The sequence below is a fragment of the Monodon monoceros genome, unplaced genomic scaffold, assembly GCF_005190385.1.
Source record: "Monodon monoceros isolate NGI ecotype Baffin Bay Population unplaced genomic scaffold, NGI_Narwhal_1 Super_Scaffold_12, whole genome shotgun sequence".
Taxonomy (NCBI): domain Eukaryota; kingdom Metazoa; phylum Chordata; class Mammalia; order Artiodactyla; family Monodontidae; genus Monodon; species Monodon monoceros.
In genome coordinates this window covers 100,982,066-101,270,423 of record NW_021703768.1, presented here as the reverse complement: position 1 = coordinate 101,270,423, position 288,358 = coordinate 100,982,066, and the positions used below count along the sequence as shown (strand labels likewise).

Sequence of the window (288,358 nt, the reverse complement as noted above, 5' to 3'; positions counted from 1 at the left end):
TTATGTATTGGGGTGCTCCTATGTTGGGTGCATAAATATTTACAATTGTTTTATCTTCTTCTTGGATTAAGCCCTTGATCATTATGTAGTGTCCTTCTTTGTCTCCTGTAATAGTCTTTATTTTAAAGTCTATTTTGCCTGATATGAGAATTGCTACTCCAGCTTTCTTTTGATTTCCATTTGCATGGAATACCTTTTTCCATCCCCTCACTTTCAGTCTGTATCTGTCCCTAGGTCTGAAGTGGGTCTTTTGTAGACAGCATCTATACGGGTCTTATTTTTGTATGCATTCAGCCAGTCTATGTCTTTTGGTTGGAGCATTTAATCCATTTACATTTAAGGTAGTTATCGATATGTATACTCCTATTACCATTTTCTTAATTGATTTGGGTTTGTATGTAGGTCTTTTCCTTCTCTTATGTTTCCTGCCTAGAGAAGTTCCTTTAGGATTTGTTTTAAAGCTGGTTTGGTGGTGCTGAATTCTCTTAGCTTTTGCTTGTCTGTAAAGGTTTTAATTTTTCCACCGAACCTGACTGAGATCCTTGTTGGGTAGAGTAATCTTGGTTGTAGGTTTTTCTCTTTCATCAGTTTAAATATGTCCTGCCACTCGCTTCTTGCTTGCAGAGTTTCTGCTGAACAATCAGCTGTTAACCGTTTGGGGCTTCCCTTGTATGTTATTCGTTGCTTTTCCCTTGCTGCTTTTAATATTTTTTCTTTGTATTTAACTTTTGATAGTTTGATTAATATGTGTCTTGGCGTTTTTCTCCTTGGATTTATCCTGCATAGGACTCTCTGCACTTCCTGGAATTGATTGACTATTTCCTTTCCCATATTCGGGAAGCTGTCAACTCTAATCTCTTCAAATATTTTCTCAGTCCCATTCTTTCTCTCTTTTTCTTCTGCGACCCCCGTTATTTGAATGTTGGTGTGTTTAATGTTGTCCCAGAAGTCTCTGGGACTGTCCTCAGTTCTTTTCATTCTTTTTTCTTTATTCTGCTCTGTGGTAGTTATTTCCACTATTTTATCTTCCAGGTCACTTATCTGTTCTTCTGCCTCAGTTATGCTGCTATTGATTCCTTCTAGAGAACTTTTAATTTCATTTATTATGTTGTTCATCATTGTTTGTTTGCTTTTTAGTTCTTCTGCGTCCTTGTTAAACATTTCTTGTATTTTCTCCATTCTACTGCCATGACTTTGGATCATCTTTACTATCATTATTCTGAATTCTTTTTCAGGTAGACTGCCTACTTCCTCCTCATTTATATGGTCTGGTAGACTGCCTACTTCCTCCTCATTTATTTGGTCTGGTGGGTTTTTACCTCTCTCCTTCATCTGCTGTGTGTTTCTCTGTCTTCTCATTTTGCTTAACTTACTGTGTTTGGGGTCTCATTGTCGCAGGCTGCAGGTTCATAGTTCTCATTGTTTTTGGTGTCTACCCCCAGTGGCTAAGGTTGGTTCAGTGGGCTGTGTAGTCTTCCTGGTGGAGGGGAGGAGTGCCCGTGTTCTGGTGGATGAGGCTGGATCTTGTCTTTCTTGTGGGCCAGACCATATCTGGTGGTGTGTTTTGGGGTTTCTGTGACCTTATTATGATTTTAGGCAGCCTCTCTGCTAATGGGTGGGGTTGTGTTCCTGTCTTGCTAGTATTTTGGTATAGGGTGTCCAGAACTGGCTCTTGCTGCTTGTTGAATGGAGCTGGGTCTTAGCAGTGAGATGGTGATCTCTGGGAGATCTTTCACTGTTTGATATTACGTGGCGCTGGGAGGTCTCTGCTGGACCAATGTCCTGAGCTCGGCTCTCCCACCTCAGAGGCACTGGCCTGACACCCAGTCGGAACACAAGACTCTGTCAGCCACATGGTGAGGGGGGAGACTTGAGAAGGTGGGACAGTGTAGAGGGAAGGGTGACTTGGGGTTTCATCTGTGGCTTCCTTCCACCCTTGGCTACTGAGCTGCAGAGAAGGCAGGAGCTGCTTCCCCATCCTCCCTCTTCCTCTTTCCCTTGACTTTTACTATTTTTTGTTTTTAATGTGCTCACATACATTTATATGTAGTTAAAGAAGTATAGTTTGGTTTGTGGTTTTCCTTTCTTTTTTTTCTTTTTTTCTTTTTTTTACAAATCCTTTGGGATTTTAATAATCACTTTGGGGTTAGAAATGAGTTCCCTCAGTGACATTAATGCCTTTACAATATTTAGTCTTCCTATCCTGCAACATGGTTTATTGTTCCATTTATTTTAGCTCTCATTTTAAAGACATCAGTAAAGTTTTACATGTTTTCTTTTCTTTGAAGACTTTTTGGTTAGCTATATTTTATGGGGTTTTTTTGTCGTTGTTGACATGGTGAATGTAATTATTTTTTTCTATTGCATTTTCTAATGAATTATTACTGAATTGCAGGAAAGCTATTGATTTTTGTGTGTGCATTGTTCCAGTATCTAGCCATCTTGATGAATTCTATAGGTTCTAAAAGTTAAAATTTATTTTCTTGAGTACCTGGAAACCTCGGGCCCGGGAGCCAATTCTTGCTGGGGACGCATGCCTGGGCAGCCATGGGAAGCCAAGGATACAGCATTACATTTAATCTTCATGTCTCCGTAGGCTCCTCTTGGCTGTGACAATTTCTCATACTTTCTCATACTTTCTCATACTCATTTTTGATGGCCTCGACAATGCTGAAGACTAATGCCCTGTTCTAAAGCCTCAGAGTCTTCTGCTTCAGTTGGCAGAAAGTGAAAGAGACAGTGGAGGAGCCACTTCAGATTCATAAAAACCCAAGCTTAGAGCTCTCAGAGGAGGTGGAGACATTCAGATGCCTTTTACAGCAGGGAACTGATGTGTTCAGGTGGTTCTAATGTTTCCCAAGCCATCTCTATCACTGGGGGTGGCAGGGCAGTGCCCTGAAATTTTCCCTGGAGGAACAGAATTTAACTTTGCAACATGGATAAGAAGTAAAAGTCAATATTCTCCATATAAATAGCCAATTATTTCTCTGCTATTTGTTGAAAAGACTTTCCTTTTCCCAAATGAATTGATTTTTTGCCTTTGTCAGAAGTCTTTAGAACATAGAGAGAGCTGTCCATCCTTTTTTACTTCTGGTATGGAGCGATGGAGATCTCCTCTAGCACCCAGTGCTAAGGCAACATTTCCAATTTGAATCTTCCATTGGTCAGGCTGCTGCAGGCAGCCCAGCTTTAGCAAGACCAGCCAGATGGTTGAGAGTCTTGGTGCTCCAGCCAGCTGTCAGGACTGAGCCTCTGAGGTGGGAGAGCCGAGTTCAGGAAATTGGTCCACCAGAGACCTCCCGGCCCCATGTAATATCAAACGGTGAAAGCTCTCTCAGAGATCTCCATCTCAATGCTAAAACCCAGCTCCACTCAATTACCAGCAAGCTACAGTGCTGGACAGACTATGCCAAACAACTAGCAAGACAGGAACACAACCCCACCCATTAGCAGAGAAGTTTCCTAAAATATAATAAGTCCACAGACACCTCAAAACACACCACCAGATGCAGTCCTGCCCACCAGAAAGACAAGATCCGGCATCATCCACCAGAATACAGGCACCAGTCCCCTCCACCAGGAAGACTACACAACCCACTGAGCCAACTTTACCCACTGGGGGCAGACACCAAACACAATGGCAACTAAGAAACTGCAGCCTGCAAAAAAGAGACACCAAACACATTAAGTTATGCAAAATGAGAAGACAAAGAAATACACAGCAGATGAAGGAGCAAGGTAAAAACCCACCAGACGAAAAAAAATGAAGAGGAAATAAGCAATCTACCTGAAAAAGATTTCAAAGTAATGATAGTAAACATGATCCAAAATCTTGGAAATAGCATAGAGAAAATACAAGAAATGTTTAACAAGGACCTAGAAAACTAAAGAGCAAACAAACAATGATGAATAACATAATAAATGAAATTAAAAGTTCTCTAGAAGGAATCAATAGCAGCATAAGTGAGGCAGAAGAACAGATAAGTGACCTGTAAGATAAAACAGTGGAAATAACTACTGCAGAGTAGAATAAAGAAAAAAGAATGAGAGGAATGGAGGACAGTCTCAAAGACTTCTGGGACAACATTAAACGCACCAATGATCGAATAATAGGGGTCCCAGAAGAAGAAGAGAAAAAGAAAGGGACTGAGAAAATATTTGAAGGATTATAGTTCACAGCTTCCCTAATATGGGAATGGAAATAGTCAATCAACTCCAGGAAGTGCAGAGAGTCCCATACAGGATAAATCCAAGGAGAAGCATGCCAAGACACATATTAATCAAACTATAAAAAGTTAAATACAAAGAAAAAGTATTAAAAGCAGCGAGGGAAAAGCAATGAATAACATACAAGGGAAGCCCCAAACAGTTAACAGCTGATTGTTCAGCAGAAACCCTGCAAGCCAGAAGGGAGAGGCAGGACATATTTAAACTGATGAAAGAGAAAAAACTACAACCAAGATTACTCTACCCAACAAGGATCTCAGTCAGGTTCGGCGGAAAAATTAAAACCTTTACAGGCAAGAAAAAGCTAAGAGAATTCAGCACCACCAAACCAGCTTTACAACAGATGATAAAGGAACTTTTCTAGTCAGTAAACACAAGAGAAGGAAAACACCTACAATAACAAACCCAAGACAATTAAAAAAATAGTAATAGGAGCATACATGTTGATAATTACCTTAAATGTAAATGGATTAATGCTCCAACCAAAAGACATAGACTGGCTGAATGAATACAAAAACAAGACCTGTATAGATGCTGTCTACAAAAGACCCACTTCAGACCTAGGGACAGATACAGACTGAAAGTGAGGGGATGGAAAAAGATATTCTATGCAAATGGAAATCAAAGGAAAGCTGGAGTAGCAATTCTCCTATCAGAAAAAATAGAGTTTAAAATAAGACTATTACAAGAGACAAAGAAGGACACCACATAATGATCAAGGGTTCAAATCAAGAAGAAGACAAAACAATTGTAAATATTTATGCACCCAACATAGGATCACCTCAATACGTAAGGCAAATACTAACATCCATAAATGGGGAAATCGACAGTAACACAATCACAGTAGGGGACTTTATCACCCCACTTTCAGCAATGGACACATCATCCAAAATGAAAATAAATAAGGAAACACAAGCTTTAAATCATACATTAAACAAGATGGAGTTAATTGATATTTATAGGACATTGCATCCAAAAACAACAGAATACACATTCTTCTCAAATGCTCATGGAACACTGTCCAGGATAGATCATATCTTGGGTCACAAATCAAGCCTCGGTAATGTTAAGAAAATTGAAATTGTATCAAGTATCTTTTCTGAGCACAACAGTATGAGACTAGATATCAATTACAGGAAAAAACTTTAAAAAGTACAAACACATGGAAGCTAAACAATATACGACTAAATAACCAAGAGATCATTGAAGAAATCAAAGAGGAAATCAAAAAATATCTAGAAATAAATGACAATGAATGCCTGACAACCCAAAACCTATGGGATGCAGCAAAAGCAGTTTTAAGAGGGAAGTTTAGGGCTTCCCTGGTGGCACAGTGGTTGAGAGTCCACCTGCTGATGCAGGGGACAAAGGTTCGTGCCCCGTTCCGGGAAGATCCCACACGCCACGGAGAGGCTGGGCCCGTGAGACATGGCCACTGAGCCTGCGTGTCTGAAGCCTGTGCTCCGCAACAGGAGATGCCACAACAGTGAGAGGCCCGCATACTGCAAAAAAAAAAAAAAAAAAAAAGAGGGAAGTTTATAGCAATAAAATGCTACCTCAAGAAACAAAAAAAATCTCAAGTAAACAACCTAACTTGATACCTAAAGCAATTAGAGAAAGAAGAACAAAGGAACCCCCAAAATTAGCAGAAGGAAAGAAACCATAAAGATCAGATCAGAAATAAATGAAAAAAATTGAAGGAAACAATAGCTAAGATCAATAAAACTAAAAGCTGGTTCTTTGAAAAGATAAACAAAATTGACAAACTACTAGTCAGACTCGTCAAGAAAAAAAGGGAGAAGACTCAAATCAATAGAATTTGATATGAAAAAGGAGAAGTAATAACTGACACTGCAGAAATACAAAGGATCATGCGAGATTACTAGAAGCAATTCTATGCCATTAAAATGGACAACGTGGAAGAAATGGACAAATTCTTAGAAAAGAATAACCTTCTGGGACTGAACCAGGAAGAAACAGAAAATATAAAGAGACCAGTCACAAGCACTGAAATTGAGACTGTGATTAAAAATCTTCCAACAAACAAAAGCACAGGACCAGATGGCTTCACAGTTGAATTCTATCAAACATTTAGAGAAGAGCTAACACCTATCCTTCTCAACTCTTCCAAAACATAGCAGAGTGTGGAACACTCCCAAACTCATTCTACAAGGCCACCATCACCCTGATACCAAAACCAAAGTTGTCAGAAAGAAAGAAATCTACAGGCCAATATCACTGATGAACATATATGCAAAACTCCTCAACAAAATACTAGGAAACAGAATCCAACAGCACATTAAAAGGATCATACACCATGATCAAGTGGGGTATCTCCCAGGAATAAAAGGATTCTTCAATATACTCAAATCAATCAATGTGATAAACCATATTAACAAATTAAAGGAGAAAAACCATATGATCATCTCAATAGATGCAGAAAAAGCTTTTGACAAAATTCAACACCGATTTATGATAAAAACTCTCCAGAAAGTAGGCATAGAGGGAACTTACCTCAACATAGTAAAGCCCATATGTAACAAACCCACAGCCAACATCATTTTCAATGGTAAAAAACGAAAACCTTTTTCTCTAAGATCAGGAACAATATAAGGTTGCCCACTCTCACCGCTGTTATTCAACATAGGTTTGGAAGTTTTAGCCACAGCAATCAGAGAAGACAAAGGAATCCAAATTGGAAAAGAAGAAGTAAAACTCTCACTGTTTGCAGATGACATGATACTATACATAGAGAATCCCAAAGATGTTACCAGAAAACTACTAGAGCTAATCAATGAATTTGGTAAAGTAGCAGGATATAAATTTAATGCACAGATATCTCTTTCATTCCTATACACTAATGATGACAAACCTGAAAGAGAAAATAAGGAAACACTTCCATTTACCATTGCAACAAAAAGAATAAAAATACCTAGGAATAAACCTACCTAAGGAGACAAAAGACCTGTATGCAGAAAACTAGAAGACACTGATGAAAGAAATTAACAATGATACAAACAGATGGGGAGATATGCCATGTTCTTGGATTGGAAGAATCAACATTGTGAAAATGACTATCCTACCCAAAGCAATCTACAGATTCAATGCAATCTCTATCAAACTACCAATAGAATTTTTCACAGAACAAAAAATTTCACAATTTGTATGGAAACACAAAAGACCCCGAATAGCAAAAGCAATCTTGGGAAAGAAAAACGGAGCTGGAGGAATCGGGCTCCCAGACTTCAGACCATACTAGAAAGCTACAGTAATCAAGACAGTATGGTACTGGCACAAGGACAGAAATATAGATCAATGCAACAGGATAGAGAGCCTGGAGATAAATCCACACACATATGGTCACCTTATATTTTATAAAGGAGGCAAGAATATACAATGGAGAAAAGACAGCCTCTTCAATAAGTGGTGCTGGGAAGACTGGACAGCTACATGTAAAAGAATGAAATTGGAACACTCCCTAACATCATACACAAAAATAAACTCAAAATGGATTAAAGACCTAAATGTAAGGCCAGAAACTATCAAACTCTTAGAGGAAAACATAGGCATAACACTCTATGACATAAATCACAGCAAGATCCTTTTCGACCCACCTCCTAGAGCAATGGAAATAAAAGCAAAAATAAACAAATGGGGCCTAATGAAACGTGAAAACTTTTGCACAGCAAAGGAAACCATAAACCAGATGAAAAGACAACCCTCAGAATGGGAGAAAATATTTGCAAATAAAGCAACTGACAAAGGGTTAATCTCCAAAATATATAGGCTGCTCATGCAGTTCAATATCAAAAAGTCAAACAACCCAATCCAAAAATGTGCAGAAGACCTAAATAGACATTTCTTCAAAGAAGGTATACAGACTGCCAACAAACATATGAAAGGATGCTCAACATCACTAATCATTAGAGAAATGCAAATCACAACTACAATGAGGTACCACCTCACACTGATCAGAATGGCCATTATCAAAAAATCTGCAAACAATAAATGCTGGAGAGGGTGTGGAGAAAAGGGAACCCTCTTGCACTGTTGGTGGGAATGTAAATTGATACAGCCACTATGGAGAAGAGTATGGAGGTTCCTTAAAAAACTAAAAATAAAACTACTATATGACCCAGCAATCCCATTACTGGGCATATACCCTGAGAAAACCATACTTCAAAAAGAGTCATGTACCATAATATTCACTGCATCTCTATTTACAATTGCCAGGGCATGGAAGAAACCTAAGTGTCCATTGATAGATGAATAGATAAAGAAGATGTGGCACATACATACAATGGAATATTACTCAGCCATAAAAAGAAACAAAATTGAGTTATTTGTAGTGAGGTGGATGGACCTAGAGACTGTCATACAGAGTGAAGTAAGTCAGAAAGAGAAAAACAAATACCACATGCTAACACACATATATGGAATCTAAAAAAATAGAAAATGGTTCTGAAGAACCTAGGGGCAGGACAGGAATAAAGATGCAGATGTAGAGAGTGGACTTGAGGACACAGGGAGGGGGAAGGGTAAACTGGGACGAAGTGAGAGAGTGGCATGGACATATGTACACTACCAAATGTAAAATAGATAGCTAGTGGGAAGCAGCCGCATAGCACAGGGAGATCAGCTCGATGCTTTGTGTCCACCTACAGGGGTGGGATTGGGAGGGTGGGAGGGAGATGCAAGAGGGAGGAGATATGGGGATATATATTTACGTATAGCTGATTTACTTTGTTATACAGCAGAAACTAACACACCATTGTAAATCAATTATACTCCAATAAATATGTTAAAAAAATAAAATAAAATTTATTTTCTGAGTTGTTTTACAGAGGCAATTAATTTATCTGAAAATGATGAGAATTTTACCATGAACCACCCTTTACCAGAGCTATATTCTTTCATCAGTGCATTTAAGACTGTAAATTCACTCCTCGGTTCCATATTAGCTGCATCTAACAAGTTTTGATATGTAGTATTTGATTGTTGTTCAGTTCTCAATATTGCAGTCCACTTTGTTTTTATTGTGATAAGAACAGATACCATGAGATCTACCCTCAACAATTTAAAAAGTGTACAGTGCAGTAATGTTAACTGTAAGCACAATGTTGTATGGCAGATCTCTAGAACTTTTTCATCTTGTATAACCAAAATTTTATATCCATTGAACAGTGACTCCCCAATTTCCCCTTCCCTCAGCCCCTGGAAACCACCATTCCACTTTCTGCTTCTGTGAATTTGACTAGTTTATCTACCTCATATAAATGGAATCATGCAGTATTTTTCCTTCTGTAACTAGTTTATTTCCCTTAGCATAATATTCTCAAGGTTCATCCATGTTGTCATATAAGGCAGGGTTTCTTCCTTTTTTATGGTTGAGTGATATTCCATTGTATGTATATTTCACATTTTCTTTATCCATTAATTGGTCAATGGACATTTAGGTTGTTTCCACATCTTGACTATTGTGAATAATAATGCAATGAACATGAGAGTGCATACCTATTTTTGGGATTCTGGTTTCAATTTTTTGGATAAATACCCCAAAGTGGGATTGCTGGATCATATGGTACTTCTATTTTTAATTTTTTGAAGAGCCTCCACATTGTTTTCCATAGCAGCTGCACCATTTTACATTCCAATTAACAGAGTACAAGGATTCCAATTTCTCCACATTCTTGTCAACACCTCCTTTTTTTTTGACAATGGACATCCTAACAGACATGAGATGATATCTCATTGTGGTTTTGATTTGCATTTCACTAATGATTACTGATGTTGAGCATTTTTTCATATACGTGTTGGCTACCTGCACATCTTCTTTCAAGAAATGTCTGTTAAAATTCTTTGCCCATTTTTAAAAAATTTATTTATTTAATTTATTTTTTTTTGGCTGCACTGGGTCTTCATTGCTGCTCGCAGGCTTTCTCTAGTTGCAGCAAGAGGGGGCTACTGTTCATTGTGGTGCACAGGCCTCTCATTGCAGTGGCTTCTCTTGTTGTGGAGTATGGGTTCTAGGCACACGGGCTTCCGTAGTTGTGGTACATGGGCTCAGTAGTTGTGGCTCGCAGGCTCCAGAGCACAGGCTCAGCAGCTGTGGCACACGGGCTTAGCTGCTCCGCGGCATGTGGGACCTTCCTGGACCAGGGCTCGAGCCCACGTCCCCTGAATTGACAGGCGGGCTCTCAATCACTGTGCCACCAGGGAAGCCCGCTTTGCCCATTTTTAAATTAGGTTATTTGATTTGTTTGTCTTTTTAAAAAATTAATTAATTAATCAATTTTAATTAATTTCTTTATCTTGCCTTTGTGATGTAGGAATTCCTTATATATTTTGAATATTAACCCCTTATCAAATACATGGTTTGCAAATATTATCTCCCACTCCACTGGTTGTATTTTCACTCTGTTGATTGTTTCCTCTGCAGAGCAGAAGGTTTTTAGTTTGCTATAATCCCCCTTGTCTATATTTGCTTTTGTTGCATTCTATTTTGAATGGGATCTCTCCCTCTCCCTGTTAAATATTCCTCCCTATTTCCCTTAGATTTATAATTACTCCTTCCAGGCCCCCTGGGGTTCTTATTCTAGAAACAGGTGGTGTTTTAGGACTCCTTTTCTGTGGCGACATTGAAACTATCAAAGATGCTGTCACCCAACCAGCAATTCCTGTGTCTTGGCCTAGGTTGTTGTCCTCCCACCTCCTTAGTTGCAACTCTAAATAGGGCACATCTGTAGCATTTTTAGCTTCCTTTGCCTCTTTAGATGAGCCCCATCATAGCCACTGATTTTAAGGAATAAGCCTTATTTTGATTACATGGAAAACTTTCAGTTCCAAGTACCTCATAGGAGCTGAACTTCTACCACCTATATTTGATTTTGGATTTTAACACCAGCAAACCTGCACCATCAGCCCTGCTCGATACTGTGTTTCTGGGTTGTGAAGTTGTTAATATTATTTTTGAATTTAGCTGGTTTTGCTTATTTTTTCTGTTTATGTTTTATCTGTCACTGGAGCAGAGAGATTCCATTAAATTATGGCCTTCCCCTCTGTTTCTCTTGGTCAGAGACTGCTCCTCCTGTGTGCCCTGTTGGCTTCACTGCTCACTGTGTCACCATCACTCTGTACCTTTAGGGTTGCTTGTTTCTGGTTTTCAGAGGAAGAGCAGCTCCTACTCAGAGAGGCAGAAAGGCTGACTCACTATCATTATATCTAAACCTAGTTCTTTAAGGTGTTCCCAGATCTTGCTCTTTGAATTACCCTCTGGTCTTTGAGCTCTCTTTCTCTGCTGCTTCCCTTTCTGAATGACAATGTGCTAAAGCCTCCTTTTGATAAGAGAAAACAAACAAAAACCAAGAACAAACAACAAATATTTCTTTCCTTAACCCTGCTACTCCCTTGAAAGATATGGCTCTTTCTTTCTCTTTAGTGTTAAACATTTTAGAGGAATATTGCATAGTAGCTAAGTCTAATTCTTTTACTCCCATCTCATTATGCTGTTTGCAATCTGGCTTCTATTATAAGCAAACTTCCCTCTCAAAAGTCATTAATAAATCCTTATAGACCAAACACAATGGCCATTTCTTGGTTTTCATCTTTCTTAACCCCTCTGTAGGACACAAAGGAGCTGTTCACCCCTTTCTGCTTATAAGTCATCCCTACTTCTATATGTCTTCCCCTGAGGCTCTTTGCTCGCCCTTAGTCATTCTCTATCTATACTTTTCCCCTTGGCATCTCCAGTTGCTGCCATTTTTACCTTTTTAACACATGACCTAAAAACTTTCCTTGTAAGCAACTGTTTTGCATCTTTTCAGAAGTAGTGAGTAGTGACTAGCAGTAGTCTTAGAAAGAGTTTTGGAGCCAGATAGAGCCTAACTCTTCCACTGAGCAATGTTCTCACTGAAAATGTGGTTAATACTTAATACATCTTGGTGGATTTTTGTCACAATTAAGTGAGATAACATGTAAAGAGTAAAGGCACTGAATTGGAGCTCACAATATTAGTTCCTTTTTCTCTTCTTCCTTATAGAAAGAGGCAGATCTTAAATAAATTCAATAAGCACAAAAACGTCCAGTCCCATATATCATATACCCTTATCTCTATCTAGTACTTCTTACTCTCTGTTGAGACATCTCTAACTAGGCGCCAAAACAGGGAAGCCTCAATTTCAGTGTCCCAAAGTGAATTTAATATCTTGCCCACTCTTTGTCTTTACCTGAAGTTATGTTTCTAGTAACCATGGCAAACTTCTGTTGTGTGATCTGTCTTGGCCCCATTGTGTAATTTGGTCTTGATTCTATACCCACAGTGTATCTTGCATCCATCCACTATTTTACGGCCTGAAATCACTATCTTAGCTTAGAACTTTATAGCCACTTTTGAAGGTTAATGCAAGTAGATTCAAACTATGCTTTAGAAAGATGAATCTGGCAACAGGGCTTGAAATTAAAATTGACCCTTGAACAACACAGTTTTGAACCGCATGGGTCCACTTATACAGAGATTTTTTTTTCCAAGGTCAAACACCACAGAACTACCTGATCCTCGGATGGTTGAATCCATGGATACAGAGTGCTGACTGTAAAGCTATATGCAGATTTTCAACCACATAGAGTATGGGTGCCCCTAGCTCCTACATTGCTCAAGGGTCAACTACATAAGTATATATACACAGATATATGAAAATATCTGAAAAATATCAGAAACTATAAAAATTTCAGAAGTAATTATTTATCTATAATAGGTTCACCATTAGAATTATCTTTAAAAGAAAAATTTTAATCTAAATAAAGGGAAAAACCCACAAATGATACCTTACCTTCGCAGGTTAATCAGTGAATGGCTCCATTTTTGTTCAAGTAGCCAGTTGGATCATATGTCCAAGGGCCTCTTGATGGTACTTTTGTTTTGGTGAGTCAGCAATGCTTGATCCTATATTCAGAGGGCTTAGTTGCAGCCCTAATTATCAAGAGTGTTGATGTTTCATATGAACTCCCAGTTGATGGTATTTTGACTCTGTGGTGACAGAGCCTTCTTCAGAGAAAAGGCTTAACGGCTTATTAACTACTACATATTTGAAAAATCACTTTTAGCAGTATATTTGATTATACGTCTACCTTAAGAATTGTTTTGCTTTTTAAAAAATACAATCAATGTTGAGCTGCTTTTAATGCACAACCCATAGTTATTTTAGCAAAAGGTAGTAAAAATAACTTACCCTGCCACCAAAAAATACTGTTTTAAGGATACTGAGGTGCTCATTTTTGATTCTTTCATTCCCCCACCCCCAATACATACATGAAAACAAGTTCAAAGTGGCTGTCTGAATCCCCAAAGTCTCTCAGAAAAAAATGAAATCTTATTTTCCCAGATCACAGTGTAGTGAAATAAATTAGTATAATGATTTATGTTTACTGTTTTAGTCAATTCTGATAGAGATTATAGAGACAAAATGACAAACTGCCTTAGTGGTAAACTTAAATCATGTCAGCCAAGCTTTACTTTTTCCTTACCCTAATTGCTTCACCTGTTCATTTATCTTCCCAGGCAATCTTGGGAAGAAATACTAGTTCAATCAGTGCATGTGCAAACCACCGGAGATAAAAAAAAGTTTAGTCTAATTTGTCTCACTAAATTGTAATGCCTCTAGCAAACAAATTTTGGTTTGAAAGGAGACTGGAGAAATCTGAATAATTATGGTGCAAAATTCTCTCTTTTTGAATTTCGAAAGATACCATTTATATACATGTTGCTGTCTCTCCACTCCTACCTCTATACTTCTTTCCTGTTGTTTTTGAAAGCATGTCCTATTTCCAAATTAGAACCAAGAATTGCATGCAGTATCTTTACTCACACAGCTCAGGACCTGCTCAATATAAAAGTAAAAGATATACACTTAAAAAAAATCCAACTGTGTTCTACACTGAAAATGTCTAGGTTGAGAAGTAACTTTTATAGGGATAATAAAGAGATTCCAGTTTAAAGTGGAGATAAAACCTCTAGCTACAGGAAGATGACTTTGAAGCATGGAAGCTCTTAGGTGATGAGAACAGGGCTATGAGTGTGTGTTCTTTGTTTCAACAGCAAATCTTTATAATGGGCTTATTAGGTGCCAAAAAGTGGGCTACATCACTTTTCATCTTGGGGGGACTATGGAATCCAGGGGTATTGGCTTTGTCTCTTTCTGTTTTTTATTGAAGAGTCACAGAATATCATCTCCATGTTAGAAAACATATCAAATGAGGGTGATTATGATTAAAGTATTTTAATTATTTTTTTTCTCTTCACACAGAACAAGCTGAATTCTCTGAGTTTTCTCTGGATCTATCAGAGAGAAGACTGAATCTGAGCTGTCAAGTGCTGCTGAAAAAAGGTGGGTGGCCTTGTCAACAACACTGGGGTAGAAATTACTAGAATGCAGCAGCCTCCACTCGCATAAGAAGGAGAAAGTCTCTAAAGCCCAGGGTGGTGTGTGGAAGTCACAGCATTTGTTTGCTGCCCCCCACAGAAGTTCCGGGTGTGACTCCCTAGGATGTTTAGATGAGGGTCGCTTATCAGGCCAAGCTCGGCAGCGTACCCCAAATCAGCAAGATGGGTTTTCATGCTTGTCATAAACTGTTAGAACTAAGGGATCTTAGATGTCATCTTTAAAATGAGAACATTGGATATAAAGGAGACGCTAGTCTAGAAGAGATTAGGGAATTTCTTAAGGTCATATGGGAAATAAGGTAGAGAGCTAGGACAGAAACTGGGATCCTACCAAACCAGGAGGACTGACCCCAGACTCTCTAGACCCACCCTTAGGATGGAACAAGAATGAAGCAAACCAGAGAAGCACATTTAAAGAAAGAGAAGGCTTGAAATATTAAAACAAACTTTACTCTTTCCTGACTACCAGAGTCACTTTCATGCCAACATACTTGGACTTGGATGACTAACACGTTTGCTTTGAGTTTTCTCTTTCAGAGGACTGATAGAGTGATTAAATAACCGCTGGGTACAAATCACTCTGGTAGGAGCTTTGGGGAAAACAGAGAAGGCCATGGCATGACCTCAGGAAGCTCACAGTCTAGCGGACAAGGTGGACTGGACATGTAATTAACCAGCCACGGTGCTAAGTCAAAGAAATCAAGGGGATAACTGCAAGTTATTTGTAGAACTATTGTGAGACAATGGATTATTCGACATAAAATTTCTCTTTATTAGTGGATCTTCACTGCGCAGGAAGAAAGGTTAATGGCTTATATATTGGTGAATAACACATCCAGGGTGAGGTGATGTAATTCACATGACTATCAGTGAAGTTACACTAGTGCTTGCCTGTCCCTATTTTTCTAGCTCAAAAGATAAAAGAATGTGCAATTTGTACAGAAAAGAAATGAACAGACCCATTGCTTTCTTATATTTTACAATTTAAATGGTCAATTTAATATACACGTAATAGTGTTATCATATTTCTCTTTTGCAGGCCTTTGTTGCGGAGAGATGCATGGCCCTGCCGATGCAATGTTTATGGGGGAGCTACCATTGATCAAATACTGCTATGTGCCAGGCATTGTCATGGGCACTTTGATGTATTTTATCTCATGTACTCATCACAGCAGTCCTATAAATAATTGTTACTATCTCCATTTTACAGATGAGAAAATTGGATTTTAGAGAGGGTAAGTAATGCGCCCAAGATCACATAGCTAATAAATACCAGAGCAGGAATTTTAACCAGATCTGAAGACCCCCGTATCCATGTTCTTCTCCCTCATCCCATTGTTAAAACATGATGCTTTGGAGAATAGAGAAGGAAATCAATCATCTAAACCAACAAAGAAGGAAAGATCTTTCACAGAAGAGTGAACAGGAGGGAGTATGATTTTGACAGTCAGCAGTCAGAAGGAAGCAGGAATGAGGAAAGAGTGTGTGGCAATCAGAGACACAGACACTATGAATGACCATGCACCTGTCTTCTGTCTTATTCTGCTAAGATCCCTGGGCCAGAGCAGCATTTACTACCTGAGAATAATGATGAGTACATGTGGATTTGTACCTTTTCCTTCTGCATGCTCAAGCAGAAGAGGGGAAGCCTGAGGGGGTAGGTTTGAGTTAGAACCCACATTTGTGTACAAGCTGAGGACTTTGGCAGTGAGACCAGAGGCAATGTACATACTATGCAACCAGGCTAGGTTAGAGGGAGAAAGGAAGGGACCAGCTTGGAATCTTTACATATGCAACATTATATCCTTATGCTCAGGTTGGATAGTAAATTTTTCTTGTTTGCTATTTCAGCAACAAAGTGTTTCTATTAAAGGAAAACAACTTCAATATTTAATAGGGGATGTTATCTTTTATTAAAGACCCTATCAACAACAACGAAACAAACAACCACAACAAAAACTTGAACAAGGAAAGGATCTTAAAGCAAAGTATGTTAGTATCAGACAACAGTCACAAAATGTTTTGAGAACTTTCTGTGTTTAGATAGGAAATCTTTCTTTGTAATTAAGAAATTAAAGAGGAAAGATAAAAGAATCTTCGCTTCTGTATGAGTGAGGACATAACTCATGCCAAAACTCTGAATTCTTATCACTTTCCCAGGATACCCATTTATCATGGTCATCTATCTACTTATCAGGCCTGTGAGAGGAAAACATCAAAAAGCATGAGCAATCTTGATCCCTTGAAAAACCCCGGTATTGGGCATGACCCTTCAAAAGGCATTATCATCAAACAGAAGCTATGTCAACTCCCTCACATGGCCAGAGGTTATCATGCTAAAGATTAAAGACTTGATGCTACAGGGAAAACAGGAGAAGCTACATTTGAAAAAAAAGATAAATTCCTCTTTTTTCTGAGCTCTTTGCATGACTGTTCTCTGTAACTTACTTCACACAGAATTTCCCGGCAGCAGTTTTCTGAAGGAAAAAGCTTAAGGAAAAAATATGTTGTCAAAAATTTAAAGAACTATTTATTTATGTTATTTTATCCAGGATCTCAAAGCCTATCTTCCTCCCTGCAATGCTAAAATTCAAAGACACCAGAATGAGAAAGAACTGAAGACTTGGTTGGTAGAAAATGTGTGGAATAGGATTCCACGTGGCATCATTGAATGCACCATTATAAGATTTCAAAGCCTAAAACCAGTCCTAACGTCCATGCATTTTACGGAAACTGATGGGCTAAGTAGCTGGGATTCTCAGCTTTTATTGCAGGGAGCACCTATCTGAAGTGTAACCACCATCTGTGTATTATCCTGATGGATGCTGAGTAGAGAGTAACTGAGCAACCACATTTGAGCTCTTGCTACCAGAGGAACGTTCTACAGCATTATCCAGGAAGTCCACTGGTGTCCACAGATCTATCCCTAGCAGAGAGGATGAAATCTTCTCTTTGTGCTGGCCTGTGGAGGAACGCTCATCCTATAGTGAGAAAATGGTGGGCACAGCCTTGCAGGTGCGAGGGCTGGAGTTAGGCAGCAGCATGGCACAGCTGCATTTGCAGTGCCCACTGGAAAGAAGCGTAGCCTTCTGTGGATAACACCCAGAGGAGCTGAGAGTATGTCTTGATTAAGTGCACAAAAAAGGTGAATAGTGTGAAACAGAAAGCAGGGAGACTAAACCTCAGAGAACACAAAGGAAGATCCTGATTTAATCAGACTAACCCAGAACTATCCACTTAGTCACACTAGGTAGAGGTTCATTTGCAGGTTCTTTAGTGGGGAGAAAAAGGAATCTGACCTCAGCGCCTCTGTATCCTTTTTTAGAGCATGGGGTCTACACCTGAGACATGTGAACCTGAGGTTCCTCAGATGGCCTCAGGGGGACCGGGAACCTTTAAAGTTCTTTGAAGAACCTGTGGTGTTGTTGTATAAACGTGCCTTTCCTTCTGAGGAAACAGTTTTCAAGTGGGACTAGAACCCAAAATAGGTTGACTACTGCTTTAATACTTATTGTATATATAGGTAAGTACGTTGTTCTTACGCAGGGTAGGTTAGCCATAATGTAGTAATCATTCTCAACACATCTTTTCCTGTCTTAGTTTCCATAGTCTTGAATTCAAAGACTCTTCTAAGTTTTTCCACATTGTTATATGAAATAGGGGAACTGCCTTGTTATGGGCAACAACAGTTTGATTCTCGGTGTGGACAAAGCCAGAGAAGCAGCCCGCTTACCGAAGTGACCTAATGAAGTTTGATTCCATCTGAGTATGCAATAATTATAGCCAAATCTTGCAAACTCAGATGCAGCCTGCAGAAGGTCAAGCCATAAGGTAATAAAAAGCAGTGAAAACTCACCTTTCGTCTTGGGAGACAATGAGAAACTGGGCAGCACATGCCAGGGGCAGCCAAAACTCAGCTCCAGAGGTTACTATGATGGGATGCTTGTCCAGTGTTGCCTGATCTTCCAGATTTCCAAGGAGATCTAGAGACATGGATTTTTAACAAAATTTCTGTTATATTAAAGCTACCCAGAAAAAGCGTTATAAAGATGTATGAATCTTTACTTGATGCGTGACTGAGCTATAAATCTTAGTTTGGGGTAATGTGGATTAAATGCTTTTAAAAGACTTCTCAAATTTATCTTTAAGATTTATAAAACTCTAAAAATACTTTAACTTAAAATGAAAATATGTGAGAACAGGTAGACGGGTGGAAGCTCATCTCTCTCTGAAGATGTAGTCGATGATATTGTCCGCATGATAGAGAATGTCACTAGGAAGAAGCCCAGGAAGAGCAAGCCTTCAGGTGCTTGGGGTAGATGTGAACTTGATCCATGTTGTCTGCAGTGGACAGATATAACCTGTGATGTTACTAATTCTGAAGAGTAGCTGATATTATTTTAGAGGGAAGTTTTACTGTATATGGCTAGAGAAATGACACAGCAATGAGGCAGCAAAGAAGGAACAAAAAGGAAACTGAAACTGTATAGAGCCCATGCTGCAGGCCTTTTCCTTCCCTCCTGAGAGGGGAAGAGCTGGGAATCACAAGCCTGAGCAGCAGCAGCGAGGCATAGAGGGCTTGATACCTAGTGAATAGGAAAGCATGGGGTGCTCATTTTGGCAATAGAGGTGCCTCTACTAAACATGAGGGTTGACTTTCTAGTTTGCCCTGGGATACTTACCAAGCCTAGAGACTCAGCATACCACACCTGACTCAGACACACCCAGGAGACATTTATTCTCCCAAGCCCAGTATCTAATGGGCAATGTTAGAGGAGACCCTTAGAGATCATATGAGGTTTGCATTCAGTTCTTGCAGAAATTCAATGCTTAAAAAAGGCTGATTTCACAGTTGACTAACCTGTAATCCCTTTGCTTTAGTTCCAGCCTGAAGAGTCATAGTGTGTTTAGTGTGTTCTAAAAGGCTTCTCTTTACGGAAGGAAATATGGCATTATTTTATATGCACTGGGGCTCTATTCTAAAGGACACTCACAGGTGTCCATTGTGAGGGCCATGCCTAAGAGAAGGACACTATATTATCTTTGGTGAACTGACTGTTCAAATATTTTGTCCATTTTTTTTATTACAACAGGGGCATTAAATGTCCTTTCCTCACCCTGGCCTGCAGAATATGGTTACCCTGCACTGGCAGGGTGGTATCAAGAGAGATGGCAAACATAAAATGTTCACAAAGAGTGGCATAGGGTTGCCCAGTAGCCAGCCACTAAAAACAATGATGTACAAGATAGGGAGATACTGGTAAATGAAATCTTTGTTCTTTTAGAATTTGCAATTGACTTGTCACCCAAGGAGGCTTTAGTAGAATCTGATTATGGTGCTGGTATCTGAGCACAAGGATAATATCCAGTTCAGTGGCTAGGTTGAGAGGAGTGGCTTCCAGCATTATAGACAAAGAGACACCTGCTTTGACCTCTAATAGTGTCAGATCTTAGTTACTCTGATGGTCTTTTCGATGTATTAAGTTGGCTAAGCTACAGACCCCAGTTATTCAATCAAACACTAATCTAGGTGTTGCTCAGAAGGTATTTTGAAGATGTGATTAAAGTCCATAATCAGTTGACTCTAAAAGAGATTATCCTAGTTAATCTGAGTGGCCTGATTCAATAAATTGAAAGGTCTCAAAAGCAGAGCTGAGGATTTCCTGAAGTAGAAGAAATTCCCCCTGCGGACAGTGTATGCCCAGGAGTTGCCCTTCCTGATGGCCTGCCATATGGATTTTGGACTTGCCTAGCCAGCTCTGGCAGTTGTATAAACCAACTCCTTGCAATAAATCTCTTAATATATACCTTCCACTGGTTCTGCTTTCCTAGTTGAGCTTTTTTTTTTTTAAGTTAATTAATATATTTACTTTTGGCTGCGTTTGGTCTTCATTGCTGGGCTTTCTCTAGTTGCAGTGAACGGGGGCTACTCTTCGTTGCAGTGTGGGGCTTCTCATCATGGTGGCTTCTCTTGTTGCGGAGCACTGGCTCTAGGCACACAGGCTTCAGCAGTTGTGGCACGTGGGCTTCAGTTGTTGTGGCTCGTGAGCTCTAGAGCGCAGGCTCAGTAGTTGTGGCACACGGGCTTAGTTGCTCCGCGGCATGTGGGATCTTCCTGGACCAGGGATCGAACCCGTGTCCCCTGCGTTGGCAGGCGGATTCTTAACCACTGTGCCACCAGGGAAGTCCTTCTAGTTGAACTTTGACTGACAGAGTCACCTATTGACTAACTCCCTCTTGGACTGTGTAGATTTGGCCTCATTTTTCATAAACACGTCTTAGCCCACAAAACTTTTAAAAAACAAACTAGTTTCAAGTTGTTTCTTTCAATCAAGATAGAGCTGAATTAGAAAAAACTTTAATAAACTGTCACTTAATAGAGTCAATAACATTTTTGAATTTTTGTGACTAGTGATCTATTTGTACTTATTTACAACATCAAATTTTGTGTTTTCTGTTGACACATTTATTTTTTATTTACTTCTCCTTCCCCTCTTTTTAGTGCATTTTATTGGATTGTTAAAAAATTTCAAAATTTCTCCTACTGTTTTGCTGGTTTGAAATCTGTGCAATGCATCTACCTTCTTTCAGTGGTCACTATTATTTTATATCTATATTTATTTATATTTTTAGTAACAAAACATTAAGTTATTCATTATTTATAGATTTTTCCCAAACATGCCATGGAACTTATTTGGTTTTAAATACCATCAAACAATCCCAAACCATTTATTGTTATTTTTTTCTAGAGCTTTAGTTTTATTATCAATATTTTTATATATGCTAACACTTGTTTTGGTTAGTTTTCAGAGTAAACTATTAATTCTTTTCCCCATACGTGAATGAAGGCCACCTAGGCCTTGAATTTAACTTTCTATTATAGATTTTTCAATATTTGACATGATCTCAACTATTAAAATTATCAAGATATGTCTTAAACAGTGTAACCCAGAAATGCTCTAAAATTTCACAAAACACAACCAAAAGATGAGTAAACTAGAATTGCAAGCTTAATTCATTACATTTTCCAAGGGGCATTCTGTCCCTTTTCATGAATTTCTAGAATCTTGCACCATAGAATCAGAAACGAATAGAAAAGAATAATGAGGCATCCACAAATGCCTTCAAAATATCTGGAAGCAAAAGGTTAACCTTTAGTGGTGTTAGACAAAATTTTAACATGACTTAGATATGGAGTTACAGATTATATAGTATAAGACAGCATTTAATATGCAAAAAGAAGTTCCTTTTCTTTAAACTTTTTTTTTTCAGAGACATAAAATTGTTCCTTAATTAAGAGTCAAATTTTTAAACTACTACTAATTAAACCAATGTTGTTATTGAGAAAGATTGCATATCTCAATCCATTGATTCACACAAAGTAATAGCCATTATTACACTGAATTCAAACCTTCTGGGAAAGCAGAACACAAACCCTGAACTTAAATAAGATTCAGAGTTATCCTAAAAATGGTGTAAGTCAATATTTAATCAATCAGAACAAATCTGTTTTTGTATAAAAATTTAAACACACAAAATGAACACCTTGAGACACTTTCGGAATATATGAAAGCAAAGAATTTCCAAATAGACACAGTCTTAGCTTATGAGTAAAGCCCTCGGTTGTTGTGGGTTTCAGAAGAGCAGCGCAGTGTAGACAAAGCATGATAGGGCCATAGATCACAGTAATAACATTTGCAATAAACAATAACAGAACAAAGCAGGCATCTATAAGAATCCCACTAGGAATTTATGTTATCCATAATTTTTCTTTACATTTGAGAAACTATGGCAGGAAAGGCCATTACATTCAATGGCACCAATTAATTTCTGCAACTTTTAATGACATCTTTCTGAGTAAAAACCTCACATAATGCCCTGTGCACATGATTGATAGCAGCTTATGTTTGATTTGTACTGGATTCCTGATTTTTTTTAGTATTTTTAAAGAGTCCCTCTGCAGCCAATCAAGCAATCAACATGAAATACTCAGATTCTCTCTTGAAAAGTACAAGAAAAAAGAAAAGACAATGTGGCTTCTTTCCTGGGCCAACAGAAGACTAGTGATGTTATTTAAGTAGTTTTCTGGATGATGGATTACAGAGATTTTTATTCCAAGAGAAAATGATAGTCAAAGAAAACCATTTAATTCTTGTTCTATGCAGGATATCAGAGTATAACTCTACTCTTAAACATGGGTTTGTAATACACAATTTCCCTTTATTGACTTCCCTAGACTTTAGCGAAAAGTATTTCTTAATATCCTAGAAAATATTCCAAGTTTGTAATATCAGTGAAAGGATTTAAACTGAACAAATAGGACCACACAAGAACTCACATATGTTTTTAGTGGGCATGATCATGGGAAATGAATCCTTGATTAGCATGGGGTTTGGATAGAACTTCTCTTTCCTTTAACCATAAAAGCTCCAGTCAAACTTTGGTTGAGTAGTTTAAAAAATAATCTAAGATAGTTAGTATATCTAGTGGTGTGCTGGTAAGCGCAAGGATCCTATTCACGAGATGCATTCTTTAGAAGGCTCTTCTGAGTGAGAAACAGAGAAGCCTAGAAAGAGCCTACGTAGCATGTGTGCCAGTGACAACCTGTGAAGTAAAAATGGCCCGATGAAGACCAAATACTTCCCAGAACCATTTACCGGTGATGACCATGAGGGGAATATTAGAGTGTCTAGGAGGTACGAAACATGCATTTATTCCATAAACGTTCATTGCCTATTTTAGTCTAAATAGTGAGACAAGTTTAGAAAGACTAAATGGCTTGGCCAAGGGCACAAAGAAGATAGCATAGAGATGGGGTCATTCAAAATTGTAATTTGTAAACAATATGTTTTAGTATGTCATGAAAATAATACAAGCAAAAGGACAGTGGATTTCATGATTTAGTAAATTAAAATGAAAATAGAGTAAAATTCTCCTATTAATTGGTGGTTTAGATATTTCTGGACTATTTCAACCATAGATTTTAATCATCTAAGAAAATCATAATTCTTGTTCAAGGGACTCTATTTAACTGTCAGCAGTCTTGGGCTCATGGTTAAGGAAGAATCAATTCCTAGGTACTTGTGGAATAAACACACCCAGACCTTTAAATTTCTATAACTCTTCTATAATTATCCAAGGTTCCTGGTATGTTCATTAACCAAGAATTCCAGATAACCCAGCAGTTACTCAAATCCCACAACCTCTGCTGACAAATAGAGCTTTGGATGACAGAGATCTAGATGAAAGATGATAAAATTCAGATTTTTCCATGACCACCAATATGGTCATGAAAGAGTTCTGTGGTTTTATACCAAAGCAATCTATGGGCTATGTTCTGATGTGTGCTTTATGTAATCTTTCTTTCAATCCACAGAAAGTTACATAAAATGGAATCCACAGAAAGTTAAATAAAATGGAATAATTCTTTTTCTAATGAATGGACTCATCCAGTTTTATTTTCTACATTGCTTTTACTTACACGATTGCTGCCTAAGTCTTTACTTCTAAAATGTTATCCCTGTAGATAACTACTGAGGATTATTGCATATTAAAGGGGACCCCAGAACTAGAAGTGACCTCAGAGGTAATAAACTCTATCATCCTCATTTTACAAATCTACAAATAGAAGCTTTGAAAGTACTTGGCCAAGACCACTGAGAAAGTTTGCAGCAAAGCCAGGGCTAGACCTCTAGTGACCAGATGCCTAATAAAATACAGTGATGCTCCCTGATTATTTTTTTTGTAACATCAAAATCAGAGTAACAAGAAATAGGGTATTGTACTGTGTTCCCTAAAAACTTTCTGTGAGCCCTGTTAGAGACTGGCATATTCTTTGGCCTTCCCCTCTTCAGGAGACACAAACTAAACCTTGCCCAGAAAGATCAAGATAAACTTAAAGTCACTCCCCCAAGTATATGTGTTAGTATTCTGAACAGTCAATGCTGGTCATTGTTATTCCTCTTAGCAGAGGATGAGAGTCTTATTAATTGCCATGTACCTTTTTTTTCCCTGTAAAACAAAATGTACTCCTTGTATATGAAAAGCTTATTTTCTTATTCAACTAAAGAAAGGAGGAGAAATGGGAAAGAAGTGTTGGGAAAATTAAGGAAAGCGAAAAGAGGTAAAATGGGGAAAGAGGACAAAAGAGAGTGAGAAGTTTAACTAAACAATACCAGGGGATCACTTCACACGCATTGGGATGGTTATTAAAAAAACAAACAGGAAATGACAAGCGATGGCCAGGATGTGGAGAAATTGGAAGACTTGTGCGTTGTTGGTGGTGATATAAAATGGTGTAGCATCTGTGAACAACTATATGGTAATTTTTTAAAAAAGTAAACAGGATTACAATACGATCCAGCAATTCCATTTCTGGGTATATAGCCAAAGAAGTGAAATCAGGGACTCGAATAGATATTTGTACACTTATATTCGTAGCAGCACTGTTCACAAGAGCCAAAACATGGAGGCAACTCAAGTGTGCATTGATGGATGAATGGATAAAACAAATGTAGTATATACATACAATGGAATGTTATTCAGCCTTATAAAGGAAGGAATTTCTGACACATGCTATAATATGAATGAACCTTGAAGACATTATGCTAAATAAGCCAGTCACAAAAAGATAAATACTGTGTGATTTCATTTATATGTGGTGCTTAAAGTAGTTGAATTCATAGAGGCAGAAAGTAGAACAGTGGTTGCCAGGGCTTGGGGGGGAGTGGAGAACAGGTAGTTGTTTAATGGGTATACAGTTCAAGCTGGGAAAAATGAAAACGTTCTGATGATGGTTGCACAGCAATGTGAATGTACTTAATGCCATGGAACTGTACATTTGCAAATGGTTAAAAGGGTCAATTTTATGTTAAGTATATTTTACCACAATTGAAAAAAAGAGAGTACTCGGAAAAATTTATGAAAGGCAAAAATATAAATGAGCCTTATACTTCAGTATGCACTAAAAAAATAATCTCCCTGAAGTAATATTCATTATTTTTAGCAAAGATAATTCTTTTGGTTTCCAAAACAAGAAATTGTTTTTCAAAGACAAGGGGCCTGGGGGCAATTCCACTTTCTTTCCCCACAGACAGTGTTTAAAGGCAGGTAAACTAGTGCACTCTTTCTACCTTAGAAAAGGTATCACAGCTTTCAGAAGTGTACCCTCTACGGAGTCAGTATGTTTTTTCCCTTGTGCAATACAATATTTGCTTTAATTATTCCTATTTGAAAATAAATAGCCAAGTCTTTATTTTTACAATACTCTTTCTGATCAATTCAAAGGCAGCAGAAATGAAATATTTGTTCTTTCTACTCCTTTACAGTTAGTTTTTCTTTAATTACAGGAAATTCTCGTTATAAATATGCTCTTTGTTATCAAGCAGCATCAGCTATTGGATACTTAGCCTGGTTGCCAAGTTTATTTTAGTCTTTACAGCTCCTACCTTGCAAGGACATTTCAGCTTTTCCCATATCCTTTTAGAGATTGGGTAATGGCCAAACTGCAAAGGATTGTTATTTATTAAACAATAGAATAGCTTCCCGTGAGCATAGATGATATGAAGCAACTCATTTAAGATATGTAAAGCGGTGCTCATTTTTATTGGCAAAGTATGTAATATCTTGAGATGAAGGTTTGCTTAATCATCACTGCAAGAATATCATATTATTATTACTCTCAGAGACTTTAAGGAAGCTGCTACTGTGTGCTAGATCATTTACTATGCCTCTGTGACACAAAGGGTTGACAGATACGGTTCTGGCCCCAAAGGATCTTACTACTTATTAGAGGCACCATATGGGTAGATCTTGGTTAACTTGCTTTATACAATTTTGTGATTGAAATTGTTCAGGAGCAGTTCTGTTCCCAATATTGCCAGAAAATGCATCCTTTTTATGGATCTCCATCTTTCGCAGTATGAGAACCATATCACATAGCTTACTGTCTACATTAAAATGAGTTTACTATTCCATTGTTGTCAGTAGCATAACTCTACTATTTCAAGAGTCTCTTGCCCAAGTAAATAACTGAATTGTTTATTACAGAACTTTCCCGAAAGACCAATCAACTCTTCAATCGAAAGCATCAACAGGCAGTTCACATCCCAAGACTCTTTGAGCCTTTGCCTAAAGATGTTTGCCATTTCTATCAATCCTAAACTAGTATATAATGATCCTTAACCAGTCCTACTGAAGTCCAGGCTTTAAAAGACCATCTTTGAATCCAGACTTCAAAATTCTAATAAGTCAGAACTTGCCCTTCTCTCAAGTCTATGGTATTCACAATAGCCAAAAAGATGAAAAAAATAACAACAAAAAACCAAAATGTCCATCAACAGAAGGGTGGATAAACAAAGTGTGGTATATCCATTCACTGAAACACTATTCAGTCATTAAAAAAAAGATCAAACTACTGATACATGCTACCATGTGGATAAACTTTAAAAACATTATGCTAAGTGAAAGAAGTCATACACAAAAGGTCACACACATATTGTACTGTTCCATTTATATGAAATACCCAGAATAGGTGAACCCATAGATACAGAAAGTACATTAGTAGCTGCCAGGGATTTGGAGTGGTGGAAGGAGAATGGAGAGTGACTGCTTACTAGGTATGAGATTTCCTTTGGGGGCGATAAAAATGCTTTGGAATTAGGTAGAGGTGATGAACGCACAACGTTGTGAATTTACTAAATGCTACTGAACTGTACACTTTAAAAGGGTATATTTTATGTTGTGTGAATTTCACCTCAATTAAAAAAATATTTTTAAGTCTGCAGACCTGATGTTTTCCCCTACCTTGATAAGAAATAAACTCTTTTGTATGATTAACAGTGTGTTTGAATGATATTTGGGGAGCCATCATTCAATAGCTGTGATTTAAATCAGAGACATGTCTGTGATCCTGTGTGGGTTTTGAAATTAGATCACACTCCCCTTGGTTTTGACCCTCAATGACTCCCAAAGCTGGAGTTCAATTTCCCCTCAGTTTTCTCTCCCTGTGAGTAAATGGTCCCCTTTTGGCCACCGTGTTTTATCCTCTTATGTCTTATCTTCCTACACTTCAGTAATCTTTAAGATGTCACTGATATTGAGGCACTCTTATTTGCAAATTCTAATCCCTGTTTGGTTAGCTCTAAATTACTGTATACGGTCTGTTTTTCATTATGATGTCTTAAACTGTAAAAAATTGTAATATTTATACATATTCACTTTTTGGTTTGTTTTTGCTTGTTTGTAACCTTTTTTTAAGTTGTTACTTTTTTTAAAGTTCTTCTATTGAAGCCACAGAGACTTTCTAAAGGAGGTCTATTATGAGGACCCTACATTCAGTTCTACCAGAACAGGATGGGAATGGCAGCAGCTGGGCCTGGGTTAGTCTCCATCTGCTTCCCTAAATACAAATATGAGAGGTGTAAGCATGTAGGAGATATTCCCCATTCCTGTCTCATTTGCCCAGGCTTTTTGTTCCTATTCAGATATGCTTTTCCTGACTGACTCTTATTCCAATTTTTTCCTCATGGTTTCTCAACTTATAACATAGCCAGAAACGAGTTCTCTGAACAAGCGTACTGTGAGGATCCCTATGCCTCTTGCTTTGCCATTCTATTGTCCATCCTTTCCCACGTTGCAAAATGTACACGGATCTAAACACGTCTAAGTCGTGGGTTATTTGTATGAGTATGTATCTGCTTTGTTCAAAGACATCTGTTTCATCCTAAAGCCCAATTCAGTAGATTTATCTTCAACAAATACTGAGCTTTGATCACCCTAGAATAGGTGGTATCGTGTGGTATGTAGCTGTCCTTTTCCAGGGCACTTCCCTTATCAGGATACATGTCTGTTGATTTGTGGGAAGCTGGCTGTTTTTTGTTCCTGACAAACTCCAGTGATTAAAATGTAGTGGCTTGCTCTTGTTCCCCTGATAAAGGTGACAGCTGCAGACTTTCCAGTGGTGGTGGATATCATCCATGCAGATTGCTTTTTAATGAAAGCAATATATTATCTTACCTAGAGACCCTGAAGCCTTACCTTGTTAATGTACTCTAGCTTGGCACCACATTTATCTATAAATTAGTTGTATTAAACACTCTCCTTACTATTTATCCAGCCTTTAAAGAGTTTTTCTAGTGAGAGGATTTTGCCCTCTTTCCTCACCTTAAGTATTGTTATACCCAATGACAACCCCACCAATATTTTTAAGTGTAGTTTGGTAAAAAACATTCCCAGGCTGGAAAAGTATTACAACTATACTCAATAACTTGATCATCCTTCACCACATTTAGCCCCTAAAATAAGAAAGAAAATATGGAATCGTTTAGAGCTCCAGCATTTCAGTTGAGTCTCCTAAAAATCTATGATAATTCTGACAGCAAGGCTCACTAAATAGCATGACTAAATAAACCAAAGAGAAGAAATCAACTTAAAACTTAGCTTGTAAAGATTTAAAATATGAGATTATAGAAACCCTCTTATTCATATGTAGAAAAATAGAAAGAAAATGCTGTCATAGTTTAAAACTCAAATAATCCCCCCAACATGCAGCTCTTTGTTATCCCCATGTCTCACACAGGGTGTATATCATCAGGTCTCCTATGAATGGTCACAGTTCTTCTGGGAGTGAATGGCATCTATTGTCCTCATGGAGGAAGACGCCACAGTGAGGTGCAAACTTCATGCTGTGGCTCTGGAAACAGTTACAACACCAAGGCCTTGCAATGACCCATGAACCAAAATTGGAAACAAACAACTATTTTGCTGAATGTGTCCTCTCTGACCTAAACCCAATATTAAACTTTTTACAGAACTATAAATCAAATCCATTAAAAACAAAAAAACCCAGTGAACCAGTCTGAACTAAATCCAAACCTACATATTTTCTAAAACAACTGAACTGTAACAAAACTAAAACATCAAAATATTCTCCAGCCTGAATCGATATTTCATTTGGTTCAAGTCTCTGAACCAGATTTTCTATTTCGAGACAGGATTATTGTTGTTAACCATCCCTTTAAGGAGGAAATACAGAAGGGAAGTTAATGCCATAGTTAGCACTGAGTATAAATAAGAAAAGCATGTGGTAAAATGTGTGAAAAATACCCATTTTATAAACAATTTTAGTAAACACACAATCATTCAAAGAGAAGCAAGAAGAAAAATTGTCAAAAAGAAGGAAAATACAATAATCAAATTTGTGAACAATTGGGAAAATATAGGGGAATCAATGTAGATCACCCTTAGGAAGTGTTAAATTCCATATGGAGTGAATTAATTCCGTGGTATGGTAGAGGAAACAAGCAAGCAAATATGTATTAAGTACTGCTAACATCATTATATTTTAGATTACAGGGAATTACATTCACTCTCATTAGAATTTTCCTTATTTATTGGTTATTTTTGTTGATTATGAATGGTAGAGAAATAAGTAGTAAATTAAAAAATGGGAACTAACTTTTGGTCTGTATGAATAAGAAATTTCAAAATTCAAAAGTATCTTATTTGAATTTTTAAGTTATCCTAGACAGGTTAAAATTTGGATGATTTTCAGAAGAAATTTATGCTTAAGAAAATGATTTTCTAACATCAAAAATTTTGTAAATTTTTTTTGTTGTGTAGAAACACAAACAGGTCTCTAAAAATAACTAAAGCATATTTATTTGCATATTATATTTAGTTATGCTCTGGCATATACATATATAAGTATGCACACACATTTATCTAAAGAAGTCTAGCTTTTTATGAATGTCATATCATTAGGGAAATGATCACAGGGCAGACAGTCTACGAATTCATGATTTTTTCCAACAAGTTCAAGTAAACCAAGGTTCCTGATAGGAATACTAACATATTCAAACTTTGTATCTCTTAGAGCTGTGATGAAAAGTTAGAAGTCTTTTGTCTAGACATCTAGAAGACATGTGTTCAAAATACTTAGAAAAAAATAAAATTATTCTCTATTTCTGGAAAGTACTCTTAAAGAAATAATCATGAATGTGAGAAGATCTACCCACAATGTTATAAGTAGTTGGGAAGAAGAAAAAAAATCCCTTTAATTTTCTTCATAGTTTAATTTGATTTTATTCAATGGAAAACTGGGGATTTAAAATGGAGGGAATGTTACTGGTGGTTAACTCCTGCATTTACCTTGTCAAAATGTGTGTGTGTGTGTGTGTGTGTGTGTGTATGTGTGTGTGTGTGTGTGTGTGTGTGATATCTAGTAGGAATCAAATTGAGACTTGACCAAGCAAATGACAGTGGCATGGCTGGATTCTTAACACTCCTAAAAATCATACTGTATGGCTGCCTAGTTGTCCTAGAAAATATAAAGAATCATCTATTATTAGGTGACTAAGGATAGAAGAGCATATCCAATTTTCTTTTATATTCATTAACTTTTACTTTATGTATCAATTTTTCAGTTATTGCTCCTTTTCATGATGTTTATTATTTGTATTATGTAACCAGCTATAACTCATTTACTTTTATTAAAACTAGATGAATATTGTCCTTTATTCACATGGTAGTTGCTGTCTTAATTGACTTGTACATAACCAACTTAACCAGAATAAGCATGTCTTCTTTCCACCAAAAACATCCTGATTGAAGTCCATTGCACTTTCAGTGCATGGAGTTAACATATTATGTTTCAATATCTTTGTGCATTTCCAGAACTACCAGTTGAGCTGTAATCTAACTGAGGGTTGCTGGGTTTGAGATTTGATTTCTGCTCTGCTTAGAAGCTGTAAATTAGCCTGTTATTGTTTCATGGTTGCTGGCAGAGGACACAAGACTCTTGGGTCAGAGACAAAGGACTCTATTACTCATGGCATAGCAAGCAACAGGAGCATCAGCATATTTGCATTAGTTCCCCTTGTTTCCAAGTCTCATGAGGGCAATGTGATAGGCCCAGTGAATACTATACATGCAGTTGGTTTGCACTGCAGTGGAGGAACATTGGAGTTGGGGAATCTATCTCTATTATAGTAAGCACTAAGCAAGCCTACTCTTTGTCCAGGGGGAGATATTATCTCATCTCCCAAAGTTGTTGCATAGCAACACTGAGTAAGGATCTGAATGAAAGAGTAGTCAAAATCTTGCAGTATTGGCACACAAAGTTGTTCTGAAAAATTGCCCTCAAATATAGTACAGACAAGATAATTATGAAATATTGGCAAATGTTTCCTAAAAATCTAGATAGGTCTAGCACTAAGATTATATCACAAGTTCTTAAAGCTGTCACTGCATTTTAAAGAAACTGGAAATAGAAATCACAGACCATGCATTCTGGTTTGTGAAATAAAGTCAACAAAGAATTACAGTTAGTACTTGCACACTCAAAGGAATGGCATTAAATGAAGAGATTGGCAAATGAATGCATATTTCTATGTCTTAAGTTAAAAATTTATTTAAGGAAGATATGCATAAGTGTTTCCAACTTGGTCAGTATTTTAATCCACTTTTTCAATTAACTGTAGTTCCAAACTATTGTACTTTTTCTCCTTTTCAAAAGCTGTTTATCATCATGTGGTACCTATCGATAGCCTCCCTTGTGGTATAGAACTGGAATCCCCCTCTATTTTCCAAAGAGAGTGTCTCATCAAAGAGGATGAGAGCTACGTGATGTCCAGAATCATATTACCCAATTTTCTCAGGGATTTCCTTTCAGAAACCACTTTTCCTCTCTCAGAGAAAAAAATCAACACCTTTTCAGGTTTTGCAGGTATAACAACCTAGCTACCATAAGAGCTAGCTTCCAGTTTACGAAACACGAGAAAACATTTGTGGACAACATGACAATTTCTAGATAAAAAGGTCACCACAAATTAAGAAGGAAGAAGGAGTTGTAGTGGCTATAGTATGTATCATAATCCAATGATTTATGAGATGTTTTTCCAGAGTTTTCCATGAAGTACCAGCTGCCTTTGACTAAGCTGTTGTTTTTTCCTCAGACAGTTGATATTGAAGTTCACACCTATCCTGCATGTGGCTTGAAGCCTGGAATTGAGAAAAGGGGATGTGGATGGCCTCATGTGAAGAGTCCCAAGCCACAGATGTAAGTATGATTGAATTTTATGAGCACCTCAACTATGGCAAAGGTACTTGTATTTCATGAGCCCAGAGGACTCCTAACAGGGCAGCAGGCCCATAAACACAGTGGCACATTCACGCTAATCAAGTTCAAAGATTTTTAAACTTATCTAGTGTACTATAGAGAAGTGACTTGGAAATAGCTTACTCTAAATTCTTATTGAAAACAAATTGTGTTGAAAAGGTCACAACCCAATCTAAGTTTGGAAAATTAGTGTTTGACCTGAATTTATATTATATTAAGAAATATTGGGAGCGAAAAGGGTTTCGTGAGGGAAAATAATTGGCCATGACTTTTTCCTACAGTCACAGAATTCCATAAAACACATGCAAACAAACCCTTTAAAGCTCTGACTAGCCCATTTATTCTGCACCCAGAACACCAGTTCCTGCTTTGTAAACTCTTAACATTTTTGGGCTTCCCTTTCTTCACCTCTTTTTTTAGGCTTAGTTCCTGTTGCATCCTGATAATTTGATTGACAAAAAAGACCTCCTGATGAAAAAAAAAAAAAAAGCAAACCATTTTCAGAATTAGATTACTAGGGAAAAGAAAGAGATTATCAAAGATCTAAATAATGCAACCAGTAGCAAAACATCCTAGTAAATCATACTAACCCAGCTAAATTAGATACCACTGTCCATATACAATTACACTGTTGTGCTCCCATGACAGCCTTTAAATGTGACATGTTATTTGACATGTTTGCAATTAGGGCTTAGAAAAAAAATCAATTTTTTTCTATTCCACTTAAAATAAAAAATGTACTGTTTCCCAATGAAATACCCTTTTCTTTAAAAAAATTTTAGACAGACAAAAAAGTAATACCAGAACAAACATATCACAGCTGCATTATGAAGACAGACATTTAAAGTCCGATTTTATTAGATATTATCAAAGGGCAGCACCTAGAAGTAATTACCAGCGTGTTGTGTTTACTTTCACATCATTATCCTTACTTACTCTGCTCCTGGACTGGGAACAGGCAGTGAGGTCCACAGTAACTGGTGGTCCTGGGTGAGCTTCTGAGAAGCTCTGTGAGAATTGCTTGTGTTCCCGACCACCCAGCAGGACATGCTCCTCCTTTCCCTAAGGACCCGAGTAACTTATTCTCTGTCCCTCCACCTTCTGTTTTCCTTCAGTGTTGGTTCCAAACTGCTCTGAATAATCCATATACATTAGATATGGATAAATATTCAAAGGTGAGATTCTTAACTGAATAAAATGCTTCCAACTTACTGTCATTCTTCCCTTCTCATAGTCCCTTATTACTTCTTATATCCTCTGAAAATCTATAATAAACAGCTGACATTTCTCCTCTTTCAGAAAGACATTTTGACCTTTATTATAGTTTGCCTCATCCTCACATATCAGATATATACATAATAGTAATAATAACAATAATAGCAATAATAGTAGCAATGAAATAACATTATTTGTATAGCTTCTATGCACCAGGCACTGTTTTCAGTGGTTTACATGAATTTCAGCTGATCTTCACAGTGACCCTACAGTTATTATTATTATCACCAATAAATATATCTGCCATTATCAATACAGTAAGGGATCTCAGCTATAATTCTGCAGTAAATCATTATAATTCTTGCATTAATAACAAAAATCTATACAAATAGGAGGCTTATGATAGTTAAATAAATCTTGAGAGGAATTTTTGATAAAACAAATCAAGCATCATTGTAGGCAAAATAATACCCCCCTCCAAGACATTCATGTTCTAATTTCCCAAACTTGTGAATATGTTACCTTACATGGCAAAAGGACATTGCAGATGTGATTAAATTAAGAATCTTGAGATAGGAAGGCTATCCTGGATCATCTGTGTAGGTCCCCCCAAATCACAAGAGTCCTTATAGGAGGGTGGCAGGACTGTGAGAAGAGAAGAGAAACAGGAAGATGCTATGCTGCTGGCTTTGAAGATGAAGGAAGGGGCCACAAGCTAAGGAATGTAGGAAAAGGCCTTGAGAAGCAGGAAAAGGCCAAGTAACAGATTGTCTTCAATAGCCTCTGGAAGAAACACAGCCTAGTTGACATCTTGATTTTAGCCTGATGAAACTTATATTGGAATTCTGACCTCCAGAACTATAAGATAATAAATGTGTTTCTTTTTTCTTTTTCTTTTTCTTTTTTTGCAGTACGTGGGCCTCTCACTGTTGTGGCCTCTCCCATTGTGGAGCACAGGCTCCGGATGTGCAGGCTCAGCGGCCATGGCTCACGGGCCCAGCCGCTCCGCAGCATGTGGGATCTTCCCGGACCGGGTCATAAACCTGTGTCCCCTGCATCGGCAGGCAGACTCTCAACCACTGCGTCACCAGGGAAGCCCTACATGTGTTTCTTTAGGTAACTAAATGTATGGTAATTTGTTACAGCAGCCATGGCATCAGGCATGGATCAGGCATGAATCAGGCATGGATCCTGATTTAATGTATTAAGTGTTATTATATGGTATGAAAACATATGGAACCTGTGAGGCAGGGCTGGGAGGAGCCCACTCTGTCTGAACTAGTCAATAGTGAAGTTAGAGGGAGCACCATCCACACAAGACCTCACTTCTGACACAACTGTAAGTTCAGGGAGCTCCCCACACCACCCTGAGTTTTGATAATTCTCCAGAAGGACTCACAGAACTCCTGAGTGCTGTTGTACTCATGGTTATAGTTTATTACAGAGAAAAGGCACAGATTAAAATCAGCCAAGGGAAGAAGCACTAGGGAAGAGTTTGGAGAAGTACCAAACATGACATTCCATTTTTCCTTCCCTGCTGAGTTGTAGACAGCCTCACTCTCTCGGCGTTGGTGTGCGACAATATTGATGTGTGGTGTGGACTACTGTCTTGGCAGAGTTTTTATTAAGGCTCCATCATGTAGGCTTGATTGACTGATTGGTCAGTTGCTCACATGGTTGATCTCAGTTTCCAAGGCAACTGATACCACTTTACTCAAAATCTCCACTCTACCTTCTATTGTTGGTCTTTCTGATCAGTCCCCACTCTTAATACTATCTGGGGTGGCCAACCTCCACCCTAAATCATAACCTTAGACTATGTGGCCTGATCTAAAAGCCCCAGGCAAACAAAGATGCTCCTATCAAGCATGACACTTACTAGGGCCCAGAGATTATCTCTGAGAAGCTGAGGCTTTCAGACTTTCTCTTTGGACAAGGCTAAATTCTTTACTACACATATACACCAAGCTGTATTTAAAGGGTGAGTGGGATTGTTGCCACTGGAGCAAAGAAAGGGGGAGAAGACATAGAAAGCAGCATGAACAAAGACAAAAATGCTTGTGGTATTTCTAAAAAAAAAAACTAGTAATGGATGGCAATTTAAATACAGGATACTGGGCACTGGGAGATGGGAATCCTGGAGAAAACTCTGATTGCAAAGGCCCTAATGCCAGATAAAGGAATTTTGTATCAAGAGCAAGGGGAATTTGGAAGACTTTTCGTAAGGGAGTGATGTAAACAATGAATCATTTTGTAATGTGAATAGTCATCTCCCATTTTCTGTTTTATGAGTTCATGCTTTTGTCTATTGGAGTTATTTTTTTAATAGGGCAATTTGTGTTTATAAGCAAGGAGGAAATTCTCTTTTTCTGCAGTAATGCTGACAACAGAGACAGTCTGCATGGACCAGACCAGGACAAGTCCTAGAGTGCAGGACAGAAACTCTGGCAGGGACCGGCCAGCAGGACTTCTTTCCCCAACTTCTTATCATCATCTAGAAAATGTAGTGTAACTGGAAGAAACCCCAGTGATGCTGAGACAGAGCTGGATTGCAAGTGGACTTCTGGCAAACAGCTGAATCAGCACATGGCTAGACTTCAAAGAACCTTACCCTAAGCTTATTTAATCTTTATTTTATTCCCCACAGAGGTCTCATGTTACAATGCTGTGATGGTCAAGACCCAGAGATCATCAGAAACTCACTGTCTTAGCAGCTTCGGCTGCTACAACAAAATAGACTGCGTGACTTGAATAACAAACTTTTTTTCTCATATTCCTAGAACCTGGGTCATCCAAGATGAAGGTGTGGGCAGATTCAGTTCTTGGTGAGGACCTTTTTCCTGGCTTGCAGACTGCCACCTTCTCACTCTGTCCTCATATGGTAGAGAGAGAGGGAGAGAGAGCACGTGCACTTTGGGGTCTCTTCCTCTTCTAATGAGAGCACTAATCCCATCATGGGGCCCCCAACCTCATGTCCTCATCCAAAACTAATTACCTCCCAAGGGCCCACCTCCTAATACCATCACAGTGAGGGCTTAGGGCTTCAACATATGAGTTTGGAAGGGACACAATTAGTCCATAACACTCACCATTTTTCTTCACTCAGTTTAGAAGTGCCCATGGGGGTTTACCACACAAAGGAACACTGTCATTTTCTGTCATTTCCTTTTCACAACAGGCTTGTGTCTACACCTAAGCTAACTTATAGGCATCTTTCAATTGAGAAAATTATGTTACGTGCTTCCTGTAGAAAGGACTGCAGGATTACAATGCCTAAGAATGTGGCTTAAATGATCTTATGCATAACTTCCATTTATGATCTTTTATATGACCTTATGCATAACTTCCACTTAATTTTAACCTGTAAAATGAGAAGAGCAATACTTTTTTCTGAGGAGCCTTCACAGCGTTTTGTGGCAACCAAGGAGTACCGAGATGGTCATAAACGATGGTACATGTGAATTTTTGTCTATGTGACACAAAACGTTGCTTTCATTTTCTTGGAGGTTTGTGGGCCTGCTGGAAATGTTTAAGGACTCCTCAGTTAGAAAGCACTGCTCCCTGAGGAGCCTCTGGGGAAACAAAGAATTCTAAGACCTGGGGTCCATATTCACAAGAATCTTATGATCTACTTGATGAAGCAAGTTAGTCACAAAGATGACCTCAGAAGGAATTTTCTAGATTTAGCAAATTTTTAAAAAGTTCAGGTTTTCAGTTAAATGTGAATTTCAGATAAACAAGGAATGATTTATGTTAGTATAAGTATGTTCCAAATGTTGCATGACATACTTATACTTAAACAATTATGTGTTGTTTATCTGAAATTCACATTTAACTGGGTGTCCTGTATTTCATTTGGCAATCCTACACTTAAGCCAAATGAGAACATGAACTCTCTTGGAACTCAAATGAGGGAATGCCTCAGTGGTTCTCAAGCAAGCAAATGCTGAGGCAGAGTTAGGAGGGCAAAGGCTTATCACACAGTAAGATCTGTGAAAGGAAAAGGGAGAAAGCAGGGTTTGATGGGTAACCATCCGACAGTGATGCCACCTGACCAAGTCTCTGCCAGCACAACAGGGAGCTCTGACAAAGGAGTACCCCCTAGGGAAGTCCATGCTTGGTAGAAATGACTAGATTTCTATACCACTGAGCTGCTCGTTTCCTCCCAACTCCACCCAAAGTAGCTTCCTTCTAGGCCAGTCACTGATGCTGAAAATTCTATCATTATAATGCCATTGGTGTACAACAGAGAGAATTGGCTAGATTCTCTACCTTTCACAATACTATGCTTTCATTAAATATATTTATAGAAAAGTGCTGACCAAAAATTGGTTAAAACTCAGGTTATAAAACAGTATATAGGGTACGATCTTATTTTGTTAACACATGTATTTGTATCCATGTTTATACACACATCTGCACATACACACACACATTAGGGGGATAGAGAGAGAAGGAGAGATAAGGGGGAAGAGAGAGAGAAACTGATAGAATATGCACTAAAATGTTCACAGTAATTATCTCGGAGTGGTGGGATTATGGGAGATTTTTCTTGTTTGTTGTCATTAATATTTTCTAAAATTTCTACAATGAGTTAGTGTTATTTTTTATTACAAAGGTTAAGTTATTATAATTTTTAAAAAGCCACTATTACACTTCTTGCCTTTTCCTTCCCTTCTCACAAGAATTAAATATTTGTCTACATATTGTATTTAAAGTATAGTTGGAACTCAGCATAGGCAAAGATGTCAGCCCTTACTTCATCCTACTGGAGAAAGGGGTCTAAGCAGTTTCCGGGGATTCTCCTCTTTAAAACCCTATACGTCATTGTAATGACAGCAGGCAAATCTGATAAATGCTGGTGGTCACAACAGAGATGATTTTTACCTTCATTATTTTTTCCCTGTAGAAGAGGAAAGGAAATGGCAGCTTCCGTGCTACCACCTTTTCCCTTCTATTTTTTACATTTAGTCTCTTCTTCATTCTGGAGAGCATAAACATCACTTTACTATTAAAACACCTTGATTTTGCCAGGAACACTTTTAGATTAAAGAGCTACTTATGGAATTTTAAAGCTTATGAAAGCTTTGTTTTTCAGAGATATAGATGGCTAGTTCATAAAATATGAAAACGTCTACATTTACCTTGAAGAAATGTTATGGTTTTCTCGGACCATATAAAATACTGCCTTCAGCAACATTATAAGAAGAAATGAAATATGCACAAGAGGAGAGAGAAAATAAAATCTTATTTAGTTTGGATGCTTGCAGTTGATACTGTGAAGCCTGGGATTTGTTTTCTTTTTTTCTTCTTATTTTAGGCAGAAGACATAAAATAAGACAAAACTGGAAAGAAGTAAGAAAGAAAATGGCTGAGGCTTTCACGAATTATGATTTCATTGGAGAAATCAGTAAGGGAAAACTGAAGATCTTTTAAAAGCCAAAAAATCTGCTTCTCTCCTTTAACACTGGTGGAGAGGGGTATGTCTTCTCAGGGGTCCAAAGAGAAAGTTCTCAACCTGCCTACTTCTGAATTCCAACCAGGTTGACAACTGTTATGGTTTCTAAAACGATGACATCCAGATTTGGCTGGAAAAGTCTGGACATTTATTTAATTAAACAGCATTCTGTACACCTACTAGATACCAGGCACCGAGGTGCTAAGGATACAGACTATGAGATGCTCGCTTTAGAAGAGGAGCAGATTACATGATTGTTGAGGTTCCTTCCAGCTTTAAAGTTCTGTATAACATAATTTCCTCCAAGTGATCAGAATTGGAAGGTAGCTAAAATCAAAGCAAACTAATGGTTTGGCCAAATATAAGAAAAAGTGAGCAAAAACTCAAATGAAGGCCTCCTACTCAGGCTGGGGGAAGAGACACTGGGAAGGCTTCCTGGGAGAGGGAATTGCTTAGCTGAGTCGTGTAGGACAGAGAGGAGTTGGACAGACAAGGGAGAGAGAAAGGAGCAGTGCGCAGAAGGGCTCTGCAGTTTGGAAGAGTCTGCAGGGAGCTTGGGGAACTGGAAACGGGTTGGTGTAGTTTGAGAGTAAAGGTGTGTCTGCCGGGGTGATCAATGTTAAGAGTGGAGGTGGAGAAGCAGCCCATGTAGAGGGCTTGGCACAGCAAATGCGGGAACTTGAGGAGCCAGTGAAGGGTTTTCAGTAGAAGGGTATCTTGCTCAGATCGGAATTTTAGAAAAAAGACCCTGAGAGCAGCTCAGGGCATGGGTTTGAGGTTGGGGGTTGGTGAAGAGCGGAAAGTCAAACAAGGAGAGAGACGGCCTAATTTGATGCCCTGAACTGAGGCTATGGGGATAAAAGGAGGAAATGGGTTCCAGACGTAATGAGAAGGCAAAATTGGAAGAACTGGGTAAGAAATTCAGTGGGCTTAGATGAGGGATTTGTGTGATGGGTAAGGTAGGATTCTGGATTGACTCCCAAGTTTCTGGCGTAAGCAACTGAGGGATAGTAGTGTTATCCGGTCAGGTAAAGAATTAAGACAAGGTAGGTTTGGAGAGCAGGAAAGATGGTGATTTTGGTTTTGAACATACTGTATTTCTGTTGTGTGGTAGATCATATTTCCAGAGATGGTCCCAACCTTATCTCACCTACCACATGCTCTTAGAACAATGTGACTTTGATACATTCATCACTGAGATATGGGGGTCTCTGTTCCTTCCCCCTAAATAGGGTGGGCCTTTGTGACTGCCATGACCAACAGAATATGATGGAATTGACGCCATGTGACTTCTAAGGCTACATCATAAAAATTTCATGCATTTTTACCTTGCTCTCTTTGGATGCTTATTCTCAGAACCCAGCTGCCATATTGTAAGAAAGTCCACACTGGCACCAGCTAGAGAGACCACATGGAGAGCCGCTGTGCAGGTCATCTAGACAGCATCCCAGCTGAGGTCCTAGCCAACCGGAACATCAACCACTAGACATGTGAGTGAAAGTGTATCCAGATGATTCCAGGTCCAAATTGTCAAGTTGTCCCAACCTTGAATCTTCTCAGTTGAGGTCCCTGACATTGTTCATTACAGATCAGCTATCCCTATGGTGTCCCCTTTGAAATCCTGGCCCACAAAAATCTATGAGCATAGTAAAATGGTTGTTTTAAACCACTACGTGTTAGGCTGGTTTGCTATAAAACAATAGTACCTGGAACAAGATGCATGGGAGATATTCACGTGAACATGTCCAGTACAGATCTGGCTGTGTGTGCTGGAGCTCACAGTTCAGGTCTGGCTGGAAATGCTGAACTGGGCATCAGCAGCATATAGATTATAACTGAAACCATAGATATTAAGTGCTCTCTTAGGAAGTGTCTTAAATAAGAAGACAAGAAGGGTGGATCTGTGATCTAAGAGTATACTTATATTTAGGGAGAAGAAAAGACGTATGCAGAAGAAGCTAAGAATAATACTGGTCAGGGTAAAGACTGGAAATGAGATATAAAGTATTGATATTTCAAGCAGAGATTTAGGTTTTTATGAAATTATTGGAAAGGCTAGGCATCTGCTCCTAGCTTCCAGGTTTACTGCCATAGCTGTGGTCCAGAGTCAGAGAGCTGTTGCCACAACCCAGAGAACAAGGATCTGCAGAAAACAGTTAGCAACCTCGCTGATCCACCTCAGCATAGAGATGGTGACTTGTAAGGGGGCATGGATGCTGCTGCAAAAATTCTTCTCTGTGCAGCCTATGCCTCTTTTGCCACCGCAGGGGGCAGAAGAATAACGTCCACTTTCTAAATCCGGTGAATGCATCTCACTGCATCCAGAGTGCAATTGTTATCTAGGACTCTGGAGCAAGGGAATCTAAAGAAATGTGTCCCAGGCTTCTTCTAAGCATAAAGCATAAGGATGGGGGGTGAGAATGTACGCTGATTACAAAAACCAAATCAAACTGAACCAAATACATCCCAATGACTGTCCAAAGGAATAGGGCAGCTGGAGGTGCAGAATAGACTTCACCTCCAAAGTCAAGTCAGGAAGTGAAATTGAGGGTTGGAAGGGCAGTAAATTATGGAGTCCAGCATCTAGAGTTCAAATCTCCAATTCAGTCGCCTACTTACAGGACTCACTACTTTTCCCAACTTCTGTTTCCTCAACTATCAAACAGGGGTGAAAATATAAACATTGCAGGGTTGGTTGTTGGGAGAATTCAAAACAATATGTGTTGGGTGCTGAACACAGAAGTTGGAACATGGCAGCAGACATAAATGGTGGCCTTCATTGTTCCTGAGGTGGGGAGTCCAGGCACGACTCCATCCAACAGTGGGGAGGTCCTGCCCTTGTGGGAGGTTCCATCTACCTCGGTGGGTGAAGAGCAAATGGCAAGTCCACTAGGGGAGCAGAAACTTCCTGAATGGCATTTTGTCAGACTTTATCCAATAGTCCTCGAGTTAACACAGCTCCTTCAGAGATCTTTAGGAAGAAGGTGGCTTATATCCTCTTTGAGAGTTAGTTTCAACGCAGACTTGTAAGGGTGGAAGAAAGTGGCCAAAACAAGAAAAAGCTGCTAAGAGCTCAGTTTACAGCAGCTGGTAAACTTGCGATTTGTTTCAGCACCAACCCCAATCCTTCCATCATAAGCCTGTCTGATCCTGGCGGGTGGCGAGGCTTGCTCAGCTTTGGACATCTTGTGAATGCCAGTCAGTCTCTGCTTCCATCTAGGCTATTTCCACCACTGACTCATACTCCAAAAGATGGAACAGCAGAAATACAGCATGTAATATCTGAGAATGCTTGGCATAGTGTAATAGAAAGAGCACAGCTGGATTTAGATCCAGGTGATGCTACTTTTCAGCTGGGTCAACACAGTTACATTCTGAACCTCTCTGAGCCTCAGTTTCCTTACTGATATATTAAAAGAAAATGTACTAAGTACCTGGCAGGACTGCTGTGAAGATGAAATGAAATTAGTAAATCATGATAGCTGCCATTTATTGACAGGTATGTGTCAGATGCTGTGCTAAGTGCTTTACACACATTTACTTAATTTAATCCTCAGAATAATCCTATGACAATTTGTTATCCCTAATTTGTAGGTAAGGAAACTGAGGTTTAAAGAGATTAAGTAACTTGTCCCAAATCGTCCAGATACTAAATGTGCTGCAGAGGCAGGATTTGAACCTCTGCTGATGGAAAGGTCTAGCAGGGGTCTGGCATGCTGGCAGTACTCAGAAATGGAAATGTACTAGTCTAGCCCATCCCTTATTTGATAGACCCCAAATGGATTCACAGAGAGTGACTTGCCAAGGGGCAGGGTGGGGTTGAAACTTAAACCTCCTGATTCTGAGTCTAGTGCTTTTTCCGTTAACCTAAACTGTCCTCACTGTATCAAATCTTTTTCTAGGAAGACTAAACTTGAAGCTTTAGATAGGTTGGACATGAATCGTCACATGTGCATGACAACAGCTCTCTCTGCTGGCCTCAAAAAGAACTGAAAGCGGCCACCTGGCAGTTGCTAAAGGTTTCTTTACTGTTAGACTTTCTATATCAGCAGAGTTTGATTACCCACCTCCTCCTCCTTTATTTAAAAAAAAGAAAGAAAAGGGCACCCTTGTGTCTTTATGTCTCTCATTTACATTTTATTAGAAAGTCATCCTTGGTCTTGGAAAACCTTGTGACACTACCCAGGGTAAGACAGGGGTAGACCCAGACTTAGGGGGTTCTAGCATGTTCTTCCCCAGGCTCCCCCTTACTGAGAATCACTACCTCTGTCAGTACTGTAGCCCAGGCCATACGCTTTGGGGGTGCTAGTGAATGGGAGGGTGAAAGGGGTATGAGCACATACACAGAGATCTTTCCGGTGTGAGTTCCCCTCATCTCAGCTCTGCTGGAGTCAATTGGAGCTCTTGACACCACATCTGACCCCACCTAAGCTTTGTGTTTCTACATATACCATGGTAACCAGATGTATTCTCTAGGGGAGAAACCCAGCAGCTCTTGGCATCTAATTCCAGAAGTCAAATAGACAGGGTTCGGTGACCACTACATATTCAGTGTCTAATATTATGAGCAAATGTTGGTGTTTCTAAATGATGAACACATTGATAGTCAAATCCCTGCCCTTGCTGAGGGTTTAAGGAGACATCACACGTAATGTGCACTGCATGGTACCTGCCACTCAGACAGCAAGTAATAAAGAGTTGTTAGAACAAAAACCAAAACTAAGCCATTATGTTCTCAGAACCATTACAAACTCTCTAATCTCCTAACTTGCTTCCACAGATTAGGCATTGGCAGGCTTTTTGTCGTGAGAATCTGATTGCCCAGCATTTCATCCCCTGTGCCAATCACCTGCCCTTGGTAATGCTGGGATCATCAGCCTTCTCCTGGCATCAGAAACAAGCCTGTCATTTAAAATATTTTTCCCATCAATCCTCTTGCAATTACCAAGAGAGTTTGCTTTTCTGCCCTTTATTTTCAAATTAGAGAAAATTCACCAAAACTTTTCCTTGATAGCTCTCTTCCTGAAAAGGAGAGAAGATAGGGCTCCAGAGAGGAGAGGAACTCAATTACAGGCCTGACAGGATCTGCCAGTACTGGCCTGGATGTGGTTTTCTATCTTATTTAGGTGGAATTCTCACCAATGGGGACCAGGCAAAGTCCTACTGATATATACATTTGGACAGGAGTTTCTGGAACTACCTCAAGGCTGACTGAATTTGTATAATCATTTCATTCAAAGAGGTCAATTGGTTAAGGGCACGGACTGAGACAGGAACATCCCCAGGAGTCACTTACTTGCTAGGCAGCGTTAGATAATTTGTTAACTTCTTTGAGTTCTTCAACCCTAAAATAGGGATAATGATAACCAGATCTCTCCTGCCAACTCTTGTGAGGGTTATAGAAGATATTGTATGGAAACTGCTGGTCACTGTGTCTGGCACAGAATAAGCAATTAAAGTGCTCACTTATTTAACAAAAATCAATCACACACCTACTATGTGCCAGGCACTTATCCACGTTCTGGGGATTCAGTATCGAATGAAAGAGCTTCCAGCTCTCAGAGAGCCCACAGTCTAGTTGGGAAAGACAGATGCTACACTTGTAAGATATAATATATCTGGAGGGATGTGCTGTGAAGACAAAGCAGAGTAAGCACTTCGAGACAGTGACAGGGGCACTGTTTTTACCAGAGGGCAAGCTTCTGTTTTTCTTTTTTTTTTTTTAACATCTTTATTGGGGTATAATTGCTTTACAATGGTGTTAGTTTCTGCTTTATAACAAAGTGAATCAGTTATACATATACATATGTTCCCATATCTCTTCCCTCTTGCGTCTCCTTCCCTCCCACCCTCTCTTTTTCTTTTTGACAGGGAAGTCTTCTCCAGGAAAATGGCATTCGGGAGGAGACCTGAGTGAAGTACAGGAGATGAGCCTTGGGATACCACAGGAAGAGTGTTCTAAACAGGAGGATCAGTGAGCACCAGGCTTTGAGCGCACTTGGACTTTGGAGCAGTGGCAGGTGAGACTGGAGTGTGGGTGCGGCCAGGAGTCCGAAGTGTCTGGGAGCCAACGCGTGTGTTGGGACTGCAAGGCATCAGAAGGACCAGTCAATGAGTGGGGAAGCTGTGCAGCGGGAAGAACCAGTTTTCTCCTCCTCGGCTCTTCTCCTTAGCCCTGCTTGGCACCTGTATCCAGTAGCAGCCTTGAAAATCATTCCATTTCATGACCATCGATTGCCCTCTCCTTGATTCTGGAAAACTTAAGACTCAGGGGAACTGAAACTTGGGATACCTGGTTGAGAGAAGGCATTTGAATAAATTCCGACCCAGCACTCATTCTGCCTTCTCCATTCAGTACTATTAATATATTATTAATATTAAGTACTTCCTAAGAGCAGCTTGTTTTCTTTACTGCCCAGCAAGGTTTTATAATTATTCACTTGAAAAACTCACTGTTTAGACTTGGAGAAAATGAACCCAGATTGTTTGCTTATCTAACAAATATGAAGGTAGCATTTCATCTTTCCCAGGAACAGAAACTAAAGTTATTGATTGCCTGTTTCCTTCAGTACACAGAAGTAGATATTTTATTTTCAAACTTGAGAAAAATCTCAAATCAGAAAGTCCTCTTAAAAACATAAACCTGGGCTTCCATGGTGGCGCAGTGGTTGAGAGTCCACCTGCCAATGCAGGGGACGTGTCTGTGCCCCGGTCCGGGAAGATCCCACGTGCCGCGGAGCGGCTAGACCCGTGAGCCATGGCCGCTGAGCCTGCACGTCCGGAGCCTGTGCTCCGCCACGGGAGAGGCCACACAGTGAGAGGCCCGCGTACTGCAACAAAACAAAACAAAACACAAACAAAAAAACATAAACCTGTCTATCAAGAATGTGTTTGATGACATCTAACAGACTGATGAAGTTACAGGGATCATCTTCTTGTATCAGAGGTGGAGTCTTGTTTTGGAGGATATTTAAATCTAACCCCTGTGTCTGCGTGTGTGTGTGTGTGTGTGTAGGCATATATATATATATGTCACTAACCCATATATATATATATATACATATATATACACACATATGTGTGTATGTGTATATATGTATAGATATGTGTATATATATGTATATGTATATACACACACTCACACACACCTACATCTAACCTGTGGTAGGCAGCCTTTGTAATGGGTTCCCAATGAACCCCTTCCCCAGAATTCTTGCCCTTGTGTAAATTCCCTCCTCTTCAGGGTGAGCTAGACCTAGTGACTTGACTCTAACAAGCAGAAAAGTAAGGAGATGTCGCTTCTGAGATTGGTTTCCAAAAAGACTGTGGCTTCTGTCCTGTGTCATTCTCTCCTTCTATCTCATTCTCTTTCTTGTTCTCTCTGAGGGTTCCTCTGAGGGAAGCCAGCTGCCATGTTGTGAGCTGCCCTATGGAGAGGCCCACGTGGTAAGGAACCAATGTCTTCAGCCAACAGTCAGCCAGGATCTGAGGTGCCTTGAGTGAGCTTGGAAGCTGACCCTCCCCCACTCAAGCCTTGAGGTGGCTAATGTCTCAGCCCACAGCTTGATTTCAGTCTAGTGAGGGACGATGAGCCAGAAGCAACCAGGGGGGGCTCTGCCTGGATTCCTGACCCACAGAATCTGTGAGATAAGATTCGCTGTTTTAAGTCATTAAGTTATTCAGTGATAGAGAACTAATCCGTCGCTCATAGAAGAAACTTTTTTTAATCTTTTCCTCTATATACTGGTTCAAAGAAATACTTTAGGCATAAAATTCTTACTAAAAGCACTAGGTTTACTTAATGACCCCAGACATGTAAACTCAAAGACTAAAGGACTAGGTTTTTTTTTTTTTACTATAGAAACTGTAAAGCAAGGAAACAGTCAAAGCCTTTTGAACTGAAATAATAAAACAAATGCTTTAAAATTCTCTCCACTATTATTCACCCCTCTGAAATATACTAAGACATAATCGAAGAATATAGCCAGTTCAGCACACAGTGGCATGTATACCACACGCCAGTCTTGGGGCCCAGGTGCAGAGGGTGCAAGATAGTAGCATATATCCCTGCCACCAGTAGCTTGCAGTCAGGTTCACAGTCATCACTAACTGTTATTTCCATAGAGCTAACACCACCATCTCACAGGCCTGGAGAAAGTTCCTGATTCCCTCTAGGAAAGGTTTTCCAGTTTGGATCAAAACTTCATCAGTTCCAGTACTGGCCTTTGCTCTTACAAAAAGTCAGATAAGCAGGATGATAAACCATGAATTGGGTCTAGAGTATGGATCTGAAGCAAAATAAGGATGCAGAAATCATTCCTTTCATTTACCTGAAAAATTCCACCAGGTGCAAAGGAGTTATAAATGTTCTTTAAGATTCCAGAGCTAAGTAGCTATATGAGACTATAGAGAAAGGTTTACTCCAGGGCAGGCACTTGCCTACCTATCGATACAGAGCTGGAGATAAAACAAAAAATATCCCCAGAAACACTGAAATGGCAGCAAAGCAAATAGCTCTGTTTATGGAGGAAAAAGGGCCTCAGATAAACATATAAATAACCCAAAATAAGAAGCTCTGACATTATCGTGAGCACCGCTGGCATAAAGAGACCTGGATATCTGCAAATGATATTTAGTTAGCTAAATGCAAATGCAACATTGCTAAGGCTTATCTGAAGAGTCAGAAAGCAAATGAGACTAGAATTAAATCAGATATGTTGGGTAGAATGTCTTTAAAACTTGTTTTCAGAGTCATAAAAATTCTTTGGAAAAAGGATCTAATAACTATGGAAAACCAGAGCTCATAGTAAATATTTGTTTATCTCTAGTTTCAGCTCTTAGTCTGTGATATACGTACACATACCTTGTGAGTATCTCAGCATTGAGGATTTATTCCTTAACAGACAGACCTCCATAGCTTCCCTAGAGCATTTACTGCTTTATAATATATCCTTTTCCTTTCCAAACTATGAACCCTCTGAGAGCAGTCTAGATCACTTTTTTTAATCCCCAAAGAGCCCAATTCCTGGCACATAGTAGATGATCAAAATCTTTAGCTGAACAAATAAATAATAAAGTGAAGGAGCTGAAGGAGGACCTGTGTGAAGACAATGCCATAACCCCTCATCAGGAAATGGTCTCACTGGACCTTCACTTCATCCCAGAGAACCACCATCTACAATGTGAACTGAAGTGAGTTCCCCTTGGATAGGAACTCTACTCTAAAGCTGCTACCATCATCTTGAATCTAGTACTTCTGTTTCTACCCCATCTCCTTAATTCACTTTTTCTATCTACCCTTCTCTGCTGGGGTGGGGTTTCCAACCTAGCATTTTCATGACAGGGTGAGCAGACAGAGCAGAGAGACAGAGGCTGCCCACCCATCCATCCAGCTGTTACCCAGCGTTATTTTTATCTTTTGTCATGACTTGAGAAAAATAATCAGAGCCCAATAAACTCAACAAGATATAAACATTTATCTAGCTTATCCTGTTTAACCTAGTATGTTCGGAAGTCTTCATTGTTGAAGAACATTTGTAATATTGTCATGAGCAGGATGTCCTGGCTGAGGAGGAAAAGATTGAGTGTGAGATCATTTTAAAAGGATAGCCTATAAGTATCTATGATGTTATTGACACGTGAGCACTTTCCCAAAGCACAATGTCATGGCCATGGCTAGAGCTATCTTACTACCATTCCATTTTATATACATACATATATGTGTAAATATATATACATATATAATCTTTTTATATATATTCCTCATATATATATATATATATATTCTTTTTAAGATTCTTTGCCATTATAGGTTATGACAAGATATTAAATATAGTTCCCTGGGCTATACAGTAGGTCCTTGTTGTTTAACTATTTTATATATAGTAATGTGTATCTGTTCATCTCAAACTCCTAATTTATCCCTCCCCCACTTCTCTCCTCTTTGGTAACCATACGTTTTTTTTTTTCTATGTCTGTAAGTCTATTTCTGTTTCAAAGTCTTAAAGCATTATCTACGGATTCTCATGTGGCTGCTGAAGGAGAAAGCTACCACTTTACAAAATGGAAAACTGAACTGCTACACGTGTTTTCTTGGTCTGGGACAGAGATGGCAAATAAATGACTCCTTCATGGCAGATCATTGTTAGTCAATCACAGAACTCACTTCTGTTGGGCCTGGGCATGACCCAGAATACTCTTCAATACAGCAGAGTATAGCTACACCATTTGGTGGCATGAGAAGGTACATACTTGCCATCCCTCCAGACACAGGGGCAAAAGCTAGTTGTGGCCACAGAGAGATTGTTCTGTAGATATCTTAGTAACTGGGGCATAAAAAATGTTCAGATGAGCATCCTGAAACTCAGTGAGATTGTCAGTTGACGAGGATCATGCAGCAAGGGGAAGGCAGGGCCCAGTTTGAAGATGGAATGTCTAGCCTGAAACCCTTCAGCAGTATTGGGTGGCTTTTCTTTTTACCTCGATATTGGGTTCCACCTTTCTAACAGAGAGCATCTGAGGGGGGACAAGTGAAGCTAAAACCTCAATACCTTTCCTGATTATAAATCCCCCTTCTCCAACCCTCTGCCAAACTATGGTTAGATGGCCATCACTTTTTGTTCAAACTCCTTGCTATCTAGAGCCTGAAGTTCATAGTCTTACATACATATATCATTCCCCACTGTTGGCATGTGGTTTTCTCTACTTTCTGAACTATGAATCTGCAAAAGTATTTCCATCACAAAGCCTTTTATAATAAGCTCTAGGTTTTTGACTTAGAGAATACATCTGAAAAATATAAAAGACTAAAATTAAGAAGTAAACATGTGAATCAACAAATAATTTGGGAAACAGATGAAAACGTAGTGAAAGCCCTAGAAGTTTTATAGGAGAAATCTTATAACCAAACATGGATTTTTACAATGATGCTAGAGAAAAAGAAAAAAATGGAAAGCTTCTCACTTCATTCTGCGAGGCTAGACAAGATTCCTGACGCCAAACTGGAGAAAGAGCAAAAGAAACAAGCAAACAAATAAGCAAAAACCACCACAAAACAAAAGCAAACCAAGAAGCTCCTACCACTTTCATCTTGCTCCCTTCCTGAGCACAACATGGTTTAGTACTTCAGAGCTTAGGGCAGTCACACATCTCATTAGTGGGATGAGCCTGCTTTGGGATTTGGTGGTTCACTTGGTGGGCTGTGGTGATGAAAGGGAAGGGGATCAGAGCTCAGCCAGCATCTCTGATCATCAAAGAAAATGAGTTATTGTTTTAATGCGTAGTGTTGTCTCTGCCAGAAAAATAATTCAACTGCTGATAGACAGAGCCTCTTCTTCCCAACAGGAATTAGCTCAAGACACCAAGTAAGTGTTTTCTATGTAGCAACACATGTATTTATTGACACTAGGGCATCTTCAGCTTAGGAGGGCCTTGTCATTTTTAGCAAGCTGACAACCAGAAGGTCATATTAGATTTTGGATTAGGAGCAAGAACACTGAACCAGGAGGAGTCAGAAAGCCAAGTGGGGCCCTAACTATGTCTCTTACTAACTCTCAGAGCCTTGGGAAGCCATTTAACATCCGGGATCCCATCTCTTTATCTGTAAAAGGATGAGGTTACCTAAGGCCAGCCTGATGGAATGTTGAGAATCAAAGAGGACAATGGGAAAGGACTTTAGAATTTGTAATATGATATTAAAGAGGACTGTTCGGGGAGGAGAACCTTCAAAAATATTGTCTACTTCCATTATTTATTAAACCATCCACTAGCTTGTAACCTTGGGCATGTTACTCAGACTTTCTGGACCTCAGTTTTTCTCATCTGCTAAATAGGATTAATAATATTACCCATCTAATAAGGCTGTTGTGAAGATTGTTATTGTTTTTTAAATGCCGAGAAATATAAATATTTATTAAATAAAATAAAAATTATTGAAATGTCTCAAAACTTGTTTCACATAATATTATGCCTTATTGGGTGATAAATAAAACAACAATGAAACAAGATTTTATGCAAATTATAGCTCATGATTTTTGATGATTATGAACTACTTTGCCACAGGCATTTGAATCTTGTGACGGTACCCTACCCTTGGGTTTGGTGATGAAGGACTTGTAAAATCCTGCCTTGAAACACCATTCACACAGAAAAGTGGCCATAAGACAACATACCACTGACATAAGGTCTAGGCTATAAGACGGGCTACAGAAATTTGGCCTTTATTTTATTCCTGAATGTTCACCTCGGTCAAATTTTCAGTGATCTAGGTCATTGTCATTGGACTTGTATGTTCACCAAATTGGGTGACAGTGCTTTAGGACTCCGTGTGCTCTAGTTCTCTGGGGCTCATCATGACATTTGTGCATAACCACGTAGAGGAGGTTTACAGTGCAGAACCCATTCAGTGTTAACCAAACGCACGCCATCACCTTGAACCTGGATCTCATCAAACTGCCATCAAAGATCTGTTTTGTTTGGCTTTGCTGCACTTCACGTATTTTACAACTGTTGCTTTCTCACTCAAGACTTCCCACCCCCAGAAGAAATGCACACCTTCCGAAATGGTAATTTTGTGATCACACATTCCGGATGCTGCAGAAATGAAATATGCACAAGAGATATAGAGTCACAGGCAACTTGAAACATGCCTCCAGATGTTGCCAAATATGTGCATATGCAATTGAATTTCACACAGCAAAATTAGCATCAACCAAACCATCTGTTTACAGGAATGAATTTTTGAGCCACCCTTGTAATTTAAATACAGGAGCTTCCATCGGAGACACTTAGAATCATTGAACCCTTTTCCTTAGTGTTTTAACACTATTCCATCAAGGTTCACTAGGCCAGAGTGAAGTGTAGCCTTTAGGTCCATGGACTAGCCGTGTCTCCTCATGGGAGGCCCATGGACATGGTCAGCTGTCCTTAAGATGGGGGGTGGTGCCCCTGAATGCGTAGAAGGGGAAATAATCTCACTCATAGGGCCACGGCTGTTTAGATCAAAGGTGAGCACATGATCCAACCTGGGCCAGATTCTCTGTTTGGGGACACAGTGACAGTCAGGACCTTGATTTCAGGGGACATGTAGGATTGTTTAGGGCAGTTGTTTTTCTACAAATACAGTGAAGCACATAAAGCTTCACTTTAGGAAAGGGAAAGGAAAGAGAGAAGAAAAGAGAGAAGCAGATGTATCACGAGAAGACAGATCATTTGGCAGGAGGGTGAGAAGCAGGGGACAGTTTGAGGTTGCTTTGGTTCCTAACTGCTTTGTTGTCCCTACTTCCTGCCCTTGAGTCTGTGAAAGATCCTTGAGTCCTTCCAGGGTAATCTCCTTCCTCCCCCTTAGCCTAGGTTGAGTGGGTTTTTTGCTATATTTAACCAAGTAACACTTGACTAGGACAAGTGGGTAGGTAAACATGGTGAGAGGAAGAACTACTGCGCCGGCTACTGTCTGGGTTCTTTATTGCGGCCTCTGACCGAGTCCTGCTCTCGCAAACCTGTCTTCTCAGGTGGGCCACCTGGTGGCGAGGCAGGGATCAGCCTTTCTTTTTAGGTGTGGGGTCTGTGCTGAAGAAACCAGGTAATCATGACTCTTTCCTTCATTCATCAATTGCATAAATATTTAGAGAGCACCTTACTCATGCTAGCACACTTGGAAATGCTCTGCAGATGTCTAGGGAATAAAACCATGTCTCCCTTTTCTAGGAGTTTGGGGTCAATATGCTAAATATCTTCTTTAATCAGATCTGTGAATCAAGAGTAAATTTTATTTTCATTCTATCAATGAAAAAAATTTTTCCTTTCTATTGTATGGCAAATAGAGAGAAGCCTTAAGAAAGTTTAAAATTTAGAAATTAGATAATCATATCTTTAAAAAGAAGATTTCTGATGTTATGGGTATAGTTTCACATACCTGTTATTTATATAGAATGTTTGGATATTTGAAAATCCAACTTAAAGTTTAATGGCAAAAAAAAAATTCCTACACATTAATTACACATCAAACTTTCCTTTGCCTTGGAAGTATTCAATTTCTTTCCTCAAAAAGAATTATCTAGTGTTGCTTTTGTTTTTCTGTCAAGAGCCCCCAGGATCTGACACAGGAGCTATGGAAACTCTGTATACTGGTGCCTTTTAACTCAGAAAGCAGTGTATTTTCTCAGACATCAGGTGCTGAGGCTCTGGGCAGAGGGGAGAGATTGACCTACTTGGATTGTACACTCTGGTAAAGCTGTTTCTTACCACTTAGAAACAGAAGAGGAAATGGAGAGGGGGGAGGAGGGGAAAAAAAGGAAGCGGCTGCAGAAGAAGAAACTAAAGCCCAAACAAAGAGTTCCATCAGAAGCTGTTTTCCTCCCTGTTCCGCACTTTGCTGAGTTCAGTGCTGAAATAGAAAAGCCCGTTATGTCTCAAGCTCTGTCTCCCCCTGGTGACCACTCTTAACTATCTCCAGATTCCTGCAAAGGCTGTGGCCATCCCTATTTTTCTGAGAAGCTGAACCTCCATTGATTAAAACGCTCACACTTTCCCTTCGAAGACTCAGACGGGAGCTTCAGCTGCAGCAGCCGTGGAACACCCTTAATGAATGGCACACACCTCGGGTTGAATGTCAGCTCCACGCTCTACTGTGAAGCATCCCGTGCATCACTGAAACTGTGCCTGTTTCCTTGTCTGTACCATGAGGGTGAGAGCTGCATGAACCAGAGGTCCTTATGAGGAGTGGATGAGACACTCCCCATCAGCACTTGCACTGTGCCTGGCACAGAGACCGTATATGCTGCTGAAGTTCTGGTCAGAGGACACTGGACTGGGACTAATGAGGGAGATGGCTTTCCCGACAAGCCAAAGGCATCTGCAAAGGAGACATTAGCTATGAAAGGATGAGGGTGTGTATATTAGGAGTCAGTTTCCTTGTAAGAATTCACAGCACATATTTTAAAGTCAGATCCTGGGTGGCACAAAGCATACAAAAAACATATAAAAAATTCCCCAGATCTTAGTCACTAGAAGAATTTAGAAATTTTGGACTCTGACTCTTTGGGTCAAATCCTAATTCCATCACTTTTCAGTTTGCTTGACTTTGGGCAAATTATTTGACTTTTCTGAGCCTTAGTCTCCTCTTCTGTAAAAAAAGGAGTTAGATCACTTTCCCCTGCAACTGTGTTCTTGGGACTATTAAATGGGACCATCAGCAGGAAGCACCTAGTAAATGCTTATGCAGAGGAAGCCCTCAGTCTATGTTACATATTATCAATTCCAGTCCAAGCTGAGCTTTTCATCCTCAGAGGAAGATTGAGCCCAGCATCAAGGGAGAAAGCTTGCTAACTATGGAGTAATCTCAGAAGCAATGGGGATTAGCAGAAAGGAAGCCCGCTTTCCTTACAAAAACGTGGTTTTCAGAATTAGCTGCATATTGGAATTGCTTGGGGAGATTTAAAAAATGTCAAAACCTGGGCTCCACCCTTTGAGGTCCTGATGTAATGGACCTGGGGTGTGGCTTGATACTGAGGTTTATAAAAGCTCCCCAGATGATGGCAGTGTGCAGCCAAGGCTGGGAGCCACTGCCTTAAGAGTATCTCTACACACCTGCATGATGTTGGATTTTTCTTTTCTTTGTTTTTGCACCTCTAAGGTGTACAAGCTAAAAAGCAATTTAAGAACCAATAATGTCTGAAATCAGAGCAGCTTGACTGAATTTCAAGGATCAGGAAAACAATGGGAAAGGACTTTTAAGTCCCACCAAGTGTTCTTGTCAATTGTGATGCTCGTCAGGACCCTAAACCTGCCTCCATTCTCAATGAAACCCCCTTCGCTTACAAAGAGGGCAGAAGTTCCCTGCCATCCCTCAGAGATCCAAAACCTGGGGTCAGTTGTACACACATGTACACACTTGAACCCAAGTCAACAGCCAACATCAAGGGAAGCTTTAAAAGGGAAGAGTCTTTGTGAAATATATGAAGCAACTCATAGGGAAGAGGTGCGGTGGGGGTCACTGGGAAGAATCTGCCTCTTTATTTGTGGCAAAGGACTTTAGTGGGAAGCCACTTGTGCTCTGTTTGTTCAAGGCCCAGAGCCCATCTGGGGATAAAAGGGTCAGGCAGTGGCCATTGGCTAGACCTTGGGGATGAGCGTCTCCGGGTAGCGGGGGTTTGGGGATGGTGAGGGGAGTACAGCAAGCCAGGGCTCCCTTGCCAACTGTGGAGGTGCAGGCACACAGAGACGTCATCCTAACAGGAGAGAGGGAGAACGTATCTAGCGAGTCTAGGGACAGCAATTAGCAATTAGATGGAGGGAAGCTTTTGACTATAACCTGCAGCGTCACTTGTCTCATGTTTTAGTCCAGAGCATGGACTCTGGAGCCAGATGACCCGAGATTGAATCCCAGCTTTGCCACTTACCATGTGACTTTGTGACTCAAATGGTCAATGCCTCCGTTTTCCCATCTGTAAAATGGCAATGATAACAGATAGCGCTCATTTCACAGAGTTGTTGAGGCTTAAAAACAGTAATCAATGTCAAGGGCTTTGAATTAGTGTTTGAGACTCACTGAGGAACATATTCAGTGTTAATATTTTTATTATTTCTGATCCAGTTCTGAAGAGACATTTTTAGGTCTCAAAAAAAGTAAAATTTAATTAAAACAAAAGTGGCTAGAATCAAAAGGGGTTGTACAAAAAAATGAAGAGAGTGATCTTTGGTTTGGGAGAGCTCTTATACTCCTGCAGTGAGGACCCTTCCTTTAATTTCAGCAGTAGAAATGTTGGAAGGATGCAGTGGCTGAGATCAAGCTAGGAAAAGAATGCCAAGTCAGGCCAAAGCCAGCCGGTGTCCTCTTAAGTGATAGCAGGGGGAAAAATGCCTGCAGAGTTGCAAGCTTTCTGCCTCAGAGGAGAACTTTATGTGCCATAAGGTGAACGCCTCAGCCACCCTGGGTTCCAGGAATAGGAATTAACTTCTAGCAATTTTGTTGTAGGGGTGACTAAAAATGACTGTCTCCATTGTTAGGTCTTGTAACTCCTTTTTCCACCTAGATGGACCTGACTTACCGACCAGCTTGTCTCCAGATGGTCCCTGAAGTATGAGACCCATTAAACCTGGAGGCAGAGAGATTGCTCCCATTATACCATCTTCGGGGGCAATTCTGCTGCACAGATTCTAAAGGGCAACTCCAGAGATCTTGAGAACTTTTGGATCATAGATAAGATAAAACCCCTAAGGAGAGACCCAGGCCCTCATCATTTACTGTGACAAACCCACAGACTCTATGGCTTTTCCTTACATTGTTCTGGGGGAGTGGGGATGGGAGTGGTGGTGGGGAGGTCCCTGTTGCTCACCAGAGTCAGGACAGTAGACATTTGGTCAAAGATGCCAGAGTAACCGATTCCTGGTCCACTTGGCCAAGATTTAAGAGTTAATAAATTCCTCAAACAACTTAAGTCCAGAGAAAAGCCCAGCAATGGTAAGAATCAGATTCAAAAGGTAGCATGATAAAAGAAAAAGCTATTTCAGGGTCTGTGTTAATGAGGACATCACACGAAGTTTTCTCAGAAAAGGTTTTCCCAGAGGCTTTATAGGTTTTTTAAATTAATCAACATTTTACATTCAGCATCCCACGGATTTCACATCTGCCACTGATTTTCTTACTAATTGGAAAAGCTGTTGGTGGAGGAACTGTTATATGTTTGCACTGTCCAAATTAGGGCATAATTAGAAGGCAGGGTATATACTAAAGTGCGGCAAGGCTGATAAGGCAGTGCTTACAGCAACAGAAGAACCTTCCTTCTCATAGATGCTTGAACTCATTTCTACTAGAATCCTATGCAAGTGTAGGTACAAATCCCTTTGGACAGTTGGCTGGTCATTGTTTGAAACCATACGGTCTTCAGAGAGGAGACTCGCCCTCTGAAGTCTTTTAGCCTCAAAATCCCATGGAGAATATTGCAGCCATGCAATACCTGTTCTCAGGTGTGATCAGGTGAGAGCTCGTACCATTCCCATTACTATCTAACAGTACTTTGGAATGCTTCTAGATATGCATCTTAAGGGGTCTCTTCTCTCTGTGGACCCTCCAGCCTGGCAGGGGCCAAACAGGTCCAGGCTATCGTGGAGACCAAGGCAGGGGCCAAGCTGACTGTCATATGACCCCAGTGTAGTTCCTGCCATGATTGCTCAGCCATTTTGTCTTTATGATCTTACTTAGGCACTGAAGACAGTCTGCTGATTCAATTTAGAACAAATAAAGAGTATGAGCCGTTTGGCTAACACATAGTAGTTCGTCCTAGAAGGTAACAAGGGAGATGTAAAGTATTTCCCTTGTCCACAGAAAGTACCTATCTTACTGAAGAAATAAAGCAGATACTGAAAGCCAATACAAGATAGGATAGGAGTAGCTGGTCAAAATGAGGCCATTGTGAGGTTTCTGAAGCCAGAGCCCCTGCCTCTGCCTTGGAAGATAGCAGTGACACTGATGAGAACTTGTAGACCTTGAAGAAAGGTAGAACTCCTGTGGGATCCCTGCTTCCATGTGGTTCTGGTCCCTTTATAGAAGGAAATCGCCATGGCATAGACATGTCACAGTCATGACATGTGGGTCCCAGATGATACCAGCATGTTGTTAAATACAGTAATTGCCATTGTCCCCTCTTGGGGAATCCCCGTCCACTGTCAACCAAAGCAACCTATAACCATCTGCAATCTCCATAGCAACACCCTGATCCTCTAAGCCTGTGGACCTTTCCTCCAGCTTCATGGCTTTGACCACATTCACAAGCAGATTCTTTGCTCCAATGACCTCTGCCTGCTTACCCACATTGAGTGGGTTTGTACAGTGTCACATACACCTGGCCATTCTTTAGGCCAGGCGTATTCAAAGTCCACCAGGACTAGAGACAAGTGATTGTGGAGACACTGGCAAACCACAGGGCACAGGCTCCTTCTATAGAAAGAAGCCACCACTCAGCTCCAACCACATGGAAATGTGGACTGAGCATTTCTGATTTCTCAAGAGAAATTGGAACACTGGATTTATACAGGAAATTTGCCAATTTTGGAAATGTTCACAACAAATTCAAAACTTTCAAAAACCGCAAGTCAAACAAAAGAACACACACACAAAACTCGTACCGTATTCATTCTCCGTGTGGCCCAGATGGAATCTGCCTTGGGCTGATGATCCCAGTCTCAACAGACACAAACAGAAAGTGCCAACAGAATTTAGACATGGGTGATTTTGACGTAAGCTGGGAGAATCATGGAAGAAGAAGGACCATGATAATCTTGTTGCTTTGTACATGATCTCTGGTGTTCTGTTTTGTTTTTTTAAAGAAAACATAGGGTTTTTTTTTACTTTATATATTTATTTATTTTTGGCTGCATTGGGTCTTTGTTGCTGTGCTCGGGCTTTCTCTAATTGTGGCGAGCGGGGGCTACTCTTCGTTGCAGTGAGCGGGCTTCTCATTGCACTGGCTTCTCTTGTTGTGAAGCACGGGCTCTAGGTGCACGGGCTTCAGTAGTTGTGGCACGTGGGCTCAGTAGTTGTGGCTTGCGGGCCCTAGAGCATAGGCTCAGTAGTTGTGGTGCATAGGCTTAGTTGCTCTGTGGCACGTGGGATCTTCCTGGACCAGGGCTCGAACCCGTGGCCCCTGCATTGGCAGGTGGATTCTTAACCACTGTGCCACCAGGGAAGTCCCTGGTGTTCTGTTTATTATTCACTTTGCCCATTCTTAAGTTGGGGATTTTTTGAAAATTATGAAATATTTGTAATTTTGAAAATATTCTGTTAATATAGTGCCTTATTAAGTCTCTGTTCCTAGAAAGCTGTTCCTGGCAGTTCATGCATGCTACTTTATGCTGTAATATGTTGGGACAGAGGTAAACAAATCCATGAGGCAAAGCATAATTTTTAAAACTCAGGAATTTTAGCACATATCATTTAAAAACTCTGCTAGAGTGACAACTGCTAAAAGAACATTTACTCTCTGAAGACGTATCTGTAGCTGAATGTTGCCTTAAGGAACTGGAAATGCCTCATTTTTACCAAGATTTTGTATATGAAATAAGATTACATTGACATTCCAAAGGTAGTTATGAAATGTTCTTTTATACAATGATGAAGTCATACTTCTATAATAACCTCCATCTTTCTTTTTGTATAATATTTTGAAGGGAGAAAGCTGCTTTAAAATTTTTATAACGGTCATAATTACATACTAGACAAAGGGATTCATTTTCTGTGGTATATTTTAAATTTTATTTTTCACTAAAAACAATTTATACAGAGTAAAATTCACCCTGTTTTGTGTATAGCTCTATGAGTTTTGATAAACACACATAGCTATGTAACCTCTGGTGCCATTTTGATGTCATAAGTCAAATATAAAGACAGTCTCACATACAGATGGCCAACAGGCACATGAAAAGATGCTCAACATCATTAATTATTAGAGAAATGCAAATCGAAACTACGAGATACCACCTCACACCAGACAGAACGGCCATCACTAAAATGTCTACAAATAACAAATGCTGGAGAGGATGTGGAGAAAAGGGAACCCTCCTACACTGCTGGTGGGAATGTAAGCTGGTGTAGCCACTATGGAAAATAGTATGGAGGTTCCTCAAGAAAACTAAAAATAGACTTGCCATATGATCCAGCAATCCCACTCTTGGGCATATATCCAGATAAAACTATAATTCAAAAAGATACGTGCACCCCTATGTTCACATCAGCACTATTCATGATAGCCAAGACATGGAAGCAACCTAAATGTCCACCGACAGATGAACGAATAAAGATGATGTGGTACGTATACACAATGGAATACAACTCAGCCATAAAAAAGAATGAAACTTTGCCATTTGCAGCAACATGGATGGGCCTAGAGATTGTCATACTGAGTGGAGTAAGTCAAAAAAAGAAAGACAAATACTATATAGTATCACCTATATGTGGAATCTAAAATATGACACAAATGAACCTATCTACAAAACAGAAACAGATTCACAGACAAAGAGAACAGACTTGTGGTTGCCAAGGTTGGGGGTGGTAGGGGAGGGCTGGAGTGGGAGTTTGGGGTTAGCAGATGCAAACTGTTACATATAGAATGGATAAACAACAAGGTCCTACTGTATAGCAGAGGGAACTATATTCAATACCCTGTGATAAACCATAATGAAAAAGAATATAAAAAAGAATGTATACATCTGTATGACCGAATCACTTTGCTATACAGCAGAAATTAACACAACACTGTAAATCAACTATACTTCAAAAAAAAGACAGTCTGAAACCTTGATTCATTAATTGATTCAATTAATTCTTTTCTCTCATACAATCAGTTAGCTCCTCAAATGGACCAGGCATTGGGAATATAAAGAAGCACAGACATGGCCACGGCTTTCTGTTTTTAGATAAGCCAGATATCTAAAAGTGACAATGCAGTAAATAAAATAAACTGCTTTAAAGGATATCTATGCAGATAGCATCTCATTTATTCACTTAACTAATAGAATCTGATCCACCAGAATGTAACTGTGGGCAGGAGAGTCCGGAGCAAGCTCAGACGCCAGCCAGGGAGTGACTAGATACAGAGAGGCAAGTGCCGTGCTGGGGAAGGGCGGAGATCTGTGGGAAGAGCCTGGGGTCTGGACAGAGCTACATCTCATGCCGGGAGCCGAAGGGAGGGTGTGCTGGGGAAGGCATAAAGGCTCTTACTGAATTCCTTGTGCAATTCGTCCAGCACAGCCCAGTTCTGGTGGGGTTGAGGAAATTTTCACTGAGAGGTATAGACATTGCTTAGTAGATTCATTTATGACTGGTTAATATGTGTGAGAAAATGTGTGAGAGAGCATTTCCACTAAACTACAATCCAAGAAAGCTTCTGTTTTTCATGCTCCAATCTGGCATAGAAAAATGGCTGTCTTGCCGACAGGGAGCCCACGATCCATGCCCTGGCAGAGTCCGGAAAGCCATTTATTAGTAGGGGGAGGACCGAGAACAGACCTGGGTGTCTGGTACCAGCCGCCCTGCCCAGCCGCCTGCTGGCCCAGCTCCAGGTGCTGATAGCCTGAGACTCTGGGCCCGTGATGAAGCAGACATTGGCAGGGTTCACTCCCAGCCAGCCATGGGGGTGCTGAGATAAGAGGGCCTAATGGGCTGCCTTGGTTACTCTAACAATCTCAAGGCAGGCAGACAAAGGTCAGAAGGCAGCCAGAGTTAAAGGTTCCCTGGACTGGAGAGCTTGTTTTTGTCCAGAGCCATTGGCAGGGTCTTTGGTATCTTCCACCATGCTGGGTAGTGTTCATCAGCTGACAAAGGGGACAGTTACTTTAAATGACGGGAAGTTTATTGGCTCGGATTCTGTTGCCTGCTCACTCCCCATCTCTCCATTACGCATGAGTGGAAATCTCCACCCCAAGCCTATGACTTGCTTTCATCCTCTTTTGCCCCCAGCCACAGCTTTGCAATTTCATCTGTGTTGCCCTGTATATCTAGATGCTGGATGCTTTGCAAAGCATGAAGTCAGCCTTAGAGTCAGACAGATGGGGAGTGGGGCGTAGGGATGTGCAGATTCTCAGCCTCGGCACTCTTGACATTTGGGGCTGGGTAATTCTGCGTGAGGGCTGTCCTGTGCATTACAGGAGGTTGAGCAGCGTCCCTGACCTCTACCCACTGGATGACAGTAGCATTCCCTCTAGTTATAGCAACCAAAAATGACTCCAGATTATCAAATTATTATCAAATGTGTCCCTAGGGGGCAAAATTGCCCCTTGTTGAGAAACACTCAGACCCGGGTTATAATCCCGGCTCTGCCACTTGTTAAGTTTCCTCGCCTCTCTGAATCCCAATATCCTTGTCCATAAAATATCTTCTATGGTTGTTATAATAACTGGAAAACTCTAAGGTTGATTAATTCCTGGCATGCGGAATATCTTCCAAAGGCAGCTATTATTACCATTTCAGTACTCTATGAATTTTTCTAATTTTATTTTGTTGTAATTCCAGATTTCTGATGACCAAAGTGTTCAAGAAGAACCGTGGAACTGACAGAAATTTCCTTGGCTCTGTCCCTGGCCGTGTAAAGAAGCTTGGCTTGGATTGCATCACCTAAAAGTATAGTTTGGGGTCTCTCTCTGGGAAAGCTGCTGTTTTCAACATTCCTGTAGAATGTTATCAGCAGCCCTGTGAGTATAAAGAGACTTTGGCCTTGTTACTGCTGGCTCTAGGATTTGAACTGCCTCCTTCACTTCCCATTATGAGCATATAGGTCACTGATGGTTCCTGAAGCCAAGGTCTGAATCCCCAGCCTTTGGGATTCAGGGCTTAGGACAGACGCAAACTGATTTAGTAGTAGCATTTCTAAAGGGTTTGTGAAGAGGGAACTATTTCTTGGAATAAGTTATAGTTTTGGGAGAATGACCATTTAGCATTGCTGATCAGGGTTTAAGGAATGTTCCCCCTTTCCCTCCACCACTCCATCCCATATTCTCTTCTCTTTCTCTCTCATTCTGAGATTATGAACATTTTTATACAATTACATTGAAAAGCATTCTTCAAGAAATTAATGTTCTTCTCTTGGATGATTTATAAGAAAAGGAAAAGGGGAAGAGGCATAGAAAGAGGAGACCTATTTTGTGGTTCATCGAAAGTATGAGGTAACATGTGAGAAATTCTCCTCCCTCTTCTCTTTCTTCCCACCCACCCTTGTCCTTTCTATAAACACCTTTTTATTTGCTCTATGACAGGCCATGCATAATGATATGTACAGACCTAGGACATAATAACTGAACTAAATAAGAATAGCGAAAGCAATTACTCAATTACATTGGAGTGAGCCACATGTCAACCATAAGTGTACACTCCAGTTGCACACAGATTTTGGTTAAAGTTTTATTTCTTTGGAAGAACATGAGTGTGAGGTACCTAGGACCCAAACAGGAATAAGACAATCTGGGTACCCAAGAAGTAGAGAAACTAATTGGGAGAGAATAAATAATAGAGTTACTGATAAGATTAAATTAGAAAATTGACTGAAAAGAGATTAGAACAGTGATCACACAGAGTAAGTGGTTAATAGATTTTAGGAGAAGGAGAAGAGGAAGCAGAGGGGGAAGGAAGGAAGGGAGGGAGGAAGGAAGCAAGGATCCTATACATTAGTATACATTAAATGACAAATGAGGGGCATAGGTAATTCTTTAGGAATTTAGAGAAAACTCCAGGGCATGGGTTATTCAAAGAAAGCTCCTTGAGGCAAACATGGAGAGACATACGAAATGTCAAGTAGTGAGTCGAAACAGAGGTCTCAGTTTAGCCAACAACTTAAATATTTCTAAGAGATAAACCCTCATCAGGAAATATTCTACTAAACATGAATTCTTTTGAATTGCTACAATTCTCTTCTGAGCTCCTTGAACTATCAAGCTAATGAAGGACAATAAAAACCACTGCCTCTTAGTGTCTTAAACTGTGTATTTTTAGAACACAGGCATAAGATTTGCCTACGTAGTGAGTATTCCATGTCTGATGGAAAGACCAAGGCATGTGTAGGAAAGGGGCACAGCTATCTTCCCTAAAGGCAACCAAAAAGAGCTGAGACATGCCCTTATTTACCCACCCTAAGCTGGTGGCCATGAATTTCTCTCGTGTAGGGTTGTAAGTTCTTTAAGTCACTACCTGCTGTGTAAGTAGTAGCTCCTTATATTGTTCCTAAGTTTACCTCGTTTGGACTCTCAGATTCATATCTGAATCCCTAAACATTCCAGTTCCCATATAAAGAAAAATATCTCCAAGTCTTTCATTCCCCTATGGGCTGGAATGGTTGCTTCTTGCCCAAATATGTTTTTAGAATCAACTGGGATCAAGTCTTCATTTCTATTTAGGGCAAGAGGAAGGAGGATGTTCCTAGACCTTGGCACATTTGAGAAAATGAGATGATAGCAAGCCTGAACCTAGCAATATGAGGCCCTGTGTGAGGTCAGTAATTTGGAATTCCTTCAACTGATATATTCTTCATGTGTTTATTTGACCTTCACTTAGAAGGGTGAGGAAATATTGATTTTTTTAATTAATAAAAGTTGTATACCTTTCTTTAGTGCTCAAAATTAAGACCTGATTATATGCGAAGTATGTAAAATTACTTATTTTCTTTTTAATTATTTGTAATTGCCTTGGAATTTCCCTTTTCTGGACCAATTTCTTGGGAAGCATGTTATCTAAACTTTAAATAATAAAATAATCACGTATTCTCAGTAAACAGCTCTCTGGTGCAGTTGTGATGGGCATATAGCCCTTTGGGAGGAGTGGTATTTATAGTTCTGCTTGAGAAGTTGTGTACTTTGTGGGAAGCAGGACCTATTTATATTTTACCAACGTGATCTGGGATCTAGACAGCAATCCAAATTAATAGGTGCCATGTTTTCAACGTCTTCTGCCCAGTTGGCCTGGCACTGGACCCAGCTCTGGATGACCAACTAGGCCGGACTCTGGCGGTCCCAGTGTCAGTTACTCTGGGCTCCTCTCTGGCCATTCCTTGAGGGCTCACTATTTGGGAATTGCTCACAAGTGACTGGCCCCTCCCAATGATGGATAATTCCATTGTGACCCTATCACATCTTCCATGGTTTTAAAAATTCAAGTTACTTCTCTCATCGTGTACTTTTCCCTTCAAATTGTATTAGTCATCCTATTCATTTTGGAGATTACTCATCCTGCCCACCATCTGCTTTTACTCTGGTGGTCTACTTTATAATGTTTGATACTGGGACAATAGGATGTAATAAAGACAGTCTTTGACTTCAGAAACTTAGGGTGATTCTAAGTGACCTTTAAAACCTTCTGTGGAGTCTGGTGGGGGCAGGACAAATTATACCTCTGCCCTTGGAAAAATCACTTAAATTGCTCCTACATTCCATTCAAAGCCTTATAACTCTACATGATTTGTCCCCTGTTTATCTTTGACATCTTGTCCCATCACTCTGCCTCATTCACTCTATGTTAACCAAAGGGGTTTTCTTTCCATTCCTTAAAAATGGCAAGCTCATTTTCAACTCAGGGTTTTCTTTTTTTTTTTTTGATCTGGAACACTGTTCCCAGATTTCTACCTTGTTCATTTTCTTACTTCATTTAGATGTCTATTTAGCTATCATCACCTCAGAGAAGCCTTTCCTAACCACTCTGTCTAAGCAAGTCACCAGCCTCACACTCATTCACTGGTCCAATGTCTTAATGGTCTTCTAGGACCTGAAATATCATCTTGACTTTTTCTTCTTTCATTATCACTATTTGTTGTTATAGTATATATTTATTTTTGTTGACTGTTTTCTCCTCTAGAATATAATCTCACCTGGGGCAGGATTTTTATCTGTTTTACCTACTACTGTGTCTCTAGTATTATATCTCTAGAAGCCAGAAGAGGTAAAGTTAGGAACAATTTAAGGAATTAATATAAAGAATATAGTAGGTAGTTACCTAAAGAACTTACAACCTCACAATGAAAAAAATTTATGGCCACCAGCTTAGAGTAGGTAAACAAAGGAGACTGCGGTATTTCAGGGGTGGTTTCTGGCTCTTTCTGATTCCTGGCTTACAGTAGGCGCTTAACAATATCTATTTTCGCATAAATGATTAAATATTTCAAATTAAGAGTTGGAACTAGATAATTTCTAATGTCTTCTCTAATTCTAAAATTTTATGTGTCTTTAAAAATCTTAGAAGTGTCATCTATTTAGTGAATTTAGGATGTCTTTGGAATTCCTATGAGATCCTAGACTAGAGGAATTCCATCAATTTCATATTGACAAGAGAGAATGCTTAGGGAAGTAATAAGCTTGTGTCTCTTCTTTTCTTTTCCGGAAAAACATAAAAAAAGAGTCAGGAAGACATAAAAAATAGAGTGTTTTAATAGTGGAAACTGGGCTAAAACATAGAAGGTGTGCTCTATACTCTTCAAAGTGCCCGTGTTGGCAAACACGTAGAGAAGTTTGAGAGTTAACAGCTGTCACCAGGGCCCCAGGCAGAGTTGCAGAGAAGGTCAGGCTTGTGTTCTGCATTCCAACCCACCTTTTTCTTTCTGAGTCCACTTTTCTCCCCATTTATTGTACTCTAGCTATTGAATTTCCTTGTGCTGCATTTGCCTTCTAAATCTTTCCCCTCCCTGACTGCTCTACTGCTCTGCACAGAGATTTATTTTGTTTCTTTCTCACCCAGCTATAGTTCCAATCCCCTGATTCCCATGGTAGCCCGGTTGATTAAAAACATTTATATTAAAGCGTCAATTGGACCTAAAGAAAATTTGCAGTTTGAACAAATGGTCCAATGTCTTACTGGTCTTCTAGGACCTGAAATTCATGGAATTAGGATTGCCAATCTGACGTACATGCTTAAACACACACACACACACACACACACACACACACACACACACAAACATCCTATTCCGCTGTTAAAGTTACCCTGCAGGCGAGGCAACAACAAACAAAGGCTCGCCTTGGTAGAAAGCCTAAGTGAGCAGTCATGGCTGTCTACATGCTAAGAGTAGAATATGCATGCTCACGTGTATCCTGATATTCCTGGGTTTGAAGGTATAATCTTTGACATTTTTCTAATCAGACCAAACTAGCAAATAATTGTTTTCAGAAAAAGGAATTTCTTAACCATTGCAATTTTTATGGTCTTATGGAACAGACTACAGAAAAATGTACTCTGTGATTTAACAAAATAATTTAGTAACAATCCCTTAGAAGTCATCTTGACATGAAGCCAGAGAAGAGACCCTCATTCTCTCTTTGTCATTAAAGGATTTTATCCCTAATCCTGGATCCCATGGACAAGTGGTGATGATGAGTAGGACATATTTCAGCATCTATGTAACCTTTCCTGGAGAGTTTTGAGATGACCGAGGGGAGAGGGCCTACAATAAGACTGGGCTTTTAATTTGTCTCAGGGCCCTCATAATTTGGTGTATAAATGATGAAAGTGACATCGCTTTTTCTCTCAAGATGCTTACATTTGAAAAAGGCAGTTATTTAAAAAGTGAGGCCAGTGTCCAGTGGCAGCCCTGGACATGAGTGGGAATTGAGTTTCAGTACAGAGCCCTGTAGCAGTGACTCAAAATCTAGTGCAGTTGGGGTGTGAGCAGTGAACACAGGACAAAGCACTATGGCATTTCCCTTGGATTTAAAGTAGACCTAAGATCAGAATTTCTAGGGAAAAGGCCCAGAAATCTACATTTTTAATGAACACCCCAGGTGACTGTGATGCACAGTCAGATCTAAGATTACTTCCTGTAAGGACCTCTTCTAGTGGAGCAGACAAAGGCTGGGGAATATGTGTACTGATTCCTAGAATCATAGGGAATATGATCCCTAGAAAATAGGGAAAGGCTCTGCATGAGTTTGCAGCAGGGGATTATAGTACACAAGAGGTCTTGCATAGCTGTGGGGCAGAAGTGGGACCGTCTTTAGAAAATGTTTTTTAAAAATCAGCTTATTGAATTTATTGAGGTGTAATTTACATGCAATAAAATACGTAAATTTTACTATACAGTTTGGTGAGTTTTGAAAAAAATATTTATATTCATCTGTATAACAACTACCCTAATGATGCTCTGGAACAGTTCCAACACATGTAAAATTTCCTACATGCTACTATGCAGTCAATCCCCTTACCAAGTGGATCCGCACTCCAGGCAACCACTATTCTTGCTTGCATCAGTTTAGATTAGTTTTGCCTGTTCTTGAAATCTGTATATATTCACAGTATATATTCTTTTGTGTCAGGCTCTTTTTCCTCAGCATAATGTTTTTGAAATTAAACTATGTTGCATCCATGAGCAGTTTGTTCCTTTCTATATCTGAGTAGTATTCCATTGTATGAGTGTGGATGGACATGTGGGAATTTTCCAGTTTTGTGCTATTATGAATAAAGTTTCTATAAATATTTTATATGCTTTTTCAAGCTTTTTGTGGACACATGTTTTCATTTCTCTTGAGTAGATACCTAACAGTAGAACTGCTGGATCATGCAATTGGTACATGTTTAACATTGTAAGAAATTGTAAGAAATTTTGTAAGAAATTGTAAGAAATTTTCTGTACCTTTTTGCATTCCCACCAGCAGTGTAAGAGAGTTTCAGATGCTTGACGTTCTTGACAACACTTGGTATTGTCATCCTTTTTAATTTTAGCCTTTCTAGTGACTATACGGTATCTCGTTTTGTTGTAATTTGTATTTCCCTAATGACTAATGGTGTTGAGGATTTATTTTCAAGTGTCTGCCATGTGTATATCTTCTCTTGTGAAATACTGGTTCAAACATTTTGCCTATTTATTTTTGGGGTTGTTTGCCTTCTTATAATTGAGTAGAGTCCTTTATATATTCAGGATATAAATTCCTTGTCAGAAATACCTGCTGTGAATATTTTATGCTGTCTGTGGCTTGCCTTTTGTTTTCTTAATGTTATCTTTTTTAAGAGAAAAAGATTTTTGCTTAAATCTAAGTTATCTTTTTTCCTTTTAGTGTTTGGGAATTTTGTGTCCTAACTACAAAAATCTTTGCTTACAATCCAAGGTCACAAATATTTTTATCATAAGCTTTATTCTAGAAGTTTCATATATTAGACTTTTACATATAGGTCTATGATCCATCTTGAATTAACTTTTATTATGATCTAGCAAATTTCTTTTATCCACAGTTTTAGTCCGGATTCTCCAGAGAAATAGAACAAACGGGATATCTATACCTTTATCTATATCTCTATCTAAATCTATATCTATATATCTAGATCTAGATTTATTTTAAGAAATGGCTCATGTGATTGTGGAGGCTTGGTTAGTTAAAAATCTGATGGGGGAGGCTGGCAGGCTGGAGACTCAGAGAAGAGTTGCAGTTCAAGTCCAAAGACTGCTGGCTGAATTCTTCTTGCTCAGGGGAGGTCAGTCTTCATTCTATTAAGGCCTTCAACTGATTGGATGAGGCCCACCTACATTATGGAGGGCAATGTGCTTCACTAAAATTCCATGGATTTAAATCCTATTCTCATGCAAAAAACACCCTCACAGAAACATCTAGAATAATGTTTGACCACATACCTGGGTACCATGGCCCAGCCAAGTTAACACATAAAAATAACCATTACATCCACACAGATATCCAGTTGTTTTAGGGCCACTTGTTGAAAATACTATTCTTTTCCCACTGAATTACTTTGGGAAATTTGTCAAAAATCAATTGGCCATATATGTGTGGGGGTCTATTTTTGGACTCTATTCTGCTCCATTGATCCATAAATCTATCCTTAAACCAATACAACTGTCTTGATTTCTGTAGTTTTGCAGCAAATTATGAACTCAAGAGATGTAAATCTTCCAATTATTTTCTTTTTAAAAATTATTTTGACTTTTTAAGATCCTTTGCACTTCTATATACATTTTCAAATCAGCATGCTACTGTCTTAAAAAATAAAATCCTGTCAGGAATTTGACTGGGATTGTATTGAAGCTACAGGTGAATTTGGGACAAGTGACATCTTAACAATATTGAATTTTTCAATCCATAAAAATGGTTTACTTCTCTGTTTTTTAGGTCTTCTATTTCTCTGAGTAGTAACATAAGAAAATGGAATTATACTTTATTTGCATACATTACCTGCTTTTTAACAAAAATATCAAGAACATCTTTCTATTAAATCATTCCTGCAGCATTATTTTTTAAATTAATTTTTTAAATTAAATTTATTTATTTTTGGCTGTGTTGGGTCTTTGCTGCTGTGAATGGGCTTTCTCTAGTTGTGGTGAGCAGGGGTTACTCTTTGTTGCGGTGCACGGGCTTCTCATTGAGGTGGCTTCTCTTGTTGTGGAGCATGGGCTCTAGGTTCGTGGGCTTCAGTAGTTGTGGCTCATGGGCTCTAGAGCGCAGGCTCAGTAGTTGTGGTGCACAGGCTTAGTTGCTCCGCGGCATGTGGGATCTTCCCGGACAAGGTCTTGAACCCATGTCCCCTGCATTGGCAGGCAGATTCTTAACCACTGCGCTACCAGGGAAGTCCCTTAAATTACTTTTAATGTGCATAGTTTTGCACATTATGGATATATCATACAAAATTTATTTAAACCAAGCTCCTATTATTGGATAACTTGGTTGTTTCACATTTTTCATTAAAAATTGCTGTGATATTCTCATATATTAATCTTTGTGCAACTAAGAATTTTTTTCTTTGTATAATTTTCTACAAGTGGAACTGTTGGGCAAGGGTGTCCTCTTTCAAGACAGCTTCCTGTTTTCATAATGACTTCTTCTTGGGCCTAAGCCTACAGGTTTTTACATGGTTGAACCAATTTATTTGGCAAAATTGCCACTTGTTTGATTTCCTCTAAGTTTTTTTAATCTGTTGGTGGATATATTCTGCAGAAAATTCTATTAAATATTCATATTGAATCAGGCAAAGACACCAAATATTATATTTGTTGGTATATTTGTTGCTTCTTGGTTAATTTGTTTTTCAGAGTTGATGTGGTCTGTGGGCTGCATCAGCCCATATGCATGGCTATTTGGCATTCATAGTGATGAAAAATATTAAACTGCCAACATCTAAAATCTGGGGGGTATCCCAGATAGCATATGGATTTTCAGGCTCTCTTGGAAAACTGGGAATTTGGGCCAGCATTCCTACATGATAGGAATTAGTGGGAAGGGGGTAATTACTTTAGATAGAACATCCCCTTTCCATTTTGTCATAGTTCTCACTCAGCCAGTGTCACTTGATTAGGACACAGCTTGACTCTTATAGGTATTTGGATTCACAACCCCTGATTTGGTAGGATAGAACCTATTAGAAAACTAATGCTAGCCATGTATAGGCATACCCTGATTTACTACCCCAAACCATTGTCACATGGTGTCTGCATGCAGACATTGAAATTTCCCAGTGTCTATGACTAATATTTTGTCTCCTGCTTCCTTCTCCAAGAAATTCTAGACCTCCATCTGGTAACCTATCAGATTTATTCTTCCAAAAGGAAACTCCACTCTTCTGAGATACAGAACAGAGATTTTCTCTGTGCTTTAAGAAACAAGTTTTTCTAGGTTCTTCTAGTTTCTCTAGAACTATACAAACATAATGTATCTATATAATGTTGCTCAGATTTTTTAGGTCTCAGTTTTAAGGGTATATTGAAGATACAGCTCTCACTTCTCACTTTTTCACTCATGATACAATTATATTAGGATCAAATGATTAACGTGGGATGTTCTCTATTTCCATACCCTACCCAGCCAAAGAGAATTCTGTAATTACCAGATCAATTTCCCTATTCTTTTATTCCTACAAATAGGGATTCTTTTCTGCTAGGAGAGAGGTAAGGTCAATCTACATCATAAAGTGATGCAGAAAGGCGAGGGTGAGGAAAGCCAGAGAAAGGAGAATGAAGTGTTGAGAGACTTTATGGGGAATTGTGGATTGAAATGCTCTGGATTGGCAGCAAGTATGAGGGGGAGGGGTAGAAGATGAAAGGGAGTTTTAATAACTATTGTCATGGTCTTTGAATTTGGATACTCTACGGTTTTTAAGAAACATAAGGGTTTGAGTTCTTTCGAAATTACTTTTGGCTGTGGGAATATATTTCTTGACTGCAACCCTGCTCTGAGACCAAACTGTGTCTGCTCCAGGTTTATAAAGGTTATACAGGCTTATGAGTAGGTTTTCCTTGTTCATATGCTTCTAAAATTGTGGTATGATTGTATTAATTTGCTGTTCATGAGATGGTAAGTACTGGACACCTGTTTAAACAGATTTAAGATTGCTCCTTCTGGCCAATAGTTTTGTTGTGTACTCTCTTTAAAAATAATCCAAGACCAAGACAATTGAGACATAAATTTCTGTTCTCCTTTTCTGTTTATATTTCTCACACTATGGTTTTTCTGAGGTAGGGAGTCCACATTAAAGGTCATAATGCTTCTGGCTCTAGGGTTTAATTTCTTAAACACATCCCAGGTCAACTAGAGTGCTAGAGTTTATTACTTTTTAAAAACAAAACCCCTGCCAAGTGAAAGGAGAGAAGGGCATGTTTAGATGAAAGTGCTTATGTTCACATTCTGCAGTTTGTTGACATTTTATTGCCCGGTGCAATTTTTCTACACTTCAGGGCATTCTGCTTAATGGTTTCACAAGAACAGTGCGATGAGGCTTCAAAGCAAGCCCCAGGTTTTAGCAACAATGCTCTTATTCCAGTTTATATGAGTCACATGTCCAAAACCTTGTATAAATCTGAAGTTTTTCTCATAAACACTAATGCCCAGAAACTACGGTAAGCCATGTTAACAAGCCGTATTAGGTATCACACACTAACATGGAAATAAACCAGGTAGTTCCAAAGTAATAACAGATTTTTGCAGAGGCTGTGGGGAAGAGAGGTGTACCTAAACTAGATTTTAGATGTACTGTAGTAAATTCATTCTGGGCTTTCTGTCACCAGCGGTCTGATAGTGCTGGCTGTCAGGTATGAATTTGTCATTAAGAATTGGCTATGTTGGTGTGATACCTTAAACATCGAATTATTCCAAATACACCAACAAGATGATATAACCCCAGGAAGTCTGTCCTTCATGAGTCTTTATTCCGTAGGTCAAGGGAAATATGAGCAATTTATTACCTTTAAAGTGGTTCTCGTCTTATTAAACCACATTCATACCATATGGTTAAAAAAGAAAGTGCCAATTCTTACTCTTAGCACTTGAAGTGCTATCTAATCCCTCTCTTACTATTATCTGCTTCGGGAGCTGACTCCTCTGCCCTCTTTCTATGTTTGTACTGGATTGGATTCTTGTCACGGTCAACAGGGTTAGTCCTAAAACGAGCATTTCTGAGAAGGTGGGCCCACAGAAACGACTAGGCCTGGAGGAAGAAAGGCCTGGCATTAATGGTCGTCCCAACCTAAAAAATGTGGACTCTCATTCTCTGGAGGTTTATTAAAGAAAGTACATGCTTTCCTCTATCTGGAATGGTACCCATGTGCTACTTCTTGCAAGCAATGAGAGGCAATAGATCTCTCAGGTCTCTGCCCAGCATACCATGCTTTCCTTTTTGATGTGTTTATTACTGAAGAGCAGGAGAAAGTGGTCTCTTACCTTACAATAAGAAGATCTAAGAGCAGGCAGAGTGGGTAGAGTCACTTCATGGCTGACGGTTTCCAACAGGGTAATCCTCCAGGAACTAATGTCAGCCAAACCTGCAACATTTAGGAGACTGTGGGGTCTGAACTCATGTTTAGGAAAATGTTAATACGTATTTGAAACTCCATCTGACAGCCATTCTGCAATATTCATTGCACAACAGAGGGAATTTTCAGCCCTGGTTTTAAATTTTCTTCTCTCTTGCGGGCTTAGGGATGGACCTCAATGTTATTTTAACTTAGTTTCCTCCAGGCAAGGAGATTTACTTAATTAGGTAGCCAATCAAGAAACCCTGTGACTGAGCACTTAGTATCCTGCAGTCCATGTGGTCCTTATGGTTTGTGGTGTGTATGGAAAACAAAAGGGGCACACAAGGGGATGCTCAGCCATTTAAAATGTCTAGGAGGAGGCTGAAGGATATGCAAATAAAGTAAGAATTTTAAGTGCCAAGATATAGTCTGGTAAAATGATCCTAAAATCAGAGGTGTGATTTTGCTTCGCTGTCAGAGTTTAAGTCTGGGAAGAAACAATGGCCAGGGATTCACTTGGAATGCTGCTTTTGGACATACAGGCAGAAAGAAGCACTTTCCATTCCCTTCTGATCACTCTGAAGCTTAAGGATGAATTGCTTCCTCCTGGGGACATCATTACAACCCAGCAGTTGTTCGGAATATGAAATCATGGGATTCTTCTTGCAGATGTGTCTGCAGATCCAGATAAACAGGGAGGTTTGCAGCCATGATGTCAGGAATCCATTCAGACAGGCTACAATGGAATGGTTCCTTTCTCCTTGAAGTCTTTATAGGTTTTAGAAATTGGCTGTGACAATAAATCCTGCACAAAAAAGGTGGGCCTCCACAAAGGCAACCACCATTAATAACATAATGACAAGTAACTTTCAATCTAACTTGTTATTTATTCCCTGTACCTGCTACTCATTGCCTGTAACAAATTTATGAAAATGTAAAATATATTTAAAAGTACATCTCTTTTAAAAAAGATGAATATAAGGGAAATAAATGCTACAAATAACAAGAGATAACTTGAGTAATTTATTAGCATGTTCTTAATTTATTAAGTCAAATATGGAAAATGTGAAGGACAGACCTGGGGTGAGAGAAGGGAAGTGTGACTTATTCACCTGTGAGCAGCAAAATTTTTGCACAAGGGACAAGAAATGCAAAAAAAGGGAGGGGGTGGGTGGAGCTTAATGCAGAATGAAAGCTCCTTTCCATCTCTTATTGGGCATGTTTTTCTTTGAACTCAGGTGGCATGTTTTGCCTGTGTTACAGGGTGAGTTTTCCTCGATCACATACTGCCTCTCCCTGCCCCACCAGCTTAAGCGAACAGAATATGGCTTTCTGTGATATAGCTCAAGGCGGGGAAGGAAATAGTTTCTTTTGGCACAAGTTACAGGAGACATACATACTAGCACCAAGTTCCTCTTTGCCAGGAGAAGACCCATACCCTTACCCACCTCCACCCACAGGGTCCTAAGCACCATCCTGACCCCAGCCTCCCAGCTCGGGGGAAGGCTGGGTGGGAAGTAAAGCCTCCCACCCAGCCTCTACTTTCTAAGGTAAGTAGAGAGAAAAGGATAACCCATGCTGAATGCTTACTCCAAGAGGAGGCTGAACCTTGAAGAGGGTGAAAGACTAAAAGGAGGTGGGTCCAAAGATGAAGGTCAAGGAGTGGTGTGTCGGTTAAGGTCATCTGACAGGCAGCCATCAAAATGGGACTAGAGGTGCAAGAGAGTGATTGAGGGACGGGCCTTGGGAAGGATGAAGGGGGAGGGAACAGGAGTAGCATGAAGAGCCTTCAGACTGGCACACAGGGCGGACACCTGTGCAGGGAGGTGGGGGGAAGAGTCTCAGACTGCAGCACCTTTTGGAGAAAGATTCGGCCAGGTGAGGGGAGTCCTGGGCCACCACCTGCCCTTAGAGGAGTTCCCTGGCAGGAGGATATGCCGACTCTGATGCCTCTGCTGTGCTCAGTCACCAGCTAAGAAAGCTCAGAGAAGTGGGCCACAGCAGAGCTGAAGGTGCTCCCCTCTGCAGGGCATCTTGAGTGGAGCCGGGCAGGGTTAACTGCATGGTCACCACCAGCGGGAGTCCATGGGGCTGGCCCAGGAGGGCTTGCAATGAAGGCTCTGAGAGGCTAGGACGAAGGCCCTGGCAGGTGAATAGAGAACCCATTTCTGAATCTCTTCCTACCTGTCTCTGTGTTGGAGAATACGCATTACTTGGCCAAGTTAAGGCTGACTGAACATTTGCCAAGAGTCTGTGAGTTGGACAAACTACCAGTAAGGCCATTTGGCTGTGGACACGCAGTGCCGTGTTCAGATGTGACCCTCACTTTGACACTGGATTACACTCCGTGGGGACTGGGTAGCCAATCACTGTGTCTGAGGGTATTTGTTTGCCTCTATTAAATGGGAAACTCACAGGGCACATGCCTGGCCTCAGCCAGACCAAGAGTGAGTTCCCCCTCCTGTCAACAACATTGGCCCTGGAGCCCATACCACACACACTGCTCCTCGTCTTGCACTTCACATAAGTGTGTATGTGATCTCTCCCATCCTGGATAGACAGTGAGCAACTCGAGGTAACAGTTCTTTTACACTTTGAATCAGCATTGCCTTGCACACACGGTTGTTGTGGGTTTCAACATCAGTTAGATAAAATGAATGGACAGGATTGGAGAGGCAGGGGGTAAAGTGGGGAAAAGATAATAGGATCCTTTATATTTATTTCAGCCTACTTATTTTCAGAAGGTGAAGGGGTGGCTTATAATACAGATGGGCCACAACTATTGAAAAAGCATAAAGAAGTAGGAATAAAGAAAGGGGGTGAAGGTGAGAAAGACTGGTATACAGCCAGCCCTCCGTATACGCGGATCCTATCAACTGCAGCTCATGTATTCTGTTACCATCACGGTTGAACGAATCTGCGAATGTGAAGCCCAAGGACACATAGAGGGCCAACTATGGGGCTTTAGCATCTTTGGACTTTGGTATCCATGGCGGGTCCAGTAACCAATCCTACATGGATACCCACGAAAGAATGTACTAGAAAGAACTAAGCTAAGGACTGCTACTGAGATGGAATGCAAACTTTACTTTTGACCTTTTCCTAGCAGGCAAGACAAAAAGGAAAACACAAGTTATATGAGGTTCTTATTAGCTAATAAAAAGAAGCATGCCAGTTTTTCTATAGAAGCAGATTTTTTCCTAGCACTAACTCTAAGAAGAATTTATTTTATGGCTCCTAATAGAGCCATTGGCTTTTTAAACATATGATGGTTTCAATAAGAGTTTGATAAAAAAATATATAGAAACTTTTTTCTTTATGGCTATTTCTTATATTGATTTTTGAGAAATTCCATAGTTCAGAGATGACATTTCTTTGGGGACTTAGGATGTAGTTCAGCCATCAGCAGTGAAATGAGGTTGATGGATTACATCTGGGTCCAGAGCCTATGGAAGGACCCTGAGAAAGGTATGTTACAATAATAATGACCACAGGCTACTACATTAAGTATCAATTTGACATTATTAGCAAACAAAGTTGTATTCCAATAGAGTATAACTTTGGTTGCATTTCTTTGAAGTTTGGCTAAATAGTTCTGCCGTGGCCACATGCATTTTGATTTGACACTGAACGTTTGTCATAATAGTCTAAATTCCATATTTGTACAATGATCTAAAATTGATTCCAGTAGCTCCCAAACTCATATTAAGGGAAACCACTCTGGGGGAATGTGAAAAGTGTTCTAAAAGTCCTCTGGTTTACAAATCAGTTTAAACACCTAGCACAATTAAAGGTTTCTTTCGTACTCTGAGATTGTTCAAGACTCGAGCATGCTAATATGCTGTCCTAGTTTGAGTTCCCTGGTAAGTGGACTCTGACCTGGAGATTAGTGTACAGGAAGTTTATTATAAATGGTTCCTGGGATCAACAGGGGAGGGAAACAGGATAAGGCAGAGGAAGAAGTTGGGCCAAGCCCACAGGGAGCTCTGGAGCTAGGATGGCTTTCTGGAGTTGTCTCCAGTTGGGTGAGGGGCTGAGCGGGTCAACCCCCTACACTGACCAGTCGTTGGATACAGGCTGCCCTGGGAAGGGGCATGCTCTTAGGCAAGGCACCTCTCTCCAGCCAAGGGCAATTCTTGGGGAAGGCTAATTCTTGGAGAAGGCTCCGGGGCTAGTAGCACCGCCAACAGCTGGGAGAGTGAGTCCTTTGTTTCTGAAGGTGGTACATCACAATGCGTTATGGGATTCTGTATGCACTGTTTACCAAACTAGCAAAACCTACTTTAATCGTAAAGCACGGCCAAACATCTAGAGCTACTGGTGGATGGAACACAATTTGTGAAATGTACTTTTATCCCAATGAGCTATCGGATGTATACTACTTATTCTGTATGGTAAGTACATCAATTAGGTTTTATGTTTGGCTACTCCTACCAGAAGCTGGGTATCAGTGACTTGGTCAATGAAAAGAACTTATTTTACTCACTTAGATAATATGCAGGACAGTCCAGGGCTTACACAGCAGCTGCTCATGGAACCAAGTGCCTTCTCTTTCCTTTTCTTCCTTTTTCATCATGTGACTTTATTCTCATGGCTGCAAGAGGCGCTGCTCTACCCCAGAGGGAAAAGTACAGAGGCAAAGACAAGTGCTAGGTAAGCTTCTTCCTCCACAAAATTCTCTAAAGCACCACGTCATGATTTCAACTGACTTTTCATTGGCCAGAACTGAGTCACATGGGCATTCCTGATTTCAAGAGCATCTGGGAAAGTAGTTTTACCTGAGAACACTTAACTGACTTCTCTCAATTAGGAAGAAAGGGTATTGAGAAGGGAATAGCACTGCCTACCACAAATAATAGAATTTAACTCCTGCCTTCCTTGTTCCTAACCGGCTGAACAACTCCAAGAATGCATTCCACAGAAAGAAGAGATAAAATATATTTATAAAATACAAATATAAGTAAGACCACAACATCACAACAGATTGCTACACTTTTCAAATTTATTTTAACTCACACTTTCCACATTCCATCAAAAGCACTATGCTTTCATTACCGTAGATTTACAGTTGTATTTCCACCACTAGGGACAGCTGTGCACATGATAGGCATTCACTCTGTGTGTGTGTGTGTGTGTATGTCGTGTAAACAAAGGAACATATCTGGCATACAATATAGCACTGTGCTGTGTAATGAGGTCATAAAATACATCGTGCCTCTTGCTGGCATATTATGGGGAGCCCCTGCAGCAGTGGTTGGGGAGTGAGTTTTAGTCTTTGTTTCAGCGTGCTTTATCTTGGTTATTGCCATTGACTGATGGGTAGATTTCTGATGACTTGGCTTCTATAGATTTCAGGAAACTTGGGGCAATAACAATTGAAAAGCTAGCCCCATTATGATTAAACATAAAAGTGCAGTGACCCCATCCTTTACGGAAAAATTATTGTTCTGTCTTCTATCCCATCCAGAAAAGAAGCCTCACTTTCTATAATTATATGATTTATAAATTTCCTACATATGAAACTATAGTATTGATTTTCAGTTTATAGGCACATTATACATAAGAGTATTATGCGACACTTCCCAATGACACTTCCCTAGAACACCTAGTAGTCTTTTCTCCATACCCTATCCCAGGTTTAGGGGGTACATCATTCTTCCCCTATCCTTAAGGAAGGGAGTTTTTCTGTCACGCTATCTTCTCAAATACTGTCTCAATAGATCACAGCATCACAAAACTAAAAATAGAGGCTACGGTAAATGCCAGAAGGAAGATTTTGCATTTCTAATACACTCCCAGCTGAGGCCAATGCTGACAGTGCCCGAACACACTTTGAGGCACTGGTTTTAAAACTTGACTGCACATTGGAGTCCAGGGGCAGTTTTTATAAATGCTTATGTTGGTTTTATCCAGAAAGTTGGATTTATTTGTTATGAGGTTTGGCTTGGGCATCAGATTTGGAAAAGCTTCCCCAGGTGATTCTAATGTGCAGCAAAATTTGAGAACCACTGCTATAAACCAATTAGAAGACTTTTTTTTCCCATAAGTCCCTCCAAATACACAATTTGGTAGACTTCTCTCTCTTTGTATGCCCCTCTACCGTTGATACTGACTTCTGGGTCCCTTTTTTTCAAGGAGAGTGCCTAGCACAGGGCTTGATTCTTGGCATGGATCAATCATGGGTTATTGACCACATCAGCTTATAGAACAATCAGTGTTCTATCGACATGCTTTGGCAAGAAGGGAGAGGTGATTTACTTTTCATTGAAAACATGGGTCCAACACATTTCTACTTACTGCATTTCCTTTGCCAGGTTTCTTCTAAGGCAGATCCATATAAAGGACTTAGAGATCTTGAGAATTGAGAGTAGAGAAGAGAGAAGAAAAGGGAGAGAAGATGACAGCAAACAGGAAGGAGAGAGAGCAAGGGAGGAAACGGAGAGAAAAAGAGGAAGAGGAAGGGGTGGAAGAAGATGAATGGGGAAGAAATGAGAAGACAATGAGATGGATATAAGAATACTGAAAAAATTGCTAGTAGATATTCACTAACCACCATCTATGAGAGGTGGTTCTGTTGAGATCAACAACAATGACTGTTGAGATCAACAAACTTATGGTCTCATTAGGAGACACAAATCAAGTGCTTGAAAAGTTATATAAAACTATGCAATAGTTAAAGAATAATGTGTTACCAGAGATAACACAGGACACAGATCAACAAATCAGAGTTATGGGCAATAGACAGCACGAAGTCCATTTTTATCTGGGGAAATGGTATCAACCCTGTTGTAATGAATTCCTTATTCGTACTTTGCTTTATCAACATTAAGCACATAGGAGGCTATTGAAGAAATAACATTTAACCCATTTTGTATCAAGGAGTCTTTCAGGGAATTATTTAAATATTTCTTTTATGGTCATTTCCTCCAGCCTGTACCTTTCAGTATGTGGCTTATGAATGTACACTTTGAGGGAAAAAAAAAACAACTTGTAAAAATTTGCTTCTTGAAGATACCTTTCAGAGTCTCATCCACACTCCTGACCCCATGATGTACATCTAGAACTTTCTTATTAGGGTTGAGGTCTTGATACTAATAATGGGAATTAAAACCATTCAAAGCGGTGAAGGTTTGGTATCTTGTTATCTTTTTTAAGAAACATTCTTAATTTGATGTGTTGAACTTTGGCAATACAAGTCCCTTTAGTGACATAAAAACAGCCAGACTTTAAAAGATGCTGACAGATGTTGTGATAGTTTTTTGTAGCGGAGCTGAGTTCCCTGCTCTGCTGCATGTAATTAGGCATGCAGATAGAGCTTCACTCGTTTTACTAGCCCGATGGGAGGGAGTGAGGGCCGGGACCCCAAAGCTGGGCTTACTAAAAGGAAACATACTCTTTCTGTAACATGTAAATGAGTCTTGATTTCTATAAAGAAGTAAGAGTTTGTGTTTTCATTTTTAAAATTCTGCCCAAAACTAAGTTTGTGGTAAGGAAAACATCATTTCTATTAATTTCAAGCACATATAATTCATCCATGTCATAAGGAACTTGGATGGTAAAGTTGTACATGTGTGATTTAAGAACCAGCAATTTTTTTTTTTTTTTTTTTTTTTTGTGGTACGCGGGCCTCTCACTGTTGTGACCTCTCCCATTGCGGAGCACAGGCTCCGGACGCGCAGGCTCAGCAGCCATGGCTCACGGGCGCAGCCGCTCCGCAGCATGTGGGATCTTCCTGGACCGGGGCTCGAACCCGTGTCCCCTACATCGGCAGGTGGACTCTCAACCACTGCGCCACAAGGGAAGCCCAGAACCAGCATTTTTAGTGTCCTAGCAACATCATTAAACATAGAATGCATTGTCATGTGGTCTGGCTCTTCTGAATCCGCTCGACTTCCCTATTTTACCTTTTTAAAAAATTCTTTGTTCTTCTGTGCTTAGTACTGTGGTATCTAAAATGATAGTGTCAATAAACAAATTGCGAGTTTTCTAGGTCAAGGCAGCATCTCTTTCTTTTAAACTCTTCACATTTTCTTTGCTGTGTTTAATTGGGAACTCTGTGTCTGGCTCATAAAATCCCTGCAGAATGCCCAGACCCCTTCAACTTTCAAGTTTAAAAACACAGCCTGTCGAAGAACAAAACTGGGGCCTCTGGGGGACAGAGAGAGCGCTCTCTGGGCCTCCGTTCTTTGCAGACCCCATTCTAGGGCTAAGTCCCAAAGGCTGGCTCACATGTGACTCCCGTGTAACTTCCTCCGCACCAAGCAGGAAACACAGGAATCCACATTTCACATATGCTTGCCATATATTCTCTAGTAGAATCTCAAACACTAGGACAGAGCAGTGAAATGTGAGGAGGCAATCAAAGAGGGCATAGGAAGCCAAGGGGCCACAATCAGAATAGGGCATCTCATTTGAGGAAAAGACAATGTGAGAAACGCAGAACCACACACGGCACTAGGCTCTGACGACAGGAACTCACAGGACCTGAGCGAGGACAGAGCAACGTGGCCGAAATTCATAGACATGTTGTTCTATAAATTGGAAGGAACCTACCTCCTAGATGTGTAGGTAAGCCAGGCTTCCCCTTTCCCAGATTTATCAAAGAGGCAGTGTCCCTTGCCTAAGACCAAAGAGTTGCCCAGGAGTAGAGCCAACACCACAACCCTCCCTTCCTGTGTGCTAGTCAATACACTAAGGAGATAGTGTAGTGCAGGACACACGGATAGTGTCGTGAGGATAATGAGAAAACTTGTACCAAAGCCAATTCTGCTATTGCTAGTGGTAGCACCTTGGACACAGGATTTACACTTTCTGAAGTTTAATTTTCTAATCTATACAATGGAAGTAATAATACCTACAAATAAGCATGGCTGGTACATAAAAGGCACTTTAATATTAGCTCCTTCGTCTATACGTCACTGCATCTCATCAAGCCTAAGTTTGTCAAATGATCCACCTATGCAAGATCGCCTCCTAATTCAGTACCTTGGCCTATTTTGTCCACCAGGATACAGAATGGCCCACGTTTGACTGCAGTAACATTGCTAGTAACTGTTAATAGCATACACTGCTCCCTCCTACTGATAAGAATACATTCTACTTTCAAACTAAAATTTGATGGGCCTCCTACAGGCCATGGCAACCCTTTGAAAATAAAACTCTTGAAGTTGCAACAGAAATATATGTTTACATGATAGGACAAAACCATCTGGAACTTACTCTTACATGGATTCAAAGAGCTGCATCAACAATAGAGCTGTTATGAACTCAGGCTCCACACTGTCTCCTAAAGGAATTAGACAGGCCTCGTCATGTGTTAGAGGCAGAAAAAAGTGACCCAGGAAAGGGGCTAAATCCTTAGCTGTCATTAGTATTTTCTCATGTCAACACTGCGATCTGAGAAGACAGAAGGAACTGACTGACTTTATATACTTGTCTGATCCTCTAGCACTTAGTGAAAACGAGAATGTTTTATTTGACCCCTATGGGAAAGCAGCTCAACTGGGCAGTTTGTTCCTGAAATAAAATATCAGCCGTCAAAATACTCTTAAAGCCCCTTAGAAATTAGAACATCACAGATTTATTAGAAGGTAAGTGCCCCAAGCTTATACGTGGCTGTTAACATTGTTTTATTTCCTTTACACAAAAAGTAGAAATGACAGAAAAAAACACTCTTAACAGAAAACAATAGCACTGACCTGGTCTCATTGAGAAGCTGAGCCCAAACTGCCCATGTTATGGGGAAAGGGAAGTTCAACCAACATCAGCAAACACCCATGCAGTTGATGAAATACAAAACGGTGACAGTGGCTTGGTGAATGTCCTGTGGGGAGGTTGAATCAATCTTAAAAAACATACATTTGCCCAACCATGCTTTTAAACAGCATCTCTTTAAAAACAAGTTATATATACAAATATCACCCAAAAATGTGTCTTATATACTCTAGTGCTATAAATTTAAGGCATCCCAATAGTCTATTCTTCTGCTGGTGAGGCACTGTTCTCATGATTCTATTTCCACAGAGGACAGTCCAGACATTTCCAATGGTATCCAAAGGGCAGCAATGAGAGATAATAAAAAAGTGATTTATAAGAAGAATTCTTTTGACTCTAGCTCAGCGACGTGCTTTATGCTGTAGGATTTCTTCATTTTTCTATTGATGTCATTATGCCTAAGCGGAAGAAAAACCATAGGCCAAAATTAGATAAAACTATGGTCAAGTTACAATACAACGCCACTAAACAGCTCACCAAAAATGGAAATTATCCTCACACAAACCACACTGAAGAGTACTTCATTCCAGTAATCAAATTATTCTCTTTTCATATAAACCACTCTTTAAACAATAAATAGTAATAACATACTTATTAATAAGTATGTTATTACTTAATAACATACTTTGTGGACACCTTTAAATTTGGCCCTGGAAGTAATTTCTCAATTATGCTGATTGGAATCCAGGCAAAATTCTACAGTCAAGTGAATTTTATCAGAGTCAAACAAAATAGGAAGCATAGTACTGCTGGTTGAGTGGAAACAAGAGATTTTTATATTTTATTCACTGGATTCACTGGTGACACCTTTTATTCTCCAGTAAGCTTGAGTGTTAGTCATGTAAAGGAAATGCTTTTTCTTTGGGTGTGTGATTACTGAGTAGTAGCATGTTGGATGACCACAAGTAGGTAAATCTATGGGAAAAAGAAGAACCTAGGGAAAAATAATGCTGTTTTCCCCTCTATACTTGATACCTCATAAGCCTATGGAAAGAAGTACCAGCTCAAGCTTGGGAACAGTTTTAGTTTTGCTTTTTAAGTGAATTTCCCTCTGGGTAGAAGCATTCATTTTCATGAGATATTAGTCCCATTCTGAGTATAAAATCTTCCAGGGAGGAGTTATCTTCTGAGTTTGAGCAAGGCTACATATTACTAAATTCCTTCTTGTTGCTATACCAGACAAAAACAAACTATTTCTGGGAATGGTACTCGCTCACATGAAGACACATTTGGATGAAGAACCCCAAGTGGCTTGGGGTTTTTATGGCCTCAGAATCGTACTTGCTTACAAAGACCATGTAGTCTACTAATTCTTACTTTTATTTATTCATCTGAATAGAACTTCAGAGAGTTGTTCATGGGCAAGGAAGGGAAGAGGGTGGAAGAAAAACCTGGTTGGTTAAAAAATGTTTTAGGAACTTCCAATTAAACACGATGGATTAATAAAAACATAGATTTATCATCTCTTTCTTACAAAACAACACTGAAATGAAAGTAAAGAAATAAAAAAGCATCAACCTAAATGAATAAAGGGAAATGAGAGAGGAGATGATAACACATGAAATGCCAATAATATTTCAGAAACAGAAGGATGGATCGATATGTGGAACTGACTTAGCAGAGCAGGCAGGAAAAGCAGAAATCTAAGCCTATAGTCAGGGAAGCCAGGAAACTGATGTGCACTGCATGACTCGGGAACTAGAAGTACCATGAATTTCTGAAAGTGACAGTGGGTGCTGTGTGAGTGCTGAAAATGGGAAGATTATTTGAAACTTTTTGGAAGTAGCAGTTCATACCTCAGATTACCTTCCTGACCCAGTGCAGCCAGGTGACTGTCCCTTTCCCAATGTGAAGAAAGACTGGAGGTTACAGTTTGCAAGGCATGGACCAGAGAGACTCTGATTTCAGCTAAAGGGGCTGGAAACCATGGGATTAAGTGAGAGTCCCTATAGAACACAATTATTAACACATCTCCTGCTAGTTTGACCTACAGATTCCTGGCAATCAGGTTAATAGGCCCTAGAAGGAGACTGGAGTTTCCTTATCTTGAGAAATCAACTGCCAAAAGAAAAGTCCTACAAATACTGACAATTAGTGAGTTTCCCAACAAAAGAGCCTAGTACTTAACCAGTCTGTGTGAAGAAACATCTACCAGTCTACAAGCCTCACCCATAAAGCCAGAGCTTCTAATTGCACTTTAGTGTCTTGTTTCTAAATATGAATGAGTCAGGGATCACCAGACTTTTGAGGGAAGTGCTACTATGACAGACAAAAACCAAAATAAACAGAGAAACAGAATTCAAAGTGAATAGAGGTAATATAGGGAGGTGATGAGAACTTCAAAAAATTGTAACAAGAAGAAAAGAAAAACCAGGGAAAATGTTTGCAATTCATATCACAAATGGTCAGTTTTTATAATGTGTAATATATAAAGAGCTGCTACAAATCAACAAGAGACCAGACTCTCAATAAAAATGTAGAAAGGATTAAAAATAGTACATTCAGGGCTTCCTTTGTGGCACAGTGGTTGAGAATCTGCCTGCCAATGCAGGAGACATGGGTTCGAGCCCTGGTCTGGGAAGATCCCACATGCCGCAGAGCAACTAGAGCCCGTGTACCACAACTACTGAGCCTGCGCGTCTGGAGCCTGTGCTCTGCAACAAGAGAGGCCACAATAGTGAGAGGCCCGTGCACTGTGATGAAGAGTGGCCCCTGCTCGCTGCAACTAGAGAAAGCCCTTGCACAGAAACGAAGACCCAACACAGCCAAAAATAAATAAATTAATTCATTAATTAAAAAAAAATTAGTACATTCATACAATGAAATAATATGTAGCTATGTAAAAGAATAAAGAAGCTTTCTCTATACTAATACATAAAGACCTCCAATGTGTTAGGTGGAAAAAAGCAAGAAGACAGACTGTGTGTACAGTATGCCACCTTTACTGTAAAAAGGAAGAAAAGATAAAAATATACATTTGTATTTGATTGTAAAATTTAAATAAATTCTGCATATATAATGCCATGAAAAAGGAACAAAGAGAAAACCAACAAAGTCCTATTAGAAATTAACACTATAATAGCCGAAATAAAAAATTCGAAAGGTTGGAAGGTAAGGTTCAGTAAATATTCCAGAAAGAACTTTTAGAGAAAGCCAAAGTATGGATAAGTACAGAAGAATGGTTAGAAAGTAGTTAGAAAAGTAGAAAAAAATAGTTAGAAAAGGATTAGTCCAATGTGTTGAACATTAGAATAATAGTATTTCCAGAAAAGTGAACAGAGAAATTGGAGGGGATAAAATTTTCAAAGATATTGTACCAAACACTTCCCAGAATTGAAGTGTGTACGTTTCCAGATTTAAAAAGCGGGCTGAGTGCCCACATGCCAGGAATGAGAATGGAATCATGGCAAAATATCATGAAATCAAAACAGTGGGGATAAAGAGAAAATCGTAAAAGCTTTCAAGGGATTAACAATTACAGAGGAATTGAGCTTCTTGACAGACACATTGAGGAAAATGAAATAATGTGTTCAAGATTCTAAGGGAAAATAGTTTCCTACCCAGAATTCTATACCCAGCCAAATATTCCTAATCCATATGAGGGCAAACCAAAGATATTTAAGCCAGGCAAGGCCTCAAAAATTTTAGCACCCCCTTCACCTCCATAGGATGGGAAGATATATTTACCAAAGTAAGAGAATAAACCAAAAAAAAGAGGAAAAGATAGATTCGGGAAATAGGGCTCTACACAGGAGAGAAGCAAAAGGAATTCCCAGAATGATGTATGTGGGAAACTGCAGATGACAGCTGTGTGGCATTGCCAGATAGCCGCAGTACAGACTTGGATAAGAGGAAAGACGGTGTCTCTGTGAACAGACTGAAACACGAGAGGTACCTGATTTGTCTGAATGCACCGAAAGAAGGGTTCTGTCTCCAGCAGAGTGTTTGGAAATAAACTGTAAACTTAAAAATCAAAATTATCATCTCCAAGGAAAACATAAAGTTACATGAATAAGGAAATGTAAAAATAGTATGCTGCATGGATCCACTGTGATTAATGTTTAGATAGTCATAATAATAATAAACACCAAATACTAATTTATAACCCCCCAAAGTGATACAACTATATTGATGGTGGGAAGACGAAGCAGGTGCGTGTTTGTGTGTGTGTGTGTGTGTGTGTGTGTGTGTGTGTGTGTGTGTGTTGGAGTGGGGGGCAGTGTTGGTTGCCAAAACCGAGCTGGATAAATTTGGTTCATTGTTGAGAACATGGATTTTGGAACCAAACTGACTGAGTTGAAACCCTGGCTACATAATTTATTACCACTGTTACTGTGTAACCTTGGGCAAGATATATAATCTCTCTGTGCCTTGGTTTCCAATCTGCAAAATTTGGATAATAATAGTATCTACCATATTGTGTCATTCATTGTGAAGATTAAAACAGTCAATATGCATGAAGAACCTGGAATATTCTTTGGTACATGATAAGTGCTTTATAAGTGGTAGCTATAATTTTTATCTTCTATACTAGGATGCCAATAGACAGTAGAGATAATATCTAAAATTTAAAGTCTGTATGAGCATGTTATTTAGAAATACAGGGAATTGCCTGGTGGCAGAGTGGTTAAGAATCTGCCTGCCAACGCAGGGGACACGGGTTTGAGCCCTGGTCCGGGAAGATCCCATGTGCCGTGGAGCAACTAAGCCCACGCGCCACAACTACTGAGCCTGTGCTCTAAAGCCTGTGAGCCACAACTACTGAGCCCTCATGCCACAACTACTGAAGCCTGCGTGCCTAGAGCCCGTGCTCCACAACAAGAGAAGCCACCTCAATGAGAAGCGCGTGCACCGTGATGAAGAGTAGCCCCCGCTCGCTGCAACTAGAGAAAGCCCACATGCAGCAACAAACGCCCATCACAGCCAAAAATTAAAAAAAAAAAAAAAAGAAATAACAGAATACTAGAGAAAACACCTAAAGACAAGCAAGCGGTTGACTCAGGGGACTAGGAATAGAGAATGGAGTAGGTTGGGCACAGGGACGGCCAAAATTAAACTAAAAATAAATAAAACTTAAAAAATCTTAGGTTGTAGTCTAAGAATATCATCATCATTTAGACATGGATGGAGTATTTCTACTTTAATATAAGGGGTGCTCTGCTCAAAAACACTAAAAACACTTTCTGCAGGACAAAACCCAGCATGATTAGAGTTGAGTCAATACCAAGTAAAATGTTAATTTGAGGCATTTATCTGAATAATATCAGGATGACTCAAGTCTCCCTGAACCCTTCAATTACTTAGTCCTGAATTACCAGTATTCAAAAAAAAAAAGAAAGGAAAAAGGCAAAAGTGTTTGGGTAATTCTGGCATGAATTATTCAGATAATTTGCTGCTCCTTGATTTCATTTTTGGATATGAAATCACATTCTCTGTGACCAAAATTGGAAAGAAGGCTTAAATTTAAATAACAGTTTTTCAAGTAATCTAACTTGCTGACTCATCTAGGCATGGATTCCATATTTCTACAGCCCAGGGTGACCAGATGGCAAGTTATTTTAGAGACTCTGCCCAAAATGGCCCACGAGTAGGCATTACATTTTCCAGTGATAGACAAAACAGGTAGACTGACTTAGCTACTTTTGTGATCTCCTTCAGAGCTTCACTGAGAGCATATGTATAAATCCCATCTACTAAAAAAAATGAGATTCTTGTTCAAAGAATAAAAACATATACTTGAAATACCCAATATGAAACTCACTGTAGGAGGGTAGACTTGTAATCAAAAGGCCTAGATTTCTACAGAGCATACCATCCTTTCTGTGGGATGACAGGCTTGGTCCTTTTTAGTTTTCTTTTCCTTGTTTTTCCTCCTTTTCCTCTCTCTAGCTCTCCCTCTCTCTCCAAATATTCTGAAATCCTTACCATGTGCCAGGCACCAAGCTAAGACATTGGGGTACAGACTTGGATATGACGGTGCCACCAAGGGTCACTGGTGTCAGGAAGTTATACCTTTCATCGAGTTGACCATGTTTTAACTATATCCTCTCTTAGTTTTCTCTTGATTATGATCTTACTGAATGAAGGGACATGCCTTATTTTGGCACAGCAAAATGCATGGCTTATTGCTAAGGACATCACTGAAACAAGGGCACTGGCAATCCAGGGATCTGACATCCAGGAGAGTCATATAGCTGCTCTGTTCTCAGCATGGGAAGGAAAATCCCAACTGGCTGTGGTTGGAGCAGAGATTCTCAGTGAAGGTACTGGAAGGCATTTGAGTAAAGTCTCTACCTGATACTTTTAAACCTCAATGACTTGCTGCTTCTTTAAAAGTCCAGCCTTAAGAAAGTTTATAGACAGGCCCAGCTCTTTTAATGTGCAGACACTCTAGTGGTGGCAGACATGTGGTGCAAATATGACATGGGTTCTATATTCATCCCCTTTGGAATTACACAATTCAAAACCAGACTGGGGAGGGCGAGGAAAGGAAGCTGGAGGTGGAAGAAGGGAGTTGTTTGTTCATAACTTTTGGGACTACACTTAAACTAGGATTAGCATGCTGAAAGAATGTATTTCTAGTGGGATAATTTTGGTTTCCAAGGCAGATCTCCCCCCGTACCCTCCTACCTATAGCTCATGGGTGTTCTACATGTTTATTTCTTGCCTTCCAAGGGCAGTGCTTTAAGATAGAACATGGGGTCTTAGTTGCAATAGCTTTTTCTATGTCTCAACTCATTATATTTTGATACTAAACCTTGTTCTACTGTCTTCCTGTGATGGAACACCCTTTCTCCTTTCCCCAGAGGGTATAAGGACCTTATGAATAGAAACTCCATTTGTGAGTCATGCTCTCATGAATCTTGCAAACTCTGGCAGCTTTTATAAAGTTTGCTAAGCTGTGCCCAGACACTGGAGATATCTGAATATTTTAACAATCCCCCATAACATGGGCATTTTCCTCCACACACAAGATCCTCCTATGCAACAGCCAAGGACAATGCAAAATTGTGATCCATTTCAAAGGAGAAGCTGTCACTTAATGAACGTAATCTGGAGAAATGGTTCAAGATTCGGATCTCCTTCCCCCACGTCATAGGGACAAAGCTTCCATATGAAATAAGGGTTTTCTCTCTGAAATGAATGTGAACCCTAGGGAGGCAGAGGTGGGGTGGGCGGGACAAGAGTTGGGCAGGAGAAACAGAGAACACCGGGGAAACATGGGGAGGGGTGCGGGGGAAGGAGACCAGACAGGCTCTAGGGGTTTCTGGAGCAGAGGTGGTCACCCCAGGTACACCCTGGTACTCCTCCTGGCTCATTGGCTCTGGACCCCAGAGCTAGTATACTAGCTCTATATTAGACATGAAAACACAGAAAAACATACTTTAGATCAGGGATTAGAACTTGAAAGTACAGTTTTGGGGCAGAAACTCTAATGTCTATAGCGTTACTCAGTGCCCTTTTAGTACTAGCATTCTAACAAACTTTTCTGAACTGTTACATTGGTAAGATTCAGACTGCTCCAGGGGATTCACTCTAGAACTATGCAATCAACCTACTCTTAGCTAGCTTGGTAACATACCTATGACTAGGTAATTATATAATTATCCCTTCAAGATCCTTAAAAAGCCTATGAAAATACTTTAAGATCAAAAATTTAAGATTAAAATGTGGTTATTTGATTATATCCAGAGAAATTATGGCAAAGATGCCTTTGTTTACCAGGGATTCCTTTTTGTGCTGACTGCATTTTCCATCATGATTCTGGAAATGCTGTTCAGTGGGGCTGAGGGTATGCTTGACTCGGGACAGGTTTCAGGCAGGGCCTCACCTCTACCTTCCCAACGTCTTCCATGTCTTTGCTCATTTTTGTGTTTAGTAATATGTACTGACAATAAGGACAGAAATATGTGTGTGTGTGTGTGTGTGTGTGTGTGTGTGTGTGTGTGTGCACACTGGTGGTAGGGGTACCCTGAACTCTGACCTCCTATTGGGCACAGCAGATGACCACTGACATACCCTCACATCAACTCAGGCCAAACCTACCACTCTCTTTGAAGTAGCTGTTGAACAATCTTGACATCTATGTAGAATATGGGCTACTAGCTCTTGGGTCCGGATGTATAATTCCCAGTGTGGCTAATTCCTTGGCAGTAAAACCCACACTAATGGTGTTTATGGTTTAATGTCTTTTTAAGGAGTCTACTCTCATGTTGGTGCTAGGATTAGGGGTTTCCTGATGCTAACCCCTCAGGCTACAGTGCCTCTGTGGTCAAAGGGGATGTGACCACTGGTGGCCAGGGGTTAATGCCCTCTGCCCATCAGTAACTAGAATCAATGCTCACCTCAAGTGTTACAGATCTTGGACAGACTTAAGCTCTGGGAAATAAATGTCTTACTGGCATTTTAAAATAAGTAACTGCAAACATTCCCTTGGAGTTGTAATAATTCAAGACCAACTTGTCCTTTATAAGAAAAAGTAAAGATAAATCTGCTTGTTATAAACCAAGTCATCCTCCACAGTTGAAACACACTGGAACAGCTATTCAGAGTAATAGAGTTGAATCTAATTTTAAAGGGCAATGAAAAGAAATTTAGATTCTTTGCTATCAAGCTGTGACCAATTTTGAAAAATAAATAGCAAACAGAACCCCCTCACAGAGCTGACATTCTTTAAAGTGTTGTATTTATTGTCTCTATTTTTCCTTTACTAGGGGAAAAAAAAATCTTAGGAACTAAAATGTGATTCCAGTATAGGCCTGGAACAAGGGTCCACTGCCCGACTCTTTCTCCCAGGGCTATACTGAGAGGGCCACCAGCAGCATAATGCTTAGAGCCAACTCCAACCCAATGACTGCCATTGCTTTCCAAAGTTATATGATCCCGGGCAGTCCCTGCTCCCAAGAGGAACCATGTGGCCTTCAAGCAAATTCTTGGGCCAAGATTTAAAGGCATCACTGACAGATGGACACTTGGGTTCCTTTCTTTCTTGCATCTTTCTGGGGGATGCCCTTTCTATGGGTCCCACAGGCAAAATGAAGCAGGCACCAGAATCACTTAGGTATTTTTCATGTCTACGTTCCCATGCTAGTTCATCTCTCTGAGGAATCTTTATCTCAACTAGATACATCTACCCTTGCTTTATCTAAGGAACGGACTGGGCTGGTTCTCCCTGCCTCTGTGTGATGATGAATCAGAGAAACCTTCCCCCATATGCCATGGACAAACTAGTGGGTTTTCACTTTCCACAGAACACATGCCAAACGACAGCCACGATAAGGGATAAGTTAATTTATAAGGTAGGGAGGGGAAGGGGTCTGGATGTTTATTTAACTACATTGAATATTATAATTTTGGGGTTTCTGTTTATCACTGAAGGAAAACTCTGTTAATACATAAAGCCAGTGAATCTGACAGGTTCAAAACTGAGCCTTCAGAAGGACTGTTCCTTAAACTGAGTAGGAAAGTGTTAACCCAGTTGTGGGATGTCTGAGTAACCTCATAACCTCCTTTTGTGTTCTGATTTTTGTAATCCTATTACAGTAGATTGTCAGCTTTGTTCTCTTACTTGTAAGAAGACAGGATGAAATATATCTGGCAGGAGAATCTACTGGGATACTAATTGTCTTGTTTCCAGGTGCTGTAGGAACCTGGAAGAAATGAGAGGTTTTCTCCTTCCCGCTCCCAAGGAGTTTGCCAAGCCTTTGTGCTTCCTTGCCTCAGGGTATTTCTGGTGACTTCTGCTTAAGGACAAAAGCAGAATTTTCCAGGCACCAGAAGACAGAACCTAAGATGGGGACGCAGAGGGGTGGGGAAGATAGGTTGGAAGAAACAGAAGTGGACCAATACCAGTGTCTGGGAAGGCAAAGGGTATTTTTTTCTATCTCCTCCCCACCCCAGGCATTGGGCTTTTAGCACTGGCCAAACTGCCCTGCCCTAGTGTGGCCAGAAACAGCCCAGACTTAGGCAGCATGTTGAGCCTGACCCAAGCAGAATGCTGGTGACCAGTAAATACTGAAGTTCCAAGGTGCTTCCTTCAACTTATGGAATGAATGAGACCCCTAGGGGAACCCCCTAAAATGACTGAGATTTACTTTTCCTCTAGCTTGAATGGAGACCTGGAGAAGATTAAATGTGATTTAGAGGGGAAAAAAAGGAGAGTGACATTCCTTACACCTTAGAATTCTGAACTAACATTTACACTCACAACACATTCACTTGTATTTGTGTACCTGTAATTATTATATACATACACACACACATCCACACAAATGTTCTGGAGGATTTTGGAAGGGTGCTGAAAGGCGTGCCACAGCTTTCTTTTAATTTAAATGATTAGTCTCTTTTAAAAGGGTGTTGGGGGTTTAACTCTTCTGAAATAAACCTGTCAAGAGGCACTCACTGACGTAACTCTCCGTCAACTGCTCTCTTCTTAGCCCTCTCCTCTTTCCTGCTCTGTTAGGGAGTTGTATGTGTCACTGGGGGACGAAAGAAAGCTGTGCTGAAGAAGGACTTTGCTCAAAGAGGAGACTGAGCCGCTGGGGACCTTGGAGATGATCCTTTTATATACGCCATGCATACATTTTGAATCACAAACATTCTGTTTGAGAAAGGCCATTGTTTTGTTGGTGGGAGCTCAGAGACGGGCTTATGGACCAGCATTGCGGTTCCAAACACTGAGGTAGAGCATGGCAGGACCTCACTTCTCCTGAGGGCAGCAGACTACTGACTAAAGGAGCTTTCAGTCTATAACCAGCAGTGAAGGAAAACCTCAGCTCTGTTTCAAAGTTCTAATTCTGATCGGAGGTTGACTCATTCTATCCACGGCAGGAAATTTCATTTCTATACTTACTTTGGTACCTTACTCCATTAAAACAAAGACTGAAAGCCAAGGTCAGTTGGGAAGCACAGCATGTTTGTGATCTGAGTAGATTCCTCTGCCCTCTGCTGCTGGACTGAAGCCCCTCCAACAGGGTACTTGCTCCCTTTCTAGGGCCCAGTTACAAGTCTGCCTTCTTCTATTTGGGGAAAGAGTTGTAATTTTCTACTTGCTTGGTGTCAGCCCCTGGGAAAGGTGCTCCAGGACTGGCATGTAAAAGATCATGCAGTTCAAAGTGAAGGCATGGCACTGCTGAGCAATACCCCTAGCACCACGTACCGTGCATAGTCACACAGATGCTCTTCAATCAGCGTGTTAGAGGAAAGATTGATGCAGCTGTCGTACATCTCCTAGAGAGGTGCGATTAAAAGTCATCTGAACACATGCGACAAGCTCAGCACATGCACAAGTCTCAATAAACACGAGGCATACAGGAGACAGATTAAAGGGTAGAAGCTTCAGACATACTTTAAGGAGCCTGGGGAACTGCTGAGATCTCTGACTTGAGCGAGAGGAACCCTTAAGTCACCTGGAAAAGTTTTATTCCAGCAATGTAAGTTTGGACATATTTAATCCAAAAGGCCTGGTGTTTGGGGCACAAGTGTGACTTTTCTAGCTGAAGCAAATACATGCTAAAGTCTTTTAATAATGAAGACAACTCGGTGGAAATCAGTGTAATTAAAATTTGTGTTCAGTTAATTCGAGTGATATTAACTAAAACTTGATTTTGGTATTGCAAAAAAGAATTTGCACAGTTCTTAGACCTCACTGGAATGGGATTTTACCTTATGGCAAATAATAAATGATGCAGGTGTGACTCTGGTTAGCAGGATGGATATTCTGGATCCTTCCATCCCTCAGAGAGTTGCACATTTTGGCTGCTATACCATGTTTTTTAAGGGCATGGCATGCACAGAGCATGTAGGAAATGTTGCCTAAAAAGATGATTGTATCTCCTATTCACTGGATTTAAATCCAGATTATAGTGCATCGTTTTACAACAAATGCAATTACACAATGTAGCTCATGGCATACTCTGCTGTCCCCTGCGCGCTGGCAAGCACTTCAGACCACTAGAGCTTCCTTAGGGGCTTGTGTCGTAAAACGCCAACGAGGGGGTCCCTGTGGTGTATTCATTCTGAAGGTCCTTCCAAAGTTGAGTAGTTTAGAAACAGAGTTTCTATTTATGTGCTGTTTAATTGGGCTCGAGAATAAACTGTCCAGTCACGTGAGGAGAACTAAGGCTTCCTGCGGCAGAGTCAGTGCCAAAGAAGGGCCTGATTTCACATCAATTAGTAGTCTAATCTTGTAGAAATGCCTCCCTGTCTATGACTCCTAATTCTCAAGGATCAAAACTACTTAGGGAAATTTAGGGACCAGAATACAATCTCCCGTGATTTGTTTAACCTTTCTCTCTTAGAGTATTTCCAAAATGTACTCTAACACGACATATCTCATTAGAAACACATGAATTTGGCTTTTCATGAATCCTTTGGAATTCTCCTGGGGATGCCCTCAAGGTGGCCAAGGGCAACAATCTGTAGTGTTCGGAACAATATAATTAATTTAAAGGAATAAAAAGGATATTCTCCAAATAGCACTCACCGCCTTATTCTTTCCTTTGCTAGCAGAGCTCCCTGGATTTCCCTTACCGTCTGTGGTCTTCCTCCCAAGTGAGGTTAAGGGCAGAGTGGAGGTCTTCAGCTGGTTGGATGCCTGATAGTTATTATTATTGTTCTGGTTGCCACTTAGCGTCTCCATGATGGATCGGAAGGTTCCAAAAGGCCTTTTCAGTTGATCCCCTGGTTCACTGCTCGCGGAGGCCCGCTGGAGGGTTCTGCCCTTATCTCGGTCCTTCTCTCCGTTTAGTTCAAGGCTTGTTTGCTCCATCTGCACCACAGGCTCCTCAAAGGTAACTCTGAGTTTCAAGTTCTGCGACGTTCGGCGCTTGGAAGATGGGGACTTGAGGGCGCTCTTGGGACTCGTGGCCACCTTCTGGGCAGCTGTGCTGTCAGGGCTGGGCTGAGGGAGTTCTCCAGAGGGCTGGCTTGGGGGCGCGGTTCCTGAGCCTGGACCCTGGGATTCCAAGTCTGGCTCGCTGCTCTCTGAGGTGGGGGACGGGCTGTGGCCCTCCAGAGATTTGGAGGCCTTGATACTAAAAGGAAACCTGCGTCCTGATGCCAAGCTGTGTTTCTTTATCATCAGGTGTAAGCTCTCTGCGCTGTCCATACTCTCCACGCTTTCCACGACAGGCTGTGGTCTGGGCCTGTCAGCCTTTCTCACAGGCGTGCCCTTGGGGTCCTCAGCGTTGCTGGAGTCTGGGTCAGGCTCACTCAGTGGCCGCTGCATCAGCTGCTTCAGCCTGGCTAACTTCAGTTCCCTCTTCTCCAGTGGGGTCTTTTTTGAATTTCTAGAAGAAGCCTGAGCATCCTGGAATTCCAAGGACAGCTTTTCCTGGGTGCAGACATTCTCTGAAATATCTTTTCCTAATAACTGGCGTAGGATTTTATCCGAATCTTCGTCTTTAGCTTTGGCCCTAGCCCGGCTGGACACGGACAGGCTTCCAAGAACTTGAATCCCCTCTTGGATTCCTGGTTTGCTTTTGCCTATAGGCTCATGATCTTCATCTGGGGATTTCCACTGGGACTTTCTGGAAGCTGGGGAGGACGGTGAACTGAAAGAGGATGAAGGACATATGAGATGACTTCCTACTGGGTTAAAAATAACTCAGCCACAAATCACTGCATGGCTTAAAGGCCACTAATAACTTACAAGTCACTAAGACTGAAATAAGAATAATGAATATGTGTTTCAAGCAATCTACAAACATTCCATGGTGGCAACCAGAACCAGTATAGTATGCCTCATACCTTTTGCTTTGACTACAAAATGTATTCTTTTGTAGTTTTACAAAACTACAATAAATAGTTTTACAAAACTACAATAAACTACTGTTTTATTGTTTATATATTAATTTTGCACACATTTTCTCAATTGATCCCATCTTCAACAACCTTATGAACCTACATATCTTTATTTCCATTCCATAGATGAAGAAATAAAAGACTCTGAAAGAGTAAGTGACTTGTTTATAGTCCTGGAAAGAAGAAATGGCACAGCCAGAGATAAATTCAAGTCTTCTGACACTAGGTCCAGTGCCTTTCTCCATGTGATAGCTCATTTTTATTCCTCTTTATAAGAATAAAATGTTTTCTGTTATCTTCTTAAAAGATATTAAAAGAAAGTCCAAAAGAAGGCTCACACATTAAAGACAGTTAAGAATTCTAACCACCAACGTTCCTGGTATTACCTGGGCGAAGAAAGGAGAGATTTGCCCTCTGATTTCTGGGCTTCCAGAAGTTGTTGGAGCTGGTTCTGCAGTGTGACACGTTGCATTGTCTGTCTGGGAAAAACAAACCAAAATATATAAGCTCTCTGACACACTGCTACTATCATAAATTAACAGGTATACGTTTTTTTCATGATGATTTTCGATAAGTTGCAATAAATCTAAAAATCTTACAAATGTGCATAATCTTCATCCTTATAATTCAGAAATTTTCCTGAGGAGGCAATCAAAAGTACCCAAAAAGATATTCATTATTCACATGAGTAAAACAACTATAACCTAAATGATCATCAATAAGACTGAGTAAATAATTTATAATTATTTCTGTGAAGGCAGCTATTAAGAATGATAATATATTTGAATATCTATGGCATAGAAAAAGTTTCCCTAATATATGTGTATATATGTAGAAAGTATACAGTATGAAGTGTCCTTTAGAAAAGGGAAAATTTGGACACAGAGACAGACACACACAGCGAGAGCATCACGTGAACATGAAGGCAAAGATTAGGGTGATTCATTTACAAGCCAAAGAACGCCAAAGATTGGCAGCACACCACCAAAAACTAGGAGGGAGGCACAGAACAGATTCTCCCTCACAGCCCTCAGAAGGAACCAACCCTGTCAACACCTTGATTTCAGACTTCTAGCCTCCAGAACTGTGAGAAAATAAATTTCTGTTGTTTAAGCCAGGCAGTTTGTGGTACTTTGTTACAGCAGCCCTAGCAGACTAGTATACTAGACATATGCTCACATATTTTTATATATTCATATTTCACATGCTCATATATTATACTTAAAAGTTGATTAGTCCTTTCTGAGGGCTTTTTTAGAATCTAGAGAATACAGTCCTTTCTTTCTCCATTCATACTTGTGATTTCTGTCATCAGTCCATCTAACTGCCTCCCAATAGTTTTCTTGACTGTGTCATAATTCACTCTGACACCTAAGAACCCTATAAAAGGAGTTTAACCTCCTTTTAATCTTTCTTCATCTGTTTTAACCCCTCACTAAATGTTTTTCTAAAAAACTTGACATGCAGTTCCAAATTTCAAAGTGGGAAAAGTAGAGTGCTCTTACGTATTTTTATTTTGTATTCATTCTTGAGACTAGGGTCAGCAAACTATAGACTATGGGCCAAATCCAGCCCATCACCTGTTTTTGTAAATAAAGTTTTATTGAAACAGAGGCATACACATTCATTTACATATTATCGAGTGCTGATTTCACGCTACAAAAGCAGAGTTGAGTAATTATGACACAGAACATGTGGTGCACAAGCCTAAAATATTTACTATCTGACTCTTTAGGGAAAAGATTGCCGGCTCCTCCTTTAGACAATTAAGTTTTCAGTATGTGAGTCACAGAATGAGTGAGAAAAATGAGATCACAGACTTCTTAGGTCTTAGGGATGAAATGTTAGGACTAAGACTGACCACTTCTGAGAAAAGGAGAGTATTTGGGGCTGATGGAAGGTTATTATCCAAATCTGTTCTCACAGAATTAAATTTAGGCAGCCGACAGCTGTTGAGTACGTGCAGTGACATTTGGCAAGGAGAAGACTGGGCTTCCTCAAGCCAGTATCTAAGACTCGGCAGTCCTTTTAAGAACACTTGTAACTCATTTGTTTAGTTCCTCATCCCTGCTCACGAGAGCTGCTACCAGTTTTGATGCTAAGTGTATTAGTTTTCTACTTCTGTTAACAAATTATTACATGCTTAGTGATTTAAAACAACACATGTGTATCTTACAGTTCTGTAGGTCAGAAGACCAGAATGGGTCTCTCCAGATTAAAATCGAGGTATCCACAGTCTGCATTCCTTTCTGGAGGCTCTAGGATGAAAGTCTATGTCCTGCTTATTCAAATCAGGCGCAGAATCGGTTCCTTGCAGTTGTAGGACTGAGGTCTCTGTTTTCTTGCTGACTGTCAGTTGAGGGTCATTGCCAGCTCCTAGAGGTTACTGCACTTCTTGGCTCACAGCCCCTTCCTCCCTCATCAAAGTCTGCAAGAGCAGATTGAGTCCTTCTCACACTTTGAGTCTCTCTGATCTCCTTTTCTGCCTTCTCTTTACTGTTACTCATGTGATGAGATTGGACCAACCCCAATAATCCAGGGTGACCTTAACTCCATCTGCAACCTTAATTCCCTTTTTGTCATGTAAGGTAACATATTCATACCTTCCAGGGATTAGGATGTGACAGACATCTTTGGGGGACAGTTTGCGGTGGGGGGTGGGGGGCGGGTACCACACTAATACTGCAGAGTTCGGTAAATACTGTTTACTCCTCTAAAATCAGAATCAGTTTTCCTTTTTCCAAGTTCTGTAATAATTAATGTGTTTTCTAAACAGATTTCACTTTCTGTAACCTATGGCTTTTGACCTGTTTTCTTAACTTTAATGCACATTCTGATAATACGCTTCTATGTCCAGAGTAAATCGAGTGTTACCATACATTGTTTTCTCTTTATTGAAAAAATACCAAGTTATTTCATTGTTTTTACCCAACATGGAAAGAGTTTGCTAGCTTTGTTTAACTTAGTTTTTTTCTGATGGCTAAATTAATACAATTACTTTAAAAATTCAAACCATTTAGAAAGAGTGAGTAACATTTTGGAGTGTATCATACCAGCCTGGGGCAGCAGGGAGAGCGGGGGTCGGAGAGAGAGGGATTTCTTAGAAATGAGATTATACTGCACACTGTATTTTGTAACTTTCTGTTTTTACTTAAGGAAAGTAGAATACACTGTGTGTGTGTGTGTGTGTGAGACTTCATTTTAACTTGATTACTTTTATAAAGACCCTATCTCCAAATAAGCTCACATTCCAAGGTACTAGGGGTTAGGACCCCAACACATCATTTTATGCGGCCACAATTCAACCCATAATACCTACGCCTGTAGATCAGGATCTCTAAGAGAGCTGAAGGTTGCCATTTCTAAATAATAGCTATGTTTATTAACTGCAAACGGTTGGTAAAAATATTCTAGTAGGAAAAGGCACTCAAGACTGTCTCCCACTCAACAATTTTGGGCTGAAAAACTAGTGTTTTCCGTCCTTTGTCCTGCACCTTTTGATGTTATTGATGCCCTAGAACCTGAAGGGTACAGTGTACTGAGGATAGACTAAGTGAATTTCTCTGTTCACTTCTAGTTTTTCCAACCTCACTGAGACGCAGAGTAAGTACACGACTAGGGTCTACAACGTAACTTCTCATATTTCATCTTGTCATTGGCCTAACTACAACTGTCTACAGCATTCAGTTTGGAGACAGTGGAAGAACTGCTGTCTATTAGCATACATGTGTTTTACCCCAGGATCATCAACAGAGAGAGCAGCCAAGACCCTGACCTTGAAGAGTTCTACCAATAAAACAGATACTATAACTCATGAAAGCTTCTCCGACTCTGTGGTAAGAGACAGTGGAAGGTTTTGTGATCTTTTCTCTGAGTACAAACCTTAAGAAAAAACATTCCATTGGACCATTTTAAAGTTCCTCTTGATGGATATGTCCATATACTACTGGGGGGAGTGTCCACTGGTACAACAGTTCTGGAGGACAGTGGCAACATCTATCCACATTTTAAATACATATGCACTTTGTTCTGGCGATTCCCCTTCTAGGAACTTTTCAGAAACACCAGTACATGTACATAAAGACGTGTACAAGTATGTTCGCTGTAGCAAGATAACTTACTGAGTTATGAATCTGTGTGCATTTTCCCCAGACGTTCAGGCTCGCTTAGCTCATCTGCCCCGGGGGAGTCTTGTGTAACTGGGCAGAGGATTCTTGGAGGGAAAGGAACCGTTCTAATTTTTAAGTTTAAATTTTATTTTTTTTCCTAGTAAAAGCCTAAATTCATTAAAGAGAGTATTCTAGGTACTGGCAGGGGGAGAAGCAGAGGAGCACAGAGACTCTTACCTCTAAGGCAAGGGAATAGAAGCAGAGAGAGAAAACAATTCCCCGAGCTTAGCGAGGAACCAGAGGATCTCAGGACTTGTCATATTGTTGCATGAATTACACTTCTACTCAGTTAAGGCCTCCTACCAACCACAGGTCTTTTTTCACAAGGAAAGAAGAAAAAAAAATACTTTTTATAATTTTAAAGTAAAACTTCATTTTTTTCCTTAAAATTTCATTTTTAAGATTTGTCCTCCTAATCTGTCACCATTACTTTGAGTAGTGTTTTTGATGTTCAGTGATTCCCTTCCTAGTATGGCAGCTGTCACTTGGCTGATGTGTTTTCCAAGGGCTGACCTTGGTCCCCTCAGACGAGCATCAGCTCTTTAATCCTCCAACCTGCTGGATACCCCTCGGATGGCCTCTCCTCTGGTCCTCCTTTCTTCAAGCATATCATGGCAGCCTTCCAGAAATGCTTCCCTGGCATCTAGGTATGCAGTGTGTACCAGCTGAATCATCTCATCAGAAAAGAACTGATTTTAGCTAGACAAAGAGTGTTTTAAGTAACATCACGCTAAGTTTACATTCTGAGGATTTTAAATTCTGAGGATTCATGAATCATCGGCTTAATTTTTATAATAAATTTGCCAGTGATATTTACCAGGTGACCTGTCTGCAATTTCCCAAATATACATTTTTTCTTTTTGAGAAAACTGAGAAACTGGCCCATCTCTAGCCCTTCTCTCTCTCTCTTGCTTTTGATGATTTGCTAGACTGTTAAGGACAGAAGCTTGGGATGATGCCCACGTGTGCTTTCCGCGCCTGCCACGTCATCTGACCCTGAGATGTGAGCACAGAGAGAGGCTCCTTCCCCTTGTCCACCGTGGCTTAAGTTCTCTGCTTAGGAAGCTAGCTCTGCATTTTTTTTGTTTAAATATCATTTTGCCTCTGCAGAAATGGCATGAATGCTGGCCATGAGGACTTGGGATGGAGGAAGAAAAGAAGATGAGGAGGATACTAGGGAATTCCTGTAAGACCAGCAGGAGGGAGCCTTCCAAAGACCTGGCTAAAACCTAAGCACAACGATGAGCAGCCAGACTTGGTTCTCATGGAACGAACAGGTCACTCACTCCTTCAGCTGCTTGGTTAGCTTCACCACCTGGGAGGCCAGCGACATGCAGGTCTCCACCACCACCAGGTACCGGGAGCACAGGGTGTGTCCGTGGCGCTCAGCGCTCTGGGAGGGCTTTTCCCCCGCGTGGTTCTGCATGGTGACATTTGCTCCATATTCAACCAGGGTCTGTCAGAGAATGCGGAGACATGTGATCATATCAGAACCTCCCTCTAAACATTATTTATTTATTATTTTTTTGAATTGAAGTACAGCTGATTTACAATATTGCTAGTTTCAGGTGTGCAGCAAAGTGATTCGGTTATATTTATATACATTTTTTTTCAGTTCTTTTTCATCATAGGTTATTATAAGATACTGAATATAGTTCCCCATGCTATACAGCAGGTCTTTGTTGTTTATCTATTTGATGCGTAGTAGTTAGTATCTGTTAACCCCATGCTCCTAATTTATTCCTCCCCCTGCCTCCCTCTCCCCTTTGGTAACCATAAATTTGTTTGCTATGTCTGTGAGTCTGTTTCTGTTTTGTATATAGATTCATTTGTATTATTTTTCACATTCCACATACGAGTGATACCATATAGTATTTGTCTTTCTCTGTCCGACTTACTTAGTATGATATTCTCTAGGTCCATCCGTAAACATCCGTATTTTTTAATGACTGTAACAGAAGGTTGAATGGAACTTTTCCTGTTGTTCCAAAACCAGTCACCAGAGCCCATAGCGGGACACGGTTTGGTTGAGGAGTACCATCACACACGAAGGACAGCCTCTGGTGAGCTTTCAGTGGTCAGTATCAGATGCCTCTTTTTGGAGCCTACAACGATGCAGCCAACCCATCCCACTACTATCAATCTCACAACAGCCTCGGAAGGATACTGGGAAGGGGTGGAGGCTCCTTCTTCCTTAGAGTCCTTTCCATTATGAGGTGTGCAGGGCAGTGTCTGTGGTGAGAGGCTTTGTCCCTTTCAGTGGGTGGGCCCTTGAAGTTGGGGATGCCCATAAGAAAAAGAAGGAATTTTGTTTACTTTTTCCTATTTACTTGGGCAGCGCACATGATCTGTTGCTGAACCTACCCAATCAGGAAAAAAAAGAACAGGACAGAATTGCCATGGCAGGGCCCACATTCCCACCACGTGCCATGGCAAGGGTATGTCCCATATATTGAGCAGATGTTGTAGAAGGGAGCTTGCTGTGAGCTTGTTATCACCCAATTAAAAAGGAGAGGGTTCTTGGGTGACTTCCCTGGTGGCGCAGTGGTTAAGAATCCGCCTGCCAATGCAGGGGGCATGGGTTCGATTGCCTGGTCCGGGAAGATCCCACATGCTGCAGAGCAACTAAGGCCGTGCACCACAACTACGGAGTCTGTGCTCTAGAACTCGCAAGCCACAACTACTGAGTCCATGTGCCCCAACTACTGAAGCCCGCACACCTGGAGCCCATGCTCTGCAACAAAAGAAGCCACCACAATGAGAAGCCTGCGCACCACAATAAAGAGTAGCCCCTGCTCGATGCAACTAGAGAAAGCCCGTGCACAGGAACGAAGACCCAATGCAACCAAAAGAATAAATAAATAAAATAAATTAAAAAATTAAAAAGAAAAAAAAGGAGAGGGCTCTTTAGCAACAGGAGGTGGTGGGGTGCAACACAGGTGGAGGGGACTGTATGGCGGAGGAGGGCGTGAGGTCGGGGCCAGATCTCCTGTCTCAGGTATCAGTGGGAAGGCTCTAGAGGACCCTCTGAAGTCCCCACCCACCATGCCCACCAGAGATTCAGCCTCTGAAGGCTTCCCCAGAGGGCATCAGTGGCCAACCATAGTGAGCTAAAGAAGCAAGACAACTTTCAGGGAGATGCCATGACCTCTGGCAGTAAAGCAAAGAGACAGCTGACTTTTTCTCTCCATACCTCCCCTTTGTCTCCAACACCGGAGCCCAGAAGAGAGAGGGGAATAGGAGCTAAGGTGGTGTGTAAAAAACCAGTCATGCCTCCGTCCCGTACCAAGTCCCTTTCACCCTGAGTCTGATCTGGGTTGGGGAGGACAATGCTTTGAACCAGAAATAAGACTGAGATTTTTAAACTGGTTTGAAATAAATTTGTTAATAGTCAAACAAAAGCAAAAAGTTAAGGAATCTGGCCAGGGTACCATTAGTAGAGGGGAGAGAGATTTGATGGAGCATGGTTGACATCGTTAATTTTTTTTTTTTTTGTCTGCACCTCGGCTTGTGGGATCTTAGTTCCCTGACCGGGGGCTGAATCCTTGCCCTTGGCAATGAAAGCCCGGAGTCCTAACCATTGGACCGCCGGGGAATTCCCTGACATTGTTAATTTAAAAAAAATCAAAACTCTCTTGTTTTTATGCTGTGATGACAACAGACCCCACAAAAAGCTGTTACATCAATATTAATCAACTGTCAGAGTCTGCCGTATTTTTTGACGCTATCAAGATCAGTCTGTAGACCTCTGGATTTATTTTAGTAATAGAAAATGTTTTTTCCACAAGAAATACTTGTGATTTTTAAATTCCTAGACTACTTAGACTCAGAAGTCATTAAGGAGCTTCATTTTCCTCTCGGTTTAGGATCACTCACCACAAAAGGTGCCATAAGGCCACTGCCACCCATGTCACAGGGTGTCCCAGAGATCACCTCACCCTGAGCTCTCAGAGACTCAGCATAAACACACTATTATCACTTCCCTTGACTCTGGCCTCTGCAGTTATCTTTCCAATGTTTTCCATACTTAGTTCCCCTCTTCACTTCATAAAGGTCCTCACTCACCCCCTTTTCTACTTTCAGTCTCTTTGTACCTATTTTTTTTTTATTCTCACACCCAGTGGATAGACCCGCTTCCAAGATTATTCAAGTTTCCACATCCATGGTGTCTAGTGCCAAAAATATCATTTGTGTTAAGTGGAGAGACGAACACTCTGAAAAGACAGACTGCCTCTCCTCACATATTAAGAAGGAAAATAAGTAAGATCTCAAACAGAATTAGTGATATCAGCTGTTTTCATTGGGTTGCAGTCATTTACTGGCTGATAAAAACAGTCTACTTCAATACTATTAAATATATAGTGTTTTGTCACATGGAAAAATGAAGTTTTCAGTCTTCATTTAATTATTTTTCCTCCATAAAAAGTAATGCTACTCCTTTCATCTTTCTGCAGATCCTGGTAAAAATTTAAATTTCTCTCTTTTCTCATCACTCCTTTTACAACTTGGTGTCTTAAATTAGAAGATGCACGCTTTGCCAACAACAGTGGGGAAACTTCCCAGACACTTGAAATATTTCCTATCAGCGTGGCTTTCCACAGAGTGGTTGCATGTGAGGAGACTCTGCAGAGGGCTTTTTGCTGTGACCTCTGCTTTCCGGTGTTATGAATCTCTTGCCTCTTACGTTTACTGCTTTTCCACATCGTCTGAATTCCCTGAGTCCTCTCTACCTTCCCGAGCAAGTTCTCACTTCCCAGTTTTCTCTCTGAGATACAGTCTACCTTGCTCACAGTAGGACCTCAGTAAGTACCCGCTGAGTTTGGAATAAAAGAAACAATACCTAATAAGGCTGAAAAAGAGTGTTGTTTTCTTAGAGTTCTTACATACACATACTTTGAACTGTATAAATCTGGTGAGGTAAAAGTATTTTCTTTAATCATGGCCTTCAGCCGTACGTTGTCAATCGCCCTTTCCTACATCTCAGGCAGATGTGGGAACAAATCCATAGATGCTGGGTCATTTTCAATGATGAGAATGGTGTGACTGGTTGGACTCTGGTAATTATGATTTATGTTCATAAATTAAATTCCAGGTCAATTCTAAACTCTGTTTCCAATTCAAAGCTTTTCCTCTCCTCACACTGTCACTCTCCCTCCTTCTCTTCAGCTCTCTTCTCTCTTCGTTTTGTCAGTCAGGGCCTTACATTTTCTAGGTAAAAAAGCCTATCCAGTTTTTAAAAAATTTTTTTAAAATTGAAGTATAGCTGATTTACAATGCTGTACTAATCTCTGCTGTACAGCAAAGTGACTCAGTTATACACAGAGACATTTTTTATTTAATATTCTTTTCGATTATGGTTTATCACAGGATATTGAATATTTCCCTGTGCTATACAGGGGGGTGGGAGAAGGAAGGACTGGGAGTTTGGGATTAGCAGATGTAAACTATTGTATATAATAAATACCCAGTTTTCACATTCACGTGTGCCCCAAGCTTCTGAGGACTCTCGCAGGGCCTCCCACTATGTGCTGTTAGGATGGCGGCACTGGGTGTGGCTCAGCTTTGTGCAGCTCTGCATTCAGCTGTGGGACGAGAGGTCAACCCCTCTTCCTGTAGGAACCCTGTGCTCTCTAAGCAGCCTTCCTGGATGTACCTCCAGGTGGCCTGGGGCAGGGGGAAGGGCCTCCCCACCTCCTGTGGCTCTGCTCCCCAACCTCTCTACAGCACTGCACACAAAGGACATGGTAATATTCGCAAGGTATGTTGGGCTAAAAGGATGAGGCCACCGGAGGCTCTTGGGTGGAGCGGCTGGCCAACTGAGGCCCTGCTGAGCCTGCCCTCGGGCAGAGGGGACCAATATCGAGGGCCTCCTGGAATCAGTTCTGGGACTTTTTGAATGCTTTGGGGAAGCTCAGTCCTACTACAAAGAACGGGAGAAGAAAACCACACCACTCTCTCTCCTAAGCCTCCTGCTTGCTACTCTGAGGAATTCTTCTCATTCTTTCTTAAAAATTCGGTCCTGTGTTTCAGACATTTGGGAAGGCGAAGTGTGCTAATGACAGCAGGAAGGGCGCACCCTCCATGTGACGGACTCAGCGATGTCAGTCTGGTAGTGGTTTCCTGCTGTCTTGAGAACATGGGGGTACTTCATTGTCCTCAGCATTGGGGTTTTAAGGTAATGCTGCAAGGGCAAGAAGTGTCCCCTTTAACATCCTGTGACACTCCAGGAGAAACCCAGACAGCTACTGATGCCAGTGTTGGTGTGCATTTCTGGAAATACAAATGTAACAATTTGACTCCTCATGATCCACTATAAGAGGAAAAGCTGATTTAATCCAGACATTCTCCCAGTGAACAAAATTCCCATGTTTTGTTTTGTTACTTGATGCACTCATTTCTCTCTCCAGAGCAGCAGGGCCTGTGTACCTGTATGCACCCGAGGTAGCCATGCTGGGAAGCCACATGAACGGCACTGTTGCCTTCCTGGTCTACTTCATCCAGTGAGATGCCCTGCTCTTGCATGAACTGAAGAAGCCACAGCAGAATCTTTTCCTATTAAACACAAGGACAGGCTGGAATTAATAGACTGTCACGTAGTGAAGTCTAATATAAGGACAGAGGAAAACAAAACTCCAACATGTGAAGCTTAGATATAGCCAAGCTTACCTTACGAGGAGGACATTTCCATTCAGTATGAACTGAAAATTCTTGCATCTCTGACTAAAGTTAATGAAAGAAGAATGCTCTGAGAATTTGAAGAGCAGAAAGTTATCTCAGAAACGCTCTTGTTTTGCTTACTTATTCTACAGGTGGGAAAACTGATTCACAGAAAGTTTGAGTACCTCCTCAGTCACACAGTGAGACAGTCAATGTTGGAACCAGTCCAGTCTTTTGAGTCCAAGGCAATGTTTTTGTTACTTTGTTATATTATCTGGAGGCTTCAAGAATATTATTGTAAAACCTTGGACTATTGAGATACCTAGCTTCTACTTTAAGTTTATCATGCTTCAACCATGCCTTCCTAATCCCATACCGTACAATCAATAGGCTTACAAGAAAGAGGCAACATCTTAAGTTGCTAAGTATAAGATAACCACACTGAAATAAAACTGGGACCCTCTTGATTTTTCTGACCAAATGTTGGTGTTTTTTTTTTGTTTGTTTGTTTTAACAGATAAATCTTTCTCTTCTTCTATGTTAAAGGAAGGGGACTCAAAGCTTCGAACACAACCTTTCAAAAGCAAAGACATAGAACAGTCAGTGTGTGTTGTCATAATCTGTTTGCATTTTACCCGCTGAGTCTTTTGTGGTATTTACATGTTACGTTTGGCCTCAGGAGAAAGCACGGGGATGGGAATTCACTGTTTTAAAATAGAAAAATTAAATATAATGTTAAAAAAATATGAGAGTGGTAAAAACAACAGCATGAAGTTTAGTGGGTGGAATTTGACATTTAAAAAGATGATCATGCGTTTGAAATAGCCTTGAACCTCTCCTTAGCCTTTTAAAGGATTTTCTTTTCCAGTTATTTGCTTGGACTGGTCATGAACTTTTATATTTTTCTGGATTAAATTTGCCTTCACCTTCTGAACATGCCAACTAATCTGCTAAAGGAATGCTGGATAAAAACAGCCAGCTCCTTTCATGTTTATCCCCTCATGTGGGGAACAGGGCACTGTTTATAAAGGCATCAATGACATCAGGGAGAGACTGAATATTTGTACCACACCTTTTTTACACGAGCAAGCAGGGAGTAACCCCTCTACAGAGCAAGGAGAGAAAATGTAATCAATACCTACAACCGCCCAAGAATGCACCCCGGGAAAGCATGGTGAGTGTCAGCTGCAAAAGCAGACAGACCTTGTAGGAAGTAAAACCCTCCACGTCCCTAGAGAATGAGGTGGAGCAAAGCCTGGAGGCTAGGGTTGGGAGGTAGGAGTGCGATAAGATAGGCTGATGTGCTTAATCCTCTTCTTCAGAGGCAAACTTGGAGGAAGCTGGGAGTGACATTTGGACCAGAGCAGGCGATGTTTCGAATGCATAAGGTACAACAACTTCCTTTATTTTTCCTAATTAGGTAGGGAAAAAACTGAAATATTTTTATCTGGAGACAGATGATCGAACCATGTGATCTTAACTCCTGAAAAGATCTGGATGAGTGGGTGTACCTCAAGATCAATGACATGACCAACTGGTTAGAAGTCAATGCCTAAGACACAGAAACATCAAGCGGGCAGGTTGCTGGGCCCCTACTGGTGAAAAGGACAGTGCTGCCATCTTCAATGTCATTGTCAAGCTTGTGGTGACCCCCATGATATTAAATGTTAAAAATGCGAAGTGGCAGAGATTTTAGGGAATTATCCAATTCAATTATTTTACAAATCAGAAAACTGAAGAAGACAACTGGATATTCTCTGATACTCTAGCAGCTTCTCTCTTTAGCAAGTAAAGTTCAGAGGAGTTCAAGATACTCAGAAATGTTTTATATGTACCTTCTTGTCAGGCATACTTTCATGTTTTTCAGACTTGATTAAATATTATAGTGGATATGTCTATTCCACATGCACAGAAAATGCCCTTTATTATAATTCAGTGTTTCAAATAACTGAATATAACTGAATAACTTATAGTAATGGAGTTATAGGAAATAGAATACTATTCCTAAGACTAGGAATTTTCCCTTTGTAGAAATCTGGGAAGAATCTAGAGACCTGGACTTTGCAGGGGCTTGATGACCTGGGAGAACAGGGCAAGGTCTATGTGAAGCAGGAGTTGCCTTGGCCCCTGACTCTCCCAGTCAGGTGCAGTCCATACTGTTATGACAACTTGCCTGCTTTTCTTACGATGTCATGGATAATTCTTTCCTATAATTAAGGCTCTTACCCAATTCAACATGCAAGACTTACATAAAGGAAGAATGTTTATCCTATTGTTCAGAGCAAGGCACGTCTTTGCCCAGCCCCTCCAATTCAGTTTTGTGTTCTGCAGTGGACAATTTACTTTAATAAGAAGCTATGCAACTGGCCTGTTCACTGAGAAATCGATGGAAATGACAATCTCCCCTACGATACAGTGCACAGAAGCACTGCTCAAAGGGATGGGCTGGCTGTCCACTTAGGATTTCTGAGAGGGACATGGAGATCGCTAGAATCCCTTGGTTTGGGTAAAAGCATGTTTAGCATCCAGTCTCTGAGAAATGCTTTCTGCTCTGATTCTGGAGAACATTCCAGCAGAGATCCACAGTCCTACAATTTAAACAGTGACTTATTTGACAAATATCTAGTAAGGAGAACAGAACAAATACAGCTATTTTCTCCAACTAAGAAGGCCCTTGTAAATGCATACATGTTATAGATATATATGCAATGATGACCACCTCTTCTTTTATCTTTTAGACATTCCACGGGTTCTTTCCTCTGCCCCCCACCAGTGTGTGCGTGGTGTGTATGTGTGTGTACGTGTGTATCAGGAAGATGTTAAAGGAAGAATGTAACTTCAGATGTTCATTTTCCCATAGGCATTGCTTTCAGAGAACATCCAATGCAGTCCTACGGATGGGCTGGCTCTTCTGTATTATTTCTGTTTTACAGAATGCCTCTGCAACTGACATTCCACCCAATCACCCACACACCCACCTACCCATTCAACTTACATCTAACGACTTGAAACCTACTTCATGTACTCGTTTCCTCTTCTCGAGATTTTCTGCTCTTTTGGCGACCTGTTTTAATGTTGCATTTTGCACGTTCTTAAAGGCAATGCAATTTATTTAAAGCGGCAATTAATGCATGTAATTTATGAGATTTGCTGGACAGTCTAATTAAAAATGTAATTGAAAACTATGCCACCGGTTTATTACTGGTATCAATAAAATGTCTACAGTTTTGTTACAACCATAAGTTCTAAAGGAAGCAGCTTTGCCTGTGATCATAGGTTATCAAATCTAACATGCCATCAATTATAAGATTCACTCCAGTTTTTGACACGTTCAAATGTAAAAGGATGGCCAGCAATAATCTCATATTGTCATTTACTGTAAGATAAATGTTGAATCTAGAGATAGTAAAATGTGAAAAAAAAATACATCTAAGAATTGATTAAATAGGTTAAGGCCCAAATAATTCTTTGCCCAATTTCTCTGATACTTCACTCATAGTGAAATAAATATATTAAATAATATTTATAGAAATAAAAATAATAAAGTGGAAGGTATCCAATAACCATAATAGCCAACATTTACCTAGTGTCTAATATGTGCTGGCAGTGGGCAGTGCTTCATGTGGCTTTTCTCATTTGGACCTCAGAGTAACCCTGTAAAGAAGGTTCTATTATCTCCATTTTAAAGATGAGGAAACTGAGGTCCAGGGAGATCTTTTCTTTTTTTAAAAAATGTAAACGTATGCAAGGTTACTGAGCTAGTAAGGGTAGGGCTAGGATTTAAACTCAGACTCAGGAGCTAATGTTCTCTGTCTTCTGAGTATGAATATCCACCATGGCTCGTTGCCCCATGACCCCTGACTCCATAAAGGACACACTCCCTTTCCAACCTTTGGGTCACAGAAATCACATTAACTGTCAGTCTGTGGGTTGTGGAGCTCTGTGTTGGTTAAGCTTTTTCAAAGGTCCTTGGAGAGCAGATGAATGCTTGTGCCATTCAAAGATTTTTCAGTTTGCTTTCATCTGCAATCATAACCCTTTCAGTGTTGTTTACTTTTTTCTACCCCATGACAATGAAACAATAAAGTCAACAGAATATTTCCCCTTTTTAAAGTAAACCGTGGAAAAACGATAACACAGCCTGTGGAAGGAACCCCCTCACCAGCATGCCTATTCATGACCATTCGTAGGAACTGCTGAGCTTTTTCTTTTTTGAAAAAGTGCTTTTTGTTTTTTTTTTGATCTGTATCAGGGCAAACATTTAAAATGGAGAATGAACATAGCGTAGGCAAATGTGCTCTTTCTTGGTAAATGCTTAATGCTATGATTCCTGTTGTTTCCGTAGCAAAACTCCTTGACCAAAAGTCACATGAAAGATTCAGAAACTAAATGATAAGTTTGATGTTGAAAGTATCAGAGAGCCCACTGAACCAGTGACCAATGCAAAACAGGCCGGAGCCCCCAAGCACCTGAGGGCAAGAACTTTGCTGGGATCCTGGACGAGACCATCTGAACCTTCATGTTCGAATAAAACTGCCCAAGTTACACAGGCGGTGACTTTGACTTGAGACAATTCTGTCTCAATTGTTTCCCCAGCAAGCATCTCTCTCAAGGGACAGCAAAGCAGGCCCATCCGAGGACGCCCCTGCTCATTCCCTGAGCGTCCCTCATGCTTTCACCTTCATGCTCCCTGTGACCGGTTCTGCTAGGTACAATCAGGGAATGAAATAGCTGCCCCCTCCGAGACCTGGTGTGTCAAGAGGAGGAAAATCAATTCCTATCACCCAAAGATCTATCACTCCAGAAGACCACTAAAGACTGCTGGCTACCCTGCGGTTCTGGAGCCCTTAAAGGTAATTTTAACCAGTAAAAGGACACAAATTGCGAGTCAAATGGAGCTCATTCTTTAAGAATCTATAGGAGGGGCAGAGGGCAACTAAAATAAACCAAGAGAGGAATTTTCCTCTGTACTATCCTTTCCAAAGGTATTTACTGAAGAAACAAAACCAGAACACACTCAAGTGCCTGCTTGATATAGAAAAACCTGCATGTGCTGAATCCATTAGAAAACTGTTCAATAACAGTCTTCCTTGTGAAAATATTAGCCTTGTAATGGTTCCAAGTTCAGCATCTCCACAGGTTATCTGTTACATAAGTGGTCGCGGCGGATGTAGGATGGCTGGGCAGAATTTGCAGTCCTAATGGGCTTCTACATTTTCTACGTAGTTAGGAATGCTCTCCTGAAGGCACTGCTGGAATGCCTTGCTGTACTTGAGGTCATTAAAAATGCTTATCAGCTTGAAATAACAATCTGAAGACTGATACTAACATGAAGCAAATGTTTGACATGGCTCTTCACATAGGTCACTAATTTCCATATTTTCCTCTAGTCCAGCCAAGCAAACTACACTATCACCCAACCAGTCCCAGAAATGGCACTTTCTTTTGTTCTGTCCCAATAGCTTCAAAATTATGAGAAGCCTGCTGTGAGAGCTGAAGAGAGAAACTGGCACATATAAGCAACATTGCTCAGGACAAAGAAGGCCGGATGCCCAATTATTGACTTAAAGTCTCAGAACAGCAGTGCAATCCTTTCCTCCTTTTCTTTGGCAAGCTCTTCCAAAAGTGCAGTCAGCCTTTTCACTGATATCTGAAATTTCTCTTTAGGCTTTACATAAGCAAATGAAATCAGGGGTATGAAACAATTACTCAGACAATTTGAGAATAAATAAAATTTTGTTTTATACTGAGAATGATTTATGAAGACTATTGTCTTAATGATTCTTTTGGTCATTTGAAAACACTATTCTCCCCTTTGCCAGTCTAAGCAAAAAAAGGGCATCTTAACAAATCTTATTAATTCTTACATTTGTTTGTAGAGCACCATGACTGGGGCTCATAAATACAATACACAAAGAAAACGGAGTAATTATTTCAAAGACATTGGCTTTTACAAATTTTAAATGTTCTTCCTGCTCCTTTCTTCGTTCCATGAATTTCATACGAGCTGTGTTAAGATACTCCAAATATCACAACGTATTGTGAGATAAAATTGTAAAAAAGGACTTCTGCAGCTGTATCCGTGCCACTGTAAACAAGCTATACAAATTATCTACACAAATGGAGGAAAACCAGAATCTGGTCCCAAAGCCAAAGGACCTGAGTTGAGATCCAGCCTTTGCTCTTACTAGCCATTAGACCACATGCAAGCCACTTAAGATTTCTTTTTTCAGTCTCCTCATCTATAGAATGGGGATAAAAACAACAGAATCCAATAAGGTTGTTTTAAGGCATAAGGCAGATAATGTACACAAAATCCAATGGCATGGTGCTTGGTACATATAGGAAACATTACATATATATTAATTGAAGTTACCATGGCACAAAATAAACTATCACTTAACATGACTCCCCCTGAAGAAAGGCTGTGGTAATATTCTAGGAGTCCATTTTTAAAATTTGAGATTGTCATGCTTGAAAAAGCATAATCTCTTGTTGACAATACCACAATTTACTGCCACTGGGAAAGTGTATAAAGCCAAAGGGATAAGGTTATATGCATGAGAAGCAATTTTCTTTGCCACAAACAAATGTGATTAAATCTATTTTAATACAGTGCTGACTTTATTCATATTTTTTTAAGACGGAGATTGGCATTTTGTGGTTCCAATTTTTTTTAAAAAGATAATTTATACTCACCCTTCTCAAAGGGAGTTAGTGATGATTTTTTACTGCATACACTGGACTGTGATCTGTGCACATCAGTTACTCACACTGGGATTTCCTAACGCAGAAACTGGTTGTAACTGAGACTCATTTAGTTAGTGTGATTGCTTATCTTTAATGGACGGAGACTTCCTCGATTAATGCCATACCAAAGATTTTCTTCTTAATTTTGGTTTCAAGAAAATCTATCATTTTTCCTTTTGACAAGAGTTAAATTTGTTTATTGTAGGAAATTTGGAAAAAAGTGAAAAATATAAGAAAGAAAATAAAAGTCACTTATAATTCTACCCTGAGTGATAATTACTATAAAAACAAGTTGTGACATAGTTTTTTCTAGTTTTATTATCTATTTCTCTTTCTCTCTCTCCAAAATTCAAAGTTGGTACCAAATTACAGGAACAGTTTTGTATCATACATTTTAATTCAATATTATATAATGAATATTTTTCTGTAAAATTCCATCATATGGATGTTGCTTCATTATTTATCCAATATCCTATCTGGAATATTTAGGTTGTTTAAAACATTTCTTTCATATAAAAAATGCTGCAATGAATATCACTGCTTATAAATCTTTGAATGCATTTTTGATGATTTTTTATGTTTGGATTTTGATGGACTAAAAATTTAAAGAGAGATAGATTACATAGCATGCAAATAGAAGATAATTAAAAATTTCTTCATACCTGGCCAAAGCAACCTGCGTAATGAATAAGGCTTGGATAATCCTTAGAACAACTCAGTTCAGCAATGGCTTCTGTTTCACTCACCATCCAGCGTACGCACTCCAATTGACCATTCTAGATTAAAAAGAAAAAAAAAAGAAATTTAAGGTAATTCAGGTTTGAAAAAATACCTCACAGGTGGTAATTTTACCAAGGGAAAAATCACATGAATTTTGGCTTTTATGTCTGGCTTAATTCATTTACAATAAATGTATATCACCTATTATATTTCTGAACAGTAATTCTGACTCTAAATCAACTGCATAATTTTTACTTAATACATTTTCGTAATTTCATCAGTTATTTTAAAATCAATTTATTGAGGTATAATTTGCAAACTATAAAATATACTCTTTTTAAAGTACAGTTTCATGAATTTTGACAAATATATTCTCTTGTTAACTACAACTCCAGTCAAGATGTAGAACATTTCCACCGCACACCCACGTTTCTAGTACTCCTTTGCTCTCATACCCCTCCCCTTTGCCCAGGCGACCACTATGATTCCTATCACAGCAGAATAGAGTATGTACTCTTTTGCATCTGGCTTCTTTCACCCAACATAATCCTTCTGAGATTCACCCAAGCTAGTGCTTGGAGATAATTTATTCCTTTTTATTGCTGAGAAGTATTCCATTGTATAAATATACCACAATTTGTTTATCCATTAACTCTGCTTTTTCTCTTGATAAGTTAGCATGTTAGGAGTCCAAAATAAAGAAAAGGAAAATAATCCCATTACACTGGCTCAAATGCTACTTTCACTGAAGCCTTCTCTGATTTCCTGCCCACGGTAGCCCTGTTCTCCTGTGCTCGGATCCCACACTGTGCAAACCAGGAAGGCAGTCGTGACATATGTAACCTAGTGATTAAGACCCAGACTTTGGAATGGATTTAAACCCTTAATCCACCACTTAGTTACGAGACTTTGAACAGCTTACCTCATCTCTCTGATACTCAATTTTCTCATCTATGAAATAGCAGGGGTTAGTAGCAGCTACCTCATGGAGTTACTGTAAAGATCAAATGAGGCGATGCATGTCAGCTTACTAAGCACATAATACGTCACCTTACACTGTATTAGAACGCTCTCTTAGATCCTCACAATAACTCCATAAGACAAATGAGACATTCAACTGCCTTCCTGGTTTGCATGGTATGGGACCTTAGCATAGGAGAAAAGAACTACTGTGGGCATGAAGTCAGGGAAGCCTATTCTAAAAACAAGACAGGGCGGGTAATCTGCTCATTCTTCATTTACTCCTATTTGGATAATGGAATTTCAAGTAGTCAACTTCCAACTATTCACACGCAGAATAGTTCTCTCTGACTGGGGCATCTAGCATGATCAGGTGTGTGCTGAATAGCTTCCAGGTGCCCCATTCAGATCTATCTCCTCCTGTTTCTGCCCTCCTTTCTGCCCAGGGAGGCTGATCTGTATGTGTTGGCTCCCTTGCCCCCTGGCTTCTGACTGGGTTTGGCTAATGGAAAGCAGTAACAGGAGACCAGGAAAAGAGAGTGTTTGAGGTCCCCCTTGTTCTCAACTCCCCCTTTATGGAGGTGCCACTGGTCTGCTGAGTCCTGCCACCAGTCAAGGGTCAAAAGTCAGCAGTTCTACTCAACCCTCTCTATCTCAAGGTCCTTCCCCTGCCCTTTCAGGCTCTGGGTTGGTAACTGTGCTCTGGTTGTTACTGACCCCAATATACTGCACTTTCCTTCACGGGCTCCCTACACCCTGTCCACCCACCCTCCTTTTGTATATAAATCATTCATTACAGACTTTCCTTAAATTACACAATTTGAGCATGCAGTGTTTCTTACGAGAATTTAAAAAACCCCACTGACACAACGTGCTTCATTCCCTCTGAATAAAGAAAGGTGCAGGAACCATACTGAGCGTCTATGAGGCAAGACAATTTACATCAATGGATATTTACACAGAACACAAAAATATGAGGCAATAGTTCTGACTTTAGTAATTTGAGTCTTCTCTCTCTTTCTTTCCCTCTCTCTCTTTTTTGGTCAGTCTAACTAAAGGCTTGCTAATTTTTAAAAATCTTTTTATGAGACCAAATTTAGTTTTGCTGATTTTCTCTATTATTTTTCTATTCTCTATTTCATTTATTTTTGCTTGAAAAAATTTTAATTTTCTTCCTTCTGCTTGCTTTGAATTTAGTTTGCTTTATTTTTCTAGTTTCTTGAGGTAGATTAGGCCAATAATTTGAGATCTTCCTCCTCCTTTTTTTAATTTATTTTTTATTTTTATTTTTATTCTTTTTGCAGTACGCGGGCCTCTCACTGCTGTGGCCTCTCCCGTTGCGGAGCACAGGCTCTGGACGCGCAGGCTCAGCGGCCATGGCTCACGGGCCCAGCCGCTCCGCGGCATGCGGGATCCTCTCGGACCGGAGCACGAACCCGTGTCCCCTGCATCGGCAGGCAGACTCTCAACCACTGTGCCACCAGGGAAGCCCCTCCTCCTTCTTTTTTAAACATATGCATTTACAACTATAAATTTCCCTCTAAGCATTGCTTTAGCTGCATGCTTAAATGTTGGTATGTTGCATGTTCATTCATCTCTAAATATCTTACAATTTCTGTTGTAATTTCTCTTTTGATACAATTATTATTTTGAGGTGTAATTCTATATACTTGTGAATATCTTAAATTCCCTTCTGTTATTAATACCTAATTGTATTTCATTATGGTGGAAGGACATACTTTGTATGATTTTAATCCTTTTAAATTTATTGAGATCTGTCTTATGACCTAACATATGGTCTATCATGGAGACTATTTCATGTGCACTTGAGAAAAATGCATATTCTGCTGCTGTTGGGGAGAATGTTCTGTTAGATGTGTGTTAGGTTTAGTTACTCAAGGAAACGTTTAAACAAATAAAAAGTTGCTAGAGAGGGAAAAGGAAATACTATATCACTACTATGAGTTTGAAAGCAGTATCACTTGCCATTATTAGAAATACCAAGAAAACAAAAAATGTTAGTAGATTCTAGTGGGAGATTTTTGCCTGCTGAAGTCCCTGAGCCTTGGGTCACTCACTGTATGTTAAAAAGGAATATCAGTAGGTTACATGTTTTCTCACCAGACCAGCATTTTGTCTTTGGGCTTACTCAGAAATAAAAAGAGAATCAAGGTTATTTCATCCCAAATCCGTTTAGATTCTAAAGTAATTTCTTGTGCTGGCTCCATTTTAGAAAACAGACTGTTCTCACCTTTTAGAAATCTTTCTTTACAATTATTTTGCTTAACTGTTGCCAAAGAGCACTTAATAATGCCTGTTGAACTCCCACAGTATCTAGTGTTGGGTCCCCAGAAAGCACTCAATAAAGTCTGCATGTAGCTGGCAAGAACTTATGATGTTCCATATTTAAGGAGTTTAACAGTGTGGGGAGATGTTCTTAAGCCTTGGTATGACTTCAGAGCCCCTTTTCTAATGTAATCTTTTTATTTGATACCTTGTCTCTGACTCTGCTTCCTGTCAGCCAACACATATTATCTGAGCAACTTCTGCCCATTTGTACCAAGTTTGTTTTCTTTAATGACAGCAGGGTTCTCAGAACTGTGCTTAAGGAGGTGAAATACCACCAGTTAGTTACTAGTGTTCAACACAAGGTCCTAAAATGGAAGAATGATGACTTCTGAGCACTCCCTCAATTTCATCAATGTCCATCACAATACACTAATGGACTGAGGCAGGACATGTGTCAGGACAGACGGCCAAAGAGGGTGGCATATATTATAAAATATTTGTATTTACTGCTTTTGTAAATTCTAGATTAAACAAAGGAGTAAAAGAATACTTCCAGTTCTCAGATCATTGTCCAGAAGTAAAGTATGAAAAGCCTGAGACTGCAAAACTATAAGAGCTTTTGAGTCCTGTGGGCTTCATTGAAGCAAAAAAAATTTTATTGTTTAAGTTTGCATGCTGATTGTATGATGGGGATCCTATGTTGACTGGAGCAGTTTAAGAATGAATTAACACTTAATAGGGATACCATAGAAGGAGTTTACCCAGGGTTGGCTTAATGACCACTAAATTTCTTATGTATCTTCCTACTCTGAAGATCCTTACCCTATCAGAACAAGGACTCGGGCATATAAATTAACAAAAACATTTCATCCAACTATGTAGTTAGAATACATTCAAAATGCACCATTAATCAGGAAAACTAATGAGAACTGTATTTTATAAATACTAAAACGGCAAGGCGAATGTCAACAATCACTGGCATTGCAAGAATATTTTAGTCATAACTGACACATGCCCACTGATTACCAAACCCAACTCCTGCCTTCCTACAGGATTCCGACATGGGACTAGATCCTGAATTCGCCATCCTGCACTTGTATTACTGATAATTTACCTGCCTTATCCACCAGGCTATCAGTTCCTTAAGAAAAGGGACTATGTCTCATTTAAATTTGTTTTGCCAGCAGCTTAACACAGTACCTGGTGGACTCGTACACACTGCTGAACTCCACTATGCTTGACTTTGACTTCACATTTCATTTCTCTTTCTTCTTGATAGCTGCCTGCAGTTCAGCTCTTAATCTGACATAGCATCATTTACAACTAAAGGAAAATGATATTCACTGGGGTCATGGATTTCTTATTTGATCAAAAAAGCTAATCACTGAGTAACATTAAATAAAACAGAAAACAACTTTTTAATCTTTGCTGAATGATAAATAAATGGAAGACACAAAAATTCAGATTTGCATAAGAGGTATACTGGGGAAGGAAACTGCTTGTTTTTCAAATATAACACGTTCTTCAGTGAATTCACAAGTAGACTTCTTTAACTAGCAAGTTCCCCTAGTAAATTTCAGTATAATTCCATTTATAAAAATTATGATTATTCAGCTTTTAGAAGACGTAACTATTAAGTAAAGTAAAGTACATATGCAGAAGCACAAGATGTATTATATTTCCCTAAACTTCACTTCTGGCTTATTAATAAACGTGACTGAATTCCACATTTATTTACCAAAGATCTTAAAAGTAATTTTAGTTTAATAGTTAACCTTCTAGTGATGTGTTATATTTTACAGAGGCACTCACTGCAGTGCTATAAAAGACCATGTTTTCCTGTACCACAGTTTCTAGGTTTTAACTCTATCCCAGTCGGCGTTAATTTGTGGAGTTTTTGACAGATAACATACTGTACTCTGCAAGAGCCAAACGCAAACTCGGCACTGATATTCTAAACAACTCCTGATACTGCAGACGTTTAAACTTGAGATGTAATCCATTAGAAGTCCACTTTATTGTCTGAAATACTTCTGAGTGCTAGCATCCCTTATAATACACCTTTTCCTCATTTGTCTTGATCATTATACTCACATTAGGAAAAAATGAAACAGCCTCACACAGATCCAGGGGTGGTTAAGAATAACAAAAATTCTCAGAATGGCAACAGATCATTTTCCTTTCTCTTTATTAGTGATTTGAAGCTTACCCTGAATTGGAATATAGTCTCAAAATCCCAAAGCAGCTAGTGACTGAAATGATTAACCTTTTAAACACAACAGGTTCATTTGCTGTTTGCTTGGTATATCACTCTTCTCTCCCACCATTCTAACACTGAAACTTCCTAGGAATCTTCAAAGATAGAAACCCAACTTTTAGCTGTGGAGGGCCCGGCCCCCAACCAGTCACCTTGATGGCCAGGCCTGCTGGAGTCAGCTTCTCCACATTTCGCTCGTTGAGGCAATCTTCTCCCATCAAAGACGTGAGATGCTGCAGACATTCTGCATGTCCCTGCGCTGCGGCAATGTGTAAGAGATTGTTTCCGCTTTCATCATGAATTTTGTCTAGATTGTCGGCGGCTAGGTGTGGCTGAACACAGAGTGAGAGGAGAAAACTTAAGTCAATAAATCACAAGGAGATGCTATGGAGGTTTTGCTCTGGGCACTGGGAAGAAGAGATGAGCTTCCAGAAGCTCTGGTGGCAGCCATGGGGATCTAATAAGTCAGAACTCCTTGCAATTAATTCTAATGATTTTCAATGACATTTTTGTTATACTGCACTTTAGAACATGAATGCTCAAGTGCCTTATCTTCATGGGAGACGTGTGACAGACAGGAGTCAGCAAGTCTGTAGCGGTTCCAAGCTGGCTTTCTAACAACTGCGATGACACTTAACAGTAACTGGCAGCTTCCCTGTCTGTCTCCTCTACTCCTGCTAAGTTCTGAGGGCCAGGCTGTGTTTTATTCCCTGTTGTAGGTTCGTTAAATGAATGAACTACCTGTCTTAACCATCTGCATTGCCTTGAACTATGGAGAGCTGGCTTTGACGGCAAGCTACGTGATGAGTGCTGCAGACAATGCTCCCACGGGTACCTCTAGACACTTTCATCCCTAAACAAACTCCTGGGGCATCTGGAGGCTACCTGGCCTTTGGTTCCCTCACCTCTAGTGAAGTTCAGTCCCCTGAGTATAAACTCGTTGATAAAGACTGGGTAAAACTGAGAGGTCTTATCACTTGGGAAACATAAAAACACGGGAAAGACAAAAGAAAGGAATGAACCAAGGAGAAATAGAGAGGAAGAGCCAGGAGAAATGGAAAAGACATCTTCAGGAGATGAAAAACATGTTACCTTACTTTGTAAAATTGTTCAATCATATCATCCTATTATAACACTAAGATGTGTGATACTACTCACGGCTCTACCCTAAGTAGAATCACGCTGCCAAGATGTGATGATTTTCTTGAATGAGACTTTAATTAACACCACAGTGTCAGCTCAGGCTTACTACTGTTTGACCCAAGTTTGGAAGCCAGGAAAGAACAACGTAGGCAGATGGAATGTGACTGCAGTTTAGTTTTCTCTGAGCCTAAGCAGAACAGACTTTTCTTACATCATATAACTCTGTGTCTAGAGTCTTTGGAAAAGCTTCTTCATTCTCCCTAGACATGCAGACCTGGAACTAAAAAAAACTCCATGTGGGTCAGAGGGCAGTCAAGCTCTAGGGTAAGTTTCTATCTGCAAATGCTTTCAAACATCCTGGTCCAAGTCTTCTGAATAATGATCAGGATAAAACAGAAGACCCTCTGTTCATGTCTCTGGCAGGTCCCCCATCAGCAAGGAACTGACATCCCCACAAATAACTGAGTGAGAGCGTTGGGAACCATTTGAAAAGCAAAAAAGAAAGACGTTAAGATTCATATTAAAGAAAGTGCTGGGCTTTCTTCGTTTTGTTTTTGTTTTAGACTCTGTGTCCTTATTCCAGTTGAATTCAGGCAAAGTTCAAGTGAAATAACACTCCCCTCAATAGCCAATTGTTTTTCCTTGTGCTAACCACCTAACTTATAATTTTAAAACTCAAAAGTCACATCTCCCAACCAAAGCCACAAGTAGAGATTGAACAAAAATTAGAACAGAAGCATCATCATTCTGTTAACTAATGAATGGAGCTGATAAAACTGGAGTCTCTAGATTGTTAGTATGTATACGGAATTAATTCATACTTACCAGGAGAGATATTTGCCCTTCTTTAACGATGTTCAGGATGCTTTTTACTTTTTTCAGGTACTCACTCCTTTCTTCTGGGCCTTGGGAGCTGGTCCAGTTCATGCCACCGATCTGCTCCTCTAGTTTGGGGTCTGGTGCTGAGGACTGCAGATGGAAGGCCCTGAGCTGGCAGTCTGGCATTGCCTTGTCAACTTTCCGACCATGAGGCTCACTAAAGGTCTTATTTGGGAAGTCCTTACTCTGGTTTTCAGGCTCATATGCAGAGCCACATTTAACCAGAGGAGGAGAACTCTCGGATTCTTCAGTGGAGAGCTTCTGCTGGTCACGGACGACAGAGGATGTTTTTCTCAAGTGAGGGCTTTTCACAGGAGAGAGAACACAAAATGGTGTCATGTTGGACAGTGAGTTCTCAGCATTTCCTGTAGAACAGGCTTTGCTAGAAAGGCCATTGATGCTTGTGCATAAACCCAAAATTCTTTTTTCTGAAGTCACCTTGGCAAAAGAGGCAAGCTGTTGACTGGATTTAATGTAAGGCACATCCAGAATCTCATCCATGTCGAGGTCATAATGCTCCAGTTCGCCCAGCAAGGGGCTGGGCTCCGTGCTCTTACTTTGAGGGCTGCTCTCTCCATCTCTGGGGCTGAGCTCCTCAGGTTGGGGGCCTGGGTCAGAATCACCCCCTTTCTGGTACTCTGCCTTCTGGTTCTTTTGGTCATCGCTTTCATTGTTCTCCAGAGTCTCTGGCTGATGTTTCAGTGGGGACACTCGCTTCACTGGGCGGAACTTACTGTATACATCGGCGATTCCCGTGGGCTTCTGTGTGTTTGTAATAAGAGTTGAGACACTGCAATTCCAGCTAGAGCTAGAAACTGTTTTAAAATAAATTAAAAGAGGGGACTATTAAAAACTCTTTTAAAATAAATTAAAATAGGGGACTATCTGAAACACTGAAAATAGCGTGGCCATGCAGGCAGACATGGTCCACTCAAGTAATGCTCAAAGGAAGCCCCGGACAAATTAAGGACGAAGCTCAAAGGGGATGAATTAAGAGAGAACGCATATCATAAAACAAACGGTTCATACTTACCATTGAAAAGCAGTCAATGATAAAAGAAAGTTATGACATATTGGCTCAAAATTAATTCAAGTAGTAATAATAGTGAAGGCAGACAGCTAAAGAAAACAAACCCAGACAGATACTCAGGTTTATTCCCTGGGTGGTGGCACCTCCTTGATAGTATTTTGATACTTGCCATCACCCTGAAAAAGAGAATTGGAGGATAGGATCCTTTGTGTTAAACGAACTTCCAAACTAATCCAGGGAGAGAAGGGATGTACGTGCATATGTGCACACATGCACGGGTATACTCTGAAAGCTTACGACGACGTCTCAGAGAAAGAAGGGATAAATGGTTTAATACTGGGCAAACTTAAAACTGATACCTATTGGGTGATTCCCTAGGTGATTTGTTAGGTGGATTAGGGAAAGAACAGGAAGGAATGAAGTGGTCAGGACTGACTGGACCATGGGAGATAAGCCGTGGTTGAGTTCATCCCACCACAGGCTGAGTATTCCAGTCAACCATCACTCACGGGCATTTGACAGTACTTTCTGGCATATGACACAGCAACATAATGCACTAGCTTCACACGGGAACGTGCTCTTTAAGAGTCACTGCTGCCCTCGGTCATTTGGAAAGAGGAGAAGGAAGGTGCAAAGGGAGGGTGAAGTAGGCAGACTATTTGTTTTTCTTCTCATTTCTTGCAAAGTTTAGATGAAGACTGTATAGTCTGCGTCCGAGTGCCTGGCTGAGACGGAGTGTAACGGGAGGTGAAAGGTAAGCACCACCTCCTCCTGCAGTGCAGCGGCCTCATGTGACCGGCTGCCCCTTCCTCCCTCAGCCTCGATGACACCACCTCCTCCCTGGGGCACTCCATTGACTGCGAAGATGACCCCACACTCTTGGTAGCTTGCAGCCCACCAGTTTACAGATTCCTACTCCCTTCTCACTGAGGTTACACCATCCCCCATCAAAGGGGTGAGGTTTCAGGACATGCCCTCTAACTAGGCATCTCCCATTGCTCTCTCCTCTTCTGCAACAACAGCAGGTGGGAAGTATTTAACCCCAAAGCATGTGTTTGTGTCTGTTCTTTGCTATGGAGCACAACCAAAAAGTAAAGGAGCTAAGACGAGGGTGTACTCAGGTCTGTAACTTCTGCAACAGTCCCTGGCTACCATTGATTCTTGGGGTGAAAGCAGGATATAAATTATGAAACGTTCCCCAAATTTAGACCCTTGGTCATTCTTCATCCTACTGCTATGTGTTCCAAAAGGATTCATACAAGTTCTGGAACCAAAATAAGGAGGTGAGAGTGAGTGTTCTAAGCCTAAATGCTATGTACCTATTTATTGGTGGGTGAGTTCTTTACTCCAAATGGACCACAATTTTGCTTGTGGTTTCAGAGGGTCTGCACGAAGCGGTCCTTCTCTGAGGGCTTTTGGGAATCTAAGAGAATACTGTGAGCTGTGGAGGGAGGCCTGGATTCTGTCCAGTAAGAAACAGGTATTAACAGAGAATGTTCCAGAAGGGAAGGAAGGTGTCTAGATGCTCTTAAGCTGCTGCTTCTCTTGCCTTCTGCTGGCTCTGGTTCTCAGTTGTATACAGTACTTGGCACAGAGCAGACAATTAACAAGTGCTAGTATTTGAATTTGAATCTCACTTTGTCCAACGCATTACATTTCTTTTTAAATGCCCAAAGAGTATCCTTCTCAGGGATTTACGGCTTAATTTCACAGGGGACAAAAGTCCTGTTAATAAACTCAGAGGAGTGGTAATCACCAATGAGAGCTAGATTTTCTAGTTATTTATGAAATGTAAATAGGCAAAGGCAAACACTAATTCCTGTTGTTCCATTATAAATTTAAAAGTCTTTCTATCCTTTATATGTCCCTTTCTCCCTCAAAATGTAAAGCTAAAAAACATTAAGGCCTGCCAGAAATTTTTGCCAAGTCTTTCTCTCTTCCTTTCAAGAATATATGGTTACTTACTTATTTAAACCAACAGAAAAATAGTGGACACAGAGTTTATAAATGTAAATATGCCTTAAATTTTATCCATCAATTTTCTGAAAACCTTAAAATAGAGTAGGAAAAAAATATATATATTTCTTAACATTTCTGAGATACATATATATTATTAGGGATAGTATTTGCTGGTATTTTCCAATTACCTTCATTTTTTGAAAACTTCTTGATAATGTGCATCTCAGAATGCAATAAAAAAATTTAAAGCCACATAACTTAGTGGGCCAATACAACGAGAGCATTGTACCAATATATTTATGTATCGTATAAGGTCGTGGGTTCAAAGGGCTACTCTTTTATGTTGGCTTTATTTACATGTGAAATTTTTTCCAAGTGATACAGGGAAATGGATACCATATGTTTCCCAGCTGTTTTGTTCTGACAGGAGCCATTAAGAATGCTCTATGGAAATGAATTCTGTCTGAGTCTTATGAAAACACTTCTTTCCACAGAAGAGCCTAGAAACTGAAGAAGGGGCATCAACATTAGGCTTGTTGTCCTCCTTATTCAAACCTATCACTCTTTTTTAGGCTGAGAGGGAAATCTGTGCTTTCCAGTCTGTGTCTTGACTACCTGGAAAAAAATCCCAGTTATGAAAAGTGGATTAGATAACAGTTTTTTGTGAGAATGTTCTAATTTATTACTATATCATATACCTGTCTGAGGAGAAGGACAATTTTATATATATATATATATATATATATATATATATATATGATAAAATGCAATTAGTTTATTTCTCCTAAGCTGGGAAAATGGGTATTTTAAGTACAACACAAGTAAAAGGGTCCTTAATGACAGGCAAGATTTTCACTTCCGATTCTGTAAGTCTACCAAAAATTCCACTTACACTGTTGTTCTACCCCGACCCCATGAAACACTTCTTATAATGCATGGAAACAAAGATCAGACTAACTAGGGCTTATAGGAAGATTCTGAGGCTAAAGATGTTTCCTGGAAATCATGAATAAATACTTCACATGTTAAACTTTAAATCCCAGAAAATTTTATCGATTATTTTATGAGATCTTGACAAGCTCTGTGAGAAGAGTCTGTGTCTAATTTACCTCTCTATCCCTCAAAGCACCCAGCAAATTGCTTTACATGAGTAGGTTCTCAGTGACTTTTTTGGGTGAGTGGATTCATTTTTAACATCTTATGAACATAAACAGGCCCAATATACCTTAAACCTGTCTACCTGATTATGGCACAAAGTTTCTAAAATGGTCAGTAGGTAAATGGCAATGCATTCGAGGCTGATTTGTAGACCACAGTTCCCTCTTCCAATCTAACTGGCATTTGGAATGTCTCTGATCTCCAGCAGGGTATTTCCAGTTGCCTGCTGACCATCCACAGGTCACCATTTATTCAACAAGCATTTAATGTGAGCCTGGGATGTGCACGTTATGTGTAACAGGTAGCATGTTCTGATCGAGGGGTCTTATCACCCCTACCATCACCTGCTTCTTGCCTTCCCCCTCCTCATCCAAAACACACACACACACACATATGCGCGCACACACACACACACGCATATGCGCACACATACTCTACTCTGTCTTCCTTAAACGTATTCCTCATATACCTGGCCTGAATCACATGACCATGTATGCAGCCTCCCAAGCAATCCATCTCCAAGGCATCCCTGTCCCTCATCCCTTAGGTACCAACTCCTACGTAGCCTGATCCTAAATCCTTCTTTAATCTGGTCCCTCTATTCATCTTATTATACTGACTAGACCCTTCCACAGCCCCTGCAGGGTTTCTTTTCTTCTTTGGTTTCCCTTTTGATCCTGAGTCATCCCCTCTTCAGATAAGTCTGATTTTGTCACTTCTTAGTTCAAAAACCTTAAAGAGGCCTTGTACTGCCTAAAACAATATTTCCCCCTATGTGGGACACATACCCCTGCAGTATCTAAGGTGGTGCACAGGAACCATAAATCCCCCTGACTCAGAGAGTAAGCAAGCTATATACCTTTCAACTCTTTCTTCTTCTTAATTAATTTAAGGACTCTCAGTTTGGTGCTACAGTGACTTTAACTACTCTCCCAAACTTACAAACTCCCTTCAGAATAATGAAACTGTGGGTCTTTAGCTCAGAGACTTTCATAAGCAAAGAGTTAGCAGAAATGCTTTATTTTCATCACATTCATTTTAATGATGTCCTTGAATTTACTGCAAGTGACATTGATTTTTTACTTACAACACTGACATAAAGTTTCTTCCAAAAACAAATATGCTTAAAAGTAAATGGTTTTAGAAAAATAAGTTAAAAATAATAGTACAAGTGGTTTACAGGTCAAACAAAAATAAGAGAGGTTGTGGAAATAACACTTAAACAACTAAGCTTTGGGAAACCCTGACTTTCAGGATAGTAGCTAAATTCTTTATCATGGTAGCTATCAGCTCTTTTATTTATTTTCTAATTTATCTTCTCGTCTCAGCACCACCATTCCCACGTCACTAATTTTTCTCTGCATTTCCATCGCTAAACTCACCCGCTTCTGGATACCCCAGGTCCTTCCTTCTCTTCTCCTGCCTTTGGGCAAGTTCGCCCTCTCCTACGACACCTTTGCTGCCTTCTCTGCCTGAGATGGAAGCTCATCTGCCAGGATTCCCCTCAGGTGTTCCTCCTTGGTGCATTTCCTCTGACTTTCCCAGGGAATCGTTGTCCTTTGCTTCTCAGTGTCCTGAGATACATCTGCCCATACCTAGAGTCACGCATTTATAAAACTCTGTTTCAACAATTCACTCATGCATCTGTCTCACCTTCTCTCTTGAGAGTCCCTCAAGGGCAAAGATGGCTCGTGAACCTCCTTGTGTTTATAACCAGCCCTCTGTCTAGCCAGCATCTCACAGATATTGGGGCTCAAGGGCTAAACCTTTTAAAGAATAAATGAATGAAGGGGGAGGGAGGGAGCAAGAGGGGGGAAGAAGGAACAAAGGAATATGCTAGACCAAAGATGCAACGTATACTAAATACATATGAGTCTTGTCACAATGAGTCACTCTCGCCACATTTTGGACACACTGAGTGTGTTGAATATTTCAAAGACAGTCTTGGTAAAGCTATTGAAGATGTGCTGCATATTAAAGGATTTTCATGTATTTCCTAAGTTCTAAGCCAAAACTTCTTCATCTGTAAAATAAAGGGGTTAGACACATGATTGCTAAGACCTGACCCACCTCTAAATTTCTATGACTGTATGGAATGTCTACAAATAACAGGGCTCTTTATTCTGAATGACTCACTATGAAACACTATAATTCTTCTGGATCCATGTATTTCAACAGATCCTCACAAATTTATAATTATGAGGCTAAGCTGATTGCTGACACAGAACAACTCTTTGGCTCTTGGGACTGATACATTAGTATTTTCTTAGGAAGATAATGTACAGTTTGCTATTGCAACGGTGGATCCAATTTTCAAGACTGAACGTCAGTGCTGGCTCCCAAAATGCCTATTTTACTTCTAAATATGGAGTTTTGTGTCCATATTAGAAAATTAGCTTTAGACATCAAGAAGAGGAAGAAAAGGATGTGTCTTTAGGATAAAATACTGTTTTCCTACTATTTACTGTTAGAAGTGAAAGAAATACTATTTTCCTTGAGAAACAAAATGGTCAGCTTTAGCTGTAATTGCCTTAAAATGTACACAACAATGAACTTCACATCTACAGCTGCTGGAAACCCAGGCACCTTCAAGGACATGACTTCTAAGTTCTCCAGGATTCCATTTCCTTCCAGTTTTATACCTAAGAGAGGGACGTTGTGAAAGATTAGGAGGGTCAATGCTAGAGTCAAGAGTTTCCTTAATCCGATGTAAATGAAATCCATCGTGGGCTTACTCATCACAAACACTTCAGGTTCTAAGGCGTGGTGACAGGTATACTTATCTCATGACAACAAGAAGACGGGTATGGAGCCTGAGTGAAGACTACTTGCTGGGTGCTCTTCTGTACCACCCTTGGAGACTAGATTGGAACCTGATCCAAGAAAGGGTTGGGTTAACTCTGAATCTGGGGTACTGTGTCAGGCCATGATGTTGGGAAGAGCCAGTGGGTGTGAGAAATGTTCCCATGGAGTTGTTTGCTCATCCCTTTCATTGGTGTCACAGACCCTTTATTGACGGTGTTGTGAGGCTGAAGGGCAAGTACAGAGGACTTTCTTATAAAAATATCAACCAATGATTTATTCACATTGAGATGTTAAAATATTACTGGAAAAGATTCATTGATGTGGTTCTAAACTTCCTAAGTGGCTACTGATATAAAGCAGCTGTAGAAAGTCAGATTTCCCAGTTTCCCAATTTCATAATTTCCCAAGTTTCCTAATTCCCAGCCCAGCCCAGAAATGTCAAGACCTGCTCACATCACTTTGTACCCCATCTGCACCCATTTCTTTATTGTGTAAAAACTCACAGAAATACTCAAAAGCCCTTACTACCTTGGGTAGGAAAAGATACTTCTTCACCAAAGACGCATGTTCTATCATGAAATCAGACTCAATATTTTGACAACTTTAAACCTTTGGGCCTTGAAAGTATGGTTCCCATAGAAGACAAATGAGTGATTGTGAAGAAAGCACATGGTTTCAAAGTTATTTTGTCACCTAAAAAGCATGCTGACCTTCACTCTGACATCAGCAAAACCTCTTGAGTGGATTAAGTCTCACTTCCACTCCAGGCCCGTTACCAGATTTCCTTTCTGTTTTTTCCTCTCTCAGTGCTGAATTATAGAGAGAGATACACATCCAAGGATGGTGCAGAGGCTCATCAAGCAGAGAAGTGTGGAAACAGGGGAGAACTTGCTCAGTGTGGTTTCTGGAAAGTGCAGAACCACGCTTACCAATTTTAACTGAAGGTGGCAATGTTCTACAATGCTGATCTGTCAAGGGCAGGAAACACCAAGATACTGCTCCTTGCTAAGGGAACAAGAGGCAGATGGGGGAGGTTTGAAAAATCCCTATCCTCTACCCTCTACTAGCCAGCTCCAACAGATGGCTCCCAGAATGCCGTCAGTAAAATGTTTCTTTTCCTCCTCGATGTGAAGTCATGTATCCACATTAGGAATACAACTTTAGACACAAGAAGAGTAAAGGGGGTATATATCTTTAGGGTGCATGAGTGTTTTATTTTTTTACGAAACATTAAATGAATTCTATTTTCCAGAAACAAAGTGGTAAGTGTATGAAACCTAGTCCCACTTTGAGAGGGACGCGCCTCAAGGTCTGGAGGGGAGGAGAAATGGGAGGAAGAACTAGCCCAGCCTGCAGCCTCCTCTTCCTCTGGGCAGCCCCGTGGGGTCCACCCAAGCAAGCTGGTGGCCGGGTGGAGTTCTCCGTTATAGGCTGCAGAGAGGACAGGGAAGGTGCAGGGACGCAGCAAAGTGCAGATAGAGGCCCCTGCAGGACAGAGCCTGGCAGAGCCGCATTGCCTCCTTTCCTACTGCCATTCGGTACGCGCTTCTCAGGCACTGTTACAAACAATGAAAAAAACCAAAACACTTACGTGTGTTTTAAAAGTTCCTCCAAATGCTATTTATTAATTAGAATTTTCCTAAAATGTCCTCCATCATTAAAATTATGAATACAATATATTTGCATAAAACTTCCTATGTTTCTGACCACAAGTCAAGTGTATGATGTCACTAGACGTTTTTACAACAACTCCGGAGGATGGATGAGCAGTGCTTCCGTATTCTCACTTGAAAATAAATGCGAACTGAGGGAGTTTCAAGTGTTATGTGGAAAATTACATACTATGCTGACTGCTCAACCAGGACTGAGGTTCCCTGACTCCAACTTTCTCTCCATAACACCGCAGAACTGCCTTATCAAAATTAAAATTATTCCCTAAACGTGCAATTCACATTTTCTCTATTTGGGTCACATGTAGGCAATGGAATTCCAGAAACCAGTAGTAAAACCTGGTTGTACTCATTTCAGATTCATTTTAAGCTAAATCCCAAACTGTACTCTCTGCCGAGATTTTGGTAACCACTGGCTATGCAGTAACATTAGGAAAATGGTTTTTAATAACAACTTTTCTTAGAAACAGTTGAGTGGAAGAATTTCCCTACTTTGTTCATCTTTAGCGGCATCAGCCTAAATGTAGAGTCATCTTATCACAGAAAATTTGTTCTGATTTCAGCTGCCAATTCTTTCAACTGGCTAAAGGTGGCAATTTCTTTCCAATATAAGCAAGACATATAGGAATACAACAGAGCTTTTTCAGAAGTGCTAAAGTCATTGGCAGAATGCTAAAAGACTCTTACAGGGTCCACTCATTCCACAAACATCTGTTCTCTGTGCACATGGCTGTAGGGGTACAGAGGGGAATGAAATAGACATAATCACCGTCCTTATGGGGCAAGCAGACAGTCAAGCAAGTATACAGATGAATGAGAAATTACAAAATGCAGAGCGCTTTGGTGGAAACAAGTAGGGTCCTGGAATAGAGAACAGCTGAGAAGCCTTATCATGGAGATGACATGTAAGCCAAGACCTGAGGGTGAGAAGAAGACAGTTATGAGGATCCGGGGGAAAATACAAGAGAAAAGACGATTCTGTGAAGATATGGGTAGAAGGAAGCCCATTCTCAAATGCCTAACGCAGGAGAGAATCTGACAGGTTCCATAGTTCTTCTATCTAGAGCAGAGTGAGCTAGGGTGAAGGAGATCAAAGATGAAGTTGGGGGAGGCTGTCAGGGGCCAACTCACTTGAGGGTTTTATGGACCACAGAAAGGAGTTTGGGTTATATTTTAAGTGAAATGGGGTATTCTTAGGGGGGCTTCACAGAGAATGAAATGCTCTGCTTTACATTTAAAAATACATCCTTGTGCCTCCTCTGGGGGAAATACGGGGTGGCAAGGATTGATGGTGAAGAAAGAAGTCAAAGTATTAGTTCATGGTTGTTAACCCAATGAAACATAAAGGTGGCCCGACCTGGCTGGGGGCTGTTGAGATGGAGATAAGTGGACAGATGGGGATAGCCTTTGGGCACAGACGACTCAGGACCTGCTGATAGATGGAGTTGGAAATGAGGGAGAGGCAGAATCCTGGCTTCGGCCACAGGGTGGATGTTTCAGTAAACTGAGTGCTGATAGCTGAGGGGGCTCTGAGGAGGAACAGGTTGGGGATGGGGATTCAAGAATTCCTCTTCATAATTCCACAAGGCATCCAATGGAGATATCGAGTGGGTCATTAATTAGGAGGCTAGAGTGATGAGGTGAGTAGCAGCAGCAAGTAGGGGGCATCTGAAGCCATGAGAACGAATAAGCTATCAACCCAGAGAGACTTAGAGATTGAGAGGAGAAAGGATCCTACTGAATACTTCCATACCACTTGGATACGTAAAGGTCAAGTAGAGAAAGGAGAGGAGTTGCAAAAGAGACTAAGGAGATGTCAGAGTGTTAGAAGAAAAACAAGGAGTGAGGTGGTATCACAAAGCCATGGGAGGAGAACGTTTCCAGAAAGGCACGGCCAATAGCCTCAAATAACACAGCAATGCCAAGCAAGATGAGAACATCAGTGTCAATGGATTTGACCAACTGGAAGTTCTGACCTTCCCAAAAGAGGTGGAAGCCATACTGGAGATATTTAAGGTGAACAGGAGGTGGAGGACTACAGATCGAGGTTCCGTTAACTCTCTAAAGCATGTTGGCTATAAGTGGGGCCTGGGGTGGGAAGAAAAAGGAGCAGAGAATTAGGGTGGAGCCACCAGAGCAGTATTGTCTGCTCGTTTTTTAAGACAGGAAATAATTAGAGAGTGTTTGTATGGTGCAGATAAAAGAGGAATCAAATATCCAGAGAATATCAAAGTGTCAAACCAAATGAAGAGAAGCAAAGCAGCTGTCCCAAAGCTCAATTATGATACAAAACCCAAAGAAGTCGGCTTCCTTTTCACCTCTTTACACATTCAATCATCCATCCTACCTCAGATGTGTATGTAGCACCAGCAGTAGGCACTGGAGATACCATAATGAACAAAATTACCCAAAAGAGATTTTATTTAGTCTACTAGAGAAAACTGATATTAAACTACATTACCAATAATTTTTAAAACACAGATATTTAAAGAGGTGGAAAAGTACAGGGAGCTGGGAGATAATATGGTAAGTTGGGAGAGGGGTTCTAATATAATCTAGGCTTGCACTGTCCAAATAGGAGCCACTAGACACCTGTGGCTATTCGGCACTTAAAATGTGGCTGGTGGTACATATCAAAGTGCAAATTGATTTATTGGGATAAATATAAGGTATTATTAAATTAATCTCATCTACTTATATTTTTTCATATGACTACTAGAAGAAGTTTAAATTATGGAAACGGCCTACACTACATTTCTACTGAACAGCGGGAGTAGGGTGAAGGGCTGTGAGGAGGTGACCCTGGAGGCGAAAGGAGAGAAGGAAGGACATGTCACGTGAAAGAACACAGCACATCTGAGGAACAGAAGGAGGTCCCTTGATGAGACTGGCAGGCAGAAAGCAGGAGGAGAGCGGCATGCGAGGAAGCTTGCTGACCCAGGAGAAGAGTGCTTGAAGACCACGTAAGAGTTTCCCACTAAGAGAGTTTCCCACTGTGTATCTTGAGAACCATCTCGGGGAACTATTGCTTGATTCTGAGCACAGAGTGACATGATACCTCATCAGGGACAATGGATTAGCACCAAAGGTGGCCTAAGTCAGCACTTCTCAAACTCGAATATACACAAATGAGTCACCTGGAGAGCTTGTCAAGATACAGATTCTGATTCTGGAGTCTGGAGTAAGGCCTCAGGGTCTGCATTTCTAACAGGCTTCCCAGTGATGCTGGTGGTGCTGGTTGCGGTCTCGGAATGCACTGTGAGATGCAAGGGCCTGAGCAATCGATGCCACAGAAGGGTCTGGACTTTTGGAGATGATTCTTTACCCTCTCCGAGGATCCTTCAACTATGAGATTCTAGGATTCTGTTTCTATTACTTGAGTTTTTTAGTGATTTTTTTTTTTTTAGGGGAAGAGTCAGGGCAAAGAAGGTATGTGGACAAAGCGTGCTCATTTTAAATGGGAAGAAACTGCCCACTGGGAGACAAAAGAAAAAGGATACACTTTCAGCAGGAAGTGGGGTGCTCTCAGAGACTCTATGAAGATCCAAAGCCAGTAACAACCCTCCCTCTCTCCAATCCTACTGTTGCCTTGATTGGGAACATGGGGCAGGGAAAACCGCTTCTCCCTAATGACAGGATTGACTTCTGAGAAGGAAGTCACTGTGGGGCCGCACAAGGTGAAAGGCACTTTGCTTCCGTACCGGTTTTTCCTTGTCCCTGTGCTTCATTTCTTCCCCTTCCTGCCTCCACGATGCTTTTCTCTCTACTTCTGAGTTCTCATGCTTCCTTACTGCCGATTCCCTTGAACTCATTTCTACCAAGAGATTTCCCCACCAGTTTTGACGGGGGAGGTATGTTTCTTAGAGTCCAATAAAACCAAAACATGGGAAAGGAGACTGGGTCTCTTCCCCAGACTTTGCTCTCCCTCTAGTACTGCCTCATTCCTGACTTTGTTAACTCTACAACCTTCCAGAAAGTCAGGGAGCTAGGGGACTTAGATCAGCTCAGTGCTTTGTGACCACCTAGAGGGGTGGGATAAGGGAGGGTAGGAGGGAGGGAGGCGCAAGAGGGAAGAGATATGGGGACATGTGTATATTTATAACTGATTCATTTTGTTATAAAGCAGAAACTAACACACCATTGTAAAGCAATTATACTCCAATAAAGATGTTAAAAAAAAAAAAAAGAAGAAATGTTCAAGGAGAGAAGAGGGGACAAAGATGCACTGTATTTAAGCTCTGCCACTGCCAGCCCTTTACATTATTTTTGACACTACTAGAGTTTTATTTTTAATTTTTCTATCACCCCCTGCTCCTATCTTTCCCCACGTTGACTTCATATCCTTTCTTTCAGAGACATAAGCAAAATGTTAATGGATTAAAAGCAGACAGAGGGGGCAGATCCGCTTTCCTAAGTTCTGTGGTTCATTCAAAGCGTTGGCCATACACATTCTGCAACGGCAGAAAAAAGCAGTGGATAAAACTGCCCTTATGAAAACGAAAAATAGAACTACCCTATGACCCTGCAATCCCACTACTGGGCATACACCCTGAGAAAACCATAATTCAAAAAGAGTCACGTACCACAATGTTCATTGCAGCTCTAGTTACAATAGTCAGGACACGGAAGCAACCTAAGTGTCCATCGACAGATGGATGGATAAAGAAGATGTGGCACATATATACAATGGAATATTACTCAGCCATAAAAAGAAACGAAATTGAGTTATTTGTAGTGAGGCGGCTGGACCTAGAGTCTGTCATACAGAGTGAAGTAAGTCAGAAAGAGAAAAACAAATACCGTATGCTAACACATATATATGGAATCTAAGAAGAAGAAAAAAAAAGTGGTTCTGAAGAACCTAGGGGCAGGATAGGAATAAAGACGCAGATATAGAGAATGGACTTGAGGACATGGGGAGGGGGAAGGGTAAGCAGACGAAGTGAGAGAGTGGCATGGACATATATACACTACCAAATGTAAAATAGCTAGCTAGTGGGAAGCAACCGCATAGCACAGGGAGATCAGCTCTGTGCTTTGTGACCACCTAGAGGGGTGGGACAGGGAGGGTGAGAGGGAGACGCAAGAGGGAGGAGATACGGGGATATATGTATATGTATAGCTGATTCACTTTGTTATACAGCAGAAACTAACACACCATTGTAAAGCAATTATACTCCAATAAAGATGTTTAAAAAAAAAATTGCCCTAAGACAGGAATAAAGACACAGACCTACTGGAGAACGGACTTGAGGATATGGGGAGGGGGAAGGGTGAGCTGTGACAAAGCGAGAGAGAGGCATGGACATATATACGCTACCAAATGTAAGGTAGATAGCTAGTGGGAAGCAGCTGCATAGCACAGGGATATCAGCCCAGTGCTTTGTGACCGCCTGGAGGGGTGGGATAGGGAGAGTGGGAGGGAGGGAGATGCAAGAGAGAAGAGATATGGGAATATATGTATATGTATAACTGATTCACTTTGTTATAAAGCAGAAACTAACACACCATTGTAAAGCAATTATACCCCAATAAAGATGTTAAAAAAATAAATTAAAAAAAAATTTGCCCTTATGTTATGATGACAACCGTACAAAAAATATGCCTCATGAAAAAAATACTAGAAAGAAATACAGCAATTTTGTTTTGGTAGCATGGTTAATTGTAGTTTTTACTATTTTAAAAAAATGAATTATGTCACCTTTATAATTATAATTTTGTTAAAGAAAAAGCAAAAATACTTATTTGACTAACATTCTCATCTACATGCTTTACTGTATGTAAATTTTTACTTCAGTTAAATAGATTTTTGTCATAAATGTTAGATTCTTTGCTGCATCAGGGTGAAGTGTTCATTTTCTTGATTGAGATCTTAGCAAATGTGTTTCCCGAATCTTTGAGTCCATTTTCTATTAGATCACGTGAAATGGATTAATCAGCAGGCTTTTCAGTTTAAACTGCTATACCAACTTTCATGCTTTTGGCATGAAACCTTAATAAAATTGGAAACAGGAGGTTTGTATATTTAGTATCACCAGCTATGTCACAGCAGCGTCAACAGGATAAATTTCATGTCAGTGTATTATTTTCGGTGTTGGCCAAAATCCTTGAAAATCTTAGAAAACCATACATTTTCAGAGTTTATCACAAAATTTGCAGGCACAGGGCTAAAAGTATAGCAGATCTGCAATGTTTCTAAATATACATCCAAAACAGCTTTTACCAGATACTGAGTTTAAAAAGTATGATTTTCCTTTACTCACTGTCAGACAAGTGATCTTCTCTACTATTTAGGTATTGAAGACCCTTCAGGATCTCTTCTCAAACACACTCCAGGGCCATTTATAACTGTTACATAACCGAGTTTCCCAACCTCAACACATCTAAGTTCTTAGATGCAAAGCTGCATTAATATTTATATGCTTTCTTTCATAAGAAAATTATACAATGAGCTGAGCAGATACATATTCTGAAAGAATCACAAGACATTTAAAGCACCATGAATTGAAACAAATGTGTATCTGAATGTCCAATTAATTAAAAGAAGCTCAAAGTCAATGAAATTGAATATGTTTGATTTGAATACCATATGTCGATTTAGTATTAGTCCTCATACGTATTTAGTCCTCATACGGAGAAAATATAGAGCAGAGTTAACACGCCCTGCCTCATGCTGTCCTCCTTTCCTACATGAGGAGCAGGGATTAAGCAGAGAAAACATGCCAACATTTCATAAATAACACCCTTTTAGAGGTGCAAATTTTTCACCCGTAACTTCCCTAATACTAATCCTTGCCCCACTCCACTAGCCGTGCGTGGTTCCTCGGACTACAACTGCTCTTCAGTTGCTCAACTTCATAGGGACTCTGTGGTCAGCAGAACTGGTTTCAAATGCAGAACTCTGGACAAATTATTTGCCTTCTGTGGGCCTCAGTTTCCTCATCCATAAAATGGGTATAATAATGGTCCTCCCTCAGAGAATTATTTTGAGGACAAATAAGCTGTGCACAGAAGACCTGGCCTAATGCCTGGTATGCTGAGCACGTAAGAAATAACTGGGAGATCTCAGTAGCACCTGTGCAGCTCTAAGCACCAGCAAAGTTTGTTCTCAAGCTTCTAATTCCTAGTTCTTCCCCTCTCTCCTGCCTTCCTATGGTATCTGCACGTCCTTCACACTTGTTTTCAAAACTTCTTTTTCTCACAAAAATTCAGTTTAGGCATAGTGTAGTGTAATTGATGGCAAAGAGTTTAAAATATTATCCTTGTCAGGGGAAATACAGATTTTAACAGGAATCCGTGCTTTTGGCTAAAGGAAGGGCACTCCCAGGGCAGACTCGTGGGCGTCGGTGAGCGCGTGGAAGGTGCAGGAATGCTGCCCCAGCCCTCTGACAAAACACCCTGCCATCATCTGCCTTTCTCAGAGCCCACTGTGGAGCTGACCCAGGGCCCAGGGGTGAAGCGGGTGAGCCCTAGGCTCTATGTCTCATAGAGAGGCTCCCAAGGGCCAACAACTGGGCTCATTTGCACTCCTGTTCCTCTCAGAACACTTTAAAAATAACAGGCAGGAAGGGGAGGCACCAGTCTTGTCTTTGTAGCCCAAGAGCGAAGGCAGGAAAGGTGTGTGCTAAGTCCTGAGGTGGATCTGTGTGGTTGACAGGTTCTGATCAGACCATACAGGGAGCAACCTCGGGTGGAGTTCTGGGTGCGCCACTTTTAAGAGGGATGCTGGTAAATGCGACAGCCGCAAGAAAGCAAGAAGCATGAGCGGGATACACTCAAAACTGTGGAGGGAAGTTTTAGTTTGGAGAAGACAAAACCCAGGGTGACTGCCATCTCCAAACACTCAGTGGCACCCTTGCCCAGGAGGAACGGTCCTTCTCTAAGGTTCCTTAGGAAAAAGCCAGTTGTAAGGGATGGACATTTGAGGGACACTGATTTTGGCCGAACAAAAATTAACCTTTATGAATAGGCAGCTTTGTGAGACTGTGAGCTCCCTGTCACTCACGTGACAAAGTACAGGCTGATGACCCCATCAGGATAATAAGAGTCACTCCAAGGTCTGATGGACTTTGGACTACATTATTATTATTATTGGCCTTTAAAAATTCACTTACAATTAAAACATTTTCATTTAAATGTATAGAATAGTTGAAAGAATGAAAACAGTACAAAGAACACCTGTATACCCTTTACCCACATTCATTCCCTGTCAACACCGTACCCTTCTGCTTTTATTATTTGCACTTTCTCACTTTCTCTCCCTCTTAAACTAGATGATTTTTAGGGTCCCTTCTTCTACTGAGAGTTATGATTTTCGGCTTCTTTCCAGGTAATGGGATTTTAGAAAAATTGGGATCGTGCCGTGAGCGCTCTTCACAGAACTTAGAGTAAAATCTGAACTCTGCGTACCATGACCCTCAGGGCCCTGTAGAGTCTGACCCTGACCGGCCCCCTGGCCTCATCCTCATTTTGATTGCCCCATGCAGCCACATTGGTTTTCCTTTTCTTCCTCATCCATGCTAAGCTCATTTCTGACTCAGGGGCGCTGCGCTTGCCTTCACTGTTCCTCACTGGCTTTCCCATGGCTGGGCCCTAAGAATGCTCCCTGATCCCCCAAACCCCCCTCCCTCCCCAACCACTGTAAGTTACTCTATCACATGCCTCATGTCACCTCTTATCACTACGTGGAAAAACCTGGTTTACATCTTCATTTGCCTGCCTTTTGTCTGTCACCCCGCAGAATGTAAGTGCCATTGAGAACAGGGCCTTGTCTACACCTTGCTTGTTACCCTGTCTTCAGTGCGTGCATAGATAGAAAACACAAAAGTTATTTGAGGAATGAATAAATAAAAGAACAACTGGGTCCAAGAACATCTATCTAGTCAAAGACATGTTAGTACAGGATGGGTGTTAACATTTGACAACCTACACAAGACAGAAAGTGCCTAACAAACTTTAGAAAGGTAAAGAGACACATCTTTACCTGGTGGAGTATGTTCTAAGTCACAGGAGGTTTAGGGAAAAGTTCCCCCAGAGGGTGCCCCATCCAGAAGAAGATGTGGACCCTTCTCAGAAGCCAATGTGTCTTGTGCCACCACCTGTTCGAAAAGACTACCATAAAGATGGAAACTGTGCAAGTGATCCTGGAGCAAACTCCTCCTAGGTTGTTGAAACAGGAAAGACTAAGGGGATGCGTTGGGGGTGGAGGGTTATTTCCACATCTGCATGCCCATGAAACTGACTGAGATTGCCTCAATTCTTTCAGAAATGGAGGGTGAAAACTTTACTATGTTGAGATTTCTTTCAAAGCGGCTCACAGATAATTCTACAGCGGTGCTTTGGAGAGATTGATTTTTCATGTGTTCCTTTTTCTAGGATCCCTCTTGCTCTATTAGAAAGTGGTTTACCATCCTCCAAATGGTCCATCAAATTGGAGGTGTACATGTGATACCATTAAAAGAGGCCTGAGTCTTTCCCTCATATATCCATTTCCTGTCAGGTCTAATTATTGGTGATTACCTTGAGCACTGGATATTTGCTCTGGGTGAGTTTAAAGGCTTCTGAACTTGAAATTGGCCTCCTTCTCAACCACAGAAGAAATGTCTAACATCACCTACTGTGGAAGTGACTACAAGTCACAAGACCTGGAGAAAATGGAATAAACCAGCCCCAGGAAAATTCTTTTTAAAAGCTTCAGTTAATTCACTTAACTTGGTAAGCAAGAGAAGCTATTTAACAGAGAAAAGAAATGTTCCACTTCATCGGTGAGGGAAAATGCTAGCTTTTAAAGTTTTAAAAGGAAAATATCTTAAAATTAAATTACTATCCCTAAGTCTAGCTATATGACAGTATATGTAATGGATAAGACAACAGACTCCAGAGGCAAACTTCCTGGGGTTTGGATCCCAGCTCTGTAATGTAACTGCTGTGTGACACTGGGCGAGATAATTTACCTCTCTGCTCTGTGCCTCAGTTTGCCCATCTATATAATATAAACATCTTAAGAGTACAATACTTAGCTCACAAGGATTTTAGGATTAATTGAGTTAATACGAGTAAAGGGCTTACAGCAATACCTAGCATGTTAAGCACTACTGAAGTGTTTGCTATTATGTCTTCTTTCTCTCTTGCCGCATCTCCAATTTAAAAAAAAAAAAAAAAAAGAAGAAAGAAAATCTTGTATCTACAAAATACCTTCGGATACACCACCTAATTTTGATCCTAACAGTAGCCTGGCAACATTGGCAGAACAAGTTTCTTTTTTATTTTATAGATAATGAGTCACAGGCTCAGGGTCGTATAACCGATAGATGTCTGAATGCTGACTCAGACGGAGGTCTTCCGACTCTGAGGCCGGGGGCCCGTCCACTGTGTCTGCTGCCCTTGTCACTGATCACAGAGGTTTAACTTTGAACCTGGTGATGCCTTTTAAGGAGGCACATCCTGATAAGCCTTATGGCCAAAGCCTCTGTTAACCCCATAGATACTTGAGTGCATTTGAAATAAGAAAAATTTTGTTTAAATGGAGGTAAATGAAAACTTTTATTTGAACTTCAAACTATCTTCTGTGATGTCTCTGACCCAAACATTGAAGCATTACTTTCACTCATACAAAAAAAAAAAAAAACCAAAGAAACAGAGATAAACAAACCTAGATAGACTTTTTCCCCATCTCATCGAAACAAAATGTTGAAAGAAAACAAACGTCCCAAGAGAAAAGTAAATTAGCTTTGCACAGTCCTTTCAGTTCGAAAGGCCTAGAGTTCTAGCAGCTGCATAGGTAAGGACGATCTATTTATTTTCAAACACAATACACATAATTCTAGGGTTATCTTAAGTCTTCCATCATCCGTGGTTCTCAAGATTCTAGTTACTATCAGAGGTCCAGCTTTGGCAAGGTTAATGGTGATGCCTTAGAGTAATTACTTGGAAAAATAATAAACATCATTTCACAGTTTAATGCTATGGTATCATTCCCATCAATATCCTTTTTTATTTTCACTTTTGCCCATCACAGAGAGAAAAGCAGAGAGGCTTAATTTGATTTACAGAGGGAAAAACAACCCTGAATGTACTTTTTTTGTCAAGGGTCGGGGGTGTGCAGGGAGAAAAGGTCAGCCAGCTGGTTTTCATCTATACGCCATAATTCTCTGTTTAGTTTACACGATTAAACTCCAAAGCTTTGCTTTAATCTTAACTGTTACAGTATGCCTTACTGCAGATTCTATCATGTCGCATCCCTGATAGGGTTTCAGACTTTGGCAAAGCACCATCCCCCAAGCTGGTCCTTGCCATATGGGTAGTAAATGCATCCAACATTTTTTCATTGGCGCCTGCATCATTATGTTTTGTCACCAATGGTTTCTCGGGTTTGCAGTAAATTGCTGCGTATACTGTGGTTTGGAGCTGCCGCGATGATCGCCTACATTTATTTGTAAACAGCTGAGTCCTCATTAGGGCCTCCCTGTCCAGTTAGTCTTTGGAGGATGACCTAACATCTGTTTGTTGAGGGTCGGGGGTAAGTGGAGAAGCCATAAAAGAAAAAGAAAACAGAAAGCAGGAGCAACCAATGTGAGGGGGAAGGGATGCCAGGAGGAGTCCCCCCCCACACTCTAAAAGGCAGGATAAGGAGAAGAGGCGGGGAGCAAAACTTACCTGATCTGTCTTCGTTTTGCGAATCACATCTTCGGCACAGTTCCGGGATGGTCTTGAGTGACGTGACTGAATACTGAATGGGAAGCCAGAGGAGGAAAAAGTGTAAAGTAGCAATTCAAAATAAGAGCATTACATTCACTCAATTGGCCAGAAAATCAAAACACAAGAAGGGATACTTGAGTACAACACATATCTCTAGAAAGTCTATCTAATTTTACCCTAAATGGGCTGCTTGGTGATCTGGCAGCATCCCAGGCTCTACCTATAAGCATGTAAGGAGATGCAGATTAAAAAGAGGGCTGGACAGTCCTTTAACAAATAAGGTGGGGTGTATTCAGCAGACATTCTATCTCTTCTGCTACTTGTACAAGATGGAAGGATTTTCTGTCCTTGACATTTTCCAGAAGATGGCCATAATATTTGCATTCTGAATCCTAAGAGTGAATCTATGTGTGGAAAAAAAAAAAAAAAAAAAAGCCAAGAGGAGCCCCCAGCTTCCTGCAGCATCCAGGGCAGCCAGGAGCTATATCTCCTGGACTACAGAAATGTCCCTAATGTTGCTACTTGCCACAAATTTTACTGTAATCTCCATGGGAAATACCAGGATAATGCTATGAAAAGTGAGAAGAGCATGGTTCTGTGTTTGAAAGCTCATCTGTTTCATGGATAGATTAGTCTGAATTGAAAGAAACCACCTTGCAGGCTCAATCCCAGCACCAACTCAGGGGCCGGCTATCAGGATAACAAATTATGACATAAAGGGGCATAAAATCAGCAGAGCGACAACAAATTTAAAATCAATAACTATGACGTATGGGGACGAAGTTTGATTCTTTGGAGAAGCGTGTTTTAAAACAAAATAAATAGGATGAACTCTGTCTTTAATCAAAGGCCAAGTCAGGCTCTGTCTTCGATCATACTTTAATTCATAAAATACAGCTTTCTAAAAATAGTTTGCTCTGTACCTTTATGAAACAATGCTCTTATGTAAATGAGCATGGATTCCGAATGACTTCACTGTTACAAAAGTGGAAAGGGGATTGAGAAAAAACATTTAATCTAAAAGAAAAATGATCATGGGAAACTCATTAGGATTATTCTAGCATTACAAATGAGGAATGTGTAAATAGGACACATTTGTCAATACGAAGGTGCTTTAGTTAACTTGATGTTGACAAATGAAGCGAAGTGTCCACACTGAGACCATCCCACATGCCCCACCCCCGTGCTTTCCACCCAGCATCAGGACAGCTAGACAGAGGGAGGTGCAGTTGGACCTACTGTCAGTTCACCAATTGCACATCACAAACAAATTAAATTTCCAGTACTTCCAAGTGAAAAATGAAATCTCAGATGACTAATTAGAGAAATTACTCTTACCTGTCTGATGCAATAACATCCTGTTTATGTCAGCCATTCCTCAGAGACTACAGGTGCTTTAGCAAAACGCATTCACATACTCGAGGGCGGGAGAACTGCCTCTTAAGCCAAAAATGAACTCCAAGGATTTTATTCCCCTTTTATATTATGCTCTTTGGGAGTGGGGGGCGGGTAACATAGGTATAGAAGGCATTTTTCTTGTTCCTAATAAGTTACCTTATGTTTCTGGCCAAGTACAAACTCTCTAAGGAAATCTGGTAGCTTCTTGAGACCAGCTGGTACAGGTTAAATAATTACACAGTTTGTAATTCAATTAAAATTGGGCCTTTTGTTTTGGTTGCCATGTGCCCCATGAAAGCACCCTTTGGCAAAGTCTTACCCTCGTTCCTTTTTTTTTTTTTTTTTTCCTTTTCTTCCAAGGCAAAATTTTAGAAAGAGGAAATTTCAGATTGATTGTGCTTAAATATAGTTAATGATAAGTTCAATAAGTTGCTCAGTGGGCTTAATGATATGTACTTGACTAAACCGGGTACGCTGCTATCTGCATTTCCAGCCACATGCATCCTGTCACCTCCCACCCCAAAGTCAGACATGTCACAATCTACAATTTATTAGCTTCACCTTCAGCTCCTCCAATGTGACCTCAAAGGTCCACAGTATGCAATCACTTTTAATTTGATGAGGTTTAAATTTGAACAACCCAGGCTGCCTGGTTGGTGTAGGGACTGAGCTCCAGGCAGAGACTAGCCTGGCTGAGCCCCATCCGCTGCCTCAACCTGTATCACACCTGGCAGCTCTGCCTCTTGATCCATGGTCACACAGGAAGCCACTTTTGTGCGGGCATTCATGTCAGTAATTTGGGAATAATGCCATTGAAGAAAAAGTCAGGTGCTGCTCCTGGTCAGGGAAATAAAAAGTATAATAATCTAAGAAAAAGATGATGTGTAGGCCAGAAAATCAGTTTTGGATAACTGTAAGGGTATATGGAATGTCAAATTCAGCAATGACTCCAGTCTACACTGTGAACAAATCTACCATTCTTTACAAGGACACACATGAAAAAAAAAATCAATTTGTAGATTTCTTTCAGCAAGTACACTGCTCTTTGCATAGAAGATAAAGCTTAAGAGAGTGCTGTATAGATGGTTAAGTTGTGATATGAAGCGATACAGTGGAAACACACAATTCACAAAACGAACACGCAAAAAAAATTTCATATCTGCAAATCTGGGAATAAGCAAATGACCCAGGAAGTCTCTTTCACAAGTGCATTGTGATACCATCTGGGAGCTGAAAGGGAAGACTTCCCAGGCCTTCATCCCAGTTCACAGGACAGATGGCCTTTTATAAGGAGCTGTTAGGTCGCCAGCCCACTGCATTCTCAGGACAATGGCCAGCTCCCAGGGTAGCAACTACTGTTATTTTAGCCTTAACAGAACCAAAGACCCATGTACCTTCCCTGTCTCTTGATCCCAACCCAAGCCTTTATATTCTGTTCCCTTGATTCCTGTTATCTTTGGGTGATAAGAGAGGAGAGGGGCTTGCAGATGGCTGAGAAGTATTATATTTCCTCCCTCTATGTTGCTCTCTAATTTATTCTTTTTCCAAACATCTTTCAGTGGAAACACCCTTTTTGATCCAAACTTCTTTTCCACTCCTCCATCATGCCTCAAGAAAAGCCCCTGCCAAAGGTTGAACAGTTGTCTCCGCTTCTTCAATGCCCCTGTGCATTCAAAGTTCAGTTCCCCTTCAGTTCCTTTACTCCGGGGGCCTCCTTGACTGCAATGCCTCCCTCCGGCCAGGCAAATGCCACTGCTCTGCAAGGCCAGCTTGAGTTCTGCATTTTCTGTGAAACCCTGGCTGACTGCTTCAGCCCTTACTCACCTCTTTTTAAAATTAATTAATTAAATTTTAATTGAAGTATAGTTGATTTACAATGTGTTAATTACTGCTTATAGCAAAGTGACTCAGTTATATATATATATATATATATATATATATATATACACACACATTCTTTTTCATATTCCTTTTTTTTTTTTAAGAGAAAAGAAATTTATTCCCTCACAATTCTGGAGGCTAGAACTCCAAAGTCAAAGTGTCTATAGGGCCATTCTCCCTCTGAGGGCACTAGGGAAGAAGGTTTCCTTGCCTCTTCTAGCTTTGGGTGGTTGTCAGCAATCCTTGGTTTTCCTTGACTTGTAGACACACCAGTCCAATCTCTGCCTCTATCATCACATGGCATTCTCCCTGGGTATCTGTGTCTAGATTTTCCTCTTTTTTTTTTTTTAATTGGAGTATAGTTGCTTACAATGTTGTGTTAGTTTTTGCTGTGCAGCAAAGTGAATCGCCACACACATACATATATCCCCTCTTCCTCGGATTTCCTTCCCATTTAGGTCACCACAGAGCATTGAGAAGAGTTCCCTGTGCTATCATATTCTTTTCCATGATGGTTTATCACAGGATATTAAATACAGTTCCCTGTGCTGTACAGTAGGACCTTGTTGTTTATCCATTCTCTATACGCCAGTTTGCATCTGCTAACCCCAAACTCCCACTCCCTCCCTCTCCCACCTCCCATCCCCTTGGCAACCACCAGTCTGTTCCCTAGGTCCATGATTCTGTTTCTGTTTCATAGATAGGTTCATTTGTGTCACATTTTAGATGGATGCAACTAGAGATTATCATGCTAAGTGAAGTAAGTCAGAAAGAGAAAGACTCTTTTCTGCCCTTGATAAAAAAGCACCTTGCCTTGTGAAAGACAAGGCAAGATGTTGTTCCCTTGGGCTGGGCTGCTGTTCCCTTGGGCTCTGCTGGCTTCCACAAGTGCCTAACGGAAAGGATGATATCCTTGACTTATACATATGCATGGCACACAATGACTTACTAACTACTCACCTGAAATACTAAGCTGTACACACATTTGATTAATCCCTGGGCATAATATTATAGACGGTCAAAGGAGTTCTTTCATATACAGGTCGTAAGTGGCAATTTCTTCCACGCTTCCATACTTGCTCTAAAATTAATTAGCTTTCTAAAATGCAAATTTGACTAGGGTGCTTCTCTATTTCAGATCTTTCAGTGGCTCTGCACTGCCTGTAGAAGAAAGGCCACATGCCTTAGCATGGCACGTGCAGCCCTCCACGAGCTCAGACATCTCTCCCCATGGTCGTCTTCTCTTTTTTTTTGAATCTGCTGTTCTTCATCTATTTAAAAATCTTTATCCAAGTATAACTGATACACTTTAAAGAAACTTCACATATTTAAAGTGTACAGTTTAATGTGTCAGCATATGTATACACCTATAAAATTATCACAATCAATATAATGAACCTATCTATCAATTCCAACAATTTCCTTGTGCTTCCTTGTAATTCCTCTTCTCTACTTCTCCATGACATTTTTCCATCCTCAGGGTACTTTAGTAACAGTAAATTTCTTGTGGCTCCCCCACTATATCTTCTCTGAGCCTCCCGGATGGAACTTATCTCAGCTTCCAAAGTGTGGTGTCCAGACCAGTGGCATTAACACCATCTAAGAACTTTGTTAGGAATTCACATTCTTGGGCCTCATCCCAGAAACTTTAAGGGCAGGGCCCAGGAATCTGTTTTTTCACAAACCGTTCAGGTGATTCTGATGCATAGCTAAGTTCAAGAACCACTGCTCTTTATTTCCTTATCTTGGGCATATGTCCATTAAAGAATCCATCATGTGACATTTCATCTATATGTTTACATAATTTCTTTCTCTGCTTCCTGAGGGTGTGGACAATATTTTATTTACCAAAGAAACTAGGTACTTGTTGAACTGAATGAATTCTCCTATGTAGCCCATAATTTGGGTGGCAATATTAATACTAATAATGGTAGTACTTAATATTTATAAAGCACTAATCTTAGGAAATTCCATAACTACCAGTCTAGCAATGTAATCATGCTATATTTAAAAGAATAAACACTTCTCATATATTAACAGCATGAATGCTGGCTGATGCCTTAGCTTTGTGTATAAAGACAATGGATTTGGAGCCAGAAGCTCTGGATTCGAGTCCTACTTCTGACATTTATTAACTCTGTAGTTCTGGACAAATAAATCATTTCCTATCTTTGGAGCTCAGTTTCTTTATCTAGAAAACACAGATAATCATAAGAGATAATGTAAGTGAAGTCAATTTGCAAGCTGTAAAACGATGTTAAATGTTCTGGTCTCTTCTCTCGACTCATTTTTCATGGGTGTTCCTTATCTTCGTGCCTCTCATGATTTGCAGCTCAGTACATCAAGATGTGAGAACTGATGAGGTAGGAAGAGGTGAGCCAGGTTCGGACTGGAAAGGAAAAAAGGAAGGACAGCCAGCCTGTCTCAGCACCTTATTTGGCTTCTTTGGTCTTTCCTCATCCAAGAGAACCCACGGCCAAGAGCAGGCATTGAAACTTAGCTTCACAAACTACACAGAGCTGCTATGACGTAAGACAGTCCGACACGTCCCAGCTTACATCGACGTTGTCACTCTGCCATGCAAAACAGTTTGAACATGCGTGGGATTCATAATAACAGACTGTGATTTCTACATTGGGCTTTGGGGATCTCTGACCACCCTACATACTATTCGGGACTGAAAAGCTTTGGCCCTTGCTCCTGAGAAGTGCAGCCAGTTGGGTGAACAAGCGGGCATTACTCAAACGGTCGTGAGCCACAGAAAATGAAAGAACTAGAATCCCGACACCTTTTCAAGCTAGAGACTTTTAAACAACTTAGGTCGCATTAAGTTTCCAAAAGAAACAATTAGGCCAGTCATCCGAACAGCTATACTAAAATTCATTGTTTCTCACGTAGCTTTCCAAAATTCAAGCAGGCCTCTCCACAGTCACACAATAAAATGACAGAAATGTGTCCACGCAAAGCTGGTAGTGAAAGCAAAGACACGCAGCTCAAGTGAGTTTTTCAGAAGCACAATACTTTCCTAAAATTGTGACCTCCTCTCCAGTGGCCTGACCTCCCAATTCAGGAAAGGGGGGTCCTGACTTCATGCCCTCCCTAACAGATCAGGCTCTGTTTTCCCTTCTCTGAGGATGTGGTACTCACAGGGCACGCCTTCATCACGCTAGCTCGCAGCTTGTGCTCAGATCCCCTCCTCTCCCATCTCAGACTCAGGCTCTGCCCTTTTCTTCTCTTCAGCTACTCTCTCAACTTCAGCTCTCTCCTCTGATCCCATAAAATTAAAGAAGCACCGCTGCCACCTCAAGACATGCTGCCTCCTCAGTTGGCCGTGGGTGGAGTTTCCTGCTCCTGGGTTCACAGCCATCTGTTTTGAAAGAACTGCCTTGGTTCATTTTTTTTTTTTTTTTTTTTTTTTTTGTGGTACGCGGGCCTCTCACTGCTGTGGCCTCTCCCGTTGCGGAGCACAGGCTCCGGACGCGCAGGCTCAGCGGCCATGGCTCACGGGCCCAGCCGCTCTGTGGCATGTGGAATCTTCCCAGACCGGGGCATGAACCCGCGTCCCCTGCATCGGCAGGCGGACTCTCAACCACTGCGCCACCAGGGAAGCCCCTGCCTTGGTTCTTGTCTCCACTTCCTCACCCCTGCATTCACTCCTCCAGCCACGACGACCCGCCATCTGTGCTATCACCCACAGGCACTGCTCTTCTTATGGCCACCAAAGAGTTTTAACTGGAAAATCCAGTGGCACTTTTCAAACCCTTCTCTTTCTAATGACCTATCTCCCACTCTGGACCACTTCCTTTTTTAAATTCTTTAAATCATCCCTCCCCCTCTTTTTAATCTCCCTTAGTTTTCTTCCTGTATCTTTGAAAACTTCTTTCCAGTCTCTTTTGTAGAAGCCTCTTTTTCCTCTCATCTCATAGGACATACATCTGCATAGTTCCTTCCTTGGAACATTCTTCCCTTTCCACATTCCATGTTTCACAGGTGACCTTACGGACTCCCACAGTTTCAACTGCCACCTTTACATAGTACAGATACTGGTGATCTACATGTTCATATAAGTATCCCAGTCTGATTTAAATATATTTCTTTCCACCATTCAGGCTCTATTAAAGAAAATTATTGTGAATAATACTCTTTTCAAATGCATTTGATTTTTGCTCTTGTTCCTTGTTTTTATCCTATGTGCCAAGAGGTACTTAAAAAATTAATAATCATCAAATTCTCTTATGCTAAAACATTGCTTGTGGTTGGTATTTGGGAAGATTCAGTAATTCGTTCTGACCATATTAAGAGTATGCCAGGAATGACTCTACTGTAATGCTACATATATTGTAATGTGTGTAGTCAGCCAAAAGATTAAGGTCCACATTGGTGAAGGTGATGAGAGCATAGTACTGAATGATCCTCACCTGCTGTGAGAAGTGGTCATGGATGGGAAAAGACGGGGGTGAATGAGGGTGGCCACAGGTGACCGAGGGACTGGGCAGAAGTCATTTTCAACACCGTGGTTACATGCATGGATTCCAGAGCTAGACTGCACGTTAGAGCCTGGCTTCACCATTTTCTAGCTAATTAAACTTAGTTACTCCATCTCTGTCTGTCATCAGTTTCTTCATCTGTAAACAGGTACTCATGGCATCTACATGAGAATGTGGCCGTGAAGATTTTCAGCTAATAATGTGAAACATCAGGAATAGTGTCTGATGCATAGTATGTGTTCAATAAATGTTAGTTACTATTATCATTTAATTAAGAAGTATCAAAAATGAGCATTTAGAAATGAAGCCAAAATAATGGTAACTATTGAGGCAAAAATTACAAAAGACTTAGAAAAGAAAGTTATCTCACAGTAAGGCAGATAGATGGCTGGCTTTACATCTTGTTTGACCTCAATGATTGCCTGGTTTTAAATGTGAGCCAATAATTCATCACTACCAAAATACAAAGACTGACTGTCAAGAATGGAGTTTGATATTGTGATTAAATGTAACCTACTATTAAGTTAATCTGGCATTTCATAATATGCTCAATTGTTATTATAGGGTATTGTAAACTCTGTGAGAGCACAGAACAAGTCTGTGTCATTCACGCCAAGCCTAGAACCATGCCTGGTGCACTGTAAATGTTGAATACATGCCTGTTGAGTAGACTGACATAAAATCTAGTTGTTCATAAATGGTAAATAGTTTGTATAAATAACCTGCAGAGTCAATCTAATAAATGCCATGACTATTGGGCAAGATGAGAACGTTCAGGGCTATCTGCAAAGTGAGAGAACAGCAAATTAAAAAATCTGGCAGCTGCTCATTCTTCTTGGAAATCACTCTGTCCATAAGGTTGCTCTCTACCACCTCAGGTAGAGATATCAGTCAGGTCCAAGATTCGGAGTCTGAGGACCTGGGTTCTAGACCTGGACTCTAAGAGTAGTTATGGGACATGAATTCACAATTCATTTTGCCTGGATTAGATTATTCCTAATTCCTTTCCTGGCAGCTATTAAGAAAATGGTAACACATATATAATATTAGAACAAGTGTGAGGTTTTGGATAGTGGGGAGGCTGGAGAGGGGACCAATGAGAGGTAACTGAGACTTGAATACAAGATATTGCAAAAAGAATACTGAAAAATGTTGGGTCATTTTGAAAAGCTGATGAAACTAGATCCTACTGAGAAGCACTAAGAAAAGTTTAAATATAAGTAAGTTTAAAGTAAGCACGGTGATGGCTTGGAAGGGCAGGGCTGATTGACGGGGACGAAGCGAAGAAGGGATGGAGGCAGTCAGAGGCCACCTAAACGTCTTGGTCACATTCTAGGAAGCAAAGAGGAAAGGATAATAGGATCTTAGACCGATCCCTTGCTAGAGAGGAGGGGCAAGCCAGGTTCTCTGCACCTTGAATATCCTTCTAGTCTTTTTCACACCTAAAACTGGAACAAAAGCTGTATTCTTTACCCTCCCTAACTCAGCGTCTAAGTCCACTGTGATAAGCCCTACACACCCTTTCTCAAGGTCTCCCACTGCTGTGAAGCAGCTCTTGGTCAGAATGTAATGAAATCTGGGAAGCGTTAGTGGAATGACTTGAGCAAAAGGTAGTGCACACAAAACAGAGTGGGTCAGGTATTTTAGTGCAAGAGATGCCCAGTCTGTGGGATGGGAAAATGTAACTCACTGAGAGTGAGATTTATTTGCTGTAAGAAGTTATTTTTCTACCAGTGATTTAAGCACCTTAGGAAAATGAATCCACATAAGTCTGTGCTATTACTCTGGGTTGCAAGGGCTTGGGTCAAAGGGGATAATAAAGTGGAAGGACACTTATTTATCTTGATCTCATTTGATTTGCACAAAACATAGGCTATGCAATTTCCAAAAATGTCAACTTTCACCAAAGCCGCAGTCATGGTGACACAGAAAGGCAACAAAATTTCCTGTGCTGAGAAATACAGCATTGCACTTAATTCTATTTATGTGTGTGTGCACATATGTGTGTGTGTCTATTTACCTGTACATGTTTATATGTACATGTAGGTATTTGTATACAGACGCACATATATATATATACATGTATTTGTGTCTGTATATAAATATGGGTGTGTGTGTTTACATATGTACATATATATAAATTTTCATACCTTCTCCATAAAATCCAGGATGCTAGGTAGAGATGGATTATTATCGTTTTACAGATGGAAAAGTTGAGGAACAATAAAATTAAGAGACTTGCTTAAGTTCTCTTAGCTTGTTTTCATTTTATTTATTTACACTATATACCAACTCCCTTACTTCCAAAAAGCACTTTGCAATTGCTTCAGTGACAGTTGGGGATAGTGATGGGTGAGATGACTGGTCCAGAGATGATTCTACTCAACCAAGTTGCTCAGAAGAGAAAGAGTAACACAGTCAAACAGTTCTGTATCGAAATCTTGGCCCGGCCACTTACCTACCTGTAACCTTGTGAAAGTCAGACTCTCTCTCTAAGCCTCATTTTTTCATCGGCCAAAGAGGGGATAAAAATAGGGCTTGCCTCGCAGACTTGATGTGAGGCTTAAACAGGACCAGTGTTTAAAGAGTTCAGTCGGTGCATGGCATGGCCAACATTTGATGGCTCACGAGTGGAGCGCTCGCTGCAGTGGATCTGTGGTTTGGCCTCTGCTTTATTCAGTCCTGTGTATAATCCTATTTTTGAGGACAGCAAATTGGCCTCTCTTCATAAAATAAATACATCACGGGGGACACTTCCCTGGTGGCACAGTGGTTAAGAATCTGCCTGCCAATGCAGGGGACACGGGTTCGAGCCTTGGTCCGGGAAGATACCACACGCCTCAGAGCAATTAAGCCCATGCGCCACTACTACTGAGCCTGTGCTCTAGACCCCGCGAGCCACAACTACTGAAGCCCGCGTGCCTAGAGCCCACGCTCCACAACGAAGAGTAGCCCCTGCTTGCTGCAAGAAAGCTTGCAGGCTTTCTCTAGTTAGTGCAGCAATGAAGACCCAATGCAGCCAAAAATAAATATAAATAAATAAACAAATTAGAAAAAAATACATCATGTCTACCAAGGACCCTATGTTAAAATAATATTCCAGAGCATTTCTCTTTTTTAAGACAGAGAGATGGCTTCCATAGGAATAAAGAAGGAAATCTGTAAACACATTTGCAGTGACAGAAAAGCCCAACTTTGAACTCGTATGTTTATGTGTGTTGTCATCTCTCCTTCACTGATCCTCAGTTATTGCACAATGTTCTGTCCTTTTAGATGGCAGGGTTACAAGAATGTATAGTTTAAACTCTGCATTTTGCAAAAGATGAGCATTATTTTTGAGTCTGGGAAACTTCAAAATAATTTGATTGCCTTCTGTGTTTTGTTTCATTAGGTAAAGGCAAAAAAACAGTTCTAGCTGTTTTCTGTACCAATATACAGCTTGTGTTTAAATTAAAAGAAGAGCCAGGCTCACGACCAGAGGGGAGAATCATGAAACGGAAACCCTGTAATATGTAAAAAGGCTATCACTGGAGAGTAAGAAGAGGAGTTTTAAACTCAGGCATCTTTTTTGTAAACATCTTGTTCAAATGTATTGTGCATTTTCCTTCCCCCTTCCTGCCACTAAACCAGGAAAGAAGCTTAAGTGCTGTCAGAAAAGGAGGTTTACAGAATCCTAACAATACAGGCATGTTTATGGGAGGCTACATTTCTTGTTATGCCAGTGAATTAGCAAAACTGAACACATAATGGCGTGGGTTTTTTTTTTTCCCCCGTGTTAGCATCTGAATTGTCTCCGTTTAGCCCCTAAAGCAGTTGTAAATTTATTGTTCCTAGGTTACCTAAACAGACTGAGACCAATCATTTCAATATTTCAGAGGTTATCCCTACTGCTTTTCCCATGAAGACATTATGTAGAGCAATATGATTCTGGCACATTTAAGGTGTTGGACCTGGATGAAGTGGAACTATTATAAAATAGTCTACCATGTCACAGAGGTTGCCAGGTAAAGTAGAGTTTCTTTAGTTTTAAGTGGATTAAAATAGACCAGGATTGCCCATCCTCAGTACTGCCCACATTTTAGGCCAGATAATTCTTCGCTGTAGGGGATTTTCTTGGGCATTGCAGGATGTTTAGATGCATCTCTGCTCCCTACCCACCAGATGCCAGGAATACCTCCCCAGGTATGACAATCAAAAATGTCTCCAGGTATTGCCAAATGTTCCCCAGCGATGGGTAAAGCCGACCCAAGTACTGGGGCTGAAAGTTGATATTCCGAAGACAGTGCTTCTAAGTAGGTGGGTGAGCCCGGACAAGTTATGTAACATCTCCACACCTCAGTTTCCTCATCTGTAAAAGGAAGATAATAATATTCCCTACTTCACAGGATTAAATAAGATAATGCCTATCCCCTGGGAAGAGCTCAATGTTAACCATTATCATTATTTTAACAATTCTATGCAATTTCATTTTTTTTCCTTTCTGATTTCAGTTTCAATGCAGGTTAAAGATACAAACAATGGGAACCTATTTAAAGGGGGGACGTTTGAGTGCAGTTACACAATTACAGATGGAGATCTTTACTTATGTTTGAGTGGTCAGGTTATAGAAGCTCAAGTATTGCATAATTTTGAATCCCAATTTGCTAAACAGCTTCAGTTATTGCTTAACATATTTTATTATCCTGCAAGTGGAGATTCCTAATTCATCTAAATTAAGGGCTGCTGCCAGATGACTCTTCTGTAAATATAACTGCTCTATTGTGTGTTCTGAAAGTCTTGACGTGATGCCTGGTCTTTTCCCTGGAGTTCTTCCTTCACCATTGGTCACATAAATATTATTGTAGTATTCATTGAAATAATAACAAAAGCTACCATTTTTAAAAGCAACTTACTGTGTGCCAAGATAAGTGCTTTCCATATATTATTATTTCACTCAATCCTCAAAACAATCTTAAAAATGAGGTGGGTATCTCAGAGAGACGAAGTTACTGTGTTCCAGCCAGCAAAGGTCAGAACGAGGTTGGAGCCCGGACTGGTGCCTTCACAGCCTATGCTCTTAAAATGCAACTTCATTATCAAGGCTCACAGAGCTACCCTGAATTGATAATCATAACATATGCCCCTTTCTGAAACACATTCCACCCTACCCCCACCTCTCACATCATCATTCACTTTTCTTGCTTTTCCCCAGCCAGCTCAAAATACCTGGAGGGGAGTGGTTATAAAAGAACCATGCTCTGATCCACATTTAAGCCAAGCACAGTGATTTAAAAAGGGAGGGGGAGAGAGAGAGAGAGAGAGAAGGAGAGAGAGAGGGAGATACCACTCATTTCACATTAGTCTTAATGACACTCACTTCACATTAGCCTTAATGAGGACTAATAAAAGTTGTCGAAGCTGAAGGAGGGAAAGGCTGAATTCACAAATAGGGAAAGGTAGGAAGATTCATCCATTAAATAGGTGATTCTTCAAATGCATCCCAGGAATCCAATTCTTGCATAGAGTATGCATATTTTACTTCAAGGTAAGGAGTAAATTAGGAGAATAACACTGCTGCCAGAGGTGCCTTAAAGCTTATATTTTTGAGACAATTGCCAGTGGTGACCAAAAACTGAGAAATCAATGGAAAGTAAGGTCAGAAAGCGTACCCTTGGAGGTCCTGGGAAGAAAAGTTACATAGCTAGCTCAGAAACAGCAACCTTCTCATCACATAGTCTTGTGAGTCAGCGCAATTGGGCTAGGGTTTGAGAGGCCAGTAGGTTTGCTGGTTGGCCTTTGGCAGAAGAGATCACATGGCCCAGGGTAAGTCACAAGCAGTTCTGAGCAAAGGGCAGGCAGACCATCCACTCACAGCTGCCAGGAGTTAGGCTGGAGGCAGCAGGAAGTCTGTGAGTGTTGTGGGAACTAAGAAGCTCATCAGCCCACAGCATTACAGTATTAAGCAGGGCCTCAGTGGTCAGCCCGTCCTGTCCTTTATCAACACATGACTCTTCCTCAGTATTCCCACCCACAGGTGTCCAACCTGTGTTTTGAAAGCTCCAGTGACTGGAAGCTCTTATTGTTCATAAATTAATAACTTGGCCATCCTTCAGTCTGTGTCCTTGTGAACGCTACAGCATGCTGGCTGTGCCACAGCCAGTCATATAAAAGAGATTAACATCGATAGGGTTAATTATGTACATAAGTAAATTTATGAAGGTGCCTACCATATGCAGGCACTTTATAAATTTACTCAATGAATAATTTTGACAACAATGAAACAGATTAGGAAGGGGAGGCCCAGTGAGGTTAAATGTCTTTCTCACCCAAGCTCACACAAAATTAAGTGGGAGTCACTCCTGGTCCAGGAGGCCCCCAAGCCACACTTTGTCTGCCACGGCAGGATTTTTGCTGTCAATTTCTAAACGTGGTTGGAAGAGTTTAGGATATACAGACTACAACAGAGAAAGGAGCCCATATAGATGAAGGCAGAATCTCCTGAAAGCATTGCTTGCAAGTAGCAATACTTACAGAGATGTCATCACTGAAGTCAATTTCATCCAAATCAAGGTATTCAGGGGCTTCCATCATTCTTCTTTGCACATTTTGAGTAAGGTCAAATCCTTATAAAGTCCTGGACCCGACAGAAGCACAAAAGAAAAGCAAAACGGTTAGCTGTTTTATAACCAAAAAGCACATTTATATTTAGACAAACAAAGTGAGAAAAGTCACTGGGTGCAAGGGCTGCCTTTGAGCACACTTCCTCCCTTTGAATGTCCCCAGCTTGGCTCTCCAGAAGCAGTAAGCACAGCTCCTCCAGGCTCCCCAGGAGGCTCCCTAGGGAGCAGCCATGGTCCTTCGCCATATTGCATTTGTGCCTGTTTGTCTTTGCCAGAGCAGTAACTCAGGTCAGATTCTCCCCTTGTGATCAATATTAAGATTGACTCAGCCCACATCCACCACTACACCTTGGGTGAATGCAGGGGCTTCGAGGATGGGGAGCAAACCTTGAAATCTTAGGACAACCATATTCAAATGTTTATGTGGGCATATCTTTGGATCCTGGGCATGGAGTAATGAATACTGGATCTCCACGGTAATAACACAAGGACAAGGCAGATACTAACTTACCAACAATAATGGATATTTCAGAATTTGTAGTACAACCTCCAGTTCACCCCCTCAGAAAAAGGATCTAAGCAGAGATTTAAACCACAGAGTTATTGCATCGCCCCCTGCTTCTAACAGCTTTGCCTGCCAATGCCAGAGTGACCCGACACAGGCGCCAGAATGTCCTCAGTCAGCACTTGCCTTGGGGCTGCCTGTGGCAGTTCTTTTAATCTGTCAAGGAAGATATATCACCTCCCAGTTCATTTTCCCACCGCTTATCCTCATCACCATTGGCAGTGGCAGTGGTACCTACAGATGTCAGGAACAGAAATATAGATCTCCTGGCAGTGCCTTGGGGTGCAGTTATCTTCCGCAGAGCAAACTCTCAGATAACGAAAAAGATTCCATTTCCCGTAACTTGTCTTTCTTATTATAAAAACTGTCTTATGTACTCAGACTTGAGTATCCGAAATAATTTACTTTTTTCTCTTTCGGATCTCTAATGAAGGGGTACCTTGCCAAAGGGGAAGGCGTACCTTGCCAAAGAGTAAGGAGTACATTATTGGAAAGGGAAAATAAATCTAGGCTGATGAAAATGAGCTTATCGATATAAGATCAAGAATGTAAAAATACCTAGTTTTTAAAAGGAAACTAACTCTGAAGGCACTGATTTCTCATTTTGAGGTTTTTAAAAATTTTACAGAAATAGCATAATTGCGGCAAAGGGGGGAAACCACTCTCCGTTCCATACCTCAAACCCATGACTTGACTCAATTTTCAGTGCTTCCCCCTTCCTTCCCTTCCCACACGCATATACCATTTTTACATATTTTTAATTATAGTGGATACGGAGTTGATCCAAAAAAGAATTAGGATGCTACTACCATGTACAAATGTGATTATCCATTTAGAATAAATATTAAACGTTCTTCTGAAATCACAGTAAAGTTTAAAATAAAACCAATTAGATGCTACTACCATGTACAAATGTGATTATCCATTTAGAATAAATATTAAACGTTCTTCTGAAATCACAGTAAAGTTTAAAATAAAATGAAAACCAATTTGTCTTTGATACCTAAATTAAATTTTATTATTTATAGAAATATAAAAATTGGTTCTTAAACAAATTTCTTGGTGCAAAAATATATCACTTTTCCTCTAAGCCTCACAAAGCTTTTCAGAGAAAAACGTACACACTCATACTTGCAAATTACTCAGAATAACTTTCTCTTCCATTCTGGTAGATTCTGAGACAATCCAGACTCTGGATTCCAACTTGTCAACTAACAGACTTTCTCCCAATCCAATTTCTTTGCACTAAGTCTGTACTCCACATTGAACTGTTGATTTACAGACTGTTCCCCAGGCTTTGGTGAACACAAAGATGATTCTGGGTGTCGGGATGGGGTACAGACAAGTGCAGTATCACCACAAACATGGAAACGCGAGATGAAGTAGAAAAACATGAGTCAAATCTGGGGACCAAGCGGATCTCTAAATATATAGAAATACAAAACTAAATACAAAATGCAAATGGACATATCTTAACTAAGCATATTAACAAGTAATCGTTGAGTCCCTGTTTGAGGTGTGTTTAACAACATGAAGAGCAATTTCCCTTTGAGCATAGACATTCTAATGGAACATATCCAGTGGATAATATAAATCATGACACCAAGGCACAGAGTCTTTATATTTGGATTTGGAGGTTGGTAGTGAGATTGTTTATTCTACAGAACAGCATATAAGAGTTATAGCAGTGCCAGCCCATTATAGGAAGGTCATATTTATCTCAGTGGGTTGGATGGTCCTGCCTCAGACTAAGTGGTCCAAGGCATACAGGATTCTCCTTTACTTCCCGATGGACTACCATATGTGGCCATCTCCTTTAACATGCCTTATTCTATCTACAACACAATTCCGTTTGTCTAGTTTCAATGCTTCTTTCTTTCAAGGTGCCACTTGGAAAGTATTACATCCTCGTTTATAAGGTACAGAAATCCCTGTGGTTCACCGATCCTGGCCACATTCCCAACATCAATTGCTTCTTTTCACTGGAGGGTGAGTCCATGGTTGTCCCAGGGATCATTATATTGCCTCTTCCTTCCCCAACTGCCCTTCCACTGAGCACATAGCACCCTCGAGCACTCCCTTCTGAGGAATTGGGATGTGACTGGAGGGGATGAGGTCAGGTTTAGAGCAGCTGTTGCAAATAATCCAACATGATAAGGAAACTGAGCTGGGCTGTGGGTGCTTTTCTCATTGTGCTCGTCAGGCACTGCCTCACCCCACATACCCAGTGGGACCCAGCGAGTGGGACCCAGCGAGCCCCCGTTTCTGACTGACACACAGGCACCGATGGAATGCACAGCTACAGAGGGCACAGACCAGAGGCCCAGGGGCCAAGTCTGGTCCACAGATGTGATGGGTTTGGCCCTAGCAGTGTTTCCAAAAAATTGACTCTGTTGCCAACTTGTAGCCCTTTGGTGCTTTCACATAAGAGTCTCGATTTCTGGCTTCACTTAAAAAATATCTGGAGGTCTGGGGGCACAGGTCTGCATTCCCCATGATAACAATGGGCTATAGCTGAGCTGTAGCTGCCCTGTCTACGGGACATGTGCTCCCCAGCTCCCCCCACACTCCCACCCCCCATCGGCTCTCCTCATCCACACATCCTGCCTGGCTCTGGGGGCATTTGAGTCTTTGACCCTTCAAAGGAATCCAGTATGAAACATGAAGTGCCACCCTCCTCCCTTTCCTTATTGGTGCCTTCTGCCAAACGCTATTTCCTTCATTTGTATTCTAACGTTGGATTTGTATTCTACAATTGTTTTAAATTCTCATACCACAACAGCAGTAAAACGAAATTTCTTACCAGTAAACTACCAGCATGTTACAATTTGTGCTTTTCTACAACCTCCATTTTATCTCTTAGTATGAGAAAAAGAAAACCTTCACAAACATAATAAAATGCTACGAGGCGGGGATTACATTTCCTTCACTTTACAGCCTGAGGAAGAAGAGGTCCTTGCCTTGTCATTGGCGTTGTGCAGTTACACGGTGCCACTTCACTATTGTGACTGGGGGGAGGGCGGAAGCTGTGCCAATGACAAGCCCAGAAAAAGACCAAGACCATCCTCCATGTGGCCAGCCCGAAAGCTTGGATGTAAGAAGGCCAACCCTGCTCAAGGCCGGTGAGAGTGGGTTGACACCTCAGTGGAAAATAGTTTTCAGCCTCCCCAGAAAGGGCAGTCCAGCTTAAAAGCCTTTACATGAGATTTTTACTGCTACACATCATAGTTGCCCTGGACCCCTCTGGGACCTCAGAGCACAGTCATTTATAAATTTGTACTGCAGCCTCATCCCACCAGCCCTGTGCCTGCAAGCTGCAGTCACTGGTCCCAGGTTCTCCGAGGACTTTCTCCCGTATTGCCACACCTCTCCCCTCAGCACACCTCTTACAGAGCTGTCCACCTCAGGTACTGCTGACTGGTTGAAATCATTCCATTTCAAGCTCAGTTGGGCTTTTAATTTCTCTTCATTGACATTGGCAAGTTTTAATGTGTTATGCACTGGAGTAGGTATGTCATGCGTTTAAGCTGTTTTTAAGTGCGGGGAGAGGTGACGGTAGAGATTGGGCAGGAGGTGGGAAAGCAGAGAAAGGGAAAGGAAACATTTTCCAATGGCTTAGCTCTACTACTTTGGGTCGGAAAACTTATAGGGAGGAAAAGAATACAAAAATTAGAATGTGAGGACACAGGCCTAGGTGGCTAGGACCCAAATGCCATGTAGAAGCTATTGCTGACACATCACACCCCTTCTCTTGATGTGCCCAAGGCACTGGGAGAAACTTTACCCAAACTCCAAATTGAGGTCAGCTAGAGCAGGAAAAGACCAAAGAAGTAACGAGCGTCAACTGTGCATAATGCCTGTAGGATTTTTCCTACTCTCACAGAGTTTGGATAAATTGCCAAGAACAGAAGTTCCTCTAGTGCCTATTAAAATGTACAGTAGAGGCCCTGGCCCTAATAGGTCTATCAACACCATGTCACCTTCTCATGGGTGACCTCAGTGATGGCCCAACTGCTTCCTTCAAGAGAAGATTCAATTTAGGGAAAAGCTCCAAGTAACTAGGAGTCCAACTGAATAATAAAAAGTAGGCATCGATTTAAAAAATAGCCTCCCCCCTCTAGTGTTAGGATTTTCAGGCGACATTTAAAAATTTTTTTTATAGTGACTTGAAAACTGACTCTGAAAATAATTCCAAATGAAGACTTACAAAAATCTGTTGGGTAATGGCTTGGAGTGGCCGACAGAATTTCTTTGAGAAACTGCCCTCATTTAATGTACACAGTCTGGTGTGCTTGGCTCATAAAAGGCTCACTGATTTGTAACTACAGTCACAGATCACATAAATTGCTCTACTGAAATTCTTCTTAAAATGAATTGCCTCACTCCAATTTATAAAGAGTCAGCATGGACTCATTCTGAAGGCTCATGTTACACAGATTTCTCCTCTTCTGCCAAAGTCACTATTGCTACATTTACCAGTGTACTAGGAGGCCTGGTAATTAAAAGTAAGTTGGGCTTGTCAAAATAAATGAGCAGGGTACATTCGGTGATGAGGTAACCTCGGTTGATTTGCATTACAACTTCTTTCTTTACTCTTTAATTCACCAATACTTGGGAAAACACAACAGCTGCCTACACCCTCACACACACACACTTGGCCAGATTTGTACTGGGATACATTTTCAGTTTGGAAGCCTACACATAGATACTGAACTTCCTTTCATATAACAAGAGTTCAAAAAAAAAAAAATCACAAACTACGTACTGGAAGGCTTGGGTGGAAAAAAGTGGAATATATGAAATGTTGTCCCCAGTTGGCTCGGTAGCTTGGCTGGCAAGAAAGCAACTCATTCCAAATGTTGGACTCAGTTTCTTTCACTCTTTGATTCAACAGTGGCCAGAAGCATGGCAGTCACTAAATGCCTAGTCTTGAAGCAGAAAAATGATAGAGGCAAGAAATTTCTACTGGAAAGAGGTAACTGAAGGAGAGCCAACAAGTACATATGAGGAGAAAAGGGAAAAGCACAAGCTGTGTAGATTTCATCCCCTTCTTCATTTATGGAATATTCCCGCATGTACATGCTGGGTAAGACCAACACTACTCTCCACGCCAGTATGCGGCATTCAGTACAAGGGGGAAATAGACAAGAAAACAAGCCGTTAGAATATACTGTGGTCCTACCTAGAGGGGTGGGATAGGGAGGGTGGGAGGGAGATGCAAGAGGGAGGGGATATGGGGATATATGTATACGGATAGCTGACTCACTTTGCTATACAGCAGCAAGTAACACAACAGTGTAAAGCAATTATACACCAATAAAGATGTTTAAAAAAATGCCTCCGTGAAGAGAAAAATGAAATCAATATTTAAATAATAAAAGATACAATGTATGTTTTCTAGGAATTCAAAAAAAAATGTATACTGTGGTCCCTGCTGAGACAAATAAATACACAGGAACCTGAGTCACTTAACCTAGACCTTGGAGAGGAGGGAAGTGTGACTGGTACAGGTGAGGTCTAAGCTGAAAGCTGAAGGGTGAGGATACAAATGGTGAGGGAGTCAAAGGGGCAGGACGAAGTGTTCTAGGTAGAGTTACAGCACAGGCAAAGGCCTGGAGGGGAGAATTCTGAAGCAGGATTTCCAGAAGAATGGGTAACATTGATTTAACACCTGTTGCTGTTTTTGCTTCAAAAAAGGGGTCTTAAAGGGTGATGGCCAGGGTGGATGGGTAAGGACAGCAGTCAGGAAGGTATTTCCAAAGCCAGAGTGTAAACAGAGCACGTGTTGGAATACCAACTTTTCTGGCATGTTTGGAGAAAGTACAAGCGAGTATTTGCTATCAAACAGGAGACTTCAATGTACAGTAATATATTGAGCTTGCTCCAGCTTGGGGGCAAGGGGAGCTGCATTTCCTGTTTGAATGCTCACAAACATTTGTGAAGCAAAACTTCTTAGCAGGGGCTAGGTCTGGGCGCCTTTACGTATACTCTCTCCTGTGCGTCTCACGAAGACTGGGAGACAAATATCTTTACAATCTCCTTTGTGGAGGTAAGGAAACCAAGGCTCAGTGAGGTTCTGTGATCGCCTCACACACGGGGCTTCTGGTGATACGTCTGTCTTGCTCCCTTATTTCAGCTTGCCAAAACCGCAGGGGTAAGGTAACACTTCGCCCGTATCAAACATTTTATTTTTTTCAAATCACCTTAAATATTTTTTTTACCTTTCTTGAGTACAACTCTGTGAGAGGGAGGCAGAGGGTGTCTATCACAGTTTGCAATCATATCTTTCCTATTTTGAAGACATCAAAACTCAGGAATGTGTCGGCCAAGGTTATGCACTCCTAAATAGGGGCAAAGCCAGCTCAGACAAACCACTTCCCGATAGCAAGTCCAGAGCTCTTCTGATTTACCCCCTAGACTGTTCTGAAACATGGCCGTGGCTCCGAACCATCTAGGCCAGAATTCCATAGGCATCCTCAGTCCTGAATTGTACTGTTTTGGGTGTTCACAGACCATAACTCCAAATTGCTCTTTCCTCTCTCCAGCAGAGTCTAAAGAGAATGGTATAGGCATGAGGATCATTAAAGAAAAGTGTATAGACCTTTGTGAACCTAACATACCTTATCCACAGGTGTCCCTGAACTGGCCAGTAAAGCATTGTATTCCACAGTCAATTGATTTAATACCTCAACTTCATCTTCAAAGAAAATTTGATTATGACCATCTTTCCTTATGTCTTATTGAAAAGGCAAGTAAAATACCACTGTACTAGGGAGCCTCATTCTAGAGGATTGTTCTGACAAAACCCTATAAAGGTTGGTCTTTTTGTAGTTTTTCAAAAAATTGAAGTATATTTGGTTTAAAATATGGTCCTTTTCGTTGTGAGCCCTAGCTTGTAGTTTAAAATTCTTGCAAATGATTTGGGGTTATTTCATTATTTCTAAAATCTGTCACTGAGAATGAACTAACTTATACCAGAACTTTAGAGACTGAAAGGACCTTAGTTTTTAAGCTCTGAGGCAGAGGTACTTTTAAATTTGTATTTGTGTGTGTGTGTGTGTGTGTGTGTGTGTGTGTGTGTGTGTGTGAGTGATTTAAACTGAGTTTAATATTTAAAATTCTTTTTGGAAGAGGAAGCGAAGAATCCATGCTCATAGTACCTGAACAAAAGAAGATAAAAGAATGTAGAATGGAAGAAAAATATAAACACATGTAAATACAAGGAAATATGTATTGTGTTCAGTTCTGGATGCCTCGACTTAAGAAGGCCACAGGCAAACCAGAATATGCTGAGACAGAGCAAGGAAGTCAAGACAGCCAGTGGCTGGCAAACTCTGCCTCATGTGACATAGCTAAGGAAATATCTAACTTGGAGAAAAGCACTCCTCTCTAAGAATCTAAAAAGCCATCAGGTAAAAGGAGGATTTGCCTTCAAGGTAGGAAACTTTTTGGAGGAAGTTTCAGGGATGCCAGTCTCAGCAAATACTTCTTAATAATGGCATAAATGGAATGGGCTCCTTGGTAAGATCACAACCACCCCAGCAAGAAACTGTTCCTTTAGAGGTTTGGAGAGATATTCTGAGGGAGAAAGATGAGAATCCTGCATTGGAAAGGAGGAACAGATGACCTTCTAAGTCAGAGATTCTGTGCGGTCCTGATCCAGGACCTTAGGACCATCCTGACCAACTCTGACCCCTCTCCAAGGTGCTACCATGACAACCTTTGTAGAACTTCCTTTATCCTATTTCAGCTGCCATCCTGATCCCACCAGGAATGCGAATGAAATATGGAGGTTAAGGGAGAGGAAAAGAGAGAGAGAGAGAGCCAGAGAGTTAAAGGGAGAATAATTTTAAAAAGCGAACTGGAATGTTGTTCATTCAGTGAGAATACAATTTACTCTCTGTTGTAGATGAAAACTTATCAATTCCACAAGGACAAAACTATGACCTAATGAGGCCCAAGCAAAAAGAAAATATCTGGGAAGGAAAAGGAAACATTTTTAGCACTGGGAAGTTGAGCCTGGGCGTATGCCAACCGTGTCCTGCACTGGCTTCTGGAAAGGAACTATGGAACTGGATCCCTTACCCAGTTATGTACCGGAAACTCTCCAAATTCAAGTTCCAGATTTTTGGCGCACCTGAAGTGGTCATGCTTTACTCTTGATTTTGCAAAGATTGCTTGATTTCTACAGTGGATTTGTTTGGCAATTATTATTGAGAATGTATGCAGCACAGATGACAATCCTGATTCTCATTTTAGAGAGAAGTAGACAAAACAGCACTGTGCATGGGAGCATTAAAGACTACATCAGGAGTCAGTTGTCTTGGCTTCGTTCTCATACCTCTCATCGTTTGTGAGCATTAAACTTCTGAGTAACCTAGACCAGTTGTTCTCAAAGTTCAGCCTGCAAAAGAATCAACCAGAAGGCTTATTAAAACAAATTGCTGCGTCCAACCCCGAGAGTTTCTGGTTCAGTAGGTATGGGTTGGGGCCTGAGAATTTACATGTCTAACAAGTTCCCAGATGATGCTGATTCTGCTGGTCTCAGAACCCCATTTGAGAACTACTACCTAAGATCAATGGCTGATCCCAGCCCTGGCTACATCTGCACTTAATTAAAAGATGGTGACCTCTTCCCCACATCCTCCATCTCCACAGATGTTAACTTCATTATACAGGATCCATGCCTAGTGCCCTTCTGATTAAACTTCCTCAGTGGACTCAACTAAGCATTTCCCATGAAGACCACCCAGAAACCTCAGGTCTTAAGTCTGTGTGTGTGTGTGTGTGTGTGTGTGTGTGTGTGTGTGTGTGTGTGTGTGTGTATTTTGATTCCCAGTGCTATACAAGGGACAGACATTGGCCTACCAAACCCTACAAAATTTGGGCCTTGGTTACTTTAAAAATTCCCTTCTCGGTAGCACTTCATGGCAACATGGATGTTCTAAGTTTCTCCTGTTAATGAGATCCAGGTTTATAATTTTAGATGCAGCATTTTCAGAGCAAGAATCTCTATTTAGGAGTATCCATTCACTAGAACTACAATATAGTAAATCCTATGTCTACTAATAAAAGGAAAATGAAAAAATACAAGAATTGAATAAGAATTAGCTTAAAAATCCAATGCTTATACAATATGTATGCATCATGAGATATTTAAACTTATTAATCATTGAATTTGAAGCAGTTCAAATGGCTACACTGGCTAACTAAAAAATAAAATCCTGGTCATGTGTTTTAAATTATAATGTGCTTATTTTTATTAAAACCAAATTCAGAAAACAGATTATTATGGATATTTTATCAGTTCTTCCGATTAAAATGTACCAATTTAATAACCAAAACAGGAAACAAACTCTCTGTAAAATAAATATCCCTTTTTTTCTGAAGAGGAGTATAGCTTGATATTTAGGTGATTAAGTAAGAAGCGTAGGCTAAATGTCTGTAGTAACCAAATATTTGCACATCTGTACATACACACAGGTATGATTTGGCAAGCACTAATTCTTTCATCCAATTCTTTTATCTAGCCCGAATTTACTAAAGATACTTAGAGGAAGGAAAATGATCAAAATCTATTTCTGGCTTAGATGAGGTACCACAATTGACAGTGCAAAAACTGAACATTGTATACTTAACTAATACATTTCCAATATGCGTCAAAGCATTTCAAGAAAAACATAAGATGAAAACACAAGATTACTGTTAAGTACCTTTAGGAATTCAGCTGGGACGTGTGATCCTCAGTTTCCACAATATGCTATTTTTTAACACAGTATCTTACACAGAGTAAATACTTAATCAATTGTTTGTTGAGTTCACTTCCAGACTGTGATCACTGTTGAGTCAGTCAAGAATTTCTACACTAAAAACTGTGGTATTGTCTAGAATAACAAACGTTGAGATGACTGTTTTTTCTTCCACTTACGATAACCTTGTGTTCATATATCTTCTTCTTGCAGTTTCCCTCAGAAGTTTTTTTTGAGGAGGTGTCAATCACCTAGTCCCTCTTTCAGAAACTATAATATCTATTGATGAGGCCTATGTAGACATCAGCTGAACCTTCCATTGATAGGGTCTGTTTCCCAAAGACTAAAACAGAGTTTTTTCCCAGTAAGCATATGGAGAGAGAATAACATTTGCAGGCTGTGGTGTGGGTTTTTCCTCTTTGGCATCACAGAAGGACATCAACTTCATTTTGTAATTCACCAGCATAAGCAGGAAAGGACTGAGAGCAGAGAAGCCTGAAGAGAGGGCTGTGAGAACGGCTGGAAAAAGGGCACAGGCTGCCAAAGTCTTTCAAGAAATAGACTAAGACAAAGTGAGAAATCCAAAGTGGAGTGATCAGCCACATTACTAAAATACTAAACTTGGCCCCTCTTAGGATTTCAATTTCTGAACCACCATCTCCAATCCAGATGTCACCATATGTCATCTTCTTTCTTTCCGAAAGCAGAAAAGACATCCAGAAACAAAGACTAAGACGGCTAAAGGAAGACTATCAATCAGAACCCAAAATACTTCCCCACAGTAAAACTCTACTTGCTTGTTTCCAAAGTCAATTAGGCAATCCATGTGAATCCTGTTAGTAGACAAGGGGTCTGTATCATTTCCTACATTCAGGTATTCTGATTTTCTAGTATAAGGTAAAACTGGGAGGTACACTGCCATGCCAGCCATCCAAAGTGCAGAAACCACCTTCAAGGAATGCTTCTGATGGTCCGGGTTTGGAGGCTCACTAAAGGGCTGGACAGTCTGGTAAAGCTTCTGGTGGTAGAGCAATGCAAAGTGTAACATGAACTAGATGGCCAGGAAGTCATCAGGGCTGCCATGAAGTGTAGAACTTGGCAGCCAGCTGAATCCGACATGAAACCAGAAGAATAAAGTATTTTTATGACATTCACCACCAAGTTTTTAACGAGGTGGACAAATATAAGACTGAAAATCAGAAGAAAGGATGTCTCTAAACGCCCAGTCATACATTTCCTTGTAGAATAAAATAAACACATGTTTCCAGCAAAGCTCACAAGGATTAGAAGGGGGCAAGCAATGATCTCAAGCACATCTGCAGAGGGCTTCATGGTAAATGGCAAATCAGTGAGCTCAGACGTCTTCTTCTTCAGTTTGAGTCATTAGGCACTTGAAACACTTTTAAGAAGTCTTTAGTGAGAAGACCTGGGTTTTTGTAATTCACTACGTTGACACAACCCTCACCTTAAGAGTTCGGAGATGGTCTGTAACAGAATTCTGCTTGCTCCAGTGCTGAGCTGCTGGAAACAAAACAGCTTCTCAAGAGGATTCTGTTTTATCATCTCTGGGGATGTAACTATAACGAGAAAGTGCTAGGTATCATCACTTCATTAAAAGTTCTCAGAAATGTATTTATAGCACTGTAATGAGGGAGAGAACAAAATTAAATTTGTGACAGCAAAAGAAAGGTAGCCAGAGGCTGAAATGACCCTCTCCACTCATAAAAAATATTAAAGAAGTGAGGGTGTCTGAATAACAATGAAGATTTCCAAATAACAAAATTACATATTTTGTTATTATAATATATTTTGTTATTATATATGACATTCTTTAATGTCAAAATTATATATTTTGACATTAATAACATGATAGAGATTTATGAAGTATAGCAGTTTTCTAATTCCTCTACCATTTTTGCAAAGCAGATATACTATGACCTGTTCTGATGATCTCTTGGGGTTAGGATTACAAAAGAGATGATAGAAAATACTGTGCTACCACAGGGAAGGGAATAAAGAAGACAGGGAGGGAGAGAGGGAGGAAGGAAAGAAGGAAGGAAGCAAGCAAGGGAGGGAAAAGGGAAGGGAGGAAGGAAGACATTTTTATAAACATGGGCATTACGTCCAAGACCAAATCTTTTTTTTTTTTTTTTTTTTTTGTGGTACACGGGCCTCTCACTGTTGTGGCCTCTCCCGTTGCGGGGCACAGGCTCCGGACGCGCAGGCTCAGCGGCCATGGCTCACGAGCCCAGCCGCTCCGTGGCATGTGGGATCTTCCCGGACCGGGGCACGAACCCGTATTCCCTGCATCGGCAGGCGGACTCTCAACCACTGCGCCACCAGGGAAGCCCCAAGACCAAATCTTTAAACTACTGGTTAAAGAAACAGTCTGATAATTTGGAAGTCATTAGGGAGACCCCACCCAACCGCCAGCTGGGCACAAGAGGCTAGGAAAAGATTTCTGTCCTAAGTATGACTGCAGAGTACAGAGCAAGGACAGAAAAACGTCATTGAAACACGCTGCTCAAGTAATCACTTTCTGGATGAATTCTGTTGCCCATTCTGAAGACAAACAATTTTCCCTCTACTCTATTTGCTTGTAAGTTTCTCTGTCAATCATCGTATCCTGTACTGTTACAACACATGCTTCACTCTGACCCAGTGGTGCTCTGGAGCCAGCTTGCCCTGACTTGAGCGACTGTGCACATCTCTCCCCAACTCTGTGCTTAGTGACTGCACGTTGGAAGCTGGAAATTGGGTACGCTGAGAGTACTTATACCATGGAAATTAGCAAACGCTGCACCTCAGGGCTTTTGGTGGGGCAAGAGTTGTTTTAATTGGACAATACTGGCCTGACCAAAAAATACAGATTAGAGTGATAAGAAATTAGCTGGTATTTTACCTACATAAGGATGAGATCAGTATTAGGTACCCACCAGCCCTTTTAATAAGGGTATGGGTAAGAGGTTTACAGCAGTGTTAACAAGTAGGATAGCTGGACCTTACAATTCCACTGAGGGGAGGTGGAGTTTGGGGGCTGACACTTCCTATTAACCCCCTTATCCCCAGTTGCCTCTTAAGACAGGTAGCCAACTCAGAGTCCCCACACCACATTTTTCTTCCCTAAGAAACATCCATTACCTCACTGTCAGCTGCAGTCAGTCAAACAGGCACCCCTGAGTTTATACTAATAACAGTAATAATAATATAGTGATAACACAATAATAATGCTCATACTGGTTACTGTTTAACACCAGTTTGAACCAGACATTGTGTTGGTGTTTTTCTTTAATAAATGTAACCTCATTTAATCCTTAATATCATTTTTATGTCACTGCTGAGAAAACAAGACCAGAGACAAAAGTAAATTGCTCAAAGCTGCTAAGTAATGGAGACAGGAATCAAAGCCAGGTATGAGTGATTCCGAAACTACTGCCTCTCCACGCTGTGGAGATGGTGGATTTTCTGTTGACCGTTCTCGATCTTTCCCTAATCATTTACAATTGGTACACCCAATTGTAGAGGCTATAGAGCCTATGAGACACTTCTCTTGAGAAATGTTTTCTCGGGTTTATAATACACAAGTCATGCAGATTTTTGGATAGCAATTAGTCTTCTCCATTCTCCTTCAATAATAATAATACCCATTATGGGCATTTACACTTCTGCATCTCAGAAAGATCTTTAAAGATTCTGTATACCAGTTCAAGATGCCTTACTTGAAACAGGAAAGGGCTGTTCGCAGCAGTAGTGAGACCCCCATTCCTGACTATGTTTAAGCAGAGGCACGGTGACTGCCTGGAGTGAGTGGGTAGATGAGTGAAACACAACCCTAAATAGCAGACAACATACAGCCCACCTTAATGTGAGATTTAATTCGGGGTAATGAATTAAGAAATTATGTGATGCTATTTCTTAAACATGCCCTAAGTGTAACAATTTGTGGCAAATACTACTGACTTAGAGCTGACGGCTAAGGGTAAAAAACGTTTGTTAAACTTCCCTCTCTAAAGGCTTACATAAACGTTTGTTTTTCAGAGGATTAGCAAACATGTAATATGTTCCTTTGCATTAGAGCAAAAGTGTAAAATATAAATGTCGCTCTTTTCCTTCAGGGTTATTTATATACTAGAAAAACAGCACACATTAAAATATAAGGGGAGTAAAATTAATTTTTCTGAATGTTGGCTTGACTGATGGATACTACTTTTGTTAACTAAGGCGCAGTATGGCTAAAGATGAACCTTCATAAGACTGCCTCAACTGGTTGTCTACTGAGAACCTATCTTGCGCTCAGCACAGCACTGGACTCCAAGGATGATGCACAGGGGTGGCAGCCACTGTCCCTGCTTTCAAGAGGCGTGTGGTCTAGTTGTAAGAACACAGTGATGCATAATACATATGTTATATATATTATATTATGTAACATGTATGTATACATACACGTATATATCATTTCTTATAAGATATATTTAAATAAATTATTTCCTAATAATCAATCAATCGTGAAGAATACAATGTAATGTAATAAACTGTGTGGTCACGAGTACAAGAATAAAACACTCAGAGAAGAGAGGGACCCATGTGGGCAGAACTATTTTTAACCTCCAGTTCACAGGAAAGGAAACTGAAGCTTGGAGAAGTTAAGCCACTTGCCCTCACCAGCAGGAAGAGGTGGCACTGAACTCCAGACCTCTTGCTTTCGACAACTCTTTTTGAAAGGGAAAGGGAAGGGGAAAAGTGAAGCTGACTGACTTGTGAAGCAGAGGTGCTAAGAAACCTGGATGCCGACTCCAAGCCTCCCCAGGAAGGGCAGTGCTGAGCTCCCGATGACAGAAATCTCATTTCTGAGAGGCACAAACACGGCCCAGGGCAGGGGGACCCAGGAAGCCCTCCTGCGTCCTCCTCCTCCAAGGACTGCATCCTCCCCCAAGGAAGGTAACTGTCACGTGTACACTTCAAGAAGGAAAGAAAAAAATTCTTCCTTTGGAAACTAAACTTTGGTTCTGCCAATCCAACTTCACTGGGGTCATTTGAGAACTGAGGCGTTCAAAGGTTCTCCATGGCTTCCATTTACTTTGGCATAAGATTTAACAGAAAAAGAACTAAGGGAGAATTTATATGGCCCAGGCTGTTTTCCAAGTCGCAAACAGCTAAAGTTATTTAGAATTTACTTTAACTCACAATCACAAGTGGTACAGATGTAAATGCTTTCCGTGTGGCTTAAGGCAATCTAGGTTTCCTCAAGTGCACGTGTGCAGTTCTAATAGTAAAGATTTGGATTCGAAATCTCAAAGTACTTCGGGTTCCTCTTGATTAGAGGCTGCTGTTACTTTATGCAACGTTGGGTCGGAGGAGAAGAAATAAAACACACTGCCTTCCTTTGGGCATTAAGTTCTCACAGTAGCGCTAAGATAAACAAATCTTGCGGGCTGAGGGAAGGGCATTTACTCCTTTAAATTGAGTATGTAATATAAATAAATATCTTTTAAGAAGAGATGCTTGAAACTTGATTCTAAGTCTGAATCTACACGAGGGCACTAGTTTATTTTAATGATCAGTATAGCTCGTATCGGGGAGGGCATGCCTTCTGGAGAGCAGCGCTGCTCTAACCAAGCAGGATAATTCACTAAGTCACAGAAAGATGCTGCTTGAAATTGTCTGATTTGTTCACTGGCCAGGAACAAACTGATATTTGCATTTTTATATATAACAAAAGGGAGGGAATTACCAAATCTTTTCTCTTGTAATCAATGGCTGTCTGAAGGTTTTTTTCAATTCTCCCTTAAGGCAGTGATTTTGTGACTGGCCTGGGTAGGACTGAAAACCCCCTAGCTCCAAATTAGAAGTGAATAGCGAGGAACGTCAGGCTGGCTGCGGCCAGAGCAATTAAACGGTAATTGCCTTCTAGATATACTAATGTTGCTAATTATATTAGTGTGCTGAGTGCTGGGAAATGTGGATAAGAGCTCCAGGCCACTCTGGTGGGGAAAGGGAACTAAGAATGATTAAGCCTGGCACTGAGCTGGACCCTTCACATACGCGTTCTCTCCTGAAATCCTCACAGTAAGCTATGAGGAATTATTAGCTTCAATAAAGCTGAGTAACTTGCCCACTGGTTCCAGTCGTACGTGACTGAATCAGGAGGCCCACCAGGGTTATGTGGCTCCAAAGAGCAGTGGGTTGGCAGGGCCTTGAGCGAGAATGGGGAGAAATACTGGATTCAAAACTGGAAAAAATGTGGTAGCAGAGAAAGCTGAGAGAATCTGACAACGAGGCCATGAAGAAAAAGTCTGCAAGTTTGAGGGCCCTGGTGGTGTCTTTCCTTGCTGTATGTGGAAAGGAAGGGCCCAGGATGGGGTAGATTTGTGGGCAGAATTTGGGGAAGCCTCTCCATTAGAATACAGGAGGGCAGAAGGGAAAGACCTGCCACTGGAAGAAGAAGAGTGGCCCCTGGATGTCTGAGGCTGAAAGGCCGGGGAACCAGGAAGTAAAGTAGAGGGCAGTACCTATACATGACACTCTCTAGGCCAATCTATGAGAATGACAAAGTCTGTCCCTAGGAACCCGAAGCCAGAAGACCTGGGTTAAATCATGTATGGATTGTGAAAGGTTTGTCAGGTCATATCTGCTCTGAGCCTCAGATGCCTAATAAGGGGTTTCCCAGAGACAATGAAATATATATAGGCATGTATGTACGTGTGTGTGTGTGTGTGTGTGTGTGTGTATAAACAAGCACACACATATGTACACACATATATGTTTGTATGCATGTATATGTTTATGTTTATCCACTCACAGTGAGGTGTATGTAAGGTGTGTGTAACAAGGTGATCACAGGTCAAACGAAATCGTGAACCCAGTCGGAAGACTGCAAAGTGTTATATAACTGCTAGTTTTCTGTGACTGGTTCCTAAAATCGTAAGACAGTCATAGAGGTGTTTTCTGCTTGTAACTGGAAGGTGCTACGTGGCTCTTTGCCAAAGGCTGGAATTCTAAACGCACCGTCTTTGCAGCATAAGCTCAGTTCCTTGGCAGGCAGTTGTGGAAAATTCCCCCAGCCTTCTGCAGGCCTGACTCCAGCCCTGAGCCCCTTGGTCTCCATCTCTACTCTATCCTCTAAAGATTAAACCCATCTCTGGCTTTTTGCACCTGACCACACACATCCTCAAGTCTCACCAACCCTACAAATAAAACCCATCCCAGCTTTGGATTCCATCCCATCTTTTCTCTCCTTCTACCCAAACATCTCAAGAGGGACATCTACGTACATTCACTGTTGCCATTTTCATGTCTCCTTTTACTTCTTAACCCACCACAATTTTCTACTTCTGTATCCTTTAAAAATTATTTAGAACAAGATCAGCTCCTACCACTAAATCCAATAACACCTGAACCTGTCCGACATTCTTTCTCTTTTTCCTTTAAGAGTCTAATTTTTTCCTCCCTATAGGTCAAAGGTCTTGGTCCACTGCTCTTCCCATTCAACCACTGACCCCTGCACAGGGGTCACCTGTACAGGTATCCACCTGTTCCTTGATATCACTACCTGGATGCCCGCAGGCTCCCCACCTCAAACTTGACCTTACTTGGCAACACCATCATCCTCCACTCTTGGGTATTATTCCTGAGCCTTCCCTCTCCCTCATCCCCTCTCCCTCGCCTGCACATTCAAACATCCCATCAAGTAAAATTTTATCCTTCCATTCTTCTTACCATTTTTTAACTTACAGCTTCCCATTGTTTCTTGCTTGAATGAATTTGAGAAGGACAAAACTAAAGGCAGGGAAACTGGTACATTTTGGCTTCTTCAAAATCATTCTCTGAGTCTACACAACTTGTAACACAAAAATGGCCTTGACACTTTCCTACTGAAGACACTCTGGTGCTTTCCAAAGTCCACAGGGCAGAGAGCCAGTTCCTCCACCAGGCACATGAAGGCCCTCACGGGGCGGGGGGGGGGGGGGGGGGGGGGGGGGGGGGGGTGTGCCTGCCTACTGTTCAGCTCCTCTGGATGTCTGACTCACACCAGAAACTGACATGACACTGGCGTCCTGTGCACACTCCATGCTGTTCCTTGTCCCGGGTTTCAGCTTAGGCCGATGTCTCTGTCTACACCCTTTTCCTCTCATGACCACCACCCCAAACCCTCCAAACCCCTACCTTTGGCTATTCATTTACCAATCAGTGGTGCAATCACTTGCCTATTTACCATAGATCCACTCTCTCAGGTAACTGGACTTCCTAAGCACCGTTGCCAGCTGACTGGCTTCCTGGTAGGTCTTGCTAAGGGCAGATTCGGGCAGAAGATTAGAGGGCAGCACTCTCTCTCTCTCTCTCTCCCTTTCTCTTTCTCACACACACACACACCCTTGCCCTGCTACAGGCGGTGTCTCCTGCATATCATCAGCTCCCACAAAGCAGCACCACTAGCATCATTCTTATTATTCTCAATTGTGCTAGAAGGCCCTAATTTGTGGGTGGTAATGGACCTCTTTCCTTTATCCTCTCAGCCCTTGGGGTGGTAGTGGCATTCCTGCTTTTGCTAATCTCAGGATTGCCTTATTGTGCTTAGTCTGGTGTCTCAACTCTTCCAGCACCAGAGTAACTAGTGCCCTATTTTAATTTCCCACTGTTTGAAGTACCTACAGTGGTTTCTGTTTATTCTGACTTGACCCTGACTAGTTCACTCTGTTTACTCTTTAAGCTTATTCTTTAAAGACTCAACTGAGCGGTTACTTAGGAAGTAACTCCTAAGGAAGCATTCAAACCTACACCTGACTTCGAGTTTAGATTATTTCCTGCCCCTTCCTTCTCTGCAAAGTTTCTGAGCAAATCACATTCAGTGTACACAGCATAACTTAATATTATTATCTGCTCACACATCTGCCTCCCCCATGATAAGATCCTTTGTCTTGTTCACCATAATCCACAGTGCTCAGCAGAGTTTGGCATATGGAAGGCACTCAAGAATTTGTTGAATGAATGAAAAAGCTCACTGAATGAAACAAGAGAACCAAACAAAGATTTTTTATAAGAAGTTAACTTCAGCTTAGCCACAAAAGGTATCCAAAATTTTCCACACTGGTACTGTAGAAAAGTCTTACCACAAAACAAATCATACTTTTATATTTTAAAATAAATATAGGACATACTGCATTTGGGGGAATGATGTGTATCATAAAATCAAAGTCATAACTCCATAAAATTTAGGGTTCATAGTTCCAAAAAGTTCAGACAGGGAATTGGGGAAAGTTAGAAAAAGATGGACATCTGACAACATGAACACTCCAAACGAGACTGACCAAGGGTCAGGGAGGGCAACAAAGCAGGCAGGAAGGAACCCAAGGGGAAAAAAACCCACCACTAATACAAATGACAGGTTCTTCTGAGATTGATTTTATGTTCAAACTGATTTCATGTTCAAACTCTAGCCTTACCCAAATGTCTTATATGTACCTCTTTTTACTGCTATTCTCCTCTGTGTTTCCTTTCACTAGGGAGAGCCATTGAAGGCTACTATTTAAAAACTTATTGAATAGAAGGGAACTTCCTCAACTAAATAGAGAATATTTACAAAATCTTATAGCTAGTACCATAATTAAGGGTGAGAAACTCAAAGCCTTCTCACTAAGATCAAAAACAAGGAAAGGATGTCCCCTCTCACTGCTCATTTTCAACATTGTACTGGAAGTCTTAGATAATGCAGTTAGACAAATGGAAATAAAAGGTACACATATTGAGAAAGAAGAAATAAAACTCTCTTTGTTTGTAGAGGACATGATTATCTATTTAGAAAATCTGAAAAACTGACAAAAATCTCCTGGAACTAGTAAGTGATTACAGCAAGGTTGCCAGGATACAACGTTAATATACAAAAATCAATTGCTTTCATATATACCAGCAATTAACAAGTGGAGTTTGATACTAAAAGCCCATGATTTACATTAATACTCCAAAAACTGAAATGCTTAGATATAAATCTAACAAAATATGTACAATATCTATATGAGGAAAATTACAAAACTCTGATGAATTAAATTAAGGAAGAACTAGATAAATGGAGAGCGATTTCATTTTCATGGCTAGGAAAACTCAATATTGCCAAGATAGCAGTTCTTCCCAACTTGATCTATAGATTCAATGCAGTCCTAAAGCCCCAACAAGTTATTTCATGGATACTAACAAACTGATTCTAAAATTTATATGGAAAGGCAAAAGACCCAGAATAGCCAATACAATATTGAAAAGAACAGCAAAGTTGGAGGACTACCTAATACGTACTAGAAAGCTATAAGACAGAGGAGTATTGGTGAAAAAATAAACAGATCAATGGAACAGAATAGGGAGCTCAGAAACAGGTTCATCTAAATATACTCACCTGATATTTGACAATGGAGCAAAGACAGTCTTTTCAACAGATGGAGCCGGAACATCCACATGCAAAAAAAACCAATCTTGATATAGACCGTACACCCTTCATAAAAATTAATGCAAAATTGATCATAGATCTAAATGTAAAATGCAAAACTATAAAACCCCTAGATGATAGCATAGGGGAAACCTAGATGACCTTGGGTATGGTGATGACTTTTTAGCTAACACCAAAGGCACAATCGTGAAATAAATAATTGATAAACTGGACTTCATTAAAATCAAAAACTTCTACTCTGTGAAAGGCAATGTCAAAAGAATGAGAAGACAAGCCATAGGCTGTGAGAAAATAGTTATGAAAGACACATATGCTCAAAGACTGTCATCCAAAATATACAAAGAACTCTTAAAACTCAACAATAAAAAAGTAAACAACCGATTAGAAAAATGAACCAAAGATCTTAACAGACACCTCACCAAATAAGAAATACAAACGGGAAATAAGCATATGAAAAGATGTTCCATATCATATGTTATCAGAGAAACTGATAGAAATTGATATTAAAACAATAAGATACCACCACACATCTACTAGAATGACCAAAATCCAGAACACTGACAACACCAAATGCTGACAAAAATGTGGAGCGGAAGGAACTTTCACTCACTGCCACTGGGAATGTAAAATGGGACAGCCGTACTGGAAGACAGTTTGGCAGCTCCTTACAGAAGTAAACATACACTTAGCATGCAATCCAGAAATTGTGCTTCTTGGTATTTACCAAAAGGAGCTGAAAACTTACACCCACATGAAAATCTGCACACACATGTTTACAGCAGCTTTATTCATAACTGCCCAACCTTGGAAGCAGTGAAGATGACCTTCAGTAGGTGAATGGATAAAAATAAGCTGGAGTACATCCAGATAATGGAGTATAATTCAGCGCTAAAAAAAAATCAGCTATAAAACCATCAAAAGATATGAGAACCTTAAAGTCATATTACTAAATGAAAGAAGTCAATCTGAAAAGGCTACATACTGTAGTGATTCCAACTACGTGACATTCTGGGAAAGGCAGAACTAGAGGAAGAGTAAAATGGGATCAGTGGTTGCCAGGGGTTTGGAGGAGGAGGGAGAGGGATGAATAGGCATAACATAGATGATTTACAGGGCAGTGAAAATACTCTGTACAATACTATAATGTTGGATATGTGTCATTATACATTTGTCCGAAACCATAAACTATACAACACCAAGAGTGAACCCTAAAGTAAACTATGGGCTTTGAGTGATAATGATGTGCAAATGTAGACGCATCAGCTGTAACAAATGTACCACTCTGCTGGGGGATCTTGATAATGGGGGAGGCTGTGCACATGTGGGGACAGGAGGTCTACAGGAAGTCTCTGTACTTTCCTCTCAATTTTGCTGTGAACCTAAAACTTCCTAATAAAATAAAGTCCTTAAAAAATACTGATTATCTAGCAAAATCCTATCTGTGTGCAAATTAAGGAAATTAAATCTAGGAGGGACAAGTGACTTGCTTAAGGCTGCATGGTTTTCCAACTGCAGAGCTGGGAAGAGGACACAGGTCTCCTGAGTTGTTCTGTCTGCGACACTTTTCAAATTTGTTAAAAAATAAAAAATATAAATAAATAATAGTACTAAAAATAAATGAAATTAGTGAAAAAATACTTTTGTTTTTTGACATGAAGGCAACTTGACCTCGGGTGGGCCACTGCCCACGCATTCATACCGAAGCACCCAGTCCAAATGACTTCACTAGTGAGACATGCATAAACACAGGGTGCCACACTTTTACTGTAAGCAGGCAAAGGTCATGGTGGTACAAATGATACATCTGTCTTAAATACAACATTTTAGGAATATGCACCAAAGTCTGTACACCAGAAACTAACACAACATTGTAAGTCACCAATACTTCAATGAAAAAAATGAGTCTCACAACTATGTCAAATAACTGAATAAGCAGCTGAACACAGACGCTTATTTTTTCAGAGGAATTACGTGTGGTGGCTTGTTTTAAGATATTTTTCAGCTTTGAACCATTTAAAATCAACCAAGAGATGCTTTACAAGTCCTCACCAGTTTCTAGCACTGTTCTAGGTGCTAGGGCAAATGGGGATTATGTTTTCTTTCTTCCTTTTTCCCTTTGTATTTAAGTCATGTTGGGTCCACATTTTAAACACTCAGGTTTACTTCTAGTTCTACATTCATTTCCCCTTTTCCTGGACCTAACTGTTTCAGATGATGTATGGCAAAGGGAGCAAATCTCAACCATCGGGGCCCTGGTCAATCTCAGCCACCTTACACAGGGTTTCCCAGAGAAGGAACTCTGTCACTTCAGACCAAGTCCCTCCTGGGAAGCAATGCCAACTTGTAGAACAAGAGTTCAACTCCTTGAACTCTCGGCATTAAGTGCAACAAAGTCAGTGAGACAGCAGAAGCCACGGTACCTGGAAACTCAATGTTTTAAACATAGATTCTTTCCCTTTTGACCATATGTTTCGTCTGTGCCTCAAACCTTATCAAACTTTTCAAACTCCATCCTCCAAGGGGAAGCTAGCTGGAGCACATGTTGCTACATTATTCAATTCACTTGCATGTGTTTGTTATCATTATATCATTATTGGGCGGGATGGGCATTGTCAAGGCCTCTGAGTGTGGCTCATGCTCAGTTCAGCCTCAGTTGGCCCTCTGCTTCATTTGTCAAACTCCAATTGAGTTCTTGGCTTACTCCACTCTTGTTATCTAGTGAAATGTAGACATTCTCCAGTTTCCTCCTCCTTCATTTAATCTGATCCTGCGCTTGCTAACCAGTACACATTCCTATGAGTGCTCTGACTTCAAACATTCCATTTCTACTGATAAGCCTTAAAATTTCTCTGTTCTAATCCACTATAGTTCTCTTCAAGTCAATACTGTAGTTTTCCTGCACATCTTTGAGCTTAAAAGAGGACAAACCTGGCTCTCCACCATTATTCTTTTCATTTGCTCCATTCCTGGGGTCAAAAAACACCCAGATTCCTGAATTTCCAACACACACCCGGTGGTGATTTATACTGGTGATCTTTGTACCTCAGTGGGCAATGATATCTGTATTCATCTCACACTCCTGACAAATCTCTATCATCCAATGATCACAGGCATTTAAGTGATAGAGACTCAGAATCTTCATCTATCAAATAGGAACATTTGACCTCTGAGTGTTGTTTAAAATTTTTTTTTATTGAAGTATAATTGATTTAGGTGTACAGCAAAGTGATTCAGTTCTATATACCTATATCTGAATATACAGAGATATTCCTTTTCAGATTCTTTTCTATTATAGGTTATTACAAAATATTGAATATAGTTCCCTGCACTATATAGTAGGTCCTTGCTGTTTATCTATTTTATATATAGTAGTGTGTACATCTTAATCCCAAACTCCTAATTTATCCCTCCCCCCTTCCCGCTTTGGTAACCGTAAATTTGTTTAGTAACTCGAAATCTGTGCGTCTATTTCTGGTTTATAAGTTCGTTTGTATCTTTTTTTGAATATTCCACATATAAGTGATGTCATATGATATTTTTCTTTCTCTGCCTGACTTACTTCACTTAGTATGGTAATCTCTAGGTCCATCCATGTTGCCGCAAATGGCATTATTTCACTCCTTTCATGGCGGAGTAATATTCCATTGTATATATGAATATATGTGCCACATCTCCTTTATCCATTCATCTATTCATGGACGTTTAGGCTGCTTCCATGTCTTGGCTATTGTAATCAGTGCTGCTATGAACACTGGGGTGCCTGCATCTTTTCAGATTAGAGTTTTCTCCAGATACATGCCCAGGAGTGGGACTGCTGGATCATATGGTAACCCTGAGGGTTTTATGGAGATTAAATGAGTTCATGTAGGCAAAGTCCTTAGAAGAGCGCTCAATAGATGTTAGTTGTTACTGCTTTTATTATTATTTTCACTACATATCTACTACAATATCCCCAATGATAATCAAAAATTACTCAATGTACCAAGGTCAGTGACGATTAGGGAATCAGGACTCTGCAGCTGGAATTTAAAACATTCACACGTTTTCTTCCATTTTTAGTTGTACCCAAACTGCATCCATATTCCAGTAGTAGAAAATTACAAGGGTCACTCTTTCAAAATCATTACTGGCCAGTTTTATGGATGGTTAAAAGTTGATTGTGCTGACACAGGTCTGAGGAAGCATGAAAGATCTTCCCCCCCCCTTTTCTGTGTCCAGTTTGTCATTAGAAACTGATTATGTGGAAGCAGAAGCTCAAATGATACTGATGGAAAAGCTGATGTGGAAAACCCAGGGGACAGCATGAGCAAACATGCTGAAAAAGATCATGCTGAGGACCTTAAGGTCAGTGATACAGCTCTTCATCAAGGGATGAAAATAATTCTACTCAGGGAGGCCCGGTTATCCAACTTCCCACAGTTTCAAGGTTGCATAGGGATAGAAAAGTCATCATAATATGAAAATTTTCATGAATTGGCTGTTTTAGCCCCTCGGCCCCCAACATCCCATCCTGCTTACAAGTAGCATCTCTCTGTATCCATTAAATCAACATCTGTGGAAATGAGTCCCACACTGACTGTGGGATGTTTCAAATCTTCCTTCAATGCAACACAAATACAATGCAAGTGGATTGGAAGCAAAATTGCAAAGCTTGCAAAAGATGCAGGATCCATGAAGTCAGAAATAGTGATGTTGATCAACTGCTTAAAATACAGATCAGGTCACTGGAAAAAGTTGGAGCAGTTAGTAATTTCAGAAACATATCAACAAGGATGATGGTGTAACAGATGTTTCATAAGAGAATGACTTGACTATTAAAGGAAAAAGACAAGGCTTTAGATAACTTGATGAAGCACAAGGACATTTGTTTTTTTTGCAAAAATGACCATCATTATGTACTGCAAAGACGAACACAAAATAAAGGATGTCGTATGAATGTATACTTTTGTTGAGAGAATTAACGGCCAATTCATTCTAAAGATCTAACCTAAATCTCATTAAATATAGGCATAGATGCACTTATTTTCATAATTTCAATTTAACTTTTCAAGACAAATTCCAATGACATGAATTTTGTTTGTGTGTTTTACTGTCTACTATGAAAACATGTTCTAGTGTTTAGTGACTTGACTTTTTAAGCAGGCTTTTTTTTTTTTTTTTTTTTCTGTACGCAGGCCTCTCACTGCTGTGGCCTCTCCCGTTGCAGAGTACAGGCTCCAGACGTGCAGGCTCAGCGGCCATGGCTCACGGGCCCAGCCACTCCGTGTCATGTGGGATCTTCCCGGACCGGGGCACGAACCCGTGTCCCCTGCATCGGCAGGCAGACTCTCAACCACTGCGCCACCAGGGAAGCCCTTTAAGCAGGCTTTTATTCCTCTCCTGATTACTCTCAGATAATGAGGACCTCTGGTACACATAATCATACTTTTTTTCATGGAGAATACTTGGAGACATTACAAAATAAAACTTAAGTGCTAAGTGAAAGCTATCCAAAAAAACATTTCTCTTCTCCAAGTAGAGTTCCAGCTAATGAATTTCATGAAGCTAAAGAGACAGTACTGCTCTTTAAGCAGCTACCACATGCCAGGCACTTTACATGCCTAACTTCTAAAACTTACAACCACCCTGCAAAGTTGTTATAACCATCCCCATTTTAGAGAAAGGAAAACTGAGACACGGGGTAAGTACCAGTCATTAGTTCACAGAGCAGGTCATTGGTGGAGAAAGGATTGCAATCCACAGTGAATAAGATTCCTAATGTTCTGAGGAGACAGTATGCAGGGGGCTGGATGCTGGAGTTGGTGGGAACCAGTAGTTTCCAGTTCAGTCGCTAATGCAACCCTATTCATTACCAGTCTTCACAAGAAGGAAACTGCGATGTAGTTGCTGGGGATGGGTGTACATCCAGCCTGTCAGGAAGACAGAAGATCCAGAGTTCCAAAGTGGCTCCAGGAATTCTGTTCAACTGGTGCTGCTATAGACAGCTGAAGCGCTTCCAGGCATTCTTACGTATTTGCTTGTTGTGGGATACTCTTTTGAGGGGAAAAGCTGGCTATGTTACTAAATATTTAGTCTCAAGGAGCCAAAAGCAATTCTGACATCAAAATGTTAAAATCCAAAAAGAACTGTGGGAAAGTGGTTACAGGTGCTCCCGGGAACAATGTTTTCCCACTTCTGCATGAAACAGCCTGGCCGCAAGTACAAATAATCAAACTTGACTGCATAAAGAGGTCCTTAAAATCCAGTAGGTTTTCCAAGATGTAGCATGTTCCATACACAGGAATTCTTGCAGTATAGATCCTCCTCTTGAGAAGCTGAAGACATTATTATTTGTGGCTACAAATAACAAAAACAAATAATAGCAACGCATGCTAGAAACCTAGATCTTTACCTCTAAAACTACAGATTCATGGGGCGCTGAGCGCTTAGCTTTTAAGGACATATTATGCTCTACTTTTTTCCAATAAAAATTAGTATGACTTTCCGCTAATAGCTATTATAGTTCTCTCATAAGATCTTATTAAATAAAGGTATTCACTAATTCATTAAGCTTTCTGGAGGAAGGCATAGTGAATCTGCAAAGTGTATTTGTTTTGTTCAAGATTTAAACGTCCTATGTTGTTACTCACGGCAACAGAACATTCAACATGAAAGCTATTCCAAAATTTAAATGTTCTGACATTATTTTGATAGTTCAAATCTAATGAGTTCCCAGAATCTAGACTTCAGAACGTAATTTAGTAAATTATTCTGGGCTTAAATGATATATTTCTCTGGCTTAAAACCAAACAAAAGTGACAAATCACTGTTTTTAAAACCATTCTTATTTGAAAATAATTTTCATATCAACTACATGGAATGATTTCCTATCTAGACAATTGTATATTAAGAACTGTTTCTTAAAAACCCTTTAGAGAGTGTATTTAAAGGTTTCAGATAATTTTTAAAATATTAAGTTAGAAGAAAACTTTAAAAAGCCAAGAATCAGACTTATTTTTAATAGATGTGAGTTGTTACAAGGAAGACACAAATTCTTAGCTCGGGATTACCTTACTTCTTATTACATGTATCTAGAAGTTTCTCTGAGTTCAAAAGTTCACAGCGACAACTTATAAGGGTCTTAGCTCTGAAGCAAGCCAGAAGGAAAGTGCTGCTTTTAATCAACACTCAGCTGTAATCCTTATGCTAAAACATCTCTCTGATCTGTGTGATGTAGAGTGCTGTGAGTTCTTACACTGCCAAGACACTTCTAAAAAGTGTGGTTTCCACAGGGCAAATGCAGAAAGGTTACACAAATAACCTGCAGGTACACACATTCCATATTTCTAACTTTTGGAAAGTGCAGCCTTAGAGGAAAACAAAAACATTGTGCATACATCCTAGAGATAAAGGGAGGAAAATGGTTTATCGTGTTAGACAGAGGCCAGGAAAAATGTGCTTTTCTCCTGGAAGTCTGATAATGTCTTTATTTGAAGCTTGGAGTCCCCAAAGTGAGACTCTAAGCAGATGAGGTGAAAGATGGCAAATGGAGGGGAATTAAAAAGGATTCCATTATGAAGATTAAATATTCCCCCCAAGTCTCCCCTTATATGTTAAAAAACATATTTTTTAAGCCTGAAATTTAATCCTATTTTGGGGTATGGAAGGATTGGAGACAAATACTAAAGTGATGACTATATCTCTTCCCGAAAGATATAAGGCTGTTCCTTCCCTCCTTCTTCTTTCCTCCCTTCCTCCCTTTCTTCTTCCTTCCTGCCACCCATTTATTGAGCATCATGTGTCAGACACAGCCATCGAGCATTCAGCAGTGAACAAGCAAGACAGGCTCACTGCCCTAAGAAAACTCATTTTTTACAATACAGTTCCTTGTGCTATACAGTAGGACCTTGTTTATCTATGCTATATATAGCAGTATGTATCTGTTAATCCCAAACTCCTAATTTATCCCTCCCCCACTTTCCCATCTGGTAGCCATAAGTTTGTTTTCTATGTCTATGAGTCTGTTTCTGGTTTGTAAATAAGTTCATTTGTATCATATTTTAGATTCCACATATAAGTGGTATCATATGGTATTTGTCTTTCTCTGACTTAACTTCACTTAGTATGATAACCTCTAGGTCCATCCATGTTGCTGCAAATGGCATTATTTCATTCTTTTTTATGACTGAGTAATATTCCATTGTGTGTATGTATATATATACATGCATATATATGTGTATATATATATATATATACATAAATATATATATATACACACACACACATACACCACATCTTCTTAAAAGAAATGAGAAAACTCATTTTTAATGCAGCATCATACAATAGAACTTTCCGTGATAATGGGAATGTTCTATACCTGCATTGTCTGATATGGTAGCCACGAGCAACAAGTGACTATTGAGCCCTTGTAAGGTAGCCAGTGCAACTGAGGAACTCAGTTTTAGATTTTATTTCATTTTAATCTGTTACATTGAAATTTAGAGACTTCCCTGGTGGCACAGCGGATAAGACGCCACACTCCCAGTGCAGGGGGCCCACGGTCGATCCCTGGTCAGGTTAACTAGATCCTACATGCATGCCACAACTAAGAGTTTGCATGCCACAACTAAGGAGCCCATGTGCTGCAACTAAGGAGCTGGTGAGCTGCAACTAAGGAGCCCTCCTGCTACCACTAAGGAGTCAGTGCTCCACAACTAAGGAGCCCGCCTGCCACAACTAAGACCCGGTGCAACCAAAAAAAAAAACATTTTTTAAAAATAGCCACATGTGGCTAAGCGGCTACCATGTTGGACAGCACAGTTCCAATGGATTAATCAGACAATAGACAAGTAAATAAGTATATAAAGTATTTTCAGGTTTGGATAAGTGCAGTAAAGAAAAACAGCAGGTTGAGGATGACTAGGGGGAGAAGGTTGGACTTTTTAAAGTATGGTGGATAAAGAAAGGCCATTTTCTGTAAGACAAAAGGCATCAAGGCACACATAATGTGGGGGAAGAGGATTCCAAGTAGAGGAAATTGCAAGTGCAAAAGGCCTGTGGTGAGAGGGAGTACAGCAGAGAGAGCAGAAAGGTTGGTGTGGAGGAGAACAGGCATGAGTTTGAGGAGACCAAGTCTGAGATGCAGGCGGAGGGGTGCGGGTGCATGGCCTTATGGCCCATGGAAAGGAGTTCGGAGTTTACTCTGATGTGGAGCGAAGCCAGCAAACGGTTCCAACTGGAGACTATCATGAGCTAATTTATATTTAATGAGAGCCGACGACCAGCTGGTTGGAGACCGGACTGCAGAAGTGGAAGAGTGGAAACAGCAGTCAGGAGGGAACCATGTAGTCAGGTCTGATGCTCCAGTGGCTTGGCTAGGACCAAGCCAGCGCCAGACTCCAGTGTAGCAGGAGGGTGGCGCCAACAGGCCTTGGTGATGGATGATGGGTGGTGAGAGTATATGTGTGTGAGAGAAAGGAAGGGAAGAGATCAAGGAGGATGATTCCAAAGAGAGTTGTAGAGCTAATCCCAGCATCACCAGACTCTGGGGAGGGAGTGCCATTTGAACCCTTGAACAGTGTGAGAAAAAATGGTGCTCAAACTCCCAGGAGCAGTCAAACCATAAATGCCTTTATCAATATGTCAGGAAGCCTGTGTGTGTGTGCGTATGTGTGTGTGTAAAATTTTAAGTAAAATGTGCCCAATTATTTCAGTCCAGTCATAAAGAACTTCTTTAACTTTAGGCATATAAACTGTGTAATCACATTTTAAAAAGGAAGCCAACTCTTGCAACATCTATTGTTGCCAAAATACATTTTGGCATAATATTAAACACAATCTACATATATTTAAACATGCATAAATGCCACCCACCTTCAAAACCAGTTATTCTAAACCATAATCATATGCTATCTAGTAGGAGAGTTGGGGTACAGACCACTTAAATCTCTCATTACTGTGTTGTTTTCAAGTGTTTAACCCTGGAATTGACAACATATGTTCCCTGACATGTCCATTGGTGTGTTATGCACAGAAAAGCCCTAGAGGGGCCTCATAGATACAATGGTGTCACTGTATGTATGCATTTAACTAAAATTCAACTCTACAGTGAGAGGGAAAAAGAAAGGAGAGCAATTGACATAGCGTGAGAAATTCCACTCCCTATTCCCCTCTACGAATCTAGGCCTGATAATGAACATGAGACTCAAGACAGGAAATTAGCTGTTCCACCCATTGATTTGGTTCCCATTTATTTCATGCTGTGGGGGTCTTACCATGTCGGGTGCCCTTCTAGTGTTACTTTTTCCTATAATGTGGCCCTACATCATCTGATGTGCAAAGACAAAGCAGTGTCTCCAACGTTGGAGGAAAAACTGACAGCACTGGGTCTATGGGAAGGTGGATTTTAAGGGCAATTTAATGGGCATTCAAGGATCATTCTGACTAGACATAATTTCTGCCTCATGCCGTGAGTTTATAACCTAATCACCTTTTAGAATGGGGCTTCACTCTATACCATTATTGGCAGAGAGTTGCTTCAACTTTACTCAGAAGGAAAATCATGAAGGATCTTAATATGACTATCTCTCGGTTTGAAAGAACTTGAAAATCAAGCTTTCTCAAGATTTTTTTTTAGGGGAGGCCATCCTATATATGAAGGGCATTGACACAAACAAGAGAGAATATAGGAATTTTGAGGGGTCTTACCTAATAAATTTATGGCCTATGAAACACTGTTTTAATGAGTTGAGTTTGTTGTGTGTTTATTTATATAACCTGTGGAGAAGCAACAGGAAAGTCCTTGCATGGAATTTGCTTACCTCTCTAGAAATGTCTATGGTATGAGGCTAAACTCTTGAACAAAGAATGTATGTACCCGCCTCACACACGAACTTTTATTCTACTAAAGATTTACTGATCGCAAAACCCAAACATTCCTTTGGAACATAAAACCAGAATTTATATCCTGGCACTTGCAAATTTTGGAGTGATGCCTAGAAAAACAAACATGTTTTCTTTAATTAGCCCTAAAGGAAAAGAAATACAACTGGAAATTAATATTGTTGGTTTTAAAATGCAATAGAAAACATGGTTCATAAACTCCAAAGGAAATCTGAATTTGTCCTATGCTTTACTCTGAAAAAAGAAAAACAAGTATAAAAATAAATAAAAGGCCAGTTGATCTGCTTTAAAAGGGATGTTTCATTTACTGTTTTTGATTAGTTTGTGTTTTTGCTCATGTTTAAACTCCTACTAGGCTGATCATTGAAAATATCATATAACCCTAGTCACATAATGTTAACATGATTATTTCGCTATATATCTGCTCCAAGACAATCAGCTCAGTCAGGGCAACTTTCCTTTCAATTGCCTTTGCTGAAAAGTTGCATAAACATCCAAGACCAGTTAATTCTTTCCATGGGCTTTAAGCCTCATTGACATGCAGATGAGAGCCTGATCAAATGACAAGCCTGGGAGCCTAGTGCTATGAATGAGTTTACCCGCACAGAAATGATGGGGACTCCAGTCTACAGGCCCAGAGGAGGATGCAGCAAGAATTCTCTCTGCTCTCATCAGAGCCTCTCTGGAAGACCAGTGTCTCTTGTAAAGAATATTAAACTACACACAATTCTCAGAACGTTCTTCCTTGAACTTAACAAAACATGCAACAAGTAGAAATGGGAAGGAAATTCTAGCCTGTGCCTTAACGAAATGAAATGGCCAGCTTTCTGAAATAGAAAGATTAGCGTGAATCAAGGAAGAGCAAACTCAAATGTCTATTAGGCAGGGCAGGTCATGTATATGAGTCAGCTAGAAAGCCTGACTTCTATACTCCAACAGGGGTAGGGTCTGGCTGGGTCAATCTGGTTTCCAACTATATCCTAGCATCCTGCCCCATAGCTGAGACACAGTACATGCTCAATATATATGCATTAAATAAGTTAATAAACGTTGTCACCAAGTAGCTGTGTAATTTGGGCAAATCACTGTCTCTAGGGGAGCCCTTCTTTACTTTGCTCCAAAATATGGTAGTTGGCTCATACCAGTGGTTTTCACACTGGTTCAGCCTCACCTCAACCCCATCTTGGGCCCTCTGTACTTTTCCTGCTTTAACTCCAGCAGCTGTCTTTCCCGCCCAGTTATAACTGTTATAACTATTTTAAGCTTTTGGTTGAAAAGTACACAAATCATAATTGCACAGCTTAATGGATTTTCACAAACTGAGTGCATCTCCCTCTTACCCCTTATTAGTCACTGCCCGCCCCAACCCTAGCTAACCACTGTCCTGAATTCTAACACAACCCATTGGTTGGCCTTGCTGACTTTATATAAATGGAATCACAAAGTATGTACTCTTGTGTCTGGTTTCTTTTGCTCAACAAGGTGTTTGGAATGTTCATCCATACTGTTGTGTATAACTGTTAATTCCTTCCAGCTCTAAAATTCTACTGATACTAACTACTAACCCAATACACAAGAAAAAACTACTTTGGAAAACATCCAGGGCAATATAACTGATCACAGTAATAAACAGAACCATAAGCAGATAGAGCCTAGGCAATATCATCTTTGTCTATATGTGTGTTAAAGGATTTCCCATGTAGTTGGGGTTCTGTAGCCACAGAGGATGAGGAACTGGAAGCTGGTGATGATTCCAGAACTGTTCTAGATAAAGTTCCCAAGAGCCTACAGTTCTATTAACTGTTCAGTTACAGCCACAGCATATCAACTATGGTTAACCATATACTTACCTGTAAAGCAAAGTGTAAAGTGAATAGCCTGTAACTCAACTGCATGAAGATAACAAAAGGAAATATTTGTTGAAAAATGGACTAATATCCTCTCTTCAAGGAGCTCAATGGTCCTTGTGGGCATTTGCCCACAATGATTTTTTTCTTGGCTTATAACTATGAGGATTAAAAAGCCCAATTTTTTCTTTTTTGCCCCCAGAATGAAACTTTTATTTATTTTTTATATACCTCTTTATTGGAGTGTAATTGCTTTACAATGTTGTGTTAGTTTCTGCTGTGCAACAAAGTGAATCAACTATATGACTACATATATCTCGGAAGCTAAGCAGGGTCAGGCCTGGTAAGTACTTGGATGAGAGCCTGATTCTTTTTACAAGGTTCGTAGTGGGCAAGAAAAAGCTATCTGGAGAGAGGGAGGAATAGGCGGACACAGAGGATTTAAAGGGCAGTGAAACTACTCTGTATGATGCTGGAATGGTGGATACAGGCCATTATACATTTGTACAAACCCATAAACTGTAGGATACCAAGAGCGAACCCTAAGGTAAACTGTGGACTTTGGGTGGTAATGATATGCAAATATAGGGTCATCAATTTTAACAAATGCACAACTCTGGTGAGGGATGCTGATAATGGGGGAGGCTGTGCAGGTATGGGTGCAGGAAGTCTACAGGAAATCTCTGTATCTTCCTCTCAATTTTGCTGTGAATTAATAATTGCTCTAGGGCTTCCCTGGTGGCACAGTGGTTGAGAGTCCGCCTGCCGATGCAGGGGACACGAGTTCGCGCCCCGGTCCGGGAAGATCCCACATGCCGCGGATCGGCTGGGCCCGTGAGCCATGGCCGCTGACCCTGCGCGTCCGGTGCCTGTGCTCTGCAACGGGAGAGGCCACAACCGTGGGAGGCCCGCGTACCGCAAAAAAAAAAAAAAAATTGCTCTAAAAATAAAGTCTATTAAAAATATTGTGGAAAGTGGGAGAATTGACAAATTTCCAAGAACTTCCCATAAATCATACAATTTCTGAAATATTAATATTTATATTAATAATTTATACAGTTGTAGCATGAGGAAGGTTGAGAGTCTATTTTTATTAGACATCTCTTCCCATGAACTTTTACAATAATACCATTTCAAACAGAACTGTTTCTAGCACTTCTCTTTTCATAAGATGAAAATATAAATCTTTGTGATAGTTCCAGTGTCTCTGAAATCTCAAAAATTGTTTCAGGTGTAAAAGACATCCTGGTAATTTATTTTATTTTATTTTTCTGCATTTAGGTTCTGAATTTGGGAAGGCAAAATTCAAAAGGTTTTCAGAGAAAATGTAGGCACTTCATTGAGCTAGGATCATGGATGACTTTCAAACAATATTTGATAACAAGGTAACAATAAAACATTTAAAAATATCAGAAATGATAAATAAAACTAAAAAGAAACTTAGTTCTTTCATAAGTGAGAAATTTTTGCCTTTTTTTCTTAATAATCAAAGATATAATAAGGTCAAAATAAAGCACTTGCTTAAAAAGTTTTGCTATCTAGAAAAATAATGAAAAAGTAAATAATAATCTTTGATTTTGTATATGAGTGTTAATTAGTAAACCAAAGAAACAAGGCCATCAAATTGAGCAAACTTTTTAAGATTTTAACAATTCTCATACCTTGTTTTCAGACACAGGTATTATAAACCAGGGCAGATAATATTTACTTTCCAAGTTCGGTTCTTCTTTAGAACAGAGGACTTAGGAGGTCTGTGAGGTCAAATCTTATCTCAAAATAATGGTATATGTTCTTTATACTAATATGCAATGCATTAATATCAAATCAATAAATATAAAAGCTACCTGAAATTTTTCAAAGGTTAAAAAACTTTTAAAAACCTCCAAGAACCTTTTCTGTAGGGAGGAACTATTTTCTCATCCTTATATAGAACCATGAAGAAAGGTTTCTAATGTTTATGATCCCATAAAATATTGTAAATTTAAAAAAATCACTATAATTCCATATTTACAATTTGTCCTTCAGTAAGAGAAGTAGAAAGCTCAGTAATCAGAGAAGATAACTTAGCAAAAAATTGGATTTTAATCCTATTAATGAGAGCCCAATAGAAATTCCAATAATTTAAAAGAAGTTATTCAATCTATGGATGTTTTAAAAAAGACATCTTAATAAAAAACATAGTTTTAAAAAATCACTGGAAACTTTGTGAAGCCCTTTGAGATTTTTATGCAAGCAGTGGTGTAATCTTCTTTGACAACAGTGTAGAACTGGTTATACAAGGAACTTATTTTTCTGGAAGGGATTAGATAAAATCCGATAAGAGGAGCAGAGACAAAAAGGTAATACGTGACTTTCATAGAAATTACTGCATGTACCAACTTAATACATTTGGGAAAACATCATAAACAAACACTGAGCATCCAAGATTTTGAAGACTGCACTTTGCCAATCGTTCATAAGGCTTGTTGCTTCCAACACAGCCATTAGATGAATCAGACATGCTGGCCTCCTAGAGGATATGAGTGGGTGAGATCACAGTACCTTGCTTTTTGGGAAACAAGAGGTCATCATTGCTATAAATCCTTCCTTTTGAGCAAGGGCATCATCTGGCCCTCTGGTATAAAGCCCACATACTGTATATGTATATATAAACCAAACTCCTTTGGTTTGGGATAGGGTTAGCCAAATTTGCTAAGCAGCCAGCCTTCCCCGATGAGGTCAGTACAACAATCCCAGTTAGAGAGCTGGGTCCAAACACAGACAGAGATGTTACATGCTGATTAGTACCCTTGGTTCAGGCCTGTCTAAGTCCTAATGACATTAAACACAAAACAAAAGAGCTGCTTACCGGCTATGCCAAGTACACAACCACTACAGACGAAATAATGTCTTTAATCAGTCCACATTCTTAATTTTCCTCTGGAATCAAAAAGCACATCTATTAATGGGGGAAAAGATGTAAAATGAGGAAAGAGGACACCACAAAACAAACCTTAGGGCAACAAAAGCATGAAAAAGGATAATACTTTCATATCCAAGAGAACACAACAGTATATATGCTGAATCTATAGAAAAATGTTGGAGGTATAGCAGAGGTAAAATAAGATCTGGGTTACAGTAACTGATGCACTAGACACATAGTTAATGTTTCTAAAAAAGCTCTTTAGGATTAAAGAAAGTAAACAGCACTCAACACTATAAGCAAGAATACTGAATTTGTTAGTTATTACATTGTCTTTGGTGTTCTGGCTTCAGTTAATCCTCAAGAAATCCCTCAGCACCACCCCAATCTATTCTCCTTACCTCATTGTGAACACCCTGCTCTCATCTCCTCCCTTCTTTTCAACCCACCTTCTCATCTGGGACCTACCTTTTTGTCAGGCTTTGCCAGGAAGTAGTGTGACACTGGTTTGGAGACCTGTCTCATGACCCCATCATACACATTATGTGATCTCTGGCTTCGTTGCACACATAAGCACAAAAAAACTAAAATAACATGGTTTTTGCCCCCAAACCCTTGCAATTAAGGTTGGTCAATGATGAGCTGTGAGTCAGAGTCTGAGCTAAAACACAGAAAGATGACTTATAAGACTTCCCTAGTAATCCACAATGATTCAGGCAAAACTCTTTAATCGTTGTAAACACTTTGTGAGGCATTATTCTTTGTGCACAAAAGAAATGCACAAATCTAAACTGTAGTATCTATTTAGTGTGTACTGAAATAAAATAATAATATTAAAAATTTTGTCATCCCAATTAAAAAAATATATTAGCTGAAACTAATTCTGGGAAACTGAATTAAGAAAAAAGAAGAAACTATCTCTATATTTGAAGGGGATTTACACAATTACCTCTCATGTTTCTTTCCTCTAAAACATAAAAATCGGCAAACCTATTTACGTATTTGCAAGTCTTTTCAGGTGGGATGGACCCCTGAATTCAGGTATTGCCTGCTTAACTTATTCCAAATGTAGAAATGTGCCATGACCAAGAAAATGCAATTCTTGAAATAAAGCTGTACAGAATAAACTTTTATTACAGTTGAATGAAACATTGAGATTTTCCCTGCCATTAGATCCTTTCCATAATTTCCTAACTTAAGAGCTTACTGAGTGTCTACCCAGTATGAGAAAATTGTAATATCCACATGGGGAGAAATATAAGACAGTGGCTCTTTCTAAAGAACATTCAGCTGATAGGGGAGCAAAGGGCTGTGGAAGTTCAGAGGTGATCTACAGGCTGGCCAGGAAGGGCCGTGACAGGACAAACAGGACAGTCACAGGCAAGGCAGAGTTTCATCAGAAGTATTCCAGCTCAATGAAGCACCATAGGTTTAGGGAATAAACGGTACACTTAGTGGCTACAGTAGGGTGCCTCATGGGAAGGTAGAGCAGAGGAGATTAGAGAAAGTGAGGTATGACAAGTCTGAAGAGACCCTGCCTGCCAGGTCCTTGACCTCTCAGAAACACAAGTAGCACTAGGACGTTTTCTCTAAAGAGAGGAAATTACAGCAAGAAAAAAAAAATTAAAGAAATACATAGTTCAAAATACAGAAATGAGTTATTTTGCTTAAGAGAATTCTCTTTCTTGTCAAGAAAGACCTAACATGCTACCATTACTTTTTCAAATCTGACTTATTTAAGGAAAAACCTTAGAACTTTGTAATACATTAGAACAGTGTTAGTAGGAAGAAAATCATATCTATATTCATTTTTTGGTTGTAAAGCGAATTGTTGGCGGTTTTAATACCTTTTGGATATACTATCAGTGGTACTCACTAGAATCTCATGGGAAGCCTTAAAAAAAAAGTTGCTCTCAAGCTCCAACCCTCAGAGATTCTGATTCTGGGACTGGAGCCGGAGCATGAGTATTTTTAAAGACTCCTCAAGTAATTTTAAAGTCTGACCAGAGCTGAGAATTACTGTGCTAAATAAATATTTTGAGATGAGACAAATAAATAATTTAGGTTTTCAATGGAGGGAGCAACTGAGGCACACTCTACTCATAATTACTGGTGATGGATAATTCAGAGTGGTGGCTTAATATGACATTTTCATTATCAGAGAAAAACTGGTGACAGGAAATAGCTAAGCCACTTTTTCATTGAAATAGTGAAAAACATCATGCTGGGTTATTATATTAAATAAATCCATTAAATTTATATCATAAGGGAAAAGTTTTAGCTATAATTGTGGCTATGAACTGGAGTAAAGACTGAATCAAGTGGACATAATTTTTCTTTTCTGACAAAATTATACAGCAGTTCAGCCTAAACTAGAGCTGTTATTTCAAAGAATACTCAAAGAAGTCATCAATTTTCCCAAGTGTTTCTCTTACCCTTTGATTCTAAAGTAATTCTCATATGAAACATCTACTTATGTCCTCATCCATTTTTGTTCTCTCATTTTAAATTGTTCGTTGGTCTCACTCTGCCGGATCCTCTTCTATCAATGGATTTATATGTGATTCAGGCAGCTTTCCAACATCAGTTTTTTTGAATTAATGAATTCTTGCAATCAATTTGTTTTGTTATATGGATTGTATGTGCACTATATTTTTCGCATTGCAGTTTTTGGCAGTAAATTGTTGTAAGCATCTTACAATCAGTCTAAAACTGATTAATAAAAACATTAGCTTGATGAGGGTTTAGAAGGCTACTTTTATAACCAGTAATTTCATCAGTAACTTACTTTCCTCTTATGACAGCTTACCTTGTAACCAAAATGTGAGGACTTAGACAATGAAGACTTTTGTTATCACAAAACTTATTTAAGAACATCAGGTAATGAACAACAGTAGTTCTCTAGACCATAATGTTCCAGAAAGTGAAAGCCAGGTTTATAAATCTTTTTTCCCTTTAATGAACAAAGATATCTTAACAAATAAAAAGGCATAAACTTTATAAACAGTTATTTCTATGTCCCACATTTCTTTAAGGAACATATTAAATACTTGGAAAATTAAAATTTTTCTTTTTGTATACCAATTGTTAATATATTTTGAATGAAAGATATATGTCCCTCAGAATCTGAAATAATGGGGAAATCTCAGAAATTTGAGAAAAATATAAATAGAGTCAATATTTGTAGTATTTTTTACATTTGAAAATCACTTTTAATTTAAGAAGTAAAGACAAAATACATATAATTTGCTTTGCTCATAATATGCTTGGTTATGTTGAATACTCAAAGGATGAGAAAAAGGGGAAATAGGAAGGGAAACATTTTTATTTTTAGTTTTTTAATCAAAATGGCACCAGAGGAAAAATCAGGATGAATGTTTTCCAAATTCAAACTCTTCATCCCACAAAGAACTTCACAGTTCTATTTTAGATGAAAAAGCATTAGGTATTTCTTTTCACAATATTCTACAAATATGATACAAACAGAACTGTCTGAATATAGAGCTCATCATTCCATGGTGTCACACTGAATGTGTTATTTTACTTAAAAATGTAAAGCATTTCTAGAAATTGATAATTGATAACTAGAAATTGATAATCAGAAGGGAGACAAAGGAAAATCAATATTTATTTTTTTTCAAATTGAGGATATCTACACATATGTGAAAGTACCAAGGACTTTCAGGTTACCTGGAGAAACAACATATCCTTACATGGCTAGGCTTATGATTTTAGCGTGCTCTACACATGTGCGCACATGTGCACACACACACACACAAACACACACTATTGTTATCTTTGCAGTCTGTCCTCAAGCACAGAAGCCTGTCAAGAGACAAAAAAAAAAAAAAAAAATCATTCCCTAAAGCACTCCTACAACCAAAGAAAGCAGAGCTGGTAAGCAGATGTTCTTTGCGGTAAAGATGCTATGATGACCACTTTATCCCAGCAAGCTTTGAAAAGCATTTCTCACACAGACCTTCCAGAAAGCTGTAATATATTACGGATGACAAAGAATTCATAGTCTATCTTTTCAAATAATCTGTGAGTAAAATGAAGAAAGTTCAACAACTTTGGCTTCCTGTAGGTCCTACTGAAGTGTATGTCTTTTGCTCCAGCTGCATTAAAACATTGAGTTATCTCTAATCTAATGATAAAAATTAGCTCACTCACATCTGGGAATCATTCCTGCAAAGCTTACCTCAAACTGTGTTCTAATTATTTGGTAATATTGTTAATGTGATTTTAAAAAAAAACCTACACAATCCATCAACAACTGCTTTCATTGTATCCATAATTATATCCATATAATTAGTGCCTCTCAACAATCCCACAGTTCATATGTATCTCAGTAATCAATATTATTACTTTCTTTGTGGCTACTAAAAGGTTTTAGAATTGACTTCTCAGCTTTATGCTACTATGGACTGGACATATCAAAAACAGATCAAACAGATCATTTAAACTCTACCTTCATTTACCCAAATCCCAGGAAGCTATCAGATAAGCAGATAAGAATGTGAAAGTCCTATTATTCAGTGGCTAGCAGGAAGATGTGTATTTAAGTGTCTACTAATTCAGCTGTCTCTGAGATTATCTCTAATAATTTTAGAGTTCTAAAACTCTGTTAGTCCATGAATCTATGCTTTACAGAAGACAGAAGTTGAGTTCATTGGTCAAACTGCCTCCTACTTGAATGAAAAGAGGAAGTTTTATTTTGACTCTGGAAAAATCATCAGCTATTTGAGACAAACTCTATACCCTCATCTTTAACACTGGAATCCTACTTTTAGCCTCTTCTAGTGATGTTAAGGAGCTTAGAAAATATAAAGCCACATAGAGCAAATCATGGGATAAATGAAATACATTTTTAAGTTTTAAAAAAGTCTTTGAGAGGATGAATTCTAAAGAGCTACAAAAATGCTACCAAACCATAGAGTGTAAGCCATTCTCTTGGATGTCCAAAAGTCACAGGAACACCATTTTCTTAGATCTCTAACACTTCCAGAAAGAGCTGTAGCTATGGGCTACAGTGGACCATCTCAAGGAAGGAAATCATTAGAAGGCATGCTTTCCTGGAGGGCAGGTCTAGATCATATTCATCTTTGAATATCATATCACCTATCATGATGTTTTGCATGTAATGGAAACTTAATATGTCCACTGACTGAATATATTCCTAAAATGTTCTGCTATCAGACAGAATTTCAGAGAATGGCAGCCCTCTACTCTATTCCCTCTTCCTTTGTTCCCTATCACCTCCATTCATCCTATTACCATTATAAAACTATACCAAAACCCCTGGATCCAGACATTGAGCAATGTTATAATCCACGAGGGATAAGATATGGTCATGTTATACCACAAATGGAGGATGGGAATAACACCGGACAGAGACCATCAGAGAAGGGTCTCAGGCAAGGATGTATCACCTATATCACCAACATCCTGTGTAAGACTGGGTGAGTCAACTCCTCTCCAAGCCACAGAAAAAAAAAAAAAAAGGAATAGGATAGTTCACTTTGGTTCTTCTACTTCTGTAACTAATCTATGATAAACAGTGCCCAATCCACAGACCTAGGGCTGCCTTGGACTCTTCAGGACTTTACATATATCTCATGAAGCAGGTATGAAAAAAAGAAAAAAAAAACAGTAATCTTATTAATTATATCGATCCTATGTTTAAAAGTAAGAAATATTAGGTTCTTTGAAAGAACTAAATGGCATTATAATTAAGAAACACGAGGGCACTCTAATCAACCTACAACAAATTTGATATTATCATTTTTTGAAAGACAAATTGTCATGGTCCTTTTGTTGACAATACTAGTGAATTCTGGTATCTGCCCATCGCCAGGTTGGTTATTCTTGTCATATAAAATTTCAAGTGGTGTTCAGTATACAGCCTGAAGGGGCTGCATTCTTCACCTTGCCTGGTACACATGTCCATAATTCTTCAAGACAAAGACACATTTGGTGGAATGTGTATCTTTACTATTTGCTAAGCTGACAGCATTTTATCCCCTTCCTTTCTGGGCCTTATAACTAAGACAAGGATTTTGTGTCCCATCTTTATGATGAAACGCAAATTTCCTATTAACGGCAACTACTTCAATTCAAAAGATTGAGGGTAATGGTACTTAAAAACATTTGCAATTGGTTAAATTTAGGGAGCTGAAAAAGTATAAAGAAAAGTTTTGAAAATATAGAATAAAAATTTTTAACTCAAAAGATCAATTATTTGCTTTAAATTCCAAACTTCAGTTGTTACTTCTCAAACTACAAAACAAGCATTCCAAGAAATGCTGTACTTGTACTTCCGCACCTTCCAGTGAAACACATTTTCAGTGGTTGCTTGTACAAGAAATGTTGGTATTTTCCAATTGTTTTCTGACTTCATGCATCATCTGGACTTTCTTTCCTCATTTCCCTACAGCCCAAAGCTTTCTCTTATCTGAAGCCATTGTTGCTTGACATGAAAAATGGACTCTAGTACAACTAATTCCATCAAATGAGGGAAAAACCTAAGTCTCAATTATGAAACAATTAATTATAAAATCATTAGGTAGAATTATTATACTTGAAGCTGTACTTCTTCATTAAAAATTCTCTCAATTTATTTTAAGCTATATTTGTGATCTGTGATATCCTCACTCTACCTTTATACAGCAAGTGTCTCAATTATTTATAATTGACTCATTTAGTCAACAATTACTCATGGATTGCAAATTATATGCCAGGCATTGATCTATGCTCTGCAGTTATGGTACTGAATAAAACCCAAATTTCCTGCACTCACGTAGCTTATTTTTTCTTTTTTTTTTTTTTTTGATTTTTAAAAAGCGATTTAAAATTTCCTGCCTTAAGGGTAATGTAGCTTACATTTTGATACGGGAGAAGGACAACAAACAATACATAACTTCAGTTGAGACTGGTCCTAGGAAGATAAATAGAGCAGGTGAGGCTGACAGTCACAGGGTTGTGCTATTTTTCTGGTAAGATGACACTTGGGTAAAGGTGTCTGAAAAAACGAGAAAGAAACCCAGCCTGGCCTTAGACGTTGGCCACATTATCCACTGTAGCTTGGTCATCACCAGAGCTGATATTTTCATCCCTCTCTAACTATGGTTTCTCATCTGAAGAACCACAGAGCAATGGCTCTCAGTCTGGGGTGATTTTACCCCTAGAGGACACTGGGCAATGTCTGGACATTTCTAACTGTCACATGCGGGAGGAGGTTGCTACCCACATGCAGTCGGTAGAGGCCAGAGATGCTGCCAAGTGTCCTTCAATGCACAGGCACAGCCCACATAGCAATAAATGATCTGGCCCCAAATGTCAGTAGAACCAAGGATGAGAAGCCCTGCCGTAGAGGATGAAGCATGCTTGGCCTCTCCCAAACACTCAATACCTACCAAGGAGAAAACAAAAAAAAACGGCATATCATTTTTAAAGAATATCTATGCAGAGCTTACTTACAAAACACTTTCAGTGACTCATTAAAGGAAGATATGATTACTAATATTTTATTTCAGTTTAAGTAACTGCTTACATGTAAAAGTCATCTGTTCCTTCAAATATCCTGTAATTAAAACTTGCACTAATTTCAAGTCTCCAGTGCAAATCACTGAATTAGAAAAAAAATGTAATGATATGTCGCTGCTTGAGTGAAAGGTTTCAGACAGTACTGACTGTTAGGAGGACAGTGAGATGAAGAGGGAACATGAGAAGACTACTTGACTGGCAAGAGTTAAACTCCGTAAGTGAATATTTAGCTATCTACATCTAAGAGGCGAGCAGAAAATAATACTTGGTTGATTTAGTTTGACAGCTAAGTACCTAAGTAGGTTTCAACATTAAAATGTTCAGTTTTTATTGTGTCATCAGAAAATTGGTTGGTATGAAGGACGTGAACATATTTGTTAAAACCACTCTAAGATGCCATCTGCCACGGGATCTTTTCCAATGCAAGTGTAATCACAGGTTTAGGAGGAAAGGAAGAAAACGACATTCTATTTTGTCCTTACTTAAGGCAAATATAGAGATAGAGTTTCACATATCAATTGCAAAAATCCCCTATACATCTCTAAGATAGGAACAATATATCTTAAACATTCTGCCACTGGAAAAAGAGCGTTGCCTGCTTATCACGCTGTCACCATGAAAACAAGTGACAAACGAAGAAGCTAACACTGCGGAATGCATTATACACACACTGCTGAGTGAAGAAGACAGTTGGGAGGACACAGGCTGTATTAAGGGCATGGGTTTGGGGCCAGGGTTGAGTCCTTTCACCACCAATGACCTGAAGAATAACCACGGCAAGTTCCTTAGCCTCTCTGTAAGCTCCATTTTCTTCATCTGTAAATTGGGGATCATGGTCATCAAAGTGCCCCCTAGAACTGCCATGAGAATTAAGTGAGACAATGACTGGGGTACTTGCACTTCACTGGGCACTCCATAAGGATTCAATAATGACGGACAGCATTATGATACAACTAGCTGCATCTGGACTGAAATGATCCTGCCTTTTCTTAGCACCCAAATCCATATCCAGTGAGCTGGATCATGTGAGAAATGCCAGCTCTTTGCTTGCTAGAGGTCACTGGATGCTTGCAGTTGCCATTCCCATAGACATTACCCGAGGACCTGAGCACTGGGGGGCAGTGACTCCCATTGCGGGGGACACAGAGTAGTGTTGATTCCATTCTTCCATTCTCCAAACCACCCAGCTGAGTCTTCTCTACCCTCAGACTGAGTACTTGGAAAATAAGACAACAGTGGATCAGCCACTGAGGAGAGGAGTAGGAGAGAAGGGGAAACCAAAAAATTATAACTTGGAGTGTATTAATCTTGATGGCTAGCAATCAATATCCTGATTACTGTGAGAACATGCAGCTAATGGAGGAGCTGTGAGAACACAGCTAAAATGCAAAACATCCCATGCCTCACCATCCATGGAAGTTCTACTCTCCTAGAGAAAGGGGTGGCTAGATGACAAAAAGCATATTTTACTTAAATTTGCTAGAGAAACTTTCCCAAAGTTTATTTTATACTCCCTTAATTTTTGTTTCTACGACATAATCAAGAAGTAAATTTACGAGAGACGAAGGATTTTAGAAACAGGTAAATTCAGCATGGGGTACTGTTTATTTTATGTGCTAGCTATTCCCACGACACCTCATGTACCTCCTATACAGTATTTCCAAGATACTGGGGTGGATTTCACATGGCGGAGCCTGCCTCAAAATAATGCAGTTTCCTACGTAACTCCAAGAGACAAAGGCTCTTACTGCTCTTCTGAGGAGGCATGAGACAGACCAAGGTTTTAAACAGTAACAAGAGGCACAGACAATCCTACAGTTTTCCAAACTAAAGTGTTAAAAAACCTGCAGGCTCATTTCACTTGTCTGAATTTAGGCAGATTTCATTTAAAACTTGGGACTAGGTTAATTTCCAAAAGATTAATAAACCTGAATCTTTAAATGGTTTGCCTTCTTAAAATACTAAACAGTCGACAGCCTTACCAAACTGGGTAATAGATGGCTTCTATGTTTACGGTACCATAAAACTATACAAAATGAGCATTCCTATGAATAATGTCGATTTTACCTTTCAGAGTATGCACTACCACCTTTTATGCATTACGTAGAAAATGCCAATGACTAAGGTAGCCAATTCATTTACTGACCATGGAGCGTTACCCTGACGACTGAAAATAAGTTTCAAAATCTTCATCAAGGCCAGGGAATTGAGGCTGCTCAACCTGTAAGGTCTGTACACTTCTCTTTCAACACTTAAAAAAAGGTACCCTGTCAGTTTTTGTTTTTGTTTTTGTTTTTGTTTTTGTTTTTTTTGCAGTACGCGGGCCTCTCACTGTTGTGGCGTCTCCCGTTGCAGAGCACAGGCTCCGGACGCGCAGGCTCAGTGGCCATGGCTCACGGGCCCAGCCGCTCCGCGGCACGTGGGATCTTCACAGACCGGGGCACGAACTCGTGTCCCCTGCATCAGCAGGCGGACTCTCAACCACTGAGCCACCAGGGAAGCCCCCCTGTCAGTTTTAAGGGAGACAAGGTGCTGATTATCCTCACTGGTTAGCCAAGACATAAAGTAGAAATTTCTGGCACCAGAGAATCTAACTTTAACTGTGTCCTTCCTTATGGCAGAGCAGGCTCCTGGGGTTGAAAGAAAGGGAGGGGTTTCAGACCAAAAGTGCATTAAAAATAGTTTTCTTCCCTCTCAGTCCATGATCGCTTGATTCAATTTATGAATGCCTAATCTCTAGTTAAGCTTAAATCCTAAAGTACTAAAGCTAATTTATGGAAGCTCTCTTGTAAGAAGCCTGAAAATCAGCTTAATAAACAGGTATTATTCACCATCAGCAAGTGCCTAATAAATTTGTCTAGACACAGGTGACGAGGCAGTAAAATTTACTCTGAAATTCCCATGGACTTGTGTGGTTCTCTCGAATAATGAAATATAAGGGTTCACATATTTTAATACAAAGGGTCATTGAAATGATTGTTTATGTTTGTAGCACTAAGTAATAGTAAATATTGAAGACATTATGCACAATTGACAAAGTTGAATACATTAAGGGCAGATCAACTTTCTAAATTACTTTCATAGCTGCTGTAAATATTTTGAGAAACATTCCCTTGCTTCAAGGTGTCAACACTTCGAATCACTGGTCTTTTACTTGGTGATTCTTAGAATTTATTGATGAAGGAGAGGAACAGAAGCTTCCCTGGTGAGGGAAGGGAGAGGCTTGTGTTGGGAGGCGCTGGAATATTTCATCACTCCCTCCACTAATTCCCATTCTCACCCCCCACTTAATTCTTACCAGGTATTCTAGTCCAAATGAGGGGAAAACTGGATGCTTCTCTGTATTCACATACACAGTCAAGGAACCACACTACAGAGTACTATTTACATATGGCTTCTCAGTATTTAAAGTAACTCAACTGCAGCTTGACTCCTCGACACCCATCACATGTTCGAGAAGCACGGCAGAATTCCTGTGTTCTCACTGAACAACCGAAATGACACTCAACACATGGAAAAAAACACCTCAGGTGCAACAGGGAAAAGAATCTCCCCACTGTTTCCAACTCTTAAGTAGGCTTCGTAGAGTAACTTTTTCTGAACTGCTTGTAAGGGCAATTTACGAGCTCCTGATTACTATAACATATTGTGCTCTTAAAAGGAAAAAGGTAAAAGGAGTTTGGCTCCTTGTTGGCATTCCATTTTTTATAAGATGATTATATTGTGGTCAAGCTGGGTTGAGTCTGAAATTAATATAATTAACCTCCTGCTCAGCTACATGCGTTTATTTTCCATTTTCATTCATCTTTTCTCTCTGCCCCTGCAGACAGACTTGGAGAGGAAAGTAACCTGTGTTCAGTGGTCTAACACTCATTGTTAGTTCCCAGACTTCTGTTCTAGAAGCCAGTATCAGTCGAATGTGAAAACAACTTGAGAAATCACAAGAGACCCTTCACAGGCGACCAGCTTGCTTTCCACAAATAGCACTTACATTAACTGTTAAAAATGTTACAAAAACATACCAAGGATATCAGACAGACAAACGATCAGATAAAAAACCGGCCACAAAGGCTTAAATCAGGAAAGGAAATCTCATGCTGAGATATAAATGGGAAAGAGGTAATTGGGTGATCAAATCCGGACCAATCAATAAAAGACAATACCCCAAATGAAACAAGATTCCAACTTCCCACCCACCCCCCTCTTTTGGGGCTTAAAAGTACATATACATGGCTTAAACCAAAAAACTGGAGGATTTTTCACACTTGAAGAAGAAAACTTTATCCAAAGTTGGTTCTGATTCCATTTTGAAGATTCTATTAAGATAATTAGTTCCCTACTCAAACTGTATTGGCATTCCATGTATGTACAATGCAAGACAACCCAGGACTCCAGTTTCCCATGACTTAGATGGGAATGTGAACATTGGAGGCCTTTGGGCTATATGTAGCCCACATCAGGGACTGATTTGGCCTACTCAGTGTTCTAAAATTAAGGAATTTTACAAAAACATCCATATTTTTGTCTTGTCTTGAACGTCAGACGTGGAGAAGCTGGCACTACCTCCTGAATGATCACAAACCCAGCTGCCTCCTTCAGGCCAGGACACCGCTCAATATGCGAGCTGCCACCACTCCCCTCTGTATAACACCCCAGTCCCCCTGCTGGTGTCCAAGTACCTCCCTGTCTCTGTACGCATATGACTTATCATCCCTACCCTAGATGCAGAGGTGCACATGAATCCTTCTATAAACTCTTATGTTTAGCCCATAAAGAGGTTTTAGGAAATGAACATTCCCTTGAAGACTTAGGCCAAGAGACTCAAATGACATACGAAGCCCCATTCAAATACTTTGGGGATCTAAAATAACAGTGAAACCTGAAAGTCTTCATTAAATCGTTGTACATTATATATGAATTCTCAAGATATTATATTACTGCTTGATTTCTGACTTCACTGTGGGGAAAAAAAGAGAACTCAAAGCCATCTTTCATTTGGTTCTCATTCATAAAGCTTTATCAATTATAAGTGTCAGCATAACTTAATATATGTATGTATAGATATGAAACAGTATTACTGTAGTTCTGTGACCATTTTAATACTCAGAGCAATAAAAAATAATAGTAAATTCTTAGTTGGTCTTCACTGCAGCACTAGATAATTCAGTTTACAGACATTTAGATTAATACTGATAAATTGTGGATGTGTATTTTTAAGCTGACTTGTGGTTGTTAATGAGCACGCATGCATTCATGATATATTCAAATCTCCACACGTTTATATACCAACGTATATAAGTGACTTGACTTTCTGCATTTCAAAAAGCAAACATACTGTCATCTGTTTTCAATATTAAAGTTCCAAATAATTTATAATGCAGAGTTATACAATATATATGGGACACTGCATCAATCATGCAGAAATATCTGTTCCATCCAACTGTTCCTGAAACCCTCCATTAAATTAAGATTTGAGCTGAAACCAAAGACATATGAATAAAGTAATAGTTGCTTGAGAAAAGACATAAACTACTTCAGATGGAAACTGTCATTTACTTCATTTTATTAAAGAATATATATGACTGAAAATATTACAATGACTTGCCTTATTCCTTTTTTTACTATAGAAGATGAAATGTGATATGAAAATCTTACAAATGTCTTAAAGTCCTTCTGGATTATCTGACACAAGCAGTACCCTACTAAAATAAGCAAAGTAACAAGAGAACCTTGCCTACTTCAATTGTGCTGTCGAAAACAAATCAGAGGAAGCCAACTGTCATAGAGCAATGGAAATGTGTCATTTGTAACCTGATTCAAGTGTGGGGATCAGTCAACCATATTTTCTCAAAATATTGAACACAGTGTAAAAGAACACAGTGCAGGCACTCTAATCAAATGAGAAGCCCACAGGAAGTTATTCTAATTTAAATGAGGTTTAAACTCATTTCAAAAGTCACATACTTCAAGTGTATATATTTATAGTTCTCCTAGTAGCCCCCTAAATGATTTCTTTCTACTGGTTCCAGAATCTCCTCATCATAAATGAAATGATTATAATGTAGGGTCATTCAAAGTTTGGTTTGTTTCTGTACTTACTATACACACACACAAACACACATCTCTTTCCCCATATTGATCTCACTGAAAGGAGAATCAAGCATGGGATTTGGAATCAGTACGCCCAGCTTTACCTCTGACTCCTGACCATATTTTAGCATCATGAATTTCCTTTACCCATTAACACATCTAGTAAATGGGGGCAGAAGTACGGGGCAGAAATCATCCCAGAAGGGAACCGTTCTCACAGGATGCTGGTCCACTGTCATCGGCACCACAGTCCTGATAAGTGGGGATAAAAATATTTGCCTTTTACTTACAGAAATTGTCTCAAGGGTCAAAAGCAATAAACACTCAGTTTAAATACCAGATTTCTGAGGTTTGTGAGGACAAAACCTGGGTAAGGAAACATGGTTAAAACTAGGGTAGAAAGTTATCCACTGAGGCAGAAAATCTTTGGCTAAGGTTCGAGGACTTGAACCAACAATACAGCATGGGATCCTAAAAAGGGCTTTGATTTGGATGGACTTAGCTTAGAGTCATGACTGTACCGCTAACTATCTATGTGATCTCAGACAAGTCACTTAACCTATCCAGAGTCTGTTTATTTATCAGCAGAATCAGAACAGTACCTCCCTCTCAGGGGAGATACACAGATTAAACGACAGGTTCAGGGCTTCCCTGGTGGCGCAGTGGTTGAGAGTCTGCCTGCAGATGCAGGGGACGCGGGTTCGTGCCCTGGTCCGGGAAGATCCCACATGCCACGGAGCGGCTGGGCCCGTGAGCCATGGCCGCTGAGCCTGCGCGTCCAGAGCCTGTGCTCCGCAACGGGAGAGGCCACAGCAGTGAGAGGTCCGCGTACCGCAAAAAATTAAAAATAAAATTAAAAATAAATAAATAAATAAATGATAGGTTCAGCTCCTAATACAGTGCACAAGGCTAAAAGTAGCTCATTCTATTTATCTATTACACACTCTTGCACACACATGTGCATTCTCTTGATAACCAGTATATAGCTAAGTACATGACCTCTTCCCTTTCCTGTGCAAAAAAAGACATTCAAATAAAATTTCTCTTAGCTTCATTTCCTTGTAAAATGAGGCTTCTGTGATAACACTATATATAACTTAAATGTAAACAATAAGATGTAGATATTATTTTTTATTATTTCCATTTCCTTCTTAAAATTTCAAAATATTTTAGTCATTTATTATAGAGGGCACTGTTGTGTCCAGTTCAAGACTGAAGGACATCATTCCCAGTTGCAGGGAATGATGCTGCCCAACAGCTCTCCGCTGTCCTCTTCCCTGGGAATTTCCCCTGGCTAGAAAGCCTCTCCACTCTCCACGTATCGGCGGAGGCCTTTGGTAAGACTGCATCAGAGCCCAACTTCTTCTGCTCACTCCTGCTTCCTTCCCCTCCTTCCACAGGTGTTGATCCCAAGAGCACTCTCTAATAAACTTCCTGCATAAAGTCTATTTCCCAGAGGTCCCAATGTGCAACAGTTACAGTCCAGAGTAACTGGCTGCCCAAACTAGTGTGCATTAAAGGTTACTGAGGTCAGGCTTCTTGCAACATCATAAATGAAGCACCTTTTACTTTTCATAAGAACTGGCGCATCTGCTTTCTCTACAACTACAAATGGGGACTTTTGATTGAGGAATATGAGAGAAAAAAAATGAAAACAGATTAATTTAGCCAAATAATTAGTTTTGCTTATCTGATCCCAGAATCAAACAGTTAATTGAACTGAGCAGTTGTTTTGGCATTGTAAAGACAAAGCCCTACATGCGGCATATAAAAAAGCCTATCTTTTGGGTCCTTGGCAATTGTTCAACTGAAACTTGTCTGTAAAACTGCTTCCCCCCAACAAAGGTATTCCACTAAAGATGAATCCAAAACATTACGTTTTATTTTTATTTTAGAAAAGATTATATAGTAACTTGGCTGTCAAGGGGAAAAGTGCTTGAAAATATGTATTTCAGTTGCCTAAAAGTCTTCCTCCTACCCTTTTAACTGTGTGAGTTGTTAAAAGTGAAGGCACTTTGCCAAAGGCATTTAAAAGTATATTCTGGCCAAATCTACACTGATTTAATAATACCTCTGGCAATTTAATAATATTTCCTAAAAACTGAAGTCACTAAAATCCACATTTATAGGGTCAATATCATTTTTGCCTAAGGGTCTGAAATTGAAAGAACAATACACTATTACTGGACACTTACCCAAATTCTGTGGTTAATTCATTTGCATAGTAGGGACAATTAAATGGTTCACATGCTGTTTAATCTAGGACTACTGTAAAGTTGAACAATATTAGCACGCTTTCTTTTTTTTTCTTTTTTTTTTTTAAATTTTCTTTCTTTTTTTTTTTTTTTACTGCGTTGGGTCTTCATTGCTTTGCGTGGGCTTTCTCTAGCTGCAGCGAGTGGGGGCTACTCTTCATTGCAGTGCACGGGCTTCTCATTGCAGTGGCTTCTCTTGTTGCAGAGAGCACAGGCTCTAGGCGCACGGGCTTCAGTAGTTGTGATTCACGGGCTCTAGAGCGCAGGCTCAGTAGTTGTGGTGCATGGGCTTAGTTGCTCCGCAGCATGTGGGATCCTCCCTGGCCAGGGCTCGAACCCATGTCCCCAGCATTGGCAGGCGGATTCGTAACCATTGCACCACCAGAAGCCCAGCACGTTTTCTAATAAGGATATTTTTCAATTACAGAATAGAACTTTCAAAAGAAAGTTTGTCTAATATGAACCCACAGTTCCCAGAGGAGGCTCTGCTATCACAATAATTTCTCTAATCCACCCTATGTCTTCCCCTCTCAATTTTACTACCTTATGTCCACTGACATGAACCTGTGTGGCTTCTTTTAATCATCGCCTCCCTACTGGAACTCCGTCGAGTATGAATTAGTCAGGTGTTGACCTTGAACAAAGACCTTACTGCCAACTCATTCTTTTGTACAATAAACAGTTAAACTTTTACAAATCATCTTAATTTGGCACCCATGTCTGAGAGACAATGCATTATAATGACCAAGAGCGTGGACTTGGATCTGAGGTTCCCAGCTTCAAATCCCAGCTGGGCATCTTGTTAGCTGTGTGACTTGAGCAAAGCACTTTACAGCTTCCTATGCTTTATTTATTTTTTTCATCTGTACAGTGGAGATGTTAATCATTCCTAGCTCACTGGGCTACTGTGAAGATGAGTTAACATTTGTAAAGCATTTAGGACAGTGGCTGCACATGGTATAAATGTGTTTGCTGTTATTAGTTTGCCTCTGTATTTTCATTTCCTTGAGTTCCTCTCCTTATAACCTCTTGGGAGGATGCAAGCCTGCTATGCCATCCTCTCATACTGTTACCTGACTCATCCACTTCATCCACTTCTCTGCTCTTCACAAAGCTCAGTTTTCCATACCAGCTTGCTCTTTCTATCCACCATAACACATATTCCATTTCCCCATTACTTCTGACTTCTTATTGCCATCTGTCGCCAAAAATTTCATTTGCGGCCTATGATAACATGAAAATGTAATTTATGAACATGACTAACCTGCAAGGCACGCAAAATGCAGGACTGCTGCTCTCACGCAGTCTTGCACCGGTTTTTTAACAAGTTATACAGCCTTGGCTAAATCAGGCAGAGAGATACCATAATAGTTTGGGTGCTCAAGGGAAATGGTAAACAACTAGAATGTAAGATGTCAAGTTTCAAATTAAATATGAACTGGAATTTTGAAGAGCCCACTGCTTTTCTGTAAATGAGGTATGGTCTCTGTCAACAAAGTGCCTTTATTTTTACTTCATCTAATACCATCACCAACAACGTGAGCTCTGGTTCATACTGAGTCCCCGAAACTCTTCAGGGCTCTGTGAGGTAGAAAGAACTCTATCTCGCTTTTACAATAGCTACTGTGTATTGGCTACACAAGGCAGGCAGCAGTAAAACCTAGTGGGAGTCAATAAACTGAGTCGATGGGACTCGGAAAACACCTAACCAACAAATTGGTTCTGTGATACTGTGACATTTTTATAGTCACATTTTTTAACCACAACAGCTCTTGAATGGTATGCATTATGGCATTTCAATTTAGTCATTTATCTAAAAATGAGTTTTATCTCGGCTCATAAATAAACAGTGACATTCCCGCGTTTTGAAAAGCTCAGCTTCACCTTTTGCTGCAAAGCTCATTTTACAATTACAGAAACATGCCCTTTTGTGCCATGTTACTTAATCTTTGATTTATGGCCCTTATCTTTGTGCTAACCTTTTTCTGTAAACTACATGAAGTTTGCACAAGCTCAGCTATTTCATTCTTATTTCTAATCTTAATGGGTTAGTTTCTCCCTAGTGGCCAAGTCTCTCTACCAAATAGAGAGATAAGGTGAAAGTATTCACTTTTTTAGTTCACCAGCTATTATTCAGTGTCTCAGTCTGTTCTCAGTCTGAAATAAGTAATGCGTTTCCCGGGAAGCCTTGGCTAGCTCTCCCAGAAAGCCTTTCTTTTCTGCTACCCCTGCCCCTCCCACTGCTTGCTCCAGTGGACCTTGCAGCAAAGCCTTGCAGGCAATGGCTGCTTTCCCTCCCTCCTTTCCACACTTCACTTCCAGCCAGTGGGCTGGGGACAAGAAAATTAAAATGGCGCCTCAGAATGGCTTCTCCTCCAGTTCCATCTTGTCTGCCTTTCAGTGCTGACACTTGGGTGTTTACAGAGCCACTCCCAACTTCTCCCACAGTCTATCTATGGCTCTAGGTCTTGTCCCATAATTCAGGGAACACTGGAGATGTCTTCTACAGCAGTGCACTTAATTTGAAGGAAATCTGCATCTTGCTCAAGGTCCAAGATGATAAGTGTATGTTCTTATGCCTTCCTTCACCTGTATCCACACATTATAGACTTGGCCAGTGTACTGCAACGTTTGTGCTCTGGGGTTGCTGCTAATGACTTGCTTCATTACAGATGGATTTTCTTCTCTGTTTTTTCATTATTTCTGTTGTTGTTTGGAGGTGGGGAGAAATGGACTTTTACTCCACCATTTAAAATAGAAGTCTTTATAAAAGTTTTGTAAAAAAAAATATAGGAAGATGCTGATGACACAATGCTAAGTGAAAACAAGTGCAGGGTACAAAATAATATATCCAGGATGGTGCATAATCATGATATCAAATACATGAAGGGGACAACACATCAAAATGTTAATCATTGTCTCAGAGTTGGAGAATGATTTAAAATTTTTCTATTGATATTTCTTTGTATTTTCCAAGTTCTGTTTTGTGTTTTCAGTGAATAAGTATTATATTATATTCAGCAAACAATGTTTACAAAAACACATTCATGTAGCAGCACAATCTTGGTTAGGACTCTTGGCTAAGCACAAGCTTATATGTGTACACTTCTTCATTCAACAAACATCTACTGAATTTCTGCTATGGGCCAGGCACTATGCTAGGACTGAGGGATATAGCAGTAAACAAAGGAAAGTCTGGCACATAGCAGCTTATATTCAGGTAGGGGAGACAGATGATAAATAAGCAAATAAACCCAGGATGTGTTAAGTTGGGGTAAGTGCTATTGCAGAAAAAAATAACACAAGGTAAAAGTACAGAGAATGACAGTGGATTGAGAGGAGGTACCAAATGTTTTGAATCTGTATCTATCAAAGAAACTAAGGAAGGCAAAGAAGCTAAAAAAGCAGACACTCAGAAGAGACTCACTAAGTTAATACTACAAGTTCATTCATTCTTCATTATCAGTTAGATAGTCATTAAGTCAATAAATATACATTTTTAAAATTTCTGGGCAATTCTCCTTAGGATATTTTTACCTTGAAATATATAGTGACTAATATGAGCATTTGGAAAGCAGATTTTAAAGATTCTTCCTGTGAAGATGTTTAATTAGTAAACATCTTAATGTTTACTAATTAATCTTAATAATCTTAATCATGAATAGTAAAAGGGACTAGTTAATGAACATTCAACACCAATGAACTCGAGAATTCCCACCAAAAGGACATAACTAGGTATCATATTTTAATACACTGTGTGCATTAAATGATTGTTCACCACTAACATGTTTTTCATCTCACTAATTCTTTTAAGGAATTGTGTGGGAAAACTAAATGCATTTAGGCTGTACCCTAGAGAACACAAGAGTTCCTTGAAGTGGATTTTAGTAAACAAAATTGTCATTTTAAATATAAAACAAGGCAATATTTTACCCACTATAACACATCTACAGAACATGATGAAAGCCAGTCAAAAACAAGAGGTGAAGTGCAAATGCAGTAACTGCTCCCTTTCCCACTTTTGCTAAGGACCCACTTTTGCTAAGGAATGCGTTTGATTATACACAGAGGTGAGCCCGTACTTCACTGAGCGTTTGCTACATCCCACTATGCCATAGTAGCACATGCTTTTCTTTTTTCATTTAATCATTAAAACACTCCAACAAAGAAAGTACCTTCATTTTAGAGGTTAAGTAATACCCTCCAGGTCCTATAGCTAGTAAATGACTGAGCAAGAATTCAAACGAGGCACTCTGATTCCAGGGTCCTCGCTTTTAACCGTTACTCCCTACTGACAATCCCTAGGCTCACAGTCACACCACCGGAAGCCTCATGTTTGATTGAAAGAATTCCGAATTATATAACATACTTCCAATTTCGAACAATTAACTTTGGACTTAATAATATTATATGTACATGTAATTCTAAATATCTATTTTTAAAAACTGCCATATATTACTCTTACAATATCTCTGCTTTTAAGTTAGTCTCCTCTCAGGTTGTTGCCACATAGGTTGCTTCTGCACGTAGACAGTTGCTCCTCTCATCCTAATAAACTTGCTGCACCAAAGTTATTAAGACTTGTAAGTTAAACAAAGTAAGTTCCACAGCAAGTTCTAAGGGACACATGCTGGGTTCTCTATTCTTCCATCCATCCATCCATCCATCCATCCACCCATCTGTTCAATATCTATAGGAATCACCATAATAAATTCTCTCCACTTGATTTCTACTGCCTCTACCCTAGTATAGATCTCTTTTCAATTCTCACTTGTTTTGATAAAATATTGTCCTTACTGTACTCCCTGTAACAAATCTCTTGCCCAATCTTCACTTTTCTGCCACATTCCCTTTCTAAATCATAGCTTGATTTTGTTTTTCCCCTTTAAAAGAGATAATATATGTAAATAAATTAGCACCTTGCCTGGTCTATAATACGTGCTTTGTCAACACTATTATTTTTGCTACAACTATGAGCCAGACATGAAGCTAAGCACTGGGAATATGGCAGACATGAATGAGACATGCTACCTGACATTGAGGGGCCTGAAATCTAGTGGAGAAAAGTAAGCCACCTATCACCACCCAGTGGTAGAAACACCTCACCCCAACGTGGGTGGAGGCAGAGGCAGGGAGGAATGAGCTGACAGGGTAAGAAGGCTGGGAACAGGAACAGGAAAATTCCCAGGAGACTAACAGACTGGAAATTACAGGAGTTCCACAACATTTAGTAAGTCTGGAGAAGGGCAGGGGATAAGTCACGGGACCCAGGAGGCGGGCCAAGTGGGCAGGGCCAAAATCCTAAGGGTTTGTATCAATATGTCGTGCTAAGGATTTTGGATTTTATCCATAGGCGATGAGAACCTACTAAAAATTTACTAGCACAGTCACTGATTCAATCAATTGAAAGATCAACTTGGTAACCGTGAGATAACTGAGCAGAAAGGGATGGAGCCGGGTTAAGAGGCTGCTGTGGTAATCAAAGAGAAAGATGATGACAACCTGAATAAAGATGCTAGAAATGCACATGGAAAGGAGACAATAATGTTGAAAGTAACTGAATAAATAAGGCAACTTGTTGAGTGTTCAGATGTCGGGAGATGCTGGGTGGGGTTCAAGAGAAGGGAGTGTCACGGATAACTACCTTGGTAATTGGGGCCATTGACTAAACTAAGATATTGGGACAGAGCCAAGATTTTGAGGGAAAGGTGATGAGTTTACTTTGGGGGTGTAGGCTATGTGAGAGCTGATGAAACAGCAAAATGCAGATGAGCAGAAGACAAAGAGAATCTCTAGCCCAGGGCTAGAGATAAAAATTTGGAAGTCACAACACAGGTGATAGTATAAACCTTGAGCATGGATGACACAAGAATCTATGTAGGGTTATTCATTAATATCACTCATTGAAAAAGACACATAGGCTCCCTTTTTCCACACTGGGAAGCAGATTAAGGTTTGGCTCCAGTTTAACATTATCTCCTGCCACTCCATACCACATATCTTACTGTAAAGTCACATCAGGATACTTATAATTTCCCAAGTCTGTCAGACTCAAATACCCTCCCCTAAGTTTTCTGCCTGGTGAAACCCCACTTGGCCTTAAACTCTAAAGCAAATGTCACTTTTCCTGGGAAGCCCTTGATAACCTGGCCACCTTCCTCCCTGACTTCAGGTGGAGTTCGTTGTGCCCTCCTCCTTCCTACTACAGCACTTGGTCCATGCCTCTACTATTGATAGACAATTTTATCCTCCACTAGATATAAAGTTCAGAGAAGGAAAAGACTGCAACTACACAGGAAAAGGTATCAAAGCATGTTTACAAACTGACTGCATAAAGCAATGTGTCCTCCATCTGCAAACACCATCCATTACTCTAAAAAAAGCTATGACTACCCCTGTTTGGCAAGCAGCCACAGAAGGTTCTTGGGTATAGTGTGATATTTTGGGTATGATCTACTAAGAACTTTATTTTATTCCCACATTGCTCATATGCATGTCGACACAACTGATGTGCTGAAAACAGTGCCATCATTTAGAATAATAATTACTATGAATATACTAGTTCCTCTCAGTGAATATGCCACTGTATTTCACTCAGGGCAAAAAATGGGAAGAGAGAAAATCGAAACAGAAGTAGACAGGTGGAAGGAAGCAATGGGAGGCTTCACTAGGATCAATTGGGAGATCACTATGGCACTCTGATGTAATATCTCCTCCAGCAAGGACAATTCAAAGACAATAAACAAACAAATAGCTGAGAAAGTTTACATTTGTTAAGTGCCCAATATATGAAAGGCATATTCTTTATGAAGAAAGACAACAGAAACCTTACCTGGATTTGACTTTAAAGAAAATGCTAAATAAAAAGGGATCCAAATGACAATCATTCTTTCTAGAAGCATTAGCTCTTCTAGAAACAAGATATTTATTTTTGCCACTTAGCTCCTTGAATAGAAGGGACAATCTATAAAACCTTATTTGTACTGATATCAAAAGGCCTTTCAGATTGCTATACCCCCCTTGACTCTACTTAATGGTAAAAAAGAGACATTACTGAAATTCACTTTCTTTCTAGTTTCTTAGCGAATACTTATAAAATTTTTCCAAGACACTGAAAGATACATCCATATGGTCTGAACTTTCAACAATTATGACAAATTTATTATCGAATGGAAAGACGTTGTAGGATGTTTCATTTTTCAAACTGACCACTACTTCTTCAGGGAATTCATTAGTTTTCATTCTTGACAAACAGTTTAATGAGTGTACTATAAGTTAAAGATGAGATGGCTCCAAATATCACAGAGTGACCTATTTTATGTGACTTAAGAATGAGAACTCTTAGATGGAAGTTAGAAAACTGTGTGTGTGTGTGCAGAAAATCTACTATACACGCATCATAACGCTGGTCTCCTTTTCACCTCTGAGTACAAATAAACGTATCTACCCTCAAGAGTCTGTAAGAAATTCAGTCCTAAGGATCATCTGTCTTGATACTACCGAGATGGTATAAATGTGAAAATGCTCAGCCTCAGCTCTTACATTAATTAACGTGAAGATGCTGAGGTGTCCATGATTCAACTCAATTATTATTTAGTGGTCACAAACAGGATGTATTACATTTGGCATACCCATTTACTCCAAGTAGGTTATGTTTTAATTACTAAATACTTTGAAGTTGTAGCTTTCTTTTCCAGACATGTTGTGACTGTGTACCCTGTGCAAAGAAACAAGGTCAAAACTCTTTAATTCATTTTTTAGTTTCTAGAACTGAAGCACTGTGTGACTTTAGCCCCTGATTTCTCTGTTTCACTTTTTCCACTTTTAACATCTGCAACATGATAGTTGTTTTCTTCTCATCTTTTAAAAAATTTAAAACACTGTAATAACAATGAATATGACAAGCTCAATATTTTGTAATAAAAAACAACTGATGACGATATTCATATTTAACCTCGTTGAATACTTACTGTGAGCCAATCATTGTTTTAAATTCTAGCTAAATCATGTCATTCTTTTTTTTTTTTTTTTTGCGGTACGCGGGCCTCTCACTGTTTTGGCCTCTCCCGTTGCGGAGCACAGGCTCCAGACGCGCAGGCCCTGCGGCCATGGCTCACGGGCCCAGCCGCTCCGCGGCATGTGGGATCTTCCCGGACCGGGGCATGAACCCGTGTCCCCTGCATTGGCAGGCGGACTCTTAACCACTGCGCCACCAGGGAAGCCCTCATGTCATTCTTAAAATGACCTCTAAAACAAGTAACCACTTGTGTTAGGTTCCCCGAGGAAACAGGTGGCACAATCAAATGCAATTTGAAGGTATTTTAATAAAGAGATCATTTGCAAAGGTGTGGGCAGGGTTTGGAAAAACTACAAGAGATGGTGCAGTACCCTGAGCTAGTAAGACTAAAGGGGAGCATTTATCAGTATGAAGTGTCTGGAGGAGGACACAGTTACCAGAATTCAGAAAGTGGTCTTAGGGAGGTGCTCGTGTGCCAAAACAGTGGCCTATAGTCTAGGGAGGTGAGCTGATAAGGAGGGAGCCCAGGAATAAATAGTGCAAACTCTCTCTCCCCACCTGCTTGCTCATCTCTTTCTGATGCCTCCCATTGTCCAAACCCAACCAGAAGCCAGAGAACAAAGAAGCCTACTGATTCAGTCCAAATATCTCAGCACACAGAGCAGGTGGAAAAAGGAAGAGAGTGGATCAGATATCCATGATTCCCATTTTACCCTAATCATTCAAAACTTACCTTGAATAAATGAAGTAATCAATAGATACTTGTTAGAGAAAGAAAAAATAATATCAAGAGGTTCAGTAAGCTGTCCCAAATCACACACACAGTAAGAGGCTGAGCCAGGCTGTGCACTGAGACTCATACCCATGCCCATAACCAATGTAGCAGTCTCCTCCATCCACCATCTTTATCCCACACCATTTATAAGAGTGCTGTTGGGTATTTCAGGTGACAGTAAGAATGACAGGAAATAATCACCACACCCTAAAAGCTTGTAATTTGTGTGCCAGTTTGGTTATCTCACCTTTCCATCTCATTACTGTCAAATCTCCAAATTCCCTTCTAGCATCAAAAGTTCTTTAACAGCAGGTCTTAGGCCTCTTACAATTCCCTCACCTATTCCAACTAGCGGCTGAGCAGTGCAACCTTCCATCACATGGCATTTTGCCCACTTGTTTGACAGTATGCTGCTTCAGAGGGATGCTCTGAGTATAAATAACACAGGTTAGGGCTTCCCTGGTGGCGCAGTGGTTGAGGGTCCGCCTGCCGATGCAGGAGACATGGGTTCATGCCCGGTCCGGGAGGATCCAACCGCAGAGCGGCTGGGCCCGTGGGCCAGGGCCACTTAGCCTGCGCGTCCGGAGCCTGTGCTCCGCGACGGGAGGGGCCACAGCAGTGAGAGGCCCGCGTACCGCAAAAAAATAAATAAATAAATAACACAGGTTACACGATGATATCTTTTAAGAAGACAAGCCTTTAACCTCTATTTACTGCAGTGGAGTAAGCCTTAGGTCTTATATTATTGATACATTTACTTGCAAGACATGTTGAAGGATTCATTTACTCAGCCAACATGTATTGATCACATAGCACGTACCTGAAACTGCACTAGCTACTTGCACAGACTGAGAAAACATTCTTACCAAAATCAACAAGTGGCTTTCTACAGAAATGAGTCAATAATTACCCAGAAGGAAGTTTAAAGTGTGTTAATCACCAAGAGAGGTCATGGGCACACATCCTGGAGTGCAGTCAGAATCCTGCCCCTCAGCAGCACCCTCCCCTTCTTCTCCCCAAGTTGTTCTGAGTTTGGATGTAGGATAAAATCCTGTAATAAGCACAAGCCATCCAAAAGCTGATATTGTTCCTCAACACAATCAAGTATTCTGCTATTTTCCATCTTTTAGGAAGGGCCTCTGCTTTGAAATCTCAGCCCTGTGAACAAGGGCCTGCCTCAAATAGATCAAACAGAAATTTGTCCCCGTGGGTTTTTTCTTAGTTCTGCTTTTGAGCTTGGGGAGGCCACTCTTTCACGCCTGGTTCTGACTGAAACAGCACATAGAAATCTTTCGTCTTTTCCAGGGACAAGGCAACTGAGCTGGCATAGCTACTCCCTTTCATGCTGTGCAAGCATTAGCTTCGCATTTTTAAAAACTATTGTACAATGTGTCACGCAGTGAGGCTTGCCAAAGGGAGGGAAAGGGAAAAAAGAAAAGCAGAGTTGATTTCCTACATGCAAGTTTTAATGATTTTGGAAAACCATCAACCTGGATTAAATTCTGATACTAATTTGACAGTTTCCCACTAATGGCAAGAATGCAAAACCATTAATTAGCCTCTTGATAATTATACATTAAAGAACAATCTATTTTCTTGACAATTCTAACAAATGGACAAATTCATTTCATTAAAAACTCGAATACTTGACGAAGCTGATTTCATCCACGAGCTCTAGGTAAAATCACTCTTTCAAACATCCTCCAAACGTTTACTTAGGTGCACGTACCTGGGCTTTCTGTTACCAACAAAAGCTCTGAGTGTGCAGGACTTCTGGGGCATGAAATGCATTTACATACATTATGAAACACAAACAAAGCAGAATCCATCAAGTCTGTTAGCGGGAGAAACTTACATCCCTCTTCTTACCAAATCAACCTGTAACTTGTGAAGAACTCTGTTATTTCCTAGCAACAGGAGTAAACACTGCGCTATATCCTGTGCCTAAGATATATAAACTTGTTAATCTGGAGTACTCAACTTAATTAAACATTAGACTTTTAAATTGCATTTTTAGTGCACAACAGTACTGCTAAATTATGATGATCAGCGGCTAAGTGTGCTTATGTCTGCAGAACTCGGGGAATGAAAATGAATCACTATTTTCCATCTTGATATGACTGCTTTTCTCTGAGTTCACGGGCCTCAGAGTTCACTCAAACTGTATGGTTAAAACACAGGTTGGAGACCTCATTTAAGAAAATTCCTTTAAACCTTTCACCACTTTGACAAATCCAGTCCAAGCTCACCGAGCCAGTTCAAAAAGTAACTCTCAGCCTTTTTATAGGTTTTCAATTACACCAACACAGCACACCAGAGCCGTCATGTTGGACAAAGGACACTGCAGATACAGACAGGCACGAGTTCTTTTTAAGAGACTCACATGAAAGCAGCCTTCCCCAAACTGGAGCCAACAGATAAAAAGCACTGTCTGTCTTGAACCATCCTTGACTTATTAAAAAGAGATCTTCGAATTACTTAAACATGGTGAGTGTTCGGTTATTTACAATTGGATGTATGCTATGATTTTTCTGGCTTTTTAGAATTTAGTCTGCAAAAATATTGGCAGCTACTTTGCCCTCCAACTGTTCCAAATAGTTTTTTTGAGGAATTGTTCAAAACATTCTCTAGACTTCATGCATCCTCCTCCTACATAGTGTGTGACAGCAGGATTTACTTTTCCCTGTATACACTCTGAGAAACAAAAACCTCAAGGAGGTCAAGGAGCTTTCCAGGTTGAAAATGGGAATCAGCTGCAGAAAACAGAGGTTAGGCCTAATTCCACTTTCTATTTCAACGTACCCTTTGACTGGGCCTGAGGTAACCATACTCTTTTCTGATACAAGAAGTCCTTCTTAAAATGGTTATATGACTTAACAGATCAAACACTAATGTTTTCTCCCCTTTACAAACTCTGAATTTATTTGAATATGTGATTAGTATGGTTTTGTCACAGTACCAATCTTTGAGATTTGGTTGAATCAATTATTTTAAGTGGCATTTATCATTAAGGGTAAAGTAGACCAGCAAGCACGTGCACATTAGTTGGTTAGGAGAACTTGCAAAATTTAAACACTGTATGTGCAAAGGCAAATTGACTCAGCCTATAAATCTCCCATTCTCTCAGGGGGCGTAGTGATGACTCTAAAACCACTGGAAACATAGAGAAAGCCCATCATTATGACTCTAACAGCTCCCTGATGCAGGCTATTCCTCCTCTGTGTATTTAACGTTCTAGATGTCAGCTGGCCTTCTTTGTAATCTCGCTGGGAGGCTTGTCCAGTGGACAAGTTTTGTTTTGGTGTTTGGTCTGTCCTGCTTACGCCCCCTCCCCTACCGCCGTTAAATAAGACGTTACAGTTTAACATGCTTAACTGCAGGTAAGTTCCCCTAGTATTCAGTATGAGAGGAGGTGAAGCTTCACGCTCAATGAGATGCATAGAAGCTCGGCACGATTCTAGGCTAGAATGTCCCTTTTAACTGTCGAAGCCCCCTGTCCACTCAGTCTGACTCAAATGCAGTTCTGCGGCACTGGATAGAACCAGGGATCGCAAGGCAGGAGCCAGGGGTGGGCCCCCTCCCCCATACCAATCCCTTCTGCTCCTGAGGTTACAAATAACCCTCCCCCATCCTTTAACGCGTTCAATGTCCCAAATGCCAACTGTGGGCCTCCTAAACACCGCACTCTACACGAGGGACAGAGAGACGACTGACACGTTGCCTGCCCCAACAGGCCCAGGTTCAAGAGAGCAGACAGCCGAGTGCAACACCTCCTGGTGGGGCGATGGCAGAGGCGCGAGCTAAGTGCTGGGGGGGATAGAGGTGGTGGTGGCTGAGTCTGCCCTTGGGACTCCCAGGGCCTCCTCAGATCCCGAGCCTGCAGGCCACCACAGGAGCCACCAACCACACGTGGTGACTGAGGATGGCAAGCATGGCTGGTCTGTGTTAAGAATAAAATACACCCAACTGTACTCAATATCTTGTAATAACGTATAGTGGGAGATAACGTAAAAAAAGAGTATATATATTTATATATATGTATAACTGAATCACTTCGCTATATACCTGAAGCTAACACAGCATTGTAAATCAACTATATGTCAATAAAATTTTTTTTTAAATTAAAACAATTAAATACACTCAAATTTCAAAGAGTTTGGGGAAAAAAGAATGCAAAGAATCGGTTAATGATTTTTTAAAATATTGGTCACATAGGGCAATGCTCATACTCTGGATATACTGGGTTAAGTAAAACATTATTAACATTAATTTCACCTGTTTCCTTCTACTTTTCTTACTGTGCCTACTGGAAGATCTGAAATGACCTATGCGGCTCACATCCATGGATGCTATTTATTTCTAGCAGGCTGTTCTGGTCACAAGCAGACATTTGGGGAGAAAACCCAGGAGGCTGTCTCAGGGGCAGGTGGGCGAGAGGGGAGAAGTAGCCGTGGAATGAGAGAAGAGGTGACACACGGGGAGCCCAGAGGGGCTACAAAGAGGGAGCAGAGACTGACGGTGTGTTTGTTCCCTGAAGAGTACTTACCCCCCGGATTCATTTGCAGCAGAGAGACTACAACATGAAGACCAAAACAAGGACAAGAGTCACATCACCAATAACTGAGAAGCAGCCTGTGGTTTACAGGGAGCCATGCTCTGCCGGGACCAGGCCGACCAGTCAGCCTTGTCTTCTTCACTCCATCTGTGGCCTGTTGTCTGGTCACTCTGCCTTCTCACCTGCAAAGGGGGACCTGAGAGGAACTGCTCTGCTCGTGGGTCCCCCTTCCTCTGTCAACCAAGTCTCTGGATACCTGAAGCTCCCTCAACACCCTGAGAGGGAGGACGGAAAGGGCTAGAGAAATAGACATGTTTGGGACTAGAGTTTTGAAACTACAAAGAATGGAATGAATCCTTTATACTTCCTTTTTCATCCAACTTATCGCACTTTATTTAAATTCTTTGTTAGCCCCCTTCTCTGCTAGATGTGAGCCGGGTGTAAGCGCCAAGAGCTCAGGACCCACATCTGTGTGCTGCCGTGACCACAGCTCCGAGTGTGGAGCCGGGCAAACAGGCGCCCACAATAAACATCTGTGGACGGGCTCAAATGGAGAACGCGCAGTCGTTTGTGTTGTTGAGGGTGTGCTGAGTTAAAGTTTCCAGGTGTGTAAACGGCACTCCGGACCAAGTGCGGCGCTCACCCAGGGATGGTCCGGCAGTCGGGCCGCATCTCTCTAGGCATGTTATCTGCTCTGCGTGGCGGGCGACAGTGAGCTGAGACCTTCCCAGCCCTGCTCCACTCTGGCACTGGAAACATTCCAGGAGGCTCCTGAGGCAGAAGCAGCCACTTGACTGACTTTCAACGGGGAAGCTCAAGGCTGAGGGCAGTCAGGACTAACAGAGGCTGGGAGTCTCCCTGGCCGGGTCTCATGCCTCTCCTGGTAAGAAGAATGGAGTGAAGGAGCAGTGATGCAGATCTGGGCTCTGCGTTTAATTCCATGAACACCGCTTGGCAGCTGGGGGACAAGTAAGTGCCTTCTCCGAACTTCACTCTCCACAGCTTAAAACAGGGCTCATCATGCACGTCTTAGGGGCTGGTTGGCCATGATGTGCTTTTCAGAAAGGACTGGCACATGGTGATCATGATAAATGGTTACATGTGATACACGGTAAACACTCAACAATGGCTGTTACCCTTCTTCCGATTACAGCTTTTAAGCAAGGTTTTTAACCTGGAGGCCATGGAGCCCCAGGAAATCCACAGATGGAAACTCTTGAAATCAGATACAAAGTGGTGTGTGTGTGAGTGTGCACATCTTTTTTCTCTAAGGAAAGAAACCATAGCTTTCATCAGAGCCTCAAAATGCTCTCAGACTGACAACAGGTTAAGAAACATTCTTAAGCTTCCGCGGCTTCCAAAGTGTTTAGCTCATTTTGTGTATCTTTGGTATAACTTTATGCGTGATTCGCAGAACTAAGCCTCTTCCATGCCTGTCCAAGAGGCCTACATTTTACACATGACAGTACAACCTCTGTAAGAGGCCTTTATTATCTGGCAACGGTAGATTCACGAGAACGTACTTGGAATTTCTAAGGTAGACATTCATCTTAATTTCAGCTACATAGAGTACTGGTGTCCTTACGTCTTTAAACAACTTCTTCCATAGTGTTTCTGACATAATTGATGGCCAAGGAAGGCAGCTGGAATGTTTTATTCTTAGGAAGCGGTCACTTCGTTCTAGAACAACAACAAAAACATCATAATGGATGACTTGGGAGCCCAGTCAGGGATGGGGTCTCCTCCTCAACAACCCAGATGAGTGGCTGGCAGCCCGGCAGGCTCCAGGAAGAGGGAGCTTAGCAGCTTCAACTCTCTGAATGTTAGTTTTCTCACATGGAGAGGAAGGCTGAGAATGTAACATCTCTTTCCTGGGGCTGCTGTGAGGATTCCCTAAGAATAACTGCAACACAGAGTAAGCACCTCGGATATTAACTGTTAGATGCCCTCTCTACGTCTATGGTAGGAAGAAAAAGTACTCCTCATCTGATCCCTGAGCCACAGATTCTAGCCTTGAGAGTAACTTTGGCCCACTGCTATTTTCCCACCTCTTAAGGCAGCTCTTAGTGACCAAGTAGGAAACGAGCAGTTGGGAGAACTGCTGCAAAAGTGTCTGAGCAGCAAGTTCAAAGAGAACCTGTCTTCACGTCCAATGTTCCACGATGCAAATATGAGAATCAACTTAAAGGAAACAGAATAAAAACTCGCCTTAAAAACCTGAAGATTAACATTTCAGTACACATATTTCATTCACTCATTTAAAAATTATTGTGCATCACTGACGTGAGGGGTACTGTACTAAGCACAGGAATATACAGAGACGAGGAAGCACAGTGCCTCGCTAAAGACATTTAGAGCAGGAACAGAGACAGACTAGTGTACCCAACGCCGACCACAGGGTCAAGTCTGAGGCAGGGGCTGGGTGGGAGGGGGTGTTCAGCAAAGGCTTCTTGAAAGAATAATACTTGGGTTGTGTCTAGGAGGAGGAGTAAATGTTCACTAGGTCAAGAAAGGAGAAACAATATTCCACAGAGACAGCAGCACATGCGAAAGTATGAAGATGAGAGAGGAAATGGACGTTTGGTGACCTTAATGTTAGAGAGGTCAGCACAGCATGAGGATTAGGTGGACAGCTAAAAGAAGTGTGCTGCACACCCTCACTCCCATCCATCTGCTGTGTCCAGCAGGAGGCAGGGCACACATCATGGGGAATCCTGGAGTTCATGGTTAAGAGCTTGGACTTCTTCCCCAGGGCCATGAAGTTTTGAATGGTTCTTCTTTTATGGAGATACAGCTGGCATATAACATTGTATTAGTTTCAGGTGCAAAACATAATGATTTGATATTTGTATATATTATGAAATGATCACCACGATAAGTCTAGTTAACATCTATCACTACACATAGTTACAACTTTTTTCCTTATGATGAGAACTTTTTTTTTTTTTTTTGTGGTACACGAGCCTCTTACTGTTGTGGCCTCTCCCGTTGCGGAGCACAGGCTCCGGACGTGCAGGCTCAGCGGCCATGGCTCACGGGCCCAGCCGCTCCGCGGCATGTGGGATCTTCCTGGACCAGGGCATGAACCCGTGTCCCCTGCATTGGCAGGTGGACTCTCAACAACTGCACCACCAGGGAAGCCCTGATGAGAACTTTTAAGATCCACTATCTTAGCAACTTTCAAATATGCAATATATTATTTTTAACTACAGTCACCATGCTGTGTATCACACCCCCATGACTTATTTATTTTACAGCTGGAAATTTGTACCTTTTGACCATGGATGCATGATTCGATTTTAACTATTTGTTCTTTAGAAAGAGCTCTCAGGCAGTGGTGAGGAGAATGGCCTGGTAGGGAGAGATGGGAGGCAGCATTTTCGAGGTGAGCTGTGAGGACTGAAACAGGGAGGGTCTAAACTAACACAGGGAAAAAGAGTAAGATTGAGGGATGGAACAGGAGGTCCTGGTGATTGATTAGGTGGAGGCAGAAAGGGAGACAGTCAGACCAGGACCATTCCCAGGTTTATGGCTCCGTGGCGTAGTGAGATATGCTATGTTCTCTGGGGAAAACAGATGGAACAGTAGATATCTGCTGTTGCTGTTTGCACAGCCTCCACTTTCTCTTCTTTTCAATATTTTCTCTTTAAAAACCACCCGCTCCCTACTCTCAGGTCATTCGGTTTAGGAGGGCTTTGCTGACCACCCTCCCATGTACCTCTCCCACCTCCCACCCACTCCTCACACAGACTCCCTCCCATTCCTGAAGGCTCCAGGACTGGACCCACCATCAAGGCCGAGCCAAGAAGCATGTTCCCAATCTCTGGCCATAAGAACAGGTTCAGGCATGAGCATATGATCAAAGCGGTCTAATTAGAGTAAATCCTGAATTATTCTCTTTTCCCACAGGGAGTAAGTCTAAAGCTGCTGCTGAATATTTTACCACCATGAAGAAGACAAAAGCAGAACTGGATCCTTTCTGAACTTTTCCAATACAGGAGCCAGGATATGTCCCTTCCTACTTGAACACTGGGTTTCTGTGACTTGCTGACAAATACAAAAAAGTAAAGACAGTTGTGTTTCAAAAAAAAAAAAAAAAACCCAGAGTCTATTTTTGTAAGTGGTGGATTATAAAAACCTATATTACTGTGACACTAGCACCTTAGAACATTTAAATCTGCAAAAGACATTTAGGGACTTTATAGCAAATTATTTTGTGAATAATGAAAAGCCAGACCGGACTGCTTTAGAAAATGTTACTGCAGCAGATACTGGCACCTTCACTCATTAAGTTAACATTTATTGAGTACCTTCAGGGTTCTTAGACTTGTGCAACAGAAACTAGAAAAGCATATGCTCAGGTTTGAGCTGGTCCATACGAGGCCCTTCCATAAAGAGCAGCTCTGTGTGCTGTTACGACTGATCGTGTGATGTGAGCAAGGCCAGGTGTTTCGGGCTGGCCTGACAGCTGCACCCGGTAGTAAGGACACCACCCGAATTTCAGCCTAGCCACCAATAAAACAAGGCCGGCGAAGCAGCACCTCGACTGAGCCCGCAGGTGAAAGACGGCACAGAACGTGTTCTGCGTTCCTCTCCCCTCTAATAAAATATCCACTGACGTTTATGGAGGAGCCTGGATGATGCATTGTGCCGGCTCTCTCCTTTCTCTACTCTCCCTCCATGAGAAAACCCTGCCACTAGCATGGCTTTAACTGTCACTAATGCGCTGACATCTCTATGTAAATGTGCATAAATTGTCACCTCCTATCCACCCTGTCTCCCAGTGGCTAGGCCCAAATAAATCTTCAAGTGTTCATCTCTGGCGGATACTGGCTGGTTTTGCCACCCTGTGTCCATTCCCAATTCTGATAGCAGTGCTCCCATGTCCTTTGAGGAAGCACCCACCTATTCCCTATTGTGTGCTGTCTTAGCAGGCTGTCAGTCAAGGCTTCTGGCTCAGCAGTGTGCCTGCCACTCAAACTAGGCCCAAGGAGTTCTCTTTCCTGCTTCACTAAGTCCAAGGGCACAGCCTTCCATGGGCAGACCTCCAGCTGTGTGCCTCAGGAAAAAGAACTTCAGTTCCTACTCCCCAGCCCCCCAGAGAGGTTTTGTTTCTATCCTGAGAGTGGTTCTGACTTCCCTTCGACCCTTAGGATATCCTCCAGGTTGCATTTTGTTTTCTGTTGCTTTACAACTAGAGAAACTTTAGCCGTATATAATCCACTGCCATTTAAACACTAAGCAATAGTGACATTCATAGCATACTCTGCAGCTTGTAAAGTACTTTCACATTCAATTTATCTCTTTTAATCAACCTTCCTGGAACTGAATTTTTCTCCTCCCCCCAAATAAATCACTTATTGATTTCTCTATTTCCAGCACAATTATTCTTTCAATCAGTTAAGCTTTTTTAATTCTCATAATGATTCTGACTATAATCAGTCACCTAACGATAAATCTGGGCTCTTCCAGGTCGATCCCTCCCTTTCCATTCTCCCCGCCTCCACCTTTGCAGAGCTTTCCTCACCTCCCACCAGGGACTGCTGACTATGCTACCAACCTACTGTCTCCAGACCATCCTAACACCGCTGGGAGAGGATATGGCTAAAATTTTATCGTTGTCACTCCTCCTCCTCTACCTGTGGTTTTCAGAACAAAGATTATAGCACAATGATTTATAGGGCAATTCCCTAACCTCAATTCTGGGCTGTCTCCAAGTATACTATCTTATAGTACACTATCCCTCAGCACAAAACATTTGCTAGAACAAGTGTTTTCATACACGTACTAGATTGAAAAATAATTGCTACAATTTTTTGCAGCTCCCTCTGATCGTAAGTGGAGTCTTTCAATACCCCTTGAATCTGGGGTGACCTTGTGATTTGATTTGGCCAATGGGAAGGTAGCAACTATAATACAGTACAAGCAGAGGCTTAAAAATCACCTTGAATTGGGATTTTCTCTTTCACTGCTTTTGGAGCACTGCTTGTCTGCCACATAAAGAAGCCCACGCTAGTCAGCTGGAGAATGGGAGGCACATGCCCCAGTTACCTGTTAATGTGACCTAATAACTGCCAGACATAAATGGGGTCATCCTAGATCATCCAAACTACCAGCTGACTGAATATAACTGAGGAACTCAACCAAGACCAGCAGAAGAACCACCTAGCTGAACTCAACCTGAACTGCCGACCACAGAATTGCAAGCTATAGCGTCATTTTAAGCAACTACATTTGGGGGTGATTTGCTACACAGCAATGGATAACTGATAAAACATCTAAGCTGATTTGGTTAATTTCTCCTGGGAATTCCTTTTCAATTACTACTCAGTGTCTTGGGCACTCAATCATAAAATATCTTCTTTCATCTTTTGTACCATTATTTTTCATGTGTCCTATTTCCCCCTTGTAAGTTCCTTGTGAAGAGACTCTGCATATTTTTATATCCCATGTATGTACAAAGCGTATACACAATGACTATTTAGGAATCGATCAGTACTTTTCCAGGGCCCAGCCATCAATCATATCAATTAGCATTAATCATTTCAACACATATTTTGATCATTAATTTTAAAAGCTTAAAAAAAGAGCTGATAAGATACAAACCATAAAATATAAAATCTAGTTATCTAACCTATGTAAAGCAAAAAATCATGCATAGGGGGCTTTCCTGGTGGCACAGTGGTTGGGAGTCCACCTGCCAATGCAGGGGACACGGGTTCAAGCCCTGGTCCGGGAAAATCCCACATGCCGCGGGGCGGCTGGGCCTGTGCGCCACAACTACTGAGCCTGCGCTCTAGAGCCCGCAAGCCACAACTACTGAAGCCCGCGCGCCTGGAGCCTGTGCTCCGCAGCGGGAGAGGCCACCGCAGTGAGAAGCCTGTGCACCGCAGCGAAGAGTGGCCCCGCTCGCCGCACTGGAGAGGGCCCGCGCGCAGTAGCGAAGACCCAACACAGCCAAAAATAATAAATTTGAAATTAAAAAAAAAAAAGTGCCTTGAGGTTTGCAAGTTACGGCATAAATCTTGATAATAACCATACATTTAAAAAATATCATGCATAGTATAAATCATATTAGTAACCATTTCATTGATTCATTTTCAGAAAATTAATTCTTGTAAGTGGAATCTGCACACCAGTCTAAGGGGCACAAGGAAACAAGTATATAAAGGTAAAAGCTTCACAGAAGCAAATGTCTGATTTTCACCAGGAAATTATTTTTCTCCCAAGACACTTATTTCTCCTATGTGGTTTGCAACCCTAATCTGACAGACTGCCAAAAACAAGCCTTCTAAGAGTGTCACTGATTCTCTTGCTGCTGTTCAATTAGATTTTGCATTTAAAAGAGAAATTCCCTTGTGTTTCTTATAATGATGTACCTGCTCCTTGGGAGATTTCCTCTCTTGACAAGAAATGCCTTCAGTATGGCAAGAAAAACAGCTCCAGGCTTTCTCTGATAATATCAAAGATCATTTGTTTGTATTAGATGGTTATGTGGGTTTCCCTCCTCTTAAGAGCAGTAAAGTACCGTTACAATTCCTTCCCAGACAACAGCGCACACACAGTTTCTTGGCCTCTGTTCTGCATTTCTACTATATACCTGCACAAGAACAACTACTTGGAAGTAGCAAAGCTGTGACATAGTAGACAGAGAAATTCATTTGCTTTAGTCCCTTCCTTTTGGATATCAATACACAATAAATGTCAAATCAATAAATGCAGCATCATTTCAAATCCACCATATTGTAACCTTTCCTCATGAAATGCTTCCTATAAATAAAATGAAGTTTATGTTCAAAATTGTATAGCTTATTTTTTATATTTAATTTCTAACTGAGATGTCCAAAGATCCTTAAGAGAACGACCATCGTTTTCTTCCTGTTTCTAGACCTGGAACTCCTACATATTTGGTTATGGGTAATCTTCAGTTAATACTGCCTTCCAGAGAGACTTCTGCTATGCTGATGAAAATGTCGCACCTTTTCAAATAGTCCTAGACTCTAACCAAGCTGAATGTAATTTAATATTGAGATGCATCAGAAATATCCAACAGACGTTCTCTCCCAGACGTAAACACATTAACATACTGCTTTCCCACACCTTGTCCTCTTTGCCTTTTAAAATTTCAGTATGTACAAATGAAATACAGATTTCAACCCATTCCCAACTGGGACATCTGCTCCATAATAAGAGAAATAGGTTTTTGCCTTTCTGCAGATTCAGCAAGGAAAGCCCTGCTTGAAAATGATGTGTTTAGAGTGACACCTTGGAGGACTGACATACTCTGCACACATGTAATCCTCATAAACCTCCCCAGACAGCCCTTATTTCATTTTGCAAACTGCATCCTGGCTGGGCTCCACAGCACGTGGTGTGTGGTGAGACTGCCCTGCGGTGGTTCTCCCTTCCTCTGGGCTCTTTGATGGACACTTGTCAGTAATAGCCAAGAGGACTGGGGCCCAGCCACCAGCAAGTGAAAAACGGCCACCGATAGTAAGCTTAATTAACTTTCCCAAGGAAAGCCTGTTCCCACAGGAAAAAACACCACGTTTCCCCCCCTCCTAGCGGTCCATTGAAAATGAGCAACAATGCTGTTGCCTTTTTGTTTCCCAAAGACTTTCTTCCCCGCAAGCAGTAGCGTGTTCCTCAAAGAATGCTAGTATTTCCTGTGGAAACTGTATGGCTGCCAGTAATGGCTCATAATTTTCCCTCTTTTCTTTTCGTAAAAATGAAATAAACAAAACGTGGCATTTGACAATAGCCAAAATACCAGTTCACCTCACTTACCACCTGCAGATGAAAGTCATCACCACGGAAGAAGGCCAGGAGACAAACACTGCTGGCTAAAACTGACGCGGACGAGCCCGGGACGCAGGACGGCGCCCGAGGGTGGCGGTCGAAGCCCGGGCAAGACGGAGCAGCCAGTGGGCGCGGTGCGGCTGAGCGAGGGGCTCCCCTTGGGCCGTGGCAACCCCAGGCGTCCCTCTTCTACGATTACTATTATTGTTGGTGGTGCTGTTGCTATTACTATTACTTCGCCCCTCATTATCTCAGCTCTTAGGAGCCGCGGCACTGCCCATCCCTGCCTCCGATACGATCCCAGGTAGCAGCAAGAATAATACCCACACGAAACCGGCAAATGAAAAGAACAATCCTTTGGAAATTGAGGCGGGGGCTGTTCCCCCCTCCCCCAAGGAGAGTAGTCGCTTGGCAGCTGCCGCCGCCGTCGCTGTAGAGACCTCCCCACAAACCCTTTCTGCAGAGGCACCGCCGCTACTCGAGCAGCCGGGACTCACGGCACAAAGGGGGCCCGGGGCTCGGTGGGAGCCAGGGCGACACCCGCCCCGGTCGCCCGGTGCAAACTTGGAAAGGCTCAGCCGCCCGCGGCGCCGCCCCCCGCCTCCCCGCGGCGCCCGCCCAGGACCTGGACTCACCGGGGGCGCCCGGCGCTGCGGCGGCTCGGGAGCGCGGACTACGGACGGACGGACGGACGGATGGACGGATGGACGGCGGCGGCGGGAGCAGGAACCGCCGCAGCCGGAGCGGGCGGGCGGCGGAGGCGCTGCCGCGGCCCCGCTACGTCACAATGCGGCCGGGCCTCCGGCGCCGCTCCCCGGGCCCCGCAACAGACGCGAGCGGGCGGGGGCAGCCCCAGGGCGGCGGGCGCGGAGCCGGCGCGGAGGGAAGCGGGGCGCGGCGCGGACGCACCTCTGGGATGGGGGCGCGGTCACCGCTGCCCGGGCTTCAGGGGCCGCCGTGCCCTCGCGTTGCAGTGCGCCGGGTGCCCGCCCCCCCGGCCCGCGAGCCCCCTCAGCCTGACTGACGGCGACCCTCCCCGCAGCGCCCCCCGCGCGGCCCGCGCCCCGACCGCGCCGCCTCGTTGCCCCGTACCCCCGCCCGCCCTCCTGCCCGAGGCGGTCAGCGAACCTGCTCTTTCTTCTGTACCTTTCGCTCTGGTACCTTTGCTGCCTTTGCCGCCCCTCAACTGGCTTTCTCCGCTCCTCCCCTCCTACTTTTTGCCCCGCTTCTCCCTTTCTCCTCCGCCTCCCTCCCCCGCTTGGAGGCCTCTCCCCCCCGGAGATGAAATCGCCCCTCACCGTGATCCCTGCGTCAACTGCTGCCACCTCATTGGTCCCCAAACCATTCCAGGGTTCCAGCCTCAGCCGGGAAAAGAGACTCGGGGAGGGCGGGGGGGGGGGGTGGGCAACGGGACATGGGCACTGTCCTGGGAAACTGCTGTGCTTCGGGAGCCCCTGGCAGAGTCCTCAGGAGCTGGCACAGTCCTCAGCCCCCAATCCTTCCCCGCCCCACGCCAGGCTTGCCCACCCTAGAGGACTTCGCCAAGGAGGGAAGGGCAAGGGGGCTTTGCCCGGAATGTTCTGTGCTCAAGTGTGGGTGGTGGATGGAGGAGACTTTGGTCTAAGCGAATGGCTTTTTAATTCAACAACATTTAATACACCAACGGCCCTGTAGTAATATTAACTTTACTCTTAGCGTCTCTTTCTTAATTGGGGGGGGGGGTCGGGGTGGGGAGCTGCTGGATGAGGCATCCGCAAGTCAGCAGTGGTGGTGACTGCCTCTTTCCTTCCTTGTTTCCGAAATGAACTCAGGAGGAGTGGAAGCATTTATGCTAACCTTGGCTCCCGATCATCTCGCTTTCGCCCTCTGGAAAGCTTTCAATGGTTTTTAAGAAATCTCTTTCCCGGGAGAGACGTCTCAGAGAAGCTCACTCAGCAAAGCCATTGAGGGCCACACTCTTGCTCCTGGGTGTGGCTGCTCGCCTGATGCTGCTCCAGAGAAAAATGCGAGGAAGCAAGTTCTCGTCTGTCCGCTTAAGGGCCTCCTCCTTCCCCTGCCAGTTCCAGAAGACAAGGGTGGCGCCACGATCCTGGGAAATTCGGCCCTATCTGGGTTAGTGGCAATGGGGATGTATAGCATGTGTAAGACCGCCACTGAAAACATATTACCAATAAAAAAGGAAGGGCCTGGTTGTTTAAAAACTGTGGTTCTCTGGATGACTAGCGAAATATTGCAAACAGTGCCTATGTAGTCCAGGGGCTGCTTTGTTGGCATTTCAGGAAAGAGGCCATTGTACTATTTGGAGGACATGGCCCAGCAATCCCTGCCCTGGACCTATTTGGGGGAGTTCAATAGTCACTGAAATAAGGACTACCTTGAAGGCCCGCAGAAGACATTTCACATGCTTTTAATTCCATTTCCTATTGAGAAACTAAATTTCTCTCTCTGCTTTTTGACATAAACAGCCAAAAACATGTTCTGCAGTGTTGTAATTTGTTTATTGTAATTTATCATATATAAGACTTTAAGTACATACATGGAAACTGGCTTCACAATTTAAAAAATACACATTATCCCTCAGAAGATATAAAATCAGATGACATCATATGGCACTAAAAATACTTGAAAATATTGGGTTTAATTCTTTCACATCTGGTTAAAATAAAAATGCCTTTTTTTTTTTGCCTAGTATAAACTCTAAGAAAAGCACATCTTGCTTCCATCCAGTAGATATGGATGGAGTTGGTGTCACCCTTGATATGTTCTATACACAACATACTTTTATTGCCATCCTCTGAAATATTTTGACAGCCTGCTTTTTTAAAAATCAAATTTTAACTTATTGAATGAGTAATTTTTTGAACAGTTATAAATGGCTATTTCCTTCCAACTGCCCTAAACATCTACTCTCTCTAACAGTAAGCCAGGTGTTAACTCAGTGTAAATAGTTCAACAAGAAGGAGCTTGATTCTGTTGCATGGTCAGAAAATGGGTTGTCAGAGGAAAGAAAATTTTGTTTTTGTGTAGCCAAGGAATAGCATGCCATAGTCTAAAAGAGCAACCTTTGAGATATTGTTTCAGATATTTTCCCTGTTTGCTTTTTTAGTTCTTTTGTTATGGTTCATTCTGTTTCTAACATGTTTTTGATTACATGTTTACCATTGTTTCCATGTGATTATTTTTACACTGTAAAAATAAACCTGTGCTTATACACAGTTTCCCACATAGGTGATGAGTTTGCTTTTACTTGGACTGTTCGTTGGTTTGCTTCTCCTGTGCACAGTCTTGCCAAATCTTAAACCACAAATTGATATACCAAAGTGTGGAAGTAGTGAAGTAATTGGGGTTGAAACAGAGCTAGATTTTAGACTGGATGGCAAGAAAGCCAGCTTCCTCAAAATAACATTGACTTCTTATCAAGCTAATAAACTGTTCTGCCCACTCCTTCCGTGGCTTCTTACTACCAACTAGTCTCTAATACTCAGTTTTCTATTCCAGCAGGTGCCTCTACAGGCTAGTACTAACTGTGGAATGGTTTACCAGCCATAGCTACTAGATTATTTTTAGAATTCCCATGCCTGTCACAGCGTGGAGTATGCAACTCTTAGAGCATTTAGTATATTTCTGCTTCATGTCCATTTCTACTCCCCTTCTATTCAATTGTCAGTTTCCATTAAATGCCAGGGAGTTCATACTACTCATAGTTGGATCTGTGACACTGAGCAGATTTTTATATTCAAGAGTTAGCTACCGAAAATAATTAGTACAGAAATTCATTTCACTGTATATCATCTGCCAAGGAGTTGCCATGTAATTATTCATTCAATTATTACAATTAAACAGCTGCCTCTTTCTTTTTACAGTTTCCATATCTTTATTGTGCTACAAAAATTGGATAAACCTGCTACAACACTGCCAGTGATCAAATAGACGCCATTTTTTCCCATCCTTTAAGTGTTGATTTGCTTAATAAAACATCCAACTCTGCATTAAAGGTTCAGATTTTTATTTCTCATTGCAGAGTCTGGATCACTGAAGAGAGTCCTGTTTGGGGTCCTTTCTGATTTCTGGCGGGGACCTATAATTCAGCTGGGCCAGACTGCTCTTTTATTCTGGAGTCAAGTTTGCTGTACAAATGTATATGGTTAATTATAAGATATGTATATCAAGAATCAGATCACACTGCATCTGCAAATGTGATTGTATTAGTCATGATAGGTTAGGTTATGCTGTGGTAACAAACACTCATGCAACAACAACCCCAAACTTGCATAGATCATTAAAAATGTATTTCCTACTCTCACTGTATGGCAATTTCAGGTCAGCTGCATCTCTGATTCATATCTTTTTCACTTTAAGACTCCAGCCTAATGAAACAGCCACTAACAGCAATGTTGCTGGTCATTCTAGTGAGGGAAAGAGAACTTGAAGGTCTTATACGGGGAATTAAATGCTCCAGCTCAGAAGTTACACGCGTCACGTCTCACAACTCATTGGCCACAACTAGTTATGTGGCTCCACTACTCACAAGAGGACAAGGAAGGGCATCCTACAATATACCCAGATATTTGGTAAATAATAAGATGAGGAGGTATGAACATATTACACTTTACTGTAGATCTTATAAAACAGGAGAAAAATCTGTGCATTTTACAAAAAGCCATAGAACTGAAATATGGAAATAGATGATGAACAGAAGTATAAATTCTATAGCAGTTTTACCTTCTGAAACAATCACAAAATCAAGAGCAAAGAAATGTGACTGATAAAGAATGATTACGAGCCCAGTTTTTGAACATTTTTGAGTTTCACAGAGAAAGGAATGGTTATAGAAACACATGGTTTTACCCAGTTTTCCACCTGGTTATAGGACATTCTCACATGTTCTCCCCACCTCCTTTTCCCAGCACACACCTCCTTATCTTTGACTTGTTTGGACAGAGCTTATCTTTGCTATACCCATGGGTGTTTGTGTGCCTGAGGTAAGAGTGACTAGGAATTTATCATTCTTCACCTGACCTGTTTTCTGTGGTCATTTCTTCACTTTCCAGTGATTTTTTTTCCTTCAATATTTCTTCTTTTCTCTCTTTTTGGAGCAAGTTTTAGCCTTTTGCTTCATCTTAGCACTTCTAATAAAGCTAGAATTGGAGAGGGAGGTGAAATTCAAGCCCAGGAGCTTAGCTGCGTATAATACTATAGCAACTTCAATAAAAGATTGGGTGTAGAAGAAATTTTATGCATTGTTAACCTGATTCACTGAGATATTCCTGAGATTCCATTTAATCCTATTACTGTGCTTTACCTACCCTTACAGATCATTGGCAATTCTGTTGTTGGTATTTTTAAATGGAAAAAATTAGACCATGTACAAAAATGCAATCAGATGAATGTCTTGCCATGTGTTCTGAGACAGCCTGGGGCAAAAACGCAAAGAAAGTATTCATCAGGGATTAAGGGGTTTTGGATAAATCAACTGATTTGGGACCATGATTTTCCCCTGTGGTCCTCTTCCATAATGAACCACCAGCAGGGAGCAAATCTGCTGTAAAACTGCTGGGATACCTAGAGGAGCTCTGGATTCAAACTCTATACAAAGTTTTCATGGCTGGATTTAACTATGCTTACTTTAACCCCGTAGTCGGATTTGTGCAGGTTCACACGTTATTCTTCCTGAAGTTGACTTGGGCTCATTCTTCACCGTGGCCCTAAGAGACACTCTGCCCATTCTTAAGCTTCATCCACAAACCTTCAGTTGTGATTTAAAAGTGATATTTCTGCAGCGACCTGAGCCCAGTGGACTGGTCTCTTCTTCCAGGGACTCCACCCACATCGTCTTTAGTAGGTCACTTTTTCCAGGTTACTTTTTATGGAAAGCCTTTTCCGTCCCAGAGTGGCTTGATGCATTCAGATCTATTTGAACTAATCTTCCTTTGGGTCACGTCACATCTCCCTATGTGTCCACTGATGCCTCCAATCTGAATCCGTTTGCCATTGATCATGGTGAAGCCAGCCTGAGCCCTGTGTTCCCAGAAATCAGCGATAGTTGAGAAGTGCCCCCACCGTTTTGTGTTCCAGAAAATGACTTACCACAAAAAGCCACCTCCCCGTGATCAAACTCATGGTCCATTCTTTCTCATGACTCCATAAGATTTGCACATGACTCTCTTGTTTACCTACGAGAAGGCCAGACTTTCCCCTTTCTGCCTGAATGTGCTGACAAGACTAGACCCAGACCCTCCAACTTCCCATTCTTTGTCTCATGAATGAATAGCTGAGATTAGAACTGTTTGTCCCACTGAAACTTGCTAGACACAGAGAAAAACATTTCCTGTTCAGCTAACTGACCTAGACTTCCCCTGATTACGGCAATCCCAAATGTAACTCATCCCACCTGTAACTAGTCTATTCTTCCCTATAAAAGTCTAACGCAACATCACCCCTCAGAAACACCCTGATACTCAGAGTTAGGGTGGTCTTCCAACTGCAATAGCCTGAATAAAATCAATCTCACTTGTCTGGTTTTTGTCTTTAATACCATCCTTTCCCCCTTTTAAATTCCGGTCTCCTTTTGTCATCTTCGTTAATAGCTACTCCAGTCACTGACGTGAATTGATGTCATGGATCTTTTATTTAACTCTAAAATGGTTTTTTCTAAGCAGTCTTTTACATCTAACATTTTTATCTCTAAGGGAAATACTTCACACTCTATAGCAAAAACTGGGAAGTGTTTAAAACCCTTCAAATTGTACAGCCTTATTATTCAACTTTTTCTTAGGTTTGTTTTTTTCTGTTGGTGAAATAAATATGTCAGAGTATTCAACTTAGTTTGGGATAAATGATCAGCATTCTTGCTTTCATAACATGGCATGTATATACAACAATATCTTAGTTATTAAATATTCAGCCACAGCATACTCTATGCTATACCACTGGGTTAATATATTTTCCAGAGCTGCCAAATTAGTAATTTGCCTGCTGGGTTACACTACTTTCCAACTTGGGCCAAGAGAACAGATAAATAATTTTGGAGATGCAGGCCCAGGGTGGGTGGTTTCAACAATTGGTATATCCCACTGATGAAAGCCCTCTTGAGAGAGAGAGAGAGACAGAGACAGAGACAGAGAGAGACAGAGAGAGAGAGACAGAGAGTCAGAGAGACAGAGAGAGACAGAGACAGAGACAGAGAGACAGAGAGACCCTCTCAAGGAGGGGCACCTGTAGTTTTCCTTCCAGGAATGATTCTCTGATACAGGCCAATGTGCCTAAAACCAAACATTATCTGAGGCCATCTGACCCTGACTGCAAATTATCCTGCTTCTTTCCTTTAGCAAGGAAAAAAGAGAGAGAAAATTCACTTAAGATTGGAAAACTATGGCTGTGAGGTCTTGTGAAGTTCATATTCTGTAAACATGGAGTATTCATAAGCAAGGGCACGTTTAGATACCAGAGATCTCACAAGTGTGCATAAACAGATTAAATCCCTAACTGGAGGTTTTGATATTTGAAATGAATTTGATGAGGTTGTTTTAAACAGGAACGTAGGTCAGCTGAGTGTGGTTAAATGATTTAAACGGGAAAGCAGGTCAACTTGGGAACACCATGCCATGTTCACTGGGACCAGCCACGATCCCAGAATATGAAACCTATGAAAATGCACTCCATTGATTACTTACCAATTGTAACCAAACTGTATATTTAATTGCATCTGTTCCTACAGGCAACTACAAAGTCTCTCGTCTACATTTTAATGATTTTACCATAGCATATAATCTGTGCTTTGAATATTACTGTGATATGTATGTACTTGGATTCAGGGTTTCTGTTGTCTTTACAAGTAATCCATCTTTTTTCTCACCTATTCTACCTTGACACCAAAAACACGCATTGGGGGATGACTGGATAGCTCTACAGATGATGCCCATGGCTATGAAATGGAATAAAATGATTTAGATTTTATGAGGATTAAACCTATAATAGACTGGTCTCTGACTTTAAGCAGCTTCTAGGGATTAATAGAACAGAAACCTTTTCCCCTTGGATAAGCTATGCAAAGACTTTAGAACTGGTTACCTCTAATTATCAGAAGAAAGCTGTCAGTGAATGGAATGCATAAGTAATTATAATCCCCACTGTTCCAGACCAGAATAAATCCTATTTCCAAACAGCTTTTGTGAAGAAAGACCAGTTCTGAAAATGAAGTAAGATTTTCAGTCTGCCTAGATATGACTGTCTTACGAGTTTTACTTTCTTCCACAAATTTATAGCTTCCAGTTTCCAATTCCTCGTCCTGGGGGCATATGGTCCTCTTTAGAAGAAAACAAGGAGAGAAAAGCTAAATACATATTGGACTGGATGAGAAAAGTTGATGGCTGGTGAAAAACTTTCCTTGTAAATCATGGGAAATGTTTTAAAGGTGGTTTGTGGGAAGAATAGAGAAAGATGTAACTGTTGATAGGCTGAACGCTTTTAAACTCAAAGTCCAAGGCAGCCCTGCAGTATAGAGGTTAAGCACACTGATCTGGGAGTCAGACTCCTTGGGTGTAAATCCCAACTTCCCTTCTTACCACTTCAAAGTTACTTCATTTGGCCAGGCCTTAGTTTCCACAGCTACAAAATGAGATGTTAATAGTGCCTACCCAAAAGATTGTTATGAGAATTAAATAAGCTAATATTCTAAGAAAACTTAAAATTGAACACATTAAAAAGTTTAAATAAATATTTGTTAAATAAATGTACTCTAGAAAGCCTATGGCACCTGGGTGAATTCACTGGAAAAAATGAACTCTGAAGCTGAGTGCTGCCTAGCTGGACAGAAATATCCCTATTTCTCTACTTGTATCATGGCATTAAATAGCACTAGAATTCTTTTCTCCTTAAACTACAATAATAGTACATCCTGGATTCCTATATGGTCTGTATATAGTTGTTCACAACCCCACTTTTATTATAATCATTTAGATTATTGGAAATATTATTTAGAAAACCTTTCAGTTCATGTTTTAGTATTGCCATTGGTTCTCTGACAATTTAAGATTTAAAAAAAATTTTATCCTCTAGTTTAATATTTAACTTTCATTTGTAAACAGCATTTAACATTCTACCGAGACCTCCAATGGTCATTTGACTAACAATTCAGGAACAAGTGGAGAAGAAATATTTTTTTAAAGAAACAGTTTTAGCAAAAGAAGTATCATCAGCATTTAACTCTAGGGCTGTCAATATGATTTTGATATGTTTACCATTAAAGTGATATAAATGGAAAAATACTGTTCTTGGGAAAATGCAAGGTACTTGGTTACACATTTATTCAGCAAATATTTTTGAGCACTTGCTGTGCACTGTGTTAATTGTTTAGGATATATTGGAGGGGACAGAATAGAGACATCAGACTGACCTTATAGGTAGTCAAGAAACAAGTATATGTCCGTGTTGCAAAGAGCTATGAAGGCAAAAACAGATTGCTGGGGGGCGGGGGGGGGGGGGAGAAAGAGAGGACATAGTATAATGTTGGGTCAGGGAAGGCCTCTGAAGTTTGAAGAAAGAAAAGAGGACAACCATGTGAACAGTGAGAGAAGAGATCCAGACAGAGGAACTAGATCCGACTGCTGAGTATCCTTCCATCAACCATGCAGAAACCAAAAGTGTTCAGAGCCATTCTCAAAAAATTGATTTAAGGAGGGCCATATGTCAGCTACCCCTTGGCCTGGTACCACATACATACAAAAACAAAACTAATCATCAACGCCACCATTAACCATATATTCGGGAAACACAAGTGGAAATGTTGACTTATTAAAGTGCTTACAAAGCATCTATGAGAACAATATCACCGCATAGTGCTAATCCCTAGACAGCAAGTCTTCAAAGAAAGTAAAAACTCCTACAGTATACTCCCTGGTGTGAGGATCAAGCAATGCTATTGGGAATGTGTAGCCGAAGTAGAAAGGAGATTAATTGTTCCAAAACACTAGAGAATTGAGACTAGAACACAAAACACATTTAAGAGCAAGTAGGTAGCAGAAAATCATGAGGTGGTGAAAAGTTCTATGAGAATCATAAATAATCAGGTAGATACATTTTAAACATTTTATCTAATATGGAATTTCACTTAAGAGTTGTGACCTAGAAATTTGGAACGCTTCTCCTCAACTTTCCACATTTTCTAAAACCTGTCATGACCTTGGCAATGGCTTTTACTAGCTACATTGACCAGGGGAAAGAACTTGGAATCTTGGTACAGATTTGAGGAAATGAGGATTTTTGAAAAAAAAAACAACAAAACAAAAAATTCTATTGTTCACAGCATACTGAACTACTCATAACTCTGTAATATTCTATAAAAATACAACAGGTCCACAGCAAATGCTCTAAGTATAGCCTGCAGTGTCCCTCTAGGGCTGCACAGTTCCACAGAGTAGCCACTAGCCAGAGGTCGTTATAAGCACTCAAACCGTGGCTAGTCCAGACTGAGATGTGTTGTGAGTGTAACAGACACACTGGATTTCAAAGCCTTAGTGCAGAAGAAAGAATGCAAAATATCCCATTAATAATTGTACAATGTTGGGATATATTAGAGTAAATAATATATTGAAAATTAATTTCACCTGTAATCTTTTTTCATCCACCTACTTCAAAACTTAAAATTGAATATTTCACTTGCATTATATTTCTATTGGACAGCTCAGTTCTAGGGAATGTGAAAAATCACCCCATCATACCTGCTCCCTAACATCCATCATATACCATTGTGTCAAAATGGATGACAGTGTCGTCAGAGGGTTGCTAGCCAGCTTCAGGTTTTGGTGGGAGGTAACAGATGGATGTGACAGTTACACAGTACTGGAAAAATTGATGCTTGGTAGAAAAACTCATTGATAAGTATTGGAGAAAAATTATTGATGTGCTCTATAGATGTTCCCAAAGAAGGAAACCGGGAGCATAAAAAAATAAAACAAAGCACTACATTATCCTTATGCCAGTGACTGAGGGGCTGCAGGATATACTGTCCTTCAGATTGCTTGTGCTTTTTAATTTTTTTATTACTTTTTTTTTTGCTTGTTTTTTTTTTTTAAAAAAGAGAGCATGCATAATTTTCCAAACCTATACCCCACCTCCCTTTCTTTCCTCTAAAACAGCAACTCAACAAGCAGAAATAAACCTTTACAATCAATAAGCTAAGGTAGCCAATGGGTATTCTGCAAACTTCATGACAATAGCCCCACTCCATGTAGATTATGCAACAGATGTTGATGATGCTTAGCATGAGCTGAGGATAGAGAAAAAACTATTGTGTCTTCATACTTGGCTAAAGGAAAAATCTTTCCCCATGAAAAGATCTGCATAAAAGTACACCCTTAGCAAACTGACTAATACGTCAGGCTTCAAAGTGACCAGACTGTACACTTACTGTTTTACTAATCCTCTGGCTTCCGCTGTTTTGAAATGGTTACAGAGAAGTCCATTTTGGAATATTTTGCCCTTGGCTTTAACACTTGGCAGAAAAGTTCACTGTTCTCTGCTCTTCCTTGTGTAAGTTATAAAGCTGTTTGTCATCTGTAGTATCCGGAACACCTGCTTTTTTTAAAGGACTGCTGGCTCAGGGAAAAGAGCATAAGTTATTTTTATGCAACTCACCAACTCAAGGCTTTTAAAAAACCCATCTGAAACAGTGTATTTCTCCCCACCCCCACTCAAATAAAGTATGTTAAAAATCAGAATATTTCATTTTACCAGCTTCCTTTTGAGATAAATCATTGGAAGGCAAATGACAGGACAGTTGGGTAAACCAAAGCAAGAGCCTTTTGCTCATAACAGGATACACATGGGAAGAAGAACACAGGCAATCTCATCTCCCAATCCAGAGAGAGATTTTTCAAAGAACTTATAGAAACTTAAGGAGGAAAAATTTTCAAGAATTTAGGAAGACCAGGGAGATGAGGGAGGCTCTATTACTTCTTCATATGGAGTGTGACACGTTTTAAATCCCATGTTTAGTGTATATCTGTTGTTTTTGCCTACTTGGCAGACCTTCTCCCTTCTTGTAACAGCTATTATCTTTTTCCTCTGGGAACTCTCCCTTCCTCAGCTGATAGATGTGTTTATCACTTGATCTGCCTCCCTGGCCATAGGGATGGGCACAAGACTAGCCAATCAGAGTCTCTCATCCTCTTGGGCCATAGGGTGGGCGGATTGGTTGGGGCTATTGAAAAAGAGGCATTCTTTCTTGTTCTCTTGGGGTTGTTATCTCTGAGAGTGATGTAAGACTTGGGCAGTTGTGGCTACCATCTTTGCTACCCTGAGAAGACAGCCTGACTGAAATGAAGACAATATAGAGAAAAGTAGTGCTGAGAGATGTAAAAGTAAAGAAAATCTTGATGAAAAAATTTTAGCCCCCGGATTTCTTAATTACATGATCACAAAATTCCCACTCAGCTTTTCTTTTCAGCATAAGCTAGTTTGAGCTGGGTTTCTGCTCATTATAATCTCTTATAATCAAAAGATTCATAACTAATATACTATGTTTGAGTGCAACTAAAAACTGTGTCAAAAAGAGAAAGGAAGGAAAAAGGAGTAATAAGGGCCCCCAAAAATGAAGAAAAGAAAGAAGAAAACTGGAAATGATTAGGTAATTTCTCTTCTTTTCTCTCAATGTGTTAGCAGAAATTACATACACACACACATACACACAAAAACACGCATGGAAATTCTAAAGAGAATATCAGTCTTAACTCACCACTGGAATTGAACACAAACTAAATAATTGCAATAAAATTAACCATTCCTGGCACAAGAGGTTGTCTGCATGCAAAAGTGCAAATTTTTGAACCATACCTCTCAGCTCTATTGTTTTTTTCTATTTCACCATTTCCCTCTTTTTTAAATAAAAAATTGATGGCTTTTAAAAATTAATAAACCAATATATACTCATTAAAAAATATAAGTAGTAGAGAAGTCGTCGTTAAAAAATAAAAATCCAAACCTTACATATCAAACCCTATTCTTCAAGTGTTTCTTTGAGTGTACTCTTCCAGATCCTCTTCCTTGCATTTATCAAAAAATATTTCTTTTCCTTTTAACAAAAAATGGAATCAAGGTATGCATCTTGTTCCCAAATTAATTTGTTTTTTAACAATTAAAAGCATCTTATGAACATCTTTTCACATAAAACATATAGGTCACCTCATTTTTATTTAGCAGCTAATATTTCAATGTATTGAAGAACATTTAGTCAGTCTCTAGTTTTTTTTTTCTATTGCTTTTGCTGTTAGACCTAATGATTATAACAAACAACCTTCAACATATTCTTATACTCCTCCCTTTTTTAAAATTATGATTATTTTTATTATTGTTGTAGCTGTTTCCTAATAAAAAACTGTGAACTAATGATCAGAACAAGGGCCAATTAAAATCTCCACCTTCTACGCATCCTTATGCACACACCCAGTGGGTCTGATGAAACAGGCAGCAGTGAGGCATGATTTGAAGTGTGACATGGGAAGAAACATCAACCTAAATGATCTGACCCAGGACCGGTGAAGTTCACACCCACAATCACACATGCGCAGTTGCCTTTCCTTGTGTTCCTGTATAACATTCAAATCATGCCCCAGAACTACAGGTCTTGGCAGATGACTGACCTCTTAACCTACATGTCAGCCATTTTCATTGTCAGCTTCTGTCCATTACCACACAAGACAGTTAGTAAAACTGTTCTTCACCTTCAGGCAGATGTCTGTCGTCCATTTGTCTAGATCAAGAGCCTTACAAGCACTTCTAATTCTGAACTCTGTAGGGGCATTTGACTCCTGGCAGGATTGACAATACAATTACTACTCTTTAATCAGCCCAGTGGACAGGATTCATTTATTTTACCTTCTGCTTTGAATTATTTTCCAAGGCAACTTGTAGAGTTTTTAAAAGTAGTTCAGTCCTTTCTTTTTGTTTTTGTATCATTATTAAACCTGCAGACAATATCAGCCCTTTTTTTTTGGTGGTGGGAGGGGGTTGTTTATGACACTTCAGGTTACTGAAGCCTGACCCAATTACCTGTAATATTTTCCTCTACCTTCTCCAGGTAAGAAAACTTGAAAAAATTATCCCTTCTTGTGGTGGTTTATCACCTGGCTTAATTTTCTTCACACTGGCCTTTTTAGGTCTGAAAGCAGGGAGATAAGATATGCTAAGTGATGTGTACCACTACTTCTCAGATACCCTGAGCAGTACAGGAAATGCAGGTGCCTTGCCTGTGACCCCAGAGAAGCAGCAGGGCCCACTTTCACTTCTGTTTTATTATTGTCTTCAATACTGTTGTTGAAAGTAAGAAAATAACATGAGGCAATTTTTTAATGAAATCTCCAACTGCAGCAGATTATGTGGCCAAAAAACAGTGGCCAATTAAAACAGCAAGCCCTGCTTCTTTTCTGACAAGGAAGAGAAGCTTGTGACAGCAGATTCCTGTTCAACAATGAAATGCAAGGAAGTGTCTGAGGCCCAAGGGAACCAGACTTCTGGGAGGGCTTTTGTTTTCCTGTTTGGCAATTATCAATGAGTGCATCAAAACAGGGTCCCTTCCTTACTCAAGGCCAGTATTAACTACGAAAGTGTGGGGTAGGTCAAGTTTATGTTGGGTACCAACCACGTCACTTCACTTTTCAAATGCCCTCCGTTTCTCAGAATAGGCCCTAATGTCCCTCGCCTCTAGAAACACACTATCCTTACCCTGGGCTGGGCTGCCTGGGACCACACTTGATTCTTAGATCTGGGCTGTGTACCACATCTCAGACTTTTCTGTCTCCACTCAACACTTGCCACCAAAGTATACTTGTCTTGTGTCCCACTCCCTCTGGATCCTAATAGGATCTGGAGTGAAGGTGATAAACTATACAAATGAAGGTCACTCGTGCGTATATCTCTTGGGTAATATGTGCAGCTAAGAGGCTCTTCCTGAATCTGGTTAGAATCCTCTTTATGCAAAAGGAATGAATATAATGGTGGCGCCTTAAGGCTCTCTCTTAGGGGAGGTTTTCAGTGACAGAGTAGCTTTAGAAAGCCCTCAAAGCACATTAGGAGGCAGCTCCCTACCTCATGAACATAGCCTGGCCTTCTGCCTTCTGCCGTTTTGACCAGAAACTTTATGGGATATCCTAACAGAGCAGCAACTATAACTTAGCAGTCCTTAGGGCTCCTCCCCCCAGGAGGGGAAGAGAGCTCTGCCAGGGAATATTCTCCAACATAAGACAGCTTTTTGACATTCTACAAAACAGGTAGTGAAAGATCTTGTTTGAAATATGTGGATTTCACTAATCACTTTTCTTGCACTTATATCTCACCTCCCCCATGGCCAACCTGCCCAGTCTTTTAGAGGACACCCAGGCAACAAGGTGGGCTAACTACTTCTACAGAACGACACTGAAATGCCTACCATGTTCTTTTCAACAAGGGAACTCAAAAGAAACACATATGGGTCAAACTGGGATGAAGACAGCACTGTTCCAACTGAATAAAACATTCAATTATTACTTCTGTCACTGCTTTTCAATTCAGTCCCATCTTTTCTGATACTTTCAAATTCCTGTTTCATATGATTTTTTCTCTAAAGAGTATAGATTATATACAGTATTTTAATCTTATTTTCCAAGAAGCAACTGAAAATGCAGTATGTAATATAAGTGTTTTTTTTTATTAAGATCATAGGAAAGAAAAATTTATCTAAGGTTCTTATGAAAAAGGTAGTCTATCTGTATTTCTTAAGTGTAAGTAAAACTTTATTTTTTAGACTGTAATGTTTCCTCTGAATATTTACCTAAATTCAATGATCAGTCTCTGGTCAATCCTTCTAGTTCCACTGTGTTCTTTTATAAGGTAGTTTGGAATAGCCAATTAATATTCTATTTCCAGGAGTAGATTTTCCTGACAGTTTAACCATTTTGGACATAGTAATATCTAAACACAGTATTTTCTAATTTTTCCATGGATGATGCCCTTCGTTCAATTTACCTGACCTTTAACACAACATAGAGAAAATTTATGGTACCATGTTAATTTCATATTCAATGACGAAGCTATCTGAAGGATAATTGAAGACTTTGATTTGAATTGCATTAAGCTCTCATAAATCAATTATAAAAGGAACATTTATTTACTTTTCACACATTTAATTAAATATGTACAAGAGAGTAGATTTACATGGTAGGGAAAAACTTCACATCTGAAGATATATAATAAAAATGAGATTGCAGTTATAAATCCTTAATCAGGGGATCTTAATGGTTACAGGACATTAGAAAGAAGCTAACTGGCAATGTAAGAAAGACCTAGTACAGGAGGGAGATTTTCAAGTCAATAGAGTAAACAACTGGCTGACATTGGATAGATAAGAAAAACATTTCTATACAACCGTCTGAAAGCATCTCCCCCTTACTCTCAATCTGGGAAAGGCTGAATATATAATGTGAAAGGGCAAATAGGAGATGAATTCAGGGATTTCAGGCTTTTAGTTTAGGGCTTTGCCATAGTCCTAAATCATCCCTATGGTCTCCGCTCATCCTTCCTTCCTTTCTCTGCAAACCGTCTGTAAAGGCAATAAAAATACCTGTCATTTTAGCACTTGAAGGCAAAGCCTTAGGAAGAAGGCAGAATTCTTTTCAAGAATTTTTTTTCTAGACAATACCTTAATGACGTGGGCCTGTTTGGCTATGAAAATTGAGTTGCTCCCCTCCCCCGACATAGCCTAAAAGGATTCCCCACCTGTGATGTGATTACTCTCAATAATTAGCCCAACACATCCCATAGACCTTTATGAGACCGAATTAACGGTACTTTTGCAAGTGAAAAAAAAAGAATTATTTTTTTTTCTGCAGCTGCTATGTTGCCCAAGCCAGGGCCACCATTTACTCCTAGATGTGCTCCGGAAGACGTCATTCACATACACTACAAAGTGAGCAGTGCCTCCTAGCTCTGTGCTGTGAGGTAGCCCTCAGGGCTGTCCAGAGCTGGGTGAGGGAATGTAGAAGAGGGTAGGCTGACACATAGGCACAGGAATTCAGAGAAAGGGAGAAACTGGAAACCAAATCCCTCTGGGAAATCTGTTGAAAATATGGCGAGGGGCACTGGGATTGGGATATTGATTCAGTTTGTTTGCACGTTAAAGAAAAGGGTGGCTCTAGAAGCCTGGAAACTTGGGGATAACCGTAGTGCAGACATTTTCAGTATGCTTCCACAAATACACATCCTCCTGCATTTCCTGTCAAAATGGATCATAGATCTATGAGTTTTGGGGATCCCTCTCCTGGAAGTGCCTATCTGAGTAGAGGGACTCAGCCTCTGTGAGTAAAGGGAGGGAAATCACAAGGCTGTACAAGAAGCCTCACTAATGAATCTTGTTTTCCTCATGTTCTCCCCTTTCATTGATCTCAGCATGTTTCAATAGCTAAAGAGTTGCTTCTCCTACCTAAGAGCAGGAGTCCGAGAACTGAACACTGTGAAGAGTTAATTCAAATAGGTATGTAATAAATTTTAGTTAAATGTTTACGCTTAGAAAAGGATTGAAAAGTTATGTGAAAAAAATCCGTTTAAGATGTTTGTTTTGATTTTGTAAAGGCATGTGCTTTTTTCTTTCTTTTAACATAATTTTTCAAAAACAGGATTTTTTTTTTGTTTCTTATGTATAAAATTGCCTAGACCTTGAAAACATAAGATAATTAGAAAGAAAAATCATTGAACAATGGAGGAAAGGAAATATTCTGACCTCCTTTGCCCTACAGGGAGCCCCTCCTTATTTCAATAAAAGGAAACAAGTCTTTTTTGTTTTAGCTTAAAAGATTGAAATGAAAGTACCCTAAGCTAATGTGTATCTGACAAAATATTTTGCATGTAAACCAGCCAATTTAGAGGAAGCCTGGTTCCGCTGCAAGGGCTATGTGACACCTAAAAAGCAGGCATTTCAGAGGAGGAAGCTTTTCACGGTAAGCCGAATAAGAAGCAGCTGGGGCTCCAGCATTCCTCCTCCCCTCAGATGCTCCAAAACTGGGGACTGAAGTGCCAGCTTTATGTGTAGGCTGCAAGAGCTTATCTTTAAATAGTCATTCTGTTAAATTAATTCATCTTTCATCTATTCATAGGAACGTCCCCCCTCTGACTCCCAGCCGCAAAACACATAAAAGGGGTCTACATTTCAAAGGACTAGTGCCAAATCCTTATTCTCCTGTGCTTGAGTGACTAGATGCCAGGATGGGCACAGATCACCATGAAGAAGTATATAATAACTTCATAAACTGTGAAAATACAAATCTGTCACATTGGATAAGAAACTAGGTGGCTCAGAAACAAATGCCTTTGAAACAGTGAATGCACCTGGTGAGAGGATTTTACCACAAGCCAAAATGTCTGGAAAATGACATCAGGAGCTTGCCCTCCAAAGTACCAGGATATAAATGAAAGGCCAAGCATGCTTTAAGCATAAGGAAAGCTTTCAGGTCCAAGAGAAGGAAAAGATAATTGAGATAATGTCACATTTGACCCTCACTATTCATAGTGTCTGTTACATCGCAGATGTATCAGCTGGTTGCCACCCTTCCAGGCTGTATAGTTTCAATGAAAGTCAGTGCAGTGACAAGAGGACTTGGAGTCAAATGCTCAAGGTCCAGTTCAAACAAGGAGTGCATTTTTATCTATGTGTTCTTGTTCAGTAATTAGCAACACTGCAGCATCATGGGACAGCGAATTGTCTTCAGTCTTCCTGAAACGCTGCATCTGGCCTGACCACCTTCTCCAAGGGAGGATTTTTGCATATGTACATAGAAAATCTATGTGAGTGATGGCAGGCAGACTCAAAGAACAGCTTGGGGACTTAGACATTCACACTGAGTACAATCCACAGAGGAAAGTTTGTGCTCATTCATGACAGGAATAATGACATATTGTCATCTGTCCTCATCTCCTGAATCACAGCCACTGCAATCAGAACAGAATGGCCACTGCTGGAGGAGTACGGATGGTGTGACCCGAGCACTGTGGGAGGCTCGCACTCTCGTAAGTCTTGTGAGATCGCTGAGACTGCCCAGAACAGCACCTAGAGTTGCCCACCTGCTCAGAGTGTATCTTAATGTTCAAGGCCAGCCCAGACCTGCAGTGGACCTCTTCCCACTTTTCAAGGTGATTGTGGGAAGGAACACAGTGGGGAAGGTCTGGGTCACACTGCAATTTCAAATATATGTCTCGGCATGGGGGAGGAGATAATGGCCTGAGGTCACTATGGGCACTCGGGCCATGGGTACCTGCCACCGTAGACACCTGCTCATCCAGGGACTTCTCTTTGCTACATATCCCGGGGGAATTCCTGTTCTCCTTGACCTACCAAACTCTCCTAGTCCTAACATTACCCCAGTGATGGATGGCCTGGGTTGTGTGTCTACCTGACCCAAACACACTTTCCAAAGCCAAATACTTCTGTCAGTACAAAATAAGCATGCTTGCCAAAAACTACAAACCTACAATTCCAATCTGTTAACACTTGTAAAAGATAGAGAACAATCCGTTTCCTTGGATTCTTAGGTCTCCTGTGTTGCCTTTACTATTTTTTTTTAACTACCTTTCAATTCCTACTTGGACACCAAGGTAATCACAGATTTCAAGAGAAAGCCTAAGTGTCTAGATAAAGAGTTACTAATTTGGTCCCCGAGAGCAAGTATCAGGCTTCTTGGTGTGGAGTGATTTGTCTAATGTGGAACAACTCACAATTCAGAACCAATGCTTTAAAACTTTGTACTCAATAATACTCAAATGGCCACACATACTTTAAAATCATTGTAACTACAGCTATTCAAAGAAACACAGGCTTCAAGTATTTCTACATTAAGTATATCTAAGGAAGAATTCTGATCTCATACTCATGATGTAATGTATATCAGAAGCCAGTTTATTCAGGTGAGTGAACTAGACCTTCACATGCAGAAGAAAATTCATACCGGATATTTTTGTATGGTATCTGGTATTTGACATCACCACATCAGCTTATAAACTGTTTTTTTTTGGGGGGGGTTCTTTGTTTTGGGACTGATTCCTTGAGAAAACATATAGCAGTTTTAAAGTCCTGAGCAGTAATAGTTTAGACACTTTGTTTATAAAGTTAACATGAAATCTACTTATCAGAGTTGAGGGTAAGCTCCATGGGACAATGTAGTAATTAAACTTCTCTGTGAAGTTGTGGGTTCTTAGATGGCATGTCTTCCAAGAAGTTCAGTCCTGCAACCTTGTGATTATAAGGGTTTGGTTTGTGATCATCAAAGCGGTAGGTGTGTGTGTGTGTGTGTGTGTGTGTGTGTGTGTGTGTGTGTAAGCAAATGACTCAAGCCGCCTATCTACATAGCTGTTTGAAATACAGCTCATCAGGCTAAATTAAAAACACTTTGTTGCTCTGAAAATGTTTCTTTTTTTGAAAAGTGCTGATTCAAACAGGTCTGTTGCATGAATTCACAATATCTGTATGGAATTAGAAAGTAGGAGGAGCAGGAAAGGTCTTTGTGCTAACATTTAAAGACCTTACATATATGTTGTTTTTATTATGTCGCCAATTAGTCAAATTAGAGGTGGGGCATAATAAAGGTCAAGTATTTTATTTTCAAGGTCAAAACCTGAGCTTTTAAAAATTATTCGAGGAGGGCTTCCCTGGTGGCGCAGTGGTTGAGAGTCCGCCTGCCGATGCAGGGGACACGGGTTCGTGCCGCGGTCCGATAAGATCCCATGTGCCGCGGAGCGGCTGGGCCCGTGAGCCATGGCCGCTGAGCCTGCGCGTCCAGAGCCTGTGCTCCGCAACGGGAGAGGCCAGAACAGTGAGAGACCCTCGTACCGCAAAAAAAAAAAAAAAAAATTATTCAAGGAAATTGATAACTCAGTTATGTTTGGGATTTGATCAATACTCAGTCAAACTGAACACTGCTTTAAAATTGTAGGGCCCATTAAATTTGATTTAGCTATTTTTTTACTAAGATGAAAATTATTTTCTGGTTATTGGAAGTGGTTAGGGTTTAAAAGAAATTTAAGATCAGTTTTCCAATAGTGCATATGTGACACGGTCACCTTCCTTTATTTATTCCTTCTCTCCTCCTGACCCCAACACACACACACACACACACACACACACACACACACACACACACTCACTCACCAGGGCATCCAGATTCTGGGGAACAGGGAAAGAGAAAATTAAAATTTGGAAGCAGACACTGCCTGACATTAAGACTTTACTACCCAACTAATATGAAAGTGTATGGATGAGCATCAAAAAGGATGTTCCAAATTAACTAATATGCAAATGAAAAAATCTAAGCATCTGAAACTCCTTAGAGGATTAATGGTAGATAACATATGCACTTAAATTATTTACCAGCCTGAACTTCACCAGGTACAAACAGCCACAGACTGAAAGAAATTTACATCTGATAGATCCTCACATTGACCTGGGTAAAGATCTACTCCTTATACACTGCCCTAGGGTGATGAGTATTAATTTCTCTTTCTTTTTCTTTAGATCCCACCAGGAAATGCAAAATTTTCCTAGTGCTTCAGTGCTGCCATCCTTAAACCCTAAGCCCCTACAGTATTCATGCTTATAAATGATTTCCTATCTGACTGCTACCCCTGTGTCAACTTTCTCTTATTCTATCTTCACTGTCAATAAAAATATTTTAAAAATATATTTATTTAGGTACTTTAGATATTTGTAGTTCCTTCATTTCTGTAAAGTTCATTTTATAGATAAGGAAATAGGTATCAGTCAGAAATGTGCTGAAAGGCTGAAGAAATGTCTTTTCAAATTAGTCGCTGACCTGTCCCTGGGAATCCAAGCAAGCTTTACTGACAGTTGTCGGAGATAGAATTCAGGCCATCCCTTTAACAGCCTAGATGGCTTCAGGCTTCCCTGGCAATTCCAGAGGGCCTTGACTCCTCTGTTCTAAACCTTCACTGTCTCAGGCTGTTTGAACCTAGCCTCCTTTAAGATTACACCAGGCATCATTTTCTCCATAAAGCCTTTGCCAGTTTCGCTAGGTTGGAAAGACTCACTTCCTCTGAACACTGACTGTTCTTGGCTTACATGGCCTATATCTTAGGGCATTTAAGGTTTTATGCTGTTGTTTCTGGATGTGTGTTACTTTGAAGTCTACTTGAGGGTGCAGTGTTATTTACCTGTCTGCTCTACTTCAGTGCTGAGCATAATTTTATGCACATGCTATGTTCTCAGTAAATGTTAGTTGAATAAGTGAATACAGAATTAAATAAATTAATTGATAACAATACATAAATGGCATGTTATTTAAAGTGTCCAGATCCATATAGATGGTGCAAAGAGTAAAGAAAATCTCATGGCCTCAGCTTCTAATCCTAGGTTTCAATTTCTAGATTGTATTTTACAATTATTTTTCTTTGCAGGGAAATGATGAGATTTTCATTTTGCATTATAGAATCATTTCAATAACCAAACAATCCACATTAACTATCTTGATGTTAATAAATATGTCATCATCAGAGAATAAAACTCATTAATAAGCCTGTGCAGTGATGACAGAAGAAACACTACTTAAAGCTATAATTTGCAGATTAAGTGAGAAATGCTACTTTGTTAATATTCTCTATGTAAAGTCTGAGATTGTACTCACATCCAATATATTTTTAGTTTCTAATACACCATCTTGTTCCATATAAGATCTGAGGAGACAATGTCATATTATGTTTGTCTTGCAATTTCCCATATGGGGCTTCAGGTTTACAATACAGATAATTAGTATTATGGAGTATTAGTCAATATTTCATAAATTAGATTAATAATTCCTCTTTGCCTCTCCATAAAATCATAATTTGCTTCCTATATCTTTTTTTGGTATTGATAAAAAGTTTATTAAATAATTAGAAAATAGGAAAAGATTAAAACTGCTCTTTTTAAACTTTTAACTTGAGATAATTAGAGATTCACATGAAGCTTTAAGAAATAATTCAGAGAGATCTGTGTACTTGTTACCCAGTTTCCCTCTGTGGTAACAGCTTGCAAAACTACAGGACAACATCTCTACAAGCATATTGATATTAATACAGGCAAATTTCCCTCTTGTTGCCTTTTATAGCCACACTCACCTACCCCCACCCCTGCACACTGGCAACCAGTAATCAGTTCTTCTTTCTATAATTTTAGCATATTAATAATGTTATATAAATGGAATTATACAGTATATAATCTTTCAGGATTTTTTTTCTTTTCACTCAGTGTAAGTCCCTAGAGATTCATTCAAATTGTCAAGTGTATCCTCTTTGTAAGTATATTCTGTGGTGCGGATGGACCACAGTTTAACTATTCACCTGTCAAAGGACATGGGTGTTTCTAGTTTGGGGGTATTATGAATAAAACATCCATTACATGTTTTTGTGTGAATGGAAGTTTTCATTTCTTTGCGATTTCCCCAATGCAATTACTGGGTCATATAGATTTATAAGAAACGGCCAAACTATTTTCTAGAGTATTAATACCATTTTTCATTCTCAGCAGCAATGTGAAAGTAATTCCGTTTCTCTTCATCCTTGCCAGCAATTGGTATTGTTGCTATTTTTTTACTTTAGTCATTCTGATAGGTATGTAGTGATATCTTACTGTGGCTGTAAATTGCATATCCCTAATGGCTGGTACACGTTCATGGACTTATTTGTCATCTACTATATATGGAGAAATACATGTTCATGTCTTTTGCCCATTTTCTAATTGGATTACTTGTTTACTGTTGAGTTTTGAGTGCTTGCAATATATTCTAGATGCTAGTCGTTTGTCAGGTAGATGGTTCAGAAAATTTTTCTCCAGGTCTGTAGCTTGTTTTTCCATCCTTTTGACAGATTTTCACTGAGGACAATTTTAAAATTTTGATGAAGTCCAGTTAATTAATTTTACCTTTTATGGGTTGTGACTTCGGTATCAAATCTAAGAACTCTTACCTGGCCACATCTGTTATCAGATTTTCTGTTATGAATATGTTACCAAAGATTTATTTTTTTCCCTAAAAGTTTTATAGTTTTATGTTTCACATTTAAGTCTGTGACACATTTTGGGTTAATTTTTGTATAAGGTGTGAGATTTAAGTTGAGATTCATTTTTTCTTTCCTGTGTGGTGTTCCAGCACCATATGTTAAGAAAGCTAACCTTTCTCCATTGAAATACTTTTGGACTTTTGTTAAATATTAGTTGAGCATGTTTTGTGGGGATCTATTTCTGGGTTCTCTATATTGTTCCATTAATCCTTATGTCTATCTTTGCACAAGTATCACAGTGTCTTGATTACTGTATCTACACAGTAGGCCTGAGTATTGGGTATATTTATTCCTTCTAACTTATTCCTTTTTCAAGATTATTTTAGCTATTCTAGGACCTCTGCCTTTTCATGTAAATGTTAGAATAGGCTTGTCTTGTCTATGCTTGCAAAAAACCTTGCTGGAATTTTGGTAGGAATTATTTGAACCTACAGATTGATTGGAGGATAATTGACATCTCTATTATATTGAGACTTCCAATCCATGAATGCAGTATGTCTCCCTATTTATTTAGGTCTTTGATTTCTTTCATCAATATTTTGTAACTTTCAGCATACAGATGCTGTGTATGATTTGTTAGGTTTTACCTAAGTATTTTATTTTCTTTGGAAAGATTATTAATGGTATGTGATTTAGATTTTGGTTTCCTTGTTTATATATAGCAATGTGATTGATTTTTGTGTGTTGATCTGGTATCCTACAACCTTTCTAAACTTATCAGTTTTAGGAATTTTTTTATTTTTGTAGATTCCTTAGGATTTTCTACACAACGTCATTTTCCAAGACAGTCTTATGTATTCCATTCCAACATGTATGTGTCTAATATTTTTCTTTCTCTTCCTCCCTTCCTCCCTTCCTTCCTTCCTTCCTTCCTTCCTTCCTTCCTTCCTTCATTCATTCATTGCAGCAGCTAGAACTTCCAGTACTATGTTGAATAAGAATGGTGAGAATGGACATCCTTGCCTTGACTCTTTCACCATTAAGTATATTATCTATAGGTGTTTTGTAGATGGGTTTTATCAAGTTGAATAAGTTTCCCCTCTATTCCTAGTTTGCTGAGTTTTTTTAATTATAATTAAGTGCTGGATTTTGTCAAATACTGTATGATAATATGAGCTTTCTTCTTTAGCCTGTTGATATGGTGGATTACACTGATTTTCAAATGTTGAACCAGCCTTGCATGTCTGGAATAAATCCCACTTGGTCCTAGTATATAATTATTTTTATACATTGCTGGATTTGATTTGCTAATATTTTGTTGAGGATTTTTACATCTAGTTCATGAGAGATATTGTAGCCTGTAGTTTTCTTCTTCTGTACTATCTTTGTCTGATTTTGGTATCAGGGTAGTATTAGCCTCATACAATGAGCTGGGAAATGTTCCCTCCTCTTCTATTTTCTGAAAGATTGTATAAAATTGGTGTTAATTACTTAAATGTTTGGTAGAATTCTCCAGTGAAACCATCTGTGCTTAGAGATTTTTTTTCTGTTTTTCAGGGTCTTTTAAATTACTAACTCAATTTAGTGTTTGTAGGACTATTCAGGTTGCCTATTTCACCTGGGCTGAGTTTTAGAGCTTGTGATTTTCAAGTCCATTTCTTCTAAGTTGTCAAATTTATAAGCATAAAGTTGTCTGTAGTATTCCTTTATCATTTTGATGCCTGCAGGATCTGTATTGATAGACCCTGTTTTATTCCTGATATTGGTGATTTGTGCCTTCTCTCTCTTTTTATCTTTGTCAGTCTTGCTAGAGATTTATCAATTTTACTGAATTTTTCAAAGAACCAGCTTTTTGTCCCATTGGTTTTCTCTATTGTTTTCCTGTTTTCAATTTCATTAGTTAATGCTCTTATTATTATTTCCTTCCTTCTGCCAGATGGTGTCAAAAGTTTATTTTTCTATATATTATTTTTTTATAGTTAATTATTTTTTAATTGACATGATAGCCAGTCCATAAGTATGATTTTAGCTGTGTTAAATACTGAATAATCTTTAAATTGGTAACAATGTTTAGTATTTAAATGTTCATGGTGACAAAAGTTTAGAGAGAAAACAGGAAAATTCATTAACTGGCATGTAATAAATTCAAGTCAAGTTTACATTTGAAGAGATTCTGGATATTTACAAGTATTCTCTCTCAATCTAAAAAAATCATATTGGAGGAAAATTTGCAATATAACTCTAAATCACTGTACATAGATATGTGGAGAGCTAAGAAAGTTCTATAAAACGTCTTTCTTCCAAGGAAGGACAGGGAAACTGCAGAGTAGAAAATAAACTGGAGAGAAGTGAATTAGCCACACAGGAAAGAAGGGATATTTTAGCTGATATATAGCTGGAAAATTTAGGTAGAGGTCTTACACGAGAATGGGGAAAAGGCAGAAATGTCTGAGTCAGAGAACGATCGCTCCCTAAAGAGAAGTGAGCTGCCAAAAGACCACGGGTTTGCAACTGAGCTAAGCTGAGAATAAATGTAAAGAGAAAAGAAGACCTTTCTTTAAAAAACACATATACATTTTAAAAGAAGTAAAAGGCAAGATTAGAAGTAAAAATACTTGTTAATTAAACTTTAGGAGCTTATGAATTTAACTCACAGTCTCTGTACTCCCAAAGTTTTCACTCTAACCAACTGATTCTATTTTATTGGATTGCTTTAAAGTATACCACACTTAAAATAGATGTTCGTCCATTAGTTTACATTTTAATTGCTTAAGAGAGATGGTGTTTTTAAAATTACAACTTTTAAATTTATATGAATCCCCAAAGTTTAGCCAGTGTGTGTCTGCCTTAGCAATGAGTCCTTTTGAGCTAACAGTGTGTTGGGTTTCCTGTAGACTACAGAACAGATAAGAAGCTAGGTGCTCGTTGTTTACATCTGCTGGAGTACAAGAACAACCGATTCTATTTCATTTTTACAGTTAGCTCTGGAGAGTAGTTTCTCCCAAGTCTCTGAAAAAGCCCTATCTCTATTTTGCTTTCTCTTCCTCCTTTGTCTACCTAAATGTAGACTTCCAGTAACGCTGTGTGCTCAGGCCTTTGCTCTTCAGGTCTTAAGTTCTATGACATCTCAGACTGGAATGTCTGCTTCCCCCCTCTCCTGGCCCCTGTCAAACTCCCATGTGTACTTTTAAATCCAGCTCAGAAGCTACCTCCTCTGGAAAATCATCCCTAAATACACTTTCCTTCCAGTACTCTTTCCATCCTGTAGATATCGCTTGTGCTAACACCTCCCACAGTACACTCTGCATTGCATTTTACACTCCCCTTCCTAACTAGGCTTGATGACAGAGATTGGGTCTATGACTCACCTGTTCCAAGTTCCTAGCACAGGGACAGTGCTTAATAATAAATGCTGTCGAATGAATAGATATATATACAAGCTAGTAATGACCATTAAATAACTCTTCATTAAAATAGCTTTAACACAGCCACAAAAATACTCAGCATATTTAAAGTACTCTTCCTTTTCTGAAGTAATAAAAGAGTTAGTGTAAAAGATATTTTTAATAATTCATATAGTTCCTTGACATAGAATTATTGCTAATCGGCAAAGCTTAACTTTATGAAAGAATAAAAACCTAAGCAAGAAATGATGCCTTCTGCTCCCAAAAATTAATATCTATTAAGAGAATGTGAAGGCAAGCTGCAGACTGGGGGAAAATACTTGTAAAAGTCATATATTATAAAGAACTGTTATTCAAAATATAGAAAGTACTCTTAAAACTCAAAAAATTTTTAAAAGCAACCAATTAAAAAATGGGCAAAGACCTTAAGAGACACCTCACCAAAGAAGATATATAGATGGCAAATAAGCATATGAAAAGATGCTCAAAATCATATATCATTAGGGAATTACAAATTAAAATAATAATGAGATATTACTACATACCTATGAGAATGGTCAAGATCTGGAACACTAACACCACCAATGTGGAGCAACAGGAACCCTCATTCATTTCTGGTGGCAATGAAAAATGGTACAGCCACTTTGGAAGACAGTTGGGTAGTTTCTCACAAAACTTTTACCATATGATCCAGCAATTGCACTCCTTGGTATTTACCCCAAGAAGTTGAAGACATATCCACACAAAAACCTGCACATGGACATTCTTTGGAAGCAACCAAGATGTCCTTCAGTACTTGAATGGATATATCCATTTTTTAAATAGGGCCAGTAAGGCATTAATAATTTATTGTAGAGGCAATGGAGAACCAGGCAATGTCTAATTATGACAGTGAGGTATTTATGTATATTTGAAAAAGAAAACATTGAGGCAAACTGTGTGGATAACATTTGAAAAAGATAATACTGACTTTAAAAAAAACTGTTGGAGGGGCATATACTAAAGGATAAGTAGAAATTTGGAAATTACTTTTATTAAACTAGAAAACTGATAAAATCTGAATTTAGACAAAATAAAAATGGAAAGTTTGGGTGGATGTTAGATGTAGCGATAACAATAAAATCTAAAATCTACAGATACATTCTAGCTTTCATTCTAAGTCAGAAGTGTCAGAGGATCATGGTTCCTTTAAATCTAAGCTCCTACATTCCAACACACCCATTAAGCAAATAAAGTCATGCTTTCCAAAGTGCTATATCCAGACAATGGAATATTATTCAGTGTTACATAGAAATGAGCCATCAAACCATGAAAAGACATGGAGGAACCTAAGTGAAAGAAGTCAATCTGAAAAGTCTACATACTATATGATCCCAACTACATGACATTCTAGAAAAGGCAAAACAATGGAGACAGTAAGAAGTTCAGTATTTGCCAGGGGTTGTGGGGAGGGAGAGACAAATAGAGCACAGAGGCTTTTTAGGGCAGTGAAACTATTCTGCATGGTACTGTAATAGTGGATAAATGCCATTATACATTTGTCCAAACTCACAGAACTTACAATTGTGAACCTTAGTGTAGATTATGGACTTTCGGTGATAATAATGCATTAATGTAGGTTCATCAATTGTAACAAATGTACCACTCTGCTGGGGGATGTTGATAGTGGGCAAGTTTGTGTAGGGAGCAGTGAGGAGGAATGGAAGAGGGGAGTATATGGGAACTCTTTGTACTCTCTGCTCATTTTTGCTGTGACCATAAAACTACTCTAAAATAAAATCTATTAGGGAAAAAAAAAGAATATCTGTTCTACATTTTTTGAGTGTAAGTAATTAACATAAAAATGACAGCACTATTGCATGACAGTGCAGGATCTAGCTACTTAAAGTATATCTGTGGATCAGCTGCAAGGACAGTACCTGAGAGCTTGTTAGAAATGCAGAAGCCCAAGTCTCTCCCCAGACCCACCGAATTACAGTCTGTGTTTTAACAAGTTCCCCGGGGGGTCATTCGTATGCACATTAGAGTTTGAGAAACACTCATGTAGAAGAACAAGAATGGAAGTAGGAGCAAGAAGAACCAGGTTCCTCTCTCACCTCATCCACTCATGTATTTAGCATTGGACAGTTTATTGAAACTGCAGGTTTCCAGTTTGTAAATCAAGGGGGTTTGCCTGGGTCAGAAGTTCTCACATTGTGGTCCCTGGACCAGCAGCAACAGTATCACCTGTACTTGTTCCAAGTGCAAATTCTGCTGAACCAGAAACTGTGGGTGTGAGCCTACCATTTGTTTTGTAACAAGCCTTCCAGGTGTTTCTGACCTGAGCTAAATTTGAGAACCACTGGATGATCTCCAAAGTCCTGTTCAATGTGAACATTCTATGATCATTTGGGAAAATTTTAAGTGTCATGAGATTTTATATGTGTATGTGTATGTATGTATACACATATATATAACTTGAAACTAAATTCTTATGCACTTTAAACAAGTAATTAGCTTTATTTTCAGATAGTGCCTTTACCTATTTAAAAATATTTCTTGTATTGCTAGACATTTCTATTGAATTTTTCAAGTAACAAAAGCAGAATCCTTGGACTCAGATACAAAGGGAACAATTTATGTGAAAATATCCTTCAGACAAAGAAACTCTGAGCTTGCTGCCCATTAAGAGATGAAGGTCTTAATCTGACATAATGGCTTTTTTTTTCCTTTTATAATTAGCAAGCCACATAGTTTTAATGCCAGGATGGCTGGCTAGGGTCATTTTCATTACCATAATTCCCACTGAATGCTAAGTATGTTTTCTTTCATCCAATAAGAAAATCTGAAAAAAAAGCAGACAATGTAAACTTTAATTTGGGATAATCATAGAAAAGAAGGCCATGATCACATACCAAATAGTGAATCATGAAACAGCTAACGGGATTCAGTAAGGAAACATAAAGGCAATAACTTCTTGTCTGATTCGAGCAGCATGAGAGAATTTGGCTTCATCTGAAATTCTTTCAAGAATAACACAGAGAAGCACTATTTTTAATTCCTATTTTTATCATAAGAATTCATAGTGTCAGCATCAAACAGTTAGTTATTTTGAAAGATGGAAAAAGTAGGTACATAAACCAGTAGCTCAGTTTTCATCATCAGACAGCTGTTAACATTGTTGTGGAGGGGTGATCTGTATTCCAAGACTGTGGACGCCTGGGGCCATGTTGGCACTCACTTCATGAGCAGAGCACCTACCACCAGAGCTCAAGGGGCCTTCTTTCCTGAGTCTGACTGTGAACTATTTCCTACATACATGAGAAGAGTAGTGAGAAGATGATATATTTGCATACTTTAGGCTTAGTTTACCTGAACCATTTCATTCCTATATGCAAGCCCTGGTAACCCATCACAGGGACATCAGTTGCTGGCTCTGACATCTTCTATCTAAATCGTTAGACTGTAGCCACAGCACCGGTGTTGTTTTCTCCTAAGGATGATCAGTCTCTTGGTCTTTTGAGCCTTGATGAATAGAGCAATTCCACCAACATTTCTGGCCAGATTTTCAAAGGAACAGTTTCCATTTTAATGAGATAAAATTGTCTTTTTATCTCTTATTTTGCAGAAAACAATTTATGGGTTTTAAGCATAAATCAATCAGAAGCCTGAAAAACAGGGGACCCTGAAGAGGGAGGGCCCTTGACAATCTGGCCTAAATGTGTTGCTGATGGCAATAAATCAGTAGGATTTTGATTTCCTATAAGGTGTTTACCTCTCTAATCACTCTACCTTCCCAAAGGGAATAATGTGTTTGGGTTACAAAGGGTCAGGTTGGGCCAAGTGTGAGATGTGTAGTGGGGCAAATGATGTGACACCAAGCAGAGCTGCTGAAATAGGCTTTGTGGAGAATATGCTCAGAGAAGTACCCTTCCCCAGAGAATTCATCCCTCCAAATCCCAAAAGAATACCCCAAGTAGATGGGAGAGACAGGGGAAATAGAGAGAAGGGAAGCTAGGATAAAACAAGGGTCAGGGGAGAAGACCTGGGGAAGATGGAGGAATAAATGGGGAAAAATGGGGGAAATGGAGAAAACAGAGGAAAAAGTAGACAAAAAGAGGGAAAAAATAAGTTGGGAAGGAGGAGGAGAGATGAGAAAAGAGTAACAGAGAGTGATAGGTGGAAATGAGGGTCTGAGAAAGAGCGCCAGGTGGAGAGGAAGCAGAAATGGGGAAATGGTAAAAGGGAGGGGGTGAGGTGGGGGGGTGTTTATCTTGAGGGGGTCGTCATGGGTGTGAACCTGGAGATCTTGTCTAATGAGATCATGATAACTGCGTGGTAGACAGCATACAGAAGCTTCTCGCCAGCATATGTCTGGCAAATACATCACTGACATGGAAGAAATTAGCTCAGAGCCAGGGCTATTCTGCTAAGATACCTGGTTTTCCTAGAATAGGAAAAGCCACAGGGTGAAATTTCTCTGCTGTAGTCATTGGAAACTAGTAAGTACAGTCAAAGGGAGGATTCTGCTACAGTATTGTCACATCTCAAGTAGCCTAGAAAAATCCCCATTACTCTTCCCATAACGGAGTTTCGGTCACTGCAGGACGTACTAATGCGCCTCAAGGGCTTTCCCTCATTTAGGACTTAACACTAGTCCCCCTGTTGTGACATGACAATATCTGTCACCGCCTCACTCACAGCTCTATGTTTTCTATATGATAAAGGGATACTGTATTTTTATAATACTTATTTTTAGAACATAGTCCTAGTGGGAAGTTTGGGGAAAGAAGTCCAAATATTCCCTTAGTTTTATCCATTGGGTAATAAAGTTAAATTTATTTCTGTTCAGCCTGACCATAAAAATGTATATTATGTATTTATTAATCTCTTTGTTATGTTTGGTCTATATATAAGTTTACTAAAGACACTGGGGTTTGTCATTTGTATATTTTACGATATCGGATTTCTTTTCCTAACTATTTCATACCTGTTTATCCCCTCTCTTATTGTAATGAGCTGAATATTACTTCATGTAATAAGGGTTCTATAAATAAAAATATGCCTTATTACTTTTTTTAACTCTTTACAAACTCTAAGCTAATACTTGTTAATAATTTTAATATCCTAGCACTATGTTTTGTTTTCAGCTTGTTCTCCTGAAATGCTAAAAAATAAATGACACCCAATAAAACACCAATTAAAGAAACCTTCAAAAGCCTTTGTTTGATTTTTGTTAGAAGTACTTCCTACATACACAATTTGGAATGTGTTCAACATAAGTGTGAATCATCACTATGTAATGTTTGAGAATATGTTGAAAAGAAAGCCTTTGCAGAAGAAAATGTAACTTACAATAATCTTATAGCATCTGGTTCACACCTGGAAAAGTAAAATTTACAGTGTTGCACTGTTATAATTTTAGAACAGTAACGTGAACTGTCTTTGGATTTCAGACCATTTCTACTACCAAAACTAATTTGAGCCGTTTTGTGCACAACAGATAGCTGAAGTAAACACTGGACAGAACTGATTAATTACACTGGCATTCTCTCAAATACCAGCCAGACTTAGCTGCGTGTGAATGTCTTTGTGTTATTATGATGCTCGGAAGTTCGGACTCTACTTTCTTTAGTCTGTACTTTTTAGCCTAAGCCATGAATATACCTATCCTCAAGACTTGTAGGTAAAATCTATTTATGCATAGGAATAACATATCAGGTGCTTTCCAAATGATGCAAAAATGTTAGTGAAGCCCAGTACAGAATGAATTTTTTTCTTTTTCTTTTAGCATTGTCATTGTTCCTGAATGTGATTCTAATTCAGTCCTTCATTATATCAAATATCGTACACAGGAAGGCATTCTGAAGGCTTTTTTTTCTTTGTGTTTCCCTTTTGGCCCATCAGTTCTTAAGTTTTGTGCATGAAATAATTTTATTAAAAGGTGAGAAGTGTCTATAAAACAGTTAATTTTTTTCCCAAATGATGTCAAACAAATCTCTGTATCTATTTTCACATTATCTGTATTAGTGGAGCCCCTCCTTTCCCTCTCACCTTCCTAAACCCTCTACTTATGTCCTGTCTGCTCCGTTTCCTCACGTGGGTTTGCTGATGTGCACTCATAAACAGGTCTGCACACACGCTAACCTTAGGCACTTTCTTCTTTCCTTGTCATTTTTTCCTTAATGTTTTGGCCCTGATTCTACCACTTGATATCTGAGATCAGGATAGGTGAAGTAGTGAAGGAGGCTAAGACTAAGTTCCACCTTCTCCTTTCTTTCTTTATTACCTCTCCCGTCTTTCCTTCCTCTCACTGAATCAGTGCCCTCACGCTATACCTCAGGGCTCTCTCTTCTCAGCTATGTCTTCACTACACATGTACATCCCTTGAGCAGCATCTCCTATTTCTGAATCTTCCCTAGTTCTGCAGTCCATCAAAATGCATCTATTTTGTGCCATAGGGCCTTGTTCTTCAATAGATGACAAACACACTAATGAATTCAGCACACAACTACCCCATCCATGCGAAAGTGAAACTCACTCACTTTTGCAGAGGGCATAGGGTTTCCCCCAGCCGTATGCCTCTTTCTTATCTTCTAGGACTTAACTCACGTCACCTCCTCAGAAAGCCTTTCCCTGACCTTCCTTCTCTAGATATTCTCTATTCCATCACTGTTTATTTCCTTCACAGCATTAACACATTTTTATTCACGGTATTGTTTACCAAAAAGTAATAAATCGTAACTGTACAGTTTGATAGATTTCTACACAGTGGCCTCCTTAGGCCCAGAAGTGTAACATATCAGCATCCCGGAGACTCACCTCATGCCCCCTTTGGGTCATTATTCCTCTTCCACCCCAAACGTAGCCACAATCCTAACATCTGCACCATAGATTAGTTTGCATTTTTTTTAACTTTATAAAGTAGAATGTGCTTTTTGGTTTGACTTCTTTCATGCAATATAATATTGATGAAATTCACCCAGGCTGTTGCATATAGTTGTAGTTCATTCATTTCATTGCTGAACATCATTCATTGTATAACGATACCACAATCTATCTATCCACGTTACCACTGATGGACAATTTGGGCCTATTACAAATAATACTGCTATGAACATTTTGTCCATTGTTTTGATGCACACATATACGCATTTCTCCTGGGTATAGGAGTTAGATTCCTAGATCATTGAATAAGAATTTTTCAGGTGTAATATATATTGCAAATAAATTTTCCAAAGTAGTTGTATCAATTTACATTTGCACGACCAAAGTACAAGAGGTCAAAATCCATATCGGGGGGCTTCCCTGGTGGCGCTGTGGTTGGGGGTCCGCCTGCCGATGCAGGAGGTGCTGGTTCGTGCCCCGGTCTGGGAGGGTCCCGCGTGCTGTGGAGTGGGTGGACCCGTGGGCCGTGGCCGCTGGGCCTGCGTGTCCAGAGCCTGTGCTCCGCAACGGGAGAGGCCACAACAGTGAGAGGCCCACGTACCGCAAAAAAAAAAAAAAAATCCATATCAACACTTGGTATTGTGATCATTTACAAAAGTTTAGCCACTTTGGTGAATGTGTTGTTATATCTCATTAAGGCTTTGACTTGCATTTCCCTCATGACTAATAAGGTTTAGCACATGTTCATGTCTGCTGGTCATTTGGATAGTCTCTCTTCTGAAGTGTCTGCTCAAATTTCTTGCCCATTTTTCTATTGTGTCATCTGTTGTTTTCTTACTGATTTGTAAGAGTTCTTTATATATTCTGGATATGCAACCTTGCAAGATATATTTATTGAAAATGTCTTCTGCCACATTCTGGCTTAACTTTTCTCTCTGTTAATGATGTCTTTTGATAAACAGAACTTAATTTTGATGTAGTCTAATTTGTAAGTCTTTTTCTTTATGATTAGTGCTTTGATGTTCTGTTTTAAAAATATCTTTTCATCCTTCAAGGTCAGAAAGATATGTTCCCATGCTATCTTCTAGAAGCACTTTCACATTTAGAACTACAATCCACCTGGAATTGATGTTTGGATATGATATGCGATGAGAATCAAATTTCATTTATTTTCATATACAGATATCCAATGACCCATCATCATTATTGAAATGGCTGCCCTTCCTCTACCCTAAGCAGGTTCATTTTTATCATAAATCAAAATTCCTTTTGGGTATAGGCCTGTTTCTGAATTCTCTGCAACATTCCCTTGATTTGTTTCTCCTTTTCTGAATGCCATATTGTTTTAATAACTGTTGATTTATGATATATCTTGATATCCAATAGTGTAAATCTTCCAACTTTGCTCTTCTATAAGATTTTCATGACTATTTTTGGCCTTTGCCATTTCCATATATGTTTTAGACTTAGCTGATAAAAACCAAAGACCCTATTTCTAGGAAAACACACACAAGTACACACGCACACGCAGAGCTGAATTTTTTCCTTGAAAATGCAAAACCTGACAAGAGCATAATGATAAAGAAAAAAAATGTCTTTCAGTGAACATCTATTTAAAAGTTTAAAATAAAATTTGGCAAACTGCTATATCCAGCAAACGTCTACTTAAAAACGTGACCTCTGACTGGCATTCACATAAGAGGGCAAGCTACCTAATGTTTCTGTGCCTCAATTCTGTATTTTGAAATCTTCACTTATTATTCTGTGAGGTTCAAATGAAATAACATACATAAAGCACTTGTAAGAGTGGGACATAGGGAGCCAATAAAATTTGAGTATTGTTATTCTTCTATCACAGCACTCCTTCATTTAGTCTCTGCTATAATTCACGATTTATATGTCTCTTTCTCTTGTTAAATTATAGTCTCTATGGTGGAACCATCCTTGGCCCAGGCAAGAGCCTGTGACCTGGCAACTATGCTTTAGTAAGCCCTGTATATCACAAACACCACAATGCTAAATTTATTAAAGGACACATGGGTCTTAGTCACTTGAGATTCAACCTTGAAGACTGGTACAATGTAGCATATGTCACTCTAAAACAACAGCTCTTCTGACTAAATTGTTCAGATCCAGGGAATATCGTTGTCCACCTTTCTTGTCCTATGTGCTCAAAACAAAGATGATTGCACTTGAATGTTGTGAAGGTTAGTTGGTTGTTCCACTGCTCATGTCAGAAGCAAGTGTTTCTCTGAAGTAAGGGGAAGATTTGATGAGCACTGGTGAGCTTAGGAAAGAGATAAGACAAAGTTATTAACTGTCAAATTTTCCCTTTTTAGATAGTGTGAATGCAATCTACTTTTGCATAACAATCATTTCTTTGTAATGCCAAGAGTCTATTTTCTTTGTGTTCTGGTTTGTGATTCTGGAGGTATGATATTCACAAGAGTTGCCCATGGTGGCTGAAATACTTAACAATTCATACATGTAGGTCTAGACAGAACATTCATGGAGCATGTTACTAATTCTTTACCTTGGTAACAAAAGAGATACTTAATGCTAGAAATGCAAATAGTTTTATTTTTATTAAAATATATATATATATTTTTTTGCGGTACGTGGGCTTCTCACTGTTGCAGCCTCTCCCGTTGCAGACCACAGGCTCCGGACGCGCAGGCCCAGTGGCCATGGCTCATGGGCCCAGCCGCTCCGCAGCATGTGGGATCTTCCCAGACTGGGGCACGAACCCGTGTCCCCTGCATTGGCAGGCGGACTCTCAACCACTGCACCACCAGGGAAGCCCATATTTTTATTAAAATATTGAGTGATATTTCATTATTTTCAAAATTTAAACATTTTCAGCTTTACTTAACTAATTTTGATTTTAAAAGTTAATTTATATGAATCCCTGTTAAGTTCTTCAAAAAAAATAGAAGAGGGAACATTTCCAAACTGATTTTTTTTTTTTTTGATGCTGATCACCCTGATACCAGGGTCAGACAAGACACCACAAGAAAAGAAAACTACAGGTCAACATCCCTAATGAACCTAGATGTAAAAATCTTCAATAAAATATTAGCAAACTAAATTAAACAGCACATTAAAAGGACTATACACCATGACCAAGTGGTGTTTATCTCTGAGATGCAAGGATAGTTCAATGTACACAAATCAGTCAGTGTGATATACCACATTAACAGAATGAAACATAGAAACCACATGATCTTTGAATAGATACAGAAAAAAACATTTGACAAAAATTCAATGTCCATTCATGATAAAGAGTCTCAACAAAATAGGTATAGAAGAAACTTACCTCAGTAAAATAAAGACCATATATGAAAAGCCTACAGCTAAAATCATAATCAATAGAGAAAAACCAAAAGCTTTTCCACTAAGATTTGGTACAGGCAAGGATGCTCTGTACCATCCCTTTTGTCACTTATATTCAACCTAGTACTGGAAATTCCAGACAGAGCAATTAAACAATAAAAAGAAATAAAGGCATACACATTGGAAAGTAAAAAGTAAAATGATCCCTGTTTGCAGATGGCTTGATCATATGTAGAAAACCATAAAGACTCAACAAAAAGACTGTCTGAGCTAATAAACAACATCAGTGAAGTTGCAGGATACAAAATTAACATACAAAAGTTGACGGCATTTCTACACAGTAACAATGAGCTATCTAAAAAGGAGATTAAGAGAACAATCCCATTTACAATAGCAACAAAAAGAATAAATAAAACACTTAGGAATAAACTTAACCAAGGAAGTAAAAAACTAGTATACTGAAAACTTAAAACACTGATGAAGAGATTAAAGAAGATGCATATAAATGGAAAGACATCCTATGTTCATGAATTGGAAGACTTTATATTGTTAAAATGTCAAAACTACCCAAAGCGGTCTACAGATTCAGTGTGATTCCTATCATAACTCTAATGGCACTTTAATGGCATTCTTTACAGAAATAGAAAAAAAAATCCTAAAATTCATATGGAACCACAAAAGAACTTGAATAGCCAAAGCAATTTTCTGCAAGAAGAACAAAGATGGAAGCTTCATATTCTCTAATTTCAAAATATATTCAAAGCTGCAGTATTTGAAACAGTGTGGTACTGGCATAAAAACTGTCATATAAAACAATGAAACAGAGTAGAGGACCCAGAAATAAATCCACACATTTACAGTCAACTAACCTTTGAAAGGGTGCTAAGAACACAGAATGGGGAAAGCTCTTCAACAAGTGGTTTTGGGAAAACTGCATATCTACATGAAATTGGAACCTTATCTCACCATATGCAAAAATCAACCCAAGATAGATTAAAGACTTAAATGTGAGACCTGAAATGGTAAAACTACTGGCAGGAAACAGAGAAAAAGCTTACTGACATTGGTCAAGGCAATAACTTATTTTTTTTTTGTCATGACATCAAAAGCAAAGGCAAAGAGGACGCTTCAAGATGGCGGAGAAGTAAGATGTGGAGATCGCCTTCTGGCCCACAAATACATCAAAAATACATCTACATGTGGAACAACTCCTACAGAACACCTACTGAATGCTGGCAGAAGACCTCACACTTCCCAAAAGGGAAGAAACTCACCATGTACCTGGGCAGGGCAAAAGAAAACAGAATAAACAGAGACAAAAGGATAGGGATGGGACCTGCACCAGTGGGAGGGAGCTGTGAAGGAGGAAAGGTTTCCACACACTAGGAAGCCCCTTCATTGGTGGAAACGGGGGGTGGGTGGGAGGAAGCTTCAGAGCTACAGAGGAGAGCACAGCAACAGAGGTGCAGAGGGCAAAGCAGAGATATTCCTGCACAGAGGGTCAGTGCCGACCAGCACTCACCAGCCTGAGAGGCTTGTCTGCTCACCTGCCAGAGGGGGTGGGAGCAGGGAGCTAAGGCTCGGGCTTCAGAGGTCAGATCCCAGGTAGAGGACTGGAGTTGGCTGCGTGAACACAGCCTGAAGGGGGCAAGTGCACCACAGCTAGCAGGGAGGGAGTCCAGGGAAAACTCTGGACCCGCCTAAGAGGCAAGAGACCATTGTTTCAGGATGCATGAGGAGAGGAGATTCAGAACACTGCTAAACGAGCTTCAGAGACAGGCGCGAGCCGTGGCTATCAGCGCGGACCCCAGGGACGGGCATGAAATGCTAAGGCTGCTGCTGCAGCCAACAAGAATCCTGTGTGCAAGCACAGGTCACTATCCACACGTCCCCTCCTGGGAGGCTGTGCAGCCCGCCACTGCCAGGGAGACGTGACCCAGGGACAACTTCCCCAGGAGAACACATGGAACGCCTCAGGCTGTTGCAATGTCACGCTGGCCTTTACCGCCGCAGGCTTGTTTCACATTCTGCCCCTCCCTCCCCCCAGCCTGAGTGAGCCAGAGCCCCCAAACCAGCCACTCCTTTAACCCTCTCCAGTCTGGGTGAACAACAGATGCCAGAGGGAGACCTACATGCAGAGGTGGGGCCAAATCCAAAGCTGAACCCCAAGAGCTGTGCGAACAGAGAAAGGAAAATCTCTCCCAGCAGCCTCAGGAGCAGCAGATTAAATCTCCACAATCAACTTGTTATACCCTGCATCTGTGGAATATCTGAATAGATGACGAATCATCACAAAATTGATGCAGTGGACTTTGGGAGCAACTGTAGACTTGGGGTTTCCTGTATGTGACTGACTAGTTTCTTATTTTTATGTTTATCTTTGTATAGTTTGTAGGGCTTGTTATCATTGGTGGATTTCTCTATTGGTTTTGTGGTTCTCATCTTATTCTTTTAAACTACTTTAAAATTTTTTATTTTAATAACTTTTTTTATTTTAATAACTTTATTCTATAATATATATTTTTTCTTTGTTTCTTTTTTCCTCCATTTTCTATTCAGATGTGTAGCTGACAGGGTCTTGGTGCTCCAGCCGGGTATCAGGCCTGAGCCTCTGAGGTGGGATAGCCACCTTCAGGACACTGGACCACCAGAGACCTCCCAGCCCCATGTAATATCAATCGGTGACAGCTCTCCCAGAGATCTCCGTCTCAACTCTAAGACCCAGCTCCATGCAATAACCAGCAAGCTCCAGTGCTGGACACCCCATGCTAAACAACTAGCAAGACAGGAACACAGCCCCACCATTAGCAGAGAGGCTGCCTAAAATCATAAAAAGTTCACAGACAGCCCAAAACACAACACTGGATGCGGTCCTGCCCACCAGAAAGACAAGATCCACCCTCATCCACCAGAACACAGGCACCAGTTCCCTCCACCAGGAAGTCTACACAACCCACTGAACCAACATTACCCACTGGGAGCAGACACCAGAAACAACGGGAACTATGAACCTTCAAACTGCGAAAAGGAGACCCAAACACAGTAAGTTAAGCAAACTGAGAAGACAGAGAAATACTCAGCAGATGAAGGAGCCAAGTAAAAACCCACCAGACCAAAAAATTAAGAAGAAATAGGCAGTCTAACTGAAAAAGAATTCAGAGTAATGATAGTAAAGATGATCCAAGATCTTGGAAATAGAATGGAGAAAATACAAGAAACATTTAACAAGGAACTAGAAGAACTAAAGAGCAAACAAACAATGATGAACAACACAATAAATGAAATTAAAAACTCTATAGAAGGAATCAATAGCAGAATAAATGAGGTAGAACAATGAATAAGTGACCTGGAAGATAAAATAGTGGAAATAACTACCGCAGAGCAGAAGAAAGAGAAAAGAATGAAAAGAATTGAGGACAGTCTCAGAGACCTCTGGGACAACATTAAACACACCAACATTCGAATTATAGGGGTCCCAGAAGAAGAAGACAAAAAGAAAAGGACTGAGAAAATAATTAAAGAGACTATAGTTGAAAACTTCCCTAATATGGGAAGGGAAAGTCCAGGAAGCACAGAGTACCATACAGCATAAATCCAAAGAGAAACACTCCAAGACACATATTAATCAAACTATTAAAAATTAAACACAAAGAAAAAATATTAAAAGCAGCAAGGGAAAAGTAACAAATAACATACAACAGAATCCTCATAAGGTTAACAGCTGATCTTTCAACAGAAACTCTGCAAGCCAGAAGGGAGTGGCCAGACATATTTAAAGTGATGAAAGGGAAAAACCTACAACCAAGATTACTCTACCTAGCAAGGATCTCATTCAGATTCGACACAGAAATGAAAACCTTTACAGACAAGCAAAAGCTAAGAGACTTCAGCACCACCAAACCAGCTTTACAACAAATGTTAAAGGAACTTCTATAGGCAGGAAACACAAGAGAAAGAAAAGACCTACAAAAACACACCCAAAGCAATTAAGAAAATGGTAATAGGAATATACATATCAAAAATTACCTTAAATGTAAATGGATTAAATGCTCCGACCAAAAGACATAGACTGGCTGAATGGATACAAAAACAAGACCCATATAGATGCTGTCTAAAGAGACCCACTTCAGACCTAGGGAAACATACAGAGTGAAAGTGATGGGATGGAAAGAGATATTCCATGCAAATGGAAATCAAAAGAGAGCTGGAGTAGCAATTCTCATATCAGACAAAATAGACTTTAAAATAATGACTATTATAAGAGACAAAGAAGGATACTACATAATCATCAAGGGATAAATCCAAAAAGAAGATATAACAATTGTAAATATTTATGCACCCAATATAGCAGCACCTCAATACATAAGGCAAATGCTAACAGCCATAAAAGGGGATATCGACAGTAACACAATCATAGCAGGGGACTTTAACACCCCACTTTCACCAATGGACAGATCATCCAAAATGAAAATAAATAAGGAAACACAAGCTTTAAATGACACATTAAACAAGACGGACTTAATTAATATTTATAGGACATTCGATCCAAAAACAACAGAATACACTTTCTTCTCAAGTGCTCATGAAATATTCTCCAGGATAGATCATATCTTGGGTCACAACACAAGCCTTGGTAAATTTAAGAAAACTGAAGTAGTATCAAGTATCTTTTCCGACCACAACATTATGAGACTAGATACCAATTACAGGAAAAAAACTGTAAAATTTACAAACACATGGAGGCTAACCAATACACTACTAAATAACCAAGAGATCACTGAAGAAATCAAAGAGGAAATTAAAAAATACCTAGAAACAAATGACCATAAAAACACAATGACCTAAAACCTATGGGATGCAGGAAAAGCAGTTCTAAGAGGGAAATTTATAGCAATACGATCCTACCTCAAGGAACAAGAACAATCTCAAATAAACAGCCTAACCTTACACCTAAAGCAACTAGAGAAAGAAAAGCAAAAATCCCAAAGTCAGCATAAGGAAAGAAATCATAAAGATCAGATCAGGTAGATGGACCTAGAGTCTGTCATACAGAGTGAAGTAAGTCAGAAAGAGAAAAACAAATACTGTATGCTAACGCATATATTTGAAATCTAAAAAAAAAGGTTCTGAAGAACCTAGGGGCAGGACAGGAATAAAGATGCAGACGTACAGAATGGACTGGAGGACATGGGGAGGTGGAGGTGTAAGCTGGGACGAAGTGACAGAGTCCATGGACATATGTACCCTACCAAATGTAAAATAGATAGCTAGTGGGAAGCAGCTGCATTGCACAGGGAGATCAGCTCAGTGCTTTGTGACCACCTAGAGGGCTGGGATAGGGAGGATGGGAGGGAGATGCAAAAGGGAGGAGATATGGGAATATACGAATATGTATAGCTGATTCACTTTGTTATAAAGCAGAAATTAACACACCATTGTAAAGCAATTACACTCCAATAAAGATATTTTTTTAAAAAGGAAAGAAATGAAAAAGAAATGAAGGAAAGGATAGCAAAGATGAATAAAACTAAAACCTGGTTCTTTGAGAAGATAAAAAAAAATTGATAAAGCATTAGCCAGACTCATCAGGAAAAAAAGGGAGAAGAATCAAATCAATAGATTTAGAAATGAAAACAGAGAAGTAACAACTGACACTGTAGAAATACAAAGGATCAAGAGAGATTACTACAAGTAACTCTATGACAATAAAATGGACAACCTGGAATAAATGGACAAATTCTTAACACAGCAAAACCTTCTTAGACTGAACCAGGAAGAAATAGAAAATATAAACAGACCAATCACAAGCACTGAAATTGAAACTGTGATTAAAAATCTTCCAACAAACAAAAGCACAGGACCAGATGGCTTCACAGGCAACTTCTATCAAACATTTAGAGAAGAGCTAACACCTATCCTTCTCAAACTCTTCCAAAATATAGCAGAGTGTGGAACACTCCCAAACTCATTCTACAAGGACACCTTCACCCTGATACCAAAACCACACAAAGATGTCACAAAGAAAGAAAACTACAGGCCAATATCACTGATGAACATAGATGCAAAAATCCTTAACAAAATACTAGCAAACAGAATCCAACCACACATTAAAAGGATCATACACCATGATCAAATGGGGTTAATCCCAGGAGTGCAAGGATTCTTCAATATATGCAAATCAATCAATGTGATAAACCATATTAACAAATTGAAGGATAAAAACCATATGATCATCTCAATAGAGGCAGAAAAAGCTTTCGACAAAATTCAACACCCATTTATGATAAAAATCCTCCAGAAAGTAGGCATAGAGGGAACTTACCTCAACATAATAAAGGCCATAGATGACAAACCCACAGTCAACATGGTTCTCAATGGTGAAAAACTGAAACCATTTCCTCTAAGGTCAGGAACAAGACAAGGATGTCCACTCTCACCACTATTATTCAACATAGCTTTAGAAGTTTTAGCCACACCAATCAGAGAAGAAAAAGAAATGAAAGGAATCCAAATCAGAAAAGAAGAAATAAAACTGTCACTGTTTGCAGATGACATGATATTATACATAAAGAATCCTACAGATGCTACCAGAAAACTGCTAGAGCTCAATGAATTTGGTAAAGTAGCAGGATACAAAATTAATGCACAGAAATCTCTTGCATTCCTAAACAGTAATGATGAAAAATCTGAAAGAGAAATTAAGGAAACACTCCTATTTACCACTGCAAAAAAAGAATAAAATACCTAGGAATAAACCTACATAAGGAGACAAAAGACCTGTATGCAGAAAACTATAAGACACTGATGAAAGGAATTAAAGATGATACAAACAGATGGAGAGATTATACCATGTTCTTGAAATAGAAGATTCAACATTGTGAAAATGATTATACTACCCAAAGCAATCTGCAGATTCAGTGCAATCCCTATCAAACAACCAATGGCATTTTTCACAGAAGGAGAACAAGATATTTCACAATTTGCATGGAAACATAAAAGACCCTGATTAGCCAAAGCGATCTTGAGAAAGAAAAATGGAGCTGGAGTAATCAGGCTCCCAGACTTCAGACAATATTACAAAGCTACAGTAATCAAGACAGTCTGATACTGGCGCAAAAACAAAAACGGGAACAGGATAGAAAGCCCAGAGATAAACCCACGCACATATGGTCACCTTATCTTTGATAAAGGAGGCAAGAATATACAATAGAGGAAAAACAAACTCTTTGTAAGTGGTGCTGGGAAAACTGGACAGCTACATGTAAAAGAATGAAATTAGAACACTCCCTAACACCATACACAAAAAAACTCAAAATGGATTAAAGACCTAAATGTAAGGCCAGACAGTATAAAACTCTTAGAGGTAAACATAGGCAGAGCACTCTATTACATAAATCACAGCAAGATCCTTTTTGACCCACCTTCTAGAGAAATGGAAATAAAACCAAAAATAACCAAATGGGACCTAATGAAACTTAAAAGCTTTTGCACAGCAAGGGAAACCATAAACAAGACCAAAAGACAGCCCTCAGAATGGGAGAAAATATTTGCAAATGAAGCAACTGACAAAGGATTAATCTCCATAATTTACAGGCAGCTCATGCAGCTTAATATCAAAAAAACAAACAACGTAACCCAGAAATGGGCAGAAGACCTAAATAGACATTTCTCCAAAGAAGATATACAGATTGCCTAATTGCCAAAAAACACATGACAGGATGCTCAACACATGACAGGATGCAAATCCAAACTACAATGAGGTATCACCTCACACCAGTCGAAATGGCCATCATCAAAAAAATCTACAAACAATAAATGCTGGAGAGGGTGTGGAGAAAAGGGAGCCATCTTGCACTGTTGGTGGGAATATAAATTGATACAGCCACTATGGAGAACAGCATGGAGGTTCCTTAATAAACTAAAACTAGAACTACCATCCGACCAAGCAATCCCACTACTGAGCGTGTACCCTGAGAAAACCATAATTCAAAAAGAGTCATGTACCACAATGTTCATTGCAGCTCTATTTCCAATAGCTAGGATATGGAAGCAACCTAAGTGTCCACTGACAGTTGAATGGATAAAGAAGATGTGGCACATATATACAATGGAATATTACTCAGCCATAAAAATAAACAAAATTGAGTTATCTGTAGTGAAGTGGATGGACCTAGAATCTGTCATACAGAGTGAAGTAAGTCAGAAAGAGAAAATGAAATGCTGTATGCTAACACATATATATGGAATCTAAAAAAAATTGTTCTGAAGAACCTAGGTGCAGGACAGGAATAAAGATGCAGACATAGAGAATGGACTTGAGGACACAGGGAGGGGGAAGGGTAAGCTGGGACAAAATGAGAGAGTGGCATTGACATATATACACTACCAAATGTAAAATAGAGAGCTAGTGGGAATCAGCCACATAGCACAGGGAGATCAAAGAGGTACTTTGTGACCACCTAGATGGGTGGGATAGGGAGGGTGGGAGGGAGACGCAAGAGGGAGGAGATATGGGGATATATATATATGTATAGCTGATTCACTTTGTTATAAAGCGGAAACTAACACACCATTGTAAAGCAATTACACTCCAATAAAGATGTTAATAAATAAATAAATAAATAAAATTAAAAATGGGCAAAGGACCTGATTTCTCAAAAGAAGACACACAAATGGTCAATAAATATTTTAAAAAGTTCTCAACATCACTAATCTCATGGAAATTCAAATCAAAACCTCAATGAGATATCACCTCACACCTGTTAGAATGGCTGTCATCAAGAAGACAAAAGATAAGTGTTGTCAGGGATATGGAGAAAAGGAATCCTTGTACAGTAGGTGGGAATGTAAACTGGTGCAGACATCATGGAAAACAGTATGGAGGTTCCTCAATAAATTAAAAATAGAACTAACGAATGGTCCAGGAAGCTTATTTCTGGGTATCTATCCAAAGGAATTGAAATCTGGATCTTAAAGAAATATCTCCACTCCCATATTTATTGTAGCATTATTCACAGTAGCCAAGATATAGAAACAAACTAAATGTCTTTCAATGAATGAATGGATAAAGAAAATGTGGTGTCTCTCTCTCTCTCTCTCTCTCTCTCTTCCCTCTCTCTCTCCCTCCCTCCCATGAAATATTATCCAATCTTAAAAAAGAAGACACCTGGAGAACATTATGCTAAGTGAAATAAACCATACTCTGAAAGACAAGTCCTATATATCTCCCTCATACTTGGAATCTAAACTAGTCAAACTCATAGAAGCAGAGAGTAGAATGGTGGTTGCCAAAGGTTAGGATAGAGAGCGGAAAATGAGGAGATGTTGGGCAAGGGTACAAAGTTTCAGTTTTGCAAGATGAATGGGTGCTGGAGCTATAATATAGAGCATGGTAACAAGAATTAACAGTACTCTATTGTATTACTGAAATTTGCTAAGAGGATGGATCTTAAAACTTCTCAACACAGGAACACGCACACAAACCCACACTGGTAATTATGTAAAAGTGAAGGATATGTTATTTAGCTTGATTATCCTGATCTTTTTACAATGTATACATATATCAAAACATCACATTGTAGCCTTAAACATACATGATTTTTATATGTATCTCAATAAACTTGTTTAACATTTTAATTTATGGCTTTAAAATATTTAGACATATGGTATGTGGGCTTTCATTTGCACTCTTGACAGGGCCTGGGTAATATGAAGTGGGTCTCTTCTTGAAATCAAAGACATGTCTTATTCCTCCCTTGAATCATACATAAATGCCAAACACAAGACTCTGCCCAGGATAGGTGCCCTGTTTCCCCAAAATGTTTAATTAACAAATGTATCCTTGTTGAGTGAATTTATGGTGGGACCATCAGGTATTTTAGAGCTGGTAAGCCTTTTGACACCTCTAAATGACACTTGATATTTAGCCACCATCTAGTCCAGCCCTGAGTAATGTCACTGCATGCTCAGACACCCTGACCAGAAAAGTACTTCTTTCTTCTTAACCACTTCCTTCCCCAATAGCTCAGGCACTCCTTCAGAACCCATCTCTTGGGGCTATCAGATTAAACTGAACAGGAAAACTGGTAGAAAGGTTAATGTGATTCATTCCACAACTTGGAATGGTTTAAATTCAGGGTCTAGTTGCTAATTTTAGTCCCAGGGTAGGATATTCAAAAAGTAGACTGTGTCTCTGTTTAAATAATCTTCCTTAATAATGATGTAAAGTCAAATAAATTAGTTTTAAAACGTCCTGGAGACAGGCAACATTTTTTTAAGCTTTTTGGCTTGTGTGTATGCCCACTCAGACTGGGTATAGACGAACACAGCCACATAAAGTTGCCAGTTTAGGAAAAAAGACCCATACAATTTGGGGTTTATTACAAAATATAAAAAATATGATATAGACCTCCCACCGAGTAGCTCTGAATTAACTAATTTTTACTTAGCCATCGTGGCACCTCTCTTTCTGTAACTCTTTTCGTGCATCTCCTCACCACCTCACTCCCACCATCCCTCATTCAGAAAAAAAGTTTTAAAATAAAATAATAATAACAATAAATTTGATTTAAAATATCTTAATCTGTTCTAATGCTTTAGCCCACATTCTTTATCTAGGTTCAACATACTATTGCCATCCTGGCACGTGGTACAGCATTCATTTTGCAATTATAATCCTTATTCAGTGAAGCTCCTTCGTACACATAGTTCCACGTATAACATCTTACCTTCTGAAGTAAATAAAAATATTCTCTGCAGGACTTCAACTCTCAGAATGGCTCTACTTTGGGGTTTCAACGGCCTTTCTGATTTCCAGCCCAGCACCTTGTATTAAGCAAGATGTGCTTTATAAGCCAATAAATAAGAATAATAATTGCCTCCATGTTTATCAACTCAGACTCTTTCAGGCTTGTCTTCATCATGCATTTTGCCACTTAAGGCAAAGTCAAGGACTTTCAGTTTGCTTGTATTTATCTATTGCCTGCCAAGTGATCCTCTGCTCTCAAACTCCCCAGCCCCCCACAAAAGGAGTTTAAGTTATTCTTATTTGAGGCCTTTATTTGGTTCTTTCATATTTCTGAGGCTCACTTTTCATCCATAAAATTAAAAATAGAAGTGAAAGTCATCTTTGCTTTTATGATTAAACCCTCATTTCATTAAATTGGATTTCACTAGCAGGACTTAAAGGCATAACCTTCTGCTTAGTATCACCATCCTTTACCATTCCTGCAATCATTACTTCTGTGGCAGATGACTGTGGTTGGGCTTTTTTGTTGTTGTTGTTTTTAGTATATGTCCCTTATTGTTCTTTGGAAAGTGGCCATTATTAACATGGAGGTTCTTCCATATTTCCAAGTTTATGTTTGCCAGATGCTCTAGAATAAATGATTATTCAAAACATATTTGAATCCTTTTTGTTTTCTTTCATAGCTTAAGTTTTGTACCCAAAGACTAATAAACTGAAAACATCATTTTCTTCTTATACATTTAAAAACTAGTCACATGCATATGTAAGACTTTTTTTCTGTCTATATACAGTGCTAGAGGCATTAACTCCACATCTCTTGTAAAGTCCCCTGAGACTCAGAGAAGCAACTGTGAGGGGAATGGCCAAGCCACAGAAGTGCACCATGGGGTCCCTGTTCCTACCACCAGACTGGCAAGGCTAAAGGGCAAACTTGCACCAATGGTCAACCCAACATCCATTATACAACAAGTGTCATGATTTTACAGTAAAAAGAAGTTGTTTACTATGTAGATGCCTTGAAAAAGGAGACATCTTTGGTCACTAAAGGTCTCTGTCTCTGGAAGAAAGTAAATGTAGGTTGTGGTAATATTTTTATTCATCAACAAGCTTTATTGTTATCATAAATGCTGCTACTATTACCACTCTCTACTTAGCAAGTGCCGGTAACTTTCACAAAATCATAGCCAGAGAAGTACGAATGAGAAAACCTCCTAGCCAGTGGGCCTCAGTAGGAGTCAGAGAAGATCATAGGTAGTTGTAGGCCCTGAGTACAGTCTGAAAGTCCAAATAAACTCCCAAAAGGTAAGGTAACCTGTGTTTGCAGTCAGGATAGCAACAAGGGGCTAAGGGAGATAGAATCATAGTTCACCCATCAGGGAAGCCATATTCAGAAACAGGGCCAGGAACTCAAAGACAAGTGAGATGCTTACACAGAAGTGAAAATTACAGCAGAGTTAACATTTGGAATTGCTTATTAGAGTTCCCAAAGCAAGTATGGCTCCTGGGGCAAGCTAAAGAAAGGCACACAAACCAATGGAGACATGGAGAGGGATGTTTCTGTTTTACACGCACACATATCCCTCTTGAGTAAAGCAGACTCCCTCCCTTGATCTTGATTCCCAGATTCCATGCATCTTAGCAGAGCCAAGAGGAACTGGCAAAGAGCCTGGAGTTGGAGAGGGTATGTGAAGTTTAAAAACATATACATCGTTAAAAATCATTAAACATGTTGGTAACCCAAAGTGAATTCATACACAACCACAAAATTTGGCCTCTGACAGGTTAAACCACTTGGGCCTTCAGTCTTTATTGGTGTTGAAACTAGGGCTGGGCTCTGTCTGCTGCCCAAGTTCACATGGACCCGCAGTGAAGAGCAGCAACCAGCATTCTGCACAAGCGGGAGTCTAACTTTAAGACAATTTTTCTCCAGGAGAAGTTCTTTGCACCTTGCTCCTTCTGCCTTACAAATCATGCTAGTTGGCAGCAGTAAAGTAGAAACCCACAGCTCTTGAGTTTGCCCTTGACAGAGTACATTGTAGAATGCTAAAACAGTAAAGGATTTTCCATAATCACAATGTAATTCAAAGTTGAATTGAGTAATCTTTGGTTTCAGAACAAGAAAAATAGCATTTAAGATGGCAAGAAAACATTTTTTTCTTAGGGAGTTAATGTAAAAGCAGATATGGGATTTTATATTAGAAAGTGGGAGCAAGAATGAAAGTACTTACCTTCTTTTAACATGAGGTAACGTATTGGGTTGTCCAACAATTCGTGTGGGTTTTTCTGTAAAATCCTTTGGGAAAACCCGAACGAACTTTTTGGCCAAAACAATTAAATCAAATTCTGTTGATTTTTTAAAATGTAGCCTTAAATAGAAATATAGTAGCATGTACAAATAAACCCGGAATAGATAAAAGTATATTTTAACATATTTCTAATCTTAAGAAAAAGCATGCAGAATATGGCTGGCTTAAGTTTTTACTTAATAGGTAAAAAACATTATCCAAATCTTTCCTTTTCAAAGAACAGCGCATAGACTTGTGTACACAAAGGTTTTGAAGCACTGATCTGAATTAACCATTCACCAAAGGCTTATCAAGTAGGCTTATAGAAAGTCATCCTTTCCTCCAGCACCACATATAAACTTGCAAGCAAAGTAAAAATCATGTTTGCTCTGCAAATACAACTTCAAAATGAGTTCCCTAATACCCTCTTCAAACATTCAGGAGCCACCACCTATTTCTTTACTTTTCCACTTTTTTCTCTGAGATACTTCCTAGGATAAATACCTTCCCTTTTTGCATGGATTGTTTTGCCTGTGACTTTGGAAGACTGAATAACAGCTATGAAAGATAATAGAAAGGAGTAATACTGATAGATTTATTGGAAAGAAAAATAAGTGAAAGACAAGGCAGAAATACAAAAAAGCAAAAATAGCATGAACAAGAAAAACAAATATCTGTGTATTTTTTTATATTGAAAATAGATTTATTATTTATCTAAATATAAAAAAACTGTGTATTTTATTTATATTGAAAATAGATTTGTTCATCTAAATATAAAAAGAATGCATGCTAATAGTCTCTCATAGTTTTGCTAACTAAAACTTGTAAATTCTCAAATAATACAAAAAAGTAGTAGTGTTCAGAAACATCATCATGAAGGGAGAAACTTCTTTTGTTCTTTCAGTGGCCCAGCATCCACTTACCCATCTCCAGATAATTATCCCACCAGTTTTCTTTAACTGAGATTCCTCCTCTCTCCCCCTGTCCCATCTGACTCTTAGGCCCCATGCTATAGGTATTATCCTATATCACCTATGGATATGGTGGAGATATGGTGGAACGTGTGACAGAGCACACAGGCCTAAGTCAATTAGAATCTCACATTCTCTAGATCACAGTGTTTGTTTGGGTATAAGCACACATCCTAAGTTAACCAGCCAGGCCCCATGAACCTAGAGCTTTCAACTGAGTAATTAGAAGACTTTCTTTCATGCCAGTGCTGATATGGAGAGGAGGAAAGGCAAAAACTGTGGCAGCCTCCTTGTCCCCATGAGGGGAGATATTGTTCTGAAGATAAAACCACCACAGAGGAAGAAGGGCAGAAACGTGGAAACAGAGGGAAAAACTGGCTCTTCCTGCTGACCCTGTCTGAAGCCCTGAAAAAGATGTGCCTAGAAGCAAACCAGGACTCTATACTTTTCAGCTATCTGAGCCAAAAATAGATTGGATTGCTTAAATTAGATTTGACTGAGATTCTGTCACTTGTATTCAAGGGAAATATAACTAACACATGTTTGTATACTTCTATGCATACATCTGCATAGATGGATCTTATTATTTATAATTTCATTTTCAGTTTATTCTTTACCTATTATTTTTAACCTGCTATTCTCAACCAAAACAAATGTCATTAACATCTTTCTGAATAATTAAATTCAGATCTATATTGTTATTTTTATGATGTTCTATAATTTGTACTATAATTTATTGAATCAGTGTCATACTGAGAGACATTTACAGATTGTTTATACACATTAAAGAAGAACCTCATATATACTAATTTAACCTACACAATGATCTCCTTGGGATAAATTTCTAGAAGTAGGGTTGTTAGGCCAAAGGTATCTAATTTAAGATATTATACACACTCCTACACTACTTTAGAGAAATCTGTAGAATTACATTTACACCAATAAGACCTGGACAATTCAGTGTTCCCTACAGTCACATAAACATCTGCTAATTTCATGAGCAAAAAATAATATATGTAATTTCTTTTCCATTTCTCTACTAGTGAGAGTGACTATTTTCCACACATTTGTCAGCCCTTGCATTTCTCCTTTTGTGAACCACCTATTACATTTTTACCCATATTTCTGTTACAGTGTTTGACTGCCTCATTGGTATGCTAGAGCTCTTTATATATTAAGTGTATTAACTCTTTCTCATATATTTCCCAGGTTGTATTTTGTTTTTGATTTAATTTAAAGACATTTCATGGTGGAGAAATTTTACATTATTAGGTAACCAAATTTATCAAAATTTAATTATGGATCTTTTATTACTTATATTGCTTAGAAAGATTGTTGCATTCTAAGACTATAAAATTACTCACCTATATTTTCTTCTAGTAGTTTCTGGTTTCTTTCCATTCTTTATCTTTTTTTATATACATTTAAATCTTTGATCCACCTAGAAGTTATTTTACCATAAGGGATTCAGCTTTCTTTTCCCCAAATGTCTAGCCAGTAATCCCAATGTTATATACCAGAAATTCTATTCATCATCTCACCAATATGAAATGCCATCTTTATCATATATTTAATTACCACATATCCTTGGGTCTATTTCTGGCTGCTTTATTATGTTTCATTTCAGACTGTTTCTGCCTCCTGTAGCAGTTTTGTGTTAGATATTGTAAATCATAAATTTTAATATCTAGTAGGATAAGTATTCTTACAATTCTTTTTTTATCCTTCCAAATTGTCTTAGCTTTTTATTTATCTATTTTTTAAATTAATTTTAGAATAGTTCAAAAGCTTCTAAAGAAATAGTACTTCACAAGTCAGAAAGAGAAAAACAAATACTGTATGCTAACACATATATATGGAATCTAAAAAAAAAAAAGGTTCTGAAGAACCTAGGGGCAGGACAGGAATAAAGACGCAGACATAGGGCTTCCCTGGTGGCGCAGTGGTTGAGAGTCCGCCTGCTGATGCAGGGGACACGGGTTCGTGCCCCGGTCTGGGAAGATCCCACATGCCATGGAGTGGCTAGGCCCATGAGCCATGGCCACTGAGCCTGTGCCTCCAGAGCCTGTGCTCCGCCACAGGAGAGGCCACAGCAGTGAGAGGCCTGCGTACCCCCCCCCCCAAAAAAAGATGCAGACATAGATAATGGACTTGAGGACATGGGGAGGGGGAAGGGTAAGCAGGGACGAAGTGACAGAGTGGCATGGACATGTATACACTACCAAATGTAAAATAGATAGCTAGTGGGAAGCAGCCACATAGCACAGGGAGATCAGCTTGGTGCTTTGTGACCACCTAGAGGGGTGGGATAGGGAGGGTGGCAGGGAGTCGCAAGAGGAAGGGGATATGGGGATATATGTATACATATAGCTGATTCTCTTTGTTGTACAGCAGAAGCTAACACAATAAAGATATTTTAAAAAAAAGAAAAAAACGAAATAGTACTTCAATATTGAATAAAACTACATGAATATTATTATTTTGAGGAAAGTGAATAAAATTATAGTAAAATATTAAGTATTGGTAACCAAAAACATGGCACCTATTTTCATTTATTAAATTATAATTTAGTGTCCTTTAGAATATTTTATTTTTCTTTTATATACCTGCAAAATATTTCTTGATCAGTTTATTCAAATATATTTTTTATTTTATGTTTTTATTACTATTTTCAATACTCTACTTATCTTTTTTGCCAAATTTGGATTATTATAAAGAATATCTTATTATTTATAGTTTTTGGGAGACTTAAAACAATATTTTAAAGTCAGGAATAGGTCCTGAATTTAATCAAATATTTTTAGCATCTATTGTGATTTGACTGATTGAAAGAAATCAATGTATTTGCCAGTACTGAATTGGATACATTCTTGGAGTTAATCTCACTCAGTTATATTGTATTACTCTTTTGATGTACTCCTAAATTCTCTCTGCTAATATACCATTCACAGCTTTTGTGAGGAAAGAGAGAGGGGAAAAGACAGAGGGAAGAGAGAGAGAGAAGAGAATCTGTTCAATGTTACTGTCACACATATGCTAGTGTCATAAAAGAATATGAAGAGAATTCCTTATTTTGTGTTGCTCTGGAACAAATTCAAATCACGGAGTAATCTGGCTCTTGGAAGAATGAAAATAATTTCCAAAGGTACCTTCTGTGTCAGAAGCATTTTGGAAAACTTTAACAACATTCACAATTTCTTGCACAATTTGTAGCCTATTTCTTCTTGAGAAAAAAAATGAAGTTTTAGAAGTTATTAGTATAAAATTGTGCAAAACATTTTCTTATGATGATTTTCTCATTATCTGTAGTCATCTCTCCTTTTCATTGCATATTTTATGAATTCATGTTTTTTCTCTCTCTTTTGTTCTCACTCATATTTAGTATTGGTAGATTATTTATTTATTTAATTGTATTTGATCCTCCCTCCCTCCAGAATCAAGTTTTGAATTAATTTATAATTTCTATCACTTTTCTCATTATGGATTTTTGCTCCTCATTTAAAAAAATTTCTTCCTTATGTTTTTCTAAAGTTTATTTTAGATTCATTTTTCTAGCTAAACTGGCACCTTATTCACTTATTTCCATTCTTTTTCTGTTTTAGTAATATAAATGTATATGGTTTAAAATTTTTTCCCTCACTGTTATTTTTCAGATATTCTGTAACTGTGATGTTATTGTTTACTTAACCTGAGAACTATTTTACAAAAAAAATTTTTGTTTTGTTTCTGATTTTCCTATTTGTTTCTAGCACTGAATGCTTTTTTTGTCACAGAATGTTGCTTATAGTATTTCTACTTTGGGGTTTACTTTTTTGTTTCAAACAGTATGATAAATATCTGTGAATATCTATGCGTCCTTGAAAAAATGATGCATTTCTTTGTTTCTAGGGTTTGATATTTGTCATCTACATATCTATTAAATACTATTACACATATTGCTATTCAAATCTTCTGTATTTATATTTTGTCTTTTTTATCCATAAAGTATAGAAACCGATGTGTTGCCTTTCACTATTATTGTGTTTTTGTAAATATATCATTTATCTTCAGTAATTTTATATTTTATTCATATTTTTACTTATAAGGAATAATTATAACTTCTCTGTAAATTTTAACCTACATCATTAAGTAGGTTGCATCAGCTTGCATTCACCTCTGCTTGATAATAGTTAACATTTTCTCCCACCATTTTGTTTATTTAGTAGATCATTATGTCATTTACTTTTATCATGGGGCTAATATATTAGATTTTTTGGTCATACCAATGATCTTTTCTGCTTTTAATGTTTTACATCTTCTTCCTTTGCCATCTTCTTCTTTGACGTTTGAAAAAAATACAGACTATTTTGAATTCAAAAAGCAATTGCAGTTACAGTTTTAAATAATACGCTTAATCCTACAGTTCTCAATATATCAACTTTCACTTCAAGTAGAGTTATTTATCCTCACTTTGAGAAATTAGGGAAAAAAAGTTAATTTTGACAATCATTTTCGTTTCTAACTGCTTACTCTCATCTCCCTTGTTCCAAACCTGGAAGGACTGATGCACAAATTGTTTTATTATTAATTTGTGCCATAACTGTACCCCTAAGTTGCTGTCCGAAGAAA

At 40.0% G+C, this 288,358-nt stretch overlaps 1 protein-coding gene and 1 pseudogene across 1 annotated transcript; both read right to left on the bottom strand.

Moving 5' to 3' along the window:
• Positions 1 to 83,222: 83,222 nt before the first annotated feature.
• SNCAIP (synuclein alpha interacting protein) lies at positions 83,223 to 233,337 on the bottom strand. The gene is made up of 12 exons (XM_029218951.1): positions 233,287 to 233,337; positions 157,640 to 157,742; positions 143,322 to 143,394; positions 122,991 to 123,859; positions 121,175 to 121,354; positions 115,459 to 115,572; positions 107,816 to 107,941; positions 102,676 to 102,845; positions 97,607 to 97,699; positions 95,902 to 96,970; positions 94,576 to 94,646; positions 83,223 to 83,815 (listed from the first exon to the last, which is right to left on the bottom strand). Exons 2-12 carry the CDS (start codon positions 157,697 to 157,699, stop codon positions 83,731 to 83,733), a joined length of 2,910 nt encoding a protein of 969 aa, XP_029074784.1. The 5' UTR covers positions 157,700 to 157,742; positions 233,287 to 233,337; the 3' UTR covers positions 83,223 to 83,730.
• On the bottom strand, positions 168,386 to 169,374 carry LOC114892118 (annotated as a pseudogene).
• Positions 233,338 to 288,358: the final 55,021 nt, after the last annotated feature.

What these genes read in the sequence shown, in the direction of transcription:
- SNCAIP (XM_029218951.1), bottom strand. Translation starts at nt 157,699, where the DNA reads ATGATGGAAGCCCCTGAATACCTTGATTTGGATGAAATTGACTTCAGT. An exon ending in ACTTCAGTGATGACATCTCT is followed by an intron (nt 143,395 to 157,639) that starts GTAAGTATTGCT and finishes CTTCCCATTCAG; the next exon opens with TATTCAGTCACGTCACTCAA. An exon ending in GCAAAGGAAAGAATAAGGCG is followed by an intron (nt 94,647 to 95,901) that starts GTGAGTGCTATT and finishes GCACCTCTCTAG; the next exon opens with GAGATGTACGACAGCTGCAT.